At 44.6% G+C, this 288,358-nt stretch overlaps 7 protein-coding genes and 2 non-coding genes across 11 annotated transcripts in view; 3 read left to right on the top strand and 6 right to left on the bottom strand.

Moving 5' to 3' along the window:
- The window catches only part of tmem131 (transmembrane protein 131), a 128,944-nt gene extending 43,115 nt beyond the window's left edge, over positions 1 to 85,829 (top strand). The window contains 38 exon segments of the mRNA XM_007891120.2: positions 21,741 to 21,864; positions 26,812 to 26,928; positions 28,557 to 28,679; positions 29,980 to 30,060; positions 31,344 to 31,494; positions 31,738 to 31,794; positions 33,262 to 33,323; positions 33,831 to 33,939; positions 34,365 to 34,473; positions 37,236 to 37,389; positions 37,544 to 37,714; positions 38,744 to 38,854; positions 38,943 to 39,077; positions 49,970 to 50,074; positions 51,897 to 51,983; positions 52,441 to 52,593; positions 52,844 to 52,919; positions 53,043 to 53,160; positions 53,908 to 54,046; positions 54,450 to 54,559; positions 55,691 to 55,757; positions 56,510 to 56,661; positions 57,093 to 57,235; positions 60,776 to 60,962; positions 61,965 to 62,150; positions 63,201 to 63,359; positions 64,618 to 64,904; positions 64,907 to 65,206; positions 70,623 to 70,792; positions 72,185 to 72,330; positions 72,618 to 72,736; positions 74,002 to 74,157; positions 74,845 to 75,001; positions 75,773 to 75,894; positions 76,094 to 76,202; positions 76,807 to 76,916; positions 80,070 to 80,239; positions 84,852 to 85,829. Of these exon segments, the coding sequence (XP_007889311.2) occupies positions 21,741 to 21,864; positions 26,812 to 26,928; positions 28,557 to 28,679; positions 29,980 to 30,060; positions 31,344 to 31,494; positions 31,738 to 31,794; positions 33,262 to 33,323; positions 33,831 to 33,939; positions 34,365 to 34,473; positions 37,236 to 37,389; positions 37,544 to 37,714; positions 38,744 to 38,854; positions 38,943 to 39,077; positions 49,970 to 50,074; positions 51,897 to 51,983; positions 52,441 to 52,593; positions 52,844 to 52,919; positions 53,043 to 53,160; positions 53,908 to 54,046; positions 54,450 to 54,559; positions 55,691 to 55,757; positions 56,510 to 56,661; positions 57,093 to 57,235; positions 60,776 to 60,962; positions 61,965 to 62,150; positions 63,201 to 63,359; positions 64,618 to 64,904; positions 64,907 to 65,206; positions 70,623 to 70,792; positions 72,185 to 72,330; positions 72,618 to 72,736; positions 74,002 to 74,157; positions 74,845 to 75,001; positions 75,773 to 75,894; positions 76,094 to 76,202; positions 76,807 to 76,916; positions 80,070 to 80,239; positions 84,852 to 85,139 (5,320 nt within the window). The 3' untranslated portion in view covers positions 85,140 to 85,829.
- Positions 85,830 to 90,383: 4,554 nt separating this feature from the next.
- On the bottom strand, positions 90,384 to 98,869 carry LOC103177227 (inosine-uridine preferring nucleoside hydrolase-like). 2 transcript variants are annotated; one of them, XM_042334345.1, is made up of 6 exons: positions 98,762 to 98,869; positions 95,895 to 96,087; positions 94,600 to 94,779; positions 93,105 to 93,216; positions 91,824 to 91,960; positions 90,384 to 90,779 (listed from the first exon to the last, which is right to left on the bottom strand). In XM_042334345.1, the coding sequence occupies exons 2-6, from the start codon at positions 96,075 to 96,077 to the stop codon at positions 90,432 to 90,434; spliced, it is 960 nt and encodes a 319-aa protein (XP_042190279.1). In that variant the 5' UTR covers positions 96,078 to 96,087; positions 98,762 to 98,869; the 3' UTR covers positions 90,384 to 90,431. The 2 variants fall into 2 exon arrangements, with proteins under 2 accessions (XP_042190279.1, XP_042190280.1); XM_042334346.1 differs by lacking the exon at positions 98,762 to 98,869 and adding an exon at positions 98,352 to 98,372.
- Positions 98,870 to 101,818: 2,949 nt separating this feature from the next.
- LOC103177131 (inosine-uridine preferring nucleoside hydrolase) lies at positions 101,819 to 113,033 on the bottom strand. The gene is made up of 6 exons (XM_007891123.2): positions 112,659 to 113,033; positions 109,290 to 109,474; positions 108,322 to 108,501; positions 105,987 to 106,098; positions 103,742 to 103,878; positions 101,819 to 102,790 (listed from the first exon to the last, which is right to left on the bottom strand). Exons 2-6 carry the CDS (start codon positions 109,470 to 109,472, stop codon positions 102,443 to 102,445), a joined length of 960 nt encoding a protein of 319 aa, XP_007889314.2. The 5' UTR covers positions 109,473 to 109,474; positions 112,659 to 113,033; the 3' UTR covers positions 101,819 to 102,442.
- A 2,747-nt stretch (positions 113,034 to 115,780) lies between these two features.
- On the bottom strand, positions 115,781 to 128,897 carry LOC103177130 (probable uridine nucleosidase 1). The gene is made up of 6 exons (XM_007891121.2): positions 128,648 to 128,897; positions 126,839 to 127,029; positions 125,490 to 125,669; positions 124,784 to 124,895; positions 120,795 to 120,931; positions 115,781 to 117,692 (listed from the first exon to the last, which is right to left on the bottom strand). Exons 1-6 carry the CDS (start codon positions 128,661 to 128,663, stop codon positions 117,345 to 117,347), a joined length of 984 nt encoding a protein of 327 aa, XP_007889312.1. The 5' UTR covers positions 128,664 to 128,897; the 3' UTR covers positions 115,781 to 117,344.
- Positions 128,898 to 137,815: 8,918 nt separating this feature from the next.
- Positions 137,816 to 258,498, bottom strand: LOC103177132 (inositol polyphosphate-4-phosphatase type I A). The gene is given in 26 exon segments (XM_042333890.1): positions 137,816 to 139,287; positions 148,406 to 148,560; positions 149,249 to 149,361; positions 151,278 to 151,375; positions 153,175 to 153,315; positions 153,889 to 154,015; positions 154,946 to 155,069; positions 159,981 to 160,153; positions 162,700 to 162,732; positions 167,235 to 167,463; positions 169,279 to 169,457; positions 169,460 to 169,496; positions 172,413 to 172,599; positions 178,441 to 178,564; positions 179,746 to 179,850; positions 180,470 to 180,600; positions 181,061 to 181,208; positions 181,587 to 181,677; positions 181,830 to 181,941; positions 182,339 to 182,418; positions 185,110 to 185,226; positions 189,040 to 189,158; positions 194,025 to 194,069; positions 195,234 to 195,453; positions 197,851 to 197,940; positions 258,088 to 258,498. Coding segments are annotated over 24 exon segments (2,907 nt in total). The 5' UTR covers positions 195,340 to 195,453; positions 197,851 to 197,940; positions 258,088 to 258,498; the 3' UTR covers positions 137,816 to 139,154.
- trnat-cgu lies at positions 155,429 to 155,500 on the bottom strand. The gene has a single exon. It is a non-coding gene; the product is annotated as a tRNA-Thr (tRNA).
- trnat-cgu lies at positions 224,346 to 224,417 on the top strand. The gene has a single exon. It is a non-coding gene; the product is annotated as a tRNA-Thr (tRNA).
- Positions 258,499 to 260,232: 1,734 nt separating the features above from the next.
- Positions 260,233 to 263,440, bottom strand: LOC103177133 (cytochrome c oxidase assembly factor 5). The gene is made up of 3 exons (XM_042334330.1): positions 263,130 to 263,440; positions 260,966 to 261,049; positions 260,233 to 260,484 (listed from the first exon to the last, which is right to left on the bottom strand). The coding sequence occupies exons 1-3, from the start codon at positions 263,229 to 263,231 to the stop codon at positions 260,443 to 260,445; spliced, it is 228 nt and encodes a 75-aa protein (XP_042190264.1). The 5' UTR covers positions 263,232 to 263,440; the 3' UTR covers positions 260,233 to 260,442.
- Positions 263,441 to 264,032: 592 nt separating this feature from the next.
- On the top strand, positions 264,033 to 283,510 carry unc50 (unc-50 homolog (C. elegans)). Of its 2 annotated transcripts, none has more exons than XM_007891144.2 (6): positions 264,033 to 264,131; positions 268,452 to 268,736; positions 274,497 to 274,617; positions 277,521 to 277,660; positions 279,460 to 279,561; positions 282,434 to 283,510. In XM_007891144.2, exons 2-6 carry the CDS (start codon positions 268,457 to 268,459, stop codon positions 282,568 to 282,570), a joined length of 780 nt encoding a protein of 259 aa, XP_007889335.1. In that variant the 5' UTR covers positions 264,033 to 264,131; positions 268,452 to 268,456; the 3' UTR covers positions 282,571 to 283,510. The 2 variants fall into 2 exon arrangements, with proteins under 2 accessions (XP_007889335.1, XP_007889336.1); XM_007891145.2 differs by lacking the exon at positions 264,033 to 264,131 and adding an exon at positions 264,900 to 264,968.
- The last annotated feature ends 4,848 nt before the right edge of the window (positions 283,511 to 288,358 follow it).

Raw genomic sequence — 288,358 nt, 5'->3', positions numbered from 1 at the left:
GATTTGATTGAGGTACAGGCATGTAAAATAAGGAATGGAATGGCAAGTTGTGGATGACTCTTTGGTAGAGGGATCTATTACAAGGGGCAGAGACTTAAACCAGAACCAAGATGGTCAGAACTGAGATGAGGAAGATTTCGTCACACAAGTTGGTTGTGAAGATGTGGAACACTCTGTCCCAGAAAGCTGTAGAGGGAAAATCAGTAGTGATCTTTAATCGAGCGATGGACAGATATTTTGGTAGTCCAGTAGTCCTTTGGGAGTCCTGCAGCTCAGTGGTTAGAGCACTCGTCTTCCAAACGAGATATCTGGGCTCAATTCCAGGCAGGGGGCGAAACCTTGGGCAAGTTTCCTCACTCCACACGCTTAATAATAATCCCTCCAAAAAACAATAATAAATTGGTCATTTTCAATCCACGACTGTTTGTGGGACACTGATGTGCGCAATTGGCTGCCGCGTTTCGCCCACAGATATACACTCAATTCACTTTACAGTCTATTCTGTGAAGCGCTTTGAGATGTCGAGAAGATGTGAAAAGCGCAATATCAAATTCAAGAATTATTATTGTTATAGTAGAGCTATTCAAGGAATGTGGCAAAAAGGGATGTAAATGATCTGCCAAGGTCTAAATAAGTGATGAAACACACTCAATGGGTTCCTTTTCTCTTACGTATTGTGACATTATTTTGACTTTCGAATTGAGTTAAAATTTATGAAAGTCCTTGATGAGCATTTCTTTCTTCCCCCACCCCATCCCAATCTGCCGATTCTGAACAGGGTATTGTAACTTAATCTTGTAGCTAGTTTTCTTGAAAATAGCCACTGAAAGGATTGAAGTTTTTGCAGTCGGTACATTGAATCATTAACAATTTTGGATCAATCATCAAACTTTCTTTTGCTCTTTTCGCTCTATCTACACCGTGTGCTTGGTGATGTTGGCAGACTGTGTTTCAGTGTCGGTAATGAAACCTCCTTTCAGTCCTCGTGTGTAATTGAAACACAGTTTTCCTAATTGTCAGGCTGTTCTTTTGCGAGCAGATGTGCATCAATGTATAACGCACATCTGCAGATATTGAAGTTATTTTGAAAGTGTCTTAAGATGGTTGTTGTCATTGAAGCATGATTGTAAGAAGAAATGTCTGCGTTCTATCCTTTCCACAGAGCTTGTAAACATTTCAATTCAAAGCACGTAGGAAAGCTTTGGCAGTAAGTTTGATTCCTGAGGCAGGGAATGTTTTGAATGTTTAAGTCCAATACCCCAAGGAATAGCACAGTACTGCCATGGTACTGTGTTTTTCCAGATTTGGGCACCTTCTAAGGTGGTGCAGTGCTTAAGTCGCTGCTTATCTTAATGGCACTGATCTCTAGTTATGGTCTGGTTACAGGAGCCCCAGATAATGTAGAAAAGCCTAGGATCATTTCTACAATTGAACTCTTATTTCTATTTCAATCGCATTGCTCAATACAGGAACGGACCGATGCTTGTGGTGACCTTAAAACCCGGAAGGTGGACATTTTCATTTTAGGGGGAGTCAGCGCTGTGAGCACAGTGTAGACATGGTGTATTAAATTCAATAGTAGATCCATGTTATAAGCAAACCCCCTCTCAACTAGGTCCCTTTTAAGGGGGGCTTCCTGTAGTTGATCACAGATTTGGACGTATCATTGTACAGGGGACCAAAAAGTCATGATAACTACCCTATTATCTAAAAAAAATCATAATTTCTTAAAGACGTATTAGACATTGTAATTATCACAAATTTTTGGTCACTCTGTAAAAAAAACTGTATAACAGCAATAGAAAAAGTACCTCATAGATTCACCAGGATGTTGCTAAGAATGAGGAGTTTCTGGTATGGAGAGTGACTTGAAAATTTGGGTTTTTTTTTACATTACATCTGAGAAGGTGTTCCAAGACCGTGAAATGTTATGGTAGGATAAATAGTAAGTTTATATCCACTGCCTTAATGAGTCATTAACGGGACGCTGCAACCTTTTAAGATGATCACAAAAGGAATTAAAGGGGAGGTTAGAAAAATAATTCATGCACACAAGGTGACTGGAATGTAGAATTCTCAGTCCAAACCATAACACAACAGCAAAATTACATTTATATAGCGCCTTTCACAACGGAAGGATGACGGTTTGCTCCCAACCTGAGGGTTGGAATCAAGAGGGGCGGAGGGATGCCCGAAAACATGATCAAAGAGTGAATCAGTTGTTTTTAAGAGGGAATTAGATAGATACTTAAAGGACTAAGTGAGAATGGAATTGGATTAGGTAAGGGGGGGGTCCAACCTTTTGGCTGCTAATTGCCGTATTTGAGAAACATCCGAGGGCCGCATAAGCAATATATTTGCGTATCCCTTTCCGGAAACAAAAGCCGTAAGAATCCAATAGAAATCCTATGTTTTAAATTGTGTAACTATTACTTGATTTCACTATGTTTCAGTGACAGTGCAAACTTTAAACGGGCAATGTAAAAATTCATCCAAATCTTAAAACAATAATACACTTTTATCAATAAAGCACATATATATATATCCAAGACGGTGTTCTGTGGTCGGGGGGAGGGGGAGGGAACGTTTGGAAGAGAATTTCCTCTTTCCGGAGTTTTCATCTCCTTTAAGATTAAAAGTTCTAACGTGCAAGCAAATCGGAAAAATTCAGATAAATGTCTGAAATAGAAGTTAAACTGGATTGCAATGCTCAGCCAAAAGAATCCAACCAGACTAACATCGGAATATAAAGTGGTGGCGGTCTGCCCGGTCGGTGTGCATTCCAGGAAAGGGAATCTGTACCACATTTACTAGGCTGAATCTCCTCTGGATTCTTGTTGAAGATTAAACTGCCTTCTCCCCACACTCCCCATCACACGTGGTTTGCCGTTTATTTTACTTCAGCTGTTGGTGACTTCATTACCATGGTACCTTTAACCTTGATAGACGATTAAACGGCATCAGATGAAGGCACCATTGTTTAATCAGAACGCGCCCTATATTCTGAAATATTCAAACTATACATTCAGTTGAGGTGTAAGATACCGTTTAATATTAGGCTTTGCATATAATAGCAAATACTGATGACTTGTTCACAAAGTGCATTGTGATTTGCTTTATTGGAATATCGTTGCATAATCTGTACTTTAGGGCAAAGGGCATATCCACAGCCCTGCCTTCTTTGCTCTGTATCTAGTTTGGTTGTGGGTGAGGAATTACAGTCCGTTAAGGAATCTCTGCATTTTTCACTCTCCTTTTCATTGTTTACGTAAGCGCTTTGCATTTCTCGGTATGTTTGTTCGATAGCTAATCTCAGCAGTTTACCTTCGCGGGAGTTGCCAAGTGTCAATGAGGCCATTTCCATTGTGTTCTGCCTCTGATTGACGGCCTGCAACCCAGTTACAGTTTTGTGTTGTGTCTATTCAAAAATATGTGATCCCTAAACTGCTGCGAAAAACATTTGAGTACTTTCACATTCTCTCAACTCTTTTGAGTTCTTCTTCATGGAGTCCTGTAGCTTTAGTGGTTAGAGAACTTGCCTCGCAAGCGAGAGGACCTGGGTTTGATTCCTGGATGAGGTGAAACCTCAGGCAAGTTTCCTTTCTCCACCCGCCACTGTTTACCAAGCAGTAAGTAGGGACCCAGTTATTAGTCGATTGGCAGATAGCTATTTATCTATTCAAATAAATAATAATAATATGGTCACTCAATCCATGACTGTTTGTGGACACAGCTGTGCGCAATTGGCTGCTGCATTTCGCCCACAAATAATAATAATAATAATTCTTGCATTTGATATAGCGCTTTTCACGTCTTCTCGACGTCTCAAAGCGCTTCACAGAATAGACTGTAAAGTGAATTGACTGTATATTTGTGTGCGAACACGGCAGCCAATTGCGCACAGCAATGTCCCACAAACAGTCATGGATTGAAAATGACCAATTTATTATTGTTTTTGGTTTTGGAGGGATTATTATTAGGCTCTGTGTGGAGTAAGGAAACTTGCCCAAGGTTTCGCCCTCTGCCTGGAATTGAACCCAGGTCTCTCACTTGCAAAGCGAGTGCTCTAACCACTGAGCTACAGGACTCCAAATATACAGTCAATTCACTTTACAGTTTATTCTGTGAAGCGCTTTGAGACGTCTGGAAGACGTGAAAAGCGCTATATCAAATGGAAAGATTATTATTATTAAAGGCTTCTTCTTTCTGCTGATTCTGGCCATATCTGACATGAGTTGGAGTAGAATCACGAAATACAAATATAAGGTCATTTGGCTCAACATGTTTGAGCATGTACTGCTCACTGAAAATCATCTGCCTAATCCCGATCCCTGTCCTTCCTCCATATCCTGTTTATTGAGACCTTGTTCTGATGTGGAAGGTACTACATACATATAAATTGTAATGCATTGTTTTCATGTATATTTAAATACTTGTCTAATTCCCTTACAATAGGCATTCCTACCTCTGAGATCCAAATCCACCGAATAAAACTGCTCATAAATTGGACCATAATCTTGCTCAAGGTATAAATGTCAAGCGATCGATCATTTGAAATATGGAAAATTTAAACAACAAAATTATATTTATATTTCGCCTTTCACTTCAGAAGGACTTGCAGAGGCACTAAACTGTTGCAACAATACGGAGTATTCTGCAGAGGTCGAGTTAAGGAACATTGGTGGGGTCAGAGTAGAGGGAGTTTTAATCTTTAATCCCCAACAATACTTAGCCTAGTGTTTACAGTACTTTGTTTTTGTCGATACTAGGTGTGAATATGGGTCGGTTATACTGGGTTTTGTTCATCATTGCAGGCAGTCACACCCTCACTTTCAGGGCAGAATTTTAAAGAGAAAAAATGCTCATGCTGTGATTGGAGATATATAGCATCTTTAGCCCGGGGATGGGGGGAGGTGGAGTTGGGAGGGTGCGAAGGTGAATATCTGTTTTGTAAGAAAGTGAGAAACAGCAGAAGGTGGGATAAACGGTTGTGCATTATAAATATAACTGAATGAGTTGGAGCTTATATAACGTGGGCAGATCAAGTTGATGAACAAAATTAGCATCAGGATTTGGATTCACATTGATGGGCAAGTTTGTGTTAGGGTCACCAATATCCAGTCTAAGTTGGCGTGAAATACAATGTTAACCTGCCTGTATGAAAATGTCTCGCCAGTTATTCATGCTGATGTTTTAGAATTTTGTAATGTTCCTACACTCCACCGCTTTGTGCCAATGTCGAGAATCATACAATGAAACTTACGGACTTCCTAGCAAGTTCAAACCTATTCCCTGATTTACAATCCAATCGACAAATACAGGAACTTCAGAGATACTGCAGTGAATATTACTGCCGTGAACATACTCCAGAGAGCTGCAGGAAGGTGATCTCAAGTTTCAGTGCAGCAAAATCATAAAGGTTTGCCAAGAATTGATGAAAATCTGACACCATCATAGACGGCTGTCTTTGAAATCTCATGTTGCACATTCGACAAATTTCTCTGAAATGGTCGGACAATTTTATTACTGTAACTCGATACCTGATTCACGTGGATGAAAACAGTTTAAAAAAAAACTTGTGTTTGTGATGTAGCCTTCTTCCCTCTTTACATTGATGCCCAAATCCTTTACCAAGGTGACTTAAGTAAATGCTTTTTTATATTGGATATCCAGTCGAGTGTTAACATTAACCCATCTCCATACTTAAAAGAGCTGAGATTGTGTTTGTCTGATGTTGAGTGCACCCTGTTTACTTTATCCCAGAGAGGTTAGGCACAGGTTGGCAAAAGCCAAGGCTTAGGAACCCTACAATTGCTAAGATTCCCAGTCCCCAATGACAGGTCCGCTCCTGCTGTTGAGACAGACGGACTGGTTGGTCGTGAACAATGTTTTGGAGTACAGTATTGCAGACCTGGCTGGCTGAGGAACCAGACCATAAGACGTAGGAGCAGGAGTAGGCCATTCGGCCCCTCGAGCCTGCCCTGCCATTTAATAATTGGCTGATCTTGCAAAATTCTGAAAGTTGCACTGTTCAAAGCTGTATTTTTTCACGTTGCACCAACAGGATTCAACTTGTTAGCCAGTGTATTTTGTTTCAGCAAATAGTTGAGTTCCTCCTTGGAAATATTGTGCAACACTGTTAGGACAGTTAATTAGAGTACGATTCTACAGTCGTGTTTTGCGAAGATCTTAGATTATGTTGCCTACAAATACCACAGTCACTGCCCTTTACAATCCTTGATGTCCCCCCCTGACTTGAACGATGTTATATCAAGTGCAAGGATAGTTATTTTCCTGTTACTTTTACAGTACATCCTGTGAAGGGTTTTGAGACATTTTGACAATACAATGAAGCTCTCTCTCAATGCAATGATGAGTATTATTGAAATTATTACTGAAGTAGCAGTGCATTGGCACGTTCTCTCAATGTGAAATACACTATATAAATATAAATTTATTATTATTATTTCAGAAGCAACCAGAGCGCTATTCCTTTAGAGTCTACACCGCTATATTGTACATTGTCCCGGGCATGAGAATTCTTATCAATTCCAGGCAGAGGGCGAAACCTTGGGCAAGTTTCTTTACTCCATACGCCTAATAACAATCCCTCCAAAACAAAACAATAATAACTTGGTCATTTTCAATCCACGACTGTTTGTGCGACACTGCTGTGCGCAATTGGCTGCTGCTTTTCGCCCACAAATATACAGTCAGTTCACTTTACAGTCTATTCTGTGAAGCCCTTTGAGACGTCGAGAAGACATGAAAAGCGCTATATCAAATGCAAGGATTATTATTATCTTCTAACCTAATTCTATTTACCCGCCCTATCTCCATATCCCTTAATCCCTCGATCCTTTAGAAATCTATCAACCTTAGTCTTGAATGTGTTCAAGGACTGAGCATCCACAGCCTCTGGGATAGAGAATTCCACAAATTCACTACCCTCTGAGTGAAGAAATGTTTCCTCAACTCAGTTCGAAAAGGCTGACCCTTAATCTTGAGATTTAGATTCTCCAGTTTTAGATTTTAGATTCCCCAACCAGGGGAAACAGTCTCATGGCATCTACCCTGTCAAGACCCTTAAGAATCTTATAGGTTTCTGTAAGATCACCTCTAATTCTTCTAAATTCTAGAGAATATAGGCCTAGTTTACTCAACCTATCCTCATAGGTCAACCCCCTCATTCCAGGAACCAACCTAGTGTATCTACGCTGCACCCCCTTTAAGGCGAGTATGTCCTTTCTTAAATAAGGAGACCAAAACTCACACAATATTCTAGGTGCGGTCTCACCCAAGGCCTTATACAATTGCAGCAAGACTTCCCTACTCTTGTACTCTAAGCCTTTTGCAACGAGCGCCAACATGGCATCAGCCTACCTAGTTGCTTGCTGTACCTGCATACTAACTTTGTGACTGGTGTATAAGGACACCCAAATCCCTCTGAACACTAGCACTACCTAGTCTCTCCCCCTCTAGAAAATAATCCGCTTTTCTATTTCTACTACCTACAACAACAACAAAATGACATTTATAGACTGCCTTTCACGTCGGGACATCCCAAAGCACTGAACAGTCAGCTGTTGGGGCCTGAGCATGGGGGAGGGGTGGTGTAGGGGTGAGGGAAGGTAGAGAGGTGGGAGGGAGACCAAAGGCACAGTCAAAGAAAAGAGTCTTGAGACTGGCCTTGAAGGATGCGAGGGAGGAAGCGAGGCGAAGGGACCGTGGGATGGAGTTCCAGAGTGTGGGGGCAGAGAGGCTGAAAACCCGGCCACCGATGTTCGGGCAGGAGACATGGAGTAGGCCAGAGCCTGATGAATGGAGGGAGCGGGCAGGTTTGTAGGGAGTCAGCAGGTCAGAGGGCAAGGCCATGGATGGCCTTAAAGGTGAGGACAAGGATCTTGAACTCGATCCTCTGGGGGATGGGGAGCCAGTGGAGTCGTGAGAGGGTGGGAGTGATGGAGTCGCGGAGCTTGGTGCGTACCTAGGTGAATAACTTCACACTTCCCCATGTTATACTCCAAATGCCACCTTCTTGCCCACTCACCTAGCCTGTTTATTTCCCTTTTCATTTTTTGTGTGTCATCCTCACAGCTTACTCTCCCACCTATCTTCGTATCATCTGCAAATTTAAATATGTTAAGTTTTATGTCCTCGTCTAGATCATTGACCTAGATTGTAAATAGTTGAGGCCCAAGCACTGATCCTTGTGGCACTCCACTAGTCACATCCTTCCAATCTAAGAAGGACCAGTTTATCCCTACTCTGTTTTCGTTCTGTTAGCCACTCTTCGATCCATGCTAATATATTACCCTTAATTCCATGGCGCCCTATCTTATGTGGCATCTTGTCGAATGCCTTCTGGAAATCCAAATACACCACATCTACTGGTTCCCCCCTATCTAACCTGCTAGTTACATCCTGAAAAAACTCTATAATATTTGTTAAACATGATTTCTCTTTCATAAAGCCATATTGGCTCTGCCTAACCCGGTTATGATTTTCTAAGTACCCTACAATGACGTCCCTAATTAAGGACTCTAGAATTTTCCCTACTACCGAGTCAGACTGACTGGTATATAGTTCCCCATTTTTTGTCTCCCACCCTTCTTAAGTATTGACGTTACATTTGTGACCTTCCAGACTACTGGGACGGTCCCAAACGATGGACTCGATTCCGACTTTCTATTGCCAGGCATGTCATGTTGGAAACCACTCAGCATTGAAGAGATTCCACTTACTTCCCTGCTTTGCTTTGGTCACTCAATCCACGACCTCACAGAAGAGCTTCGCAGAATATACTTTAAAGTGGATTAGCTATGTATTTTGTGGGCAAAACGCGGCAGGAAGATCCCTCTTGAATAAAATAAAGAGGGGATTACATCGGGATTTGTTTGACACTGTTGACCATTCTATTCTTATCCATCACCTCTCTCTCAGCTCTACCTACATGATTCTGTCCATCTCCATTTCGTACCTTCTAACGGCTTCTCCTCCAGCCGTCGTTCCACAGGGCTCTGCCTTGGTCCTCTTTGACATTTACATGTTCTCAATCAGTAGTTGTATTCGCAAGCATGGGGTTAACTTCTACATGTATGCAGATGATACCCAACTCTATCTCTCTCCCTTCACCCTCGACTCCAAGACCACTGCTGTCTTGATGGATTGTCGTCAGAGTTCTGGATGAGAGCCAAGTTTCTCCAATTGAACGTCAACAAGACGAAGGCCCTCCTGCTTGGCTCCCGTCAGCACCTCTTCACCTCGGGCGCTGACAGCACCACTATTCATGGACGCACTCTATACCTCACCAACATCGGTGTCTTGATCGACCTTCAACTGTCTTTTAAACCCCACATCCATGCCATGGCCCATTCTGCCTTCCACCACCTCCGCCACTACCTCTCCCCTCAAACCGCTGAGCCCCTCATCCATGCTTTCATTATGTCCAGGCATAATTATATGGGACGTACCAACTCTTCCCTCCACAAACTGCAGATTATTCTGAACTCTGCAGCTTGTGTACTCTCCCACACCAGGCTCCATGACCCTATCACCCCCATCCTCGCCTGGCCCCATCTCCCAGAGGATCAAATTTAGAATCCTCATCCTCACTTTTAAAGTCCTCTGGTCTTTCCCCTCCCTAGGTCTCTGATCTACTAACACCTTAAAAACCCTTGCGCTCCCTCTGCTCCATGTCCCCCAATGCTGCATGCTCCACCATCGATGGTCAGGCTTTCAGCCTTTCTACCCCCACCCTCTGGAACTCCATCCCTCAATCCCTTTGTCATGCCCCCTTCTTTTCTTCCTTCTACTCCATCTCCAGACCTTCCTCTGATCATTCTCCCACCTCCACCCTTTGCCTCCAGCCCTCTCGATTCAAGCCCAAGCCCAGGTGTTGCGTCACTGTCCAGCGTCTTGGGTCATCCTCCTGACGGGAAGGGCACTATATAAATGCAAGTAGTTGTTATTCCCCCTTCCAGTGGCACTTGCTGTTCATTGTTTACCAGTGCACTAAGGGGTGAAGACAAAGCAGAGGAAACATGGTCCAGAACAGTCTCATTTAAGCAGCAACATTTTAACCAAGGTCTCAGCCTGTTAGTTCTGTTGAGAACGAGGGAAGCTGAAAAAGGTGAAAAGAAATGTCTTTCATTTGAGGAATGGGGTGATTAATATAGCACTTTGTGTCTATCCAACTGATGGAAAGATATAATAATAATCCTTGCATTTGATATAACGCCTTATATCTTCGAGATGTCTCAGAGCGCCTCACTGAATATACTGTAAAGTGAATTGACAGTATATTTTGTGGGCGACACGCAGCAGCCAATTGCGCACAGCAGTGAGTGTGAAATTAATAATAATAATCCTTGCATTTGATATAGCGCTTTTCACGTCGGGAGGACGTCCCAAAGCGCTTCACAGAACACACTGTAAAGTGAATTGACTGTATATTTGTGGGCGAACGCGGCAGCCAATTGCGCACAGCAATGTCCCACAAACAGTCGTGGATTGAAAATGACCAATTTATTATTGTTTTTGGTTGTGGAGGGATTATTATTAGGCTCTGTGTGGAGTAAGGAAACTTGCCCAAGGTTTCGCCCTCTGCCTGGAATTGAACTCAGGTCTCTCACTTGCAAAGCGAGTGCTCTAACCACTGAGCTACAGGACTCCAAATTGTACTCTTTCCTCATTGTTGTTAAGGCTGCGGATGAATGAGCTCTTTCATTGTCAACTACACCCGCAAGATCTGTCTGCAGATCAGTCGTGCTCAGTCAAAAAAACATTATTGATTCTGAGAATCAGGTGAATATTACACATTGGTGTGAAACTTCACACATTAAGCGACGAGTTTCCTTGTATAATCACCCATTTTTACATTCCATTTCCGGCCTCCTTCCTCAATGGTCATTTTTTTCAGCAGTTAAGTTTCCCTTTCCTGTCACGGTTATTTTCGCATATGCATTCCAGGCCGGGACGCTACCCAGCGTGAAGGGCACTATATAAATGCATGTTGTTGTTGCATTGTAAGCATGTTCCTTTGCAATCTTTTCTGGATCCCAAGCCTGTACAAAGTCATACGTAATTGAACACACAAATTTAATAGAAGCGGTGACTTTTTGGGAGTTGCGATTTATTCATTTATATTTAGGGATCAGTCTGGCTCAGTTGGTAGTTCTCTCGCTTCTCAGTCAGAAGATTGTGGGTTCAATGTATGAATTAATAGCTGGTTGTTACCTTCTTAAATAATATTCATCCCATTGATTGATTTATTGATTTTGTGACACCTTCTCTCTCTGCCTTGCTCTCTCTCTCTCTCTCTCTCTGCAACCATGGGACAAGCTTAGCTGAATTTTATGAAGCCTGTATAGGCAGGAGTATCGATCCTATTATCTCCACTAAATGGGATCAGCCAGTCCCTCTTGGGGAATAAGCAAACAGTGCAGATAATTGGGCCACAAAAAATGCAAATTGGCTAGTTTACCGAATAGGATTCAACTTCTAAAGTTACTTGTTTTAAGAGCATTGGATTCAAGACCCTTAACATAATTTCCATATTCAGCACCTACATGTTTTGACAGACAGGCCTGAAATACAGTATTTAAATATGGCTTCGTATTGTTTGTTTTGTATTGGATTTGTTTCTGAGCTACATTTGCTTTACAATAATACAGTTCTGTTGGAAAAGGGACTTTTATAGTTTTGGGAACACACGTCTACAAAAATCAGTTAATACACTGTGTCACTGAATCCTGTGAAGCACTTTGAGACATCCTCCTAATGTGAAAGGCACTATATCAAATGCAAGGATTATTTTATTTGGAGTCCTGTAGCTCAGTGGTTAGAGCACTCGCTTTGCAAGTGAGACACCTGAGTTCAATTCCAGGCAGAGGGCGAAACCTTGGGCAAGTTTCCTTACTCCACACACCTAATAATAATCCGTCCAAAACCAAAAACAATAATAAATTGGTCATTTTCAATCCACGACTGTTTGTGGGACATTGCTGTGCGCAATTGGCTGCTGCGTTCGCCCACAGATATACAGTCAATTCACTTTACAGTGTGTTCTGTGAAGCGCTTTGAGACATCTAGAAGACGTGAAAAGCGCTATATCAAATGCAAGGATTATTATTATTACTTTACAGCCATTGTGCCATTAATACGTTTTGTGTGTGTGTGTTTGCATATATCTCTCTCTTTCCCTTCCTCCCTCTCTCTCTCTCTCTCTCTTTCTCTCTCTCATTGTCCTTGTCCCTGTCTCTCGGTCTCCCTTTTCTTTGGCAATGGTTTATCTTTAAGCATGTGTTCACCCTTATCTGTGTTTCTCTTGCGATCTCCTCTCTATCTTGTCTCAGCCACTATCCTCCTTTCTCTACCTATCTCGTTTATCTCTCTGTCTCCTAGTGCGCACACATTACTGTATTTCTTGCGCTCCCTCTCCCTCTGTATGGCCTCGCTCTGTCCTCTATCTTCGCTACCGCACCTCTCGCTTACCCAGGTATTTTTCTATCCTGTCCCCAACTCCATACCACTGCTGTGGCCTTGACTAAGGGAATGATATTTAATTGTCCTAAGTTGAAGTTCAACTCTTATTTTTCCATATGATACAGCAACCTGGTAGGAATGTGTGTGGGGGGCTGGAAGAACACCAGTGTGAAGAGCAATACACTTTTATCTTATCAATGCATACAAAAAAAAGTGTTCTTGGATTGTACAACGCCAGTCAATGGTGTAGGGAGATAGGGTGCTACTGTATTCTAGGTGTGTGTGTGGCTGCAGTTTTCCACAATGGCCATGAACTGAAGGGAAATGTGACTGAAACTGCTGGTAAAATAAACATTGTGGAAGGAGGCCGGAAATGGAATGCATTACAATTCCTCAATAATTATCAAGTCTTTACGGTAAGTTTATAAAAAATAAAGCAAGGATTATTATTATTAAAGCAGCTGGATTAAATTTGCTGGGAGCAGGTGGAGAGATATTAAAACGTTTCATAAAATCCAGGTCAATTTACTTAATCATTAAAGATTTACATTGATTAGAGTCAAATTAATCATTGAGTACCGTAAATGTCTTTCCTCCCCCCCCCCCCCCCGCCCATTTGATTCCTTATGTTGTGAGGGAAAGTATAGATAACCTCCAGGCCATGGGTTTGCATCTTCTGTCCATTGTTTTGTGTTTTGACCTTACTAATCCCCAGAATACAGCCTGTTTAATTTAATCACATTAGTTTGTATGTTACTGAACCCTGCAGCCATCAAGATGCTTTCAAATGGACCTTAGCGAAATACAACTCCTAGACTGCAGAGCACTAAAGCGTCAATCCTTAACAAGTACTTCTAGATACAGTCTCCAATTATAAAACCACTTATTTTGACATGTTATTGTAATTCTTACATTTGGTGTAACACCTTCCATGTCAGAGGACATCTCAAAGTGTTTCACAGGGTTTTGCAGTGAAGTGGAGTGAGTGGCTCTGTATTTGTAAGCAAGCTCAGCAGCCCATTTGCACATAGCAATGTCCCATATATGGCATATATGAACTGAATGACCACTTTTATTTAGCACAATATTGGCCAGGACACTGAGAGAAACTGCGCTCTCTTTTTGAGTAGCCCATGGGATTTTTATTGTCTACCTGGACAGGCGGAAGGACCTCGGATTAATTTCTCGTCTGAAGGACGCCATCTCTAACAATGCAACACACTCCTAGAATTGCTTTGGAGTGTCAGCTTAATCTATTGAGTTCCAAGTCCCGATGTGCAGCTTGAACTCGTATCCTGTGACCACGAGGTGAGAAGTGACACATATTATTAATAGCAATATGGTGTTATTTTAATAACACTTCCACACTGGAACAAGACAGACCACAGTGGTGCTTTGCGGACACGCATTGCTGTATTCATTTGTTCTGGGGCTTTGTTCACTAATGGCCTTTTTTTAAAAAAAAGTCATTAAAAGCTTATTCCTCATATTCACCACACACAGGCTGCGTAAAGTAATCAAAGCGGTCTGTTTACCTTACCTCATCTTAAGCTTGAGCTAATAGTTTGGAACATGACACGTGTATGTGACTGCCAGGATGGTGGAAGATAAACTGGATGGACTTTGGTCTTCTTTTGTCCAGCAAGTCTTATATTGATATGTTCTTATGTTCTTAATATCCCTCTGTAGTCGATTTTTTTTAAGAATCCTAAACTTATCGGGCACCAATACTCTAGGATTTTGAATACTTCAGTAAGGCTTTTTGTGAATGTGAACATTTGCAGCTTCCATAGTCTCTCTTCGTTCCTCAAGTGTCCAGTTGCAGCTATCAATCTAGTTGGCCTTCTCTGTACCCTGACCATTGCCAAGATGTCCTTACTGTAACAAGAGGACTAGAGTTGTACACAGTACGCCAGGTGGAGTTGGATAAGTGCCTGGACAAGTTTAGTATCTACAAGAACATATCACAGAAATGGGGAGGGGGGACGGGAGTGAAAACGCCTTATCATGTCGTTGAAGCGACACAAAGTGCTTCACAGAATATATTGTAAAGTGAAACACAAAATACTGCAGATGGTGGAAATCTGAAACAAGAGCAGAAGTCGCTGGGAACACTCAGCAGATCAGGCAGCATCTATGGAGAAAGGAAAATGAGACAACGTTTCGGGTCCACGACCTTTCGTCACAACTCAATTCTGACGAAGGGTTATGGACCCGAAACGTTGACTCACTTTTCTTTCTCCATAGATGCTGCCTAACCTGCTGAGTGTTCCCAGCGACTTCTGCTTTTGTTTGATATTGTAAAGTGTATTTTGTGGCTGAAATGTGGTAGATAATTGCTCACAGCAAAGTCCCACAAACAGTCGTGGGATTATTACCTCTGGAAAGCGATCCACCAATCATCAACAACAACAGGATTACATTTGTATAGCGCCTTTCACGTCAGGAGGATGTCCTAAGGCGCTGGACAATGTACGGCATTTCACACCCGAGCTGAGGTCAGGGGTGTGAGGGGAGGGGAAGGAAGGTGGCCGATGGCATGGTCGAAGAGGAAGGTCTTGAGGCTGGACTTGAAGGAGGCTAAGGAGGGGGTGAGGCGGAGTGACTGGGGGATGGAATTCCAGAGGTTGGGGGCAGAGTGGCTGAAGGCTCTCCGACCAATGGTGGGGCGGGTGGGTTGGGGACATGGAGCAGGTCAGAGCCGGCTGAGCAGAGGGAGCGGGCGGGTTGGTAGGGGGTTAGGAGCTTGCAGAGGTAGGGTGGGGCGAGGCCATGGAGGGGTTTGTATGTGAAGACCAGGATCTTGAACTGGATCCTCTGAAGGATAGGGAGCCAATGGAGTCGGGCGAGAGTGGGAGAGATGGGGCACAGAGTTTAGTGCGGGAGAGGACACGGGCTGCAGAGTTCTGGATTATCTGCAGTCTGTGGAGGGAGGAGTTGGGAAGGACCACAAGCAGGACGTTTGCATAGTCGAGCCTGGAGGTGATGAAGGCATGAACGAGAGTTTCAGTGGCCTGAGGGGTTAGGTAGTGGCAGAGTCGGGCGATGTTATAGAGGTGATGGGAGGCAGAGCGGGTCATGGCTTGAATGTGGGGGAGAAAAGACAGTTAAGGGTCGAACAAGACCCCCAGGTTCCTGACTGACTTGGTGAGTTCAAGTGTGCAACCATGGAGGTTGATGGTGCCAGAGCCTGAGGCGCTGGTGTGAGCCAATCAGGAGGGCCTCAGTCTTGTTCACATTCAACTGTAGGAAATTTGCCCTCATCCAGGACTTGATGTCCGACAGACAGTCTGTAGATATTAAAGAGGAGAGGGCCAAGGACAGAGCCCTGAGGGACACCAGACGTGACAGTGCGGGGGCTGGAGGAGAAACCTTTAGCGGCAACAAAGTGGAGACGGTGAGAGAGATAGGAATCGAACCAGGCAAGGGCGGGTCCATGAAGATTGAGTAAAGCGGCGAGGCGGTGTTTGAGGATGGAGTGGTCGATAGTGTCGAAAGCGGCAGAGAGGTTGAGGAGGAGTCAGAGGGAACCCTGATGACAGATGTTCAGAACGTCATTAGTGACTTTCACCAGAGCTGTTTTCATGCTGTGGGCAGCACGGAAGCTGGGTTGGAAGAGTTCAAAGAGGGAATGGCAAGAGAGAAAGGAGCGGAACTGGGACGTGACGTCTCGGTCCAGGACCTTGGAGAGGAATGGGAGGTTAGAGATGGGGAGGTAGCTGGAGAGGAGGGATGGATCCAGGGAAGGTTTTTTCAAGATGGGGGTGATGACGGCTGTTTTTAGGTGGTGAGAACTGAACTGGTGGACAAGGAGAGGTTGATGACGTCGGACAGGAGAGGGTCCAGAAAGTGGAGCTGGGAGATGAGAGATGTGGGGATGGGATTGAGGGAGCAGGTGGGGGGTTTGAGTTTGCGGACAGTCGTGGTGAGGGAGGAGGGAGAGACAAGGTCAAAGGAGTATAGGGGTGGGATGGGTGGGGGGTGGCTGTGGATGGGACTGAGGTGGCTGAATGTATCCCCTCGATTTTGGATTCAAGGAAGTCCAGCATCTCCTCACAGTCGGAGTTTGAGGAGAGGATGAGTGAGGTATGGGAAGGTGGACGGAGGAGACAGTTTGTGGTGGAAAAGAGAAGCCTGGAGTTGTCCTTTTCCTCCAAGATAACCTTGGAGTAGAAGGAGGATTTGGCAGAGACAAGACCGCAGTGGTAGGTCTTGGTGTGGTGAAGCCACATTTGCCATCGGACCGTTAGGTTTAGATTTGGTCCAGGCGCGTTCGGCAGCTCGCACTTATGCCTTGAGGGAACGGAGATGGCTGGTGTACCAGGGGGATTTACGGGAGTATTTACGGGTCTGGCCTTCTCCTCATCCCCCGAGTCCTCCGCTCCACCCTCGGCGGCTGTGCCTTTTAGCCACTATGCCCCGAGGCTCTGGAATTCCCTTCCTCACTCCCTTCGCCTCGCTCCCTCTCTTTCTATTTTCAGGTCTCTGCTGAAGACCTTTCTCTTCGACTGCGCCTTTGGTCACCTTCCCCCCACCTCACCCTGGCTCGGCCCCGGGATCCGTTACTGTAAAGCGGGCTGGGATGCCGTCCGGCGTGGAGGGCGCTATACAAATCCGAGTTATTGTTGTTGTTGAGTATGAGGCAATCGACTAATAATGGGTTCATTCGGGTGGACTAAGGAAACCTGCCTAAGGTTTCGCCCTGCCGGGAATTAAACCCGGGTGCTCTCGCTTGAGAGGTGAGTGCTCTAACTAACCACTATTCTACGGGACAGTAGAACGAGCATCATTTCAAATCGTTGTGCAACTTTTTCTTAGAAGTGTTTCCATTGATTCCCTTTTCTGTGGATATTGAACCCTGATTCACCGTCGCATTGTTGAGATTAAGAAAATTCAGCAAAGGAAAGAAGGTGAGAGCTTCAGAATGTGAGAGCCATTATTTCCCATTCTCTGTAAGATTCCTGACCATACTCTTTTCACCAACATTGTTGAAGTTGATCTACCTGTGTGTCAGCCTGGCTCACTTGCTAGCATTCTCGTCTCTGAGCTGGTAGATTGTAGGTTACATTGGTGAAGGTGCTGTCAGTTAGATGAGACAATAAACCCAGGCCCCATCTGCCTGTTCAGGTGGACGTTAAAGATCCCATAGCACTTTCAGAAACAGAAGGAAGTTTTCTCTCAGTGGCCAGGAGGCCAACAATCCCATAAATAAATATTGTTCATTCACAACATGGCTTTGTGCAAATTGGCTGCTTCATTTGCCTGCAAAATACAGTCACCACTGTAAAGTATATTCTGTGAAGTGTTTTGAGATGTCAAAGGTGCTATATCATATGTAAGTACAGTAATATTGTGTATCTTTTACCCTCTTTCCTAATGCAACCAAATCTCCCCCAAGTCCATAGGGCAACTTGCTCTCACTGCACATCTCAGGATTGGTCAGTAAAGCTGTGAGAGAGTGTGAGAACCAAACCCAGGTCCTCTCGCTTGCGAGGCGAGCGCTGTAACCACTGAGCTGCAAGACTCCTTCTGTACTGTGTTCGAAACCTGTTTTGGTCATCTTAAACTTTCTTGGAAGTACAACCACCTGCTGCAAAGGTCTCTCTCTCTCTCTGCAATCTGATACTCGCAGCTTAGATCCAAGCAAACCGATTTCAGCACCTGTTCCTTGTACAGCCACCGAAACATTTTGAATTGTGTCGCATGCTAAATTATCAAACTGATTTAAGCGTAGGATTTTTCATTAATGAACACTTGCACTTGCTAACGATGAGGTTAAAGCGTGGAATGTGACCATGCATTGTTGTCATGCCAAGTGTGTCAGGAAAGTTGTGTTCATTTCCAGTACTTGTGCAGCTGTTCAAGTAGCTGTAAGCATTAGGAACTGTACTTATGCCGCCATTAACAGAGCTGCAAACATTACGAGCTCACTTGTGAAGCAGTTAAAGTATCTGAGGACAATCACCGAAACACCCAGCTTAATCTTATTTGCGATATACCTTTTTTTTGGAATTTGTTAATTATAAGGTACCCCCTTAAGATGTTGGTTTGCTTATAATAATAATCATTGCATTTGATATTGTGCCTTATTGCACTGCTGAGACGTCACAAAGTGATTCACAGAACGTACTGTAAAGTGAATTAAATACAGCGAATGCCCTGTTGACTTCAGACCAGCAGATTCCCATACTACAAAAAATGGCCAACTTCCACTTCGCAGAGCACACAAAATGATGTGAGTAGCAAGCTGTGAGCTCTGTCTAGACTGACACTAAAGGAGTACTGAGACATACGCTGCATTAACAGAAGTTAAACCAAGGACCCTGTCTACCTGTTCAGGTGATGTTAGAGATCCCATGGGACTATTGTAAAATTGAGGGGGAGTTTCTCCTGGTGTTCTGTCCAGCAATCCCCCCAAAGCTAATAATAATCCTTGCATTTGATATAGCGCCTCATTACGTCTTCGAGACGTCTCAAAGCGCTTCACAGAACAGACTGTAAAATTGTGTCGTTCACTTCGTGGCAGTTTGTTTGACTGCACAAATTGTCTAACAGTTGATGCACTTTACAGTAAATCCTGTGCTCCTGATGTGAGAGGCGCTGAATCAAATGTAAGAATTGTAGTATTATGTGCAGATTTAGTAAGGTTACATGAATGCATTTTTTTTGTGTGAGCTTATTTATGATCACTTGGAACTCACCAACAAATGTTCCAGTATTGGCGGGCGGGTTTCCCCTTGAATGTTTAGAGATATTTATGAGCAGATAGCAGGTGAATTGTATTTTGTCCTGGGACCATGTTCTTCCAGATGCTGCTGGATGGCAATAATGGAGAAAAATGCAAATGTCTCACTACATATTACGGTGTGGGCAAAATGGTGATACTGATCTAGCATCTTAAAAAGAGAGCGAATAATTTTTTGATTGCAGTTATGATATTGATTCATACATGGTTACATTCCTCTTCTTGTTGAGAGGTATTCTGGAAGCCTGTAACAAAATCGTCAATTAAAAGGATTTTGTCTTTGCCCTAATAAGTTTACTGAAGTAGCTGGGATAGCCCAGGTAAAGGGGTCTTATTTCTTCCTGCATATTGTGCACTTGAACACAGTTATCATTCATTTTACAATTGAGTGGGGTGCCTTGCACATTTCAGCCTTGGAGTTTACTTGTCATGTGGCCAATAGCATGGTTATTGTGTGTTTTGCTAAGAATATTTTTAGGTCGGCATTGATGAGCACTTATCTTCAAGAGCTATCTCCACAATGCCTTGATCTGTCTCCATTCGTTCACATTCTGCTCTCGGAGCCTGAGTACTTGCATTCCGATTTAGCAAATGGGGAGTTTTAAGGACTGAAATTCACGACAATGACTTTTCAAGGATCAAAGATCCTTTTTCTTCCTAATTTTGTTTAAGATGTTGAATACTGCAAAATGCAATGCAGTCAAAGTTCTGTCCTTTTGAAACAAAAGTCCACTTTGCTGGTATTTGCGGGCACGGTGTAATATTTACTGTATTACTCAAAACCTTAGAAATTAATCTGAGTTAAAACGTTTATATTGCCAGTGTGCTTAAGGTCTACCTCCTGTATTGCTGCTACAGTCCTAAATATTGCATAGGAAGCAATAGGTAGAAAATCTCTAGCCTCCGTCTCTCGCTCTCTTGCTCTCTTTTTTCCTCTCTGTTTCTCTCTCTCTCTTATGAACATAAGAATTGCTAGACGAAAGAATCCCAAGGTCCATCCAGTTCGCCTTCCACTATCCTGGCAGTCACATGCACATGTCATGTCCTAAACTATATACTGTACCCCACAATATTATTTCCTAAAATAAATCTCTCTCTCTCTACCAGTGTTTCTTGGTTTCCACGGTTGTATTGCTATTTACGTTGCTCGTTTGAACTTTTCTCTTTTGTTCCTCCCAAGCTCCAAAATATGCTGTGTTACGTCTGCCTCGTCCTCCCTGCAATAAGCTGGTAAAGTTAAACTCAACCTGCCCTGGCATCAGTCAAAATAACATTTACCCCACGTTTGTTAGAGTAGATAGATCGAGTTGTGCATAACCATCTCATTTGTGCTCAAGATGGGAGCTACGGCTTTTAAAGGATATAGCAGAAGATGAAATGTTACTATTAAAGATTTAAATAACAATTAATTCATCAACATATTTTCAAAGTGGTGTTGATTTTTGAAACGGAGATATTTAAAGTTACGCTTGGAAAAGCAAACGTACACACATAACTTTTTAAGCAGGGCAGGTGATTGTTATTCCCCTCTCTTTTTGATTCATGTCCTGTATTGGCTGCCTGATTTGGATGGTGAGAAACATCTTTTGTTGTTGGTGCAAAAGGCGTGTTGTGTTTCTACGTTTTACCGCTTGGATTGAAAAGTGTGTGGTTTCAAAATGTGACTCATTTACCATTGTTCAGGATTGCCTTCCGAGTCTGAATAGGAATGATTGCTGTTGTAAATCAGATTACGTCCTGTAACAGCACTAAGATGCTAAAAGAGTTGCACACATGTTTGTTCAAAGTTCATTTTGAAAACTAATGTGGAAGAATTCTTCGCGAAAGAATTCTGTTTTCTACTTACTAATACCTTCAGCGCTAAATATCCGTGGCTACATTGCAGGTGTATTGCTTGTGCATTATTTAGGAGCTCCGAGACGCTGCCAGCGAGAAGCCAATAAGAAATTATCTGCAGTATAGCAGAAGCAAATACGTTTTTTTTATATTTTAAAAAAAAATCTTGATCGTATTAACTGGGAGTAACTGCACACTTTATCACCCTGTTACACCCGATGGTTATAAAATGGGGCCAAAAAGAACCATGGCTATGTAATTACAAATAATGAATGGAGTCCTGTAGTTTAGTGGTTAGAGCACTCACCTTGCAAGCGAGAAGACCTGGGTTTGATTCCCGGCTAGGATGAAATGTTAGGCAAGTTTCCTTACTCTGCATGCCTCTGTTTACCCAGCAGTAAGTAGGCATCCATTTGTTAGTCGATTGGCGGATCGCTTTTCCGGTGTTAATAATTCCTTAAAACAATAATAATAAATTGGTGACTTCCATCCACGGCTGTTTGTGGGACACTGCTGTACGCAATTGGCTGCCGCGTTTCGCCCACAAAATATACAGTCAATTCACTTTACAGTATATTCTGTGAAGTGCTTTGAGACGTCTCAAAGATGTGATAAGGTGCAGTATCAAATGCAAGGATTATTATTAATTACAAATAATGTTATCTTTCCGCAGGCCAGTGGGGATGCCAAAAATGGAAAAAGTATACTTGCACAACCCCAGCACAGAAGAAACAATAATTTTAGTATCAATATCAGCAACAACATCACATTTTCACGCATCATTTTTTCAAAATAGGGTAAGTGTCTTTTTTATTTTTGCATTCTTTGTTGAAATGATTGCTGGTAGCTTGCTCACTCATCCTTGCCACTAGATGGAAGATGGCTTGAACTCCTTACCGTATTAAAACAGGTTCCGTGTCTGGAATGTATAATAAGAGCAAAGGGTCATGTATGTTCCTGTGATAAAGGCATTTAATAATAATAATCCTTGCATTTGATGTAGCGCACTTCTATTACCATTTATTTGGCGTTGATTATTTTGCTCCTAAATCTGACTGTTTAATTTGGATCAGTCGAGGAGTCTTTGAAGGATACCTTAAAAAGACGTTTTCTTACTCCACACGTCTCTGTTTGCCTAACAGTAAGTAGGAACCCGGTTGTTAGTCAACTGGCAGATTGCTTTCCAGAGGTAATGATCCTGTCAAAATAATAATAATAATTTGGTCACTCAATCCATGACTGTTTGTGGACACTGCTGTATGCAATTGGCTGTCGCGTTTCGGCCACAAATTACACAATCACTCCAATTTACAGTATATTCTGTGAAGTGTTTTGAGATGTCTCAAAGACTCAATAGGGCGTTATATCAGATGCAAGGATTATTTGTGATTATTATTTGCTTTGCTGCCTCGAGAGAAAAAGGATCTTCCAGTTCAACCTATCTATTGAAGTGAAAAGCAGTCGGGTGGATTGAAGAAGTTGCTTATACCAGTAACAAATAATTGTACCACAACTTGTTGTGTTCAGCACAGATCCCTTACAGTTACTTGGAATGTGGCTAGAATAGGATGTTATCGTATCCAGGCACACCATGGTACAATATTTAACTGTGAGCAGTCTGGTTTTATTTAACCCTAACTATACAATGGAAATCCAGGATTTACCTGCCAACATCGTGCTCATTAATTATAGCCTTTGTTGTTCCTTCACTCCAAGTGGTTAGTATAGTAGTTGCTTTGAGACTGCCTTACTCTTTAGACTTGTAACTGAGGTAACTCTTTTGTACTTCTGAGTGATCTTAGGAAACATGTTGGGCGGTAAAATATTAAAAGGAGTGGAAGAGCAAAGGGACTTGGGGGTTAAAGTATATAAATCCTTAAAGGTGGGAGGGACAAAGCTGCTAAAAAGCTAATGGAATCTTAAGTTTTATAAATAGGGATGTAGAATATGAAAGCAAAGAAGTCATGCTAGATTTATATAAATCGTTAGTGAGACCACAGTAAGAATATTGTGTCCAGTTTTGGTCACTCCCACTTTAGGAAAGACGTCAAGGCGATAGAGAGGAAGCAGAGGAGATTACTGGGATGATACCGGGGATAAGTGATTTGACCTCTGAGCAGAGACTGGAGAAACTTGAAACTTTTTTATCCATTGGAACAAAGAAGGTTAAGGTGACCTGATTGAGGTCTTAAAATTGTGAAAGGTTTTGATAGATTCAGCAGGGAGAAATTATTTCCACTAGTCAGTGAGTCAGTATCCAGAGGACATCAATTTAAGATAATTAGTGAGCGCGGGTACGAGAATATTTTTCATGTAGAGAGTAATTAGGATATGAATTGCTCTGCTGGGTGCAGTAGCTAAGGCAAAGTCCACATTGGTCTTCAAGAGTGAACTAGACAAACACCTTAAAAAGAGTCAGCTGTGTGGAAAGGGCAGAGAAGTGGGACTGAAAGGACTCCTCTTGAGGGAGCCAGCACAGGCACAATAGGCCGATTAGCCTTTTTCTGTGCTGTAAATTTGTATGGCTCTGCGGTTCTAAATGGGAGAAGATTGGAACCCTACCAGTTAAGACATGAGCTGTATGTGGTGTGTGAGCAGAGTACATTTGATAAATACCTACCTGTAATACTTGATGGTGAAACTGCTGTTGGGACCATAAGGAAAGCTGAGGGGAGTGGGGGGGGTGGGGGAGGAAAGTTGAATGTGAGGGGTATATTGTATGATTCTCCAAAAGAAATTCAATATTTGCGTACATAAGTTATGTAAATGAATGGGTGAACCCTCTAGGGGTATTGTTGATTGGAAAATTGTGAGTTTTACATGAACAATTCGTTGTTTATAATAATCGTTGCATTCAATAATTAGCTGTTGCAATGAACTTGCACTGAAATTGTTTTGAAAAATAGCCCTCAGTTGGTTTGAGTGTTTTGGAGGCTTTGGATGCCCCTCGAGGCAGTAAATGTTTATTACTTCAATTTGTTGATTGCCCATTAAAGCAGATTACATATCAGCCTGGCTCACTTGGTAGCACTCTTGCCTCTGAGACAGAAAGTTGTGCGTTCGAGCTCCATATCGTGACTCGGAACTCATAATCTAAGATGACACCCAAATGCAGTGATGGAGGTGACGTCCTTCAGATGAGACATTAAAACTAACTCAGATGAACATTATGATCCCCTCAAAAAGAGAAAGGAGGTTTTCCCGGTGTCCTGGCGAATAATCCTCAGATAAAATTGGTTCCTCACATCATAATAATAATAAAATAATAAATAATTATGGCTGTTTGTGTGACATTACTCTGTGCAAATGTCTGCTGGGTTCATCTACAAGGTACACAGTCAATCTACTTCGCAGTATATCCTGTGTAGTGCTTTGAGACATCTTGACGATGTGATAAGGCTTATCGAATGCAAGGATTATTATTATCATTATTATCATATCCAATGAAGCGCTTTGAGATATCCTCCCGATGTGAAATAACATAGGGACTATTATAGATTGAGATTTCGAAAACTAGTGCATCACAACAAGCAGTACAAAGACATTGCTGAAATATCATTTCAACACAGTACTTCAGCACTTTAATTTAGTTGCTGCCACCAAGGCAGTTGATTGACCTGTTCCCAAACCCAAACTCTTGAGTGAAAAAAACCTGCATTTGCATAGCTCCACAATAATAATAATAATAATAATAATAATCCTTGCATTTGATATAACGCTTTTCACGTCTTCTCGACGTCTCAAAGCGCTTCATAGAATATGCTGTAAAGTGAATTGACCGTATATTTGTGGGCAAACGCGGCAGCCAATTGCGCACAGCAATGTCCCACAAACAGTCGTGGATTGAAAATGACCAATTTATTATTGGTTTTGGTTTTGGAGGGATTATTATTAGGCTCTATCTGGAGTAAGGAAACTTGCCCAAGGTTTCGCCCTCTGCCTGGAATTGAACTCAGGTCTCTCACTTACAAAGCGAGTGCTCTAACCACTGAGCTACAGGACTCCACTCCATTTCACATTGAAACATCTCAAACCACTGCACAAGTAAATACTGTCGCATACAGTGATGTTATGTAAAGAAACACGAGGATTGTTGCCTAGGAGCATCCCACAGCAAGCAGTCTGCTGGAGTAGCCTGAGGCATACTAACCCAGTTTTTCCCTGCTCAGCTATGATATGACCAGGTTTAGTAAGAATCGCATAGAAAAAACCCTGCTCCAAAACCCGCACCAATGATTTACCATTAGCCTACAAGTGCCTGCCATTTATGCAATGAGTAGGATGTGTTTAAGTTAAAAAAATATCTACCAGATCCACCGCCCATTCCCAGCTCGTTTCTGTGTGAAACTCAACACTCTTCGATCTCAGACCAGGTAACAGATGTTGGATTAATGCTTATGTTAACAACAACAACTTGCATTTATATAGCGCCCTTCACGCCAGACGGCGTCTCAAAGCGCTTGACCTGGGTTAAGCGAGAGGATCTGGGTTCGATTCCCGGCAGGGTGAAATCTTAGGCAAGTTTTCTTACTCCACTCACCTCTGTTTACCTAGCAGTAAGTGATTGGCAGATTGTTTTCTGGGGGTAATAATCCCTGAAATGATTTTTTTTATTTGGTCACTCAATACCACGACTGTTTGTGGGACACTGCTGTGTGCAATTAGCTGCCACATTTCGCCGACAAAATACAGAGTCAATTCACTGTACAATATATCCTGCCATGAACTTTGAGAAGTCTCAACGATGTGATAAGGCCCAATATGAAATGCAAGGATTATTATTACGTTACATTGATATTTCCATGCTACATTTTGACGAATTCGATTCAAGCAAAGAACCATTACATCGCAAATGACCGCCAAAGGTGTTTTCTTTTTCTGGTCAGACGGGTGTCTGACACGTGTAGAACCATTGCCGTGCTTAAGAGCGTCCGAACCAGACTACTGACTGTTACTGTTGGAGCTGCAAAAATGCCCTAAAAACCATTCATTTTTATTGAAGTCACGATATGCCAATAGTTCATATCTGTTGTCCAGCCTGGTTTGCCTCAGAGTAACAGAGCGAGCACTCCTGCAGGTGGGAGAGAGTAGCTACTTACCCCCGCCGCAACCCACAACCCGCTTCCTCTGCTCGACCTGGCTTCGGCCTTCTGCATGTCCCTCATGCCCTCCACTCCACCATCGGTGGCCGCGCTTTCAGCCACTACGCCCCGAAATTCTGCCACACTCTTACTCTACCCCTCCGTCTTGCCCCTTCCTTCCCAATGTTCAGGTCACACCTGAAGACCTTCCTCGTTGACCGTGCTTAGAGTCACCTCCCCCTCCCCATGGCTCGGTGTCGTGCTCCACCACTGCCAAGCTCTCTGGGACGCTGCCCTGTGTGAGGGGCGCTGTATAAATGCAAGTTGTTGTTGTTGCACCGTATGTTGTACGGGTGCTTGCGTGTGTGCAGTAGTGCCTTGGCTGTGCGGTCAGTATAACCTGACTGACAATCCTGAGGCAGCTTTATTCAATCTGCCTGCTTCCCATTGACAGGTTTTGGTTTCCTAACCCAACTCCTATTTCATGTTAATTGTTCGAGTGAAGTGACAGATTATTAAAACCATTGCTATGTTTAGGCTACCAGAATAATAGTTATCTGATTTGTAGTACATCTTTTTATAGACATATGTATCAAAAATAAACCATTGGTGTATTACGTTTCTGTAAAATAATCAGTGTTTTTTTTTCCTTTTGTTGTCCAGATAATTCCACCTGGAGGAAACACGTCTTTTGATGTAGTTTTTCTCGCAAGGGTAGTGGGAAATGTAGAAAATACTTTATTTATTAATACATCACTTCATGGGGTATTTACTTACCAGGTAAGGAGCCTCGGTCAAATTTTTATACGTTAAAACCGCAAATATTGTCACACCTCTGTGTGCTACGCTGTGCTGGACAATTCAAATGGCTGTTTATTTGTGGTTTGCTTCAATATAGAACTGCTATCAGCCAAGTGGTGCTTCTTCTTGTTTGGGGCGTGGCGAGCTAAACAGGGGCCCTATGAGACTATGTTGGCTTCAAGGTGATGTGTCTGGCAATATGGAATATTGGAATCGAGTCTCTCCTCTGTGTCATTCTCAGTAGTCTGCTTCCTGAGGGTTAAATTCGTATCTCTGCATCATGAAGACGACCATAGTTAATTGAGGGGCCAATGGATTTTTTTTTTAAGAAGCTCTACAGATGATTGGAATCCAATTATTAGTGATGAAATAAGCTTTCCAGCCTGCTTACACCCACTCTCTGAAATGACAGACACTGCATCCATTTATTAAAGCAAAATAATCCATCCTATAGTTATCTCAGTGCTACTCATTGATGTATGAAACTTTCTCAGTCCCGTGGGAGGAGACCAGGTAGACATTTCACATGTGCTCCTTGCATTTTGCCCTCGCCTTTTATTCCTCCTTCCTCCTCCAAATCGTTCCCTGTACAGATTTGCTTCCAAAATGAAATGTATTTGAGCTACACAAGCAGCAGCAGCAGTGATCACTTCCTGATCCAGCTAATGGGTAGCATGTGCTAACCGCCTCGCTTTCTAATTCCCCAGTGCCTCAGCCAAGAAAATTCCTTCAAATTGTAGCCGATAACTCACTTGAACTGAATAGTAATTTGGGCAGCAATGCCAGCGAAAGGCGAGATTTTGATCTGTAATGTTACTACACAGTGTTCTGAAGTGTTTATCTTCCTTCCTACCCAATCTGTGTAATCTTCTCCAGCTGTACATGTCAGTCCGCACTCTCTGACTTTCTGACTGGCTTGCTGTTAACATGGCACCCACTCACTCCCTTTATTCTACTTGCATAGATAGACCCAAGGTTTCAGTCTCCACGCCCCACCCCCTGTAATTCCCCTCATAAATCTCTTCACCTTGCTATGTATTAGCTCTTAAAAGAACTTACAGAAAAAATAGCTTCAAGATTAATTAAAAATGATGGTTAGGAATTTGTTAATTTTGGACGCTCTGAAATGCTACATAAAGTAAATTTCGCCCACAAAATATACAGTCAATCCACTTTATAGTATATTTTGTGAAGCGCTTTGAGACGTCTCAAAGACGTGATAAGGCACTATATAATGCAAGGATTATTATTATTCTTCTTCTATAAACATAGATCCAGGTGAAGTTACTCCCCTCACATTTCTTGTTCAGTGAACACCACTCTGTCTCTTAAGATCTCGAATTCCTCAGGTTGTATTGTTGCATTGTGGCGTAACAATTCAGTTGTCATCAACACAAATAACGAGTCCGGCATATCCCTTGAGATTCGTTTACTGTGAACGGCACATAAATCTCTTATTATAAATGCAGGTTATTCATCTTTTGGCAAAATAATATGTGACTACAGGAGGCAAACTTGTTTGTTTCCACTCTTGTTTGATGTTTGTTGCTTGATCTTTACATAAGATTAAAACAGAATTTAATTTTCCCTCCTTTTGTTTTTTATAGGTGTTTGGTGTTGGTATACCCAACCCTTATCGCTTGCGCCCATTTATAGGGGCAAGGGTTCCTGTAAATAGCAGTTTTTCACCTTTAATAAATATACATAATCCTCACAGTGAACCATTACAAGTAAGTTGTTTTTTTTCTTTTATCCCATCACTGAAGTTTTGTTAAAGCAGATGATTGCGTGTTTATGTTGAGGAAAGGGGAAAGGTGACAGAAATCCCAGTCAAAAAGGTACGTTTCAAAGACTGGTCTAAGTAGATGCGGTGTGACATTAAATGTATTTATTGAGTTGCAAACTTTATTAACCTGTTAGTGAAGTTTCCAAATGTTCCCTCCTTTTGTTTTTGCTTCCAAACCATGTATCTACAAAGAGAATTTTTAATGGCAAATATTGAAAACTAGGATTAAAGAAAGATGACCATAAAACATTTCTGCTTTTATGGTTTCTCTTGAGGTGAAAACTGTGCCTGAAATGTTGGAAGAGTTAATTTGCTGCAATGGTATTGATTTAATCTTTGTAAAGGCTTTATTCATTGAAGAGCTGGTGAGAAGGAGAGGCGGGATGTCAGAGTACACAGGCAATGTTTCTTGTGGCTTCCCACATGGAATTGAAGAGGTTACAATTCAACCTGACCTCTCACTCAAAATGCTATCACAAACTTCCCCAAAGCAACCGCAGATGGCTTCCAGCAGTAAATTTTCATTATTACTTGCGTGATTGCAAAGTGCGCTGGCTAAACAAATTAGTCATTTTGAGAGCAAATTTTCCCAAAGCAAGTGATTTGCATGGCGTTTGCTGAATGCTGTGTAATTTACTGGCAGTCATAGCAGAATTGTGGAGTCATGTAGCTTAGTGGTAAGAGCACTCCTCTTGCAAGTGAGAGGCCCTTGGTTCAATTCCTTGGCAGGGCAATACTTTAGGCAAATTACCTAACTCCACACACTTCTGTTCACCTAGCATTAATAGGAACCCGGATCGCTTTTCCTGGAATAATAATCCCTTCAAAAAACATTTTTTTAAAAATAATAATTTGGTCACTCAATCTGCCGTGTTTCGCCCACAAAATATACATTCAATTCAGTTCACAATATATTCTGCGAATCGCTTTGAGACGTCTCGAAGACGTGATAAGGTGCTATATGAATGCAAGGATAATTATTATTGTTATTAATATTGACGATTGAAATTTAAGTGTATGTTTGTTTCCAAAATGTAAATCCAATAATTGAAGCTCCCGGGAAAGATGCATAGCATAGTTTATGTGGCGTACTTGGCATCAATCAGGGAGATTCCTGGTTTGACTGATCTGAACCCTCCAGAAAGCGAGCAGTCTCCTTGTGCAAGAAATCTCACATTGTTATACCTTTAATCACTTTGGAAATATCTTTTTTCATTGACGACGTTCATCGTTTATGTTAACAGGTGGTAGAAATGTATTCCAGTGGTGGAGACTTGCACTTAGAACTTCCAACAGGTCAACCAGAGGGCCCGAGAAAATTATGGGTGAGTATCACAGCTGTGAGTATCACAGGCAAACCGAAAGTATCGATCCACTGACCTAAGGGAGGGGATAGAAGAGCATGAAATATATTGTGTCCTGTTACATTTAGAGAAACCAGTTTTCTGTCATTGCTATGTGTAGGAGTTTTGCTCGCGGTCAGACTCCGCCACTGTCAAGCACTCCGGGATGCTACCCCGTGTGAAGGACGCTTTATAAATGCAAGTTGTGGTTGTGTACAAAGTAATTTTCTTTGTCGTGTTCTTTGTCCCCCAAAAATGCCTATGTGGGGTGGGTCAATGTGTGGGTGTGGTGGGGTGTGACTGGGTGAAGAAATGCACTTTCAATAGAGTCAGAGTGAGCTCTGTAACTCAGAGCGTCTCCATCCAGCTCAACTGTTGGTTTAATTAATTGTATAATTGACGTAATCACCTTATTGTTTGAGGGGACATTGTTGTGCGCCAGTTGGCTGCTGTGTTCACCTGCAAAATATACAGTCACTACACTTACAGTGAATACTGTGAAGCTCTGCGAGTCGTCCTCCCAATGTGAAAGGCGCTATTTTAAATGTAAGGATGATTATTATTTATTATTATTATTAATAGTAAAGTATATTAGAGTGGAGTCATACGAACAGGAGTAAGCCATTCAGCCCCTCGAGCCTGTTCCACCATTCTATTAGATCATGGCTGATCTGTACCTCAACTCCAGTTACCTGCCTTTTCCCCCATATCCCTTGATATCCTGACCTAGCAAAAACGATCCACTGCAGTCTTAAAGATGTGAAGGGATCCAGCATCCACAGCGTTTTGGGAGAGAAAGTTCCAGATTTCCCTTTGCGTGATAACATGCTTCCTGATTTCACTCCTAAATGCCCCAGCTCTTAATTTTAAGGTTATGCCCCCTTGTTTTGGATTCCCCACCAGAGGAAATAGTTTCTCAAAAGCTACCCTATCGAATCCCCTTATTATTTTTGAAACCTCAATCAAATCGCCCCTTGACCTTCTAAACTCTTTGTGCATCTCTGGGTGACATTACATTGCTAAAAATAATCTTTCACGTCAGGAGAATATCTCAAAGCGTTTAAAGTGTAGTGACTGTTTTCTAGGCAAAAGGCCTCATCAAAGGGGTGGCACTGTATTGGAGCTGAGATGGAGTTCAAAGTCCCGATAAGTGGCTTTTGAACCCACAACCTTCTGACTCAGAGGCGAGAGTGCTACCAACTGAGCCAGGCTGACACCTAAGAACATTTGAGGTGAAAAGATGTATTTTTTTTATTGTTAAACAGGAGATCCCACCCTATGAAACAAAAGCAGTGATGCGAGCCAGTTTTTCCTCGAGAGAAGCAGATAATCATACAGCCTTCATTAGGATAAAAACAAACTCATCGGATAGCAAAGGCTTCCTTATTTTGCCTGTTGAAGTGGAGGTTACCACAGGTGAGTTGGAATGAAACGCTTCCTTGTACTTCATTGCAGAATTCAATGAATTTTAATTTTAATTGCTGTCGCAGTTGGCTGCCGCATTTCGCCTGAAAGAAAAATACAACGTCAATCCACTTGACAATAAATTCTGTGAAGCGTTTTGAGACGTCTCGACGACGTGATAAGGCGCTACATCAAGTTTTATTAATTCGATTATATGATTTTTTTGGATTAAAAATGTTCTCACTTCTCTTCCAGCTCCCGGAATTTACTCCTCAATAGAAATGCTAGATTTTGGTACATTACGAACACAAGGTGAGACGCTTGATTTCTCAGTTTTATTTTTAAAAAGTACATTTGTTTTATTCAAAGTTGAGAACACTATGCACTCTTCATATGTCAAGTACTTCTCTTCCCTACCATTGCCTGGTTGAGGGATCGGATGTGGAGAAAGGGAAGAGAGAGATGGGTTTTCCTGCTGATGGTGCCAGTATGTGTGACTCGGGTGTTTTTTTTCTGTTCAGTCAGAGGGTAATTAACAACTGGAACAGGTCGCCAGAAGAAGTCAGGGCACTGGACTCATTTAAAGAGCAGTTTTATTCTGTAATGGGAGGAGAGGAATGGCAAAGGCAGGTATTCTGGAAGGATGAGATTGAATGAGCTGAAGCCTCTCTTCATCCAAATCAATCTTGTGATCAAGAGCCTCCTAAACCTCCTCCCATCGATGACGCAGGACGTCTTGTTCTTTTAGTCATTTGTTCCTCGTGCTTATTTACCATTCTATGGAAGGATGGTCCGAATCTGCTTCAACACTCACAAGATCACGAGAGGTTTGGATGAAGAAGGCCCTTCAGCCCATTTGATCTCATTGTTCCATAATACCCACCCTATCATTGCAGCAACAAACTATTTTGTTAAATAGGTCCAGTTCCTGGCCTCAACCACCCTTATTTGGTAACCTGTTCCATCGTTAATTACCCTCTGGGTAAAGAAATACTTCCTAGTGTCTGCCCTGAAATTGTCCTTCCTAAACTGGAGTCGTTCATTTCTTCTACAAGCAATAAATACAAATTTCTAGTGGGTTTGGCACTCAATCACCTAGTAGTTGTGGTTGTGTCTAAATTGATGGGCTTTATCTTCCTTGCTGCAAGGTAGTTCAGTTTAATTGTGCTGGAAGGTGCCATGTTAATCCTAACTAGAGATGCATGGTTCCTGATTCAGCATAAAGTGGCCATTGTAAACCAATCTTGTTGTGCTTGGATCTACATGTGCCGTGAGCAGGTGTGGGCTTCACTTTGTGGCTGCAAAGACCTAACAGAACTGAAAGAGGACCAAGTAGCCACTGAACCACCTAAAGCAAATGGTAACATTTACACAGAAGTTAACAATTCAGTCTTCTTTGCCTTCTGTGTATGAGGAAAATAGTGCTGAACGGTCAATGATGGGTGACAATGAAACATCTTTAAAAGAGGAAGTTTAACTGTGGATTAAACATGTTTGCTTCACATTGGGGCAGACAGACTGAGATGTTTCTTTGCAAGATGGTAGTGGACAGTTTGAATGGGTTATCAGAAAGGGTGGTTGAGGTCTGAAGCTGTTGCTGCTCAATTAAATAAGCAGCTTGAACCAATAATGGGAATATTGTGAGACTGGTAATCAGAGACTGAGATCAAATGGACCAAAGGATTCTCGTCATCTAAACCACCTTTGTGATCTAGTGATGTGTTAACTGTACCTATGCATAAGAAGAAGCAAACACTTAATCGTGTCATTTTTCTGCAGATCTTCCAAAAGTCTTAAACCTTCATTTATTAAATTCAGGAGCAAAAGATGTACCGATAACAGTAAGATCTTTCTTTCCATCACTATAATGGATATTTGTCATAAAATTATGCATGATTTTGGGTGATGTCAGTTATTTGGAGAGACTAGAGAAGCTGGGATTGTTCTCCTAAGAGCAAAGAAGGTTAAGGGAAGATGTAATAAAATTCAAAATTATGAAGGCTTTTGATAGAGTAAATAAAGAGAAACTATTTTCACTAGCTGGTGTGTCGGTAACCAGAGGACACAGATTTAAAATAATTGGCAAAAGAACCAGAGAAGAGACCAGGATAAATTTGTTTACACAGAGAGTTGCTATGATCTGGAAGGCACTGCTTGAAAGAGTGGTGGAAGCAGATTCAATAATAATTTTCCAGAGGGAATTGGATATATGCTTAAAAAGAAAAAAATTGCAGGGCTATGGGGAAAATGCGGGGGAGTGGGGCTAATGGGATAGTTATTTCAAAGAACCGGCATTCTATGAGTGTTTTCTTGCTTTGTAACTAATGTCTCGGTTTCGTTTTCTCCAGAGTATTAAACCTGCTCCACCAAATGAAGCTGTTACAGTAGACTTTAAGCCAATTACGTTGAAAGCATCAGAAACGAAATATACCAAAGTAGCAAGTATTATATTTGATGGTACGTAAACTTAAAAAAAATCGTTGCATTTGATACCTTTCATATCAGGCAGATGTCTCAAACTTCTCATAGGATTTACTGCAAAGTGTAGTGACGTGTATTTTGTAGGAAAATGTATGTGTTAGCCGATCGTGCACACAGTAATATCCCACCAACAGCCGTGAAGTGAATGACAGATATCAACCTAAAATAAATCAAAGTCTTAACTTTTGCTTAATGGTAATTTAATCAGAGCTGCGTGAAAGCTACGCAGAATATTTTGCTTGTCATTTCTTTCCTAAAAACTTGAAGTCTGCACTAGTTTTATAACCGTGTTTATGAATCGCTTCTTTGGGTCATTCAAGGCTTGTGTTTTGGGGGAGAAAACATATTTGTTGGAATATCATTTGTTTGAATTACTCTGACACATTGATATTTTATTCCAGCTTCAAAAGCAAAAAGAGCATTGCAGTTTTCCGGGAAAATAACTGTGAAAGCAAAAGAGAAAAGCTACTCAAAACTTGAAATCCCATACCAGGCAGAAGTGTTAGAAGGGTGAGTTGTTCATCCCACTGCAATGAATATTAATAGTAATAATAATCCTTGCATTTTGGGATGTATTCCCAATGGGAAAGGCGCTATATAATGCAGTTTGTTGCATTTAATATACTGTCTTATCATGTCGTCATGATGTCTCAAATCGCTTCACGGAATATACTGAATATACTGTAAAGTGGATTGACTGTTTATTTTGTGGGCGAATGTCCCACAAACCGTCGTGATGTAAATGACCAATTTTTTTCTAGGATGTCTGTTGACCAAGAAACCGTGAGAAACTCCCTTCGAACATGGGCTCTTTAACATCCACCTAAACAGACAGATTAAATGTTTTATTCAAAGGACGGAGGGAGGGAGTTCCGGAGGTTATAGGCGATGGTGGAGCGGGGGGCTCGAGTTTGTTGAATGGAGGAAGCAAGCAGAGTGGGATTGGAGAATAAACTTGAGGACTGATTACACCAAATGTCAGAATCAGTTGTTTCTGCATTACAGCAACAATTTGCATTTATATAGCATAACGCCCTTCATTTATATATCAGCTCGAAGAGCTTACAGGGACAATGTCAGACCCTGAGCAAGGGACGTAGCATGCAAGCATAGCTGAACAGGAAGGCTTTTAGGAAGGGTTTAAAGACTGATGGAGAGGGATGAGATGGCGGTTTAGAGAGAGGGAGTTCCAGAGGTTACAGTGGTTGCTGAAGGCAAAGCAGGAGCACATTATCAGGTCTGAGTTTGCTGAGCGCAGATAAAGAGTTGGGTGACAGAGATGGAGAAATCTGGTAGATCCAGAAGAATTGAAATATCTTACAGCTGACCTAAAAACGCTTTGCAAATAGATCCTAGTGTCAGCATCCCCCCCCCCCCCCCCCGCTACCTTTGGGCAAACTCCAAGGCTGAGAGTGTAATTTGAACATTTTGGAAGTTGCAAGTTGTAACATTGGCAGCCGACCTACATTCTACTCAGTCCTGTTTGTGAAGCCTTTTTATATAACCGTTATAGGAGCATTTGTTTCTTTGGAGAGCTTTCTGAGAAAAAATAGATTATTTTGAGAGGATTTTATGTAAGTCTCTCTGCACTCATCCATCCAGACTAGGGTTTTATAAATTCCCAATCCTATTCTGTGTTTATAATGCTTATCTAATAAATCCGTATGTTTGATACAGTGCTTTTCGTGTCTGGAGGGCTTCTCAAAGTGCTTCACAGATATACTGCATATTTAAGAAAAGGTAGTGACTGTATTTTGTAGGTGAATGCGGCAGTGAATGTGTGGACAGCAATGACCCACAAATAGCCATGAAGCGATTGACCAGTTTTATTTGGGGGATTGTTGGGCAAGACACTGGAAAAAAACTCTTGTTTGAATAGTGCCACTGAAACAGGCTGACAGAATGGTAACTTCAGCAGTGCAACACACCCCAAACAATGCACTGGAGTGTCAGCCTAACCCGTTTGATTTCCAACTTCCAACATTGTGCTTCAAGCCACAGCCTTCTGACTCAGAGAGTGCTGACGCACAATTCTGATATACTCAGTATGAGAATGGCTTGCATTGACTCGTCTACCCGAATCAACCTTCTGACTCCCACCTCCCAAAGGAGATAATTTCTGTGCTTGAGACCCCCATAAAACAAAGTGTGTACACAATTTTCAGCAACGGTGGATAGCAATTGGGAGCCATTATACATTTCCTTACCCCTCCTTTCTGTGCTGTAGGTTTCTATGATTCTAAACGATGAAGACTTAACAACCAGCGCTGGGGTAGTGCAGTGGTGGTGGCACATCAATACCAGACTACTTATGTAATGTCTTTATCCTGTTACTCCCCCAAGTAGGTCATGTGGAACTAAAGCCACGCAGTGTAAAACAGCGTGTTTTCAGTTTAATGCCCATGGCTTATCACAAGGACTACATTAGAACTTCAGCTGCTGTAAAGGGATATAAAGTTTTCTTTGTAAATAAAATCTGAAAGATTCTGTTTTCAATTTAGTTTTTTTTTAAAAAAAAAAGCGTGACTAGCTAGCAGCATTGCGTTACTGTGAACCTTCTGGTTCGGAAGCTCGTGGAAGAAAGTGGCTGCAAGGTCGACAACCGAGAGATTTTCTCTGCACAAATTTCTGCACTTAGCCCTAGCGATGAAAGAAACGTGCCGCTGAAGTCTTATTTGTCAGGCCGGCCTGCCTGCAAACGTCAAACGCAGCACAAAATTCTAACTTGCAGTAAAAATAACATTCTTTAGACTTCTGCTGGTAAGAAGCCACTGATTGCTTAAAAGAAAATTGATTGCCCTTGCGTCTTTTACCCACTCTTAAATTAAAGTTTCCTTTTTAAAGCAGAACGTCTGTAAGTTCAGGGAAACCTCATTACAGCCCAACTGACTGGGTCGATTGTCTCAACGACTGTGTTATAAACAAGGCAGATTAAAAAAGGAGTCCAACTTCTGGGTTATCAGGTCGATGCTGATGTCGCTTCCTATCCCCAGGGAAGAAACATTGACATCACTTGCTGTGTGCTGAACACGAGTGCAGCACTTACAGGGCTGGTATCCTGCACACTCTGCTGACAAGCCAACAGCCCACGTAAAAGAATGGTGTACACGAGTGCTGACGATCACAGCAATGACCCGGAAGCTGTCCATTTTTTTTTAACAGCGGGAAGTTGACCCGTCAGTACCCCTCACACGCAGTGCATTCATTCGGATTATGAGGTAGAAACTGAGCAGTTGTACAAATTCTTTAAAGCCTTTTTATATGATTTGCAGGTACCTGGGATACGATCATACAGCAACACTGTTTCACATCCGGGATAGTCCTGCAGATTCAGTGGAAAGACCGATCTATCTTACAAACACATTCAAGTTTCCGATCATCATTCACAATGTATCTTTACCACAAGATGCAGAAATGATGTTCAAGGTGAGCGAGAATCACGGTCTCGGCTATTTGTTTGCATTTGTTACATTGTTCATCCAGTTAACCTCGATGCTGAGCAATCGCTTGATTTAATTGATCTAACCTTTTTTGGGGGTGGGACTGTTCAGTAATCTGTGACTCTCTTTCTCTTCCACAGATCAAAAACTTCAGCGAACCTGTTTCTGTTCCTCCCCACAAAGCACTCTACATATTCTCTCTCCTCTTCACGCCTACCACTTCTTCTATACATATAGACAGCAATATTCTACTCATCACCAATGCATCCAAATTCCATCTGCCTGTCCGAGCCTACACAGGGTTTTTAGATGTAAGTGCAGGACTCCATAAACGTGCGGGAACTTTCAATGCCTAGTTCTTTACTTTCCAATGAGCTCTACACAGTTCTAATGGGAAGCAATGTGCTTTGTAAACAATACACAATGATAATGCATTGGTAATAAGACAAATTATTAGAATGATAATAATTAGAATGATTAGAATTAGAACCTACAAGTTAATTTTATTTCAAAGCGAAGGAGATCAAACCTTGAGCAAAACTGGAGTCTATTTGATATGCTATAATGTAGTAAATATATTTTGGTCACTGACTTTTGACTGGGCAGTTATCTGGGATTGGTGCAGATAAATAACTCCAGCGAAGCACTTAACACGCACGGCACAAAGGCTGACTGGTTGCCTCCAGCGTTGGAGTTTCTAGGATTTAAATTTAAAACCTGATGTAATTTTGTCCGCTGATCCCCAGCGAATAGAACTATTTTACTTTTGCTTCAAAGAACTCCACTGGGGAGAGGATAGACTGAAATTAATATATACAGCTTCTTTTCTAAGCTATATAATCTTGCATCTGACTCGTGCATTCAGCAATTTACAGCACCCGTGTCCAAAGCATCGTGTTGCTTTTATTTTGATATTACCTAAGCCTAATACTTTCCAGAATTAAGTAAGCAGGTTGCGTCCCTCCAGGGAGAGAGTGTGCGTTCTGTTCCAAAAATCTATCTCTGGAATTTCCATGTGTAGGTGAGATGCATGGGATTCTCAGCTTGAGTTGGATGCTCTTAAGCACGGTGATGGGTTTCCGCATGCGTCAGACACACGGCTGACCCAAAAAAAAAAAAAATTCCTGATCCTGCCAGCAATGTAAGGGATAAAGAAAGATCTCTTGTTAGATTGTCAAAGTCGGTAGAGTAGGTTTTATAAATACTTTTGTCTTGAGTTTGTTTTTCCGTGACTAACCTTGTGATAATGGAATAAATGGAAACCCACGGAAACCTCATATTTTGCTGCATTCATTGTATTGCACAACTAACAGAATCCATGTGTTGTGTTACTTTTGCAGTACTTTGTACTTCCCCCAAGTTTAGACGAACGGCTTCTAGACTTTGGCATTTTGAGTGCCACGGAAGATGGCAGTATCCTCTTTGTTGTCTTGAACAGCAACCCAATTGAGGTAGGTGGTGTCCACTTTGCAAAGTAAATTCATTGTTTGAGTCCTCTTCTATTTGTCGACCTGACTTTTCATCTTTTTCTCCCATCAGCTTGCAGTGAAAGCCTGGTATATAGTGGGAGATGGCCTCAGTATTGAGCTACTGAAGGTAGACAAAGGCAACAGGAGTACAATCGTTTCAATCCTTCCCAACTTAGAAAACTCATCTTCAACAGAACAGTCTTCTGTAAGTCTCTGTTCTGGTTCTTTCTTCTGATTTGTCTTGTTGATTTTCGTTCCAAAAAAAATTGATATTGTTTCTGAAAACCATACACTTTCTTCCTTGTGGATGGCAAGCTTCCATCAATTAACAATTCAATAACAGTGACATTTGTTCAAGCTATTATCTCAAGTCCACGATAACATTCAGTTAATCTTGTATCTTACTGTTAAGATCGTACTGAAGCATTTTCCAGCTTTCATAGACAAAAATGGCTTTTGATCCAAGAGTTGTTTACCTGTTGCTATACTGAAGTAATGCATGGGGATAAATTCCCCCTTGTTCTATATTTACTCTATTCTTGTAGCATTTTGAAGCATCCAGAATTTGGCAAATTCTTAAATATCGCGGTATTTAAGAATTTGCCAAATTCTGGATGCTCAAAAATGCATGACTTCAGTATAGCAACAGGTAAACAACTCTTGGATCAAAAGCCTCCAGAGTGAGAACATATGGATTGGATTATCCAAACAAGGGTGTTTTCAGATAAATGGTTTCTCACTGTGTTAATTTTGACCACCAAACCGAAGAGTTGCCAGTTATAGAGAATGAAACAGATTTTGACTTTTGGCAGTAACAAGCAACCTTAGTTTAGATGTGTGATCGGATACAGAAACAAGCTCTTTTTATTTTGCCTCAGCAAATATGCTTTCATAAAATCATAGAATCGTACAGCACAAAAAGAGGCCATTCGGCCCATCGAGTTTGTGCCGGCTGTTTGAATAGAGCAATTAATGTCAATCCCACTCCCCAGCCCTTTTCCCATAACCCTGCGAACCCGTCCTCCTCAAATACCCGTCCACTGCGTTTTTAAAAGTAGTTATCGAATCGGCCTCGACCGCCCTTTCAGGCATCATAGAATCCTACATTACAGAAGGAGGCCATTCGGCCCATCGAGACTGTGTCGGCTCTTTGAAAGAACAATTCAGTTAGTCCTACTCCCCCATAGCCTTTCAATTTTTTTGAAGTATATATCCAATTCCCTTTCGAAAGTTATTGCTGAATCTGCTTCCACCATCCTTTCAGGCAGTACATTCCAGACCGTAACAACTTGCTGCAGAAAAACATTTCTTCTCATCTCCCCCTCGGTTCTTTTGCCAATTCTCTTAAATAAATCTTAATTTTCAGTACACCAACATACACTCTGGGGTCCCAAGTCTTGGCTATTGCAAGCCTGTGCCTAATGTTCTCCAGTATTAGGTAAGCAGGATGTGTCCATCCAGAGAGAGAGTGCGCATTCCATTCCAATACACAGGAATTTCCATGTGTGGGATGCATGGAACTCTGTCTGGTTTCAATGCTCTTAAGCATCGTGATGGGTTTCCACATGTATCAGACCCCCGACCCACTAAAAAAAACTGAAGACTGTTTTCTGTAAGTTACTTTTACGGAAACTTTGTATTCTTGAAGGTATCCTGTTTGAAGGGCGCTATATTAATGCAAGCTGTTCTTTTAAGAACTACAGAAAAAGGCTTCAGAGTTGGGACTGAATTCAACAAGTTGGCAAGTTCTGTGCACTCTAAAATGCTGCATAAATACAGTTAATCTAGACCAAGGTGGAAAATCCCCCCAGCAGTGAGAACATATGGATTGGATTATTCCAAAAAAGGGTGTTTTCAGACACAAAAACAGACGTCGCTGCGAACACTCAGCTCGTCAGGCAGCATCTATGTAGAAAGGAAAGTGAGTCTACGTTTCGGGTCCATGACCCTTCGTCTGATGAAAGGTTGTGGACCCGAAACGTTGATTCACTTTCTCCAAAGATGCTGCTGAGTGTTCCCAGCAACTTCTATTTTTGTTGCAGATTTCCAGCATCTTCATATTTTGTGTTTTGTTTTCAGTTAAATGGTTTCTGCTGTGTTAATTTTGTCCACCAAAGCGAAGAGTTCTAGAGAATGAAACAGAGTTTGATTTTTGGCAGTAACAAGCAACCCTAGTTTAGATGTGTGATCGGATGCAGAGACGAGCTCTTTTCGTTTTGCCACAGAAAATATGCTTTCACCCCGAACTCTGAAAGATAGAAACAGGAGTAGGCTATTCAGCTCATCGAGCCTGATCCACCATTCTATAAGATCAGGGCTGATCTGTACCTCAAGTCCAGTTATCCGCCCTCAAATCCCTTAATATCCTGACCTAACAAATATCTATCTGCCTCAAGTCTTGAAAATGTGAATGGATCCATTATCCACAGCCTTTTGGGGGGAGAGAGTTCCAGATTTCCACTAATCATTGGGTGAAAAACTGCCTCATAATTTCACTCCTAAATGGCCTAGCTCTAATTTTAAGACTATTCCTCCTTGTTCTGGATTCCCCCACCAGAGGAAATAGTTTATCTGCATCTACCCTATCGAATCCCTTTATTATTTCAAAAACCTCAATCAGAACATCAATGTGATTCTCCCCCCCACCTCCCCCCCCATTTCTCACACCAGGTAACTATAGCCCACCTAAGTGGAGTTTAGTGCAGGTTTGTGGACGGGGTTTGCAATGTAGGTTCCTACCCAACTGGGAATTAATTCAGAATTTCAGTCTCAAGAGTTACTAGGTATAGTAGTTGAAGCAGAACTCAGAATAATTTTTTAACTTTTATTTTACTTTAGCGCTTATTTTAGCATAAGCACTTTGAGACATCTCAAAGACGTTTATCACTATATATATCAAATATATATATCAAATATAATAATAATCCTTGCATTTGATATAGTGCTTTTCACGTCGGGAGGACGTCCCAAAGCGCTTCACAGAACACACTGTAAAGTGAATTGACTATTTGTGGGCGAACGCGGCAGCCAATTGCGCACAGCAATGTCCCACAAACAGTCGTGGATTGAAAATGACCAATTTATTATTGTTTTTGGTTTTGGAGGGATTATTATTAGGCTCTGTGTGGAGTAAGGAAACTTGCCCAAGGTTTCGCCCTCTGCCTGGAATTGAACTCATGTCTCTCACTTGCAAAGCGAGTGCTCTAACCACTGAGCTACAGGACTCCACGATGTAAGGATTATTATTAAATGAGAATTGAACCTTTTAAAACTGAAAGCAACTTAAATGGGCAGGGGAGTGGGAATCACTGGGCAGGTCTTTCATAACACCTCTATGGGCATCATCAATGGCTGAATGATCTTCTGTGCTGTAAAATCCTATAATTTTGTGCAGAATCCTCGCAATTCTCTCTCCCAGTGTCCTGGCCGACAATCCCCCAAATAAAATTGGTCACTCACTCCATGGCTGTTTGTGGAACATTGCTGTGCGCAACTGGCTGTCATGTTTCTCCCACAAAATACACAGTTAATCCACATTATTGTATATCCTTTGAAGCGCCCAATGACATGATAAGGCGCTAGATCAAATGCAAGGATTATTATTATTCGCCCACAAATATACGGTCAATTTACTTTCCAGCATATTCTGTGAAGCACTTTGAGAAGACATGAAAAGCGCTATATCAAAATGCAAGGATTATTATATATTATATCCTTCTCAACGTACTATAACAGAGCATTCAATACTGGTTGCAGAACAAATCTTGTCAAAAAACCTTGACCTTATGTATGCTGCTCATGTAATTATTGCAAATGTGGTCTCACAATAGTTCGCACAATGTCAAAAGAAACTCATTTTGACCAAATCATAAGTCCATGGGATGCATCTTTGAGATGTGTTTATCGTTGCATGGATACGTTCAGTGAATGAAAATTATACTGTGGCCCAAATCCATGTTGTGATCCATTGTTGGTCTATAAAGTGGCCTATAAAGTGAAACCCCTGCGGAGGGCAGGGGTTTCACTTTATAGGCCACTGGCACCAGTATTGGGGGAGACTGGAGCTATTCCAAAGGAATGGACTCCACCTAAACAGGGCTGGGACAAATGTCCTGGCAACACAAATAAATAGGGAGGTAAACGGAGCTTTAAACTACTTGGGGGGTGGGGTAAATCCAATCACATGTAATCCGTCACAATTAAAATTAGGACCAATGAAAGTGGGAGAGCAGATAAACCAGGGAGATGAGCAAAGTGTGTCAAGTGGGGAAAGGAAGCCCAGGGATAGGGTACTGGTGAATAGGACTAATAGCCCAAAGTCAGAATTAAAGGTGCTGTATCTGAATGTGCGAAGCATTCGAAACAAGATTGATGAGTTAAATGCACAAATAGAAACAAACAAGTATGATCTGGTAGCCATCACTGAGACATGGTTACAGGGAGACCAAGGGTGGGAGCTAAATATTCCATGGTACGTGATGTATCGGAAAGATAGGCGATGTGGTAAACGAGGAGGTGGGGTGGCCCTGCTAATAAAGGATGGATAAAAACAGTAGAGAGGAAGATTTTAAATCAGAAAAGCAGGAAGTAGAGTCAGTATGGGTAGAGGTACGTAACAACAAGGGGCAGAAAGCTCTAGTGGGAGTAGTTTATAAACCCCCGAACAGCAGTCACAGTATCTCTCAAGGTATAAATCAGGAAATTAGCAGAGCATATAGTAAAGGAAAAACATTAATTGTGGGTGATTTTAATCTGCACATAGATTGGGACAACCAAATTAGGAAAAATCTAACAGAGGAAGAGATTATCGAATGTATTAGGGATAATTATCTAGATCAGTATGCTGAGGAGCCAACCAGGGAACAGGCCATATTAGACCTTGTTTTGTGCAATGAAGCAGGGCTGATCAGCAAACTGGAAATGAAGGCTCCTCTAGGGCAAAGTGATCATAATATGATGGAATTTAGCATTAAGTTAGAGGGAGAAGTAGTTAAGTCTGAAGCACAGGTTTTAAATTTAAGTAGAGCCAATTTTGCTGGTATGAGAGAGGATTTAGCCAAAATAAACTGGGAAATTAGACTGAAGGATTTGACAGTAGACCAGCAATGGCAGACGTTTAAGGAGATAGTGCAAAATTCCCAGCGACCACGTATTTCTTTGAGGAATAAGAATGCCACTGGAAAGGTGACCCAACTGCGGCTAACTGGAGCAGTTAGGGAAAGTATAAAGTTAAAGGAAGAAGCCTATAAAATAGCTAAGATGAGTAGTAAACCCGAGGATTAGGAGAACTTTAGGGATCAACAAAGGAGAACCAAAAAAGTGATTAAGAGGGAGAAAATGGAATATCACGGCAAACTAGCGAAGAACATAAAGACAGACTGCAAGAGTTTTTATAAATACGTAAAGAGGAAGAGGCTGTCAAAGGTAAATGTGGGTCCGCTACAGGCAGAGACAGGGGGAATTATAGTAGGGGACAAAGACATGGCAGAGTCATTAAACAAGTACCTTGCTACTGTCTTCACCTTAGAAGACACTGAAAACTTACCAAAAATAGAGGGAGGGGATCCAAGAAGAAAATGTTAGCGAGTAACTTGGGAGAATTAATATTAGTACAGAAATAGTTTTAAGTAAATTGTCAGGTCTTAAAACTGATAAATCTCCTGGACCTTATGGCCTACATCCTTGGGTTTTAAAAGAGGTGGCTACTGAGAGTAGTGGATGACTTGTCTTTGATCTTCCAAAATTCTCTGGATTCTGGAACGGTTCCCATTGATTGCAAGATTGCAAACGTAACACCACTATTTAAGAAGGGTGGGAGGGAAAAGATGGGGAACTATAGACCAGTTAGTGTGGCATCAGTGGCAGGGAAAATTCTTGAGTCCTCAATTAAAGATGTCATTATGGGATTCCTGGAGGACCATAACAAGATTAGACAGAGTCAACATGGCTTTACAAAGGGAAGTCATGCTTAACTAATCTTTTAGAGTTTTTTGAAGATGTATCCAGCAGGTTAGGTAGGGGGGAACCGGTAGATGTAGTATATTTAGATTTTAAAAAGGCATTTGACAAAGTGCCACACAAAAGGCTATTGCACAGGGTTAAGGCCCACGGGATTAATGGGAACATATTAGCATGGATTGAAGAGTGGCTAATGGGTAGAAAACAGAGAGTAGGGATAAACGGGTCATTCTCGAATTGGCAGGAGGTGACTAGTGGAGTGCCACAAGGATCAGTGCTGGGCCTCAGCCATTTACCATTTACATCAATGATCTACAACAACAACAAGATTCCATTTATAGAGCGCCTTTCACATCAGGAGGACGTCCCAAGGCACTGTACAGTTGGGTCAGGACCCGAGCATTGGGGGGGAAATGGTCAGGGTGAGGGGAGGGAAGGAAGGGAGCGAGGAGGGGATAGAGAGTCGAGAGTGGAGCTGAAGGCACGGTCAAAGAGAAGGGTCTTGAGACCGGCCTTGAAGGAGGAAAGGTAGGAAGCGGCGAAGGCACTGGGGGATAGAGTTCCAGAGCCTTGGGGATGAGAGCCTGAAGGCCCGGCCACCGATGGTAGGGCAGTTGGGGCGGGGGATGTGGAGCAGACCGGAGCCAGAGGAACGGAGGGTACGGGCAGGTAAGTAGGGGGATAGTAGGTCAGAGAGGTAGGAGGAAACAAGGCCGTGAATGGCCTTGTAGGTGAGGATGAGGATCTTGAATTGATCTGGACGAGAACATTGAATGTAACGTATCTAAATTCGTGGACGACACTGAACTCGGTGGGAGAGTAAGCTCTGAGGATGATGCAAAAAGATTGCAACGGGATATAGATAGGGAAGTGGGCGAGTAGGTGGCAGATGGAATTTAATGTGGGTAAGTGTGAAGTTATTCACCTCGGTAGAAAAAATAGAAAAACAGATTATTTTCTAGAGGGGGAGAGATTAGATAGTGTTAGTGTTCAAAGGAATTTGGGTGTCTTTGTACACCAGTCTCAAAAAGTTAGTTTGCAGGTGCAGCAGCAACTAAGAAGGCGAACGGTATGTTAGCGTTCATTGCAAAAGGTTTAGAGTACAAGAGTAGGGAAGTCTTGCTGCAACTGTATAGGGCTTTGGTGAGACCGCACCGAGAGTATTGTGTGCAGTTTTGGTTTCCTTATTTAAAAAAGGACATACTTGCCCTGGAGGGGGTGCAGCGTAGATTCACTCGGTTAGTTCCTGGGATAAGGGGACTGACCTATGAGGATAGGCTGAATAAACTGGGGCTGTATTCTCTGGAGTACAGAAGAATTGGGGGAGATTTTATTGAAACATATAAGATTCTTAAAGGGCTGATAAAGTAGACACTGAGGGTCTGTTTCCCCGGTAGGAGAATCTATAACCAGGGGTCACAGTCTTAAAATTAAGGGTCAGCCTTTTAGAACAGAGTTGAGGAAACATTTCTTCACTCAGAGGGCAGTGAATTTATGGAATTCAATATCCCAGAAGGCTGTAGCTGCTCAGTCCTTGAACATCTTCAAGGCTGAGACTGATAGATTTTTAAAAAATAGAGGGATTAGGGGATATGGCGATAGAGCAGGTAATCAGAGTTAGGTCAGAAGATCAGCCATGATCTTATCGAATGGCGGGGCAGGGCTCGAGGGGCCGAATGGCCTACTCCTGCTCCTAATTCTTATGTTCTTATGTTCATGCGCTCCCACTCCATCTCACACTCGCAGTAAAACGTCTAAAGCATTTGAATTGTCCTCCCAACTTTATCGAATGTAAGGATTATCATTATGTGAAAGTCGCTGTATAAGTGCAACTTGTTTATCCACCACGTGACATATTCACCATTCTGTACCATATATTGACCTATTCACCATTCCTTCCTGGTCAGTATATGGTAAGGAATGGGGAATAGGTGATGTGGTGGATAAAAAAGTTGCATTGTGTTTTGGGGGTCCATTGTAACCCTGATGCCTGCACTGTGTTGTCCACATTTTGCTGTGAATGTCTGTGCTCGTCAGACTACATTCTAGAAGTTGTGATTTCATTTTAAAAAAAGGCGAGAATTCAAGTATTCGCAAGACAACAGCAACAACGTGCATGTACACAGCGCTCTTCAGGCAGGGTAGTGTCTGGGAACGCTTGAAGTGCTTTGCGCTCTGCTGTTTGTTAACTTGTGGTGTGCAGTGTGGTCGGTTTCAGCCGGTAGCGAGAGCAAGCACGTTATTTTCAAGAAGGCTGGTTGCCCCCGTGGTTCAGTTAGTGAGGTGTTCTTATTCTGTAAGCATGTGATGTGATTTGTGTTGAACAGTGTCAAGTTACTGACAGGCACTATTTTTGTCGCAGTCGGGGTTGATTTGCCCTGGGCAAAGCGTGGTGATAACCCACTTCAGTTTAACTTGAATCGCTGCCAGGAGGTGTCGCAATTGGTCTCTGCGCCCTGCAGTAAGCGCTCTGGGGCGCTACCCTGCCCGAGGGATGCTATATAAATGCAAGTTGCTGTTGTTGGGGGTGGGGGGGGTGGAGGAATTCGGTCATAGTTCTGCTCCTGATGGAAAGTGTTCTGTATGTGTAGGGATGAGCATAGGACTAGATCCGATCTCAGATGTCAAACTTCACATTCTTAGAATTTACATACATTGCAAAAAATGTGACGGCCTTAAGAACAGACACTGCTCTACTGAAAACATGTCCTGTTGTAAGAATCGGATACTGTCCCTTCGGGTGAACTGTTTTTCAACACATCTGTTCCTGTGGGTGGGGGGTTCCGAATAAACTCCTAATAACTTCCAACTCGCATTTTTTTATGTTTAATATCCCGTAAATCGTCTGTTGACTCTCTTCCCCCCCCCCACCCTCATCCAATAAAATATTTAGTAATTAAGTCATGAACTTTCCAGTCTGGTGTCACTATATCAATAAGGTTGCTGATGTCCATTAACAGCAACAGCATAATTATAAGGTGCCCAGATCTAAATAAGAGCCCACAAAATATACAGTCAATTTGCTTTACAGTTCATCCTATGAAGCACTTCGAGACATCTTGAAGACGTGATAAGGCGCTATATCAAATGCACGGATTATTATTATTATAGTACCAGGGGAACATAGAGGACCATGAAAGGGCGACTGACTGGGACCTGGAGCTCCACATCTAGGGGATCATCCACACCGCCTTTGTAAATGTGATCAAAGCTGTTCTCTCTTCACTGGAGGGTAGAGAGCAGTTGACCCACTCTACCTGTTCAGCAGTCACCACTAATATTTTCCCACCCTTTAGGGAAGGACACCAGGTTTGAACAGATACTCTCTGGCGTGAAGGGCGTTATATAAACGCAAGTTTTTGTTGTTGGAGTTGAGGGAAGGATGAGTAATGTGGGAGTCTTTTCTTCATCTTTGGGCATCAGGGAGTATGTATGCTGAGGTGAAGTAGGTGGGGTGAAATCCAAAATGCAGGGTTAGGTTTTGGGTGCTCTGCTGTATGAGAGAGCTTGATGAACCAAATGACCTTTTCTCAATCTTCTTCCCTCTGGTCCGCTAATGGCCTTTGGGCATGTTTCGACCTGTGTCCTTTTGTAAATACTCTACTCTGAAGAACTGCAGGCTTGTAACAACATTTATTTTGTGAGTCCATTACAGCGAGATAATAGTTTTACTGCTGAACGTTGCTCCATACCTGCTTGTATTTCAGATCTGAGGATTAAGGGTTTGAGTTGAATAGGCACAGTTGATTTAACACTAAATGACCGATTTGGGCATTGCCAATACGATTTGATGTACGTCTAGCATCTCTTTGTGTGACCTACAGGCCTGTATACACGGTCATGTTCCCACTCCCATCCGTCTTGACCTTCCACTAAACAATTAGGTTGGAGAATAATTGCCTAGTTATTAAGTGAGCTGCAGACATAGAGAACCCATTAATACTTAGAGGTGGGAGGGAAGTCTCTGTGGAACTGCTGGCACTTTAAGGATTAAAACGATTGAAATTTGCACCACAAACTGAAGGTGGCTCATCAATGTTCGAGTCTGCATCTGCCTATTAGGCTGTTTCCACTGTTATCTGCCAAAAATACCATATGTTCAATCTTTTATAAAATCTGTATAATCTAGCTGTAAAAGGCACAGATGTTACAGACAGGATGGGGCCTTTCTAAAATGCAAACCTTTGCAGTTTTTTTTTGTATTAAACAATTGATCACAATCTCTCCTTGGCAAGGGGGCTTCGTGTAGAGATTAACATCTATGTTGCCTTGGGAACAGTCAAATACTAGTGGTACCGCAAACACCTTTACACTGCACATCACTGGCAGGTGCTACAAGAGTGTGCTGATGCAGAAATAGACAACGTGATGGCATTTCCATTTGACGTGTTGGAACTATTTGCTGCTGTTGTTCTCTCCTTCCCCAATAACCATTGTGGGTTGCACTGTAATCAGTGAAGCGCTTTGAGACATCTTAACAATGTGATAAGGATCTATATCAAATGCCAGCATTATTATTATAACATTCAGATTGCAAGGCGATAGAAATAAAATCAGCTAAAAGTGAAATGAAGAAAACACCGATCGTGGAAAAAAACAAGTCAGTGGAAATTTAAGTGTTCGTCTCCTCAAATTTAGCATTTTTTTTGTCTGGAATCGGATTATAATGATTATTGCAGTTTACTGTGGCAATTCTGTGTGATTCTAAGTTTTGCTATAATTGTTATATTGAACCTTTTAAAAAGAGAAACGATTTTAACTTTAGCTTCAGTGCTAACCTAAAACCAGCACCTTGGGACATCCTACCAACGTGAAAGGCGCTATACAAATGTCATTTTGTATTGTATTGATAGGTACTTCATGCTTTAATGTACCTTTGCTTCACTATTGTACATGTGAGCAATGTCTGTTTTACATGTGATACAATACATGGCAATTATCAGATATTTGAAAGGTTTATATTGCACACACGTTAAGTCTATCCAGATGTGCTAAATGTACAGAGCACCTGCCTGGATGATATTAACTTTTGATTTGTGGTTTGAGAAGTTATTATCTCGATGGACTAATTAATGTGTGGAACTTTTTAGACCAAGCTTTAGTCTGGCACAAACTAAACCCGTATGTTCTCTCTCACAGGTGATACTAGCGTCCGGTTACTATGCAGTGTTTAGAGTGAAACTGACTGCAAACGAACTTGAAGGATCGTACGACGGAGCGATTCAGATCACAACAGATTATGAGGTAGTGTTACCGTGGCTTAGACAAATGGATCTTGTGTTCTGGAAGTTTGTAATGGATTGTCCTATCGGTTTAGTGTTCAGTAATTAAAATCCCAGTGTCTGCCATCGTGGGCTAAAGGTTATCAGCAAAGTTTAATCAAGCCAGGGCTCTTAAGAGAAGATGTCTCAGAGGGGACCTTATTGAGATGTACAACTTTTTAAATGGGATAAAAAAACTGGGACAGGTTGAGGCCATGATACTGGACTCGTTTTTATTAACAAAAAGTATGCTCGCTGCTCTGATGGAGGGGTGCTCAAGGATGGGTATTCTGGGGAGATGAGATTAGATAGACTGAAGAGCCTTCTTCATCCAAGTAAATCTTGTGATCCTAGTTAGCTGCTGAACCTCAATACACGTTGGGTGATTTTGAATACAGTTAATAAATTATGTAATCCAGGTGGTTCAATAATAATAATAATCCTTGCATTTGATATAGCACTTCTCGTGTCTTCTAGACGTCTAGAAGACATGAGAAGTGCTATATCAAATGCAAGGATTATACTGTGAAGTGAATTGACTGTATATTTGTGGTTCAAATAGAAGGCAGCTTCTTCCTAAAGATCCCAGTGAACACCATTTTGAGAGTAACAGGGCGGAAATGAGTTCCCAGTAACGTGGCTGAAATGGCCCAGACCTGCTTCTGTTGTGAAACCTGCTTAGAGGTCACACAAATAAATCCATTACAAAAGTAACATTTCACAGTGAACAAGTTGACATTTTGGCCTGCTCGGTGTTGGGAATTGTGTGTACGCAGTACCAGAGCAATGTGCAAGATTGCAGCAGGACTACAGCACGCTTAACCTGGGAGTGCTAATATTTTTTTTTGTCGACTTTAAAGATAAAGTTGTTTAATGTTAACTTGCCATGCTGCAAAGCCCTGCTTGTTGAATTATGCTGGGTTCATGAAAGTGCATGCATTTAATAAACAGCGTGCAGGCTTCCTTTACCCTGCAAATATTTTAGAGTTTGCATAGAATGGCACTTAGTGAGAAATTTTAATGATTTGCTGGTCATTTTCTATAATTTGAACAGCAAATTATAGAAAATTTGCACCGCATAGCTTGCCATTAATATCGCTGTCCGACAAACTTTCCCGCTGCTTGTCCAGCTGGGACCACCCTACCCATTACGGCTTTGGCTTGCAGGGTTAACGGGTACCTAAATGGGATGATTGCCTGCATCAGTGAGTGGTCTGCTCTTCCAGGTCCTGACAACGAGCCAGGCTGCCTGTGCTGTCAACAGCAGTGTCCTGGAGCAACTCACCTGGCTCAGGAACTGGACTGCCCGGATTGCCACAGTGGGCTGGCTCGATTCCAACATTTCATTGCTACGTATGTCACCTTGGAGCCAGTTCACCTCCAAGGAGATCCCTCTTACCTTCCCCCTGGTGTTCTGGCCAGCAATTCCCTGAATAAAATTGGTCATTCACTTCATGGCTGTTTGTGGGACATTGCCGTATGCAATTTGACTTACACATTTGTCCACAAAACTCAGTCACTCCACTTTACAATATATCCTATGAAGCCCTTTCGTCCATCCTCCTGACATTTAACATGTCCTTTGAGCTATTGGACACACAGCATTATATTTTAGTGAGGTTGCTGTTTGTTAATGAATTTAAATAAAACCTGTAGAAGTGTAAAGTAATGCATTCATCCTTAAAAGTGTTTTAGGATCAAATGGACTGAGGAATATTTTTGCTCAGGTAAAGCTTAATTCCAGCAAAATGTAATACAACTATGTTTGTCATGAGTTAAACTCCTCTTTGTTTTTCTTTCTACAGATTTTAACCATCCCAGTAAGGGCACTTATTGCTGTGGGCTCATTAGCTTGCTCGCCAAAGCACATTATGCTTCCACGCTCATTTCCAGTAAGAGTATTCTCATTTCTACCATTCGGTTAATACTGTATCCAAGTATTCTTGTTGCTAGTTATCTCTAGTGAATGTTTCGCTGTTGGCCAATGAAAACTGGGGGCAGTTACTAAATACAGTAAACAAGAATGCATGGCTCTGAAGCAAATGAAGCAATCTGGGGGTTTTGGGGGGAACGATCTGGGTCAAAGGCAGGTATAGCTCAGCCATGATCTAATAGAATGGCAGAACAGGCTTGAGGGGCTCAATGTCTTACTCCTGTTCCTAGGTAAATTAGTGCTGTAGGTAAGTCATTGCAACGGGGCTATACTAACAATCCAACTAGTCTTTAACTCGTCTATCCACATTTTAATATACAGTACAAGTTCTACCGGTTGTACACTAACTCTCTCTCAGTCCCTGTCTCTCTCTGCTTATAAACTGAACTCTCAACTTGTTTTTATTTATCTTACAGGGGAAAATAGTTCATCATAGTTTAAATATAATGAGTTCCTTCTCACAGAAGGTGAAATTACAGAACGTGCGTTCTCTGACAGAGGACGTGCGATTCTATTACAAGCGAATCAAAAGTAATAAGGACGATTTAGAGCCGAGAAAGAAATCCAAGGTTTGCATTTCAATTATCCTCCCTGATCGGCGCAGTTTGGGTGTGCATTTTCAAATCAGCACATCCGCTTGTACAGAGACTGAATGGGTGTATGTGGGTGTGTGTGTGACTGACTTAACCGTATACAGTGTAATTTTTTTTACTTTTGTTGCAGCGCTGATTTTAAAATGTGTGTTTTAGCTTTAGTGTAACTTCCAATTGTGTTCATGGCCTGCTTTCTTAATTATATTTTTACCTTTTTATTTTGCAGATAGCAAATATTTATTTTGATGCTGGTTTACAATGTGGGGATTATTGTTATGTGGGATTGCCTTTTTTATCTAAGTGTAAGTAATAATTATGATTCCTCTTTGCATTTGTCACATCAATATGCCCGAATGTTCCTGACTTCAGAGCATAATCGTCTCTCTTCACCTCTTTCCCTCTCCTCCCAACCTTCCCTACCTTAGTGGAGTTGAGGTTGCAGCATAGTCTCACAATGCAAGATGATGTGTGGGGTTCAGATTTGGATCTGTATAAAAATTTGTACGAAAAGTGGACGAAACTTAAAGAAAACTCAGGGCACAAGTGAGTTTCACATTTCAGTCTTGAATAAATGTAATTGTCTCACGTGTATTTTTGTTCCCCTCTTCTCTCCTAGAAGCGTTTTTTACTTTCTTTTTCAATGGAGTGTTATCAGAAGAATCCTGGGATAGGTTAGACGGAATTTCTGTACGGGGTGGGGGGGGGGCTTTGTTAGGATGTGTAGAGAAGATCAAATAGAGAATTGGATAAGCACCCAAGTCGTGAAAACATCAAGGGTCATGGGAAAAGAGCTGGAAAGTGAAATTAATTTAAAACTGTGCAATTTAGAAAACCAATAGCAATGGTACTGATACGTTTCTCTAGTTCTCTCTTCTTATTGAGAAGCAAAGATAGCGAGCGAACTTCAACTCTTATGTTAAGATGCACGCAGCCAACGGTGTTAAAAAAAGCAGTGACTATTTGCAGCTTGGAGGAGGTGGCTTAATGTTGGACACACAACCAAATTGTAATTCCAGTACTTACTGTAGAACAATATATTAATCTATTAACAATGCATTTTGTAATCTATTAAGCACTGAGAGAAGATTCGCTTCACAATTGTCTCTTGCACAGAAAATGGTACAAAGTTAAAGTTCCTCACCACGTCACATAGCTTAAACGTTATCCTGAGAGAAGGACCATTTGTTCCCATATTTTTCTTTAAGTGTGTTTGGAAATTATAAGTGTGCAATATGCATAGAGTTGCCTGTAGCGTAGTATCTGAAAATTCTGTGCCTGTTTTCTTCTTAGGATGGATGTTGTGTTTGAAGTTGACACAGATCTACAGAAAAACGTGCAAGCAGTGGCCACAGCAGAGCTGGTGTGGCCGACATTGGTCAGCGCGGCACGGCATTTAATCTTCCCTCTGACAAACACAAATAGCACTTCAGTGAGTATCTGCGATTAGCAACACGTGAGAAAAATAACGTTTTGTTTGGCGTAGACTTCTGGCGTAGGTTGCATGCATTTTACCGCAAGTTTGTCAGCTTTATATTGTCCTGCTTGTCCCTCGTCCCCTCCGCTCCACCATCGACGGTCTCGCTTTTAGCCACTACGCCCTGGAACTCTCTCCCCCAGTCCCTCTGTCCTGCCCCCTCCTTCCCCCCCTTTTAGATTACAACCGAAGACCTACCTCTTCGACCGTGCTTACAGTCACCTCCTTCCCCCCAACTCGGTGTCAGGCTCCACCACTGTTAAGTGCTCTGGGACACCACCCTACGTGAAGGGCGGTATATAAATTCAAGTTGTTGTTGTCTTGCTGTTTCATTTGTGATGACTTTACTGTCTTTCAGGAACAAGAGCTTATTTTAGAAAATCCAGCAGAAGCCCCTGTGTTTGCTCAACTTCTTCCTTTAGCATTGTATCCCAATGCTTCGCTCGTCGCAGATGTGTTAATAGAAAGGTATGCATTTACCATCCTCCAATAATTTCCCCTGCTCTCCTGAAAACTCCATATCTAGCACTCTTTTTGCCCCCCCGCTATTAACAGGCGAGCTTTCAGTCATTCTACCCCTGCTCTCTGGAACTCCATCCCTGAGTCCTTCAACTGGCACCCTCCCTCCTTCCCTCCCCATTTTCAAAGCCGACTTGGACAAGCATGCAAATATGGATACAAAGACATTTGAATTTAAGGTCTTCAGTAGTCACGTAGGTATAGAAAGTGTTTTCGTCAGTCTACACACCCTCAAGACTTGCCTTTTTGACCAGTTTTCCCTCCACACCGTCTTCAACTGGAACAATTGCTTGCAATAGAATAACTTGTGCATATAATTGCACAAGAAGCTTTGGTTTCTGATGTCATATCAGTACCAAAGCCTCGCAAGAACAGGACTGGGTTAATTTGAAAGGCACTCTCACATTTAATGCCTCTGTAAATACAAAGCTCATTAACCGCCTTTGACATTCATTAGCACTGGTAAATTCCAATCAAGACCTACTTTTAATACACAGAGGGTCATCAGTGTTAATGAGTTTGAAAATGCTTTCAATTTTGATTAATGATACTTGATTTTTGTCAAGTATTACTGTATTGCCATTAAATTTATAATCTTGGTTGTGGGGTTTAATTGGTGCTTTGCTGAAGAGTCCTACTTTAACGACAATATTCCTGACACAACCAGTGTACATAGGTAGGACAAAACCAATGTATGGACAGGGTGAAACCTAAGGCAAGTTTCCTTACTCCACACACCTTTTTACCTAGCAGTACGTAGGAACCCGGTTGTTACTTGATCGCTTTCAGGGGGCAATAATCCCTTCAAAAAAAAAAAGAAAAATGTGGTCACTCAATCCACGACTGCTTATGGGACACTGCTGTGCGCAATTGGCTGCCGTGTTTCGCCCACAAAATACACAGTCAGTTCACTTTACAATATATTCTGTGAGATACTTCAACGACATGATAAGGCGCTATATCAAATACAAGATTATACATACACGCTAAGGTGAAATCTGCAACAAGGGTTCTGCTTAATGTGCTAAGTTTGCTGCACACGTCTTATGCATGTGTTACAGTATTTGTTTTTAATTTCAGGCTCCACTTGGACAAGCATGCAAATATGGATACAAAGACATTTGAATTTAAACTGTTCAGTAATCACGTATGTATGGAAAGTGCTTTCGTCGTCTACACATTTCCTATTCATCTAGGTTTACAGATAAATATAAAGTTCTGCATATTCAAATCAATTTTTATAGCATCTCACAACATTCACCCTAGTTTTAAAAAACAAATTGCTGTCCCAGTTATATGCTGCTTTGTCTTCATTCCTCGTAGCATCCTTTTGTACAGTTCTTTGTTGCAGGAGTGACAAATTAGGAAATCTTAAAAGGAATTTATAGTCCAGTGCAGTGAATAAGAAAATTGCCCTTAAGGAACATCTCAGGTGTTGCTTGAGAAGTGAGGAAGGAGCAGATTTCTACTATCTGTAGAAAATACACTTTAGATAAAATGTCCTTTTCAGTCAAAATATTGTAAGATTGTAATTAGCTCCTGATGCAGTAGGAGTAAGCTAGTGCTGAAGTTATACTGGTTATCAACATAGTGAGAAACAGCTGATGTAGGCCATTTTGTAATAATTTAGCAAGAGTAAAGTCTTGCAGTTAAGTGCTTTTTTTGGTTTAAGTCTCTGCTATGAACTTCAGAGCTCTCATAAGACAGTCTGGGAGCAACGATTTGTAAATGCTTTACGCAGGCATATAGTTCGAAACTACAAAACACCTAAAGATGGTACGTAAGAAGACTAGCGTCTTGCACCAAATCAGGAGGGAGTGGGGGATATCAAATATTCATTTTTCGTGTACCTTTGTGCATATGAAATCCAATTCAAAACCAAACTTGTTTTGCTTCCAGACATCATCTGTTAAAACGTTTTCAGGATTTATAGAAGGTCCTACTCGGCAACCTGTTCTGAATATAATTCTGAAGCCCGGTGAAAAAAGAACTGTAACTGTGAAGTTTACACCAGTTCACAACAAAACTGTGATGTCCTTAATTATTATAAGGTGCGTGTCTCTCACTGAAAGACTTTGCTTTGTGTTATTTTCTGATGCTGCTTTTCCAAGTCTTCAAATGACATACAGCTGCATAGAAATTTACATCATGGAAACAGGCCATTCGACCCAACTAGTCTGTGCTGGTGCTTTTATGAGACTCCACCCTTACATATTTCCCTCTCCCTTAACCCCTTCCCCTCGAACACATTTAAAACTGGCATAACTTGACCTCTCGAAAAACAAATCTAGCTAAAATCTGTGATTATATGATCAGAACAAACGTATTATGTCCAGTGTTTCATTGCCATATACGTTTCAGGGCAGTTGAACATTGGAATAGAAAAGGTAATCTAACGTGTCTATTTGCTAATTGATGGAGTTGAGTCCAGGGGATTTAATCTGTGTGGTTCAGCGACTGACAAGTACTTTGTTGCCTGTAGAAATAATCTGACGGTAGTGGATGCGGCGATGGTACAAGGGCAAGGAACCACGGAGAGCTTGAAGCTTGCAGGGAAACAGCCAGGTCCAGGAAGTTCTTTGCGTTTCAAAATTACCGAAGCTTCGCTTAAAGATTGTTCAGATAGTAAGTATTTGGTGCTAATGGTCAAACATGTCTCGCGCGGGGAAAGAGTAAAGAAATCTGAACTAGAACACCGAGGTACAGTTACCATGGTTCTGTTACAGATGTCGCTAAGGCAGTGATTGATTGAATGTGTTGCATCTTACGCGGTTTCTCATGTGATGGTTTGACCACATTGCAGTCGATCTTCAAAGCGGCCAATTCCCAAGCCTGAGGTATTTTGAGAGCTTGCTTTTTCACGCTCTGTCACCTCTCCGTTCCTGAAGCTGCCATTGGAATTTAGATTCCCACAGACATTGCCTGCATATACCCGTCTTTGACCTTATGTTGTCAAGATATCAGCCACTGTAGCGCTCCATCGATGGCTCAGCAGATTTGTTCAGTGAGTAGCTGAGCCACATGGATTGGGAAGGCCCCAAGTTCAATTCCCACTCCCTGTTGGCCTGGTTGTTCTTGGCCATGGCAACTGTGGGAGCCACTGCAGTTGACCCCGACATTCTCACATCAGGAAACGTTCCCTGCTCTCGATCGCTGTCGATTAACCCACTGACACATACCCTGCTTCCCACTTCTTCACCAATGCTTGTGAATGAATAATGGCCACTTGAGCAATGTTGTGGAATAACCATGGAATCATATCCCAGTAGGAAGGAAAAGAAAGTCAAAATGTCTTCTGTAAAAGGGGGCGAACAGGCATTGGTGAGGAATAAAATGTTCCATTCAGACATTCATCTCATGGCTGTTTGTGAGACATTGCTCTGCACAATTGTGCTCCTGCATTTGCCTATAAAAAATACTCAGTCACTCTTATTTCACAGTATATCCAGTGAAGCGCTTTGAGATGTCCAGCCGACCTAATAAAGGGCTATACCAATTGCAAGGATTATATTATTATTTTAGAAACTGGTTAATTTGAGTTAAAAATGGTAAAATTGTTGGAATGGATTTACAGAATGAAACTGAGGAAAAATTGTGTTGAATTAACAGCTGTTCCTTTTCAAAAAAAAGTTATGAATGAAAGTGAACAGCTGTAACCATGCGAGAGGCAATTTGTCACGTACATTACAAACGTCTGAAGGTACAAGTACTTGGTGCAGATGAAGCATGAAAAAGAAGCATGAAACCGAAAAGACCATTTGGTCCATCAATCTTGCATTGATATAGCGCTTGTCACATGAAATAAACGTGTCAGCCTGGCTCAGTTGGAGCTCTCTCACCTCTGAGTCAGACGGTTGTGGGCACGAGCCCCACATTCAGACTCATATGATGCTCTGCATTGTCAGTGGTGCTGAACTTTGGATGCGATGTTAAACTTACTCAGATGGATATTAAAGATCCAAAAGCATTATTGGAAAAGAAAAGGGAGCTTCTCCCAGTGTTTTGGCCAACAGTTCCCCCGAGCAAAATTGGTCACTCACTCCACGGCTGTTTGTAGGACATTGCCGTGTGCAAATTCGCTGGAGCATTCGCCCACAAAATACACACATTTACAGGATACAAAAAACATCTCAACAATGTGATAAGGCGCTATATCAAATGCAAAGATTATTATTATAAACATCTCGTAGTGCTTTACATAATATAGGAGGTAACGAATGAAGTGAATGTCATGTAGGCAATTGCAGCTAATATAGCCCAGAATATCTCATAAACAGCAGTGAAATGAGTAGCCACCCAATTTGAATGGGGAGTCTATTTGGAATATAAGAAAGGTGAATCAGGAGAAAAACTGCACTTTTCTTTGAAATAGTGATGGTTGGACGGTCCCTTTACATCCATCTGAGACTCCTGAGTTACTTTAAAGTGTAGTGACTGTTTATTGTTCAACAGCAACTGATCTGACATCCACTAAGCTCAATGGAATGAAAGGCCAGCTAATCTAAGAGGTTGGGAGCGTTGGGTATGAAAGAGAGGACTATTGGCAAGGACAACATAGCAAATTACATTTGTATTAAACCTTTCACGTCAGGAGGACGTCACAAAGCGCTGAACACCAGGAGAACTCCCCACACGGCTTCATAGTATTACTGCTCATTGCCGTTGAAACATCAGCTCTGAAATAATGGGCAGGAGTCTGCGTGAGAGCAAGTAGATGAATATGTGGGGAGATGAGGCATGTTAGAAAATAAGGCCTAGCGAAGACCCAGGGTTTAAATACACAGGGAATAATTATTTGGCGTGTAATGATATACTAATCGAGTAAATCTAGACCTGGGTGGAATGTCTCACCCTGGAATTTCTCGCCGCCCCCACCACTCCATGTTGCTATCGTCAACTCATATTACTTATGATCCCAAATGGATCACCAGCATTTCAATCCATCTCAAGTCAGCTGACAATATGTTTCAATAAGGATTATAGGAAACTCAATTTGTAATCTCAAGGTTTAAAAATAAGGTGCAGATTGTTTTCCCACGATGATGAAATATCAGGAGGTACAGTCTGGCCACTTCAAGCAAGTAGTCCCATAACTTAGTGGTTAGCTCACTCACCTCGCAAGCGAGAGGACCTGGGTTTGATTCCCGGGCAGGGCAAAACTGTAGGCAAGTTTCCTTCGAACAGTGCTGTAGGAACTTTAATATCCGTCTGAGCAGGCAGCCAGGTCTTCCGTTTAACATCTCGTCTGAAAGACTACACTTGTTGCACCTCCAATAATGCATCGCACCCCAGGACTGGTTGTTGTTGCAGACTAGACTGTAATGAGTTCAGACTCCCAACTTGGGGCTTGAACCCACAGAGGCCACTGACTCAGATGTGGGAATGCTACTGACTGAGCCAGGGTGACGCATGCTGTCATCAATGACGCTGGGATCCAGCTTAGCTAAGGTGACTGAGGTCAACTAACCTACACAAGGCTCGCGGTCAAGGCTCTCAAATAAGGAATAACCATTAGGATGAGATTAACAGCAGGCTGCTCCACTGCATGTTCTACCCCACATGAGAACATTTTCAGCAAAAAGAGGGAAGAAATTTATTACTAGTACTACTACTAATAATAATCATTGCATTTGATACAGCGCCTCATCACACTATTGAGACGTTTCAAAGCCCTTCACAAAATATAATGTAAAGTGAATTGGTTGTATTTTGTTAGCGAAACGAGGCAGCCATTTGCCCACAGCAGTGTTACACAAACAGTCAGGGATTGAGTGACCAAATTGTTATTTATTTTGAAGGGATTTTTTTCTCCCAGAAAAGCGATTTGCCTAATGACTGGGTTCCTACTTATTGCTCGGTAAACAGAGGTGTGTAGTGTGGAGTAAGGAAACTTGTCTAAGATGTCGGGTAAATTTGGGTAGAAGAGAAAATATTTTCTAAGTCATCTTGTTAGTAACGCTGAAACCTCCGTTTTGTCACAAAATGCAACACACTAATTGGCATCTTAAATATAATAATCCTTGCATTTGATACAGCCCCTTATCACATCATTGAGATGTCTCAAAGCGCTTCACAGAATATATTGTAAAGTGGATTGACTATATATTTTGTGGGCAAAATATTTACACAATGTATTGAAAACTAATAAACATTTATTAATTTCAGAAATGAAAATGAAGGAGCCAAACTTCACATTGAAGAGAATTTTTAAAGTAGAAAACACAGGGCAACTCCCAGTTTTTGTCAAGTCTATGGAAATCAGTGGATATATCTGTGAAGGATATGGCTTCAAAGTTGTAAACTGTCAGGAGTTTGCACTAAAACCAAATGCCTCTAAAGACATTATTGTATTGTGAGTCTTGCATTCTTTTTATTTCAATTTTGTGTTGGAAACTTTCGTAACTTTTGTCGGAAAGTAAATACAGGTGTGGAAAAGTTCACTGGGGTCCATCGGAGTAATTCCAAAGGGCAAACATACCAAACTATATTCTGTTTCTTGCATTCCGTCAACAATTACTGTCAGCAAATTTGTCCCCAGCTCCCCTCTTGTACTTGGCGCATAGTTTCTCAAAGAAATGCGTCCCATTTATTCATCCTCTAGGTAGAAAGTGTTTGAATCAAAACAACAACAAATTACAATCGTATATAGCGTCTTTCACATCGGGAGGACGTCCCAAGGTGCTGGAAGCAAAGAAAGGCTGTAGGATGATTGAGTCAGGATAGGAGGACAGTGGGAGAGTGGACCGAGCGGGAGAGACAGGGATGGGGGCATTTGTGGCGAAATCAGGCATGGGTTGGGGGCGGCAGCCAGAATGCGCACATCAAGACTAAGGAACATTGTGTTCACCTCTGCTCTGCTGGCTTTTCTCGGGTAGCTTTGCTCTGTGCACTGGGCTTTGGCTGTGAGTTCAGATCCAGTGGGTCCATTCAACCACTCAACCCTTGACTAATTTGATGGTGGGGGTAGCATGCAAATAGAAGTGTCAGTCCTATGAGACAACACAATGCCCTGTTTAAGTAGGTACAGCAGCAGAAGCTTGCATTTAACTTAACATCCCTCGTATTAAAGATGGTTTCACAAAGCTTGACCACAAGCAGTGATGGACACCCAGCCATCTAAAGCTGAACAACGACACACTGAATAGGTTTTTGTTCAAGCAATCTTGTATGAGGGAGAACGAAGGCCACAGAGTTCTAGATTAGTTGAGCTATGGAAGCCGGTTAAAAGAACAGTGGAAAAATGCATGAGCCCCAGCAGTGATGTACATTGCGATCCTACCTTTTACCAAGATTGTTTTTAACCTGTTGCTGGTTTTATTCTGATATTTATTTGGACGTGTATTTTTATTTTCAGGTTTACACCAGATTTTACTGCCTCCAGAGTTATCCGTGAACTAAAACTTATCACCGCAGGAGGCTCTGAGTTTGTGTTTGTGTTAAATGCATCACTTCCTTATCATATGTTGGCAACGTGTGCAGAAGCCCTGCCTAGACCCAACTGGGAGCTGGGACTGTACATGATCATCTCAGGAATAATGAGGTACCTATCATCTGCTACATTATAAAACTATAGTATGTACCGTAAAACTTGAGTACAGAGGGTATTGGTAGCTTTGTGGTTATATTACTGGATTAGAATCCCAAAGGTCATGGTTTCGAATCCTGCTGTGTCAATTACTATGGAATTCCACAGTCAAATGTGGTGATTAGAGTCAGTGCCAGAAAAATAGCCGCAAAGCTTTGTTACAATCGAATTGGTTTTACTCACGCCCTCTTCAGGGAAGGAAATCTGCCATCCTTTACCCCACTCTGGCCTATATGTGACTCCAGTCCCACAACACGTGGTTGAGAAATGGCCCAGTAGGCCCCCTGGTCAGGGTAACCAGGGGTGGGTAATAAATACAGGACAAATTTACATTTATACACCCTTTCGCGTCGGGAGGATGTCCCAAGGCGCTCGACAGTCCCGGCTTGGCACCCGAGCTAGGGGTGGGAGCCAAAGGGGGCAAGGAGGGGATTGGTGACCGAAGGCACAGTCAAAGAGGTAATGGAGGGAGACGAGTCGATGGCACCAAGATGGAGTTCCAAAGAGTAGAGTCAAATGGGCTCAACCAGGCCTTTCTCGTTGAGAGAAATTCTCAAAGCGCTTCACAGGATTTACTGTGAAGTGACTGTACTTTTGGGCGAAAGCAGTAGCCCATTCACGCAAAGCAATGTCCCACAAACAGCCGTAAAAAGAATGACCAATTTAATTTGGGGGATTGTTGGTTGAGAAGCAAAGCCCCCTAACTCACTAACCTTTTCTTCTTTGACTTATATGCAAGTTGCTTTTTTCCTTCTCATAATGATCTCCCTCTTTGGGCCTCCAGTTGTACACTATACCCTGTAATGTGTGTAATTTGAATAGTGTCGTGCGCAGAAGTTCTTTGCCAGGTATAAGACACCCTAATATGTTTACAGTTGAGGCTAGATTTTATACTGAAATTACTCCCCTCTTGGATTTCTTTATCCTCTAAGGGTAAAGATTTATACAAATAACGATGTGCGACAGTAACAGCGATTGACTTCAAATTTTTGTTTTCTTTCCCAGTGTTTTGTTCCTTTTGGTGATTGGAACAGCTTATTTAGAAGCTCAAGGAATTTGGGAGCCCTTCAAAAGGCGTCTGTCTTTAGAGGGGTCCAACCCTCCCTTTGATATGGGAAGGACTTTTGATCTCAGGAGAATAGTTGGTATTTCATCAGATGGAAAGTGAGTAGAATGTTTTGGATCTAAAATGTTTGGTTTTGCACCTTTTACAAGCTGTCGGCTCTCCTAAAGCTGTGCTTATGAAACTTGATGTTTTCTGGAGTATTATTGGGGCTTTCGTAGAATTTTACACTGGGAAGCGATGTATAATAATTAAATTGGCCCAAGTTTTTTGAACTTTCAACTCTCTTCTGCATCCCTTAAAAGACCAAGTCCACTACAATGCAGATAATTTGAACAGATCCCAAGAACAAATGTTTTGCATTTTGGCTCATTGTACCTCCGCCACCAGATCAGAATTATGTAGTTGTGTTTGATGTAGCAATGAAACAACCTGCATTGGGTACTTAGAAATAGATTTATAACGCATTGGCTCGCTGAGTAGGACTCGCGATAAATATCATATTGGATACAATTCAAACAAGCCACTGTATTTCCTTCCATCACTCAAATCAGGGACTTTTTGATTACATCATTGCTTCCTGATATAAAATTGTAAATTACAACCAAATGGAAGCTTGCCAGATGTGCTCTCGATGGCATGCTATGTGGGTTTGGTTTGGCTGGCTAAATTCCAGCAGTACCCAACGCACACTGTGGGGTCCACAAGCTTAGGCACTTGCCAACCTGCACCTAATACTCTTCCTATTCTCCAGTATTAGGTAAGTAGGGTGCATCGCTCCATTCCAGACACAGAGAAATTTCCACGCATAGGTGACATACACATGTGAATTTCCCGGTAGATTTGGACGCTCCCTGAGATTGGTGACGCGATTCCACACGTATCAGACCCCTGGTGACCCCCAAAAAATAAAATTTGGTTTGCTTTTTTAAGTTACCCATTGAGACGGTCCAAAATTATGGTAATCAGTTCCCATTGGAACAATGAAGAGTTTGAATAGTTTTTTTTTTTGGTTGTCGTCATTTGATTCAGACTTTTTTAAAGAGGAAAATGTTATTGGGGGGATCTTTGATCTTTAAGTGATTTCTTAATAATAATAATCATAATCCTTGCATTTATACGCTGTGTTTCGCCCACAAAATTTACGGTCAATTCACTTCACTGCATATTCTATGAAGCGTTTTGAGATGTCTCGAAGACGTAGTAAGGCGCTATATCGAATGCAAGGATTATTATTATTATATAGCGCCGTATCACCTCGTTGAGAGGTGCTTCACGGAATATACTTTAAAGTGGATTGACTGTACATTGATGGGTGATTTCTGAATGCATGGTAAACCCCCGTTTGTTGTATTTCAGTTTAAATGCACTTGGATCGGATTCAAATCACAATTCTTCAAGAGGAGTATTTGGAGGAGGTGGTTCTTCGAGACCCAGTGTGGCCAATCACAAGCTGTTCACTGCATCACAGTTGCATAGCAACAGAAGCCCTTTTGACTTTGAAAGTCCAAAACTAAAAAACAATTTTGCAAACGTTAGCACTGGTAGAACGTCTACCCCGGCAGCGTCCGCCACCTCCGCTGCCAAAACCAGCCCCATCGGCCTCGAGCCAGGAGCCCCCAGAGCCAGACGAACAGGCGGTCGAAGACACAGAGACAGCCCCAGCAAACACACCAGCAACAGACGCAAGTCCAGCCGGATCCACAGTCATCATTACCACAATTGCCAGCAGTGCCTCAGCAACAGGAGCAGCAACATGACAACACTGTGTCCCACTTGTCAGCTCCCGCTGCGTCATGTACAGACAGTGTAAATACAAGGCACAGCTCTGAGGACTCTGATATCACCAGCCTTGGAGATACAGTGGACAAAGAATGTGAACTTCCTGAATCCCCATCCCCAGATGTTTTTACAGAACAGCCCCCATCTCCAGCCTCAAAAAATAAAGGTATGTCGATTTAACCTTTCTGCAGACATGTCTGTGGACTTAAAGAATGTACATTAAAGAGTACTTCAATTGAAAATTTGCAGGGCTATGGGGTAAGAGTGGGGGGAGTGGGTGTAGTCAGATAGCTCTTTCAAAGAGCTGGCACAGGCACGATGGGCCGAATGGCCTCCTTCTGAGCTGTAGGATTCTATGATTCTTTAATTGTTGTCCACATTTTACATAACCTGGCGGTGAGGTGGCAGAGGACATTGTATGAGAAACTTGACTTTTTCCAATTACATGAGTCAATTGTTATCTCAAAAATACAAAGAAATGCAACAGAAGGACAAATTTAATACATGGAGGGTGAGTATACCTACAATTATGTAGATTTCTTTTGTTCACGATTTGTGCTGAAAGGTGCATTGGTTCTAACTAAGACCACCGTCCCTTCCCGCCCTCACACTTCTCTATCTCTTCAGTTTCCTTCTCCTATTCCAGACCCCTCCCTGCTCGCCCCTCCGCTCAGCTAGCTCTTGCTTGCTGCGGGTTTAAGAAGCACAAAAGGAGCTGTTACTCTGCTAGGTGTAAACTACAGACCACCAAATAGTGGGAAGGAGATAGATGAGCAAACCTGCAAGCAGATTTCAGAAAAATGCAAAACCAATAGAATCATAGAACTATACTGCACAGAAGGAGGCCATTCGGCCCATTGTGTCTGTGCCGGATCGAGTAGTCATGGTAAGGGACTTCAATTATCCTAACATAGACTGGCAAAATAACAGGGAAATGATTCCTGAAATGTGTACGGGATAACTTTCTGGATCAGTATGATTCCAGCCCAACGAGGAAGGAAGCAGTGCTGGATCTAGTTCTGGGGAGTGAAGTGGGGCAAGTAGAGCAGATTTCAGTAGGAGAGCATCTGGACAACAGTGATCACAACATCATTAGGTTTAGAGCACTTATGGAAAGGGACAAAGAACAATCAAAGGTGAAGATACTCAACTGGAAGAGGGATAATTTCAGTCAGTTGAAAAGGGACTTAGCCAAGGTGGACTGGAAAGAAAGATTGACAGCTAACAAGCAATAGGAAGCCTTCAAGGAGGAGATATTTCGGGGCAGAATAAATACATTCCCACAAAGGGGAAAGGTAGGGCATCCAAACCTCGCTGGATAAATAAGGAAATTGGGATTAAAATAAAACAGAAAAAAGAGGACTATGATAAATGTAAGGTCCAAAATACAGAAGATAATCAAATAGAATATAGAAAGTACAGAGGAGAACTGAAAAGGGAAATAAGAGAGGGAAAGAGATTGTATGAGAAAAGATTAGCGGGTAACATAAAAGGGAACCCTAAGGTATTTTATAAGCATATAAAGAATAAAAGGGTAGTCAAAGGTAGGATGGGTCCAATTAAGAACCAAAGAGGAAATCTTGTTGAGGCAGAGGGCATGGCTGACGTACTGAATGAGGACTTTGCATCTGTTTTCGCCTTGCTTCCTCCCTTTCCTCCTTCAAGGCCGGTCTCAAAACCTTTCTCTTTGACCGTGCCTTCAGCTCCCCTCTCGACTCTCTTCCCCTCCTCGCTCCCTCCCTTCCCTCCCTCACCCTGACCATTTCCCCCTCCTCGCTCCCTCCCTCCCTTCCCACCCCTCACCCTGACCATTTCCCCCCTCCTCGCTCCCTCCCTCCCTTCCCACCCCTCACCCTGACCATTTCCCCCCTCCTCGCTCCCTCCCTCCCTTCCCACCCCTCACCCTGACCATTTCCCCCCTGCTCTATATATGGAATCTTGTTGTTGTTGTTGTTTTCACAAAAGAAGAGGATGCAGCCAATACCAGAATATCGGAGGAGACGGTAGAGAAATTGGATACAATAAAAATAAACCGAGAGGGGGTACTAAAAAGATTGTCGGTGTTCAAGGTAGATAAGTCACCTGGTCTAGACGGGATGCATCCAAGGTTACTGAGGGAAGTGAGGGTGGAAATAACAGAGGCTCTGGCCACAATCTCTCAATCCTCCTTGGACACCGGGATATTACCAGAGGACTGGAGGGTTGCAAATGTTACTCCCCAGTACAGAAAGGGACAGAAGAATAAACCCAAGAACTACAGGCCAGTTGGCCTAATGTTTGCAGGGCTATGGAGAGAGAGTGGGGGAGTGGGATTGATTTGGATAGCTGCTTTCAAAGAGCCTGCACAAACACGATGGGCCAAATGGCCTCCTTCTGTGTTGTATGATTCTACGATATACTTTTTCCCCTTTCATCGACCTAGCTTGTAATCTTAAAGTTTAATGCCCTGTTGTCCACACTGAAAGTGCGTGTAGAATAAGTACTCCAGCACCCTACCCCGCTTGAAGAGTGCAGTATAAATACAAGCTGTTGGTGTCCTGGATTTTCCTAACTGGGGTGAGGGATCATTCCATCACTGATATCCTTCATCATTTCATCAATGCCCTTCATCTCTTTGAACACCTCAACCAAATTGCTCCTCAAACAACAACAACTTGCATTTATAGAGCCCCCTCGTGCAGGGTAGGGCCCCGGAGCGCTTGCTCACCTCATTTGAGCGCGGATTCTCTTTTACCGCAACACGTCCTTTCGACCCATGGTTGCTGGACGGTCCCTACACTTGCAGCGTAGACCGGCCCACTGCCCATGGCTGACGTTCCGGCAATAAAGTCGCCATCAATGTTACCTCCTGCTCACGGCTGATGCGCACGTCACAGCCTCTATAGTAATAATAAATAATAATCCTCGCGTTTGATATAGCGCCTTACCACGTCATTGAGACGTCTCAAAGCGCTTTGTAAAGTGAATTGACTATATTTTGCGCGCGATATGTGGCAGCCAATTGTGCACAGCGGCGTCTCACAGACAGTCGTGGATTGAGTGACCAAATCTCTTTCTCCCCCCCCCCTTCCCATGGTAGTTAGGACTAACCCAGTTCTAATGGGGCTGAATGGCTTTGTACTGTACTCTTCCTGTGATTCTAAGACCCATTACCAGTTCAAGTGAAATCTGATGCTCCCAGTATTTAAGTTGTTAATCATGAGCTGTGAGGTTGGTTATATATTACAGGAGGAAGAACTGGCAGTCACCCACTTACTTAAGTTTCTTAATCCTCTCCTTACTGCGATACTGCAATATGATTTGTGCGAGTATCAATTTTGTTTTGATACTGACACAAATCACACTTGGGCATCAGAGCAAGGAGAGGATTAGGAACGATGCTGACCAGGCCACATCAGGCTCCAGCAATCAATACAAGTTATTCACCCACAACAAATAATTCACTGCCCTTTACAGTGTGACCGGTACAGGACAATGAGAGTTTGATGTGAGAAGCCAATTTGAGATGATTGGAATAGAAGCCTGTGTATTGTAGTGCAAAGGGACTGAGGATTCACATTTAGTTCCTCTCCTGCTGGCTAACAGAAACCTTTACACTTTCTCATTAAGTTATGTTGAGGAAGGTTTTTTTTGTTGGTGTCCTGGATTTTCCTAACTGGGATGAGGGGTGGGGGTGAGATGAGTAAGAGCCAGTCCTCAGTAGTGTTACAAATGACCAACAGCAAATGCTTATTGCACCCATTAATTGCTGCCAACTTTATTATTATTATTGTTACGCAATTGCAGTTTAGATCATTCCGTAGAGATAGTTTCTATGTGGTTTTCAGTGATGGGTCAGTCAGACCAATAACACTGCCACGTTACACTTGAATGGATGTTACTTTTCTTAGGACATTTGAACTTCCCAAAATAAATATTTCGAAGTACGCACTTAACCGTATTTATCCACACCTCCCCCACCAGCTCAGATGCCAATCCAGTACAGTTAAGTGCCTTAGGAACAGAGGTCCTCCTGATGTGAAAGTCGCTATATAAATGTAAATTTGTATTGTATTAAAAAAAACGATGTCCAGTGCAAATGTTGGAAAGCAGAAATAAAAATTGGAAACGTGTAGTGACTCAGTCAGGATCTAAAGGAGGATAGATTAAAGCTTCAGATGCAGCTTGGAAACTTCATATACGGGCAGTGTATCCTCGGCTTGTGAGTGTTCCATTCCCCTCCCCATCTTCTGTCTCCTGGAAAATAGCTCTGATTTCTTCACTGACTCCGCAATAGTTAGCAAAGGTCGTAAGCTTGTGTGGGAGAGGAATTGTAGGAGTGAGCCTGCATCCTACTATCAAAGCATTATTGTCCATCAACTGGTTTTCACTGACCCATCCACCGATTGGATACATCAATTGGAATTTGAACCAAGTTTAATGCACCTCACCTACTATGTGATTAATGTCCAGTGTACAATGTTTATTCACTTTTTAAGCAAGTATTTGTTATCTATCCGAAAGCTGCTTAATGTGAACTGTGGTTCTTAGAAACTTTCCAATAAGTTACTTAAAAACACAAAGAGAAATCGTGGCGGACGTGAGTATTCGTGCTTCACATAATAGTATGATTTAGAATTGGATACAAAGTTCAGCTGTTTTCTTTTAGATACAAACCACGCTTTGGTTTATATTCATGTTCCAGCTTAAATATAAAATAGCCACCAGCAGACCTAATAGGGAGTTTAGGAGAAACTTCTTCAAGCAGATGGTGATGAGAATGTGGAACTCGCTGATTGAAGCTGCAGAAAACATCAGGGTATTTAAGAAGAGGCTTGATACATCATAAGGAATAGAAGGCAATTGGGAGAGATGGAGGCTCATGTGGAGTATAAACACTGGCACAAACTAGTTGGACCAAATGACCTGTTTCAGTGCTATAACTTTCTATGTAATGGAATTTTTTATTCTTTCTCCCCTTTCCCATTCCCCCACCACCACCCAATACTAGACTATGCTAATGTCTTTCTCCAACTGTGAGACATAGAAACATAAACACTTACTGAACATCCCATTGAGTCCACATTGGCTCATAGATCAGCCGCTACACCATCTTATAGACTGTCATGGTTTAGACTAGAGATGGCCAACTTGTGGATCACATTATGCATGCGCAGAATAGACACGTGTGCCACAAGTTGGCCATCCCTGGTTTACACCATAGGCTGGACAAGCCACTGCGAAGTGTCTTTCCAGTTTGTGATGTTCTCAGGCAAGATTATTATAGGGCAAGATAACAAAATTGTTCTGTCCTCCTTTCCTACCTCCCAGGTAGAACAGACTAACAGGAGATGTTCTGTGTAGTCATCTTGCTGAGGGCTATCGAAGCTCCTCGGCTGATTCAAACATCAAGTTGTTCCCCCGACACAAACGCATATGTATTCCCATCTCCCAGGCTCATCCAGTCTCTTAATGATCCTTTTGGTCCATACGTGCTGCAGTTAGCTGCTAACTGGTCAGTGGGTCCCAACATTCAACACAATGAGCCTTGTTTGGCTTCTCTTCTTCACATTCTGAGCAGAGTTGCTGATTTTGTGTCGCAGGGAGAATAAAAACACAGCGCAAAACTAAAGCACAGAAAAAACGTGAGGAAAAAGATAAACGGACGAAAGGAAAGCCGCAAGAGGACGAATTGAAGGACGCAGATAACGATGACAGCTCATCAACTACCACGGAAACATCCAATCCAGATGTGGAATCATCCCTAAAGGAGGTAAGATTTTATGCACCTGGTTTATAAAATGTGGAAGTACATTTCTGGACCTAATTTTTCTACCACCTTTCGACCGGAATATAATTTGTTTGGATTTTTTTTTAAAGAAAGGTTAGAACTTTCTATTGTCGAGCTGGCAATAGAGATGCAACAAATGGCCCCAATGCCCTTGGAAAAAGAGGGAAAAATAAGTAATAAAGGGTGTTTATTCCCAGTTGCTATCCAGAGACCATCAGCCCCCCCATAGCAAAATTATTATTACTACGGTTAAGTCCAACTCACCCTCACCCATACTACTACTAATAATCCTTCTTTCACCCACAAATACATAGTCATTCCACTTCACAGTAATTCCTGTGGAGCACTTGGGGACATCCTCCCCTCATGAAAGACACTAGCAAAATGTAAGGATTATTATTATTATTTGATATGTCGCTTTTCATATTGGGAGGCTTGTTAATAACAAGACGTTTGTAATTTAGTCTTGTTGCTGGTGACACAATCTACATTGCCAAATTGTGATCTGCACAAGTGGCACCCTCCCTCTCAGCACCTTGCCTACGTTTACATTTCTACAGTTATTTCACGTCAGAAGGACATCTCAGAGTGCTTGACCATGTTGTCTGGGCACCCGAGCTGGGGGTGGGAGCTGAGGTTGTGTGGGAGGGGAAAGATGACTGAAAGCGGGGTCAAAAAGAGGTACTTTTGAGATGCATCTTGAATGAGGGGAGGGACCGAGTGAGTTAGAGGGATCCTGGGGTGAAGTTCCAGAGGGGGGGGGGGGAAGAATGGCTGAAACCCTGCCGACTGATCATGAGGCAGAAGGGAGACGTGAATGTTCTTCACCTCTGGGCCTGGGCAATGCAGTGAGTATCAGTAGGCTATTTGACGTGGCTGTCTATTGCAGTCTGCTCTGAATTCCTAACCACACAATTGTACTTCCAACAAAAGAAATCAGGTGCAGGAGCCTCGGTCAGTTTTCCCCTCAGCAGCCGTGGGATCCTGAAAGGATTTTGTAGTTTGTCAAACTCAGCATTGACCACAGGCTTGTGGTCCACACCACATGAATTAACGATATGGTTTGCCATTTTGTGTGGTCTGTGTCCTGTGTAAGTTGTTTTTGCCTTATGTCGTTTGTTACTGAGCGATTTCATTTTGGATATATATTGCAGTACGTTTGCAAAATTTCTCTTCTCAAGCGTTTACTTTCTTCCCTTTTTTTTCCTTTGCCATTTCGCAATCATAAAATTGTGAACAGTCAACAACTGCACAATAACATCTCTCAAAGACTTTTACAATATGTGGGTTAATAACACATGGAGCTAAACCCCTGAATGTGAAGGCGTTAAGTTATTGTGTGTTAATGTGGCACTTTTCTCTCTCTCTCTCTAGTCTCCAGATTCAGAGAAGAAAAAAGGGAAACCAGTTTTACCTATCAAAGAGAAGGACGACACAGATATATTTCTCACATTAAAATCTAAAGGAAAGAAACCCCAGGGAAATATCAAAAAGGAAAGTCAGAATGACATTAAGTCAAGGTAAAGCATAGTGGGCAGTAGTGGTGCCTCACACCACATCACCTGTGTCACACAAGCCATCAAAGGCTTTCTATTGATGCCACACAGCCCTGCTTCATGTTACTGTGTCAGCACACATAGACGCAAACATACATACACACATACTACGTATACACACACAAAGTATATACATACATGCACGCAGACAGTATATATAGTCACCATTTGATTTCTAATGGATGCAAACATTAGCTGACTGCTTTTTTTGAACTAAGAGTTGAGGGTTTTGCTTCTGTTTGTTTTTAAAGTTCGTTGGAGCTGCCGTACACTACTCCCCTGGAGAACAAACAGCGCAAAAACTTTCCAGCCAAAATAGTACCACAGCCCTTGACAACTGTTCCCAAACTGAGGAACATCCCCAAAAGAGGTAGGTTGTTGCATAGAGTTGCATAAACTGGAAAGCTCACGGGATGTTCCTGGTACCTACCGTCCACCTATTGACGGCTCAAATTAGTGCTTGTCGGATGTCGATCGACCATCTATCCTCCTTGGGCGGAGGTAAGCAGGGTTTCCTTGAAGTTGAACTGGCTCCAAGGTGACATGTTTAGCAACAGAATGTCGGAATTGAGCTAGCCCACTGTGGCAGTCTCGGTAGTCCGGTTCCTGAGGCAGTCGGGTCTGAAATACTCCAGGCCGCTATTAAGTTCTGGAAGCATGGAATTCTCGGTTTGGTTTGGGTGCTCTTAAGCATGGTGATGGGTTTCCACGTGTGACAGACACCCGACTGACAAAAAAAATAGAGTGGCAGGACACAGAAACTGTGCCAGTGTTTGAACTAGCTGTGCGCAGGATAAAATTAAGGAGCAAGAAAAGGAACCTGCGATCTTATAGCAACTTTCTTTGTCAAAAAGTCTCAAAATACTTTATGGTAGTTACTATCGAGTGTAGTGGCTATGTTTTTGTAGGCAGACACAGCAGTGATTTTATGCAGAGCATTGGTCCACAGATTTCTGTCAGGTGTACAATCTACTTTTTCTGGAGGTTATTTTGGCCAAGGCACCGGGAGAAATTTCCTGCCCTCAATGAATGGCGTCACAGGATTTTTTAATATGCCTATGAAGCACAGGCAAACGTGGTGTCTGTTTAACATCTAACTCAGATGATGTTAAAGATGATACTCTGCCTCCCCCAGTACTGCACTGGAGTTGTCATCTTAGACTGAGTGCAAATCCCAATGTGGGGCTTGAACCCTCACTGCTACTCAGTTAAAGGCCTTTCTTTTCGATTGTGCCTTTGGTCATCTTCCCATCTCTTTCCCCCCCCCCCCCTTTCCCCTTGGCCTCCACCCTTCTTTACGCCAGCTCCCAACTAAGATACAAACCCTCCACTATTCAGCCCCTTGGGATTTCCTCCCAACACGATGGATGCTATGTAAATGGAAGTTGTTGTTGTGCTATCTGAGCCAAGCTGACATGTAAATTATGCATGCATATGTATTACAATTAAACCCAATTTCCTTTACTTGTAGAATTTAGTTCACTTTACAGTATAATCCGTGAAGCGCTTTGAGTCGTGTCGAAGACATGATAAGGCGCTATATCAAAGGCAAGGATTATTATAGAATACTGCTAAGAGTTCTTGCTTTGTTACACATGAACAGAATAACAATGAATGTATTTATTTTGTCCTCAGTGCCTGGTAAATTAGTAGATGGGAGGCCATCTCCATTGGTAAAGTTCCTTTCAAGCAGTTCCGGCCAGGAAATGGGCAACAGTAGCAGTTCAGAGGGTGAGAAAGACTCTCCGCCACCTGAATGGGACATTGTACCCCTTTCCAAGTCCAGTAGTTGTAAGTAATTTGTATTGTTTTTCCAAAAAAAATCATTGGGTAGATTTGCTGCATTCGTCTAGTTGCTTTGTTTCCATTGAACATAATATAAAGGCCAACTTCCGGGTGATCAGGTCACTGTGATGTCCCTTCCGGTGTGCCAACCTAACGATGTGGACGTCAGCTATTTTTAACAACGGTTGGGTGGTCCTAGCTATCAATGGACAGCGCTTTCAATGGCGGGTTTTAGCTGGTTAGACTTGAGCAGTTACCCCAAAGCACACTCTGGAGTCCCCAAGCCTCGGCTCTTGGCATCTGCGCCTAATACTTTCCAGAATTAGGTAAGCATGATGTGTCCCTCCAGGGAGCGATTGTGATTCCTTTCCAACAATCTATCCCTGGGATTCCCATGTGCAGGTGGGATGCACGGAATTCTCAGTTTGCTTTGCTGCAGTTCGATGCTCTTAAGCACGGTGATGGGTTTCCACACGTGTCAGACATCCGGCTGACCCAAAAAATAGAATTAATACAGGAATCAGCTGGTGGGCAGGAGCCAAGCCAGCTGGCTGCAGCCGGTCAAAGTGAATATGGTCTGCGTGCCATCCACATCATAGGCAAATCAGCACTCTAGCAAAGTGGCGTTGTAATGGGATTGCACTGTATTTCAATAACAATTCAACTCGTCTACTCCTGTCTCACATTTTGCAGCTACAGATAGCCTTCACCAACTCTCGATGCAGACCCTCAATGCCGATGTCTTCCTGAAGAGACAGAGCTCTCCTATGCCGGGACCTCCATCTCCACCACCTGCCATGTACAACTTTAGTCCACGAGCCATCAGTTACAGCAGCATTGTCAACAATAGGTACAGCCCCTCACTCGCTGATTCAGCTGTTCAACTTTTAACTATTTGTGTTTTAATGGTCTGTACATCTGGAAACAAGTTTTTTTCCAAAGATATATAATACACACAGTATATAATAATATATAATATGCACATACAGTGTGTGTGTATATTAGCGCAATTGGCTGCTGCATTTTGCCCACAAAATATACAGTCAGTTCACTTCACAGTATATCCTGTGAAGCGCTTTGAGACATCTCAAAGATATGAAAAAGCGCTGTATCAAATGCAATTATTATTATTATATGTACACAGTGGAATCTGCTTTTGCCCGATGCAGGTTAACCCCAGACGTCATGATTCATTTTTATTCTTACCTGTTTTAAATATGCAGTGGATTGTTAAGGGGTCTTAAGGGGTTAATAGTAATTCTGTATAGGTTCCGTAACGTAGTGGTTAAGCACTCGCCTCGCAAGCAAGAGGACCCGGGTGTGATTCCCAGGCAAGGCAAAACCTTAGGCACGTTTGCTTATTTGGTTGGTCACTCACTCTATAGCTGTTTGTAGAACTATTGTGTGCACTTGGCTGACACGTTTCGCCCACAGGATGCAAAGCCAATTCACTTTACAATCTATTCCGTGAAGCGCATTGAGATGTCTCAACGACGTGATAAGGCGCTATATCAAATGCAGGGATTATTATTACGTGGGTGTGCTTTATTTGGTCAGTTGACCCATGTAGTTGATTTACACAGCCCTGACTGTTCTCTCTCTCTCTCTCTCCCCCTCCTAGTGACGTTGGCTTCAAACCAGTGAACAGCAATAAATCCAAATTTACAAAAGCACCATCTCTCCCTGGGAAAAACGGCAATCCCACCTTTGCAGCTGTCGCCGCAGGCTATGACAAGAGCCCAGGTACTCACCATCAAGCTAAACCTACAGTACTTGTGTAACTGCATATATGTGATGTGCTTGTGACGTTTCTACTGTTAAAACCTTTCAGAGCTTCCAAGAATTTTAAAAAATTAATTTGTCAGAAAAAAAAGGCTTTTTTTTAAATTAATTTGTCGAACAATTCATTTGTTCTCAAAACTGTTTTATAATGTGTTTACAGGAAGCAGCGGGCCAACAAAAGTACCTCTGAACAATGCAGAAGCTTGTGGCAACATTCCTAACTCGCTATGTAACGTGGCTTCTTTTGAGAGCGATGAGTCAGATAGCAGGTGAGGAGGGGTTGGACTCAAACAATTGTTGGCAGGGTTTTGTTTTTTCACTTTCCCCTTGCAGTTCGGCTATTTATTTTTTTCAAAGACATGACTACTTAAAGATACCCTGTTTGGCCACAAGCTTTCTCCCCCGCCCCCCCGCCTCCTCCTCCAAAAGTATGGTTTTGGTTGGATAATCTGCCATTATATATAACATCAGTAAGAATAATAACCAGCGTAAGTGGTTAGAGCGCTCACCTCATAAGCGAGAAGATCTGGGCTTGATCCCCAGCAGGGCAAAACCTGAGGCAACTTTCCTTATTCCCCACTCCTTTGTTTACCTAGCAGAAGGTAGGAACCCAGTTGTTAGTCGATTGGCAGATCACTTTTCTGGGGGTAATAATCCCTTTTTTTAAAAAAGAAAGTCACTCAATCCACAAAATATACAGTCAATTCACTTTATAGTATATTCTTATTATTATGACATATTATAATAATTATTATTATAATTATTCTGTGACGCTCTTCAATATGTCTCTACCACATGATAAGTGCTATATCAAATGCAAGCATTATTTTTATTATTATATGTTATGAACCAGTTTATCCGTTTCACTTTCAGCTCCAATTTGTTGAGCCCTTGCAGCGTCAGTGCCACCAGCAACGCTGAGTTCGTTCCTCCCAACTCGTTTTCAGCATTTGGACCCAGCAACTCCTTCAACCTGACTGGCGGTAAGTCATTGGTTTTGCTGAGTGATCAACAAATTTCGCTGCTCATGACCTGTGAGGGCCTTTGCCACAATAGGTGTCAGCTTGACTCAGTTACAGACTCAAAACATTTAATTTAAAAAAAATAATAATTTGTTCACTCACTCTACGACTGTTTGTGGGACGCTGCTGTGTGCAATTGGCTGCCGCGTTTCGCTCACAAAATACAGTCAATTAACTTCTTACAGTATATTCTGTGAAGTGCTTTGAGATGTCTTGACGAGCTGATAGGGCGCTATATCAAATGCAAGGTTTATTATTATTATTAGGGCACGAGAGAGCATTCTGGTGGCGACATCACACCTGGTGTTAAAGCTCTGATCCTTCTGCGAGGCATCTGAAGTGGGAGAGATTTTATACTCTCCTCATTTGTCCTACTAGAAGCAAAGCTATATCGCTCTCAGTAACAACAATCATTGCATTTGAAACGGTTCCTTTCATGTCGGGAGGACGTCTCAGGTGCTTTGCAGTATCTACGATCAAGTGTAGTGACTGTATTTTTATAAGGCAAACTGGGCAGCCAACTTTCCGGATAACTTTCCGGATAAAGGGTCACGTAAAGAGTAACGTGGATCAGGAAGCCTGATTCGTGCTTTCTACTGCTCATGACGTTGGTTGGTTTTTAATCTCTTTCTCGATAACATTAAAAAGAAGCAATGCCTTGAAGTCTTTTACTGCTGTCCAGCCAATAGCTAACATTTGGGGAGCACAGCTGGCCACAGTGTTTACTGTGCATCGCTGCCAATTAAAATGCTACTGAAACCACCTCGTCCAGACACTTAGGAATCAGCTGCTCAACCCCAGTTTATGTGGCACTTCCACTGTCAACTGGAATGACTGACCACAACTGGTGCCGTGTAAATAAACAGCGCTGTATTTGTGAAAATATTTGCTTCTTACACACGTGCTCAGTCGGTAAATGTATGGACCATGTGTGAACAGATTGAAAAGGGCATTTTTGGCTCATTTTAGATTCCCTGATTCAAATCTCTGGGCTGGTAGCCTAGTATTTGTTAGATATCTGACCTAATTCTCCTTCCCCCATACGTACACACACACATACTCTCCAGTTCTGACTCAGTCGGTAACACTCTCGGTCTGGAGTCGGAAGGTTGTGGGTTCAAGCCCCAATTCAGGACTTTTATTGCACAGTCTAAGCTGACACTCCAATAGAGTGCTAGGGGGAGCTCTGCATTGGGGAAGGTGCTGTCCTTCAGGTGAGATGCTAAACCAAGGTCCTGTCTGCCTGTTCAGGTAAACTGATCCAACTGACCCAATCCCCCAGATAAGCTTGATCAATCACTCATGGTTGTTTGTGGAACATTACTGTGTGCAAATTGGCTGCTGTGCTCAACTCCGAACTACTACACTTTAACATTAAATCCTGTGAAAGGATAAAAACATAAGAATTAGGAGCAGTAGTAGGCCATTCGGCCCCTCGAGCCTTCCCCGCCATTCGATAAGACCTAACTCCGATTACCTGCCCTATTCCCATATCCCCTAATCCCTCTATTTTTTTTAAAATCTATCAGTCTCAGCCTTGAAGATGTTCAAGGACTGAGCATCTACAGCCTTCTGGGGTAGTGAATTCCATAAATTCCATAAATTCACTGCCCTCTGAGTGAAGAAATGTTTCCTCAACTCTGTTCTAAAAGGCTGACCCTTAATTTTAAGACTGTGACCCCTGGTTATAGATTCTCCTACCGGGGAAACAGACTCTCAGTGTCTACTTTATCAGCCCTTTAAGAATCTTATATGTTTCAATGATGATTCAGGATTCCACAACCTGTTTTTTAAAACATATATGTTCACATATTACACGAGGAGTTGGAGTTAGTAATATTATTATTACATAGAATTCTCCTCTTCCCAGTGCCCTACCTCCATTCATAACAATTAACAGTTGCCTACATAAGAACATAAGAATTTGCAAGACAAAAGAAGACCAAGGTCATCCAGTTTGCCTTCCATTATCCTGGCAGTCGCTTAACATGTCATGTCCCAAACTATATACTGTGTCCTGCGATATTATTTTCTAGCAGAAACAAATGACAAATGACTGCCAACAAGAACAACAAATTTCATTTAAAATAATAATAATAATCCTTGCATTTGATATCTTATCATGTCATTTTGACATCTCTGAGACACTACCCTGGATGGAGGGGGCTATATAAGTGCAAGTTGTTGTTGTATGTAAATGCCTCCATAATCAAAACAAAGTCTTGTTAAAAAAAGAATTTACAGACTTCAGTCCAACTATCGTAACACATGCCTCTGGCACTGTGCCTTCATCCATCCAAAGAACACAAATCCTCAGCCCCCGCTGGAAGGAGACGTTTACTGTTCTGGAGAAATGATTGGTGTGTTAGCTCCCACCGCCAACAGATAGTTGGGCTTTATTTGAAATATATCTGATTTCTTTTTCCTGAAAGATTTTGTTTTTGTCAATTAATTAAGCAAAGCTAGTGTTTCTGTCCGGAAGGCAGCACGGCAGCCAGCTTGCACACAATTTCATCTGGGGTATTGTGTGTCAGCCTGGCTCAACCAGCAACACTCTCGCCTCCGAGCCAGAAAGTTGTGGGTTCAAGCCGCACGTCAGGATTTGAAACTCGTATAGTCTGTGCTGACATTCCCAGTCCAGTCATGGGGGGTGCTGTATTGTCGGAGGTGCCGTCCTTTGGATGAGACAATAAACCGAGGCGCCATCTGTCTGTTCAGGTGGACGTTAAAGATCCTGTGGCGCTGTTTAAAAAGAGAAGAGAGTTTTCAAATAGTGTCACGGGATCTTTAAAGGCATCCTGAAGTGGGTCAGTCAGTTTAATGCTTCATACAAAGAATGGTACCTCCAATAATACAGTGCTGCATTGAAGCACCAGACAAGACTTTGAGACCAAAGTGATTTGAATCCGCTTTCTCTGACTTTGAGCCAAGTGCTACCAAGTGAGCCAGTCTGACACCCCTCCCTGCTAGATGTTTAGTGAAGTCGAGGGTTTGAGAGAGAGAGAGAGAGAAGGGTAGGATTTCTATTCTATTTTTGGATAGCATCGGTCTTACTCCAGGCCTCTCTGTTAACTGATTATTATAACCCATTGCTGTATTCGCTTTGTATTGCAGAGGTCTTCAGCCCTCATGTGCTCTCAAGAACAACCTTTAACAATCGGGAAGTTCCACAAAATTGGACGGATTATAGTTCTGCCCCATCCACATCCATCTGGGACCCCACTTCTGCTGACACTCGCACTACCTGGCCATCGAGCACTGGCTCTCCAACTCATTCAACTTCAGTAAGTGAACAACAATATCCATGGTGAACACGCTGGCACTCAATACTGTGCAAGACATCAGGTCATTGGTACCCCCGGCAGTGGAGGGTGTGTTATGGGTGCAAAGGGGCATTCATACAAGTAATAATTCAGGGTTGATACTTGGATAGTTCCAGCAGTTACCCCAACACACACTCTGAGGTCCCCAAACCTTGCTCTCGCCAACCTGTATCGAATACTCTCCAGACTTGGGTAAGCAGAGTATGTCTCCTGGAAGAGAGTGTACATTCGATTCCATGTGAAGGGAGATATCCGTGTGGAGGTAGCAAACACACTTTAAACTGATTTGGGTTCTAACCTGTTGCTTATACTCCCATCCTCACCCCCATCCTTGCCCAGCTCCTCTGGCTCCCCATCCCGTAGAGGATAGAGTTCCAAATCCTCATCCTTGCCTTCAAACCACGCCACAGCCTTGCTCTTCCCTACCTCTGTGAAACCTGCTATTCTTGTTGTTGCTTGAGATCAGTGAACTGGGAATGAAACCTGGGATCTATCAGTCAGTATGGCTCATATGTAATCTGAGCCTTTGCTTACAAACTGTTTAATGTACCTCTGCAGTTAGATAAAAGGTGCATAGTGTATGTGGTCACGGGATGCTTCCTCCCTTAATAGGGAATTGCATCACTCAACTCAAAATGGAATTGCAGTGAAGTGGGAGCACTTAATATGGTCAAGAACAACTTGCATTTATATAGCGGCCTTCACACAGGTTAGCGTCCCAGAGTGCTTGATCAGTGCTTTACCCAGTTATCTGCCTCCTGGCTAAACCTTGCAAAACTAGACCTGCTGCTGGTTGCTGTTATGGTACCGTATTTGCATTTTTGCATTTGCTTAAAAATAATTATTCCCTTGAGTTGTACATGTGAACCAGACGCACAACAGCAGCAGAAATGGGCTGGCTTCTCCTCCCACCCTACTCTGGAAAATTAGGCATTGGTGAAACTCTGCATCTCAGAGAGCTGTAGAGGCAAAATCAAAGAGATCAACAGATACTTGGGTCGTTAGAGATATTAAAGGTTGTGGCGAAATGGCAGGGCACCAGGATTAAAAGATCTGCCAAAAACTAATAAACTGGTGGAATAGGCTGAGTGGATTTCCCCCGCCTTTGGATCCTGATTCCCCCTTTAATGGGGATATTCCATCACTCGACTCAAGTGGAGGATGAGTGATCCGAGAGAACGGACAGAAATGCTCACATGGTGACAAGGCAAACAAAGCGTTCAATTTAAACCGCAACAGTTTGGTTTACGGGAAATATAACTTGTTGTTGATCGTATTTCACGCAGCACAAGAAAAAGTGCTGTTTGTTATTCAGCATTGATCAGTGGGAGGTTTAGTTCACAACTTTTATCTATAATCGCTGGCTCAGTAACCAAAGATACTGGTCAAGTAGCAACTCATCCTGGCTCAGATGGTGGGTCTCTTGGCTCCGTATCAGAAGGCTATGGGTTCTACACCTCCATCCATACCTCACAACCAAAGCAGCCAAGACCTTCGTCCATGCCTTTGCCACTTTCCCGGCTGGACTATTCCAATGTCCTCCTCGCTGGTCTCCCCAACTCCACCATACACAAAATTCAATTAATTCAAAACTCCGCCACCTGAACACTCATGTGCACAAAACTCTGTATCCCCATCACACCAGTCCTCGCCAGACTCCAGTGGCTCCCAATTACCGAATGGATCGATTTCAATATCCTGTAACTTGTTTTCAAATTCCTTCAGGTCCTCGCATCTCCCTGTCCTATCTGATTTGCTTTCCCTACCCCACCCGCTGGCTCCGGCCTCCTGTTGGTTTCCTCACCACCTCCGCTCCACCATCGGTGGCCAAGCTTTCAGTCACTACGCCCTGAAACTCTGGAACTCTCCTTCAATCCCTCCGCTTTGCCCACTCCCTCCCCACTTTCAAGTCCCACCTAGACCTTTTTGATTGTGCTAATGATCACCTCCCCACTCCCTCTCCCCCTGGCTCAGGGTCAGACTCCACCATTGTTAAGCGCTCTGGGATCCTACCCCGTGCGAAGGGTGCAATATAAATGTAAGTTGTTGCTTATTTTCCCAAATTTTATAACTTCAGTGTTAGAGTGCAGTCATCTGGCACAAGTGCATATAGAAACATAGGAAAATAGGAACAGCAGGAGGCCATTCAGCCCATAGAGTCTGTTCCACCAATTTATTAGATGTCATCAGATCTTTTAATCCCAAGCCTCGCCCTTGCAATATACCGATTAATCCCCTTTAACAACTATCTATGGGGCGGTTTACTGTAGAGCATTGCACAATTACATCATTTGTTGATAAGCGAGGGATGACAGGAAGGAGGTCATAAAGATTATGAAGGGTAAAAAGCCAAATCAATTTCCACCCGTTAGTGAATGAGAGGTATTTAGGCCGACAGGATCTCAGTTGAACATCTCATCCAAAAGACAGAACCTTGGACAATGCACTACCCCCCAGCACTGCATTAGAGTGTCCATCTAGACTGTGTGAGTTCAAAATCCCCTTCCTGAAATAAGGAACAAAGGACCAGGGTTTAGCGAATGCCACAGATTGTACTGACGTACTTTCTGTTGTATGAAACCTTCGGGTGAGATGTCTTCCTGATGTGAAAAGCCCCCAAAAATGTTAAGTTATTGTTTTCTTTACTGATCAGGTAAAGAGTGTTAGTTCTCTGTGACATTTATATCCACTTAAAGTGTTCAACAGTCCTATAGTCCTGAATTCTTTTTGCGCTGTGCTTGTTCAGTTAGTTGGTCTAATAATTTTTTCAGTGAGTTCTCGAATGCCTATCAATGCTAAATCGATTAGTTGAACAAACAAATAGTAAATGAGTCATATCTTCACTGCAATGTCAGTGCATTTTGTTTTGATTTTAAAAAAATAGCTGTTGATGAACAGGACTGGAGTATTAAGGACATTATGTGCCTCTGATAACCATGTATTTACTGTGTAACTGATGACTTGGGTTCACAGATGGGGGTGGTGTAGGGGGGGGAACTCAGTCATCATTGACATTCACTGGACACCAGGTTAGAACAAACAGGTTCAACAACAACTTGAACTTATATAGTGCCCTCCACACAGGGCGGCGTCTCAGAGCACTTAACAGTGCTTAACCGGACACCTGACTCCGAGCTGGGCAAGCGGGATGGGGGGGGGCACGGAGATGATCGTAAGCATGGTCAAAAAGGAAGGTTTTCAAGTGGAACTTGAGGTAGGGGAGAAAGGGGACGAGGCGGAGGGATTGAGAGAGGGTTCCAGAGTTTCGGGCCATAGGTAGGGAGGTGCCAGGGAGTGAAGGGATTTGAACACGAGTGTGAGGATCTTGAAGTCGATCAGTTCGGTGATGAGGAGCCAGTGGAGCCTGGACCAGAACTGGGGAGATGTGGGGATGGAGTTTGGTCCGGGTCAGTATGTGGGCGGCAGAGTTCTGAATGAGCTGATCTTTTGAATAGTGGAGACAGTCGAGGAGTGCGTTTGAGTAATCCGGGCGAGAGATGACAAACGCACGCACGAGGGTTTCGGCTGCATTTGCGGTAAGGTACAGTCAGAGGGGGGCAATGTGGCGGAGGTGAAAGAAGGCAGTCCTGGTCAGGGACTGCATGTGGGGGCGGAAGGGCAGCTGGGGGTCAAACCGGATGCCTAGATTGTGCACTAGTTTGGTGAGTCTGAGGAAGAGCCCAGGGAGGTTGAGGAGTTCAGATTTGCAGGAATAAAGACGTTGACGGGAGCCAAGGAGTATGGCTTCCTCCTTGTCCACATTCGGAGGGTGGCGTAGGGGAGGCTAACTCGGTCGACATTTAATGGTTTAGACCAGTTACTGAGCCAAACGGGTTCACAGTCCTCCAGGCACTGTTGATGTGATGGTGAATCAGCCAATAATAATAATAGTAATTCTTGCATTAAAGATCCCATGGCACCGTTCAGAAAGAGAACTGAGTATCTCCCATTGTCCTGACCCAACAATTGCTCAAATATATTTACAACAAGGTTCTGTGTGGGACGTTGCTTTATGCGAATTGGATGCCGTGTTCGCTTACAAACAGTCACTACGCTTTTTAGTAAAATCCTGCAAAGAGCTTTGCAGAGGTCCCGATGACATGATGAGACCGTCATTAAATAATAATCCTTGCAATTGACACAGCACCTTATCACATCTTCGAGACGTCTCAAAGCGCTTCACACAATATACTGTTAAGTGAATTGACTATATTTTGTGGGCGAAACCCGGCAGCCAATTGCGCACAGCGGTGTCCCACAAACAGCCCTGGATTGCGTGATCAAGGATCACTTCCACATGGAAGTTCCCGAGTTCCATTCCAATTTCCATGTGTAGGTGGGTGGCGCGGAGCCTTGTTTGATTCGGATTCTCTTTAGGCACGGCGATGGGCTTCTACATGTCAGACACCCAGCTGACAAAATGTTTTTATTATTATTGTTGTTGTCATCTTTAATGTTAGGTCTGATTGTGCTCCATTCACATCACATGTCAGGTTTATTTAGTAGCTGTGGACAAATAGCAGTCTTTTCTTATTGTCCTTATTCCTTATTATCTTTTTATTTTTCCTTCCAGTCGATCCTTTTGGGCAACTCCACCAGCAGCTTGTGGTCGACCACTCCTTTCAGTAACCCCATCTGGTCAGCCAGCGGAGACAACAGCCTGCCCTTCACCACACCCACCAGCAACAACCCTCTGTCCACCGATCTGATGGGCGGGGAGAACCAAGCTCCCGGCCTGATCGAAGACCTGTGCAGAATATTTGACCCCTGGAAGAACCTGGACAATATCTGGCGTCCCACTCCTGGAAGGCGAAGTTCCGATCCCTGGTCGAACAACTCTAACTTTCAGCACGAGAACTGATGTGAGCTGCGCCCAGGACTCGGATCAGAAGCACAGTATGACTTAGCTTAAAGCGTGAAATATTGACGAGGATGAGCCTTTAGTCCAGAAACTCTTACTCAGGTTCCTTTGCGCAACAGAGGACCAATCTGTTCTGAGTTGCACGGAGAAACGTGTGTCCGGGTTCCTGGAACAGGCTCCAGTTCTCAGCCATAACTAATCATTATTTTCGCTTCCTGCCACACGATTATGATTCGCATCTGCTATAACACAGTTCCTCGATCCTGACTGTAATTAAGATTGTATCAGATTGCTGTTACCCAGTGTTAACAGAAAGGCTTTGTTTCGTTACGATGTACTCGAGCTTTTAAAAGAAAACACACAAAAAAAAATCACTGATTTTTTTTTATTTGGTCATCTCGTCGGTCATCTCGTCTTCAGTGAAATACATCTTTTAAAAACAAAAACTTTCAGTTGGGGAGGGGGAAAAAACAAAAGCAAACATACAAGGGAGTGAAGGCGCGAGTATTTTAAATGCATCCTTTTAATGCCACGTCCACAGGAAAGTATCATGGTATGTTTTTAAGGTAATGGAGAATAAGGTTTATATCTCTCCCTCCCCCTCCAGTATTAAGTTCAAGTTCCTCTGGGTTTTTTTGTGAGAAAATTACTGACACCCTCTTCCTCCCCCCCTCCCTGCCTCTCCGCCCCCCCCCCCCCCCTCTCTCCTTCCCTCTCTCTCTGCGTTTAAGAATTTAAAAAAAAGCGCCAAAGTGCTTGTTTTAGAAATGGGAATGTGTTGGTAAAACGCTAGGTTATAATTATGTATCCGGCATTTTTTGGCTTTCATTGTATTTTAAAAGGGCGACGAAAAACAAAAACAAAACAAGAACTCGGCACGATTGTCGGCAGTGCGGGTCGGTCGGTGAGCATCGCAGTTTCCTTTGGTTTTTCTTTTCTGTCATCGACGTGCTTCACACGGCCTTCGCTGATCTCCGTTTACTCTGCTGGAGCAGAAAACACACACACACCCACACCCACACACTGGCACATACACACACTCACATACATCCAAGGTTTATGGCGGCAACAAGGACCTACCCCTCACCACCACCTCCTCCAATTCCCCCCCTCCCCCACCCCACACATTTCCCTCCCCTCCTTGTGTTCTTTGATTTAAAACACAATTCTCTGGGTTGTACTTTTGAGATAAATAAAAGTTTTTTTCAGAAACTGAGTTTGGTTATTGATCAATCTGAGTTATTTTTCACCTCTTTTTATTTTCTTCCTCCCCTTTTCCCCACCCTCTCTGTCGCTCTCTGTCTCTCTCTCTGTCCTCCCAGACCCCCCCCACCACGTGTTGGTGCAGAAAACCGTGTGTTGTGGGTGCTGCCTGACCCGCTGTGTGTTCCTAGCGACCTCTGTGTTTATACCAGATCTCCAGCGTCTGCAGTACTTTGTCTTGTGTTACACGTTACAGGGTCACTGTTAGTCGCCCACAAATTGCTAATATCCAGCGCCATCCTGTGGTGAAATGACAGTTGTAGTCTTCCACACCACGTCACCTACATACAAATCAACCTAAATAGGCGGAAATTGCAGGGTGGTGTCGTGTGGAGGCTTACAGCAGTGCCAAGCGCCAAATCATCCACTCACATTTTCCTCCCATCGCCAACGATATATTACTGGTGTGCTCTGTTACAAAGGCTTCTCCAGACAGTGCTATCAATGGCACGCTATGCGGTTTTCGCTGGTTAAACTCCAGCAGTTACCCCAATGCACACTCTGGGGTCCCCAAGCCTTGGCTCTTGCCAACCTGCGCCTGATAATTTCTGGAGTTAGGTACGCAGGATGTGTCTCTCCAGGCAGAGAGCGCATTCCATTCCAACAATCTCTTGAGATTCCCGTGTGTAAGGGGGATGCATGGAATTCTCAGCTTGGTTTGTTCATCAAGCACGGTGATGGGTTTCCATATGTGTCAGACTAAAGAAAGGGTTTGCCAACTTCCTGTACGTTCATCCACAAATACACAGTCACTACGGTTCACAGTAAAATCTGGAGAGCACTTTGAGATGTCTTGATGATATGATAAGATGCTATATCAAATGCAAGGATTATTTCTCACACACACGCACCCCTTAATGGACACGGGCATCTTTGGGATGCATAAAACAGGAGGCTATAGATTTAAGGGTTATAAATTCAGGACAGATAGCAGGATAGCGTTTCTTTACTCTGAGGTTAATTAATGACTGGAACGGGTTCCCAGGAAGGGTGGTTGAAACCAGGACACTGGGACTCATTTTTTAAAAAAAAGCTTGATTTCTGTGATAGAGTGATGGTTGGGTGGGTGATCTGGAGAGATAGGATCAGATGGGCCAAAGGGTCTTCATCCAGACCAATCTTGTGACAGTCATGGAATGAGTGACCCAATTTATTATTTTTTGAAGGAATTATTACCCCCAGAAAAGAGACCCGCCAATCGACTAACAACTGAGTTTTTCCTTACTGCTAGGTAAACGGGGGGGTGTGGAGTGATCTGGAGAGATAGGATCAGATGGGCCAAAGGGTCTTCATCCAGACCAATCTTGTGACAGTCATGGAAATATCATGGAATATGGGGAAAAATGACAAAGGATTGAAGCTAATTGACTAGCCTGATAGACCTAATGGGCTCCTGTTTCACAACATTGTCATTTTAATAAGGTGCACGAGGACTTCCTTTCGTTCAAAGATAATATGATGTCAATATCTCGTCATATCCTCCTGAGGAGAGGCAAAGCAGGATCTCCTTGGAGGCAAACTGGCTTTAAAGTGACATGCTTGGCAATGGAATATCAGTATTCATCTCTGTGGTGGTTTCAGCAGTTCAGTTTCTGAATCAGGTGATGTGCAGTACTGAAGGGCACTGCTGACGACAGCACAGCCTGGTTCGCAGGCAGGACCTGGAAGAGCAGTCCAATCACTGGTGGCAGGGAGTCATCCCACTCAGCTCCTGTTAGCTCTCCAAGCCAAAGCCCGCAACAGTTTGGGCGGTTCTAGCTGGACAAGCAGCAGGAGGCTCGTCAGAAGTTTTTCTTCTTTGCACAGGAAGCTGAGAGTTGGGGCAAATCCCAAATTCAATTTACTATTTAAATCCAGTAAAGCAATCACCAATGAGACCAGGCCATCTCTCTGTGCCTTGTTTCTGTGGTCATTTTCAGTGGCGTCTCCAAATTACATGAATGGGAGTTCCATATGCAGTATATGGTTTATAAATATAATGAATAATAATCATTGCATTTGATATAGCTGCTGATCACGTCTTTGAGACGTCTCAATGCGCTTCACAGAATATAATGTAAAGTGAATTAACTATATTTTGTGGGTTTCCATTTGTCTGCTTGGAGTGAGTACTCTCTTCACAGAAGGATATAATACAGTACAAAATGATATTTGTATACCGCCTTTCATGTCGGGAGGATGTCCCAAAGGCCCTGGACAGTCAGGGATTTTGACCCGAGGCGGGGGTCTGAATCGGGGAGGGTGAGGGTAGGGAGGGCCTTGGAGGCTGTGCGAGGGCGGGGATTTTGAACTCTCACCTCTGCGGATGGGCAGCCAGTGGAGTTGGGCGCCGGTGGGGGTGATGGGGTCACTGAGCATGGCACGGGAGAGGACATGATGCACTCAGCTTGCCCAAAGGAGAATTTAGCTGCGAGAGGCAATGCGTGGGGAACTTAGAGTGTCCATTGGGTGGGTCCTCCTTAACCAGCGAAAACCACAGAGCAAAGCAATGGCAAACCTCCCGCTCGCGGCTTGTTCAGCGAAGACCCAATGGAGCTATAATCCCTCCAAAAGTCTAGGCAATCTGGTTTGAACAGTGCTCTGAGACGCCGCCCTGTGTGGAGGGCACTATATAAGTTCAAGTTGTTGTTGAACCTGTTTGTTCTAACCTGGTGTCCAGTGAATGTCAATGATGACTGAGTTCCCCCCCCTACACCACCCCCATCTGTGAACCCAAGTCATCAGTTACACAGTAAATACATGGTTATCAGAGGCACATAATGTCCTTAATACTCCAGTCCTGTTCATCAACAGCTATTTTTTTTAAAATCAAAACAAAATGCACTGACATTGCAGTGAAGACATGACTCATTTACTGTTTGTTTATTCAACTGATCGATTTAGCATTGACAAAGAATGCACTGAAAAAATTATTAGACCAACTAACTAAACAAGCACAGTGCAAAAAGAGGTCGGGCTTTTAGGACTGTTGAACATTTTAAATGGATATAAACAACAACAACAAAATGACATTTGTACAGCGCTTTTCTTGTGGGGAGGATATCCCAAAGCGCTGGACAATGTTTCGGACCCGAACGGGTCACAGCCTCAAAGGACAGGAAAGTTTCTACCCGGTGTCCTGGCCAACGGTAAGTCACTTTACAGCTGTGTGGGACATTGCTGTGTGCAAAATTGTCACTACACCTCACAGTATATTCTGCGAAGTGCTTTCAGATATTCTTGCAATGTGAAAGAAACTGTATCAAATGGAAGCATTGATATTAATATAGATTCCTCTTGCACGTCTACTCAATGTAGGTCTCCACAATTTATGTCCTGGCCGACAATTCCACAGTTAAACGTTTTCACGTATTTGAGATTAGCTGCGTGTTTGCTTACAAAATACAGTATTACATTTTACAGTATATCATATGAACCGCTTTGAATGTCTTCCTGAGATGGTGATGATTATTATTATGTTATGACAGTTTAAATCAGTGACGAGTCAGCAAGACCAATAACACTGCCACGTTACATATGAATGGATTGTGCTCGGGATGGACATGATAATAATAGTGGGACACTGCTGTGTGCAATTGGTCGCCAGGTTTTGCCCACAAAATATACAGTCAATTCACTTTAATAATAATAAGACTCCCTCCATTTGATATAGTGCTTTATCACGTCATCGAGACGTCTCAAAGTGATTCACAGAATACACAGTGAAGAGAGACCCGAGTTCAATTCCAGGTAGGGCGAAACCTTGGGCAAGTTTCCTTACTCCACACAGAGCCTAATAATAATCCCTCCAAAAACCAAAAACAATAATAAATTGGTCATTTTCAATCTACGACTGTTTGTGGGACATTGCTGTGCGCAATTGGCTGCCGCGTTCGCCCACAAATATACAGTCAATTCACTTTACAGTGTGTTCTGCGAAGCGCTTTGGGACGTCCTCCTGACGTGAAAAGCGCTATATCAAATGCAAGGATTATTATTATTATTATTATTATTATTATCATTAATATTATTATTATTACCGGCACCAATCTATTTCAGAATAGACACCATGAGCTGTTGAAACTTTTCTATGTTGCATTTCTTCATCAGAAAAGCTCGAGATTCTTTCTTCAGCAGGTCGAGGGTGTCCAGGACCATCATACCTCTGGTCAGCGAGCCCCGTAACTCCACACTTACTCCACACTCTTCCCACTCCGTCACCACGCTCTCGTCAATCATGGCAGCCACGGCGTAGGAGTCACAGGGCACGAAGCCGGGTGTCTGATACTGCTCTCTGAGGCCTCGCTCGCTTTTAGCAAAGGTCTCGCTGTGTGCAGTTATCCGTTTCATGAACTGAGCCTTCGCAGAGTCCTGGTTCACCCAGTCTTTAAAAAACTCCTGCAATTTTTTTAAAAAGCCCAATAAATAAACCGGTCACTGGAGGCAGAGAATCATCCCATTCAGCACAGAAAGTGACCATTTGACCCATCGAATCGGCACCAGCTTTCAGAGTAAATTCACTCAATCCCACTGCCACAGAGCCCATACCCCTTCAAGCCTCTGCCTTTCAAATACCTGACTATTTCCTTCTTGAAAGCCCAAAGCAATGCTTGAGGAACATTGACATTATTTCGCCTACAACATACACAGTCACTCCACTTTACAATATAATGCTGGGAAGCCCTTTGAGACCCTCTCAACTATTTGATAAGGCACTATATCAAATGCAACGATTATTACTATAACCGCTGTGTGCAAATTGGCTGCTGCATTCCTAGAAAACACAGACAGTACAATGTTGGAGGCACCGTCCTTTGGATGAGATGTTAAACCAAGGTCCCATCTGCCTGTTCAAGTGGACATTAAAGATCCCATGGTATTAATCAATAAGGGAAGGGAGTTTTTCCCGGTGTCCTTACCAAGAATCCCCCAGATTAAATTGGTTGATTCAATTCATGACTGTTTGTGAAATGTTGCTGTGTGCAAAACTGACTGCAATCACTACATTTCACAGTAAAATCCCTTGAAGTGTTTGAATCATTCTCCTGCCGTGAAAAGCCAGGGCGAAACCTTCGGCAGGTTTCCATACTCCACACGCCTCTGTTTACCTAGCAGTAGGTAGGAACCCGGTTGTTAGTTGGTTGGCAGATCACTTTCCGGGGGTAATAATCCCTTCAAAAATCAATAAATTAATAAATAATACTAATTTGGTCACTCAATCCACGACTGTTTGTGGGACGCTGCTGCGCGCAATTGGCTGCCGCATTTTGCCCACAAAATACACAGTCAATCCACTTTACAGGATATTCTGTGAAGCGCTTTGAGACGTGTTGAAGACGTGATTAGGCGCTATATCAAATGCAAGGATTATTATTATAATTATAATTTTAAAGGGGCTGTAAATTGCAAGGATTATTACTATTATTATTGTGAGCAGTTTACCCAGGACAGTGGATGACGGATACAGTATTCCCAGGTGGAGATGTAGGTGGGACACGTGAATTGATTCAGAACGATGTAAGCTGCTTCAGGGTCTGTTCTGAAGTTAAACTCTCCGCACACGCTCACGTTCCCTCTCCCTTGGAAGGACAAAAAAAATGCTTTGAATGAAACGCCTTCTGACAGAACTGGAAGAAAATGTAATGTTATCGATTTCTATCCAACACAGGCTCATATTTCAGGGTTCTGAGACGCTACTCCGTATGAAGGACGCAGTTGCAAATGCAAGTTGTTGATGTTGTTGAGCTACCCGCGGAGTCTGGAGACCCATTCGCGAGTCGTGCCCCGCTCCGCCCTCCCTGGCTTTTCCGCTAAAATAACATGGTTCATTAACTCATCGCTCATGTCATTTCCTCCTTGGTGCGCGAGTAGCGAACAGTGAAGCGACCCGATGACCTGGACGTCGATCATTTTTCTAGCAGGTCGACCGAGCGTGAGGGTCTGCACCGCAAGACCAGCAATCACGCCTCACGATTGGAATTTATGGACCCCCCCCCCACCCACCCACCCCAGGCGACCACATTATAACAAGGCTCTGCTGTGGTACAATTGGTCCTTTCACTCATATCAGGCAACACAAAATGATAAGCACTTCACAAGATTTTACTGGGAAGTGTAGTGACTGATTTTAACTGGAGGACTTTTGGCCCCAGCCACGGCACTACTTGGAAAGAGAAGATTCTACCGGTGCCAGTGCTCCACATAAAGCTTTTCATTCACTTCATGGACTGTTTTTTGTGGGACGCTGCAGTGCGCAAACTGATTGGTGCTTTTGTGTACAAAATACGCAGTCACTACACGCTGCAATTAAAATCAATCCTGTGAAGCTCTTTGAGATTCTTGACGATGTGGTAAAGTGCTATATCAAATACGAGAACTAGTTTATTGCTATTAACATCAAGCCCGTGTACCAGATATGAGAGCTGTGTTTGATGAGCTAAATGTGAAATAACCATTTCAAACAGAGCTGTGAGCCTCTCTCTCTCTCGCTCACTTGCTCTCTCACTCACTCGCTTTATCTCTCGCTCTTTCTCATTCACTCGCTTTCTCACTCATAAGCTCTGTCTGTCGTTCTCCCTCTCACTCTCTCTCTCTCTCTCTCTCTCTCGCGTTCTCTCTCACTCGCTCTTTCTTTCTCACTCGCTTGACCTCTCCCTCATTCACTCTGGCTCTCTCTCTCCCTCCGTCTCCCTCTCTCCTGCTGTCTGTCTCTCTCTCACTCACCTTCCATGTTTCCTCCCATGATGTACAAGTGTTTCAGTTTGGAAGGGAAGGTGGGGTCCATCTTAACAGCCAGGGCCACATTGGTCAGGGGGCCAATAGCTACAAGAGAGACCTACAAGAGGGTCAAACAACAACAATAACAACAAAATTACATGTGCAAAGCACCTTTCACGTCGAGAGGATGTTCCAAGGCGCTGGACAGTCAGTGTTTCTGATCCAAGCTGGGATTCGGGGTCGGGGAGGGTGGAGAGCGGGGGAGAAGCAGGGAGATCGAAAGCACGGTCGAAGAGGAGGGTCTTGAGGTGGGTCTTGAAGGTGGCGAGGGAGGGGGCGAGGCGGAGGGACTGCAGGATGGAGTTCTAAAGGATGGGGCAGAGTGGCAGAAGGCCTGCCTGCCAATGGTAGGGCGGGCGAGGCGGGGGACATGAAGCAGGTTGGAGCCTGCTGAGCAGAGGGACTGGGCAGGATGGTAGGGGGTTAGGAGATTGCAGAGGTAGGGGGGAGCGAGGCCATGGAGGACTTTGAAGGTGAAAACCAGTTTCTTGAACTATATCCTCTGTGTGATGGGAAGCCAATGGAGTTGAGCGAGGATGGGAGTGATAGCGTCGCGGAGCCTGGTGTGAGAGAGGATATGGGCTGCAGAGTTCTGGATGATCTGCAGCCTGTGGAGGGAGGTGTTGGGGAGGCCGACAAGCAATATTAATCCTTGCTTTTAATAATGCGCATGATTGTATTGTCAAAACATCTCAAAGCGCCCAACAACATTTTAAAGATTTTAAAGTTACACAGCGCACAGTGTGAAATGTAATCTTTGTCTCCAGGTCACAGATGGGGTTCGAGTGCTGCATTGCCAGAGGTGCCATCTGGTGGATGAGACTGTAAACCGAGGTCCTGCTGCCTGGAAATGGAGTGTGCCTCTCCCTGGAGTGACATTCCCAGCTTACCTGATCCCAGGGCACCTAACGTTTCGGCACAGAGAGCCGATGGAGCCTAGAGCGTGTGTTCGAGTCTATTCTGCTAAAAATTACTTTACTTTTCATCGCATGGTAACCTTCCCGCTAAGACCACCTTACTTGTTAGGGCTCTGGCTTGAGGGAATAGCAGGAATCCAGTGGGAAAAAAATCCAACTCACCCACATCCCAGACAACTAACAACACAACAACTTGGGTTTACAATAGTGGCCGTCACACAGGATAGCATCTCGGAGCCCATGGTGACCTGTCTGCTCTTCAACACCTTGCTGACGATGCCAGGCTGTTAAATAGACTATTTTCTGTAAATCCTGAGCAGGCTCCGGACTCCTGAGACAGCTATAAGGAATCGACTTGATCCTGAGGTTCTGTCGCCAGGTATATCGCTGTGGAGCCAACTGAGGCCCAGTGACACTCTGTTTATGGCTGTCTAGTCTAGGAGTTGTGTGGTGTCTCAGAATTGTGACGTCCCCACTGAGTGCTGCCTGTTATAATTGTCTTCCCTACACTGAGTACGTCTCACCTGCCCGGGATGCTCAGCGATGATCCTGATCATGGCATTCACAGCGTGCTCAGTCTGTACCTGCTCCAGACCCGGAGCGCTGGGATCTGGAGCATCACCCAGTCCATCCGTCCCGTGGTAAACAGCACCGGACATCTCGTCTTCGAGGAGAGGGAGACATGCACCACGGAACACAGGGATCTACATGGCAACAAACGAGGAGAGAAAGAGAAACCCACTGATACGACCGAAGAGAAACACTTTACCAATTCTACAAATGAACAATAATAATAATAATATTTATAATAATCTTTGCATTTGACACAGCACCTCGTCATGTCTTCGAGACGACTCAAAGCGCTTCACAGAATGTCCTGTAAAGTGGAGTGACTGTGTATTTTGTGGGCGAAACACGGTAGCCAATTGCCCACAGCAGCGTCCCACAAACAGTCGTGGAATAAGTGACCAATTTATTTTTTTTAAGGGTTTATTACCTCCGGAAAAGCAATCCGCCAATCAACTAACAACCGGGTTCCGACTTACTGCTGGGTAAACAGAGGTGTGTGGAGTAAGGAAACTTACATTTTGCATAGTGTCTGATCACTTCGATTGGAGGATCGCTTTTCCAGGGTAATAATCCCTTCCAAAAATAATAATAATAAGGTCACTTAATCCACGACATGTTTGTGTGATGTGCGCCATCGGTTGTCGCGTTTCATCCACAAAATATAAAACCAATTCACTTTACAGTATATTCTGTGAAATGTATTGAGACGTCTCGAAGACATGATAAGACCCTATATCAAATGAAATTACTAATTATTATTAAAATTATGAGAGTTCGATAAGATTAGCATAAATACGTTGTTACTATTGCTTAGGGAGTCCATAACCAGGGAACATAAATATGAGATAGCGACTGGAGGATAGTTAGACTGTGGACCTCACTGGCTGAGGTGGAGTTTGAATCAGATAGTGTAAACTATTTTGCAGTGTGTAAAATAATGTCAAGTGCGATATTCTATGGTAACATATTTATTGATAAGGAATTATTTCCCCTGGAAAGCGATCCGCCAATCGACTAACAACCAGGTTCCTCTTTATTGCTGTTGTCAGACTCCGCCAATGTAAAGCGCTCCGAGACGCTATCCCTCGTGAAGGGCGCTATATAAGTGCAAGTTGTTGTGGCGCTAGGTAAACCCATTTACATACCGCCCTTCTCACTGGTCAGCATCGCTGATAACAGTGCAGTAATTCCTCACCATTTCTCCTCTCCAACCCTTTTGTTGTCTTAAAAGCAGCAGCTAATCACCCACCTCCATCCTGTGACAGACTTTCAAGACCCGAAGCACGTTTTTGCACACGTTGTCAATCGGGGTATTTCCGTGGCAACAGGTAATCCCCAGGAGCTGGACGTTGGGAGCCGCCAGAGCCATCATTATAGCCTGGGCATCGTCCACCCCACAGTCAACATCCATCAGCAGCAGCTTCTTCCCCATCTCTGAGGGTCTAATATGTGGGAATAGAATATAACAACAATAATAAGTGGATTGCCTGTGTATTTTGTGGGCAAATCGCGGCAGCCAGTTGCTCATAGTTGTGTCCAACAAACAGTCGTAGCCCAATTTTCTTTTTGGAGGGAGTATTACCCCCCGGAAAGCGATCCACCAATCGACTAACAACAAGGTTCCTCCTCACTGCTGGGTAAACTGCTCGTGGAGTGAGGAAATTTGCCTACAGTTTCGCAATGCCCGGGAATCGAACCAGGTCCTCTCGCTTGTGAGGCGAGTTTCTAACCACTCAGCTTCAGGACTCCACGCTATAGAGGCATGATATCAAAGAATTACAAAGAATTCACAACACGGGTACAGGCCACTCGGTCCAACCAGTCTATGCCGGTGTTTATACTCTTCACACATTCCTCATTCCCTCCCATACTCTTCATGTGAAGGTCTAGTGTGTGCGTGTGGAGTGAGGAAACTTGCCTAAGGTTTCGCCCTGCCCGGAAGTCAAGCCCGGGTCCTCTCGCTTGCAAGGCAAGTGCTCTAACCACTACCCGACAGAACTCCGTAAGTGTCAGCCTGGCTCGGCTGGTAGCACTCTCGTCTCTGAATCAGAAGGTTGCAAGTTCAAACCTCCCCCCCAAGTTGGGACGTGGAACTCAACTAGTCAAGGTCGCCACAATTGAGGTCCCTCGGCAGAGACGATAAACCCAGGTGTTAAAGATCCCTTGACACGATAAAGAGAAAAATGGAAGTTTCTCCCGAGGTTCTGGCCAACAATCTTGTCGTTCATCTCATGACTAAATTGTGGTTCAATGGAATGAAGAAGTAAACCCAGAATAGTCATTTCTAATACAGACAGGAGAACAAGAGGACACAGCTTTAGAATTACTGTGAAGCGTTTTGAAACATTCGAACACAGCTATAATGTAAAAAGTGTAAGTATATTTTAATAATAATAATCCTTGCATTTGATATAGCGCTTTTCACGTCGGGAGGACGTCCCAAAGCGCTTCACAGAACACACTGTAAAGTGAATTGACTGTATATTTGTGGGCGAATGCGGCAGCCAATTGCGCACAGCAATGTCCCACAAACAGTCGTGGATTGAAAATGACCAATTTATTATTGTTTTTGTTTTTTTGGAGGGATTATTATTTTAGTTACTTTATTACATTTATTAGGTTATTTGTTTTAGCCACTTCTGTGTTACATTAGAGTCCCGTAGCTCAGTGGTTAGATTACTCACCTCGCAAGCAAGAGGAGCCGGCTTTGATTCCCAGGCAGGGCAAAACCTCAGACAAGTTTCCGTCATAGAATCCTAGAATTATACAGCACAGAAAGAGGCCATTCGGCCCATCGTGTCTGTGCCAGCTCTTTGAAAAGAGCTATCCAAATCAATCCCACTCTCTCGCGCTCTCCCTATAGCCCTGCTCAGCAGAGTTTCTTTACTCCACACACTCCTATTGACCTAACAGTAAGTAGGAACCTGGTGGTTAAGTCAATTGGCAGATCGCTTTCCGGGTGTAATAATCCCTTTTTAAAAAAAATTGGGTTACTCAATTCACAATTGTTTATGGGACACTGCTGTGTCCAATTGACTACCTCATTTTGCCCACAAACTAGTCAATTCTATTTACGATATAGTCTGTGAAACGCTTTGAGACATCTCAATGACATGCTAAGGTGCTGTCTGAAATGCAAGGATTATTATTATTATTGACCTGTACTTATTTTTCACATTTTGTAACACCTTCCTCAATGGCATCAAGCCCACTCACCCTCAAAGATTGAACACAGTCAAGAACCTTTGTTCCTGTTCTGTACCGAGTTATTTATGAACAGCAGAAACTGCTCAACAAAGATCAATCTCAGTTCCACCGTCGGTTCCTCAAAACTATTTTGCAGAGTGAAAAGAGAGTGTCTGATCGCTTGCTGACTGACCCTTTGAAGCCACAGTGAATAAATATCTTAGGAGCAGGCAGACATCAGCCTGGCTCAGTTGCCAGCACTCTCACTTCGAATCAGGAAACCCTTCATTCAATTTAATAATAATAATAATCCTTACATTTGATGCGGCGCCTTATCATGTCTTTGACACGTCTCAAAGCGCTTCGCAGGATATGCTGCAAAGTGAATTGACTGCATATTTTGTGGCGAAATAAAAGCCCCACATTCGGGCTTTGAACCAACATAGTCGAGGCTGACAGTCCAGTACAGTCCAGTACAGGACAGTTGTGGAGCCTGTAACGGAGTGGTTAGAGCACTCACCCTCGCGTGTGAGAGAGCCTGGGTTTGATTTCTGGACCTGGCGAAACCTTAGGCAAGTTTCCTAACTCCACGCGCCTCTGTTTCCCGAGCAGTAAGCAGGAACCTGGTTGATAGTCGATGAGCAGATCGCTTTCTGGGGCTTGAACCCACGACCGAATGACCAGATCACAGGCGAAAATGCTATCAACAGAGCCAGGCTGCGACATGAAATGGTGAACTGTCACCCTGAACCATCAGCTCAAGCTCAAGGGAGAGGTGAACCCACAACTCCAGGGGACAGAGTATCATAAACAACTGAGTCTGTGTGGAGACAGAATCAACCTCTCTCTCGCTCTCTCTCTCTCTCTGCTTTGAAAAGACGTGACATAGTCTTATGCAGATTACTCTTCCATATTTTTCTGAAAACTCACAAAAGATGACTCAAAGAGATTCCCCCTTTCCTTCAGCCCCATTCAGGAGCTCAGCAACTTCGCTCGTGATAACCTTTTAGATGCATTTAGGAAACCCTTCCCTCCCTGTCCCACAGTGGTTTATCCCAACTCCTCGGGTTACTGACCTGCAGTGCTTATATAAGATGCAGTGGCTGTGGCTGGGGTCTGTCTCTGTCTCTCGAGCCCGGGAGTAGCACACACAGAGGCAGCTGAGGGTTACTGCATCAGCACCACTTGGACTTGCACCTTCTCGGCCCTCGTCAACCTAAGCGTCAGGTTCGACCCCCAATCATCCTTCCTCCCCCACATCCGGACCCTCACCAGCACCGCCTTCTACCACCTCCGACGCATCGCCCGTCTCCACCAATACCTCTCTCCGAACGCCACTGAAACCCTGGTCCATGCCTTTGTCACCTCTCGGCTGGACTACTCTAACGCCCTCCTCGCCGGTCTCCCATCCACTACCGTCCATAAAATCCAACTCATTCAGAACTCTGCCGCCCGCATTCTCACCGCACCAAACTCCGCTCCCCGATCCCCCCAGTCCTGGCCAGACTGCACTCGCTGCCTATCCCAGAGAGGATCGACTTTAAGATCCTCACCCTCGTATTCAAATCCCTGCGCTCCTCTGCACCCCCCGACCTCTCTGACCTCCTCTCTCCTCAAAACAGTGCCCTTTGCCTTCGTTCCTCCGGGTCTGACCTCCTCCTCGTCGCCTGATCATAATCCCTCAAGAAAATAAAACAATAAAAGATCGGTCACATCAACCACGACTGTTTGTGGGACATTGCTGTGCGCAATTGGCTGCCGCGTTTCGCCCACAAATATGCAGTCAATTCACTTTACAGTATATTCTGTGAAGCGCTTTGAGACGTCTGGAAGACGTGATGAGGCGCTATATCATTTGCAAGGATTATTAATATTATTTTACGTTGTGGATCCATTTAGCATGTGGACGCGGGTGGGGGTGGGGGGGGAACCTTTTTTTTGAAAATATATATTTATTCACAAATATAACGTTTAGTACAAAAACAGGAATCCAAAAGAAACGCAACATCTTCTGTTACAATTTCTCCCTTTTCTCCCGATACAAAAAAACATTCCGTTGTTTACGGGACATTTCTTCACCGCGAATAAGTTGTGCACACGGTTTTTGTGACCCTCCCTTTAACGCAGTCGGGAGCTGCCCTGTGGACACCGTATCCATGTGCGCACCCGCACACGCCTTGATAAGGCTCACATGCCGTTTTCGGAAGGTGCCCCCATGTGTTTACCGTACATACGTTTTCGCGACGCTCTTTGGTTACATCTCGAGTGTCCTCCTGTACCCTTACTTCAGTCAGTTTTGTGTGCGCTCGTGGGCTACCCGGTGAGTGAGCCCTCAGCGGGTTGTGCCGGAGCAGCTCCTTCCGGGGTCAGACCCCATCTGGCCTTCGCCACTGTTCAGCCGAACGTCAGCCTGTCCCGGGTACATGCACGACGTGTTCCATGTGGGAACTGCAGGAGGCTTCGTGTGCCCTGGACAAACACGTGTGTAGGAAGTGCCTCCGGCTGTTCGAGGTGGAGCTCAGGGTTTCTGAGCTCGAGGAGAGGTCGGTGTCACTACATGGCATACGGGAGGCTGGAGAGTTCATAGATCGAACGTCTCAGGAGGTGGTGACCCCACAGCCAAAGAGGGTTCAGGAGGAGAGTGAGTGGGTGACCACCCGGCATTGTAGGAAGAGGACAGAGTGGTGGTGAACGGTTGTTTTTCTGACTGGAGGGAAGTGTGCAGTGGTGTCTCCCAGGGGTCAGTATTGGGACCACAGCCATTATTGATCTATATAAATGACCTGGACTTGGGTATAGGGAGTACAATTTCCAAGTTTGCAGATGATACTAAGCGAGGAAAAGCAGTAAACAGTGAGGAGGATAGCAGCAGACTGCAAATGGACATAGTATTTACTGGTAAATGGGCCGACACGTGGCAGATGAAGTTTAATGTGGATAAATGCAAAGTGATGCATTTTGGAAGGAAGTATGAGGAGAGGCCATATTAGCTGATGATACAATCTTAAAGGGAGTGAAGGAACAGAGAGACCTGGGGGTCATATAAGTACATCTTTGAAGGTGGCAGAACAGGTAGATAGAGTTGTTAAAAAAGTATACAGGATACTCGGCTTTATAAATAGGAACGTAGAGTACAAAAGAAGGACGTTATGACGAACCTTTATAAAACACTGGTTAGACCTCAGCTGGAGACTGTGTTTAGTTCTGGGTCCCACACTTTGGGAAGGATGTCAAGGCTTTGGAGAGGGTGTAAAGGAGATTTACCAGGATGGTACCAGGAATGAGGGGCTTCAGTTATGGAGCAGAGAAGGTGAAGAGGAGACTTAATAGAAGTTTTCAAGGTCTTGAGGGGATTCGATAGGGTGAACAAGGAGAAACTATTTCCACTGGCGGGTGGGTCAGTAAACCGAGGACACCGAGTTAAAATAGTTGTTAAAAGAAACAGAGGGGAGGTGAGGAGAAATGTTTTCACACAGCGAGTTGTTGGGATCTGGAATACATTGCCTGAAAGGCCGGTGGAAGCCGAATCCATAACAACTTTTAAGAGAGAAGTAGATCATTATTTGGAGAGGACAAGTTTGCAGGGCTATGGGGAGAGAGCGGGGGAGTGGGATTGATTTGGATAGCTCTTTTCAAAGTGCCAGCACAGACACGATGGGCCGAATGGCCTCCTTCTATGCTGTATAATTCTATGGTTCTATGATTGTTGGCCAGGACACCAGGAGAAACTCCTTTATCTGTTCGAATAGTGCCAAAGGATGTTTCACATCCACCTGAATAGGAACCTTGGTTTAACGCCTCATCCAAAGGATGTCACCTCCGAAAATGCAGCACACCCCCAGCACTGCATTGTCGTGTTGGCCTGGACTGTGAGCTCAAAGTCCCGACTAGTTGGGCCGAATGTCCTGTAGTCGTGCCATTCTATGTAACGTTACGGGGGGGCCTGAACCCCTAGTTATGATGAGAAAGAACATTCACAATAAGAGATTCATAAAAAGAACCTTTTAATGAGGATAAGAAACATATCAAATTACATTTTTCTAACATGTTCGAACAGATCAAAGAGATTACTAGCAATTGGGGGATTAGCGAAGTGAGCTCCAGTGGAGAAGTGACTTATAGCAGGAGGCTGGGATTTTGCACACAGCAATGACCCACAAACAGACCTGAGGTGAATGACCAATTAATCAGGAGGGTATTGTTTTGGCCAGGAGAAATGTCTCGAGAGATCTTGTCAACATAGATATTCACAGCACAGAAGGCCATTTAGCCCATCGTGTCTGTCCTGGGTCTTCTAACAATCCTTTCAATCCCATTTACCTGCTCTTTCCGCCCACACCCCTATTGTTTACTCCCTTTTAGGTGTTTATCTACAACAATCACAATAACTTGAAGTTGTTCAAGTTACCTTTTGAAAGTTCATATGGATTTAGCCTCAACTACCGTATTCCATGTCTGAACTACTGTGTGTGTGAAAAAAAATCCTCTTAACCTCCCCATTTACTAACTGTCTTAAATCAATGCCCTTTAGTCACTAACTCATTTACCGATGGAAATAATTTCTCCCCTATTGACTCCAGCAAAACCCCAACAGAGAGACAGATATGTGATCTATTTCAGAATAGACATCATGAGCTGTTGAAACTTTTCTACGTCACATTTCTTCATCAGAAAAGCTCGAGATTCTTTCTTCAGCAGGTCGAGGGTGTCCAGGACCATCATACCTCTGGTCAGCGAGCCCTGTAACTCCACACTTACTCCACACTCTTCCCACTCCGTTACTACGCTCTCGTCAATTATGGCAGCCACGGCGTAGGAGTCACAGGACACAAAGCCAGGCTTGAAATACATCTTCTTCATGCTTTGCTTGTTTTTAGCAAACGCTGTGCTCTGTGCGGTTATTTGCTTCATGAAACGAGCCTTCTGAGTGTCTTGGTTCACCAAATCTTCAAAAAACTCCTGCAAAGGGCACACACACATTCACACACATGTAAAAACTGCGGCTCGCATTTGCCTGTCGTGTTTCGCCCACAAAATATACAGTCAGTTCACTTTACAGTACATTCCGTGAAGCGCTTTGAGACGTCTCAACGAAGGGATAAGGCGCTATATCAAATGTAAGGATTATTATTATTAAAACGTTACCTACATTACTCCACATGCCTAATAATAATCCCTCCAAAAAACAAAAACAATAATAAATTGGTCATTTTCAATCCACGACTGTTTGTGGGACATTGCTGTGCGCAATTGGCTGCCGCGTTCGCCCACAAATATACAGTCAATTCACTTTACAGTATATTCTGTGAAGCGCTTTGGGACGTCCTCCCGACGTGAAAAGCGCTATATCAAATGCAAGGATTATTATTATTATTGAGTTGGGAGTCTGAGCACATGTAGTCTCGACTGGTACAATGCAGCCCTGGGGGTAGTTCTGCTTTGTCAGAGGTGCCATCCTTGGAATGAGCCATTAAACTGAGTCCTGTCTACATGTGCAAGTGGACGTTAAAGATGCTATTGCACTATTCAACACAGCTTCCTTCCGCACACGTATGTCACACACAATATGTGACTCTGGATCAGCAGGAACTCAACTGTGTCACGATCCACATCCATACCAGAGTTCCTCATTAAGAAACCTCATCAATTAATAGACCTCCAAATAGAGCTTTATGATAAGTAACTAAAATACACTGTATAAAATTCTATATTTTTCAGTAAATGGAAGAGAGAAAAAAATGTAATGTATTGTTTAAAATATTGTGTGCGCGTGTGTGGGCGGGTGGTTACACACCGAGGTGGGTTTGTTTTCTAACTAACGCACGTGAAATAATTCCAATTAGGGTTAATTGGTACAATGTGCCACGTTCTCACTCTCTGCATCACTATAGTTCACTGTGAGTCACTTACCCAAGGAAGGGAATGCTGGAGGCAGAATTCCCAGGTGGCGATGTAGGTGGGACATTTGAACTGTTTCAGGACCACATAAGCAGCTTCGGGGTCTGTGACGAAGTTAAACTCCCCGCACACGCTCACGTTCCCTCTGGCTGGAAAGAGAAATAAAAACAAAAGGCTGGAAGAGTCGACAGGCTTCCTGCAAACACAGAAGCATTCAGAATACAGTCAAACCCCCCTTAACAATAATAATAATCCTTGCATTTGATATAGCACCTTATCACGTCTTCGAGACGTCTCAAAGCGCTTCACAGGATGCTCTGTAAAGTGGAGTGACTGTGTATTTTGTGGGTGAAACACCTTAGGACGACGTGAAAGGCACTATGCAAATGTAATTTTGCATTGTGTTGGTATTGAAACGTAACAGCCAATGGTGCACAGCAGTGTCTCCAAACAGTCATGGGCTGAAGTGAGCAATTTTTTCGACGGGATTATTTCCCCCAGAAAGTGATCCACCAAGAAACTAACACCCGGGTTCCTACTTATTGCTAAGCTTCGGTCTTCATAAATCGTAAAATCTCCTAAGTCGTACACTTACCCGAACTCATTCAGTTTCCTATCAAAACCATTTAGATATCTTTGCACTACTCGTATTCATAACCTCCTAACTCGTAATGCCGTTACCTTACCCTCCATTACTCCCGCACGTACCGGCTGCATCGAAGTGAGCAAGGTCCAGCAAGGGAGCAGGAGAGGGTGGGGGTGGGACGGGGGATGTGACCATAGGCGCAGTCGAAGTATTTTTCAAATCTCTTCACGCACCTCCCTTCCTTTCCGCCTTGCTCCACCCACCCACCCCCCCACTCCACCACCCGCTGCCTCCGCTCGGCTAGCTCCGGCCTCCTGTTTGTCCCTCATCCCCTCCACCATCGGTGGCCGTGCTTTCAGCCACTACGCCCTGAAACACTTGAACTCCATCCCTCAATCCCCCCCACTTTCCCTTCCCACCTAAAGAGCTTTTTTTGATCGTGTTTACGGTCACCTCTTCCCTCGCCATCCCCCTGGCTCGGGGTCATACTCCACCACTGTCAAACACTCCAGGACGCTACCCTCGTGAAGGGCGCTACATGAATGCAAGTTGTTGTAGGTTTTAAAAGTAGATTTGAAGACAGGTAGAGAAGGTGCGAGACAGAACGGTGGAGGCAGTGAGTTCCATAGGTTAGGAGCAATAATGACTGAAATCTCGGCCACCGATAGGAACAGGCCTGTGGTAGCTGAACGGAGTGGGTGAGCAGAGGAGAGAGTCCAAGAAGAAGTAAAGTGTTGAGAATGATACCAATAACAATAATCCTTGCAATTGATACTACGCCTAATCAGGTCTTCAAGACGTCTCAAAATGCTTCACAGAATACACTGTAAAGTGACTTGACTGAAGATTTTGTGACAGCCAATTGCGCACAGCAGTGCCCCACAAACAGTCGTGGATTGAAGTGTCCAATTTATTATTATTATTATTATTTTTGAAGGAATTATTACCCCCGGAAAAGCGATCCGCCAATCAACTAGTAACTGAGTTCTTACTTATCGCTCGGTAAACAGAGGCGTGTGGAATAAGAAAACTATTGCAGCTCAAATGATAGTAATATGTGCATTTCATACAGAGGCTTTGGCATCAGGAGGAAGTCTTCAACGGTTAGTGACTGTATTTTGGCAGCCAATTTTGCACACAGCAGTCTTCCACAAACAGCAATGAAGTTAATGACCAATTTTATTTGGGAGATTGTTGGCCAGGACAGAAAGAGAAACTCCCTTTCTCTTTTTCAATCGTGCTCTGGGATCTATAACATCCACCTGAACAGGTATACAGGACCTCGACTTAATGTCTCATCTGAAGGACACAATACAATTCACATTTATATAGCACCTTTCACATTAGCGGGGCATCTCAAAGCATTTAATGGAAAGAGGAAGTACGTTCTTGTAGAATTTCAGACAGAATACAGGACACCTTCGATACTTATTCACGTTCCGAGCTATGTTTGATGAGCTAAACCCGAAATAACCGGCTCAAATAGTGCTGTAAGTTCTCAGTCTCTCTCTTTCATAAACTTCCTTCCATGTTTCTCCCTTCTTGCCCTTTCTCTCACCTGTGCTCTCTCTCTCTCTCTCTTTCCCACTCTTTCACTCTCTCTCATTCTCTCTCACTTTCCATGTTTGCTCCCTCTTGCTATCTCTCTCTCTCTCTCTCTCTCTCACTCACCTTGCATGTTTCCTCCCATGATGTACAAGTGTTTCAGTTTGGAAGGGAAGGTGGGGTCCATCTCAACAGCCAGAGCCACATTGGTCAGGGGGCCAATAGCTACAAGAGAGACCTACAAGAGGGTCAAAATATGTCATTAGTAGAGTGTCAGGGAGATGATAATAATTGATAATAATAATTATTAACATTAATCCTTGTATTTACTATTGCACCTTATCAAAGCGTTTCGCAGGATTTTAAAGATGTTAAAGTTGCAGAGAGAAAAGCTGAAATGTTATGTTTGTTTACATTCTCTATGTTACGGGGTGGGGGTGAGGGTGGGGGAGTGGGTGGGGGGGAGCGCTGCCTTCTCAAAGGTTCCATCCTGCGGTCACTGCACTTTACAGTAAAGCGCTTTCACAAGATCAGTTCAGATGAAGAAGGCCTTTTAGCCCATCTGATCTCGTCCTTCCAGAATATTTGGTCGTTAATTACCCTCTGTGTTAAGAAATAATTCCTGGGGTCTGCCCTGAAATTGTTCTTTGTAACTTGAAACAACGTCCTCTTGTTCAACTGTCTTGTGGGGGAACTGTTGTGTGCAAATTGGCTGTTGCGTTCTCTTACAAATCATACAGTCACGACACTTCACAGTAAATGCTGTGAAGCACCTTGAGACTTCCCCCTGATGCCATATCAACAACAACAGCAATGTGCCCTTTGGTAGCACCCTTCACGTATGGTAGTGTCTCGGAACGCTTCCAAATACAAGATCTATTGCATGTCAAATGCTCGGTTATTTTTCCTAAACATTATCGGCTGACATGAGACCTGGATTCTGATGTGCCTTTGAGCAACCTTCTGCTGGACACATTTGGATATTTGTTTGGGACAAGGTTTCCGCTGAGCACTGCCTGTTTTCATTGTCTTAGAATAATAATTATAATGGAGTCCTGTAGCTCAGTGGTTAGAGCACTCGCTTTGCAAGTGAGAGACCTGAGTTCAATTCCAGGCAGAGGGCGAAACCTTGGGCAAGTTTCCTTACTCCACACAGAGCCTAATAATAATCCCTCCAAAACCAAAGACAATAATAAATTGGTCATTTTCAATCCACGACTGTTTGTGGGACATTGCTTATTATAAAAGGAACAAAAGGCAAACCCTAATCCTGGAAATTAGAAGGTTTATTAGATAGAAGCACTGAAGGAATGTTTTTGGATGTTGTTTGCGGCTATCTGATACATGCAAAAACCCATCACCGTGGTTAAGAGTCTCCAAACCTGAGAGTTTTCCATATGTATGGTTTCTGTTTTGTGGGATGTAGTGCATGTGCTTGCTCTCCCAGAAAGGTACACTGTATTTATCTTATTGATGTGATCTTAAATTAGAATTAAAATAGTTAGAAGTGAGACTAGCAGACATTTCTTCACACAGAGTTATGAAGCGTAGTATGCACTTCCTCAGATGCAGAATCATTGCTTTGGTTAACCTGTGAACATAACATGAGTAGCAATGTTTAAACCAATTTAGGAGAAAAAAACTCACCTTATATTCTGAAGAAATACAATATTTCTGGAATCCTGTAGCTCAGTGGTTAGAGCACTCTCTTTGCAAGCGAGAGACCTGAGTTCAATTCCCGGCGAAACCTTGGGCAAGTTTCCTTACTCCACACAGAGCCTAATAATATTCCCTCCAAAACAAAAAACAATAATAAATTGGTCATTTTCAATCTACGACTGTTTGTGGGACATTGCTGTGCGCAATTGGCTGCCGCGTTCGCCCACAAATATACAGTCAATTCACTTTACAGTGTGTTCTGTGAAGCTCTTTGGGACGTCCTCCCGACGTGAAAAGCGCTATCTCAAATGCAAGATATTATATATAATAATAAAAATATAATATACTTGCATTTGATATAGCGCTTTTCACGTCAGGAGGACGTCCCAAAGCGCTTCACAGAATATACTGTAAAGTGAATTGATAATAAGCCTTGCATTTGATATGGCGCCTCATCACATCTTTCAGACGTCTCAAAGGGCTTCACAGAATATATTGTAAAGTGGAGTGACTGTGTATTTTGTGGACGGAAATTGGCAGCCAATTGCATGCAACTGTGTCCCACAAACAGTCCCATGAACAGTCATGGATTGAGTGACCAAATTATTATTTTATGGCGGTATTATTACCTGTGGAAAGGGATCTGCCAATCGACTAACAACTGGGTTCCCATTTACTGCTCGACGTGTAGAATAAGGAAACTTTCCTAAGAATTTGTCCGCAGGGAATCAAACCCGGGACCACTCGCTTGCGAGGCGAGCGTGCTAACCACTGTGATCTTCCCAACAGCTGAGGTTCTCACCTGCCCGGGATGCTCAGCGACGATCCTGATCATGGCATTCACAGCGTGCTCAGTCTGTACCTGCTCCAGACCCGGAGCGCTGGGATCCGGAACATCACCCAACCCATCCTTCCCGTGGTAAACACTGGCGTGAAGATTGTCACCCAGGAGAGAGAGACACGCACCTCGGAACACGGGGATCTGCAGAGCAGTGGAGCAGGGGGAGAAGAGAGAAAATAAGCTTGAATAACACAACATGCCAATCAGATTGCGTTAAACTATAATAAAAAGTAATCATTGATACTTAACCAGAGGCGGCTTGGCTGTACGCGAAATTGGGAAATTTCCCCAAGTATTTCCGCGATTGGCTCCTGGTTTACCGTAGAGATAAATATTACCATATGATTTCCTCCCCCGGGCTCGGGCTCAGGCTCCGGCATTGTTAAGCGCTCCGAGGTGCTGCCCCCCCCCCCCCCCCACAGTGTGAAGGAGATATATAAGTGCAAGTTGTCGTTGTTGTTGTTGTGGAGCCTGGACCAGCCAATCATCGCCTAGGGCCCGCCCTCCCTGAGGAGTGGCAGGTACAATAGCCAATCGCTGCCTGGAATGCATTGCCTGAAAGGATGGTGGAAGCCGACTCGATACCAACTTTTAAGAGCGAAGTAGATAATTATTCGGGGAGGACATGTTTGCAGGGCTACGGGGAGAGAGCGGGGGAGCGGGATTGAATTGGTTAGCTCTTTTCAAAGCATTGGCACAGACACGATGGCACAGACACGATGGGCCGAATGGCCTCCTTCGGTGCTGTATGATTCTATGATTCTAATCCGCCCTCCTGTTTAATGACGGAGTTTTTAAATACGCTGAGAAGTTTTATGCTGAATCCACGCTCCTCGTGAATTATTCCCCCTAATTTCCCCGCCCAAAGTCCTGAGCTGTTTCGGGGAGCCAGACCGTCACTGCACTTAACTACATTTTGCATCACCCACCTCCATCCTGTGACAGACTTTCAAGACCCGAAGCACATTTTTGCACACGTTGTCAATTGAGGTATTTCCGTGGCAACAGGTAATCCCCAGGAGCTGGACGTTGGGAGCCGCCAGAGCCATCATTATAGCCTGGGCATCGTCCACCCCACAGTCAACATCCATCAGCAGCAGCTTCTTTCCCATCTCTGAGGGTCAAAACAATAAGAAATCAGAACCAATATAGTCTGGGCTGACACTCCAATGCAGTGCTGGGGGCTCGCTCTGTTGTCGGAGGTGCCGTCCTTCGAGTGAGACGTTAAATCAAGTTTGCCTGTTCACGTGGACGTTAAAGATGCAATGCCGCTATTCGAAAAGAGAAGGGAGTTTCTCCCGATGTCCGGCATCAACAATCCCACTGATAAAATTGGTCACTCACGTCACGGCCGTTCGTGAAACTCTCTGCTCTGCGAATGGTGATTTGAATGGGATCTTCACAGGACACTTTATTCTCCCAAGATAACACATGTACAGGAATGTGCTGTACATTTACATCACCTTTGATGTTAAGTAATAGTGGAACTACAGTAGGTGGAGGAATGTCAATATGATCATTGCCTAGGAGGAGGAACAATCTGCTATAGTTTTTAATCCGCATTGTTCTAACAGTGAAGCTAATCATTCAAGACCCCTTGAATATGCAACTTTGTATAATATTATGATCATTCCAGTGGACTTCCAGTATGAAAGAGTATTGCTTCCTATCCGTGTGGAAATACCTTGAACAAAATCTATGGTGATAGATTTCTCCAAATGACACAACATTATGGAAAGGTTCTTAACAGAGGTTCTTAAAACTAACTTAATTTCCACTTTTTCTACAGCTTTTAACGTATTCTAATATTTTCCCTGTCAATTTCAGATTCAAACCTGGTTGCCTTAAGAACGTAAATGTTAATATGCAACACTAAATAGTTAGTACTCTGGAATAATGGGTATAAAATACTTAAAGAAATTCACATGGGAGGGAGCAGATTCTAAAATAGGAAAACCTATTGAAACCCTAGCTCAGGGAATGTTGTAGCTCCACACACCTGTGTGATCATTCCAACTCGCTAGACCTGCTCATAAATGAGCTGTTTGAGATTTTAAGCTAAGAGTTAGTCATAGTTATCAACAGCATTATAAACCCTGTGAATCAACTGAATGACAGATAAGAGCCGAGGCAAAATAATTCTTTCCGCTAAACATTGAATCAGATTATCTCGTTTTCATTCTTTCCATTATTAGTAAATGCACAAGCATCCAGGTACTGTTTCTTCAATAGGAATGAAAGAAATGGACTGCGTTTTGTAAAAGCAGTTTACATGAGTGAGCTAGTTTTGTACATTTTAAATTACCATAGTCTTGATTGTTTTCTTGCCTGTTTTGTTATGCAATTCAGGTCCCAGTATTTGCTGAAGATTAAGAATTGCGATTTGCTTTTATTTCTCTAAATCAGGCAGCTTCTTCAAACCCGGAGTTGTATTGTGGATATTTATTGATGGCATTAAGTGGTCTCTAAAGTTATAAGCCAGTATATCCTGTATGTTTTCCAATTTGGAAACATTGTGTGTATCCAAATTTCTCATGTAAATAATTTCTCATGTAAATAATAAATAATAGGTCAGGGCGAAACCTTGGGCAAGTTTCCTTACTCCACACAGAGCCTAATAATAATCCCTCCAAAACCAAAAACAATAATAAATTGGTCATTTTCAATCTACGACTGTTTGTGGGACATTGCTGTGCGCAATTGGCTGCCGCGTTCGCCCACAAATATACAGTCAATTCACTTTACAGTGTGTTCTGTGAAGCGCTTTGGGACGTCCTCCCGACGTGAAAAGCGCTATATCAAATGCAAGGATTATTATTATTATTATTACATGAGGTTTGGAGAACGAAAGGCCAAGGCGGAGGGATAGAGGAAGGGTGTTCCAGAGTTTCGGGGCGTAGTGGCTGAAAGCACGGCCACCAGTTGTGGAACGAGGAGCACAAGCAACATGCAGGAAGCCGGAGCCAGGCGAGCGGAGGCAGTGGGGTATGGGTTGGGGGGTAAGCAGGTTGGAGAGGTAGGGAGGTGCCAGGGCTGACGAGTGACAGGTTGATGGAAGCTGGAGCCCTTCTCTTAAGCATGTATGAGCAAATGTATATATATGTCTGTAAGTGTATCATTGTTTATGTACATGTGTAAAATGTCTGGGTGTGCAAGTAAGTGTGTCTGTGTGTGGGTGCAACTGTTTGCCTACAAAAATACACAGTCACTACCAGTGGCAGCTCAGGTGAGGCAAGTGAGTCCTAGAATTTCCACGTTTCGCAGCGAGGATTGTGAGAGGAGCAAGCAGGAACTGAGCACGTTAGATGAAACATGAGTAAAGGGTCCGTTATCATGGTAACAAGATAACTTAAGAGCTCTGAGTGGCTACCCCACGTAAAGGATGCTATAGAAATGCAAGTTGTTATTGTTGATTAGGCAAACTCATAGACTCCCTGAGGCAACATGCCATCACTAGCCATTACACTTTACTCTGAGACATCTTCCTGACAGGAAAGGTGCCACGTGGACTGCAAGGATTATTATTACTATGCGAGTGGTGGTGTTTTTGCGCGAGTCGATGTGGTTGGTTGTGATTGAGTTTATTGTGGATAAGTGTATGGGTGAGAGTGTGTTTGCGTGTGCATGAGTGTGCGCTTGTGTATGCATGCGTGAGTGAGTGAGTGAGTGGGTCAGTGAGTGAGTGAGTGAGTGAGTGAGTGGGTCAGTCAGTGAGCGAGCGTGATTGCCTACTGTCCACGCTCAGTTAGCATTCTACCTGCGAATGGCTGGTTAATGAGTAACAGTGGTTCTGTAGTCGATCACAACAGGACCTGCGAGAACGAGGAGTGCAACTGGTGAATTGGAAGGAACAGTGAGAGACGCCGCTTTTATAAGAACTATAACCGAACTCCCTTCTCCTCCCACTGCCTGACTTCCTTTCTCCATTCATTCATTTCATTCTCCCTCTCCTCCCCTCAATGTCCCCCGTGATCTCTAGACCAGAGATTGTTTCGGTCAATTTGGTAAACAACGTTGCCTTCATATGGAAGCAGTTTCTTCTCGAAAAGAGACCAGGGAAATGTGAAGTTGACAGACATTAAAGGCTTTAAACACACACACACACACACCACACACAATTAAGGTGTCCTGGTTTCATTACTGCATTAAGAGGCAAGCGTGGCAACACATCTTCAAAGGTCTCTTACTTGAAAGTCTCTTACTTAAAAGTCTGAAATGCTGTACACTGTCCAGTGCCTTGGGACGTTCTCCCGACGTGAAAGGCGCTATACAAATGTAATCTTGTTGTTGTTACTTGCCTGTCAGCCTGGCTGTATTGCTCGCACTCGCTCTCCTCTTGAGCCACGTGAATGTGCGTTCAAGTCCAACGTCGGAACTTTCAACTCACTCAGATTTAGGCTGAACTCTAATAGCAGCACTAATTAGAAAGAGACGGGAGTGATTTGGCCAAAAATCCCCCAAATAAAATAAATCATTCACTTCATGCTGCTCTCTGCAAATTGGCTGCCGCGTTTGCCTACAAAATGCAGAGTCACTGCACTAACTTACTGCTGACTTTTCCTTCCAGTAATATGCTGTTGTGGTCTGGTTTGTACTGCCTGAATTTAAGAGTTCAGCTTCAATTTTGAGCTGCTTGCATTCCTCGGTGCATGCGGTGCATGCGGTGCAGGGTTAGGGCTTGATGGAGCGATAAGGCAGATTGATCGATCCTTGGGGGGAAAAGGGGAGGAAGTTTCTCCTGGTGCCCTGGTCAACAATCCCCCAGATAAAATAGGTCATTCACTTCACGGTTGTTTGTGGGTCACTGCTGTGCGCAAATTGGCTGCCGCGTTTGCCTACAAATATACAGCTACTTTACAGTGTATAATAATCCTTCCTTTTGACATAGCGCCTCATCACGTTGTTGAGACGTCTCAAAGCTCTTCACACAATATATTGTAAAGTGAATTGACTGTATTTTGTGGGCAAAACACAGCAGCGAATTGCACACAGCAGTGTCTCACAAACAGTCGTGGATTGAGAGGCCAACTTATTATTATTACTATTTACTTTTTAAGCACGGTGATGGATTCTCATATGTGTCACGCACCCTGCGCGACCATGATAAATTGCAGGGATATTTAACCATTTGTGGCATCCACTCCTTAACAGCTCTCGGTGGGTGTAAAAAAAAATCCAGCTCTCTGCTGAGCCAGCATTGCGAGGCTGTGGAAATCTGCTGTGCCCAAGTCCAAGTTGTGCCAAGTCTTCCTGCACTGCAGCGAGCTTGCAGAAAATAAAGGAAGGTAAAGTGCTCTGTGTGAAAAACAGTACTATGAACAACCTGACCAAATGGCGATCAATAATAAGACCTGGCTGGCTGGGACAGGGGGTACGCACATCAAAGCACTAGCCCTATTAATCCATCATTGACTGCAATAACTTATGTTCGCATCCCAAACAAATGTTCCAGACTGTCATTAATGGTATAAGTGTCCCAGGGTTGGGTGTTCCAGCTGTGCAGTGTGTTGATCTGTTGGCGAGCTGCATATAGATTGTGTTAAGCTTCGTGTTCAGTCTTGCCATTCATCACATCTGGCTGACTCTTCAGAGTGGGTGAAGCAATAGTAGTAATAATAATCCTTGCATTTGATACAACACCTTCTCACGTCATTGAGATGTCTCAAAGCGTTTCACAGAATATGCTGTAAAGTGGATTGACTGTATATGTTTGTGGGCAAAACACAGCAGCCAATTGCGCACAGCAGCGTCCCACAAACAGTCGTGGATTGAGTGACCAAATTATTATTTGGTTTCAGCCCTCGCTCATTCCCAGGTACAAGCAGGTTCCAGGAACTCCTTTCAGGCCACTTGATGAGCAACACAAATTGCATGAGAGTACTGCCACCATTCTTTAGCCCTCTCGACGAATGGCTTCTCCTCCACCCCCCGTACTGTCTCATGTGGAGTCCCTCAGGGCTCTGTCCTCGGTCCCCTCCTCTTCACCCTCTATATGCTCCCCTTTGGTGACATCATCCGCAGACATGGAGTTAACTTCCACATGTATGCGGATGACACCCAACTCTACCTTTCCTCCTCTACCCTCAACTCTACGACCACCGATGTCCTGACAGCTGCCTGTCCGACATCGAGTCCTGGACGAGAGACAACTTTCTTCAGCTCAACGTGCGAAAAACCGAGGCCCTCCTGATTGGCTCACGTCAGCGCCTCCGCACCTCAGGCGCCGACACCATCAGCATCCAAGGCTGCACTCTCCACCTCTCAAAGCCAGTCAGGAACCTCGGCGTTTTGTTCGACCCTGAGCTGTCCTTTCTCCCTCACATCCGCACCACAACTGGCACCGCCTTCCATCACCTCCGGAACATCGCCAAACTACGGCACTACCTCACCCCTCACGCTGCTGAAACCCTGGTTCACGCCTTATCACCTCAAGGCTGGACTATGGGAACTCTCTCCTCTCTGGCCTTCCCGCCACCTCCCTCCACAAGCTGCAGGTCATTCAGAACTCTGCAGCTCGTGTACTGTCCCGCACCAGGCTTCGGGACCACATCACTCCCACCCTCGCTCGCCTCCACTGGCTCCCCATCCCCCAGAGGATTGATTTCAAGATCCTCATCCTCACCTACAAGGCCATTCACGGCCTTGCTCCCTCCTACCTCTCCGACCTACTATCCCCCTACCTACCTGCCCGTACCCTCCGTTCCTCTGGCTCCGGTCTGCTCCACGTCCCCCGCCCCAACCGCCCTACCATTGGTGGTCGGGCCTTCAGCCTCTCAGCCCCGAGGCTCTGGAACTCTATCCCCCAGTGCCTTCGCCGCTTCCTCCCTCTCCTCCTTCAAGGCCGGTCTCAAAACCTTTCTCTTTGACCGTGCCTTCAGCTCCCCTCTCGACTCTCTTCCCCCTCCTCGCTCCCTCCCATCCCTCCCCTCACCCTGACCATTTCCCCCCTCCTCACTCCCTCCCCTCCCCTCACCCTGACCATTTCCCCCCTCCTCGCTCCCTCCCCTCCCCTCACCCTGACCATTTCCCCCTCCTCGCTCCCTCCCCTCCCCTCCCCTCACCCTGACCATTTCCCCCCTCCTCGCTCCCTCCCCTCCCCTCCCCTCACCCTGACCATTTCCCCCCTCCTCGCTCCCTCCCTTCCCTCCCCTCACCCTGACCATTTCCCCCCTGCTCGGGTCATGACCCAACTGTGCAGCACCTTGGGACGTCCTCCTGACGTGAAAGGCGCTTTATAAATGGAATCTTGTTGTTGTTGAGCCCAGACACACACCGCTACCCATTGACTCCAACCAGTTGGAAGTGCGGAGTGTTCAGTAGCAGTTACCTCTCGGCACTTCGATGATTTAAAAAGGAAATGGACCCAAAAATGCTGACACCTTTTTTCGGTATGGAAATCAAGACAATTCATCGATTGTGGTCGGTTGCTTGCAATTTCTATTCTCTTTCGTCATTTATTTTAGCATTGGCAATGGATACATTTTTGTATGTACTTTTGAAATCAGAGTTAATACGCTGAGTTTCTGTACAACGTCAATCCTGTTTTGCAAAGGAGTTAATCCTATATATTGGATTAAAACACGCGCACACCCGCACAGTTGCTTCTCCTTTACCCGAAGCTTACATTAAAGCTGATACTTTAGAAGAAAGAAGGACTAAACTGTAGGTTACAAAGGTGTAACAAGTCTTGAGCCTTCAAAATGCCTATTTATGTTGAAAAAAGGACACAAATGACAGTATTTAAGTTTGGGAAGAAATAGGCTAAGTCTTGAGGGTTAATAGGATAGAATGCAGAGTTTGACAGATAGCTGAGATTACCTCTCTCTCTCTTTTTAAACCCAAAGCTACCACCACCTAAAGCAGAGTTTGCATTCCACCATTGGTAACACTGCTTAAGACAACTCACCCTCACTTGTCAACATTGCTCACCCTCATGCGTCAATAGCACTCACCTCTACTCTCACGACTGTTCACTCCCACTGTCCATATCTCTCACCCCCATTACCAATATCAATATCAGTCACCGCCCCCCCCCCGCCCATCCCAATGTCCATATCACTCACCTGGTAAAAAATCCTAACCATCTACTGGAATCTGTGCCAATTGGTATTCATTTCATTCTTGCTTACTTTCTCCCTGCCAGTAACATCTGTCCTGAAGGAGACTTTGGATGATTTTGTTGTTCCTTTTTTTGAACCATAGAAATTTACAGCACAGAAGAAAGCCATTTGGCCCTTCATGTCAAACAGTCTATGTTTCCAGAGGCTCCCACCCCACCTCCAGTGCCTCACCCAAATGGCCCTTATTCACATGAGTGACAGCAGAATGTCTGACCTGATGGCCTGTGCTGTTCTTATCCCAAGTCCACCCATGCGTCCCAGTAACAGGGGCATAAGGGAATGATCAGGAACTGTGCCTAACGGAGACTGAAGACAACTGTAAGCTCCTGCCCCAGTTGAGATCAGGAAATTCAGCACAGATCAGGGATCAAACCTCCAACCATCACAGTCTGAATGGCTCGGCTACCCACTGCGTAAACCCATTTGATTCTGCCTACCTGCGACTGAGGAGAGTTGTGACCTGGTGGTCAATTAGGTAAGGTCAGAGACCTCAGTGCAGACCAAGCTACTCACTGTAAACACAAGCTATTACAGTCAGGGTTTGGAGGGTAGAGTGGGGGGAGGGAGGAAAAGGAAGACAAAGCTACCTCCATCTTTATTTCAACAGATGTATGTTACACGTCGGGAGGACGTCCCGAGGCGCTGAAAGTAGCCTCGATAAACATGTTAGTATTTCATATGATTTCTCGGTGCTTGTAAAGTGATTTGTTTATTTAGTGAGGAGTGCAACCCAGCCAGCCAGCCATAGTGAAATAGCAATAGTGCATGGGAAAGTGAGCAAACAATGTTTAGCTTAAAGCCGCACTAAAACTACGCCATTCGTGACAACCTCTGCCCCCGAGATGGAGAAACCCCTGCCCTGCCCTACTTCAGAGACGCGATCAGCAGCTGCTTATATTTCTCCATGTCGCATTTCATCATGACAAAGGCCCGGTTCTTTATCTTCAGCAAGTCGAGGGTATCGAGGATCATCATCCCCCTGGTCAGAGAGCCGTGCAGCTCCACGGTGACCCCGAGCTGGGAGTATTCGGTCACCACGCTCTCATCGATGGCTGCAGCCATGGCGAAGGAATCGCAGGACACAAAACCCGGGCCGAAGAACAGCTCTTTGCTTCCAGCCTCGCTCTTGGCGCGCTCAGCAGTGTGAGCGCTTATCCGTTTCATGAAGCGGGCTTTCTCGGTGTCTTGGTTCACCCATTCCTTGTAAAACTCCTGTAAATAACATCAAGGAACAGGTCAGAGCTGAACATGGTTAAGTGCTCCGAGACGCTGCCCTGCAGGAAGGGCGTAATATATAAATGCAAGCTATAATTGTTGTTTTTTGATAATAATCCCTCAAGAAAAAAAAGAATAAATTGGTCACTTCAACCCACGACTCTTTGTGGGACACTGCTGTGCGCAATTGGCTGCCGCGTTTCGCCCACAAAATATACAATCAATTGACTTTGCAGTATATTCTGTGAAGCGCTTTGAGACGTCTAGAAGATATGATAAGGCGCTATATCAAATGCAAGGATTATTATTATTATTGTTTTCCATTGGAAAAAGAATATTGGGTCTCAGCCTGACTCAGTCTAGCACTCTGGACCTCCAAGACAGAAGGTGCTGGGTTCAAGCCCTCAAGTCAGGACTTTGAACTCATATAGTCTGTGCTGCCTCTCCAGTACAATGCTGGGTGAGGTGCTGCAGTGTAGGAGGTGCCGTTCTTCGAATGAGATATTCAGCCGAGGTTCCGGCCACATGTTCAACCTTCAGGTTGGAAGGACGTCTCAAAACACTTCACGGGATTTACCATAAAGAGTAGTGACGGCAGCCAATTTGCTCACGGCAATGAAGAGCATTGGGGCTGGAGAGATGATCGATAGCACAGTCACTACAGGTAAGTCTTAATGCTTTGAAAGTGGGGAGGGAGGGGGCGAGTCAGAGGGACTCAGAGATGGAGTGTCAGCAACGGGGGCAGAATGCTGAAAGCCCAGACGCCAATAGTGGGGAAAGTAGGGTGGGGGACGTGTAGCAAAACCAATCCAATTATTGCTCACAGGCTCGCTCATTCCACTAATAATGGATATCATCCTCGTTCCTATGCTCGCTGAGCAGAGTCAGCTGGGTCAGTAGGGACACAGGAGATCACAGAGGGAGAGTGGGGTGAGGCCACAGACGGACCTGGCTGTGAATATTACTTGTTATTTATATTCAAGTGTCTATAAAAAGGGGAGTGGGCGAGTAGGTGGCAGATGGAATTTAATGTGGGGAAGCGTGAAGTTTTTCATCTCGGTAGAAAAAATAGAAAAACAGATTATTTTCTAGAGGGGGAGAGATAATAATAATAACAATAATAATAATAATAATCCTTGCATTTGATATAGCGCTTTTCACATCGGGAGGACGTCCCAAAGCGCTTCACAGAATACACTGTAAAGTGAATTGACTGTATATGTGTGGGCGAACGCGGCAGCCAATTCCACACAGCAATGTCCCACAAACAGTCGTAGATTGAAAATGACCAATTTATTAGTGTTTTTGGTTTTGGAGGGATTATTATTAGGTGTGTGGAGTAAGGAAACTTGCCCAAGGTTTCGCCCTCTGCCTGGAATTGAACTTAGGTCTCTCACTTGCAATGCGAGTGCTCTAACCACTGAGCTACAGGACTCCACAATAGTGGAGAAAGTAGATAGTGTTAGTGTTCAGAGGGATTTGGGTGTCCTTGTAAACCAGTCTCAAAAAGTTAGTTTGCAGGTGCAGCAGCAACTAAGAAGGCGAACAGTATGTTAGCATTCATTGCAAAAGGTTTAGAGTACAAGAGTAGGGAAGTCTTGCTGCAACTGTATAGGGCTTTAGTGAGACCGCACCGAGAGTATTGTGTACAGTTTTGGTCTCCTTATTTAAAAAGGACATACTTGTCCTGGAGGGGGTGCAGCGTAGATTCACTCGGTTAGTTCGTGAAATGAGGGGACTGACCTATGAGGATAGACTGAATAAACTGGGGCTGTATTCTCTGGAGTACAGAAGAATTAGGGGGGATCTTATTGAAACATATAAGATTCTTAAAGGGCTGATAAAGTAGACACTGAGGGTCTGTTTCCCCGGTAGGAGAATCTATAACCAGGGGTCACAGTCTTAAAATTAAGGGTCAGCCTTTTAGAACAGAGTTGAGGAAACATTTCTTCACTCAGAGGGTAGTGAATTTATGGAATTTATGGAATTCACTACCCCAGAAGGCTGTATATGTCAGTCCTTGAACATCTTCAAGGCTGAGATTGATAGATTTTTTAAAAAATAGAGGGATTAGGGGATATGGCGATAGAGCAGGTAATTAGAGTTAGGTCAGAAGATCAGCCATGATCTTATCGAATGGCGGGGCAGGGCTCGAGGGGCCGAATGGCCTACTCCTGCTCCTAATTCTTATGTTCTTCTGTTCTTATGTTCATAAGGAATTACAGTAACCTCCCCCGATTATTGTAGCATCATATTTCACACAAACAAGCTCAGGGAGTGGAACACACTTTTTTGCTAACAGATTTGAAGTGATAATAATAATATTAATCCCTGCATTTCATATAGAGCCTTATCACATTGTTGAGACGTCTCAAAGCGCTTCATAGAACATATTGTAGAGTGGATTGACTGTGTATTTTGTGGGTGAAATGCAGCAGCTAATTGCGTACAGCAGTGCCCCACAGACAGTTATAGACTGAGTGACAAATGCTTTTTTGGGAGGGATTCCTGTAGCTCAGTGGTTAGAGCACTCGCTTTGCAAGTGAGAGACCTGAGTTCAATTCCAGGCAGAGGGCGAAACCTTGGGCAAGTTTCCTTACTCCACACAGAGCCTAATAATAATCCCTCCAAAAAAAAAACAATAATTAAATTGGTCATTTTCAATCTACGACTGTTTGTGGGACATTGCTGTGCGCAATTGGCTGCCGCGTTCGCCCACAAATATACAGTCAATTCACTTTACAATGTGCTCTGTGAAGCGCTTTGGGACGTCCTCCTGACGTGAAAAGCGCTATATCAAATGCAAGGATTATTATTATTATTACCCCCGAAAACGGATCTGCAAAATGACTAACAACCAGGTCCCTACTTACTCCTCGGTAAACAATGCCGTGTGGAGTAAGGAAACTTGCCTAGGTTTTCGCCCTGTCTGGAAATCGAACTCAGGTCCTCTCGCTTGCGAGGAGAGTTCTCTAACCAATATGCTACAGGACTCCACAAGTGTTAATCATCACATCGAACGGGGGTATCACAGACTGCATGAATCTGCCTCTCGTGGTCTCTGAGTGCGATGTTCTCTGTACCCTGTGAGCAGCTTACCCAAGGCAGGCGATGGCGGAGGCAGTATTCCCAGGTGGCGATGTAGGTGGGACATGTGAACTGGCTCAGGACCACATAAGCAGCTTCTGCGTCTGTAACAAAGTTAAACTCGCTGGCCACCTTCACGTTCCCTCTGCCTGGAAAGATAAAAAATGCATAGGTATAATTATAGTGCTATCAATGGCAAGCCATGAGGTTTTAGCTGGTCAGACTCCAGCAGTACCCAACACACACTGTCCCCAAGCCTTGGCTATTACTAACCTGCGCCTAATACTTTCTGGAATTAAGTAAACAGATTGTGTCCCTCCAGGGACAGACTGCGGTTTCCATTCCAACAATCTCTCTCTGGGATTTCCATGGGTAGGTGGGATGCATGGAATTCTCAACTTGGCTTGGATGCTCTTCAGCATTAAAGAAACTCATCTCGGCGCAGATATAAAATAATAATCCTTTCATTTAATGAGCACCTTTTAATGTCCCGCAGTGTCTCGAAATGCTTCACAGTAGTTAAAAATAATAACGGTAATCCTTTAATTTGATATAGTGTCTCACATATCAGTGAAATGTCTTAAAACTCTTCCCAGGATGTACTGCAATCCCATCCTGGACATTGTTATGCACATTTGGCTGCCGTATTTTGCCCACAAATTACACATTCAATTCACCTTCGATATATCCTGTGAAATTCTTTGAGATGTCTCAACGAAGTGATAAAGTGCTATATCAAATGCAAGGATTATTATTATTATTATTATTATAATCCTTTCAGGGCACACAGCCTATCTTTCCCATCAGTACATTAAGCTACTTTTTAAATGAGTCGAGTGTCCTGGCCTCTACCACCAGTTAACCCACCTCTACCTGGCCTCTGGCAACCTGTTGCAGTAGTTGATTAACCTCTTCCTGGTGTCTGTCCTGAAACGGCCTTTTACAACACTAAACCAATGTCCTCTTGTTCTACTATCTCGAAGCATCCTAAACTATTGATCTGCGTTGAGTTTTTCAGTCCCATTTAAAGTTTTATACACCTCTATAAGGTCCTGTCTGAGTCACCTTCTCTCAAGATTGAAGAGCCCAATCTTGTCTTATTACGACAACAACTTGCATTTATACAGCACCCCTCACACAGGATAGCGTCCCAGAGAGCTTAAATTAATGCTCGTACCTGGTTGCTAACGGTTTTTTCCGACAGCTCTTGAAAGAACGTACAGAAAAGTAAAACTGAACTGAAGAAGCTGTCAAATTCTGGATCATGCAAAATGCTAAGAAAATAGAATAAATCTTAGACTCGGATGAAATGTAAAAGCCGAAGGTAAAAATTGTGGCATTTCAAAAGGATTTCTACTGTTACCATTGCCCACTAGGTGGAGGCGTACCACTCTATATATAATGTGGTAGGCATTTTCTCTTTAGATCCAATAGTTATTTTTTTATTTATAGTAATCCTTGCATTTGATACAGCGTCTTATCATGTTGTTGAGACTCTTAGAACTCTTCACAGGATATACTGTAAAATGCAATGTGTTTGGAGGCCATTGCAGCAGTCAATTTGCACACAGCAATGTCCGAAGCTCAGTTTAATGTCTTATATAATAATAACATAATAATCATCGCATTTGATATAGCCCCTTGTCATGTCTTCAATACGTCTCAAAGCGCTTCACAGAATAGACTGTAAAGTGAATTGACTGTAGATTTGTGGGCGAAACGCGGCAGCCAATTGCGCACAGCAGTGCCCCACAGAAAGTTGTGGACTGAGTGACCGAATTATTACTTTTATTTATTTTGAAGGGGTTATTACTCCTGAAAAAGCCATCCGACAAACGGCTAACGAGCAGGTTCCTACGCACTGCTGGGTAAACAGAGGCGTGTGGAGTAAGGAAACTTGGCCAACGTTTCCCCCTGCCGGGAGTGGAACCCAACCCAGCTCTCTCACTTGCGAGGCGAGCGCTCTAACCTCTGAGCTACAGGATTCCATTGGCCACACATTTTACAGCGATTCACTTTGATTCATTTCAGCGGGGAGGGTGGTTGGGGGGGGGGGGTGGATGCTAGAATTCCTCTTCCCATCAGTTCAGAGTTTTACCATCAAAAAAGAAAGCTAAAAGCTGCAGTCACAGTGGATGAGGAACACGTGGACTTTCCAACCGGTTCGGAAATATTAAGAAAGAAACTGTTAACTCGAAAGGATGATTTGGTCCTTGTGAACAATAGTTAACACACTGCAATAGTTTTGAAGCATCATAAGCTTTATCCTATATGATTGTGTATACCGGGGACGGACACTTTGACAGGGAGAGGGGAGAATATAGAATTGAATATAGAATTTGGGGTCAGTTCACCAGATACAGTGTCCCATCTGCCTGTTCGGATGGATGTTAAAGATTCTATGGCGCTATTCGATTAAGAGAAAGGAGTTTCTCCCGGTGTCCTGGCCAATAATTCCCCAGATTAAATTGGTCATTCACTCCATGGCAACTTGTGGGGTTGCAAATTGGCTGCTACATTCACCCATGAAAATACATCGTCGCTACATTACACAGTAAATCCTGCGAAGCTATCTCAGGGACGTGATAAGGGGCTGTATCAAATGCAAGCATTATGATATTATTACGGCATTGTGTTAATCTTGGAGAATGGGTTATAGGATATAATAATAATAATAATATGTGGGAGTTGAGGTAAGGAAAAGAGCAAAATGAACATTAGAAAAATAAAAAGCAGGAACCCCAACTGAGCAGAATTGGACCAATTTAAAATGTATTTTAAGTGAAAGGTTTAATATTGCAGAGATAAAATCATTCCTGAAATTACAGAAACATTAAATTAAAGCAGTAATAATAAGTGGACAGGAAAGATCATGTGGCACTATTAGAAAAGAGAAGGGATGTTCTCCCCCAGTTTCCTGGTCAACAATCATCCAGAGATAAAAACTAATTTCCTGAGGTTTGTGGGCCAAATTCGCTGTCGTGTTTGCCAATACACAGCCAATAATAGTCCTTTCATTTGATATAGCGCTTTATTACTTCGTCTCAAAACTCTTCACAGAATATATTGTAAAGTGGATTGACTGTATATTTGTGGATGAAATGCAATATAATAATAAGCATTATATTTATTATATTAATATAATAAAATTATTATATTAGTATTATAAATATAATATAAATTATTGTATTAATATTATAAGTACAATGTTTAATACATTTATTATATTAATTAATATTTAATATAATTTATCATCATTATATATTGTATTAAATATATTACCCACAATAATAAAATTCCTACTAATACACTCCACCAATATTCCACTTGGCACCTAGTAGACATTATATCGAATGCAAAGATGATTATCATTATTATTGTTTGCTTTAGCATTACAGAGTGTGAACACTTGCCAAACTTTCAGAACTGCCCAGTCCAGGACGACAGATGATTCCGTGGGTTTGTGTGACGTCGATGCGTCAATAAGCGAAATGCGAAATGGCATCTCAATCGATGATCTCATCTCGGATTGACATCAAGGTCCTCACCCTCACACATAAACCCCTTCACACCCGAGGATCTCCCTGTCTCTCCGAGCTGTTCGTACCCTACGTTTAGCTAACAAAGCCCTGCAGCGTATCTCCTGTGACCATTGATGACCACCCTCTGGGACACCCTGTCTGGCCTCAATCCCTCTGTCTTGCCCCACTTTATCTATTGCCTGCAAAATACACTTTACAGTATATCCTGTGATGCTCTTTGAGACGTCTCAATGATGTGATAAGGCACTATATCAAATGCAAAGATCATTATTATTATTATTTCACCTTAAATCCTACATCTTTTATTGCGGCTTGATCACCTCCCCCTCCCCCTCTTCTCCCTTGCTCTGCGTCCGATCCTGCCACCCTGCAGCTCTCCGAGGTGCTATCCCGCGTGAAGCTCTCTGTATAAATGTTCACGACATGAGCCATCTCTCTCTCGCTCTCTCTGTCACTTACCTTCCATGTTTCCTCCCATGATGTACAAGCGTTTGAGCTTGGAAGGGAAGGTGGCGTCCATTTTCACAGCCAGAGCCACGTTGGTTAAGGGACCAACAGCAACAAGACTGATCTAGGGGATGATAAGAGAGAAAAAGGAAAATCTTACGTTTAAAACACGAATTATCCAAACTTGCTGTTAACTATCATCGTGTTTGGGAGTGTATACCCATCCACCCATTCAAATTTAGGACATAGATAGTCCAGACAAACCACTAAAGTGCTCACTCCACTTTACAGTGTATCCCGTGAAGCGATTCGAGAAGACTTACTTCCTGACAAGAAAGCTGCTGTACTAAATGCAAGGAATATTGTTGTTATTACATTCCACGGAAGTAGGTAAAGCAGAGTGCTTTCCAGGGAGAGAGAATGTGCATTCCATTCTGCACGTGGGGAAGTTTCCACCTCTAAGTGGATCTCCTCGTCTGGTTTGGATACTCTTAAGTACGGTGATGGTTCTCTGCGTGTGTCAGACACCCAGCTGGTCAAAAAATAAACACATGAGGCTTTATTTACAGATAGTTGCAATTTATTCGGGCTCCTGAAATGGATCTGAAAGCTGAGCTATTGTTAGGCACAAGAGCGATCTGGGACGCTGGCCTGAGTGAGGGGCGCTATATGAATGCAAGTTGCTGCTGTTATTGTTGTTGTTGTTGTTGTATCTCACCTGCCCGGGATGTTCAGAGACGATCCTTATCATGGCGTTCACGGCGTGCTCCATTTGCAAGTGTTCCAGTCCTGGAGCGTTGGGGTCGGGGACATCTCCCAGTCCGTCCTTCCCATGATAGACAGGGTCATGCAAACGCTCCCCAAGGATAGACGCTGCAGAGCCTCGATACACAGGGATCTTCACAAACAAGGGTGGGGGAGAGGGGGAAATATAAGAGTGTTCAATTGGGCTACATTTCCCGAATAATCACAAGATCGGTCTCGATGAAGAAGGCCCTCAGGTTCATTCAGTCTCATCTCTACAGAACACCCACCCTACCTACCATTCACTCAGAGCTCTGCATGAAGCTGCTTTTTAAATGAATTCCAGTGTCCTGGCCTCAACCCCCCACCCTTCCTTTCCTGACAACCTGTTCCAGTCATTGATTACCCTCTGGTAAAGAAAAACCTCCTGGTGTCGGTCTGGATTCTGCCTCAACCATATTCTATATTCCATATTCTAACAACTTGGTGTGTGCAAAAAAAAAACTCCTAATTTCCCCATTTGCTAACTGTCTCAAACTAATGCCCTCAAGTCGCTGACTTACAGAGCGAGTCACTGTTACACCGATCAATTTTAGACACTGAAAAGTGTACACAGGAATTGTATGCTCTGATTCTGTGTGTCGGCCTGGCTCAGTTGACAGCACTCTGGCCTCTGAGTCAGAAGGTTGTGAGTTCAAGCCCCACGTCAGGACTTGAAATTCATAAAGTCTAGACTGACACTCCAATGCAGTTCTGAATGTGCGCTGCATTGTCGGAGGTTCCATCCTTCAGAAGAGACGTTAAACTGAGGCTCCATCTGCCTTTCAGACAGACGGTAAAGATCCCACAGCACTATTTGAAAAGAGAAGGGAGTTTCTCCCGGTATCCTGGCCAACAATCTGCCCAAATAAAAGTGGACATTCACTTCATGGCTGTTTGCGAATTGGCTGCTGTGTTCGCCCAGAAATACAGTTACTCTACTTTACAGTTCTTCCCCTTCCTTTCCTCCTTATTCTTCCTCTATCCCTCCACGTTGGCTTTTCCTTACCCATTTTCAGGTCATGCATGAAGCCCTTCCAATTCGACCGTGCTTAGGGTCACCATCCCCTCCTCCTCCCCCTGGCTCGGAGTCATGCTCTGCCAGTGTCAAGCGCTCTAGGACGCTACATAAATACAAGTTGTTGTTGGGATGTCGTCCTGACCTGAAAGGTGCCATACCAAACCCGAGGAATATTATTATTCTCGGCTGGACTCAATGAAGTGCCATTTGGAAGGAAGGGTTATTAAGTGGGGACTCAGTGTAGGGATGTGAGCCACACTCACCTCCATCCTCCCGCACAGCTTCAGGACCCGGAGCACATTTCGGCAAACGTTTTCGATCCCGGTGTTTCCGTGGCAACAGGTAATCCCCATGATCTGGATATTGGGAACCGCCAAGACCATCAGTAATGCCTGGGCATCATCAACCCCAGGGTCAACGTCCAGCAGCAGCATATTCTTCCCCATCTTGGAAGCTAAAGGACAGAAAGTTATCTCTTTATTTGTTTATTTGCCTCGCACGCAAGAGACCTTGGGCACGTTTCCTTACACCACTCGCCTCTGTTTAGTCGATTGTTAGTCGATTGATGGATCGCTTTTCCGGGGTAACAATTCCTTCAAAAAGAAAAATAATAATTGGTCACTCAATCCACGACTGTTTGTGGGCCACTGCTGCGCGCAATTGGCTTCTGATTTTCGCTCACAAAGTATACAGTCAATTCACTTTACAGTATATTCTGTGAAGCGATTTGAGACGTCTCGAAGATGTGATAAGGCGCTATATCAAATGGAAGGTTTATTATTGTTATAACATTCAGGAAAGGAAAGTTCCCAACAATTTTCATCCAGACACTTTATTTTCGTAAACTTATGGCAAGGACTTGATAATTACTGAGGGTTTGTAATAGTTTACCAAGAAAAACTAAAGCCACATACACGCGCCATAATACATTAGCACCCTTTCTCCCTATACCATTGACTGGCGCTGTACAATCCAAGGACACATCATTTTTTGTAATAAGTTGTCCTAACTTTAATTTAGGACAACTAAATCTCCTTCCCTTAGCCTAGACCTTGGACAGCAATCACAGCACGGGTGTGGAGTTAGGGACAGGATAGAAAGATACACTTAGACCTGAAAAAGGGAGCGCAAGAAAGAGAAACTAATGTGTGCGCACTCGGAGACAGAGGGATAAAAGAGATAGGCAGAGAAAGGAGGACAATGGCTGAGACAGATACGGAGAGGAGATTGCAAGAGAAACACAGAGCAGGGAGAACACATGCCTAAAGAAGAGAGAAACATTTCCAAAGAGAAGAAGGGAGACTGAGAGACAGGGACAAGGACAGAGAGGGAGGGAGGGAGGGAGGGAGGGAGAGTGAGATACGCAAACACAGACAAATAAAACTTATTAATGGCACAATGGCTGTAAAATTAAAAATAAAATCATCCTTGCTTTTGATATAGTGTCTTTCACGTTGGAAGGATGTCTCAAAAGCGCTTCAGGATTCAGCGACAAAGTGTAGTGACCATTTTTTGTAGGTTTATGTTCTCAAGACGATACAAGTTCCTTTTCTAACAGAACCGTACTATTGTAAAGCAAATGTGGCTCAGAAACAAACCCGATTCACAACAAACAATATCAAAATCATATTTAAACAATACTGTACTTAATAATAATCCTTACAATAATATTTTCATTTCATATAGGACTTCATCACGTCGTTGAGACGTCTCAAAGCGCTTCACAGAATATACTGTAAAGTAAATTGACCGTATATTTTGTGGGCAAAATGCGGCAGCCAATTGCGCACAGCACTGTCCCACAAACAGTTGTGGATTGAGTGACCAAATTATTATTCTTTTTTTTTCTTGAGGGATTATTATCAGGCGTGTGGAGTAAGGAAACTTGCCCAACATTTCAAGCTGCTGGGCATCAAGCCCAGGTCGCTCGCTTGCCAGGCGAGTGCTCTAACCACTGAGCTACAGGATTCCATAGGTTGCGATCATTCCACATCTACAAGAAAACCGCTTCTAAAATAAAGCAACCGAAACTGGAGGATTCGCACTGAGATATCAGTATCAATTCCACTCACCAGATTTCTTGTACATCCACCTGTTTGTTTGAGGGATTCGAAGAGATTTATCAGCCTCGCTTCAGGGTTCAATGATTCACTCTGCTCGCTGTGCTGCAATAACCTGCACAGGATAGAAACAGCTCTGAACCGTCCTACTTTATATGCTGCTGGGACTTTGAAGGGTTTAATTGCCTGCTTGAGAAAGCCACTCCCACAACAGATAGGTCCAGACAAACATCCCTTTTTGTTTCGCTCAAATCTGATATTTAAAGATCCCGTGGCAACTATTAGAGGAAAATAAGGGAATTTTTTCTCTCATCAGATGAAGCGGTAATTTACTCCTCCATGATTATTTGAGGGACTTTGCTGGGGCCATACGACTGACACGTTATATGATTTTTTTGGGGTCAGCCGGGTGTCTGACACATGCGGAAACCCATCCCCGTGTTTAAGAGTCTCCAAACCAAGCTGAGAATTCCATGCATCCCACCTACACATGGAAATCCCAGAGATAGATTGTTGGAATGGAGTGCACATTCTGTTGGATACCCTTTAAGAAAATAAGGACCAATTAACTGGGATCTTTTCGGAAGACCCTCCTCTTCGACCGTGCCTTTGGTCACCCTCCTTCTCCCCCTGCCCTCCACCCTCCACAATCCCGACCCCCAGCTCAGGTCCGAAGCACTGATTGTACATACATCTTCCCGACATGAAAAGGACTATAATTTTGCTGTTGTTGTTGTTGAAAGGGCATCAGAAAGTAGAAAGCAGGACGCAGGTAGACTGAAGGGTTTTTGGTTGAATTGTATGATTTTTAATGTGTGAGCTGAGAATAAAAGTTTTCTGCACCGAGAGTTTTGAGAACATAACATGGTGTCAGAAGTAAAACTGAACTGAATTGGAAAAGACTACGAGACTGAACAGGAAAATTAAGAGACAAAATGAGTGTTGGAGAAGCAAAAACGGATGATATGGCAAAATATGTACAAATACCTCAAATGTTGATGCTAAAAGGTTAAAAGACATAACTCTCAAAGATTTGAGCGGGATTTTGAAATATTTGCGCTAGCTTCAAACGTAAAGAAATTGCCACAAATACAGCAGTCGGCTATTTTCCTAAATGTGGCAGGAGAAGAAGCAAGGGATTACTTTGCCACTACGGAGAAAAATGTGGAATTATCATGCCATTAGATGCGATGATAGAGGTCATGCAGGAAAGATGTTATGGACACAGAAATGTCACAGTAGATAGATACAAATTTGAAATAAGGGAACAAGGGCCGACAGAGTCATTTCATCAATACTGTGCGGTGTTACGATCCCTAAGTAATTATGGAACTTTAAGAGAAGAGATGATCAATTGTAATAGGATTGAACGATAATAAAATACGCAGCAAGCTCTTGAAAGAGGGGACTTTAATGCTCAAAAAAACTCTGCAAACAGAAGAAATGACCGAAGCACATATAAGGGATATTGATAGAAATGCAGGAGAAGATGTCAATTGATAAATTAGCTCAAAGAAGAAACTGGATTAATTCAGATGAGGAATATGGAGGATACCCAGGCCTAAAGGCAAACAATATAGGGGAAACACGAGAGAAGTGTGGATTAGTGCATCCTTTTCGGAGATGTTCAACAGAAGGAAAACAGTGTTATGTTTGTCATCGGTCTGGGCATTGCAATGTAAACTTGTGAGCTGAGACTGAAATTGTTTTCTATTTGAGAACAGAACACATCGTCTCCCTGCTTACATAATTACCTAATTCCGCAAAGTACACAGACAATACTCACTCCACTTCACAGCAAAACTTTAAGATGTCCTCCCGACATGGAAGGTGTTACACCCAATGGAAGAATAACAATTATAATTACATGTCAAAATAAGTGATTTTTATAAGTGGAGACTGTATTTTCCTAAGAGCCATTTGACAACATCGTAACTGCTGCAGGATTGACTAACACACACACTGATGCGTTTAAACATGTTTCATTCTGGGAATTAGTAAGGTCAAAACACAAAACAATGGACAGAGGATGCAAACCCGTGGATTGGAGGTTATCTATGATAATAATAACACTTGCATTTGTTTTAGTGCCTTACCACGTTTGGTGAGATGTCTCAAAGCGCTTCACGGAATACACTGTAAAGCTAATTGACTGGAAACTTTGTGGGAGAAACTCTGCAGTGACCCACAAACAGTCACGAATTGAGTGACCAAATTATTATTATTAATTTATCTATACTTTCCCCTCACGACATAAGGAATCAAATGGAGGGGTGCGGAGAAAGAAATTTGCGGTACTCCTAAATTCAATGATTAATTCTATCCTAGTCAATGTGAACCTTTAATAATTAAGTAAATTGACCCAGATTTTATCAAACATTTTAATATCTCTCCACCTGCTCCTGACAAATTTCATCCAGCCGCTTTATTTTCGTAAACTTATACCAAGGACTTGACAATTACTGAGAGATTGTAATATAACCAAGAAAAACTAAAGCAACACACACAGCCAGACACACCATAATGCAATAGCACCCTATCTCCCTACATCATTGACTGGCGCTGTACAATCCAAGAACACATAATTTTTTGTATGCATCAATAAGTGGAGTCCTGTAGTTCAGTGGTTAAGAGCACTCGCTTTGCAAGTGAGAGACCTGAGTTCAATTCCAGGCAGAGGGCGAAACCTTGGACAAGTTTCCTTACTCCACACAGAGCCTAATAATAATCCCTCCAAAAAAACAAAAACAATAATAAATTGGTCATTTTCAATCCACGACTATTTGTGGGACATTGCTGTGTGCAATTGGCTGCCACGTTCTCCCACAAATACACAGTCAATTCACTTTACAGCATATTCTGTGAAGCGCTTCGAGACACCGAGAAGACATGAAAAGCGCTATATCAAATGCAAGGATTATTATTATTATTATAAGATAAAAGCGTGCTGCACTTCACACTGGTGTTCTTCCAGCCCCCCCACACCCATTCCTACCAGGTCGCTGTATCACATGTAAAAATAAGAGTTGGACTTCAACTTAGGACAATTAAATCTCATTCCGTTAGTCTTGCCCTTGGACAGCAATCACAGCAGTAGTATGGAGTTAGAGACAGGATAGAAAGATACTCTTAGACCTGAGAAAGGGAAAGGCGTGGTAGCTAAGATAGAGGACAGAGCGAGGCCATGCAGAGGGAGAGGAAGGGAGCGCAAGAAAGAGAAACAAATGTTGTGCACCAGGAAATAGAGAGATAAACGAGATGGGCAGAGAAAGGAGAACAGTGGCTGAAGCGGATGCGGGAGATTGCAAAGAAACACAGATAACGGTGAACACATTTTTAAAGAGGAAACAAACATTTTGAAAAAGAAGGGAGACCGAGGCCAGGGTCAAGGACAGAGGGAGCGACATAAAGAGAGAGTGGGAGAGACAGAGAGAGAGAGAGAGAGAGAGAGGGGATGGGAGAGACAGAGAGAGAGAGAGATCAGCGAATACGCACAAACAAAACTTATTAATTGCACAGTGGCTGTAAGATTAAAAATTAAATAATCCTTGGATTTGATATAGCGTCTTTCACATTGGGAGGATGTCTCAAAGAGCTTCAGGATTCAGCGACAAAGTGCAGTGACCCTTTTTTGTAGGTTTATGTTCTCGAAACGATACTAGTTCCTTTTCTAACAGAACCGTACTAGTTGTAAAGCAAATTTGCTTCAGAAACAAACCCGATTCACCTCAAACAAAAAATATATATTTAAATACTGTACTTAATACTCCTTAATAATAATACTTTCAATTGATATAGGGCCTTATCATGTCGTTGAGACATCTCAAGGCTCTTCACAGAATATACAGTAAAGTGAATTGACTGCGAAACACAGAAGCCAATTGCGCAATCCATATTTGTCATATCCTCACCTGATCCCACAAACAGTTTGGATTGCGTATGGAAAGATCCCCTAGGGTAGACGGTGGAATCAGATAGTGTTGATTCTTTCAAGAACAAATTAGATAATTACAGATGGAAAATAATATTGTGGGATTCAGTGTATAGTTTGGAACATGACATGTGCATTCAACTACCAGGATGGTGGAAGGCAAACTGGATAGACCTTGGTCTTATTTCGTCTAGAAATTCTTAAGAGTCCATGGCTTTAGGGGTCCCGGTTTAAAAATAACCGCAATATGTGAAGTGACAGAGCTGTAAATTCAGTTCCCTCATCATCGGTTTAGATCAGCAAATATCCTCATCTAAACCAGAGTCAGCAACAAATCAGATGACAATATTTCTACGAAGCAATGAAGGAGCAAATGCTAAATTCAGGTTACAAAACTATGTAAAAAAAAAGACTTGTGTCCACAATTAGGCACACCAAATCCACATTCCACTTCCACAGTCTAATTTCTGTTTAAATCTATTTTTAGTGTTTGGTTGTGTAACAGGAGGGAGATGGCTTCCTTTTATGAGTACTTTAGTGCCAAGAATTAATCTTTTCCTTATTGGTATGGCCATTCCCCAAATTCTCTCCAAATCAAGAAAATCTGGATTGATAGCCAAGCAGTGTGAATTTTGTTAATCCTACATAAGAATTTTCCAGGCCAAATAAGACCAAGGTCCATCTTCTTCACCTTCCACCATCCTGAGTCACTTGACATGTCATGTCCCAAACTATATACTGTTTCCTGACATATTATTTTCTAGCAGAAATCTAATTTGTTCTTGAAACAAATGACATTTTCTCCTTCAATCATCTCCCTCGGGTGACAGTTCCGTAAGTTTACTACTCGCTCACCGAAGTAGTAATTTTGCAATTTGTTCTGAATTTCCCCCCCTCCACCCCAGCCCCCCCCTCCACCCCCGCCCCCCCACACCCTCAATCGCAGGCCATGTCCTTTGGTTCTACTGTTCAGTACAAGATAAAACAGCTTATCATGGTCTACATTATTTAGTCCCTTCAGAATCTTAAAGACCGAAATCATATCGCCCTTCAAAATCCTCTTCTCCAGCCTGAACATGCCCAGTTAATCTAATTGCTCCTTGTAGTCCAGTTCCTCCATCCCTTCAAACATTTTAGTTGCCCTTCTCTGTATTCTCTCAATCGTTTTATATTGCGGTGACCAGAACTCCACACAGTCCTCCCAAGTGCGGTTGCACCAGTGATTTATAAAGTGACAGGATTACCCCTCTATTTCGGTTCAATATTGCCCTTTTAATACAGCCTAGGATCTTGTTTGCCTTACTCACTGCTACCGAGCACTGTTGGGATACAACCAATTCATTATTAATCAGGATCCCCAAGCCCTTTTCATTTTCCGTACAGATTACTTTCTTACCATTTAAATTATAGTCCCTTCCTGGATTTTTTTTTGGTCCCCATGTGAAGCACTTCGCATTTCCCTGCATTAAATTTCATCTGCCATCGATCTGCCCAATTCCCATAGAAGGTTCGATTCCTCCTGTAACCTATCCTCTTCATCTTTACACTATACTACCTTCAGTAGCTTTGTGTCATCTGCAAATTTAGCCACTGTGTTTGCGACTCCTCGCTCCAGGTCATTTATAAAGATGTTAAATAAAAGAGGTCCCAAAACAGACCCCTGGAGAATTCCACTGGTAACATCATTTGTCATATCCTCACTTGATCCCACCTTCAATGGCCCTATTCCATCGTTTTGTTTTCTCTCTTCCTCTGCTGTCTCCCAATGGATCGCCTTCAAGGTTCTGTTGCCTGACCTACAAATCCCTTAAAAACTTAGCACTTCCCCATCTCTCTGACCTTCTTGTACCCAACTCTTTGGATTGCTCACTCACCCAACTCAGACTTGGTGCCTGTCCCCTGGACTCTCTGTGTCACCCTCTGTAGCCAAACTTTAACCTCTAGAACTCCTTACCTCTCCCCCTCCCACCCAGCCCCGCAATGTCTCATCTCCCTATAATTGTCAATATATATAATCCTTGCATTTCATATAGCACCTCATCATGTTGTTAAGACATCTCAAAGCGCTTCACACAATATACTGTTAATTGACTGCATATTATGTGGGCGAAACCCGGCAGCCAATTGCGCACAGCAGTGTCCCACAAACAGTGGATTGAGTGACCAAATTTTTTTTTTTTTAAGGGATTATTACCCCGGGAAAGCAATCCGACAATCGCCTAACCACCGGATTCCTACTTACTGCTGGGTAAACAGAGGTGTGTAGAGTAAGGAAACTTGCCTAAGGTTTCACCCTGTCCGGGAATCGAACCCGGGTCCTCTTGCTTGCGAGGCGGTTGCTCTAACCAACACGCTACTGGACTCCACAAATCCCGCATAAAACCTACCTCTTTGTCCGTGCTTATGGTCACCTCCCCCCCACTTTCTGCTTACCCTCTATTAAAGGAGGTGCTGTGTAAGTGTCAGATTTTCTCCATCCCATAGTATTGTGAGTGATGAATGATGATGAGAGTATGGAACTCACTCACTCACGCAGTGATTGAAGCAAAACACCATAAATGTGTTTAAATAGTATCTTTAAGTGAGAGAGATAGCCAATTTGCACGGAGCACTGTTCCACAGGTAACCAGGAGGTGAAGAACAAAACCACCAAACAACTTCTTGTCAGTTTCCTTTTTAATATTTCATACCATAGATGAGCGCTAGGAAAGCACATTGTACAAGCGTACGTGAACCTAATGTGATTAATTGGTGTGGGGGTGGGGTGGGGGGCGGGTTGGGGGGTTGGAGGGAAGGAAAGGGAGAGGAAGAGCGGGTGAAGGGAAAAGGGAGTATGATGATGAAGAAAAGAAAAATGATTAAAAAAAATGAAAACAGTTCAAATGCTGCCAAAACCATCAATAAATAAAGTTCGTGAAAAGGTTACATTAAAATATGAACTGTTCTGGATCAAATGGCGTTTTCATATACATTATATACATTTAAAAAAAACCTCTAGCTTGCACCTCAAGTCCACATGGTTAATATAAGTGTCACACTACCTTTTAAATTTACAGCCTTTGGCAGTATAATACAACATAAATGTGTGTGCGTGAACAATACAAGAACAAAGACAAATAGTTTTTTTCTAAGTTAATATTCTCTCACACAAAGGGCACCTTTTCTTCTCCATGTGCATTTGTTTTCTTTGCAAGCAGGTCGTGTCCCATTCATTGCATAACATTGCCTTTATGGTTGAGAAATGAGACTGGGAACCAGATAGGTCAATCTTACACATGTCGCTGGTAAATAGATCAACCACCAGGCTATTGTGAATTGGGGTGGGTGGGGGAGAGGGGGGGGGAATATGTATGTATGTGTGTGAGTGTGTGGGGGGGGGGGGGGTGGGGGGGTGGGAAGGGGGGGAAACGGGAGCGGAAAAGTCCTTGGATCAGTCACTTTGTGTTACACATTTGACCTTGACGAAACAGTGATGCAAAATCATGAACGATTTGAAAGCCAAGAGGTCTCTCTGGCTATCTACAGCTTCGCTGAGTGATTGCATGTTCCTTCTGGTTACGTTTGCAGCTCGGTGCCTCTGCTCACTGTCTTCCCGTGTCCTTGGCGGAGCAGGGCATAAGTAACCGTCGCCCATGCTGGGGGGGGGGGGGGGGGGCAACGGCGATGTCCTTCAGCTGCGACTCCCACCTGCCGAATGTCACCAGGGTTTTCCCACGGAAACACCCGACGCACGTTCCACGTGAATAACAAGATATTAGACTGCGTAATCATTACAAGGAAAACTCGTGTGACAGAACTTGAAACATTCACTCAACTGAACAGTGCAATAATAAAATGCAGTTTTTGTTCAGGAGGGCGGGTGGGGGGGGGGGGGGAGGGCGAGGGGCACGGGAAAGGGGGAAACGGACTTGCATACGGGATCAGGAAAACCGTGCGTCTCGCTGCCTAAAAGCCAAATTGGCACGTTAGTCTTACTCACTGGGATGACAAAGTTGCTAGGTCAATGTGGTGCTAGTGGGAACAATTCATCCCGTGCGTACGGGAGCCCTGGTTAAGGGACCGTCTTAAAGAAAACACAATTTAGAACACCCCCTCTCCCCCCCCACACCTGTCGTCTAACTGCATCCGATACACAGACATGTGCACAGCACACGAATCACCACGTGGCAGATAAGTACTCTATCCTTGGCTGCCAACCACTGAGCTCTACTGCAACAGTTCTGTTGACCGATCTCTCCTTCAACCCCCACGCCCCGCGCCTCCCTCCCCGCCCCCACTTTCTCCCCCTTCCAAAATCCGCAACCGCTGCAATGCTGGTCCGACCAATCCCGCTTTCTAAATAAATAGTTCAGCGCAGTCGGCCCGTTGATTCGTGCAGGGAGGTGAAGGTCACGTGCAGAGGGACACTGGTTCATGCAGGGTTGAGAGAGGGACCAAGACTGCACCGGAGAGTAAAGAGTCTGACCGCATGGATGTAACTCAGCGGGCGCAAACCCAAACCTACGAGCTGCAATTTTGTTGTTGTTGTTGTTGTCCTCGTGAGTCACGAGTCGATGGGTTAAGGCAGGGTGGCCCAACCTTTTGGCTGCTGAGGGCCGGATGCCCTATTTGAGAAACGGGGGGGCCGCATGAGCAACATTTTTGTGTTTCCCTTCCAGAAACATGACAACATTTACGGGTTACGGAGGGAGAGGGTGGACAAAATCGTCACGCGGGCCGGGTGCGGCCCGTGGGCCGGCAGTTGGACCAGCCTGGGTTAAGGTTAAAGTTCACAGCAACAAGAATAGGACGAGAATATTGCAAAAGCAATAAGCCGTGGGTGGGTGGCGGGGGGGGGGGCGGAGGGTGGTATCTTTTAATACAAGTGCATACGTAAGAGGACCAGGACAACTGGTAGACATTATACTACTGCAATGTTGTGCAATGCAGATTGAAATATGATTATGGGCAAGAGTTATTGAGCAGCGAGGATCCATGGAGCTGGTTGCAGTAACAGATGATGGCAGGAAATTCAAAGCAAAATTATATTTGCCGAATGTTGGGGTGGGGGAGAGGAGGGGGAAATGGAGGATAGAGGGGATAGGAAGGAGCAGGTCATCTGTGATAACAGGATGGAATCTTTTCAGCTTTCTTCTCTCTCCGTCTCTCTCTCTCTCTCTCTCTCTCTCTCTGTCTCTTGCTCTGGAGACCCAATTGGCCTTGAAATTCCACCTGGTCTTAGACTGTGACTCTCTATTTGATCTTTAAAAGTCAAGGCTGTGTTGAATTGTTTACATTTTTTTAAAAAATCTTATAATTTAGAATTTCAATTTGGGATTTAAGATTTGCTTGAAGAACCGCAACACCTCCCTACCCCACCACCCCAACCCACCCCACCCACAAATCTCCAAGTAGAGATTAAAGTTTAAGGACTTTTCACAATTCTGCACCGACTTAAAATTTTAAATACAACATTTTGCTGCGGGTAGAATATCAGGGCTTGTCTTGCTCTTGTAAACTCCCCCTCGGAGGTGTGACACTAACACGTTTACTAGAAAATGTGTCTAAAGCCTGCCTGTACTTTGCACTGACGGGTAAAGAAGCCTAATATTGACTATAACCAGAGCCTTAATATCAACGTCATAAAGGTTTAAGATTTGGTAATGTGATGATTTGGAAAGGCTGCATTATAAGAGGAGCTGGCTAACCACATTTTTCCTCTAAGAATTTCTGCAAATGTTAAGGCAACAAAGCCTTAAACGGCTGTGGCAATGTGAACCCACACCTCTGTGTGGCTTGGAGTGTGGGCTGGAGAGGGGAATCTTCACTGCCAAACCCTCACCTTGGCTTGGATAAAGTAGAAAAAGGTCAATTGAGGGAAACACTCAATCAATTGGGGGAATTTGCTCCTTCCCAATGATGAAATGGCCAGCGGTTGGGGGGAGGGAGGATTTAAGGAAAGACTTCCACTCAACAACCCCTCTCAGGTTATTCTCCATCCCATCCTCAACAATGGGGGGAAATAAAATCTCGAAAACCAGGTCCGCTAACTCTTAGTCCAAGAACTTCTGACAGAACGTGAAATGGAATTTACACAGCTAGAGAAGGGATTCAAATGAGACACTTCTACCTAGACTGACACTACACATCATACCAAAACCCAATTCTCCAGGCTGAACTCTCTATTGTCTTTAACCAAGCATTGGGCAGTGTGCTAAAGAGGCCATCCCTTCACTCAGGTCTTGATTGTTAAACCTCACGGTCTACTCTACACCGTATTACATAGTGACCCAAACTAGTTAAACAATGCATGCTCTAAATATACAGAGATGGAGTGGATGGGCATGGGGAGAGGAGATGGGGAGGGGACGGTTAATTCAGATGATTTAGTGAGACATTTACACCTCCGCAAAACATTTAGCATTGTTGAATTGAACGAGCTACGTGTGTTTTAGTTTAGTTTTGTGTTTTGGTTGAAAGCTACTGTATTTTCAACTATATACGTTTCACTGGAGGAGGGAGGGTGAGGCAGGGAGAAAATGCCCACGTCTAAATCACTAGAGCAAGCAGTCATCGACATGGCAAGACGCATTTGGTTAAGTTTTCCTATCAGGTCTCAACTTTTCCAAACGTCCCCTCCGGGGGCCTGTAATGTTTGGGGAAGGCCTTCAACTGGAGAGTGTTAAATGCGTACTTGCGACAGCCAACGTTCTTCATGGTGTTTTCACGCCGGCATCCCTCGCTGGGGGAAGAAACAAGCACAGATAATGATAGCAGTGAAGAAGGGAAACCCAAAATAGAAATAAAAAGAAAAATAAATATATATATATATATAAATTAAACAAACAAAATAAAGGTAATAGACTCGGAAGGACAACAGTGAGATGAGAGTTTGGTTCATCGTACAAAGAGACAATTGAATGGCAAGCAGTGATTATGTGCTACTTAAGTAACATGTGCTTTGCAGCCTGTGATTTGGATGTTGACTGTTTTATGCAACTTTTGTAAACATTTCCATTCCATCTAAAAAAAAGTTAGTTTTTTTTGAATAAATTCTTGTTAACGACACATCCCAAATACTGTTCCCAATCTTTTTGGGGTGGGGGCTAAGGTGGAGGGTTGGAGGGAGGATGGGGCAGTGTCCAATGCATGTGGAAACACAACAATCGTCATGCTTAAGAGTATCCACCTTCTAGGCAAGGAAATTTCCCTGTGTATGGAATGGAACCCACCCTCTCTCTCTCTCTCTCCTTGGAGGGATCATAATAATAATAATAAGAGTTGTTGTGTACAGGAAAAACACTTCATCATGTTCCTATTCCACTTTAATAATAATAATCCTCGCATTTGATATAGCGCTTTTCACGTCTTCTCGACGTCTTAAAGCGCTTCACAGAATATACTGTAAAGTGAATCGCCTGTATATTCGTGGGCGAAACTCAGCAGCCAATTGCGCACAGCGGCGTCCCACAAACAGTCGTGGATTGAAAAAAACTTTATTTATTATTTTTTGTTTTGGAGAGATTATGATGAGGCGTGTGGAGTAAGGAAACTTGCCTGAGGTTTCGCCCCCCCGCCTGGAATTGAACCCAGCGGTCTCGCTTGCAAGACGAGTGCTCTAACCCCTGAGCTACGGGACTCCACCCTCCACGATGCACCCTGCTTACCTAACTCCAGAGAGCAGTGGGTGCAGGGTTTGAGAGCCAAAGCTTGGGGACCCAGAGTGTGTGCTGGGGAAACTGCTGGAGTCTAACCAGCTAAAACCATCCACTACACACGGAAATTTCCTGTGTTTGGAAAGGAAATTTCCCCTGTGTTTGAAATTCACACTCTCTCCCCCGCTTTATCACACCCCAATTTTATCGATTGGATCTCAACATTCAGTTTATACATAAAAACCCACACACGTACGTACACACACACACACACGTACACACACACACAGAGTTCGCCAAATCAGCATCAGAAATTGCGCAAGAGGGCTGGAGAGGGAACAGAAACCAAATTGCCAGCTCATAAATAACAGTTATTAAAACACCGGCAGCTCACTTATTTACTTTCTTACTGACTGTCGCAGATATGATGAGAGACAGAAGTTCTGGCAGGAAACAGAAGAACAACAGACAAGCAGTACTCGCACACACACACAAAACCTGCATTCGTATCGCGCCCCTGATGCAGGGTAGCACACCGAGCACTTAAACACACACCCACGCACGCACGCACGCACATGCACACCACAGACAGTCCCGTACCTCGGAGAATAATTGCATTTTAAAAAAATATAGAACACACTAGAAAGTGGCAGTAAGTTACGACACTGGAGCAAATTCGGTAGCTGCGTAAACGGAACCAGTGCAGGATTTAATGATTGCTACAAACCAGAGGCGTCTGTGCTGCTACAACAATGGAGCAAAATGCAGTACAGCAAATGCTATTCCATTTACACGGTCAAATCAGTCGCCTTTAAAGTGCCACCCACCCAGACGTGAGAACAGGTCCAGCGTTGTTTTTTTTTAAAAAAAAAGTGCAGGAAGCAAGTTAATTCGAGAAAGCTATAATGTTCTACTTCAACGCGCTTTCGGGGTTATAGAAATTCTCCCTGGGTCTGGAAGTTTACGATTTATTTTTCCTGTAAATTTCTTTTCTAAGAACTCACAGAAAACCAGCTTTAAGTTGAGACTCGATTCAAATCATTTGTCAAAAATTCTAGCAAATCCTCAATCGCGAGTCTTAATATTTTGATGCCGTTTTCCCTGTCAGTGTAAGTCACCTTTAAGAAACTTACAGAAAACCCACTTAGAAGTTAAGACAACTTGCCAACATTCTGGTATAACAAAATGTTCCATCAGAATAATAATCTTTGCAGTTGACATAGCGTAGCGCCTCATCACGTGTTTGAGATGTCTCAAAGTGTGAGAATATACTGAATGTACTGTGAAATTAATTGATATTTTATGGGCGAAACATGGCAGCCGATTGCGCACAGCAGTGTCCCGCAAACAGTCGTGGATGTTTTTGACCAAATTATTATTATTATTATCTTATTTTTTTTGCAGGGATCCACCAATCAACTAACAACTGGATACCTGCTTACTGCTTGTTGAACAGATTCGTGTGGAGTAGGGAAACTTGCTGAAGGTTTCGCCCTGCCCGGGAATCGAACCTGGGACATCTCGCTTGCGAGGCGAGTGCTCTAACCAATACACTGCAGGACTCCACATAAATAAGAAGGATAAATCCAGACTCAGAGGAAATTTCTCCCCCATTTCAAAAGAATTTTAAGTGCAAAGCTTTTTTTTTTGTCTTCGGTTAAATGCAGAGAGAAGCGTATTTTGGAGTAGGTTTTACCACTTATTATTATTGTTTTTTTTTTTCCTTTCTCCCTTTCCTGAAAAAAGTGCTGCAGTTTCAGAGCTCGGAACAGAAAAGAACATTACAATAGAACAGTCACACACAACAGCTAACAGAAAGGTAGAGACTCCACTCCAAAGGCATAGAAAGAAAGGGTTTTGAAATAAAATTCGTGAAAATAAATACATTTTCTTTTCCAAAAGGAAAGAGAGAGAAAAAACACTCTGGGAGGTAATGGCAATACTTTGCGGTCATATTATATTACAAGTGTTTAAATGTATACAGTAGATAAGCTCTCTTTCATACACCCCTTTATATTAAGCTTTGATAAAATGATATATACATAAAGTACAGTATAAAGTTCGGACATTTGTAAGGCATATTTTATGGCTGACAATTGTATTGCACAATCTTCTGTTCAGTGGTTGTTGAGCATTAAGTATTTGAGCTCGAGTTATTTTTAATAACTTGGCATTTATTTTTAATAACTTGGCTTGGCATTTTTAAATTTGCGTCTTCATTGGCATCGAAATCTGGCCAGCAGATAGGCTAGGCTAAGAAAGACCCAGACGACCATTAAATTGGGACTAAGAGCGAGCAGAGGGATGGAATAGAGAAGGCTGGGGTCAAGCCTGTAATCGCGGATAGGCGCCAGGCCACTCAAATTCTTCTGCGTCACTATCTCGCGGGTTCCAATGCTGTGAAAAGGAGAATGGAGAAGATGGCGGGGAGGGGAGAGGGAGAACGGGGACATGCAGCAAATATAGCATAAAAAATAGCCAAGAATAGTCCAAAGGGAAACAAAGGGGGAGATAGAGGAAGGAGGTAAGAGGAATTTTGTGGGGAGGGAAGGAAAAGGGGAAAAAAAATCAAGAGATTCCACACAAAGATTTACAAAGAAAACAAACACAACATTATATTTATCCCCCCCCACACCCACCGCCCGACCCCCAAAAAAAAACCCCAACAACGCACAACACAGCAAATCGAGAAAGAAAAGTGGCCCAAAACAAAAAACGACGACGACGACACATTAGAAAGAGAAAGAGTGAAAAAAGAGAAAAAAAGAGAAAAGTTGAAACTTTCGAAAGAATGGCAAAAAAATGGTTTTTCGTGTTCAGTCTGCGTGCGCCGGTACTGCGCGACATGCTGTAAAATACCCTCCACCGCCACACCCCCCCCCGCCGCCCCTCCGCCCGCCCACCCCCCCAGAGTGACATGTTCCCGACTCCGCAAGCAAACTGAACGTGAACAACCATCCTCGTAGTTAACCCTTGCTCACCCTCCTCAAAGAAAAGAGTGGGACTAACACCACCCGTCCCCCCCTCCGCATAACCCCATGATCCATGTAATGTTCCCGCAAAGATTGAGCCGGTGTTTTCAACGGATTGACCGCAAAAATAGAGGAGGCCAAAAATAATTGCATCTGCCTCCGGCTGTGCGAGTGTAGGAATGACAAAGGCAATATATGTGAGACTACTTTAAACTGATCCCTGCAGGTGTTTGAATGATTTGTAGCACAATGTCATTTTTAAAATATCTGGGATCAGATAAAATGCTCAAATGTGCTGCGTACAATGTATTTGAGTAAATGGTGTGGTGCATTTCATCTGGTGGTCATTGAACGCAAAATTATGTTTTTTTTTAATTGAAATGATTCCAAACTAAGCCTCTGCCCTTTTTTTCATTGCAAACGAGCAGTATTGTGAAACGCTAACGTTGACCATCATTGTATAGTGTACACACTTCAAGATTCCACCCCTGCCAAAAATTGGCCTTATACTTGATGCAGCTCCTTTCATGTCGGGAGGATGTCTCAGAGACCTTCACAGGATACATTGTAAAGTACAGTCACTGTTGGGTTTTGTGGATGAAAGCGACAGCCAATTTGCACATGGGAATGTCTCATGGACAAGAGGGGATCAATTTGAGGTAACTAACAAACACACAAATGGGAAGGTTAGGAGAATGTTTTGTGATGGATGGAGCAGTTGGTTGAGGCAACTTTCAATAGGCAACTAGATAAATATCTAACAAGAAGTATCTACAGGGGTATGGGGAAAAGGACAGGTAAATGAGACTGAAATGATTGCTCTTTAAAGAGCTGGCACAGACAGGATGGACTGAGTGGCCTTCTTCTGCGCTGTAAATGTTCTTTGTGGCATGTTTTTGGAGGACACCTTTCACCCCATTTTCCTGCCAGTTCCTGGGAACTATTCCTTGGAACTATCCTAGGAATAATCCTTGCATTTGATATAGCGCTTTTCACGTCTTCTAAACGTCTCAAAGCGCTTCACAGAATAGACTGTAAAGTAAATTGACTGTGTATTTGTGGGCGAAACGCGGCAGCCAATTGCGCACAACAGTGACCCACAAACAGTCGTGGATTGAAGTGACCAATTTATTATTGTTTTTTTTTCTCTTGGGGGGTTATTATTATGCGTGTGGCGTAAGGAAACTTGCCTAAGGTTTTGCCCTGCCGGGAATTGAACCCAGCTCTCTTGCTTGCGAGGTGAGTGCTCTAACCACTGAGCTACAATACCGTGATGATATACTGCCTCATCACATCATTGAGGTGTCTCAAAGCGTCTCCACTTGGGAAGTGCGTACAATACAATGACTTTATCGCTTTAAAATATTGTCCGTTCGTAATAAAAAGTTGTTTGTTGAAATAATTGTAATGACCGGCATATGTATTTGTTTAGAAAAAGAAACCCACTCCTTTGAAATATTTGGGAGAGACAGGGTTAAGTAACGGGTAAACACAGAAATAAAGGATAAGAGAGTTGAAAACTACAAAGAACTTTGAGACAAGGTACACAACAAACTATTTCAACCTCAGCGAGTCTAACACAGGGTTTACATCTCCCCTTTTTCAGTGGTGTACAAATTCGTATCCTTTCTTCTGAATCTTGTCAGTTCAGAACAAGCTCGAAAAATCAGCGATGAAATTTCTTTGTGCTATTTCCTCTCCCAACCCCCCCCCCACCCCACAGGAAAGCGATTTAATAAAGGATTTATTTTCTCGTGTTCGTGACACTTAATCGAACAGGCAAAGCAAAAGACGACGGGATGAACAAACAATGAAGACCATTGAAGAAGAAAAGAAAGCTTACGGCTGTTCATAAATGGAGTTTAATAAGAAAAACAACATTTAAAGCTCTGCTCTGGGTGGTGGTGGGTTTAGTGCAGCTTGGCAACAAGGCTTTATTGTGGCATTTCCTTGTTATTTGGTCCGGCTGTTTGACACATGCGGAAACCCACCACTATGCTTAAAAGTATCCAAACCAAACTGAAATTTCCATGCATCCCATTTACGCATGGAAATCCCAGAGATAGATTGTTGGAGTGGAATGTGCACTCTCTCCCTGGAGGGATGCATCCTACTTGCCTAATTCCGGAAAGTATTAGGCGAAGGTTGGCGAGAGCCAAGGCTTGGTGACCCCAGAGTGTGCATGCATTGGGGTAACTCCTGGAGTCTAACCATTTCCCATTATACCCACCCATCACGATCGACGGGCTTTCACATAGACTCAGTGGCATAACAAGGCTCTAGGGCGGCCTGGTGGTGCAAGGCTCTAAACTTTCACTTACCTTTACCATCTCAGTCTCCTCGTGTTCTCTCTCTCCTCCCCTGGTGAAGCGCAGGTGTGATGCGGAAACGGGGAGTGAGAGAACACGAGTGGTTCTGCTGCACAACTTAATACCGCTCAAGCTATTGCCCCCACCCCCCCACCACCGCCTCTCTCTTGTCCACACAGGAGCATTTTTGCAGAAAGCATGGTTGCGGGCTGAGCGATGGGAACGGATGCAAACTGCAGAGTGTCATTTGTTCAGTGGCTCTGGGCAAGTATAGAATCATAGGATCTTACGTCACAGAAGGAGGCCCATCACGGCTGTGCTGACTTTTTGAAAGACCTATTCAACTAGTCCTACCCACTCTCATGCTCTTACCACAAAGCCCTACAAGTTGTTTCCTTTTCAAGTACATATCCAATTCCCCTTGGGAAGATAATATCGAATGGGTTTTTTTTGGGTCAGAGGGGAAGAGAGGTCTTTCGACCCGTTATATTGAGATCGGTCTTTGCCACCTCCAATGAAGGATAATGTCCCGATTCCCTGCTCTTTTCCCGGCGTTACTGCACTTGCTCAACGACCGCAGGCCTGCTTCACGTCGTCAGGGTGGGCCATTCCATCCCCATCTCTGGAATCTCATTGCGGGTCCCTCCACCCCACCCTCTCCCTTCCCACTTGAAAAGCCCTCTTTGAGACTTAACGCTTTCACAGTGCTATCAGTCATCTCTCCCGCCCTCGCACTCCCCAACGTCCTTCATCTCCCCTCCAGGGCTCGAGTGCTCACCCAACTGCGTAAGGCACTTTGGGACGTTCTCCCAATGTGAAAGGTGATAAAAATGTAAATTGTACTGTATGAATCCCGATCCAAAATTAACATTCAGACCCCAAAATGCAAACACAACTTGCATTTGCTGGTCTAAGTGTTCATCTCGACTTGGCAACCAGGTCTGGTCTGAGCTACGCCATGTAATTCCTGCCAACTGAGTCAGTCATTTGGTTAATAAATAATATCCCAAAGAAACTGCAAAAATCATCAGTTTGCCACAATCTCACGCTTAAGAATTCTGTGTACAAATTTTTCGCTCACAAAATACACAGAGCCACAAATTTAAAAAATTATCCTTACATTTGGTATTCACGTCAGGAGTATATCCAAAGTGCCTTACAGAATAAACTGTAAAGTGACTGGATGTTTTGTAGGAAAACACGGGAGCAAATTTGCACACTGATTGTCCCACAAATAGTGAAGTGAACGACCATTTTTATTTTGGGGGATTGATGACTAGGGCATCAGGAGGAATTCCCTTTTCTTTTCTTTCAAATGGTTGCTAACTCTTTCTCGATGCACCAATACAGTCTGATCTTATGATGCAAATTAACACACGCACTTCAGTTGTATTGATCTGGGTGTACGAAAAGTGCCATTTTTGCTGGCAGGATGTCTCAAAGTGCTTCATAGAACTTTCAATCTAAAGTGTAGCGGCTGTGTATTTTGTAGTAGGCGAACACGACTTTAATGATGATATCAGCTTCTTGGGATGTCCTCCCAATGTGAAAGTCAATATATTGACACAATTGTTGTCTGCTGTTGTTGTTGATATCTGTCCAATTCCCTTTGAAACAATATTATATACTTTGCTTCAACTGCTGTTGTTGGTCTAGTGTTACCATGTCCCAATACCCCTGTGTAAAAGAACTCTATCCTCACCTTTATATATTTTTGTTTAGTAACTCATGCCCTCTAGTCACTGACTCAACGATTAGTGGAAACAGCTTCCTGCCTATATTTACTCGATCGTAACTTATGAAAAACCTCCAGCATGACCTCTCTAAATGTGAGACAGGGTTATGGTTCCAGAGTTACATTGGTAAGACTGTACTGAGGAATAATTGCAATAAGTCAGGACCCCTCACTCCGCCTCACCAAAACTGGCTTAAGAAACAAATGGGAATAACTCAGTGGCAAGAGATGGGAGTGTTGGCTTTTCTCACTCTGGCTGCTGTGTAGACTTTGATGGTGTTGAAAATGAGACAGTCAGTACTTTAATCAACTGCACGTAAAGCTATTAAAGAATAGCCACAAGTTTAAATGTGGCTGTAAAAGTCATGCTAGGCTGTCACTGAGATAGTCATTTTGTTATTAGATCAGCCAGGTGTCTAAAACACATAGAAACCATCACCGTGCTTAAGAGAGTCCAAGACTGAGTTCAGCATCTACACATGAGAAAGTCCCTGTGTCTGGAGTGGAATGCACGCTCTCTCCCCAGAGAGATGCACTCTGCTTACCTAATTCCAGACAGTTTGAGGGGTAATTTGGCGAGAGCTAAGGAGTAGTGACTAGTAGATTAGCAGGATACATGCCTCCAGAGAGAGAGTGCGAAATCTATTCGAATAAATAGCTCATGAATGTGTAGGTGGGACGTATGGAATTCTCAGTTTGATTTGGATACCCTTAAGCATCGTGATGGGTTTGTGCAGGTGTCAGACACTCGACTGACCCAAAAAAATATTGTCCTGCTAGGACCACCCAATCCATTGGGGCTTTGGCTTGCAGGGCTAACAGTAAGTGGGAAGAGTCCCTGACCTTGGTCTGCCCAACAGCTGCTGCCGACTAGTAAGACTTATCTTACTTTGGTAAGAGCAGTTACCATTATTACTGATTGCTGCCACATTTACAGTCATGCTTCTGAATACAACACCTCTCACTGAAGCAGAATTGAGTCACATTTTGCCTGCCTGATGGAGCTCCATCACGGGGGGGAGGGGGAGAAGAAGTGGAGGAGTGGGCGTGGGGGGGGGGGGTCAATAGACTGGTCACTGAAGTACTACTCCGTCTGCAGTTTGCAACACCCCAAAGTCAAAGCGCTGGGTTTCAGGTCAAGCAGCTCGCGGGCAGGCCAGCCATTCAAGCCGGTGGGGGTGAAGCTTACCTCCTCATGCAGTCCAAGGCCTGTGTGAAGACCTGTGGGGCCATCCCATGCTCATGTTGGAGAATCAGGCACTGCTCCAAGGTGATGGACATCGCTGTCCTGTCCTTGGCACTTTTACAGCTCGTGAATCGAACACCATTCAATCGACGGCAAATCTGAGAAAACGTAAATAATAAGAATAATCCTCGCATTTGATATAGCGCTTTGTCAGGTCATTGAACCGTCTCAAAGCGATTCACAGAGTATAGTGTAAAGTGAATTGACTGTGTATTTTGTGGTCAAAACGGAGCAGCCAATTGCTCACAGCAGCGTCCAACAAAGTCGTGGATTGAGCAGCCTAATTTTTTCAATAATGTCACATTGGAAAGATTTGTAGATAAACACAGGAATTTGTACACAGCAAAGCCTGACAAACAGCCTCGGAGCCAGCCACCAACTCCATCTTGTGCGACTGTTGGCCAAAACACTGGGAAGGAACTCCCTTTACTTTCCAAATAGTGAGGGGAGCTGAGGAAGATGGTTGAGGAGGAAGGTGTTTGATCTTAAGGTCTTAAGGTGGATGTTAAATATGTGGTGGGAGCTGGTCAGGATGGAATTCCAGAGAGTGGGGCAGAATGTCTGAGAGCTCGTGGGGCTGGTCAGGCGAGGGACGTGATGATGGGTGAGCGGAGGGAACAGTTGGGGAGGTAGAAGTCAGGTGGGGATGAGGTCGTGGAGGGATGTGCACCACAAGTGATCGACAAGATGTTGAATAGGCCATTCACAATGGGACGGAGTTAGAAGGTGGTTAAGTGGCTGCGAGAGGTAAAACAGCCGCCTCCACTGCAAACAGAGGGGGTTTACCTCAGCAGCTTGCCAAAGGATATCAACATTCTTGTTTTTTCGTGCGTGGACGTTTTGCCCGAGAAATCTCAGCAGCTCCGGCAGACACGTCTGACTGCGGGATCGAGGCAGACCTGAAGAAAATCAGCGAACGACTTGCATTTACATATAATAATTCTTGCATTTGATATAGTGCCTTAACACATCGTCTATTGAGACATCTCAAAGCGCTTCACAGATTATACTGTAAAGTAAATTGACTGTATATTTTGTGGGTGAAACCCGGCTGCCAATTGCGCACAGCAGTGGCCCACAAACAGTAGTGGATCGATCGACCAAATTATTATTATTTGTTCATTTATTTATTTTTGAAGGCATTATTACCCCCAGAAAGTGATCCGCCAATCGACTAACACCCGGATTCCTACTCACTGCCAGGTAAACAGAGGCACATGGAGCAAGGAAACTTGCCTAAAGGTTTGCCTGACCGGGAATCGAACCTGAGTCCTCTCGTCTGCGAGGCGAGTGCTCTAACCAATATGCTGTGGGATATAGTGTCCTTCACGCGGGGTAGTGCTTAACAATGGTGTAGTTTGACTCCGAGCCCAGGAGAAAGGCGAGGTGACCGTAGGCACAGTGAAAGAGGAAGAAGAGAGACCCTAACCGAAAGGGCTTTAGCACACCAGCCGTGGTAACCTGTTCATGGATGTGGTCGAGTGTGAGTTTCTACTGAAGGCTCATTCATGTTCACGGAGATTAGTGTGAACAAAGTAACCAAACAAAGGGGACTTTTGAGCTGTAATTGATACCCACATTAAATCTAACAATTTTATGGCACTTAACACACCGATTATAATAATCCTTCATTTGGACATCTAGAAGCGCATCACAGAATTTACTGCAAAGTGAAGTAACTGTGTAGTTTGCAGGCAAACACGGCGGCCAATCTGCACACTGCAATTTCCTACCAATAGCCATGACACTGGGAAAAACTCCCTTCTTTTTCTGAATAACCTCAAGGGGATCTTTAATGTCCACCTGAATAGGCAGATGGGACCTCAGTTTTAACATCTCATCTGGAGGGTGGCACCTCCGACAATACAGCACACCCCCAGCACTGCACTAGAATGTCAGCCTAGACTACAAGCTCAAAGTCCGACGTGGGGCTTGAACCACTCAGAGCCGAGAGTGCTACCAACCGAGACAGGCTGACACATGATTAAGTCCCCTGGTGTGGTGGAGATTGATGTGCATTGCAACCCACTTTCTTAATGTCCCTACCAAAGAGCTGGCTGCATTGGACTTCCAGCTCACTGACCAAGACCTGGGTTCAGCTTCTGAACTGAAGGACGGCAGCTCTGTCAATGAAGAGCTCTCCCAGCACTGCGCTAATAACATTCTCAACCAAGCCCCGAATTCTGCAGGAGAAACCCATTGGTAATGATCAAAACGTGGCTTTCTGTGCAGCTGCTCTGGCTTACGAGTCAAAGGAAAGCCTGGCAGCTATGATTTCTGAGGAAGTATCTCGTGGATATTGAACCACAAACAGTGCAGTTATTTTCCTCAGGAACTCAAGACGTTTAGCAATTAAGTCCATACGCACGCACAGATTGAATTAGGCTGCTCTCAGTTCACGTAACAGTGATCTTTATGTCTCAAATCTCAAACCAATCCATGAACAGGCTCTGTATCGTTACAAAGATTCAAATAATAATAATAATCCTTGCATTTGATATAGCGCCTTATCGCGTCTTCTAGATGTCTCAAAGCACTTCACAGGATATACTGTAAAATGAATTGACTGTATGTTTTGTGGGTGAAGCACAGCAACCAATTTGCCCAACATTTAGCTTATAGCGTTCTATCCCGGCTTCGAGACATTTAAAAACGCTGCACGGAATATACTGTAAATTGTAGAGACTGTGTATTTTGTGGTGAAACGCGGCAGCCAATTGCGCACAGCAGTGTCCCACACGTTTGCTGACGCAGCTGGGTGTTCGTTGGTGGCGACAAGGTGTCAATATTGCAAACCATATTTTCGTGTACTTACAGTCATCCGGCAAAACCTCCTTGAACTGTTCGTAGTAGGAGTTGAGGCGACCCAGACTCTCTGTGTTAATGATCTCTTGTAAGGACGTGTCTCCAAACCTGGTCCGTACAGAGCACAAAGAACCTCACAGTTACTTGCATGATATTAAACGATCAAAACTTAGCCACTGGGGGAGTGGGACAGGAATTCTTCCCACTCGACTTTTGTTAATTCTGCAAGTGAAAGCCTTAATGATTGCCTAAAGTGTTGTCAGACAAGCAGTGGGACACTTTATAAAGCAATATTTATTTGACTGAATTCCAGAAGTACTTCAAAAAACTCTTTGCTGTCCCCAAGTCTTGACAACTACCAATTAATACCCAATATTTATGCAGGATGTGTCCTTCTATATATATGTATATATTTAGAGAGAGAGAGTGAGCTCTCAGTTCCAGAGGTAATTTTATCTCTGAAAAAATGGCTTACTGGAGATCATGATCAAAACTCAGAACTTTTTCAGAGAGGTAAATGTTCTTTCTCTCATGTTTCCTTACAGTTGGGGCCAGATGGTTTGGGATAAAACCAACAAATACAAAACAAGTTTACGTTTACAAAGCGCCTTTCATGTCAGAAGGACATCCTAAGGTGCTTAACGGTCTGCGGGGGGAAGGGAAGGGGAACGATCACCAAAAGCGCAGTCAAAGATCTTGGTCTTAAGACGGACCTTGAACAAGGTGGGGGAGGGAGCGAGTCGGAGGGACTCTGGGGTGGTGTTCCAGAAAGTGAGGGCAGGAAGCCTGACTGTTGGTGGTGGGACAAGTAGGGTAGGTGGACATGTAGCAGGCCGGTGCCCTCTGAGTACTAGGAACTTCAGGAACGGTAATAATAATCCTTGTATTTGATATAACACCTTACCACGTCTTCGAGATGTCTCAAAATAACTGTATATTTTGTGGGCAAAATGCCACAGCCAATTGTGCACAGCAGTGTCCCACAAACAGTCATGGATTCAGTGACCAAATTATTATTTCGTTTCATTTATCTATCTTTTTTTGAAGGGATTATTAACTTCAGAAAAGCGATCCCCCAACTGACCAAAAATGGGTTCCTACTTACTGCTAGGTTAGCAAAGACAGGCATGTGCAGTAAGGAAACTTCTAACCCAGGCAAGTGTTGTAATCAACATGCTACAGGACTCAACAGGCAGTGTTTGAGAAGGTCACAGAGGTAGGTTGAGTCAAGGCAAAGCCTTGAGCTGCAAGAACTGGTTTAAGGAAAAAAAGAAAAAGCTCAGTGGCAGGAGATATGGGTGTGGTGTTTTCTCAGCCTGGTTGCTGTACAGACTTTGAAGGAGGGTGTTGGTTTTGAGACAATTAGTATGTTAATGTTACTGCTGTTCAAAGCATGCTTTAACTGTGGCTGTAAAAGTTATTTTTCTGGCATATGCAGAAACCTATCGCCATGCTCAAGAGTATCCAAATCAGACAGAATGCCGAGGATGTATGATACCTTCTAGTAGACTTTCCCTGTATTTGGAATGGAATGCAAACTCTCTCTTCCTGGACTGACACAGCTTGCTTACCCAATTCTGCATAGTATTGGGTTCAAGTTGGTGAGAGTCAAGGCTTGGAGACCCCAGAGTAAACGTTCCACTGGAGTTTAACCACTAAAACCGCATAGTTTGCCATTGTCTGATAAGATTTCCGCTGTTTATCCACATGGGACCACCCTGTCCGTTAAGGTTTTGGCTTGCGGGGATAACAGGAGCTGAGTGGGAAGAATCTTTGCCTCCAGTAAATTGGGATACAAAGGGCATTGAAAAAAAACTAAAGAGTAATTGAAGCATTGCAGCGATAGCATTACAATTATTCCTCCCCTCCCCCACAACCCCACCCCAGCGTCTGCAAGTAGTACATACTTCTCAGCGAGGGTCTGCTGTTCATTGATGCCCACATTGAACAGCACAGGCTGCACTCGCAGTAACATGCCGCTCTGGATCTCCCTGGGTAAGGCCTCAAACATGGCACTTGGCAGTGGGATTCGTACATTAAACCCATCTCTGTGAAAACCAGACATTACGTGAGAATCTAGTGCCTCTTCGGCGGTGCCTAATGCCACCTCCCCCTCCACTCAGCAACGGCTCGCTCGGCATCCAACCCTACCACTGTGAAGAGCTCCAAGATGTTGTAACACAAAGTTACAGGCTCTGTCCAAATACATGTTGTTGTGGCCAGTCAGTATTAACATTTGATTCCAATTGAGAAGCCAATATTCGCATGCAAAATCATAAGGGTGAGGGGAGGGGCAGGGGAGCGCTGTAGGGGAGATGTCATGGCGGAGGTGAGGATGGCTGAATGGGTCAAGGGACGGATGTGGGATTTAAAGGACAGTTGTGGGTCAAACAGGACATTGAGGTTCCAAACTGGCTCAGTGAGGTGAAGAGTGCATCTGTGAATAGAGATGCTGTCAGCGCCTGAGGTTAGGAGGTGCTGACGGGAGCCAAGCAGGAGGGCCTTGGCCTTCCACGTTTGCGATCCAACCCCAACTAGGTCAGTGGCCTTTACTCTTCACCACATGTACCTAAAAACAATAACAAATTTTGCCAGAGAGGCAATAATCAAAGAGCACTTACCGGTTCCCGGTGATAACGGGCAGCATGTCAACGGATGACGTAGACATAGCCTGGATCACCTTGAAAGTTACGTTCCGTAAATCCGTAATTCCCGTGTTCATATCTTCAAGCATCGCAAGTTCTTCTCCTGCACAAAACACACATTCATTTTCATTATTATTATTTACAATATTATTTATAATAATCCTTGAATTTGACATAGCGCCTTATCACGTTGTTAAGATGTCTCAAAGCGCTTCACAGAATAAATTGTAAAGTGAATTGACTGTATTTGTGAATTGTGGGCAGAACGCGGCAGCCAATTGCGCACAGCAGTGTCCCACGAACAGTCCTGGATTGAATGACCAAATTATTATTATATATAATATTTTTTTAGAAGGGTTTATTACCCCCGGAAAGCGATCTGCCAATTGACTAACAACCAGGTTCATACTTACTACTAAGTAAACAGAGGCGTGTGGATAAGAAAACTTACCTAAGGTTTCACCCTGCCTGGAATCGAACCCGGACCCTCTCGCTTGTGAGGCGCAAGCTCTAACCAATACGCTATAGGACTCCACAGAATCCACATATTGATAATAATGTCACTGTTCTTTACACTAACTGGAATATCAGCCCATAGTGGAGCAGTATCTCACCACTACTCCCCCAACAACAACAACTTGTGCCCTCCACGCAGGGCAGTGTCTCAGAACGCTTAACAAGTGGCGGAGCCTGACTCCAAGCCGGGGGGGAAGGGGGAGGTGGCCGTAAGCACGGTCGAAAAGGAAATTTTTCAGGCCGGATTTGAAAGAGGGGAGAGAGGGGGCAAGGTGGAGAGATTGAGGGAGAGAGTTCCAGAGTTTTGGGGCTTAGTGGCTGAAAGCACGACCTCCGATGGTGGGGCGGAGGGTGTGAGGGATGAGCAGGAAGCGCCGGCTGGTGGATTGGGGAGTGAGGAGATCGGAGAGAGAGGGAGGTGCCAGGGAGTGAATGGATTTGAACACGCTCGTGGAGCCAGTGTAACAAACAGATGCAGTGTTACAACCAAAGCAAAGATGTTCATCAAACGCCTTACCATATGTGCTTAAAAGGCCTTCAAACTGTGCCAGCAAACCAATGGTGTAAAGCTGCCTCAGAAATCCGTCATCACGAAGGCAGTTCCTCAGCTTGATGATGAAGCCACAGATCAGTGCGGTGAGCTGCGGCGAAGTCAAAGAAAAACATAACGTTGAATCCCACCAATAAAATCACACGTCACCAGCATATGTCATCACTCGGCAATAATAATACTAGTAATCCTTGCATATGATATAGCGCCTGATCACGTCTTCAAGACGTCTCAAAGCGTTTTACAGAATATATTAAAGCAAATTTACTGTGTATTGTGTGGATGAAATGTGGCAGCCATTTACACGCAGCAGTGGATTGAATGACCAAATTTGTTTTTGAGGAATTTTTAACCCCCGGTAAGCAATTCACCAATTGACTATCAACCGGCTTCCGACTTACCCACTAGGTAAACAGAGGTGTGTGGAGTAAGGAAACTTGTCTAAGGTTTTGCCCTGTCCGGGAATCGAACCCAGGTCCTCTCGCTTACGAGGCGAGTGATCTAACCACTAAGCTACAGGACTTCACTCCAGGCAACAAAGAGCATTTTATTCAAAATGTGTTATAACAAGGCTCTACCTTAGCCAAACAACCCCCGAAGAGAAAGAACACGAAAGGGCCCATGGAGAAAGTCCAAGCCTCCCTCAGAAATAAAGGCACAAAGAACACATGTCTGTGCCCCTGTCTGCCATCAATGACTGTTTACATCATTCATCCTGCCTGCCAGGCATGTGACAAAACCAACTGACCGGCACAGTGGAAACGTATCATGTGCTCTGGGCTTGTCTGGTCTGTTACCTCAGATATTTATAGTCGTTGATGGCAAGGACATATGCGAGAAGCATTCAAAGCAAAATTATTAGAAACATCTTGGGAAAGAAAGTTTTGGCAATAATGTTCTTTGACACAAGACTTGATTTCAATGTTTGTCTGAAGTTCTGCCAAACTAGAAACTAGAGCTGTGGTTCCCATGGCTTCTTCGGATATTCTTCCCACTCGGGTCCTCTTAACCCTGCGAGCTAAAGCCCCAACAGGTAGAGTCGGGTGGCTTTAGCCAACCAAGCAGCAGGAACCCTATCAGACAGTTATCTGAATGGCAAGCAATGCACACCCAACAGTACCTCAATGCACACTCTGGGGTCATTAAGCCTTAGCTCTCGCCAATCTGCATCTAATACTCTGCTAAATAAGGCAGGGGGTGTCCCTCCAGGGAGAGTGCGCAGATTCCATTCCAGACACATGGAAATGTGAAGGTGGCAAACATATGTGGGAACTCAGTTTGCTTTGGACGTTCTGAAATGTGGCATTGGATTTCTGCATCTGTCAGACACCTGGTTGACCAAAAACAATCTGGAGTTTCAGCCAGGAACTCAAATGAACGTACATACAGGCTGATCCTGTTATAAATCAGTGGTTTAGATATGTATACAAATAAATATATATATATAAAAATATATATACTGTGCGTCACAACAGAGCAAGCTATCAAAATGGCCATTGGTTGTTGGACGCTTGCAGGTCTATGTTCAATGTTGAGGAAGCTGGACAGTCTACAGTAAAAGCTGTAGGTATTCCACATTTTCCGTATACTATGGGTCCGATACCACAATGCTGGGAGCACACCCGTTCCATGGTGGATCCACTGTAATGGTAGGCTGAAAGCCCGCCTATCTGCCCCCACTCTCTGGAACGCCATCCCAGAGTCCCTCTGACTTGTTCCCTCCCTCACATCATTCAAAGGTTCATCTCAAACCCCACCTCTTTACAATGCTTTCGGTCATCTTTCCCCTCCCCATCCTCTTCGGCTCCCACCCCCAGTTCTGGTGCCCAGCCAGTTCTGTGAAGCACTTTAGAACATCCTCCTGATATGAAAAGCACTGTATAAATGTAAAATTGTATTGTAACAATAGGCTGAATTGCATTATAATGGGGTCAGCCTATACTCTCGACTATCACCACACAAATTTCCCCATAAATTCTGCACAGTATTAAACTTTAGAGGCAGAAGCCTTAAGACCAAGTCTATGAGAAGTGTTGGACTTCAGATGTTCCACTTTTAGTGAAAGAGGGAAGATCTGGCCAAGCCAGGACATTCTCTGTATGGCTTAAAACCTGGGGACCATTGCAATTTACAGCACAGAAGTCCATCATGTCTGTACTGGTTCTTTGAAAGAGCAATCTATTCATCCCTGCCTTGTCCTCCACACCTCTGCAGGTTATTCATCTAGTTCCCACTTTAAAGCCAATATGTGGAGTCCTGTAGCTCAGTGGTTAGAGCACTCACTTCCCAAGCGAGAGCCCTGGGTTTGATTCCCCAGCTGGGCAAAACATTGGCAAATTTCCTTACTCCACATGTCCTTACTCCACACGCCTCTGTTTACCTTGCAGTAAGTACGAACCCAGTTGTTAGTCAATTGGCGGATCACTTTTCCCGGGGTAATAATCCTTCCAAAAAAAAAAAAAATTGGTCACCCAATCCACGACTATTTGTGGGACACTGCTGTGCGCAATTGGCAGCTGCGTTTCAACAACAACAACAACAACAATTTGGATTTATACAGCGCCCTCCACGCTGGATGGCGTCTCAGAGCAAATCACAGTAACGGATCCCAGGGCCGAGCCGGGAGGACGGGGAGGAAGGTGACCAAAGGCGCGGTCGAAAAGAAAGGTCTTCAGCAGAGACCTAAAAATAGGAAGGGAGAGAGCGAGGTGAAGGGAGTGAGGAAGGGAGTTCCAGAGCCTCGGGGCATAGTGGCTGAAGGCACGGCCACCAAGGGTGGAGCAGAGCACTCAGGGGACGAGGAGGAGGCCAGACCCGGACGAACGAAGGCAACGGGCACTGTTTTGAGGAGAGAGGAGGTCAAAGAGGTCGGTGAGTGCTGAGGAGTGCAGAGATTTGAATACAAGGGTGAGGATCTTGAAATCGATCCTCTCTGGGATAGGCAGCGAGTGCAGTCTGGCCAGGACTGGGGTGATCAGGGAGCGGAGTTTCGTGCGGGTGAGAATGCGGATGGTAGAGTTCTGAATGATTTGGATTTTATGGATGGTAGTGGATGGGAGACCGGCGAGGAGGGCGTTGGCGTAGTCCAGCCGAGAGGTGACAAAGGCATGGACCAGGGTTTCAGCGGCTTTTGGGGAGAAGTATTCGCGGAGACGGACGATGTGTCGGAGGTGGTAGAAGGCGGTGCTGGTGAGGGACCGTATGTGGGGGAGGAAGGATAATTGGGGGTCAAACCTGATGCCTAGATTGTGTGTGGGTTCGGAGAGTTTTAGGGGGAGGTCGGGTAGGTGGAGAAGGTGAGAGCCGTGAGATTTTAGACGTTGACGAGAGCCAAAGAGTATGGCTTCCGTCTTGTCAACGTTCAGCTGAAGGAAGTTTGTGTTCATCCAGCCCCTGAGATCTGACAGGCAGCTGACAGAACATCAGGGGACTGTGGGTCGCAAAGAGAGGAGGAAAAATAGAGTTGGGTGTCGTCTGCATACATGTGGAAGTTTACCCCATGTCTGCGGATGACATCCCTAAGAGGGAGCATATAGATCAGAAAGAGGAGGGGGCCAAGGATGGATCCTTGGGGTACCCCACAGGTGACCGGGTGAGAGCGGGAGGAGAAGCCGTTTGTGCAGATGTACTGCTGGCGGTTTGTGAGGTAGGACTCGAACCGGGCGAGTGCGGTCCCACTGAGGTGGATGATGGAGGAAAGGCGGTGGAGGAGGATGGCGTGATCGACTGTGTCGAATGCGGCGGAGAGGTCCAGGAGGACAAGGAGGCAGAGGGAGCCCTGGTCACAGATAGAGAGGATGTCATTTGTGACTTTCACAAGCCCACAAAATATAGTCAAATTCACTTTACAGTATATTCTGTGAAGCTCTTTAAGACATCTTGAAGACGTGATAAGGCGCTATATCAAATGCAAGGACTATTATTATATTATTATATGGATTCAGCCTCGACCACAGCACCAGGCAGGGCATTCCACATCCTAAGAAATCTCTGTGTAAAAAAATTCTCTCCATCTCTCCCTTTGCAAGTTTCCTTACTCCACACAGAGCCTAATAATAATCCCTCCAAAACCAAAAACAATAATAAATTGGTCATTTTCAATCCACAACTGTTTGTGGGACATTGCTGTGCGCAATTGGCTGCCGCGTTCGCCCACAAATATACAGTCAATTCACTTTACAGTGTGTTCTGTGAAGCGCTTTGGGACGTCCTCCCGACGTGAAAAGCGCTATATCAAATGCAAGGATTATTATTATTATTTGCTCTCTTTAAAGTCCTCACAAGCTCAATTTGGATGAAGCAGATCCTTTGGTCCATCGAGTCTTATCTTTCCAGAACACCCACCCTATTATTTTGCCATCACAACATTGACCTGTTTTTAAAATGAGTCCGGTGTCCTGACTTCAACCACCCTTCCTGGTAACCTGTTTGTCATTAATTATTTTTTGAATAAAGACAAACTTCCTGGTGCCTGTTGCCCTTTTCAACCCTAAACCTGTATCCTTTTGTTCTGCTGCCTTGGTGTGTCCTAAGATATTGTTCTGGGTTTACTTTTTCAATCCCATTTAAAATCTTATACATCTCTATAGGCCCCATGTGAGACATCTTCTGCTAAACCTGAAGAGCCCTGGTTTGTCTATCGCTGCTTGTTCCCAGTTAACCTTTTGTATTCCAATGATAAGTGCTCTGAGACGCTGTCCGGGGTGGAGGGCGCTATATAAATCCAAGTTGTTGTTGTTGATAATATGCTCAGTTCCTCTAGTCTCTACTCGTAGGCTTGTATATTCAGAAAGGTGGTCCATCCTGTTGGCTTGCAAAGTGAGCACCAAACTGGGAGACTTCAACAACAACAACAACAAGCATATATATAATAGCTCCTTTCATGTTGGGAGGACTTCCCAAGGAGCTGAAGGAAACGCTTGAGAAATAAGAGAAACAGTTCATTAGTGGGTTTCTGAAACAGCAGCAATGATAATTAATCACATTGGAATTTTGTACTTACAGTCTGGCAAAACACCACATCTCTGCGATACTGGATAGTCAGGTCCATGGTTATTGTAGGTGCACTGTCTTGCATTAGCAGAAAGACCATGGCTTTCCTTGATTTGTCACTCATCATGGCAACGCAGTCAGTGAGTGTGGTCAGCAGGGGATATAGTGCTTCGCTCCACTCGCCTGCCAAACAGCAAGGGAAGAATTACTTTCCACGTCGGGAGCTTTACACGCAAACAACAGGGATACGCAATCACGTGGCTGGAAACAGCAGGATCCGGCCACTGACACTTTTCCTTCCATCTAAATGTGAGACTGTCGGAATCCAAAGCCTAACAAATTAAGAATCGATGATCCACACACACACACCCTTCCCCCCCCCCCCCCACACACACACACACACTTGCATTAAATCGATGGGGGGAAAAAAACAGCTTCACCATTTCACAGGTCGGTCGGTTACAATCCGGACAAAACGTCTCTTATTTTGTGGGGGAGAAAATCCCTCCTCAAATCCATTTTGTGGAGAAGTGCCAAGAGGTGCGAGATCCTGCATTTCCCCCACTAACCCCATACCCGCAAACTGCTCTTAGATATCAGTGTAGTCAACATGAATATAAATTAAGACTTAGCATTTAAGAGCGCAAATATACACACACACACACACCACAGACACATCAAGGCTAATTGAAAACAATGCAATATTTGGGGAGGGCGGTTTCAGGCGTTGAACCCAGCATTCCGCCAGTGCTTCGGCTGCAGGACAATTGTGAGTTGCTATACGCTGGGTCAGATAATTAGCCCTAATTACTGTACTAATCTTCCTCTCAACCCGGCTCCTCAAACCTTCACACCGAGTAAACGCGCCCCCACTCGAGATGTTCAAGAAACTCAAAGGCAATTTGCGGTGCTGAGCGAGAACGAAAATCTTAAAATGAAAAGGGAGACGTTTTATCACACTGCAACTCCATAAGCAAAATAGCGGGGTACAGGTGAGGGAAAGAGGGGTGTGGGGGCTTGTTTGGAGTATAAACACCGACCCGGACTAGTTGAGTCAAATGTCTGTGCTGTATCTCTACTACACTACGCTATGCAAGACTTAGATAATTGTTCGGCAAAGGAATCAATAGGGAAGTGGGCAAGAAGACAGAGGAAGATTATTTAGTTGGCATTGTCAGACATTACATTATGTATATTTATTATAATAATAATCCTTGTATTTGATATAGCGCCTCACCACGTCGTTGAGACGTCTCAAAGCGGTTCATGGAATACATTCTGAAGTATATATTGACTGTGCATTTTGTGGGCGAAACTTGGCAGCCAATCGGTAGAATATTGACGAGAATAAAATGTCATCACAATTTTGGATTGAGCAACTAGGTTATGTTGAAACCTATGCTCAAGGTAACCTTTTGGGCTTGGGTGGGGCAATAAGTTAAACACAGGGCCTTTCGCCTCAAGCACCTGAACTCTAACCCTATCATCCTCTCAGGGGCAGCAAAGTGACACAACTCTCCCATCTGCTATCTGCAAGGTCATCGTGCTGGAGGGACCAGGTACCTCAGTTCCCAGTGGGTGTCGACACGCAGCACAGAGACTGACCCAGAGGATGACTCCTGGTTTGGGACGTTATGAGTGCCTCCAACCACTTTAATCCCAATTTTTTGGGGCAGATGGGTGGGTGTCAGTTTACTGGTCTGCCCCTCCAAGTCCACCATTGACCCAGGCTGGCTTGTCTGTCATCAGCAGTGCCCGCCTGGTTCAGGAACCGGACAATCGAGAGAGACTACCATAGGGGATTGACTCTGTTCCGGCATTCCCTTGCTGGCTCAGCTCCAACGAGATCCCGCTTATAAATATTCTGCACGATTGGTTCAAATGGTCCCTCCAGAAAGGCCTATTTGACTGCCCTCGTCCTTCCAGAATATCCACCCCATTGGTTTCCCGTCACAGCACCAAAGCAGTTTATTAAATGACACTGGAATATTGCCAGTCTCCTGGTCCTCACCCTTCCTGGTACACACATTACAGCTGTTACCTTCGCTGTAAATTTTCAAGGAACTGCTCTTTCATAACCCCTACATCCTCCCCTCTTCCCCCCATTTCCAAATACAATGTTGGATCAAGATAATAATAATCCTTGCATTTGATATAACGCCTTAACACGTCATTGAGACGTCTCGAAGCGCTTCGCAGGATATACTGTGAAATGGATTGACTGCCATTTTCTGGGCAAAACGCAGCAGCCAATCGCGCACAGCAGTGTCCCACAAACAGTTGTGGATTGAGTAACCAAATTTAGTTATTTAATTTTTTGAAGGAATTATTATCCCTTGGAAAGCGATCCGACAATCGACTAACAAGCAGGTTCCTACTTAATGCAATGTAAACAGAGACCTTTGGAAACTTGCATAAGGTTTCTCAACATCTGGGAATCAAACCCAGGTCCTTTTCTTGCGAGGTGAGTGCGCTGACCACTACGCTACGGAACTCCACATCTTCCTTCCTCGGAAGATATTCCTTCCTCTCCTGTTCTCTCTACCCACCATCCTGACCTCCCCCCCCCCCCCCCCCCAACACCCACGGCATTGTAAGCATTGTCCCAGCCGAAGCACATTGACAGAAGAGGGTGGCGCCATTCAATGCAGATTTGGGTCGGGCTATGGAATGCAGTAAACATGCCAGTGAAAGGGAGGGGTGGGTGGGGGGCTGGAAAAGGCACATACCTTCAGCAGGCTCCTCTGTGGTGGAGTGGCAATCTGCACAGAAATGGAGGTGCACATGCATGATTAAGGAAGCAGCACTCATTTTTGACTCTACTGACAAGCAGATCTAACTTGGCTGTGTTTTTTTTTGCTTGGCTTCTCTCGGCTGACTGACTCACACAAGGACTCGCCTCTGCTCCCTTGCCACATACGCTGAGCTCCGCCAAAGCAAGCAAGCAGACACACTGGATCGAGGAGCAAGGGCTATTCATTCCGTTGCAGGTGTGGCTACTACAACTGGGCATTTTTCCCCGAAGGGAAGCACTTTGGGCGATGTCTTGCAAAGTTAATGACCGCTGAGAAAACCAGAGCCCCTCAGAACTCGGTAACATTGAAAATTCTGACCCATGTACTGTATTATTCATCAGTACTCGCAATCCATTGGTCCAGACGGCTGGAAAACAGGGGTTTTGCTCTCAAAAGAGGAACTGACTCAAAAATTGGACCCCTAACATAGGAAAACAGAGGAAGCCATTCAAACCATTGAGCCTCTTCCATAGTTTAAGACTTGCAATGCTTTTAAACCTGGGGATTTGATGCGAGTTCTTAGTTGTAGCCCCAAATTCCACCTCGCCCCCGCCTGCAAGACTGTTTTGTCATGAAATTTCCAAACAAGCAGAATTGTGGAAAATATTTAATGAATGGGGGTTCTTCCTGGTGTCTGGCCAACAATCGGATTAAATCAGTCGCTCCCCAGGCTTCTCCCCACTCCAGAGACCAGGCTCCTCCTCCCTCCAGAGGGCAGGCCCCGCCAGACTCCTCCCTCCAGAGGCCAGGCTCCTCCTCCTTTGAGGGACAAGGCTCCTCCTCCCTCCAGAGGCCAGACACCTCCCCCTCCAGAGACCAGACACCTCCCCCTCCAGGGACCAAATCCCTCCGCCTCCATACAGGCTCCCTCCCCAGTGACCAGACATCGCCCCCTCAGACAGGCTCCTCCCTCCAGTGGCCAGGCTCCTCCCTCCAGAGGCCAGGCTCCTCCTCCTTCAAGGGACAAGGCTCCTCCTCCCTCCAGAGGACAGGCTCCTCCTCCCTCCAGAGGACAGGCTCCTCCTCCCTCCAGGGACCAGGCTCTTCCTCCCTCCAGAAGCCAGTCACCTCCCACTCCAGAGGCCAGACACCTCCCCCTCCAGGGACCAGCCCCTCCCCCAGTGACCAGGCACCTCCCCCCAGACAGGCTCCTCCCTCTCCAGAGGCCAGGCTCCTCCTCCACTACAGGGGTGGGGGGGGCAGCAAGACCGAGCACATCAAACAAATTAAAAAAATACACACATTAATATTCCGGCATTTGAGGTTTGAAGAGACAGAGGCTGGGGGTGGAGGGGGGAGAAAAAAAATCCTAGCATACTTTTCACCAAGAGTTTCAAAATGCCCAGATGTGGGAGGAAAGGCACCCAAGGGATCCTGTACGGCAGCAAGCAGCGTTGGAAGGAGCGGGACATGGGTCAGACCTCAAAGCTGTGTTTGCGTTTAGCAAAGGAAGCCCACTTTGCAACCGGCGCTTGCTTTTTCTCTTGACTTTTTTTTTTTTTTTTTGGACGGCCACTCTTGCTCGGCGGACGACAGCATCGCAGAGCGGCAACACACAATAAGGGATTCACACAAAACACACGTCTTGCTCTCTCTTTTAAAAACGTCATGGTTAAAAGACAAAGAATAGTTAACAAAGCAGGTCCCACACGTCAGAGAACTTTCCTTCCCTTATTTTTTTTTCTCTCTGTTGGGAAGCTACGCCATTAAAATAATAAACCTGGTAAAATACACAAAGAATATCCGGGGTGGACCGATTTGTACTGCTGGCGCCTGCAAAATGACAGAACTGTGTTTCTATTTTATTTGGGATTTGAAGGGAAAGGAAATGAATTAGCCTCCAAAAACAGGGACGTTGCCAACACCAATACGTAGCAACCGCATTCGTGGGGCAACCGTCGACCTGTGCTGCTGGGGTGGATTTCTCTGGGACGTTAATTCAACACCGGAGCCAAAAGCTTCACACGGCGAGGGTTTGGTCACTGTCTTGTGTTAGAGAGACCCGCGGCAGATACCATATCGTGGTGAGATGCTTGGGAACGGAGTTCTGTCCGGCTAATGCCTGGACCCCCGAAGGGTTCCCCGTTTGTGACTCGAGAGTCCTCACTCGGAATTCCCGTTGGAAACGGCTCCCCTTTTATTTCCCACTCTCGGTGTATTCCTGACGCACCAGGTAGCAATGTGTGTATCGGTCGACCCCGTTGCACAAGCTATTATAGCAGACGGAAGTAGCGAGCGCACGCCCAGAGACACACACATACGCGCACACACACATACAGTCATGGACATGAAACAGTTAAGAAAGCAAGGGTGGGGAGGGGGTGAAAGTTTTTGGACAGCATTATATAAGAATGGAAAAAAATTCCTGAAGAGGGCATGTCATTGTAAGCAGGTTGCGTCCCCCAGGGAGAGAGCACCCACTCCATTCCAACAAGCTATCTCTGGGATTCCCATGTGTAGGTGGGATGCATGGAATTCTCGGCTTGGTTTGGATGCTCTTAAGAACGGTGATGGGTTTCCGCACGTATCAGACACCCGGCTGATCCCCAATAAACGAGGTTAAACTCGGTGCGTTTTTAAGTTGTCTTTGGTCAAGGAGGGAGAAAGAATTTTTTTAAGTCACACGATTTGTTTGGACGTGAATTGGTCATCTATTTGCCAACAAAGCATATGGTCCTCCTGACTAAAGGCCCTTAAACAAGGCAACGCCAAATACTCACTGTGTCAACCGAGGACTCAGTGGGGGAGGTTTACAGGGTGACCAAAAAGTTTTGATACCATTACAATGTCTAATAAGTCTTAAAGAAATAATGATATATATATTTTTTAGATAATAGGGTAGTTACCACAACTTTTTGGTCACTCTGTATATACACAAAACAATGGGGACAATTTTGTTTGGTCAGCCATGTGGCTGACACATGCAGTAACTCATGTCTAAGAGTATCCAAACCAGACTACTTGAGAGTGCCACCTACACAATGTGTGCAGGAACTTGTGTTGGTCTGGAACGCAGTGGTGTGTGTGGAGGAATGAGGGTCGCAGTCTGCTCGCCTAATCCCGGAAAGCATAGGAAGAGCTGTAGGTTGGCTTGAGGTTTGCATCCAGATGTGAAATCCAGATGTGAAGTCATAATAAAATAGCGCTTGCATTTGATTCCGCCCGAAACGTCTCAAAGCGCTTCCCAAGGAACAAGGGACAAGTGTGGTGACTGCGTATTTGTGGAGAAAATTTGTTCTGGTTTGAGCACAGCATCTGGGGTGGGGGAGTGGGGTTGGGGGGGGGAAGAAAGAGAGAGGAAAGAGGGGGAAATCTGGAACTTTGTGACTGACGCCAACAAATATGTTTGAATTTTTTTTAAAAAGAAACGTTTTGGCTGAACATTAAAGCACGAGGAAAGCAAAGAGGAACAGCAAGCGGAGCAGGAGAGATTGAGCACAGAAGCTGCTGACAGTGTGATGGAACGATACTAAACTGTAAACTCGGAGGGGAAAATGAATGGGAATAAAATGAAAATAAACCCTTGGTAAATTGACCAGAACAGGCCAGATGATGGTGAAACAATTTATAGACCGGGAACACTAAGTCCTACACCTTCGTTATTATACATTATTCAATTGGCATCTGAGTTGTTTCTTCAATAACCCTGCAAGCTAAAACCCTAATGAGGAGGGTGGTCCTAGCTGGAAAGTTTGATTTCTTAAATTGCCATGATTGCTATTAGCTACTGTTCTAGAGACTTTGGGCAGAGCGAGGCCATTCGGTGACACTGTTATTAGTTTTGCTTTTTTTTGGCCGGGCTTTCAGCCTCTCTGCCCCCATACTCTGGAACTCCATTCCACGGTCCCTTCACCTCGCTTCCTCCCTCGCCTCTTTCAAGGCCGGTCTCAAGACCCTTCTCTTCAATCGTGCCTTTGGTCGCCCTCCCACCTCTCTGCCTTCCCTCACCCCTACCCCACCCCTCCCCTATGCTCGGACCCCGACAACTGACTGTTCAGCACTTTGGGACGTTCTCCCGACGTGAAATTATAAATGTCATTTTGTTTTTTTAATGTGAAGAAAAAACGTACCCTGTTTCCCAGCTCTCTTCCAAAGTAATTACTCTTCAGGTGCTAATCCAGTTGTCCTTTTAGACCATTTGTGGCTCATGCCATGCTCTATCCATTATGTATCTTCTGCTGAAAGCAATCGCTTCTTTCTGGGAGTACGGTTCTATATGCACTGGTCAACCCTACCACCACCCTCTCCCCAGTACCAAATAGTCTGTATGTTATAATCATGACTGTGGTCAAGCCTTGAAGCTAAGAAGCCATAGAAATTTACAGCACAGAAGAAAGCCATTCAAGGAATCAAGGCTTCCGGTGTAGCTGTCTGTACTCCTGGCTAAGTCACTTTAGACGAGGGCCCAATTATTCAATGTACCAAGGGTTAGAAAGAAGAGAGGAAAGGAAATGATAATGGTCACTCACACGCAGCTCTGGATTTAGAAGTACGGCGCGATGAAGATGAAGAACAATTCTCATTTGGATTTATCCAGTATGCTCTGTGATCTTGGTTACCTTTCTTGCTGGAAGAGGTAGAGTCACATTGAAAAACGTCCTCACAGCTGTCACTATGCAACCGTTCCTTCTGGAGGAGTTTGTCTACTCTCTGAATAATACAGTCTAAGCTTTTATCAACGTTAAGCCATACTTTCTCCTAAAGGAGGAAAAACATTGAACCAGTTATACAAAGTACTAACACATCAACAACAACAAATTGGCAGTTATGTGGTCACGCAGCCTCATGCAGGGTAGCGTCCCAGAGCGCTTGACAGTGGCGGAACACGACTCCGAACCGGGGGAAGGGGAGAGGTGACCGTAGGCACGGTCGAAGAGAAAGGTCTTCAGGCGCGAACTGAAGATGGGGAGGGAGAGAGCAATGCAGAGTTAATCAAATATCTATGGAAGAAATAGGTCGACTACTGTTTGAGGCTCAATGTTCCTTTTTTGCCCCATTCTCCTCGGCTCAAGAAGCAACTGACCTGCCTCCCAGGCCACTCGCTGTACATATCTGACAACAACCACTCAAGACCCAGCTATCAGCATAGGACAAAAGCAGATCGATCAACACTTTAGCCATCCACTGCATAGTTACTGGTTACCCACCCCATCAGCATTGGCCACTGCACTGGAAGTATTAGCAGGTTGGCAAGAACCAAGGCTTGGGGACCCCAGAGTATTCGTTGGGCTAACTGCTAAGAGTCTAACCAGCTAATGCCACATAGCTTGCCATTGATAGCCCTGTCTGGCAAGCTTTCCCGCTGCTTGTCCAGCTAGGACCACCCTGCCTGTTAGGGCTTTGGCTTGCAGGGTTAACAGGAGCTGAGTGGGATGACTTGCTGCCCCCAGTGACTGGTCTGGCCTTCCGGGTCCTGCCGATGAGCCAGGCTGGTTGAGCTGTCATCATTTGAGCTGAGCCAGTTCAGCTCGAAGGTGACTCCACTTTCCTCCCCACCACTGCACCAGCATCAGCCATCCACTGCTGCTTTCAGCCTTTCTGCTTCCCCACTCTGGAGTCGCTCTGCCTTGCCCCCTACAACCCCACCTTAAAAACCCGCCTTAAACCCTATCTTTTTGACAGTGCCTCTCAGGATCCAGGTCAGCTGTGTGAAGACGTTTCTCTCCCATCCCACCCCTACCCCCCCACCCAGCATGAAAGGCCGCTATATAAATGGCAATTGTTATTTCTTCAGCTGGACCGCGCCTCTCTCTTTCTCTCTCTCTCTCGACGAGAGTCATTTTTTGTTCACTTTCAGCCTAAATCTCAATGCCATCACTCTTCTGTGAAAGGCATTTTATTGCACTGCTACCAGCGTGACAATTGCCATTACCCTCAAATAAAATCCTAAGGAGGGAGGAACAGCAGGCCATTGAGCCTATCTAATCTTCTCCAGCATTTTATCAGATTACATCTGATCAGCAACTTAATCCCATTTCCCTGTCCTTTCAGCATCTCCTTAGATATCCCGGCCAAACAAGTATTCAGCTGTAGAACCATAGAAATGTACAGCACAGAATAGAATAGTCCAATAGAATAACCTTCGCTTCCAAAAAAGAACCACAGCGAGAACCAGCGTCAGGCGCACTGTTGAGCTGCTTCCCATGTGCTGTGTTGACTCTTTTAAAGAGCAATCCTTCCAGTCCCATTTACCTGCCCTTTCCCGCTCTACCCGGGAATCAAACCCAGGTCTCTTGCTTGTGAGGCGAGTGCTCTAACCACTGAGCTACAGGACTCCACGATGGCCTCATTCTGCGCTGTAAGTTCCTATGATTTTAGTTGGGAGCGAAAGAATGGCCCGTTTCCGTACCACCATGTAGGACTTCAATCAGGAAGGAACATATCCAATATAATAACCTTCACTTCCAAAAAAAAAACCACAGTGAGAACCAGCGTCAGGCGCACTGACCAAAACAGTTGAGCTGCTTCCAAAGTGTTCGTCACGCCTGTAACGACCTTTCACTGCGGACTCACCCATTCCTCCTCGTGCCAGGTGATGTGCAGGGAAGAGCGGCTGTTCTTGCCTGTCCACTTGGCCACCAGCGTGTCCTGGTCATTCCGCAGCATCACCTGATCAGCTTCCCCCAACGTTGGCGAGGACCTGGAAGCGATGTAATTGGGCCGGGCAGCGTTCAGGGCTTCTACTGCGTTGCCAGAAGCTTACAATCACACACCGTGACCAGCTGCCTGGTCTGTAAACCACAGACAGGAGAACACAAAAGTCAAATCATTATAGTAATAACAACGATAATCCTTTCATTTGATACATATTTTATCACGTCGTTCAGACGTCTCAAAGCGCTTCACAGAATATACTGCAAAGTGGATTTACTGTGTATTTATTTGAGCGAAACACAGCAGACGATTGCGCACACTAGTGTCCCCACTGTAAGATTATATTTGTGATGCTTAATGTTTTCTTAAGGCTTTTAATTAATCTTTATATACTTTTAGAATGTAACCCACCCATAATATTTTAATAAGGTGGGTTTGATTTTATGACTGGCTTAGCAGGGGTTAAAAGTAGCTTTGCTGGATGGGCTGAGGTTAGCTTCTGATTACATTTCATATTTTTCTGGGAAGATGTTCGTTCCTCTGAGATAATGAGCAATCGGGACCTTGAGCATAGATGAAGGAACAATGGACCACAACAAGAAAAGGCTACAGCCTCAGATACCTGCCTATCTCAAAGCTGGAAACAAGCAGACTGTGGAAGGCCACCCAAAACTTGTCCCTATATCTCTCTTTCTCTCTGCAAAGAGCCTGCTCAAGGTCACTAGCAGCTTGAGAAGGATGGAGGCTTCATTCTCTATGACAAGCGGAGGCGGAGATAGAAACACATAAAATAGAGATGTAACTTTGGAGTAGTTGGGAGTCAATGTAGAGGGTCAATGCATCTTCCCAGAGGAATCGGTTAATATCGATTTTACTGCATCTATGGTCTCAGTTAGAGCTTGTGTGACTTACTTAATAAACTTTAGATTATTACACAACCATATCGGTCATCTCCATCCGAATCTCTTACACCACAAACAGTCGTGGATTGAGTGAACAATATATTTTTTCTTGAATGGATTCTTACCCCGGTAAGCGATCCGCCAATCGACTAACGACCAGGATCCTACTTACTGCGAGGTGTGTGAGTAAGAAAACTTGACTAAGGTTTTGCCCTGCAGGGAATTGAACCAGGGTCCTCTCACTTGCGTGGCAAGTGTTCTAACCACTATGCTACTGGATGCTGGATGTGTCACTCACAAAACATACCATCAATCCGCTTTACAGTACGTAAATCTTGTGAAGAGCTTTGGGACATCCTCCCAACATGAAAGGCGCTATATCAAATGGAAGGATTATTATTATTATGATACACCGTGGAGTGGATAGGTTAGATGATTGCTATATAGGTTAGGTGATTGGGAAGGTAGGTGGCAGATGAAGTATAACGTAGGGAAGTGCGAAGTCATCCACTTAGGTAGCAAAAACAGTAGAGCAGGTTATTTTTTAGGAGAGAGATTGGAATGTGTTAGCGTCCAGAGGGACTTGGGTGTCCTTGTACACCAATCACAGAAAGTTAGTCTGCAGGTGCAGCAGTAATTAGGAAGGCAAACGGTATGTTAGCATTCATTATGAAAGGGTTAGAGTATAAGAGTAGGGAAGTCTTGCTGCAACTGTATAGGGCCCTGGTGAGACCACACCTGGAATACTGTGTGCAGTTTTGGTCTCCTTATTTAAGGAAGGATGTACTTGCCTTGGAGGGGATGCAGCGTAGATTTACTCGGTTAGTACCAGGGATGAAGGGGGTAAGTTATGAGGAGACGTTGACCAATTTGGGCCTAAATTCTCTAGAATATAGAAGAATTAGAGGGGATCTTATAGAAACCTAAGATCATCAAAGGGCATAGAGTAGATAGTGGAAGATTGTTTCCCCGGTTGGAGAAACTAAAACCAGGGGTCACAACCTTAAAATCAGAGGCAGCCCTTTGCACTGAGTTGAGGAAGAACTTCTTCACTCAAAGGGCAGTGAATATATGGCACTCACTACCCCAAAGGGCTGTTGACGCTCAGTCCTTGAACATATTCAAGACTGAGATAGATGTATTTCGTATTGCAAAAGGGATTAAGGGATATGGGGATAAGGCAGGGTCAGGTTATGAGCTGGAGTTAGATTAGAAAATTAGCCATGATTGAATGGCGGGGCAGGCTCGAAGGGCCGAATAGCCTACTCCTGCTCCTACATGTTATGTTATGTATTTTGTAGGTGTACACGACAGCCAGTTACAGCAACGTACCCCACAAACAGCCTTCTGGCAATAAATATGTGGAATTTCATTCTGGTTTGACCACAGTTACAGTAATGGATTACTGTATGGTATATGTCAGACCAAAAATAGAATCACAACATTTTCAGCAATAAAAGTGCCATAGTGTAATGATTAGCTTGTTCGCCTCGCTCAGGTTTGATTCCTAGATGTTCTTAGGCAAGTTTCCTTAATCCACACGCCAATGTTTACCAAGCAGAGAGTAGGAACCTGGTTGTGAGTCGATTGGCGGGTCACTTTCCAGGGATAATAATCCCTCCAAAAAATAAATAAGTGGGGTCCTGTAGCTCAGTGGTTAGAGCACTCGCCTTGCAAGTGAGAGACCTGGGTTCAATTCCCGGCAGGGTGAAACTTTGGGCAAGTTTCCTTACTCCACACGCCAAATAATAATCCCTCAAGAAAATAAAACAATAAGAAATTGGTCACTTCAAACCATGACTGTTTGCTGTGTGCAATTGGCTGCCGCATTTCGCCCTCAAATATACAGTCAATTCACTTTACAGTCTATTCTGTGAAGAGCTTTGAAGACGTGAAAAGCGCCATATCAAATGCAAGAATTATTATTATTATTACAAATAAATATTTGGTCACTCGACCTCGACTGTTGGTGGGACACTGCTGTGTCACCTCCAAAATATACGGTCAATCCATTTTACAATATATTCTGTAAAGCGCTTTTGAGATATCTCAATAATATGATAAGGCACTATATCAAATGCAAGGATTATTTTTATTAATTTTATTATTCTTATTGTAATAATAAAAGTCTGACTGGTTAATAGCAGGTACCTTGTCTGCCAGGATTGCCAGGGTTCTTTCCAACCCGTTGGCTGACCGCTCCTTCGCCGATCTGGACAGTCGCTCTGCGTAGTAACTGACTTGCGTTTTAAGGGTGTTAATGCTGGCTATGATCTCTTTTGCCCTGACTATGTCTTGCGGTATGTACACTATGGACTGGGAGCTGGACGATGAACTGCTGGAAAGAAGAGAACATGAATTAGCCAAGCTCGGAGCGTCCCCATCTCTCGCGCGTCCGAAACAAAACGGGGATTGGAACAGAAAAGGAAATTCCTCCCCACAAGGACTGGAACAACAAGAGGATGAAAATTGCATCGCTGGGATGGGTGAATTGGCCTCTTTGGTGTTAATTTACACATGTATCGAATTTAGCCATCTTCTGTAAATTTAACGCATCAACTGGTCTCCAGGATTGTAGTGAACAACTGCCCCCACATTTCCCTTCGCCCCAACACCTTTCTCAAACTTTGGGCTGTTAAACCCGCCACACTGTATGTTGGATGTCCATATTATGAATTCCTGGTTAATGAGTTTGGGTAAATCTGGCGCTAAATTCAATACACGTGTTAATTAACGCATCACAATTTCCATCCCAAAATGTCCTGCACTCTTCTGCCTTGAGTGAGTCTCACGAAGTTCCTAAGTAGGTGTCTGACAGCCTGGCTCAGTTGGTAGCTATTTAACCTCCAAATGAGAAAGTTGTGGGTTCAAAATCTCGCTCCACATCGAGACTTTGAGTGCACAGTCTAGGCTGACACTCCAGCACAACATTGGAGGAGCAATGCCTTGTTGGAGACGCCATCCTTCGGACGAGTTGTTAAAACATTAAACCGAGGTCCCATCTACCTGTTCAAGTGGATATTAAAGATCCTTTGGCACTATTTGAAAAAGGAGTGAGTTTCTCCTTGTCTCCTGGTCAACAATCCCTCAGGTAAAATTGGTCATTCACTTCACGGCTGTTTGTGAGACACTGCTGTGTGCAAATTGGTTGCCTCATTCACCTACAAAATACTGTCCACTCTATAGTCAACCCTGTGAGCCACTTGGGCTAACCAACAGCTACCAAAGTGTACAATGCTGCTATTCTTTGCTGGATCGAGCTGTGAGATTTTTAATATCCACTGGATACCGCACAAAAAAATCCTTGCTTTTGATATCGTGTTTTATCACATCATTGTGTCATCTCAAAGCGCATCACAGAACGTACTGCAAAGTGGATTCACTGTGTATTTTTTGGGCGAAACGCTGCAGCCAATTGCGCACAGCAGTGTCCCACAAACAGTTGTGGATTTAGCGTCCATTTTTTTTCTTTTGGAGGGTTTATTGCCCCCGGAAAGAGATCCGCCAATCGACTGACAACCGGGTTCCTACTTACTGCTAGTTAACAAGGGTGTGTTGAGCAAGGAAACTTGCCTCAGGTTTCGTCCTGACCAGACGGCGAGTCGAGCGAGATAAACACTATGACTCCACAATAATCTGTATTTATATAATGCCTTTCACAGGGGTGGACCAGAATTCACCTGATACAGAAGGCAGCTGCAACGAATTTAGTCTGTCAGACTAAATTATGATCTCAAGTGATGGTTTGGGGCTAAAAAAAACTTAACACATGTTTGGGCAAAAAAACAAAAACTACCATTTAATATCAATTCCTGAGGAAAGAGGACACATTTGTTTGAAGGGTTCAAACGGGGATAAAAAACCCCAGAAGTTTGAGTAAAACTTCCAAAGAATCTTTCTTAAATTTACTTCTGGAATTCATACTTTCATAAAATGAATGGAAGTGCAATTCGGCTAATGGGAGGTTTATAAAAAAAGATTTGCCAATATGGTAAATTTAATTTACTTTAGTGTTTTTCCTTCGATCTCTCTCTCTTTCTCTCCGAAAACAGATGGGAAAAACTCTAATGGACACACAGCTAACATACACGTAGACTGTAAGAGCACTTTGTCTGCACGCAGCTGATTTTCATTTACTTGTTGATGTGCACATCTGCTGTTTTCGTCCATCAATGGCATACAGAGGCAGCTCACTCCAAATTTGGCCACTTTGTGGAGAACCAGCCCAGAGGAACCCACATACCACTCTGCGCGCAAATCTGGCACAGAGTTTGGAAGTCAACTGGAGTGGATTGGGCAGCCGAGTGCTTAGCAGGAGATAAAAGCCATCACATTTGCGGGCGCAGCACATCATTGAGATGTCGCAAAAGCGCTTCACGGGAATCACTGTAAAGTGCATTTCGCCCGCAAAATACGCAGCCAATTCATTTCATAACATATTCTGTGAAGCGCTTTGTAACTCTCAATGACGTGAGAAGGCGCTATTATCAAACGCAAGGATTATATTATTATATTTTGTAGGTGAACTCCGCAGCCCAACTTGAACATGGTATAGTCCCGCAAATGGCCACGTTGTGAACGACTAATTTTGTCTGAGGGATCGTCAGCCAGGACACCGGGAGAAACTCCCCCGTCTCTTTTCAAGTAGTCGCACAGGATTGCTAACGTGACCTTAAACAGGCAGATGGGACCTTGGTTTAATGTCTCACCTGAAGGACGCTACCTCTGATAATGCAGTTCTTCCTCAGCGCTTCATTGGAGTGTCAGCCTAGACTGTGATCTCAAAGTCTCAACGTGGGGCTTGAACCCACAACCTTCCGACTCGGAGGCCAAAGCGCTACCAACTGATATATGGACTGGCCTCAGCCCTGGTTAGTGCATTAAACAATCTGCTGCGTGGTAGAGGAAGCCATCACAGAGTTACCAGTGTGGGTGGGTGAGTGGAGGGTGCACATCTATATACAATGGACAATACACAAAGCCCGATAGCAAGAAGCCACTCTGTGGGAATCAAGCGTGAGATGAGAGGGTGTCAATCCATCCTTAGGAACCTTACCATTTCCTCAATGTTCGACCAGCATTCGACAAACTTTGATTAAGTTCAGGCTGAAAAAATCAGGGTCCACAAAACGCTGTGTTTTAACAGACACATGAGCGGGCATGCCAGAGATTGCCATCACACGCCTTCTAGGATGAACTGAAGGGGTGATGAGGCAAAGTCACTTATCAAGTTCAGCGAGAACTGAATAAGATGCTTTGGGTTTACTGAGGTGATTCAGTAGTGCTTCACAAGGAGAGAATGAAAGTGACAGATACCGTAAGAGCTCTCTGCATCCCGATTTCATAGGGAGCCCATGCACTAGGCGTTAAGAGGATGGTGTTTTATGTTAGGGCAAAGCCTCTCTTTTCTAATGCAGTTGGGATGACGAAGAGCTTGAAGGAAAACCAGACCTAACAGGCAGACACACACACACACAGACAAGACAGAGACGGGGAGATACACACACACACACACACATACACACAGGCCACAGGAGAAATCTCTCCAACATCCAACAAGTGGGAGGGCGACGGGTCTTAAAGAGGATTCTTGTGCCGTGTGGATCTTGCGTGGAATCATGGCTATTGAGTGTGTCGGTTGCTGACTCACATATAAGAAACAAAATGCCATTCCCACAAATCCCAACCACCCCATTAATGAGCCAAACAGGAATGTCAAATTTCAGGTTTGCCTCAGATTTCTGTGAACGTTTTACCACGAACAGCTCCTTTGAGTCAATTCAATCTCAGGGAGACACCACCCCTCCACCTCCCTCCCTGAGGATTTTATGAAATTAGATACTGAACAAAGACTATGTGTGATTTGATAATTATCACGTTATTAATAAGAATATTCCTTGCAGATGATACAGCACCTTATCACAAGAGGACGTCTTAAAGTGCTTCACAGGATTTTACTGTAAAATGACTATTTTAATAATAAAATCACTGCATGGCTGTTTGCAATGTCCCACAAACAGCCATGAAATGAATGACCAATGTTATCTAAGGGATTGTGGGTCAGGACACCGAGAGAAACTCTGGTTCAGTGCAAGAAGATTGCAGGGACAGAATCAATTGGATGTTTAAAAGGGAGACTGACCTATATGTGGGAAATAAGGGCAGAAAAAAGGTGAAGGGAAAAAGTGAGGGAGTGCGATGAAAAGATGATCCAATAAACTAGCGGAATAGGCTTGATGGAGTGAATGCCTCTTGTTCTTAGGAACCTGTTCCTATAGATATGTAGGTGTTTGTTTTTAAATGCTTAGCAAACAATCCCATTTGACGTTAAACACACGGACACACAATTCAGTGAACAAATGCAGAGCTGCTTAAATGCACAAGAACGTTTTACGACATCAACTGACGGGATAAAGTAACGCAGACTCTGAGTTGGAAAGAAAATGAAACAGGAGATAAAATGAACATGAAACACACACACACACACGTTCTTAGTAAGTGTGTCAACAGCCGGGAACTCACCAGCTCTCCTCATAAATGCTACGGGAAGAGAAACGAAAAAAAGCAACACAAACAAACAAGAGCAAAAGGGGGAGAAAAAAAACAAGTGCAAAAAAGAGCGTATTACAAAGCGAGGCATTGTTCTCCCGATATCAACAAATACTTTAGCAAAGAGGTCAAACCCCAGAACTGTAACACAGTCAAGTCGACAAACGGTTTAAGCCCTTAAAGAGTTAAAAAAAACACTTAGACGTGTAACCCACTTTAGTATGCAGGTTATGCTGCACACTGAGTGAGTCAGCGGTGTTTGAGAGTGTGGAAGTGCAGTGAGGAACACTGCGGAGCAGTAAGTCTCATTTCTCCCTCCTGCTCAGAGATATTGTTAACGCAAATGCCTAACAGCCAGCGTCCCCCAGTGGCCCTATTGGGTAAAAGACACACAGGAAGTCGGAGAGTATCAGGTCAAGAGAGCAAGAGCCAAGTCTTGGGGACCCCAGAGTGTGAGTTGGGGTAACTACTGTAATTGGAGTCTAACTAGCCGAAAACAATCAGCTTGCCATTGAGGGCACTGTCCGGCAAGCAGCGTAGTTTTAAGGGTATATTACACAGCAATAACCATTCCCTTGACATCAGCCAACACTCAGCATGGAGATCAACTGAACTCCGGAACTGTATTTATAACAGTCAAGATCAACACTTGTTTTAAGCACTTCCCCAAAAAAGCTTTGTTCCTTTTTAACAGTGTGCTCATTTAGACTGGTAACCCATTTTAGCATGTAGTTTGTGCCCGCTGTGTGCGAGTCAGCTACACGGTGAAAAGAATTGCGAAAGTTGACTGGAGTGGAACCGCAGTGCAGACACTGAAAGGATTGTTCTTAAAGGAGCCGAGACTGACGCGATGGGCCCAATGGCCTTTTCCCGTGCCGTAAATGTCTACGGTTCCACGTGTGGCAACCGTGTCCCGTCTAGGAGATGGTATTCAACTTGCACTCCCGCGTTCAACACGGAATCCATCCTGGTGCCAGGCAACACGGTGCCAGGCGTGACCTGCCAACACACACTGGCGAGGCTGATACATCCAAATGGTTACTCGGGCACCATCCAGCATCATCCCAGTGAGAGGAGCATAGACCGGGAGCAGAGAGGTGGACGTCAATGAGGAGAAAGTTGGGAAAACATTTAAATTGAAAAAAAATTGCCTAGGAGAGCGAGGAAGAAATCATTCTGACAAGGTCAGTGGGATGTCCGGTCCCAACGATACCAAGTACACTTTTTTGGCACAAGCAGCAATTTCTGTGCCATTCCTTAATGGACGAGATTGAGGTTAGGAATATCCTAGCTTTCATGGAAAAAGATAAAAACATAAGGATTCCTAGACGAAAGAAGACCCGAGTTCCATCCAGTTCGCCTTCCACCATCCTGACAGTCGCATGACATGTGTGATGTCCCAAACTACATACTGTATCCCACAATATTATTTCCTAAAATAAATCTTTACGACATGCGAAGGATAAAAGCACTGACATTTCCCCCTCTCTGACTTTAAACCACACACGCACGCAAAAAAATAAAGCGGGTACGAGAGAAAGGGAAAGTCACTGAATCACGTGTTGTTTTGCAGCGTTCTTTAGTAACTAATGAAGTAATTGAGAGGAAGCTGTTAATTTAAACAGGTCACCTTGCTAACACTTGCCTTTTCTTGGCTTCCTGAAACTTCAGCAGCAGTTTCCTTAAGCCACCACTCTTGAACGCTTGGCAGTGAGCTGCTGGGGCTCCGATGGTGACTATATCATAGGTCTGATCTGTGGGGCAGACAACACAGTAATAATAAATAATAATCCTTCCATTTGATATAGCACTTTATCACATCTTCCAGACATCCCAAAGCGCTTCACAGAATATACTGTAAAGTGAATTGACTGTATATTTGTGGGCGAAACGCAGCAGCCAATTGCGCACAGCAGTGACCCACAAACAGTCGTGGATTGAAGTGACCAATTCATTATTGTGTTTTTTTTTTCTTTGAGCTATTATTATCAGGCGTGTGGAATAAGGAAACTTGCCCAAGGTTTCGCCCGGCTGGGAATCGAACCCGAATGGCTCGTTTGTGAGGCGACTGCTCTAACCACTGAGTTACAGATCTTCGTTATCTTCAGGGCTTAAAGTGTTATCTTCAGGGTTAAAAACCATCAGATTTAGACTGTTTCAGCTGTTTAATCAACTTTTGCTGATTCCAGCAATTTCAGGAAGCAGGAAAGCTACCATATCTAACAGGACGGCTGAACAGTTGAGCCGAATGGCCTGTTCTGTGTTGTATATTCTAATGTGTAACAACTGCAAAGAAAAGTACACAGCACAGCTGTCCATCATTGAAGTTTCAACTTGGATTTCGCAGTCAAAGAACCCAAGCAAGAAATTTCTGGTCTGAAGCAAGAGACTTTTCGTCTGATTCACGACTATGCTATTGACCTGTCTGTTGTATTTGTGTTAATTGAACTAGCAAACTTTACATTTCTTATTAAGTAAAGAATTTTCAAAGCAGGAGTTGCTGAGTGTCTTTGGTTCCTCTGTTCTCGGATCCTTAATTAAAGGAGGGTTATAAAGAATAAGACGGTCTTATTCTGCTCACTGCCCAGAATCCAACGCGATATTTGCAGCAACTTCAGAACCTGTTATTTTTTTTGAACGGGTTGTAACGCACAAACCCCCCAAATAACTTTTGAGAACATTTTGCCTCTCACGAAAAACAACTCAAAGGTTTCGGGGGTCACCAGAACGATCAATGCCAAATTACATTTGTACCACGCCTTTCACGTCGGGAGGACGTCCCAAAGCACTGGACGCTCAAGGATGTGCGCCCGAGCTGGGGGTTGGGATCAGGAGGGTTGGAGGGCAGGGAGGGTGAAGGTAGGAGGGTGACAGTCGAAGAGGAGGGTCTTGAGTCCCCAAACCCCACCACCCACAACCCACTCACGGCTATTACCTGACCCGGCATCATCCTGGACCCTCATCCGTTGTATATGCAAATTTGTGGGTACAAATTCTAACTTCCTGTCAGCTTTTAAACTGCTCGCTTTGAACGACGGGCCTGTGGGGCACAAGTTTAAACCAGTTACGCATAAAATTATTTTGTGACGACAACGGTTTGCACTTATGTCGCGCCCTGCGTGTTGCTAGCTAAACACACGCAATCTTTTTGATTAAGGGCTTTGCAATGGGACTGTGTGCATTTTCTGGGCCAGTAACGAAATAATAACAATATTTTCATTTGATATAGCGCCTATATGCGGCAGCTAATTGCTCACAGTAGTGTACCACAAATAGTCGTGGACTGAAGTGACCAATTTTTTTTTCTTTAAAGGCATTATTACCCCTAGAAAAGCGATCCACCAATCAACTAACAACCTGTTTTCTACATAATGCTCGGTAAACCGGAGCGTGTGGAGTAAGGAAACTTGCCCAAGGTTTCGTCCTACCTGGGAATCAAACCCAAGTCTCTCGCTTGCGGGCGAGTGCTCTAACCACTGAGCTACAGGACTAGTTATCTTCAGGGGTTAAAGTTAAAGTGTTATCTTCGGGGTTCATGTACATTGGTGCCAGTCAAAGAGGCGGGGGGTGGGGGTGTGGGATGGTTGTCACACAGTAGAACTTGCTGCTTTCATCTGCTCAGCAAACGACCCAAAAAAATTGTCAAACTTCTGCCTGACCTTTGTACTGATGCAGTTCTGTTAGGTTCTCCTGGTAGGTTATGATGAGCGTTTGGTACTGAGTAACAATCTGTCGTCGTAGGTTCTCCCAGCAGGGTGATAATTCTCCAAGGTCGTCCAGCTGACATATCCTGCAAGAAAGAAGGCAGCCGTGAAAAGAGACATCTCGGCGGAGGCTCATAACATGGGCTCCAAGTGGGTCGTACTCTCGCCTCAGATTGTGATTGCATTGGGGTTTGAGCTCACGGGGACACTGCAGTGGTGTAACTGGGAGAAAGCTTATTAAACACCAGCCCGGACCAGTGAGGGGTGGGGGAGGGGGCGCGGAATGGGCTGTTTCCATGCTCTACAGTGTATACCAATCTATGGGTGTAAACAAGAACAAAATAACATTTGTATAGAGCATTTCATGTCGGTAGAACGTCACAAGATGCTGTAAACCACAGTATGTCACAGCCACCACTGGAAGCTCTGGGATCCTAAGATTTGGTGCTCTGGATTTTTTGTTTGGAAGCTCGGTGTCTCGGCCACTGAATTCCCGTTGCCTCGCACCCGCTCGTTCCGACCCTCACGGTCCGCGACAACTCTGACCTCTCTGCGTCCTCCTCGATGACCAGTTTGACGAACTGCCGGGGGATGTGAAGAGACAGCGCGCTCTCTGCCATCTGCTCCAGGATCCGGAGATGGTTCCCGTCCGTCGTGGGGAAGCGATACATCCGGCAGATGACTCCACCGAACACTGCAAAGAACAATAATAAAAAAAGTTACCCTTGCATTTGATATCGCGACCAGACAACTGCAATCGCATCCACCTGCAGTCAAGGGTAAAAGCCCATCAACGACAACAACAAAATTACATGTGTAAACCGCTTTTCACATCACGAGGATGTCCCAAGGCGCTGAAACCCGGAAAGCCATTTAACCCACTAAGCACTCCGCCTTGTTGCGGGAAGAGAGATGAGCAGTGCTCAAACAGAAAGCTTTGCCCCTCTCTCTCGGCTGTGACCTCACTCTTGGTTTGAGGAGACAGGAAAGGCAGCAGAAGCAGGTGGGGGAGAGACACGGAATTCACAAACACCTTTCGGTCTCAGACACAAGAACGTTCAGCTTGACGTACCTGATTTTAACAATGCGTCCTTCTTCAGCGAGGAGTGTTTTGAGCGAACAGCCAGAGATTCGGTTAGACTTTCGTCGACCGGCAGAACAGTCTGGAACATCACAGAAGAAACACGGCAGTTTTAATGTTGTTTTCTCCATTTTCGCGTGACATTTTTTCTGCATCGGCGCAGACTAGTTGTACGTTCTGTTCCCCAACTGTATCGCTCTGCGTAACAACTCTGTTTAACTCAATGTAATTTACCCGTCCGTTTATGGTGTCAGGTGATCTGCTCGCAGAAAGCCTGTCGTCAACCTTGTCTTCCATCTGCCAAGCTATTACCGTGATATTACCCACACGCTCGTGTTCAGCAGACCTGTGGTTGAGACACAGTAAACATTAAATCACATTAAATCAATCATGAGCTGGCCTGTTTTATTCAAATTTGCCCTGTTTATCCTTCGACTCTTGAATTGTCAAACCACAACTTAACTCGGCTGCACAGCACTGATCTGGTCCAGTTAGGATCCCCCCCCCCCACTCAATTTAGGTATAACAACTTGCTATAGCGCCCTTCATTCAGGGCAACGTCTTGGAGCGCTTAAAAGGTTTTAGACTCCAGAGCTGTTCCCAGCCCCCTCCTCCATCCTCGTTATATAAATGCAAGTTGTTGTCACAGAGCCAGTGGGAGGTCTCTCTTCCCAAGGCCAGGGCTCAGTCAACTGAACAGCAGAGAAAGTCATCACAACCCAGATGGAAGAAAAATGACTGACCGCAAGGTGAGGTGTAATCGATGATACTTTTCTTTCAGCAAATCCTTCACAATGTACGTTGCAGAACCCAACAAGTACATCTGAAAGGGCAAGAACGCAAGGATTCATTAGGCAACTCTACATGTGCTCGTGGCCTCTTAGTTCATCGACTCTCATATTAAAACTAGAAAAAATAATAATCTTTCCGTTCTGTGCGTGACGCCTTTCACATCAGGAGTCGTCTCAAAGTGCGTCACAGGATTTTACTCTGAAGTAAAATCAAATGTAGTGCCAGTGTATTTTGTAGGCAAATGGGGCAGCTAATTTGTGTGTACAGCAATGTCCCGCAAACAGCAATGAAGAGAGTGATCAATTGGATCTGTTGGTCAGGACACTGGGAGAAACTCCCTTCTCTGTTTTGAATAGTCAGATGGTTGTGGGTTCAAGCACTAAATTAGGCCTTTGAAATCACAGCCTTGGCTGATACTCAAATGCAGTAGCAAGGATTGCTGCATTATCAAAAGTGTTGCCCGTCGAATGAACCGTTAAACCAAGGTCCTGTCTGCTTGTTCAGGTGGGCGTCAAAGATCCCATGGCGCTACTTGAAAAAACAAAGGGTTTTTCTCCTGGTATCCTGGCCAACAATCCCCCAGATGAAATTGATCATTTATGAAATTGGTAATGATTTTCTATTTTATTACTGAAAGAAGTAATAGAAAAACATCTAGAACCTGAAAATATAATAAAGAATAGTCAGCACAGATTTCAAAAGGAAGTTCATGTTTGACCAACCTCATTGAATTCTTTGAAGGGGTAACAGAAAGAGCGGACAAGAGTAATGCGGTCGATCAACAACAACAACAAAATTTCATTTATAGAGCGCCTTTCACGTCGGGAGGACGTCCCAAGGTGCTGGACAGTTGGGTCGGGATCCGAGCAGCGGGGAAATGGTCGGGGTGAGGGGAGGGAAGGGAGGGAGCGAGGAAGGGATAGAGAGTCCAGAGTGGAGCTGAAGGCACGGTCAAAGAGAAAGGTCTTGAGACCGGCCTTGAAGGAGGAAAGGGAGGAAGCAGCGAAGGCACTGGGGGATAAAGTTCCAGAGCCTCGGGGCTGAGAGGCTGAAGGCCCGGCCACCGATGGTAGGGCGGTTGGGGCGGGGGATGTGGATCAGACCGGAGCCAGAGGAACGGAGGGTACGGGCGGGTAAGTAGGGGGTTAGTAGGTCGGAGAGGTAGGAGGAAGCAAGGCTGTGAATGACCTTGTAGGCGAGGATGAGGATCTTGAATTAGATGTAATATATTTGGATTTCCAAAAGTCATTCGATAAGGTACCACATACTAGACTAATGAATAAGGTCAGAGCATGTGGAGTCAGGGGAAAAATAGCAGAATGGATAGCAAGCTGGCAACAAGACAGAAAACAGAGGGTAGGGGCAAAGGGTAGCAACTCAGACTGGCAGAGGGTGGGAAGTGATGTTCCACAAGGATCGGTATTGGGACTCACCGTTGCTCACAATTTACATTAACGATTTGGACTCGAAGATCAAAAGTACAATTTCAAAATTTGCGGACCACACCAAATTGGGCAGAGTAGTTAATACAGAGAAGGACTGCAACAAATTACAGCAAGACATTAATAAACTTGCTGAATGGGCATTTAATTGGCAAATGCATTTCAATATAGATAAGTGTGAGGTGGTACATTTTGGTAGGAGGATTAAGGAGGTCACATACGCCTGGAAAATAAAAATCCAAATAGGGCAGAGGACCAAACAACAACAACAACAAGATCCCATTTATTGAGCGCCAAAGGGAACTAGGGGTACACATACACAGATCGCTAAAAGTAGCGACGCAGGTTAATAAGGCCATAAAAAAAGCAAACCAGGTTTTGGGGTTTTGGGTTTCTAGAGGGATAGAAATGAAAAGCAGGGAAGTTATGGCAAACTTATACCGAATCTTGGTTAGATCGCACTTGGAATACTGTGTCCAGTTCTGATCCCCACATTATAGAAGGGATATAAAGGCACTGCAGAAGGTGCAAAGAAGATTCACAAGGATGATACCGGAACTGAGAGATTATACCTATCAGGAAAGGCTGAACAAGCTTGGACTGTTTACTCTTGAAAAGGGAAGGGTGAGAGGTGACCTGATAGGGGTCTTTAAAATTATGAAAGGTTGTGATAGGATAGACATAGGGAAGATGTTTCCACTTGTGGGGGAGACCAAAATCAGGGGCCATCAATATAAAATAGTCACAAATAGATTAATAAATAGGGAAGTCAGAAGAAGTCAGAAGAAATTTCTTTACCTAGAAAGTGGTGAGAATGCGGAACTTGTTACCACAAAGAGTATTTGAGACGAATAGCATAGATGTATTTAAGGGGAAGCTCGATAGGTACATGAGGGAGAAAGGAATAGAAGGTTATGCTGATAGGCTTAGTTGAGGAAGGGCAGGAGGAGGCTCATGTGGAGCATAAACACCGGCATAGTCCAGTTGGGCCAAGTGGCCTGTTTCTGTGCTGTATATTCTAACGTATTTCACTTCACGGCTGTTCGTGGGATTTTGCTGTGCGTAAATTGGCTGCTGTGTTTCAACTACAAAATACACAGACATTTTACAGTACAATTCTCAGACGTGCTTGAAGAAGTCCTTCCATTGTGAAAGACACTGTATCAAATGATAACTCAATGAGACTGATCAGTGGGATTCAAACCAGTCTTTTGTCTTCTCTGGTATCAATAAACAGCAGGTCTGCACATGAGATTGACAGCAAACAGACTGACACTTACGGTTCCCTGAGACCGGTCCTTGACGTCATACACTGAAAGTTTGATTTGTGTCATTTGATTAATGAGAGAGTCCTGGAAAAATGCAATGCTGCTTAGAAATATGGGGTTACTGGTACCCTGCAAGAGAAGGAGAAAAAAAATAGATCAGTACATTGCTCCATCCATGGATGTTATAAGTCTTGATGGGCTATTTGGTCAGCCAGGTATGTGACTCACGCGGAAACCCATCACCGTGCTTAGGAGTATCCAAACCAATCTGAGAATTCCATGCATCCCACCTACACATGGAAATCCCAGAGATAAACTGTTGGATAGAATGCGCTCTCTCTCCCTGGAGGGATGCATCCTGCTCACCTAATTCTGGAAAGTATTAGGCACAGGTAAGCAAGAGCCAAGGCTTGGGGACCCGAGAGTCTGACCAGCAAAAACCACATAGTTTGCCATTGAGAGCTCTGTCTGGGAGGCTCGGACCACCCTACACGTTAGGGCTTTGGCTTGCAAGGTTACCAGAAACTGAGTGGGAAGAGTCTCTGACCCTAGTTTAATGATAGTGGCATTATATAGCACAATCCTTCACATAAGATGACTTTTCGGAACACTTCACAAAGACAGGGTTGGACGCCAAGCAGGGCGGAGAGTCTTTTGCCGTGCGAGTGCCTTTATGTGACAGAGCGCAAACACTATAAGTCAGTCTGTAATAATTATGCCAGTTACAAATGCAGTTTACATAGATAGACTGTACAGCATGGAAACGGGCCAATGGGCTATGTTTATGCCTATGTTTACGTTCCGTGAGTTTTCTCCCTCTGAACTAGGAATCAAGCTTATAAGAGAAAATTTGTACATCAAACCCTAAGGCGTCTGACACCCTTGCGATTGGCGTCAAGAAACCAACAGGATTCACTAAAAGTCAATCATTAACAGAAACCCCACAGGGTCTGCACTGTAGGAAGTGCTAACCTGTGGATGGATGTTAACCCATTAAACCTTCATCCTCATATGCCTATCACCCCAACTTTCCCAGGTTCCACTGGCTCCCTATCCCCCAGCACATTGATTTCTAGGCCCTCAGCCTCATCAACAAATCCCTTCCGACCCTAGAATAGTGGTGGCCAACCTTTATGGTCGGGCCAACAAAATATATTTTCTTGATTGAATATTTCTAGATTTATGGCATAGATCAATAATGATAATAATCCTTGCATTTGACATAGCACCTTATCACGGCGGTAAGATGTCTCAAAGCGCTTCACGGAATATGCTGTCAAGTGAATTCACTGTGGATTTTGTGACGTGTTTTGGGACGTCCTCCTGAAGTAAAAGACGCTACACCAAATGCAAGGATTTTTGAGATTATTACGCTAATGCAAGTTTTTGCCCAATAAAATCCTGTGAATTGCTTCGAGGCGTTTCGATAATCATAGAATCATAGAATCGTACAGCACAGAAAGAGGCCATTCGGCCCATCGAGTCTGTGCGGCTCTTTGAAAAGAGCAATTAATGTCAATCCCACTCCCCAGCCCTTTCCCCATAACCCGCAAACCCGTCCTCTTCAAATACCCGTCCACCACGTTTTTAAAAGTAGTTATCGAATCGGCCTCGACCGCCCTTTCAGGCAATGTTCCAGATTCGAACAACTCGCTGCGTGAAAAAATTTCTTCTCACCTCCCCTCGGCTTCTTTTAGATATTATTTTGAATCCATGACCTCGAGTCACCGACACACCCACCAGTGGAAACAGTTTTTCCGTTTCTAACCTATCAAATCCCCTCATGATTTTGAAGACCTCTATTAGGTCTCCTCGTAACCTCCTCTGCTCCAATGAGAATAATCCTAACCTCTCCAGCCTTTCCTCATCATCACGGTCCCTCATTCCTGGTACCATCCTCGTAAATCTCCTCTGTACCCTTTCCAATGCCTTAATATCCTTCCTATAGTGTGAGGCCCAGAACTGGGGCAGTGTTCTAACTGAGGCCTAACCAGTGTTTTATATGGGTTAATCATAACCTCCTGACTCTTGTATTCTATGCCCCTATTTATAAAGCCTAGTATTTCATATGCCCTTTTTACAGCTGTATCTACCTGTCCTGCCACCTTCAAGGATTCATTTACCTGCACCCCCAGGTCTCTCTGTTCTTTTACCCCCCTTAAGATTGTATTACCAGCCTATATTGCCTCCCCTCATTCTTTCTACCAAAATACATTACCTCTCATTTCTCTACATTGAAATTCATCTGCCATGTGTCGCCCATTGTACCATTCTGTCTATGTTTTCCTACAGTTGGCTCCTATCCTTCTCACTGTTTACCCCCTACCCAACTTTGTGTCGTCCGCAAACTTGGAAATGGTATTTGCTATACCCAAGTCCAGATAATTTTTGTATAGTAAGAAGAGCAGTGGTCCTAATTCCGATCCCTGGGGAACACCACTGTACACTTCCCTCCAGTCAGAAAAGCAGCCGTTCACCACAACTCTCTGCTCTCTGTTTCCCAGCCAGTTCTGGATCCGCTGCCACTATCCCTTTTATTCCATGGGCTTCTATCTTTCTTACAAGTCTTTCATGTGGCACTTTGTCAAATGCCTTTTGAAAGTCCACATAAACTACATCAACTGCACTACCTTTATCCACGCTCTCCGTTACCTCATCGAAAAATTCTATTAGATTTGTTAGACAAGATCTACCTTTTCGAATCCATGTTGGCTGTCCCTAACTAACCCATATTCTTCTAAGTGAAGACTTATTCTGTCCCGGATTATAGTCTCCAGGAGTTTCCCCACTACTGATGTTAGGCTGACTGGCCTGTAGTTCCCAGGTTTGTCCTTCAGTCCCTTTTTGTACAGGGTCACATTGGCCACTCTCCAGTCCTCTGGCGCCACTCCTGTGTCCAACGAAGATTGAAAAATTGTAGCCAAAGCCTCCGCCATTTGTACCCGTGCCTCCCATAGTAATCTTGGTTGCATCCCGTCCGGACCGGGCGACTTATCTACCTTCAGCCCAGTCAACCATTTCAGTACTTCCTCTCTTTTTATACTTATCCTATACATTTCCTCTATCCTCTCCTCCGATACTGCAGCATTTGGTGCATCCACTTCTTCAGTACATCAGCCATGCCTTCTGCCTCCACAATAAGATTTCCGCCTTGGTCCTTAATTGGCCCCACCCTACCTTTGACTAACCTTTTTTTCTTGATATGTTTGTAAAATATTTTAGAATTCCCTTTAATGTTACCCACTAGCCTTTATCGTATAATCTTTTTGCCCCTCTTATTTCCTTTTTCAAACCTCTTCTGCACTTCCTATATTCTATTTAGTTGTCTTCTGCATCTTGGGGTTGACATTTGTCATACGCCTCCTCTTTCTGCTTCATTCTAGATACAACTACCTTCGTCATCCAGGGAGGTTTGGATGCCCTACTTTTCCCTTTTGTGGGAATGTATTTATTCTGTCCCCGAGCTATCTCATCCTTGAAGACTTCCCACTGCTCTTTAGTTGTTTTACCTGCCAATCTTTCTTTCCAGTCCACCTTGGCCCAGTCCCTTTTTAACTCACTGAAATTTGCCCTCGTTCAGTTCAGTATCTTCACCTTAGATGGTTCCTTGTCTCTTTCCATATGCACTCTGAATCTAATGATGTTATGATCACTATTGCCCAGATGCTCTCCCACTGAAACCTGCTCCACTTTCCCTACTTCATTCCCCAGAACTAGATCCAGCACTGCTTCCTTCCTCGTTGGGCTGGAAACGTACTAATCAAGAAAGTTGTCCTGTATGCATTTTAGGAATCTTTCCCCCTCCTTCCCCTTTGCGCTGTTGTTTTGCCAGTCTATGTTGGGATAATTAAAGTCCCCCATTATCACGACTCTGTGACTCTATGATGTGCCAAGGCCCTATATCAAATGCAAGTAAAATTACCTATGTCATTGGTAACTGACCTCTATAATCTCGGTCTGCACGTGTTTCGTCCAGAAGGCCTGTGGAGGTGTGGTCACACTTACTGCTACAAAACTATTGGGTTTTCTGTCCAACGATGGAGTGCTCAGTTCACTGCAAGCTGGCAAGATAAACACAAAGACTGCATGGTTATTGATAAATCAGAAGTCCAGCACCTGATATCTTACTTATAAATGCAACAGGGGTATCAGCCTGGCTCACTTGGTAGCACTCGTCCCCTCCGAGACAGAGGATTGTGATTTCAAGCCCCAAGTTGGGACTTGGAATTCATATTCGTGGAATCCTGTAGCTCAGTGGTTAGAGCTCTCGCCTCGCAAGTAAGAGACCTGGGTTCGATTCCCGGCAGGGCAAAACCTTGGGCATGTTTCCTTACTCCACACGCCTCTATTTCACCAGCAGCAGTTAAGAACCCAGTTGATAGTTGATTGGAGGATCGCTATTCCGGGGGTAATAATTCTTTATATCAATAATAAATCGGTCACTTCAATCCACGACTGTTTGTGGGACACTGCTGTGCGCAATTGGCTGCCACATTTCGCCCACAAAATATATAGTCAATTCACTTTACAGTATATTCTGTGAAGTGCTCTGAGGCATCTCGAAGACGCGATAAGGCGCTATATCAACAGCCTTGGCGATGCAAGACATCATCTTGAAGGATGTGTTAGCCAACTAATTTTACATCGTTACGGGAAACAGTGGAAGCAGAAAGTGTCGATTCATTCAAGAACAAAATAGTTAGGTTTCTGTGAGGAAATAATATCTCGGAAACAATATATAGTCTGGGACACGACATGTCATACGACTGCCAGGAGAGTGGAAGGTGAACTGGATGAACTTTGGTCTTCTTTCGCCTAGCAAATTAATAATAATAATAATCCTTGCATTTGATATAGGGCTTTTCATGTCAGGAGGACGTCCCAAAGCGCTTCACAGAACACACTGTAAAGTGAATTGACTGTATATTTGTGGGCGAACGCGGCAGCCAATTGCGCACAGCAATGTCCCACAAAGAGCCATAGATTGAAAGTGACCAATTTATTATTGTTTTTGGTTTTGGAGGGATTATTATTAGGCTCTGTGTGGAGTAAGGAAACTTGCCCAAGGTTTCGCCCTCTGCCTGGAATTGAACTCAGGTCTCTCACTTGCAAAGCGAGTGCTCTAACCACTGAGCTATAGGACTCCATAAATTCTTAGGCTCTTATGACAAGTAAAGCAGAATCTCTTATTAACATCTTGGATGGATAGCAGCTGGGATATTGACAGTGTGTCGACTTAAGTGGTAGTGACTAGTTAAGCCAAGGTTGAGTTATCAGCAGTTTACTGTGTGTCATCGTTCAGAGAGACAACCCCACGTGAAGCAAGTTGTTATATTAAAAGATTCAAAGAAGAATACACTTCACACAATTCATTTTGAGCTGAAAATACATGCAGGTTCCAGACAATGGAAATACTGGCTGACAGGTAACAATTATATCCTAAGGATGAGAAACAGATTTTTTTCCATTGGCAACTCACCCTTCAATGTCAGTCTACAAACACATACACACACACACGCTGCTCTAATCCAAACATTCCTCCAATTCCACAGTGTCCTACATTAACACTTCTCCCTCTACAATTCAGGCGGTTGTGTTGCCATTACTTTAACCAGGCCCTCAATAGGCCGAATGGCCTCCTTCTACGATGGCAGGGCAGGTGGGGATTTGCTGATGGCAATTGAGGAATTGAGGAAGCACAAGGGGGCGAGAAGCGGTGAAGTTATTTAGTGCAAATCTTTGATAAAGAATTTTAACTGTGATTTTGTTTGTTGTTGTTGTTATTAACAGGGGAGGAAATGATCCAAAACATGCCGCTGTGATCTCAGGCTGACAATGTGTTCTGGCAGAGTGGTCCGAGGTTGGGGAGGGGAGGAGGGGGAAGGATCAGTTTCACACCTGAGGCTTTCCCACTCGTGCTTCCTACAAGCTCTCCTGGGAGGGACGGTGAGCAGGTGATACAGAGACAGTGAGCGGGTCACATACGAACATCAGAAGGGAAAGGCAGGCCATGTTTCCGAGGCTCTCATACCCACCTCCCAGCTGTGTCACGGAAAGCACCTGGCAAGCTGTCCGCTCTCCAAATAATAATCCTTGCATTTGATATAGCGCCCTATCACGTCTTCAAGACGTCTCAAAGCGCTTCACAGAATAGACGGTGACGTGGTTTGACTGTGTATTGTGTGGGCGAAACGTGGCAGCCAATTGCCCACAAACCAATAGTGCTCACACTTTGTAGGCATAGGTCAACATGAAGAACAAGGCGAAAGGAAATGCACTACGGAATGGCTGCACCCTCCAAGATGTTACTCTATGTCAGAGTGGTCCAACTGGCAGCCCGCGGGCCACATTCAGCCCCATCCCTATCCAACCCCCTCACATTTCATCTGGCCCACCCACTCCCTCCATAACCCGTAAATGTTCTTTTGTTTCTGTAAGGGAAACACAAAAATATTGCTAATGTGGCCGGCGGACGTCTTTCTAATAGGGCATCCAGCCCTCAGCAGCCAAAAGGTTGGACCCCCCCCCCCTCACCCTGCTTTACGTGAAGAGAGTCCCCTAAGCCTTGGCTCTCGCCAACCTGTGCCAAATTCTTTCCAGAATTTGGGAAGCAGGAGGCGTCCCTCCAGGGAGATAGAGCGCATTCCAATCCAACAATCTACCTCTGGGATTTCCAGGTGTAGGTGGGATGCACGGACTCCTCAGTTTGGTTTGGAGACTCTTAAACACGGTGATGGGTTTCCGCGTGTGTCAGACACCCGACCGACCAAAACAAGTCCTATAAGAGATGCAAGTTATTGTTGACGATTTCCAGCTTCAGGTTCAGTGCCGAGAATGGCAGCCTTAGATGAACTGCGGTGGGTGAGTGAGACTAATTGGATGGCTCTTTCAAAGAGTCAGCACGGGCACGATGGGCCAAATGGCCTCCTTCCGTGCTGCAGGAGTGTCACGATTCACTCCATGGTTGTTTGTGGGACATTGCTGTGGGCTGCCATGTTCACCTACAAAATGCAATCACTACATTTTCCAGTAAATCCTGTGAAGCATTTTGCTAAGTCCTCCCAACGTGATCAAAAGCAAGGATTATTATGTATTGTTACGGTATTAAATCTGGCAGTGTGTCCACGCACAACTCCACCAGGGGGAGCAATAACAGGCGTAACCGCTGACATTCTCGCAACTTGTTGTTTCAGAACTAATTGGACCTTATATTCTATCATCTGTTAGCAACGGGAAATCACTTTAAAACGACCCATTTAAAGCATTACAGTTTCGTGGCAAAATATCTGGTCAGTTTAAAGCATTTCCTCCGGAAATGACAAGCCTCCAACTGCAGTAACTGTCCAAAAAAGCATCTTACTCCATCCTTATTCGCTTACTCTGCTCCCGACTCCCCCACCAACCCCCCCACACTCCCCACTCCATCAACTCCAGCCTGCACTGGTGGCAGCACTATGCCCCAAAACTCTGGAGCACCCTTCCTCTATCCTTCCGCCTTGCCCCTTCCTTCCCCATCTTCAGGTCAGGCCTGAAGACCTTGCTTTTTGTCTGTTCCTACGGTCACCTCCCCCTCCGCCCGGCTCGGTGTAGTGCTCCGCCACTGTCAAGACCTCTTGGACGCTACCCTGTGTAAGTGAGGTGTGCTATATAAATGCACGTTGTTGTTGCTTCTTGCCCACCGCCCTGCTCCGCTCCACCATAGGTCACTTAATCCACGACTATTTGTGGGACACTGCTGTGCAATTGGCTGCCACGTTTCTCCCACAAACACACAGTATATCCTGTGAAGCGCTTTGAGACGTCTCAACGACGAGATAAGGCACTTTATCAAAATGCAAGGATTATTATATCAAATACAAGGATTATGGGGGACGAGCTTTCAGCCTCTGTGCCACCCGCTCTCTGGAACTCTTTTCCAAAAGCCTCAGTCCTCTCCACTTGCTCTGCTTCCAAAATCTCTCTCAAAAACCTCTCTCTTTGCCCACGCCTTTGCCCAGCTCCCCTCTGTCTCTTCACATCTCCCTCCCAACTTGGGCTCCTACTCTATCTTTATAAAGACTATAAAGTACAAATTGTTGTCGTTGGTGGTGGTGGTGACTGTGTCCTCCATTATTCAACACGATTTAGATTTTGCTGTTCTGTTCTCACGTTTACATTTATTGTCGGTGAACCTCAAGTCGGCCATTTTATTTTACTGAGCCCAAAATAGCTGACCTTTGGATCATTCGGTCTCTTCCGCTTGCGCAGGTGATGTCAGACGCGACCGACTGAACCAGGAGGTGGCCATTTTGGGGTGAGAAGGCGGGCAGCGTGCGGGAAGCAAGTCGGTCGCCTGCGCGCATGTACAGCGAATGAGATCCACAGCGCAAACTGTTACAAGGCATTATAAAGGGGCTGAGCTGCAATGGAGACCCCACTATCTCCCTCTCCCAATTCCTCTGCAAGGATGAGATGACTGGTGCAAAATGATTTGACATAATTTATGACAAATGACTATCCTATGAAAATGCCCACCATTTCAAACGATTGTAATCCCCCATTGAGGTCTGCCCAGTCTGCTAAGCGTAGAATTGTAATACAATAATAATAATAATTATCCTTGCATTTGATAAAGCGCCTTATCACGTCATCGAGACGTCTAAAAGAGCCTCGCAGGATATACTGTGAAGTGAATTGACTGTATATTTTGTGAGCAAACCTGGGCAGCCAATTAAGGGTACCTACTTTATGCTAGGTAAACAGAGGCATGTGGAGTAAGGCAATTATAAAGCCTGGAAGGCGTACACAAGGAGGGCAGAGGAGGAGCAAGGAGAGGGGAAGTGGGGAAGGGAGAGGGGAGAAGGGAAGGGGGTGGTGGGGGGAAGGTTAAAACAAAGGTTAGGAAGGATAGAAAGAGACAACATTTACCATACACCAAAACTACTCACCTAAACTAAATTCCAAAATGGGTTCATCTGGGTCTTGGGCGTTGGCTGAAAATCAAAGAGTAGAGGATTGTTAGTAAGACCAGGCATTTTGCAGTTTGACTCAGGGTTAAGACATACGATCCACCCAAGTCCAGGACTGTGGTGACCTCCAGTCTCACATGTCCTTGACTCCCAGCAGTTTCCTTCAGCTGTGTTTTGTTTTAATTTGGTCAGACAGGTGTCCTGCACAAATCCATCACCATGCTTAAGAGTTTCCAACTTAAACAAAGTTCCATATACACATGCCACCCACACATAAACATTGTCCTGGGTCTGAAATGCAGTTTACATAGATTTTAAACACCGTGCTTAGGGGTATCCAAACCAAACTGAGAATTCAATGCATCCCACCTACACATGGAAATTCCAGAGATAGACTGTTGGAATGGAATACACTCTCTCCCCAGAAAGACACATCCTGCTTACCTAATTCCGAGGGTATTAGGAACAGGTTGGCAAGACCACGGTGTGCATTGGGGTACTGCTGGAGTCCAACCAACCAAAACTGCATAGCTTGCCATTAAGAGCACTGACAAGCTTCCTGCTACTCGTCGAGCTAATGCTTTGGCTTGCAGCGTTAATAGGAGCTGAGTGGGACAAATCCTTGCCCCTAGTGACCGGTCTACCCCTCCAAGTCCTGCCAATGAGCCAGGCTCAGGAACGACCAAATCCGCCACAGGGATTCCAACACTCCATTGACAATCAAATTACTTTGGAACCAGCTCAGCTCCAAAGAGACGACGCTTACCTCTCCCCTCTCCTTGCCCCACTCCCCCACCCCAAACAGGCGGAAGCCACAACAATGAACCACACAAAAAAAAAGACATCACCATATAAAAAGACTGACAACTTGGACACGATGTGCCAGGTGGGTGTTAAAGACTCCACGGCACTATTCAAAAATGGTCTCCTGGCCAACCATCCCCCAAATAAAATTGGTTATTCACCTCAACATCAACTTGCTTTTATATGACACACTTCACGCAGGATAGTGTCTCGGAGCGCTGTACAGTGATGGGGTTGGACAACGAGCAAGGGCAGGTGACAATATGCATGAGCCCAAATCTGTCGCTTTACAAGTGTTATTTGTTGTTGTGGTTAAAAGGGAAAGGGCAACATGTTTGATGGCAATGGGACTCAGTTACACAAGCACAATAGAAAGCTTCTCACCAGCCAGGGTTAAAACTGACATATCAGTGGGCAGGTCAGCGGCGGAAGCTCGCTGCATGCCTCTGGTATTGCCGCCTCGCAGAGGACTGTGCTCCCTCGCTGACATCTTGTCATGAGTAACTCCCTTCGACCTTCCCCCAGCCTGTTAATCTCTCGGAGAGGTTGAGCCGCAGTTTCCCCTCTTTATGTCGACAGAAGCCGTAGCTGTAGGGCTGGATTCCTGAAACAACAAGCCCAACGGGTGTTACTTTTAAAAGGGTTAAATCTCTCCCCCTTTCCTTCCCCACCACCCACTCACCACACCCTCCCCACCACCCCACCGAGTGCAAAATCATCATTCATTAACAAGAAAAGCCATAGTTTTGTGCAAGTTGAGCTCACCTGATACTGGCACCAATCTTGAGCTCGAAGTACAATCTACTTATACAATACAATACAAAATATACGATATAAAACCCGAGTGTCAACATTGAAATTGATTCATTTCAAATGTCAACACACACACTATCATTAAGCAACTGCACTATGTGTAGATTTTTGTAACGCCTTTCACGTTGGGAGCACAGCTGAAGGAGCTTGGCTGTCCTGGCTGGGCACCTTATCTGGGGGTGGGAGGGGAAGGTGACCAAAGGAGAGGTCAAAGAGGAAGATCTTAGAGATGGACCTTGAAAGAGACGAGACATGGGGGCAATTTGGAAGGACTCTGGGATGGAGTTCCGGGGGAGGGGAGGATAGAATGAAAGCTCTTCCGCTTATGATGAGGCACGTAGGGCGGGACACATAGCAGATAACGCACTACTTATCAATAGAATGACTTGAAAGCTGGCTAGCTGGTCCCACAGAAACACAAAGTTAGAAACATAGATGAGCTGCAGTGACTTCACCAGAAAAGATTGATATAGGAGCTGAGGTCAGCTGCAAGCAGGCCACAGGAAATAATGATTTACATGCATTTGGGTAACACAGGTTGCAGTTTCGCATAATAATAATAATCTACATTTGATATAGTGCCTTTCACGCAAGGAGCATATCTCAAATTGTCATGAGATTTACTGCAAAGTTTTATTGACTGTGTATTTCCTAGGCAAACACCAATTTGCGCAGAGCAATGTCCCACCAATTTCACCAGGGGGATTGATGGCCAGGATACCAGCCAGCCAGAATTGTCGAGCGCAATGGGATGTCTTCCCAGTGTGAAAGGCACTGTATAAGCGCAGATTCTATTGTACTGTATTGTCACGGCGCACTCTCCATTCACCACAGGCATCACCGTGGAGTCAGATTGACCACAGACAGACACTACTTATCTTTCTCTTATAATCACAGAACATACCCAATAGTACAGCAATGCTTCTTGCTTGTTACATGTTCTCTCACTGTAATAGTAATAATCCTTGCATTTGAATGTGGCGCCTTATCACACTGTTGAGACGTCTCAAAGCGCTTCGCAGAATAAATTCTACAGTGAATTGACTACACTTTGTGGGCGAAAGCCGTCAGCTAATTGCACACAGCAGTGACGCACAAACAGTCGTGGATTTAAGTGACCAAATTATTATTATTATTTATTATTTTTTGGAAGACATGTTGCCCCCAGGAAAAGCATTCTGCCAATCAATTCACTTTACAGTGTGTTCTGTGAAGCGCTTTGGGACGTCCTCCCGACGTGAAAAGCGCTATATCAAATGCAAGGATTATTATTATTATAATAATCGATTAACAACCAGGTTCGTAGTTACTGCTAGGCAAACAGAGGCGTGTGGAGTAAGGAAACTTGCCTAAGCTTTCACCCTGCCGGGAATTGAACCCCGGTCCTCTAGCTTGCGAGGCGAGTGCTCTAACTGCTGAGCTGCAGGACTCCGCATGAAACATCTCTAGATGGTCAATACACTATACAATGCTCGGTGACAATTGCTGGAGCTTCTCTGAACCTTCCAAATGAGTCAGGATGGAGTTAAATAGAAATGATCAGAATTAGGGGAATGGTGTGAGAAAGGGGAAGCATCTCCAGTTGATTCATTTTGATAGAGAAACTGAACTGAACTCGCTGGCTCCCTCTCTTCCTCCCCTCGTTCAAGGTCTGTCTCAAGATCTTCCTCTTCGACTGCTCTTTCAGGTAGATCACCTCTGAGACAGATGGTTGTGGATTCAAGCCCCACGTCGGACTTGTCTAAGGTGACACTCCAGTGCAGTGCTGGGGGTGTGCGCATGGTTAGAGATGCCGTCCTTTGGGTGAGATGTTAAATTAATGTCACGTCCCATCTGTCTGTTCAGGTGATGTTAAAGATCCCATGGCGCTACTGGAAAAGAGAAAGGTTTCTCCCGGTGTCCTGGCCAAGAATCCCCTAAATAAAATTGGTCACTCGTTCCATGGTTGTTTTTTGGGCCATTGCTGTGTGCAAACTGCTTGAGGTGTTTTGCCCAGAAAATACACAGTCACTGCACTTTACAGTATATCCTGTGAAGCACTTTGAGACATCCCAACAAGACGACAAGGTGCTACATCAAATGCAAAGATTATATTATTGTCATTATTCTCCCGAAGGTGAAAGGTGCTGTATAAGCATATATTATGATTAATATTATTTTTATTATTATATTGTATTGCGTTACTTACATAGAGTGGAGAGGGTTTTGCTCGTGTTCTCAGCAAGCGAAGATGCTGCATCTCTTCAACTTAAACAACCCGCTGCTTTCCATTCTTCAACTGAGGAGACAGAGAGAGACAGAGAGAGAGAGAGAGAGAGAGAGAAAACAGTTAAACACTGGAGGTTTATTTGCTTTCCCTGCTGCCGGTTGGGGGCTGCAATTATCGGGTTCGTTGCACCCGGGTAGTCTTTTTATTTGTTTGGTTTACGATCACTCACTCGCTCGCTCGCTCACCCGCCCCTGCCTTGGGACTTGCTGTTTCAGAAGCTCGCTGGTACTGCTCAGAATTTTGAACCGCCTCGCTAACACAGGCAGCAGTGCTGCTCCTGCTAACTGCATTAATCACCGAGGGAATGCAGGCAAGGAGATGCAGTGCAGTGTTGCTTGCTCCGGACCCACCGGGGTGGGGGTGGGGGGAGGAGGGGGTCGTCTATTACCTCCCTCCGTTGTAGCTGCGAGCGGGCTGCAGGGAATCAAAGCCACCAAGACCAGCTCCGAGCTGCTGTACGGATTTCACCGCAAACTGCGTTTGGTTCGCAAAGCCTGTGCGTTCCTCTCTCTCTCTCTCTCTTTCTCTCTCTCTCTAAGTACCATCCATCATTCGGCTGATTGTCTGCGTCAGAGAGTGCTCTGAAACAGTCTTTGGCTTCTGAAAGATTCATCTTTCGAGTGTGGCTGACAACGATAGCATGATTAACGCAGGGACCAGAGTGAATAACGAGAAGCCTCAGTGTTCAGCACAGCCACAGGAAGCCCCCAACCCCCACCCCTTAAAATAAACATTCACATTGACCAGGTCTCCTCGGTCTATTTTGAACGTTAAAGCTCTCATGTAGTCATTACAACAACAACAAATCAACAACAACAAATTAACAACAACAACAAATTACAATGGCAATGTGCCCACGTAGCTGATCTTCGTCATCCAAATTCACCCACACAACAAAACATATTCATAATTCATCCCATTGCTGTGTGTGGGACGTTGTTGATGCTGCCACCTTTGCTTACATAATAATAACAAGCATTTATATAACACCCCTCACATAGAGTAGCGTCCCAGAGTCCTTGAAATAATACTAATAATAATACTATGCGCACTTGATATAAAACTTTACCTGGGGCAATCCATTTCGCCCACAAAATATACAATCAATTCACTTCACGGTATATTCTGTGAAGCGCTTTGAGACGTCTCAAAGAAATAATAAGACGCTATATTAAATGCGAGGATTGTTATTATTATTACTATTATTATCATCAAATGATCAATTCGTGGAGTCCTGTAGCTCAGTGGTTAGAGCACTCGCTTTGCAAGTGAGAGACCTGAGTTCAATTCCAGGCAGAGGGCGAAACCTTGGGCAAGTTTCCTTACTCCACACAGAGCCTAATAATAATCCCTCCAAAACCAAAAACAATAATAAATTGTTCATTTTCAATCTACGACTGTTTGTGGGACATTGCTGTGCGCAATTGGCTGCCGCGTTCGCCCACAAATATACAGTCACTTCACTTTACAGTGTGTTCTGTGAAGCGCTTTGGGACGTCCTCCCGACGTGAAAAGCGCTATATCAAATGCAAGGATTATTAATTGTTGGCCAGGGGAAACTTGCTTCTCTTTTCCTATAGCACAACAACGGAACCTAGTCTAGACTGTGAGCTCAAAGGCCGGACATGGAGCTTAAACTCACAACCTTCTAAATCAGCGGTGAGGGTGCTATCATTTGCATCGTACTGTGTGAAAGGCTTGAATCCAGACTGATATACGATAGTGTTAAATGATAGCAGCACTTAATGTAACCGTTTCCACTAAATGAAGTGTTGCTACCATTTAACACTCTTATGTGTCTGTCTGGATTCAAGCCCCACGTTGTGAATTGAGCTCGCAGACCGGGCTAACCTTCCAGTACAGTAATGGGGGAGTGTTGGATTGTTGGGAGCGCTGTATTGTTGGGTTTCATTCTATGGATGAGACATTAAATCGAGGCTCTGTCTGCCTGCTCAGGTGTATCCCACGGCACTATCGTAAAAGAGAAAGGAGTTTTTCCCAGTGTCTAGCCCAACAATCCAACAGATTAAATTGGTCATTCACTTCATGGCTGCTTGGGGCATATTGCTGTGTGCAAATTAGCTGCCAAATTTGTCTACAAATTACACAGCCACTTTACTATACAGTAAATTCCAAGAACCGCTTTGAGACGTCAAGACGACATGATAAAGCACTGCACTAAATCATTATAATACAGTGACTGTGAGGTCCTGTAGCTTAATGGTTAGAACACTCGATTCGCAAGCGAGAGGACCTGGGGTTGATTCCCGGGCCGGGCGAAACGCTAGGCAAGTTTCCTTACTCCACGCGCCTCTGTTTACCTTGCAGTAAGTAGGAACCCGGTTGTTAGTCGATTGGCGTAAAGCTTTTCCGTCAATAATAATCCCTTCAAAATTAAATGAATAAAAATTTGGTCACTTGATCCACGACTGCTGTGTGCAAATCGCTACCGCGTTTCGCCCACAAAATACAGTCAATTCACTTTATAGTACATTCTGTGATAAGGCACTATATCAAATACAAGGATTATTATTATTATTATTATTATTACGAACTCTAAACCAGCTCTTCATTTTGAATTGACACCATGTGCCCTTGCTGATCACCTCTTGACCATGCTGAATAAAGTATTGGAGTTCAGCTTGTCCGTACACCTTACGATCTGGATTACTTCAATAACATCAGCCAACACTCTCTTACGATGTCTGGGATTTCTCCTCACTCTGCCCTGCTGGAGTTCCAGTCTTAACAAATGAAGCTTCAAGTTAGACTGTTCAATACTATTTACATTTATACAGCGTCTTTCACATCAAGAGGACGTCCCAAATCATATAAACCTAGGCTCCTTTCTCATTTAATTTCCTCACTGTTCGTATCCTCATCCTCATGGGGGGTGGTGGGGTGTGGGGAGAGATGGGCTATTTTGCTCTTGATGAAGCTAATGTGTACTTAGCATGTAATTTGTTGTTGTTGTTGAACATAGCCGTCAACAAGTGCGGTAAGCGACTTTGCTCAAAACTCCTGAAAATAAGAGTAGAAAACGAATCATAACATCTGACATGATTACAGCATAGAGTTACAAGGAATGAGTGAATACAGCTATCAAGACAGAATGGACAGGTTGCAGGATTTCTTTCTAGACTTCAGACAATTCTGAGAGGTTTAACATACAATTGTCTTTGACCAAAAACCTGTGAAACCTGTCTATTCAGGTGGGAGTTAAACATCCTACCTCGGAAAAACAAAGGAAATTCCTCCCTGTGTCCTGACCAACATAAAATTGGTCTATCACTTCCTGGCTGTGGGACGTTGTGATGTGCAAATGTTCTGCCACTTTTGCTTTCAAATACACAATTACCAAACTTTACAGTAAAATTACTGCAAAGCACTTTCACAACATCAGTTCGGAAGAAGAAGGCCATTTGACCCATTTGATCTCATTCTTCCAGAATACCCCACTGTCCTCCCAACACAGCAACAAGTTGCTTTTTAACAACAACAAATTGTGTTTCTATAGCGCCTTTCATGTCGGGAGGACATCCCAAGGTACTGGACAATAAGAGGTTTGTACTCGAGCTTAAATAAATATAATAAGTCCCAGTGTCCTGGCCTCAGCCGCCCTTCCTTGGCAACCTGTTCCAGCTGTTCATCATCCGCTAAGTAAATAAAAATGGTATCTTCCTAAAACAGCATTTTGCAGCTCTAAACCTGTATCCTCTTGTTCTACTGTCTAGGTGCGTCTTGAAGTATTATTCTGGGTTTGAGACTTTGACTACATGGATCAATTACAATGATTACTATTAGTAAAGGGCATGGACAACAAACAGGGACAGAATTTCTGCTGGTTGGTTAACACCAACTGGAGGGATGTGTGTAGTGGTATCGCTCAGGGGTCGGTATTGGGACCATTGCTCTTTCTGATCTATATTAATGATCAGGACCTGGATATAGGGAGAACAATTTCCAAACTTGCAGATGATACTAAGCTAGGAAAAGCAGTTAATGGTGAGGAGGATAGCACCAGACTCCAAGAGGGCTTAGACAGATTGGTAAAATGGGCAGAAACGTGGCAGATGAGATTTAATGTGGAGAAATGCGAAATGTTGCATTTTGGTAGGAAGAATGAGGAGAGGCCATATAAGCTGATGGTACAATCTTAAAGGGGGCAAATGAACAGAGAGACCTGGGGGTTCACATGAGCAAATCTCTGAAGGTGGCAGGACAGGTAGATAAAGCTGTTAAAAAAGCATACAGGATACTGGGCTTTATAAATAGGGGCATAGAATTCAAAAGTCAGGAGGTTATGTTGAATATTTCTAAAACGCTGGTTAGGCCTCAGTTGGAGACTGCGTTCAGTTCTGAGCACCACACTTTAGGAAAGATGTTAGGGCATCGGAGAGGGTGCAAAGGAGGTTTACCAGGATGGTACCAGGAATAAAGGATCTTAGTTATGAGGAGAGGTTAGCGAAACTAGGATTATTCCCCCTAGAGCAGAGAAGATTAAGAGGGGATTTAATAGAGGTTTTCAAGATCATGAGAGGATTTGATAAGTTGAACTGGGAAAAACTGTTTCCACTGGCATGTGGGTCAGTAAACCGAGGACACCGATTTAAGATAGTTGTTAAAAGAAAGAGGGGAGGTTAGGAATTTTTTTTCACCCAGAGAGATGTTCGGACCTGGAGTGCATTACCTGAAAGGGTGGTGGAAGCCGATTCAATAACAACTTTTAAGAGAGAAGTAGATGGGTATTTGGGGAGGACAGGATTGCAGGGCTATGGAGAGAAAATGGGTCAGTGGGATTGAGTTGGAAGCTCTTTTAGGAGCCGGTGCAGACACAATGGGCCGAATGGCCTCTTTCTGTGCTCTATGATTCTACGGAAACAGAATGATTTAGAAATGACAATCCAATGTGCTTGTGGGAGCCAAGTCCTTCACCGCAGCTAACCTTTCTTATCCCAATACTCCGCTGCCTCTGTGTACCCTTCACATATAGTAGGCTCCTCATGCAAAGTTTATCCTAATAGTTATAGTTATAGTATTACTTCAAAGCTACTTGTGGTCAAACTTGATAAACAATTCCAAATACATTCATAAATAATCAACTTCCAATAAAAAATAATCTTGCCCATTAGGGAAATGATTGTTTCTAATTAACCTAGATTTGGAATGAAAATTAGGTCTCATTAAGATACCTTGATAACATATTTCCCCCAATACTATAAAAGTGGGACAGGTCAGTTGCAGCGGTGGGAACTTTATTTTCTAATTAACCTAATTATATGTTCAGATTGGGGTCAGGTTACCGTAATCCACAAGTAGATTAAATATGGTATGATCAAGTTCAAGATCCTTGTTCTCACCAACTCAGTCGCTCCCTTCGCTCAGCCTGCTTCATGACCCCCGCCCTACCTGCCCCACCATTAGTGGTCAGGCTTTCAATCTTTCTACCCCCACTTCCTTGAACTCTGTCCCTCTGACTCGCCTCCTCCTTCACCTTGTTCAAGTTCCTCCCTCTTCGACCATGCCTTCAATCATCTATCTCCTCCCCACCCTCTCGGTTCCCATCCTCAGTTCAAGTACTCTGGGACACTAGCCCACGTGATTCAAATTGTTGTTGATATTGGGTCCCATGCCAGGACTGTCGAGTGCTTTGGGACAACTTCCCAGCATGAATCTACACTATAAATTTGTATCTTAATAATCTTTACATTCGATATAGTCACGTCTCAAAAGTGGATCATGGGATTTTTTGCAATTATTATTAATTGCAGAACATGAGCTTAATCTACTGCACATTGAAAAAGAAATAGCCATAAATCCTCTTGTGTTCGGTGAAGCTGAACATGGTCTCTAATCACTTGATGAGGGCAACTTCCATCCAGCCGACAAAACCCAAAATACTGCAGTTGCTGAGTGTTCCCAGCGACTTCAGATTTTCTTCCATTACAGCAGATTTCAGGGCTGACCAAGCCTGACCAGGCTCAATAAAAAGAATTTACAGTAAACGTTTAATAAAGACACGTTTGTCCCAAGCTTACCCTGCCCAAATTACATGGAATTTTTACAGATCGGAAACAAGCCATTCGGCCTAACTCGTCCTTTCCGCTACACTGCACAGCAAATCGCTTACAAAATACACACACACCACTTTACACTGTGTCGTGTTGAAGCGCTTTAAGACATCCCAACGACGTGATAAGGCGCTGTATCAAATGGAATAATTATTATTATAATAAATCTGTGGTAACACTACTTCAGTGAGCGAGTAATGAACGTATGGAACAGGCTCCCAAGGGAAACTTTGTTTTTGGAAGAACACACAAGTATGCACATGCGCAGATATACACACACAGACACACACACACAGACACACACACAGACAGACACACACATTACAGATCCACGATGTAAGGTAACCTGTATCACCTGGTGTATAACACACAGAGAGGAAAAGGTGGGGTTTCCGCTGATGTCCTGAGAGTGATGTTGGGCAGCAAGACCCTCCGACAGTTTAAGGCTTCATCTGTTCCACCTATACGGTGTGCGGTATCCAGATCAAACAACAAGCGTCTCTACCTCCTCACCTTTATTTCCTCCCACACCCCCACGCCACCCGGCCCTTCCCAGGGGCAATGGAGCGGATCCAGAGGAGGCAGAAACAAAACAGCTTTTTCCAGTGAGGGCAGGGAACGGCTCAGGCTCATGTGATCCGTGGTCCTCACAGCTCTCAGACAGGGAGGGGGAAGGGGGTGGAATGCCAGTCTTAGCTTAATTAATTAACAGAAACCGACAACTGGAAGCGAGACCGATTGTCTATTACAGATCACTGCTGCTGGATGCGCAGTTACTAACCACGCCTTTCCCAGCCTCTGAGCTCCTAATGTACCGGTACCATCCTGCAGCAGATGCTACAGCACAGGCTTGACGTTCTCTGGCAGCGACAACCCTCAGGAGACCATTGGCCTCAAACGGGCTATATTTAGCTGCAAGTTGCCAGCCACAGCACAAGGCAACGGCATAAAACACAACCAGCCCTGTCGTGATCCAGCCTGCGATGGCTGACTGATCACTACACCTCCCTGAAACAATCCCAAATCTGATCTTGGTGGTGGTAGTGGTAATAACAACAACAAGAATAATAATAATAATAATCCTTACATTTAGTATAGCGCCATATCACGTCGGAAGGAGGTCTCAAAAGCGCTTCACAGGATTTACAGTGAAATGAAGTGGCTGTGTGTATTTGTAGGCAAACACCGCAGCACAATTGCGCACAGCAGTGTCCCACAAACAGCCGTGAATAATTTTGTTTGGGGGATTGTTGGCCAGGACACCGGGAGAGAGAAACTTCCTTCTCCTTTCGAATAGCGCAGGGGAATGGGATTATTGTAGGAGAGCGGGTTTAGAGTAGATAGCTTCACCGGGGGAGTTAGTACCAGCACACACGATGGGACGAATAGCTTCTGTCTATACTGTAAACGTTCTACCATTCTATAGGAACACTGTAAATGCTTTGTTCCCGACTCGATCACTTGACTTAGCAGCACACACAATGCCACAAGATGCATTGGCGTCCTTTTTAAAACAAGCTATTCACAACAACCACAAAAAAAGGCTAAACTTGTTTCCAAGTGCACACTAAGTGCATTCAGACACATGTGACATACGCTGCCTGCGGACACACAACCGATTCAGCGCTGACTCCAATCCAGGCTTCAAACACCGCACAGCTGTGCTGTGTCAGGGCCTAAACGATTTTGAGATATGACAGAAGCCCTCAGCCACACACCCACTCTCCTCCCAGCCACCGCCAGATGTTAATAAATCAGATCGAACAAGCTTAATCATATGAGGACAAGCTAACCATCGTCAGTGCCACGTGGAGCCTTTCCGTAAATGCCAGCTCACCAGTGTGGGTGGACTTTATAATAATCTTTGCATTTGATACAGCGCCTTGTCACATCGAGACATCTCAAAGCGCTTTACAGAATATACTGTAAAGTGAATTTACTGCATACTTTGTGGGAGAAACGCTGCAGTCAATTGTGCACATCAGTGTCCCACAAACAGTCGTGGATTTAGTGACTAAATTATTATTTTTTAAATATTTTTTAACGGATCATTACCCCCGAAAAGTGATCCGCCAATCGACTAACAACTGGATTTCTACTTACTGCTGGATAAACAGATGCGTATGGAGTAAGGAAACTTGCCTCAGGTTTCGCTCCACCTGGGAATCGAACCTAGGTCCTCTTGCTTGCGAGGCGAGTGCTCTCACCACTACGCTATAGTACTCCACAAGTTTCAAGTCCTGTGCATCTCCGAGCTCCATATACATCTCCTTACACCATATACTTGCCTCGCAAGCAAGTATATGGTGTAAGCTTGGCTCAGTTAGTAGCACTCTCGCCTCTGAGTCACAAGTTTGTGGGTTGAAGCCCTATTTCTGGACTTTGAGGTTACATAATCGAGACTGACTCCAATACAGTGCTTAGGGAGACCTGTATTGTCAGAGGTGCTGTCCTTTGGATGAGACGTTAAACCAAGGTCTTGTCTGCCGGTTAAGGTGGGCATTAAAGATCCCAAGGCACCACTCAATAAAAGATAAGGAGAGTTTTTCCAGATGTCTTGGCTAACAATCCTCCAGATACAAATTGATCGTTCACATCATGGCTGTTTGTGAATGTTGCTGTGCACAAATTGGCTCCTGTGTTTGCTTACAAATACACACACTCAACACTTTACAGTAAAATCGAGTGAGATGTTTTTGACAGTTTAAGTGCTGTATCATATGTGAGCTGCGATATTATTAAATATTATATGTGTATGATATTGTTATTTAATCTGAAAGACTGGTGATTATACAGCGGCAGAAACCTCTTTCTCTTTTTGAATATGGAATCATTAATGTCCGCTTGAACATGCATTTGATAGCTCGGGTTTAAGACCTCACCCGAAAGACAGCACCTCTGGCAATGCAGCACTCAACGATCCCTGCCCTGATGTGGTGGCCAGATTGAGGAGCTCAAATTACAATTTAGGACCTGACCTCGTGGGGCTCGATCCCAAGGCAAGAGTGCTACACACCGAGACAAGCTGCCCGTAGGTAGTGGGTGGCTCTCTACAAATCTGTCTGCAGCTCATCACTTTAAAGGGGAGCTGGGAGAGGAAATAATAATAATAATATTAATCCTTACATATGATATAGTGCCTTATCACGTTTTCTAGACGTCTCAAAATGCTTCACAGAATATACTGTAAATTGTAATGACTGTATGTTTTCTGGGCGAAACATTCACCTGATGTGGATAGGCGACCACATTTTTTGGGAAGGATTTATTACCCCCGGAAAGCGATTCACCAATCGTCTAACAACCGGGTTCCTACTGACTGCTGGGTAAATAGAGGGATGTGGATTAAGGAAACTTACCCAACATTTCTCCTGCCCGGGAATCAAACCCAGGTCCTCTCGCTTGCGAGGCGAGTGCTCTAACCATTGAGTTACAGGAAAGTTCTGAGGAGGACTTCTGAGCAACCCACAGCACCCACGAACACCCATTTACCCCTCTCACAACTTGTCGGAGGCACCCGCCCACTTCCAGTCTGGTGCGCTGCTTGTTGGCAGTCCTCCCATCTGATTGTCCAATGGACCTGTCAGTCAAGTTTGGGGACTGACCACTTAACTGAGTTTCACTCAGGCCAACCCCCCCCACCCCCACACTCCCAACCCCCAAGACTATCTTCACCCACCGGCTATGAACCTGACAGTAAGTTATACTTATAATGCTCACATCTGAGATGTCCTCCCGTCATGAATGTAAATGGCATTATATTGTGTATAGCGCCTTATCACGTCGTCACCAGTCTCCAAGCGCTTCACAGCATTTCAATGTGAAGTGTAGTGACTGTGCATTTGTAGGCGAAATTCCCACAAACTATCACACCCAAAATGTATCTTAGAATTTACGACACAAAAGGAGGCTGTAAGGCCTATTAAACCTGACTGACTTGCTGTGCTTTTCCAGTTTGCATTTACAGCAAAACACGTTTTTTTTTGGACAGGTTTTCCCCAGTGGCCAATTTTCATCCCATCTCGAAGACGTTCCCCTGCTTTTTCCTTCACACAACAACAAATCACATTCACACAGTGCCTTTAACATCAGGAGGACATCCCAAAGCGATAGACAGTCAAGAATTTGCACCCGAACCGGATTAGGAGGGGTGGAAGGCAGGGTGCAGTCGAAGAGGAAGTTCTTGAGATGGGCCTTGAAGGAGGCAAGGGAGGGTATCGAGGCGAATGGACTGTGGGATGGAGTTCCAGAGGTTGGGGGCAGAAAGTTTAAAAGCCTGACTGCTGATGGTGGAGCAGGAGGGGGACATGGAGCAGGCCAGAATCTGACGAGTGGAGGGAACAGATAGGCTGGTATGGGGTTAGCAGGTCAGAGCGGTAGGGAGAAACAAGGATATGTAGGGGATCACACAAGCATCTCGTACCTCATCCAAATGCCTATCGTTCGTGGACAAGCTACACAAATGAACTTCAAACTGGGTTTTTGGTCACGGCTGAAGAGGAGGGCCTGAGAGGTCATTGTAAAGCAATCAAGAGCTGGAACGCTGACAGATTTCCTCTCTGCCACCCCCCCCCCCCCACACACACACACACATTGTTCGCTCCTCGAGGAGAGATCAGTTTAGAGATCAGGAGCTGGAACCCTGACAGAGAATTATAATAATAATGCTTGCATTTGATATAGCGCCTTAATCACGTCACCCAGACGTCTCAAATCGCTTTGCTGTAAAGATTTACTGTATGTGTGGTGCCAATTTGTTTTATTTTGAAGGTGAACACAGTGGCCAAGAACACCCACAAAGCGAATGACAAGATTTTATCTGGAGGCTTGTTGGCCAGGACACCGGGAGAAACACCCTTCTCTTTTCTAATTGTGCCCTGTGATTTTTAACACCCACCCGTGTTTTACTTTTAAGAAAATTCTTATCAGCTGAGGACGGCACCTTTGACAACACAGCACTTCTCTCGGATTGAGTTCAAAGTCCCGACGTGCGGCTTGAACCCACAACAATAATAATAATAATCCTTGCATTTGATATGGCGCCTTATCACGTCTTCAAGACGTCTCAAAGCGCTTCACAGGATAATAATAATAATAATCCTTGCATTTGATATAGCGCTTTTCACGTCAGGAGGACGTCCCAAAGCGCTTCACAGAACACACTGTAAAGTGAATTGACTGCAGATTTTGTGGGCGAAACGTGGCAGCCAATTGCTCATAGCAGCGTCTCACAAACAGTTGTGGATTGAGTGAACAAATTATTAGTATTATTTTTGGACCGGATTACTAGCTCTGGAAAGCAATCCACCAATTGACTAATGACCTGGTTCCTATTTACCGCTAGGTAAACAGAGGCGTGTGGAGAAAGGAAACTTGCCTAAGGTTTCATCATGCCCAGGAATCCAACCTGAATCCTCTCGCTTGCGAGGCAAGCGCTCTAACCAATATGCTACAGGACTCCACAATCTTCTGATCCAGAGGTAAGAGTGCTATCAACTAACAACAACAACAACAAGATTCCATTTATTGAGCGCCTTTCACGTCAGGAGGACGTCCTGACAGTTGGGTCAGGACCCGAGCATTGGGGGGGAAATGGTCAGGGTGAGGGGAGGGAAGGGAGGGAGCGAGGAAGGGGTAGAGAGTCGAGAGGGGAGCTGAAGGCACGGTCAAAGAGAAAGGTCTTGAGACCGGCCTTGAAGGAGGAAAGGGAGGAAGCGGCGAAGGCACTGGGGGATGGAGTTCCAGAGCCTCGGGGCTGAGAGGCTGAAGGCCCGGCCACAGATGGTAGGGCGGTTGGGGCGGGGGACGTGGAACGGAGGGTACGGGCAGGTAGGTAGGGGGACAGTAGGTCGGAGAGGTAGGAGGGAGCCATCTCCTCTGACGCTTACCCACTACACAAACACACACAACAGGAAGTAGCTTAATGTTTTTTAAAAAAAGTAGGTTCCACCAAAACCACACAGACATCCTATTAGTTAGCAACAAAAGTCTTGCAATGGTTTTATGCGAGGCCAAGTTATAGAGACAATTATGCCTTGCAGACATCTGAGGCATTATATGTAATAAACATTCTGATCCATTTATTACAGGCCTTCTCTTCCTGCCTCGTCCATATCTAATATTTTCTAATTTCTGTTAAAATTATGCAGGCCGGAAACTCTACTCGCTCACTGGGCAGGCAACGCGACTCAGAACGGGAAAGTTCTGGCAAAATCAGGCTTGGTGGATTCAACCATTTCTCTAAATATTCCTCCCATTGATAACCGCCTGGTCTAGCAAATTACGTAGTCAATTCACTTTACAGTATATTCTGTGAAGTGCTTGGAGACATTTCAAAGATGCGATAAGGCACTACATGAAATGCAAAGATTATTGTATAAATAATCTTGCATTTGATATAGCGCTTTTCAAGTCTTTGTGATTTCTCAAAGCGCTTCACAGAATATACTGTAAAGTGAATTGACTGTATATTTTGTGGGCGAAACGCGGCAGCCAATTGCACACAGCAGCGTCCCACAAACAGTGACCAAATTATTATAGTTTTGTTTCTTGAGGGATTATTATCAGGTGTGTGGAGTGAACTTGCCCAAGGTTTCGCCCTGCCGGGAATTGAACCCAAGCCTCTCGCTTGCTAGGCGAGTGCTCTAACCACTGAGGTCCAGGACTCCTGGGCCTAATTATTACTACTGGTTGTCCTCCAGTTCCCCCATCCAAACAGACCACAGTTCACATCTTGCCTGCCTCGACTGTAGAGGGAGGGTTCATAGCTGAGCCTGACCTCTCCCCATCTGGCTGCCACACATGCACTCATACACAACCAGTAGAGGGTGGTGCCAGGAGTGATAAACCCAACTGATTTCATCCTCCCAAGCCCTGGGAAAGCTGGAATCAATTTAGCCTCGCTGTGCAGACCAGCAAGCTCAGCACAGCCTGGGATTTCTCTCTCAGTATGTGAGCTGCAGCTCTATCCACTACACCAGCGGTTTGCAAACTTTGTCCCCCCCGCCTTCAGTGTTTAATATCCCACGTGCACCACGGCCTTTCTAGAATAAACCACAATCTCCGCTGCTTGGGAGGTAAGAGCTTATCGTTCCCTTGGCCTCTTGTGTCCAGGCTTCGGATTCTCTTCTCCACCCCCCCCCCCCCCCCTCCCGCACCGCCAACTCGGGCAAAATGCCAGCCTGCAAAATGCTGATAACGCAGAAAAAAAAACATTTACCCAGTAACCTGCCCCAGTGTGAAAACCTCAGCCCTGCACCGTCACGGCTGTTTGCATTCAATTTCCAAGCGTTTTTTTAAAAAAGAGTGGTGGGGCTGGATTCCCATAATGGAATCACTGCCGGAATTGAATGGTTATGAAAATTTGGGGGCAGGTGGGAATCGAACGACATTTATACTGCTGGAAGCAATCGGAGTCCTTAGCCTGCCCTGCCCAATGCCAGCCCAGAACTCTGATAGCAATGCTGGGGGGGGTGTGGGGGAGTGTCGGAGGTGCTGACCTTCAGATGAGACATTAACCCGAGGTCTCGTCTGGCTGTTCTGGTGGATGTTAAAGATCCCATGGCAACTATTCGAAAAGAGAAGCGAGTTTCTTTCTCTCGGTGTCCTGGCCAACCATTTCCACCCCCCCCCCCAAATAAAATTGGTCACTCACCCCACCGCCGCTTGTGGGACACTGCTGTGTGCAATCGGCTGCTGCATTTCACCCACAAAACACACAGTCAATCCACTTTACACTATATCTTGTGAAGCGCTTTGAGACGTCTCAATGACGTGATAAGGCTCTATATCAAACGCAAGGATTATTATAGCGGGCACCATGTCCGGGTTTTTGTCGTGTTGCTTTGTGAAGGGAAGTGACCGGCCCCAAAGTTTAAAACTTAAACCTTTAAAGTCCTCCCGAAAGCGAGGTTTAGTCTGGGGGCCGAGACGGGGGTTAAACCCCACTTGTTGATTTAAACCACAGCGGTGCTGGTCCGAGACTATCCTCCTCAAGGTGGTCTCGGTGGGTGGGATCCAATGTGATTCATTCCCACAAAGATTATGAACAGAACTGAAGGGGAGGTTAGTAAAACAGCTCTTTAATCATAATAATCTTTATATTTGATGTAGCGCTTTTCATGTTGGGCGGACGTTTCAAACTCTTCACAGAATTTGACTCTAAAGTGTATTCAGAGTAAAAATAATAATAAACTGATCACTCAATCCACGACTGTTTGTGGGATGCTGTTGTGTGCAATTGGCTGCTGCCTTTTAATAATAATAATAATCCTTGCATTTGATATAGCGCTTTTCACGTCGGGAGGACGTCCCAAAGCGCTTCACAGAACACACTGTAAAGTGAATTGACTGTATATTTGTGGGCGAACGCGGCAGCCAATTGCGCACAGCAATGTCCCACAAACAGTCGTAGATTGAAAATGACCAATTTATTATTGTTTTTTTTTGGAGGGATTATTATTAGGCTCTGTGTGGAGTAAGGAAACTTGCCCAAGGTTTCAACCTCTGCCTGGAATTGAACTCAGGTCTCTCACTTGCAAAGCGAGTGCTCTAACCACTGAGCTACAGGACTCCACACAATGTCCCACAAACAGTCGTAGATTGAAAATGACCAATTTATTATTGTTTTGGGTTTAGGAGGGATTATTATTAGGCGTATTAGGCGTATTTTGCCCACAAAATACACAGTAATTCACTTTACAGTGTATTCTGTGAAGCGCTTTGAGACGTCTCAAAGAGGTGAAAAGGCACTGTATCAAATGCAAGGATTATTATTATTATTTGTAAGCTGCCAATTTACTCACAGCAATGTCCCACGCATGTCTGTAAATTGAGTGACCAATTTTATTTGGGGGACTGTTGGCCAGGACACCGGTAGAAACTCCTTTCTCTTTTGGAATAGCACTGAAAGACCTTTAATGTCCACCTGAACAGCGAATAGGGCCTCGGTTTAACGTCTCATCTGAAGGACGGCACCTTTGATATTGCAGCACACCCCCAGCACTGCACTACAGCGTCAGCCTGGACTATATAAACTCAAAGTCCGGACGGATGTGGTCGACATTAGAGGTCGTCACAGCTGAGTTTCACGGGATATACTATAAAGTGTAATGACTGTGTTTTGTGGGTGAACGAGACAGTAAAACCTCCACTGGATAAACACAGCACCAGTAGTCTCCTAAAAGGATCATCTGAAACATTATTTCTCAAAGAAAATTACGAATCAAAGGGCAAAGTCAGACCGTGACACTGAAGTTCAATCAGACGCCAGCATTCTGGCCACTGTCTTCAGTTACATTCGCGAGGATTAAGTAAAGTGGGTTTCATTTGATCCTATCTTCAATCAGAGCTTTTCTACTGGAAATTTACAGGTTATTTCAGTTAAAAAGCGAGTGGGAGGAAACCAGGTTATATTTATTGCACTACCTTAAAGAATTAACAATTCTAAGCAATTCAGTCAGGGAATAGGCTGGATAAAAGAGAGAGAGAGAGAGAGAACAACAACAGTGAGGAATCAGCACAGTTTGATCATTAAAAAAGTGATAGTTTGAATCTGCTAATAAATACTCCAGATATCGGGGGAAGGTGAGAGTCTGGAGATGGGATGAGCCAGGCTGGGCCTGAGGCCAAGGGGTAGGGAGTAGGTGGATCAGGGAATGGGAGGCATGGGAGGTGGGGGAATGGAGTGTGTTAGGTGAGATCCGGAAGATGGGGTAGATCGGGACTGGGAGGTGGAGTGTACACAGGATGTAATGTAAAGTGTGGTGACTGTGCATTTTGTGGGCAAACCATAGGAAGTAACAGCTCTCGTCTGTTAAATGGATCAAGGGCATAGAACAGACAGACAGACAGATAAAAAGATAGACAGGTAAATGAGACAAATGATTCTTGCATTTGATATAGCTGGAAAGGGAGGGGTGTTTATGGCCCTCTGTCTATCAGACACAGTCGAAGAGGAAAGTTTTCCGGTGTGATTTGAAGATGGGAAAAGAAGGGGTGAGGCAGATGGATTGCGGCAGGGAGTTCCAGAGATTCGGGGTGTAGTGGCTGAAAACATAATAATAATAATAATCCTTGCATTTGATATAGCGCTTTTCACGTCAGGAGGACGTCCCAAAGCGCTTGGCCGCAAATGGTGGAGTGCAGGGGATGAGGGACGTGCAGCAGACCTGTACCAGCTGAGGGAAGGCCACGGGTAGAGTAGTGGGTGGGGGAGGGGGGGTGTTTAGCAGATTGGAGTTGTGGGCAGGTGCCAGGATATGGTGAAGAGATTTGAAAGTGAGAGTGAGAATCTTGCAATCGATCTGTTCTGCAGCAGGGAACCGGTGGAGCCTGACAAGGACTGGGGTGCTGGGGCTGCGGAGCCTGGGGAGGACATGGGCTGCTCCTCAGCCGAGAGCAATTAACTCAGCGTGGATGTCAAACCTTTTAATGGGCCCAAAGGTTACAATGCACACGTTCAGCCAATTCACTAAGAATAACTTTCCATAAATAGAAAGCGTTACAAATAACACCAGAGAGACGCGCAGTTCCCCATTTCAAACGGTTGACAATTCCTTGTGAGTTGAGAGAATTAAGAATTTGAAAGCAACGTACAGTAATGATAATAATCCTTCCATTTGACATAGCGCTTTACCGCATTGTCTCAAAGGGCTTCGCATCATTAACTGTAAAGTGCAGTCACTGTGTGTTTTGGATGTGGACACGGCAGCCAAATTGCACGCAGCAATGTTCCGCAAACAGGCAGGAAGTCCCTACCTCTTGGACCTGCTCAAACCCCACTCCTCTTCCCGTCCCCTTCACTCAGCTAACACAGGCCTGCTGTACGTCCCTCAACCCCTTCTCGCTACCACCAGTGAGCCGGGACGAGGCTTTACTCCCCCTTCCTCTCCCCACAGTCTTCAGTTCCCTCCGGCCACGCCCACTCGGGTCCCTGCTCAACTCTGGTGTGAAGTCCTACGAGACGTCCTCCTGACGTGAGAGGCGCTGCATGAATGTAACTTGCATTGCTACGCGTTCCCCCAGGACATTCCACAAGGGATCAGGAGCAGCACTCGACAGCTGGCGATTGGCCCGATCTGCAACATGTCCCATCAACATTCTTTCTGAGGTTGCATCACCACTGCTGACCGTCCACCAAATTACCAAAAGGCAAAGAAAAATAAAATAAATCGTTCTTACATTTGTTACAGCGCCTTTCACGTCGGGAGGACGTGTCCAAGTGCTTCGCTGTGTAATGTGTTCACTGTATATTTTGTAGGCGAATGCCAATAATAATACTTGCATTTGATACAGGGCCTCCCACGTTAGGAGGACGTCTCAAAGCGCTTCACATGACTGACATTTTGTAGGTGAGCAGGGCAACCAATTTACACACAGCAAAACCCCATAAACAGCCATGAAGTGAGTGACCAAGTTTATTTGAGGGATCGTTGGCCAGGACATCGGGAGAAACTCCTTTCTCCGTTTCATGGGATCTTTAACGTCCACCTGAACAGGCAGACTGGATCTCGGTTTAACGACTCATCCAAAGGACTACACCACTGACAATGTAACACCCCCGGCACTGTATTAGTGTCATTCAACATCCTGGCATGGGGCTTGAAACCCCAACTTTCTGATTCAGAGGCAAGAATGCTACCAACTACGGCAGATTGACACACAAATATAACCACAGTTTATTCAGCCAAGCATCAAAGTTAAGCCCTTTCATCGAGCGGAGGCGCCGGGTGGTGGCGTGTGTGCATCTTATCGCTACAGCAAAGCATCGCAAAACACTTCACAGTAAAATGTTGTGAAGTATAGTAACTATGTACTGTCCCAGCAATGTCCCACAAACAGCCCTACAGTGAGTGACTGATTGTATTTGAGGGATTTATGGCCAGGAGACTGAGAGAGAGAAACTCCCTTCTCTTTTCAAATAGGGCCGTGAGATTTTAATGTCCACTTCAATCGACAGATGGGACTTTGATTTAATGTGTCACCCGAAGGACGTCAGGTCTAACAATTCAGCATTTCTCACGCTCTGTACTGCAGTGTCAGCCTAGACTGTGAGCTCAAAGTGTTGCCATGCACCCACAACCTTCTGCCTCAGAGGCGAGAGCGCTACCAACTGAGCCAAGCCGACTCCATCTCTCACTGACACAATATCTCTGTGGAGATCACAAATACAACTTTCTTCAGCTCAATGTGCGTAAAACTGAGGCCCTCCTGATTGGTTCGCGTCAGCGCCTCCGCACCTCAGACGCTGACAGCATCAGCATCCAAGGCTGCACTCTCCACCTCTCAAAGCCATCAGGAACCTCGGCGTTCTGTTCGACCCTGAGCTGTCCTTTCTCCCTCATATCCGCACCACAACTGGCACCACCTTCCATCACCCCCGGAATATCGCCAGACTACGGCACTACCTCACCCCTCACGCTGCTGAAACCCTGGTCCACGCCTTTATCACCTCAAGGCTGGACTATGGGAACTCTCTCCTCGTCGGCCTTCCCGGCCCTCCCTCCACACTGCAGGTCATTCAAAACTCTGCAGCTCGTGTACTGTCCCGCACCAGACACCGCGCCACATCACTCCCACCCTCGCTCGCCTCCACTGGCTCCCATCCCCCAGAGGATCGAATTCAAGATCCTCATCCTCACCTACAAGCCATTCACGGCCTTGCTCCCTCCTACCTCTCCGACCTACTATCCCCCTACCTACCTGCCCGTACCCTCCGTTCCTCCGGCTCCGGTCTGCTCCACATCCCCCGCCCCAACCGCCCTACCATTGGTGGACGGGCCTTCAGTCTCTCAGCCCCAAGGCTCTGGAACTCTATCCCCCAGTGTCTTCGTCGCTTCCTCCCTTTCCTCCTTCAAGGCCGGTCTCAAGACCTTTCTCTTTGACTGTGCCTTCAGCTCCCCTCTCGACTCTCTACCCCCTCCTCGCTCCCTCCCTTCCCTCCCCTCACCCTGACCATTTCCCCCCCAATGCTCGGGTCCTGACCCAACTGTCCAGCGCCTTGGGACGTCCTCCCGACGTGAAAGGCGCTCTATAAATGGAATCTTGTTGTTGTTGTTGTTGTTGTTGCAGGAGGGGCGTTTCCTGGGATTTTCACTTACGTGGATTTGGACTGAATGACGTGTCGTATGGGAGGGCGTTCCCTGAGCCAGCGCCAGGTCAGGACAATTTCCGGGGCTGTTTTCCTGGGAGTCTCCTCACACTCACATCCAGGTCAACATCAAGGCCTGGAGATTGAAACATTTCAGTCTGATACACTATCCCCTGCTCTCACTCGTAATCAGTGTTGGGAGCGAGCTGGCTGTGCATTAGTTAGTGACTGCCTTACAGACCCAGTTACAAGCAATAAACAAGGGGGACGATCGCAGAGGAAGGGAGTGGGGTGGGGGAATCACTGTTCTTTATAATCTGATCACAATGAGCTCTGTTTCCTCTGAGCTTGTATTGTTTCCTCTACAATAACCATTAAATCACTATTACCAATTGCATAAGGGGACCTGCTGAAGGAATCCAATTTCTTTACACATATGTGTGTGGTGGTGGTGGCGGTGGGGAGTAAGGGGCAAGAGCAATATCCCTAACACAGGTAAAGTGCAAGAGGGTAGGGTCTGCAGGAAACACTTGCAGAGTTTGCAAGTAATAAAAAACCCTGTGTTTGCAAATGCGTATATGTTTGTGTGGCATTGCTTTGTGTGTGTGTGTGTATATCTTTATACAGAAAATAGAGATGCATGCGCACATATGTATGTGTGAAGGTTGTTGCGTGTCTGGATATTATGTATAGATGTGTGTGTGAGTGTGAACGTGAGTAATTGTGTATGTGTGAGTGAGTGCGAGTGTGAATATGAGAGCAACGTCAAAGCCAGAGTGTGACAATGTATTGTAAGCAGTAGCTCCTTCTGCACGTTGCAGTTTGCAACCCGCCATCCTTCTCAGGGTTGACTACGGTTGATTAATCCTTCTCTCCTCCTCCTCCTCCTGACTAATGGGTCATCTTCTCATTATCACATTTCATTCCATGTCATGGATCCCGGGTCCTGCTGCCTCTGGGAGGTCGCAGAGAGGGAGGAGGCAACACTTTACGGCACAGAATGTGGTCATTCAGGGAAACAGCTTGATGCGTGGGAACCGCATGCACCAGGCTCCATAAAAGGCAATGTGAATCCAGCAATACAGGCCTTACAGTCACATTACACTCAAATCAAAGGAGCCCTTGCTCACAAAACTGGACATTTGTCCTCCCGTATGTCAGCCTGGCTCAGTTGGTATCACTCTCGCTGCCAAGTTAGAAGCTTATGTGGGGTCTTAAGTCGAGACTTTGAACTCGCGTAGCTGACACTCCAGTACAGAGTTGGGGGTGTGCTGCGCTGTTGGAGGTGCCATCTTTCTAATGATATCTTAAACCGAGGTCCAGTCATCTCAACAACAACAACAGCGACTTGGATTTATATAGCACCCTCCACACCGGACGGCGTCTCAGAGCACTTTACAGTAACGGATCCTGGGACCGAGCCAGGAGGAGGGGGAGGCGGTGGTAGGGAGGGAAGGTGACCAAAGGCGCGGTCGAAAAGACAGGTCTTCAGCAGAGACCTGAAAATGGGAAGGGAGTTCCAGAGCCTCGGGGCATAGTGGCTGAAGGCACAGCCGCCAAGGGTGGAACAGAGGACTCGGGGGACAATTAAAAGATCTTTAAAAGATTAAAAGACGTTAAAGATCCCATGGCACTACTTGAGAAGAGAAGGGAGTTTCTCCCTCCCGGTGTCCTGGCCAACAATCTCCCAAGATAAAATTGATCACTCAATCCATGGCTGTTCGTGGGACACTGCTCTGCGCAAATTGGCTGCTGTGTTTACTTACAAAACACAGTTGCTGCACTTTACAGTAAATCCTTTGAAGACATCCTCCTGATGTGAAAGGCGCTATAGCAGAAAGGCGCTACACCAAGGCAACATTTACAAGTATGTGAAGTGCAAAAAGCCTGGTAGTTCGGAAAATATATGCATGCGACTGTCAGGAAGGTGGAAGGCGAACTAGATGGACCTTGGTCTTTTTTTCATCCAGCATTTCTTATGTTCTTATGTTATATATTAAACCTGGCTCAGTTACTAGCACTTTCGCTTCTAAGTCAGAAGGTTGTGGGTTCAAGGCCCACAGTCTAGATTGACCCTCCAATGTACTGGGAGTGGGGGTGGTGGAGAAAGTTCTGCATTATCAGATGTGTCGTTCCTTCAGTTGAGATGTTAAACCTCTTCTGCTCTCCTCCTGGTGGCACGACTCAGGCGTGTGCCCAGGAGCCAAGTGACAAATTGTCTAGCCACCTGCTCAGCCTCAGTGGGTGTGTGGCCTGATGGAGGGGAAGAGGGAGAAAGGCTTCGGGGAAGATAGAAGTACATAAATGATTCAACTTAAATTGGTGTGTGGTGGTGGGAGGGGGAAGCCCCCCTTTGAAGCCATTGCCCAAAGGGAAACCAAGCCATGCAGATGGGAAAGTCCCAGGTTTGATCACCATTTGTGCCAAATTAGCAGATCTCAGCTCGGGAAGAAATACAATTGACCACAATATCCCTGGGTTAGTTGGCGGGGGAGACGGAGGCTGAGGAGGGGGCGAGTGGGGGGGAAACGAAAACAATCAGAAGGGTTCCACACCTGAACGTTGGTCAATGGAAACTAAAAGAAGATTGTGACTAATCTGCAACTCATTTCCACATCTCCGCCCTCTCTCCATATCTCCCGACACCTGTGTCTTATCTGTTTGCATTTTATATTTGTCAATGGATTCTCCCTCCCCTGCTTTCTGGGGGAGTAAATTCCACTCTTACCACCCGCTATGTGAAAAAATACTCCCCTGTTTCACTTCTGAACGGTTTAGCCTAAAGTTTAAGACAACGGCCTGCATTCCTCAATTCTCTCACCAGAGGAAACAGTTACTCACTATTCTTCACCCTGTCAAATGTCTTCGTAGTTTTATACATCTCAATCAGATCAACCCTCAACCTCCTGAACTCGAGTCAATACAATCAAGTTTTTCCACTCTTTCATCCTAATTCAGGCCCTTGACACCAAGAATCATATTAGTAAATCAACACCACACACTGAGGCCAATATATCCTGCCTAAGGTTTAGGGTGATAGACCATAACAGGCCTGGGGATACATACATTGCAAGATCTTTTGGATTAGATGACCTTTGGACAAGATGTTAAGATGAGGTCCCTTCTGCCTAATCAGGTGGATGTTAAGGATCCCAATGGCACTACTCAAAAAAGAAAGTTCCTCCCAGTGTCCTGATGGAGAATCCCCCATGTAAAAGTGGTCATTCACTTTCTGGCTGTTTTTTGTGGGTCGTTGCTGAGTGCAAATTGCCTACTGTGTTCTCCTACAAAATATACAGTCACTACACTTCACAGTAAATCCTGCGGAGCGCTTCCAGGTATCCTCGCTATGTGAAAGATCAGGGTATCAAGGGATATGGGGAAAAAGCAGGAAATTGGCAGAATTAGTTAGGTACAGATCAGCCATGAACTAACTGAATGGCAGAACAGGCTCGAAGGGCTGAATGGCCTACTCCTGTTCCTGTGTTCCTATATTCCTATGAAAGGCGCTGCATCAAATGCAAGGATTATTATTGATGATTAATAGTAATAATTATTAATCATAATTAATAATACCCATTATTATAGTAATGCCTGCGGTCACCTCCCCTCGACCCCCCTTCCCCCTTGCTCGGTGTCGTACTTCGCCACTGTCAGGTGCTCTGGGACGCTACCCTGTGTGAGGGAGGTTGGTGTGTTATATTAATATTAATTATTAATATTAGGGCAGGACACTGGATTTATGCGAAACAGCATGATGCCGCAAAGGGAAGATGAGAGGGTCGGTACCTGCCAGGCAGAGATCAAAAGGCTTTTTCTACACTCTTGCGATCTCGTAACATGTGCCAACATCCAACACTCGGAAGGATTACAAACCTACCGTGATCCTTTCATCCTATTTTTGAAGTGTTTAAGCCATAACTTTCGCAAAGAGTTTAAAAATTCCTCCCCGACATGTTGTGGAAAAGGCTGCGTACTTGTGATGTGCTGACAGGCTGACTGTTACTGAGCAGGCAGACTGAGGGAATGCCATAACTCCCAAATGACAAAGATCACTGCACTGCAACAGAGCTGGGAACTAAAAACCCTGGATGCATTGGAGAGGGTGCGAAGGAGATTGACCAGGATGGTACCAGGAATGAGGGGCTTCAGTTATCAGGAGAGGCGAGAGAGGCGAGGATTATTCTCCTTGGAGCGGAGAAGGTTAAGAGGAGACTTAATAGAAGTTTTCAAAATTATGAGGGGATTCGATAGGGTGAACAAGGGGAAACTATTTCCACTGGCGGGTGGGTCGGTAACCCGAGGACACCGATTTAAAATAGTTTTAAAAAGAAAAGGAGGGGAGGTGAGGAGAAATGTTTTCACACAGCGAGTTGTTGGGATGGAATGCATTGCCTGAAAAGGTGGTGGAAACCGATTCGATAACAACTTTTAAGAGAGCAGTAGATAATTATTTGGGGAGGACAAGTTTGCAGGGCTATGGGGAGAGAGCGGTGGAGTAGCATTGATTTGGATAGCTTTTTGGATAGAGCCGACACAGACACGATGGGCCGAATGGCCTCCTTCTGTGCTGTATAATTCTATGATTCTATGCTTAGAAAAGTGCTGCCATTTATAACCAGCTCTCAAATGGGGAAGGGGGAGGGTAAAAGANTTTTTTTGAAGGGATTATTATTATTATTTCACCCACAAAATATACAGCCAATTCACATTACAGTGTATTCTTTGAAGCTCTTTAAGACTTCTCGAAGGCAAGAATTATTATTATTATTATTAAGAGATGGTAAAACACACTTTTCTGTGTAAGCTGGCCAACAAGGTTAATTGGTCAGTCACGGCTCATAGGTGCGTTTGAAGCCCATTGTACAGAAACCCGCAGCTGTGGTTGCCTCTGAAACCAGTCACTACACTTGACGGTAATTACTCATAAAGCACATCGAGACACTTTTGTGTTATCAGAGTACATGAATGCTTTAGCGCTGAGTAAAACCGGGCATGGAAGTGAATCAACAACAACAACAACCTGCATTTTCCCCCCATGACTGTTTGTGGGACACTGCTGTCCGTAAATGGCTGCCGTGATTCACTCACAAAATACACAGTCGATTCTGTTTACAATGTATTCTGCGAAGCGCTGAAGATGCATCAAATTCAAGGAGTATGGAATCATTAAACACCCAGTATAAACGTAGCACACATCTTATTTGACAGATCTGGGTTAGTATTTTCAATAAGTGCCAAGAGATGCCAATTCGAATAGCTTCAGAGCACAAGCTGTCTTATAACAATAGTACAGTACTAACCATAACGCATGAACAGCATCTCAAGAGCATGTCAAGCACAGGATTAGGTGAAGACTTCAGCTAAATCCTTTCTCTTATAAATTGCAGTGTGTACTCACATTGAGAAAGGCAGTGTCACAGAGCTGGAATGTGCATGTCGGGTAGAGTCACTCTACGCTCTCAGTAACAGCAATTCAATTCGGAGAGGAAAGGACCATTGCAGTCTCCCTCTGCTCACCCTGAGATATCACACTTTAGGAAGCACTCCTCCCATCTGAGTCAGATGGTTGTGAGCTCAAGCCCCACGTCCCTGGACTTTAGGCACATAGGAACAGGAATGGGCCATTCAGCCCCTCGAGCCTGTTCTGCCATTTGATAAGATCATGGCTGATCTGTACCTCCACTCCAATTACCCGCCCTTGCCCCATATCCCTTGATACCCTGACCTAACATATCTATCCACCTCAGTCTTGAAAATGGATCCAACATCCCCAGCCTTTTGGGGAGTGAGTTCCAGATCTCGCCCACAAAATATACAGTCAATTCACTTTACACTATATTCTGTGAAGCACTTTGGGACGTCTCGAAGACATGATAAGGCGCAAAATCAAATGCAAGGATTAAATTAAATTAAACTTTCCACTACGGTTTGTGTGAAAAACTGCTTCCTGATTTCACTCCTAAATGGCCTAGCTCTAATTTTAAGATGATGCCCCCTTGTTCTGGATTCTCCTGCCAGAGGAAATACTTGATCTGTATCTATATCGAATCCCTTTATTATTTTAAACATCTTAATCAGATCTTTGGGTCCATAGTCTAGGCTGACACTCCAATACTGTGCTGGGGGAGTACTGTATTGTCGGGCGATGCTGTTAGATGGAATGTTAAACCAAGGTCTGGCTGCCTGTTCAGGTGCATTTTGAAGATAAAGATCCTGTGCCACTATTCAAAAAGTGAAGGCAATTTTTCCTGGTATCCTAGCCTACAAGCCGACAGGTACGAGCGATCAATCACAGCTGTGTGTAGGACATTACCGTGGGCAAATTGGCTGCCATGTTTGCCTACAAATGCAGTCGCTACATTGTCCATTAAGACCTGTGAAGTGCTTTGAGGCACATATAAAAACTAACCCTTGCGTTTCATATAACAAAAATGTAAACTTTTTTTTAAAAGAACTGTCAATTAGTAGGAATCTGCAGCTCAGACAATATTCCGATGAATCTTCCCACCCACAGGCAGAATCCTACGGGTTCTTAACACATCTGTATTAATAGACAGACAGACAAACAGACAGACCATCATGGAAAAAAAGGAGACACATTTATCAACTTCTCATAACACAGTTAAAAAAGGTGAAATATTTAGGGCTCTGTGCGTGGCCAGATTTCCCATTTTCAGTGATCTGAGATTCAAAAACATGCTATAAATCAGACAAGAAACATTCCTTACAAGAACAGATTTTGTGTCTTCACTCACCAAAGCCTCAGAACATACAAATACTTTAACATTGAGTAAAACCAGGCGTTAAAATCAACCAACAACAACAACTTACATTTAGAGCATCCTTCAAGCAGGATCATGTCTCAGAGCGGTGGGATCAGACTCTGGGAAAGGGAGAAGCAAGAGGAAACTGAAGAGTGATAGCGCTACCAACTGAGCCTACTGACTCACACTGTTGAAATGATCTGGTCAGGATTTTATATATTAAGTTTAATGGCATGTCTCTATTGTGTGGTCAATGACACTGCACAAACTATTTGTCAGCTTACATGTTAATGGCCCGAATAGGGAACACACTGTACTTCTGTCTGCAGAAAGAATGAAAAATGAATAGCATCAGATTTCCAAAGTATGAAAGGCCAAGCACTAAATACAGTGAGATAATGTCATGCTGACGTTGACGTATCAATTTTTCATAAAATATAATTACAATTCACTGCATCTGAGTTTCTAAGCTTATCAGCTTTTACAAGTCCTGTAGCTCAGTGGTTAGAGCACTCGCTTCGTAAGTGAGAGACCTGGGTTTGATTCCCGGCAGAGCGAAATCGTGGGCAAGTTTCCTTACTCCACACGCCTCTGTATACACCTAGCAGTAAGTAGGAACCCAGCTGTTAGTTGATTGGCAAATTGCTTTTCTGGGGTAATAATTCCCTAAAAAAATTATTTGGTTACTCAATCCACGACTGTTTGTGGGACACTGCTGTGCCCAATTGGCTGCTGCATTTTGCCCACAAAAAATATACAGTCAATTCATTTTATAGTATATTCTGTGAGGCGCTTTGAGATGTTTCGAAGATGTGATAAGGCGTTTATCAAATGCAAGGATTATTATTATCATTATAACATTCGAATTAATTCCTCCATTTCGCATTCAACTGCAAAATAATAGTGACTATGCTTCAGTGTATATCCTGCAAAGCGCTGTGAGACGTCGTGAGGTGAAATACAACACAAATATTACATATATTTATAAAGTGCTTTTCATTCAGGACAATGTGCCAAAGCAAACTCGTCTCACCCAAAAGGCTGCGGGTGCTGGATCAATTGAAATTTTCAAGACTGAGGCTGTTTTATTGTTAGGTTAGGGTATCAAGGGATTTGGAGTAAAGGTGAGTAAATGGAGTTGAGGTACAGATCAGCCATGATCTAATAGGGGATGGTCTATTCCTGTTCCTAAAGCACTCAACATTGCTCGTCAGGCACCCAAGCTGGGGTTGGGAGCCGAAGAGGGTGGGGAGAGGAAAGATGATCGAGAACGTGGTTGACGAGATACATCTTGAAAGGCATTAGATCAAATGTCAGAATTGTTATAATTCCTCTTTCCAATTGTGGGTCAGCCTGGCTCAGTTGGTAGCACTCTCACCACAGAGTCAGAAGATTATGGGTTCAAACCCCATAGCGGGTCTTTGAATTTATATTTGAATTTATGCTGGGGGGTGAGGGTGGCTTTATTGGAGGTGGCGTGCTTGGGATGAGACGTTAAACTGAGGTTCCTTTTGCCTGTTCAGGTTGACGTTAAAGATCCCAGGGTACTAAAACACCCCAGTTGATCTAGCTAAAGTTAGTCTTCCGTCACACTCCATCAGCTCATTGCATGACGCTGACTTAGAATTGGTGCAGCAAACACACCCGATCTGGTAGGAAAGTGTGAGCTGGACAGTTACCAATAAATACAACGATGGAAAGTGCATGCACACCATTAATCCCCTCTCAAATGGGAGGATTTCTAAACATGAATGGAATATATATGTATATATATATATATAATATATCTCCCTGACTTCTCAAACCAGGGATTAGCCTACAATATACAAACATTCATTCCAAGCATTTAGCAAGATTAATTTATTGCCCAATCCGAAAGGTTGCCGAGGGTGAGAGTCAGCCAGGCTGATACCATCATTGCTCTATACAGAAGTTGGACTCTAATGTATTTACACAGCACAATACCAAATTATATAGTGCCTTTCACTTTAGTAGGTCATCTCAAAGTACTTGCCACAATATAATAACAATATAACAACAACATTATATTTGTACAGCGCCTTTCACGTATGGCATGGTTGAAGAGGAGGTTCTTGAGACGGGTCTTGAAGGAGGCAAGGGAGGGGGCGAGACGAAGGAACTGCGCGATGGAGTTCCAGAGGGTGGGAGCAGAGTGGCAGAAGGCCTGCCCGCCAATGGTGGGGAGAGCGAGACGGGAGACGTGAAGCAGGCCGGAGCCCACTGAGCGGAGGGAGCGGGCAGTTTGGTAAGGTACTAGAAGGTTAATAATCCTTGCATTTCATATAGCGCCTTATCGGATATTCGAGACGTCTCAGAGCGCTTCACAGAATATACAGTAAAGTTAATTAACTCTATAGTTTGTAGGAGAAACGCAGTGGGCAATTGCGCAAAGCACAACTACAACAAAGGCTGGAGGCCCAACCTGCCAAAACTAAGAGGGCATCCAAACCGGTGATGGCCAAGAACAAGGACAAAGAGGGATGTTTTGAGATGTGCCTTGAAGACAGCGATGGAGGCTGGGAACAAATGGAGGGATAGAGTTCCAGAGAGCAGGGACAGAACGTCTGAAATTGGGGACATGAAGCAGTTCGCTGAGTGAGGGGAACGGCCGGGCTGGTGTGGTTTGAAGGAAGTCGCAGAGGTTAAGTGCGGTGAGACTGTGGAGGGATTTCAATGATAATCTTTGCATTTGACATAGCGCCTTAACATGTCTTCGAGACGTCTCAAAGCACTTCACAGAATTTACCGTTAAATGATTGAATTGATGAATTTGTGGGCGAAATGCGAAAATGGGGGCAGAATGTCTGAAAGATGGTGGGCGGGGGATCTGAAGCAGGCAGCTAATGAAATGCAAACCCCAACCCCCCCCCACCCCCTCACCACCCCTACCCCCACCACACCCTCACAGATTCCTCCCTTGGGATGTTTCAAAATAAAATTCTAAGCAGCAACATTTGCATCTTAAGTTTGAAATTGGTTTCCTGGAGTCAAAGTTTGCTGAGAAAGCTGATGTCCATCCTGCAATCCCTCCGCCTCGCCCCCCCCTCCCTCGCCACCTTCAAGCCCATCTCAAGACCCTCATTTTCGACCGTGCTTTTAATCTCCCTTCTTCCCCCCCCACTGCCCTCCACCCTCCCCGACTTTCAGGTCGGGTCTGTAACTCTGTCTGTCCAGCGCCTTGGGACGTCCTCCCTTCTGGCCAGAGCAGAAGGACCTCTCAAAGCTCTTCACATGATCTACTCTAAAGTGTAGTAACTGTGTGCGTTGTGGGCGAGTGCAACAGGCAATTTGCGCAAAGCAACGTGCCACAGATTGTTGTCCAGGACACAGGAGAGATTCCCTTCTTTTGTCGAATTGTGCCATGGGATCTTTGGCATCCACCTAAACAGGCAGAAGGGGCCTTGATTTAACATCTCATCCGAAGAATTGCACCTCTAACAATGGAGCACTGCATTGGAGTGTGAGCTTAGACAATACGAGCCCACAACAACAATTTGCATTTATATAGCACCCTTCACACGGGGCAGTGCTTAACAGTGACGCAGCCTGACGCCGCGCCAAGGGAGGGAAGAGGTTGCCATAAACTACGTCGAAGAGGAAGGTCTTCACTTATGAACTAAAAGAGGGGAAGGAGGGAAGGAAGGAGTCAACATTGGATTCCCAGCTGGAGCCTCGGAGGCCAATTAGGGAGTTCTGAGTGAACCAAAAGGAAGACATAAATTACACTTTCCATGAGTTGCCAGATTGTGACAGGGAATAATGCCTGATCGTCATTAAAGCACCACATTGCCCTCTAGTTAAGAGGAAATTAAAGTTGATCTGAAACAGGCCTATTGTATTACACATCAGATATTGATCAGAACCTCAGTCTGAACAGAAGTCAGAGCTCCCCAAGGGCACAGAGGTCGATCTACACACACCTACACCAGGAATGTCCCAGGGCTGACTTGCTCTTTGTTAGAGACCTGGAGGTATCTGAGCTGAGGTTGCATTGCAGGATCTTCAATGGTCTGAGCGAGGGGCACGATGAGGTCTCAGATACCTTCACTGTTAATCTGCACCAGTAATGTTCCATAAAGCATGGGACGAATGACCGCATTTTCCTTGTGAATGTGAAAGAGTGAAGACAACTGGGCAGCTTCTTGCTCCTCTTCTAAATAATAATAATAATAATCTTTGCATTTGGTATTGCATCTTATCACATCTTTGAAACTTTTCAAAGCACTGCACAGCTTTTACTGTGTAGATTTTTAGGCAAACGCGGTGGCCAATTTGTGCACAGCAACGTCCCACACACAACCGTGAAACGAATGACCAATTTTATGTGACACCAAGAGACACTTCCTTCTCTTTGAGTGGTACCATGGTATCTTTAACCTCCACCTGAACAGAAGACAGGTCCTTCCCCTCTTTTAGTTCATAACGTCTCATCCAAAGGATGAAATCTCCAACAATGTAGTGCATTCCCAGCAGCTGAGATAATTGAAAAGTCCCTGACATTCCCTGTCCATGTATTCAAAAAACTCTCTCAATGCTGGTGTCAGGAACTGCTGAAATTCCTTAAATGCCTCAGTCATCAGGCTGACACGCATAGCAGTTAGACAGACAGGAAAAAAAAGTGCAGAAGAATATTGTGCTGTACTGAACATGGTTAAAAGCAACCTCCGTTCCTCACCACAACATCCACATTAAATACCAATGTTGTAATTACATGGAACGTTTCAGCACAGAAACAAGCCATTCAGCCCAGCTCGTCCATGCCGGTGTTTATATTCCACACAAGTCCCAATCCCTGTTAATTTCCTTTGACACACACCCCTATTCCCTTCTCCCTCATGAATAAATAATAATCTTGCATTTGATATAGTTCCTTTCGTGTCCCAAAGGAGGACTTCCAAAGCGCTTTACAGGATATACTGTAAAGAGGAGTGACTGTGTTTTTTGTGGCAGCTGATTTGCGCACAGTAACATCCCACAAACAATTTTATTTGGGGGATTGTTGGCCAGGACACCGGGTGAAACTCCCTTCTCTTTTTGAATAGTGCCATGGGATCTTTAACATCCATCTGAACACACAGACTGTTTAACATCTCATCTGAAGGACGGCACCTCCAGCAATGAAATGGAGCGTCAACCTAGATTATACGAGTTCCAAATCCTGATATGGGGCTTGAACCCACAACATTCTGACGCAGAGGCAAGAGTACTACCAACAAGGCAGACACCCAAGTATACATGAAGTTTCCTCTTGCTTGATCTCTAAAGATAACATGAGATATTTGCAGCAAAAAAATACACTGTGCAACAAAAACAATCCGTTAACTCACAAGTGGGAGCAGAATTTGGTCTGGTTTCACTGATCCATTTGTAGCGTCAGACACTAGTCCTTCTCCAAAGCCTTTAGAGCTTGATCTGTCCTGCTTCAGACTCGGTACAGGAGCCTCTCTAACCTGCACACTTCTATTCACCAGACACCTGGCCTTACTGTTTATTCACACCCTTTGGCTCATTTTACATTCAAACGTCAGAGCTTTGCAGGCGAGACGATTGCATTTGCTCAAATCTATTTGCAAAACCAACGTCGCGCAACGTACTGCAAGGTTCTGATACTGCGAGTGCAGAAGAGAATATAACGGAATTACCCACCATTAAACCCTGGCTGCTGGGAGCCCAAGGGAAACAGTCAAAACAAATTGAGGAACTGCAGAATTTCAGAAATGAATTTCACACTGATCATTGGGTGAAGCTGTTAAAAACAACCTTGTATTAAAAAAAGATCATACCTTGCTAAGCCATGCTGTAAAAATTCTATTTTCAAATACGCCGTAGTTGATAATAATAATCTGTCCGTTTAGTACAGGGTCTTTTCACATTAGGTAGACATCCCAAAGCAGGACATACTGTCAAGTCAAGTCAATGTTTGTGTTGCTTTTTTGTGCGGGCAATTTGTGCACAACAGCGTCCCACAAACAGCCATGAAGTGAAAGATCAATGCTCAACGTATTCAATTAACACTTTTTCCAGTGTGGCAAAGTGTTGAGTTCAGTTCAACTTTGAACTAGTTTTCGGTAGGTTTTTTTTATTTTCATTTTGCCCCCAAAATACACAGTCACTCCACTTTACAGTAGATCCTGTGAAGCGCTTTGAAGCATCATAACGACATGATAAGGATTATTGGATTATTATTAGTAGTAGTACTTAAAAGAAATGTGGTATCAAAGCTGAAGGCTGCAAGGTTACATTAAGAGAATAAATCATGTGGAATTTCTACACAGTAATTAATTGATTTATTTTTAACACTGTTGTTCAATTCCATCATATTTTATAATAATAATAATCCTTGCATTTGATATAGCGCCTAATCACGTCTTTGAGACATCTCAAAGCGCTTCACAGAATATACTGTAAAAATAATTGATTGTATATTTTGTGGGCGAAACGCAGCAGCCAATTGTATACAGCAATGTCCCACAAACCGTCAAGATTTGAGTGACCAAATTATTTTTTTTGAAGGGATAGAAGGTCTTACAATAACAATCCTCCGTTTGATAATATTGAAACATCTCGAAGCGCTTCACAGCTAAAATGATATTGAAGGAAGTGACTGTGAACGTTTGGTATTGTATTGATTGCTCTGCCACATTGTAGAAGGAAAAGAGTTATAGTTTCATTGTTGCTTCCCTAAAAGACCAAAGCTTTTGCTGTGTCAGCCTGGTTCAGTTGGTAGCACTCTCGCCTCTGAGTCAGAAGGTCTTGGGTTCAAGCCTAATGTCCAGTCTCACTCTCTGGACTGACACTCCAATGCAATGCAATGAAACATTAAGCCATGGCCCAATCTGTGGTTGTATTCAAAAAGAAAAGGGAGTTTCTCCCGGTGTCCTGGGCAACAACCCCGCAGGTAAAGTTCATTAGTCACTTACATAGCTGTTTGCGAGACATTGCTGAGTGCAAATTGGCAGTTAATTTGCCTGCAAATAATAATAACCCTTACACATTTGATATAGCATCTTTATAGCAAGTAGACCACTGCACTGTAACAGGAGCTTTCTGCACTTGGACAGGTCGGGAAATGAAGGGGCTGAGAGAAATAAGATTAAAAAGTCTTGGCAAATTAATAAATAATTAATTTATGATAAATAAATGAATAAAATTAATAATAAATTAATAACATTAATACGATAAAAGAGTATAGACTGGCTGAATGGTTTACTCCTGTTCCTAGGGCTGGCGAAACCAACTAGCCTCCCAGTCTCCCTAAACCTTCCTGTATTGATTGACGGCGTCTTAATGGGAAAGGCAGTGGGTTTATTCAAGGTTCACAGAGTTTACACTGTTGCTCAGACAACACAGATCGCAAGTAAGCTCTCACAATTGTCAAGCTCGCTGAGAGATCGTTCCACAAGCCAAGCAAATTAGCAAGGTGGCGTTACAGTAAATGTTTACGCACCTCATTCTTTGGCTGTTGCTGGGAGCTCCTACATTGGGTTGATGGGAGGACTGTACTATTTTACACTGTCCCTGGTTAACTGTTCCCATAACGACAGCGGGATCAACCCACCAGGTGGGATTTCACATCTCAAAACATTTTTACTTTCTGTTCTGTAAAACGAACGCGTGACCCACAAAAAAAATTGTATTCACGCTTAAAACAACCCGGTTAATAATGATAGTAATCCTTGCATTTGATATTGTGCCTTTGACAGCAGGAGGACATCTCAAACTGCTCAAACATGATACACGGTAAACTCCGGAAAACTCGTGCTAAAGGAAAAGAAAGGGCTCAGAGACAAATTATCAGGAGTGGTGAATTAGGCATATGTACAAATACATAAATAAATGCGGCTGAGATATTGACAACATGATGATTTAAGTAACAATGGCAAGTTATGGCCGTGTTCAAGTTTTCGGGTGTTTACCTTACTGTAACATGTAATGATTGTGTATTTGTAGACAAACGCAGCAGCCAATTTGCACATATCAGTGTACCACAAACAGCCATGAAATAAATCAGCTATGATCTAATAATGGTGGATCAGGCTCGAGGGGCTGAATGGCCTCCTCCTGTTCCTATGTTCCTACAAAGCGAGTGATTAATTTTATTTGCGGGATTGTTGGGACCTCGGTTTAACGTCTTAATGGTACCAACAGCCAACTGAGCCAATTATCTTTTACTTGTTCACTGTGGCAGTCGTTCCAGTCTTGTTTCTAGTTTGTTTGGCTGAGGGTGTGCTGCACTGTCGAAGGTACCGTCCTTCAGCTGAGACATCAAGCCAAGTTCAGGTGGACATTAAAGATCCCATCGCACTATTCAAAAAGCAAAGGCAGTTTCTCTTGGTTTCCTGGCCAACCATCCCCCAGATAAAATTGATCATTGACAGAATGGCTATTTGTAATAATAATAATCATTAATCCTTGCATTTGATTTGGTTCCTTATCATGTCTTCGAGACGCCTCAAAGCGCTTCACAGAATATACTTTAAAGTGAATTAACTGCATATTTTGCGGGCGAAAAGCAGCAGCCAATTGCGCACAGCAGTGTTCCACAACCAGTCGTGGATTGAGTGACCAATGTGTTATTATCATTTTTTTTAAAGAAATTATTTATTACCCCTGGAAAAGCCAATTGACTAACAACCGGGTTCCTACTTACTGCTCGGTAAACAGAGGCGTGTGGAGGAAGGAAACTTGCTCAAAGTTTCGTCCTGCTGGGAATCGAACCCAGGTCTCTCGCTCGAGAGGCGTGTGCTGTAACCACTGAGCTACAGGACTGCCTACAAAAGCACCCAGTCACTGCACTTCACAGTGAATCCTGTGAAGAATTTTGAGGTGTCCTCTAGGGTGTGAAAGGCAGTGTATCAAATGCAAGAATTATTATTAAGAGCTAATATCCCCAGCCAGGCCTTTACTGAAAATCGCACCCGTTACATCAGAGTAATGCACCATAGGCACCTCGTACTTAGCAAGAAAATCACAATTTCATTTAACACTTGTCATTGATTCACACTGTGCGAAAGGTTGACCTGATATGCCTCACGCTGTCCTGCACGCAAGAAACTCCAGCAAAGCAAACTTTTGTTTCTTTCGTCTGCCGAGTCTGCATCGCAGTGAGGCATCAAACCTCTGAACCGTATTTTAACTGTCACACTTCAAACAGTGTGTCCGCCTGGCTCAGCGGTAGCACTGTCACCTCTGAGTTAGAAGCTTGTGGGTTCAACACCCACATCGAGTCTTCAACTCATTGCCTAAGCTGACACCGGCCGAGGTGCTGATCTTCGGATGAGACATGAAACCGAGATCCAGTCCGCCTGTTCAGGTGGATGTTAAAGATCCCGTGGCACTATTCGAGCAGCGAAGGGAGTTTTTCTCTCCCGGTGTCCTGGCCAACAATCCCCCAAATAAAATTGGTCACTCGTTTCATGGCTGTTTGTGGAACATCGCTGTGTGCAAACTGGGGTTCTGTCATTGCCAAAAAATACACAGTCACTGCACTTTACAGTATGTTCCGTGAAGCACTTTGGGACATCCTCACTTTAGAATCACTTCATAGCTATTCGTGAGGCTTTACAGTTTTCAATGGCTCCCTGCAGATCGACCTCAAGATCCTTATCATCACCTGTAAATCTGCTCCTGGGATCTCCTCAGGTCTCCATCTTTTTCAACTCTAATCCTCCCCTCGGCTATCTCTTCACCACTTTCGGTGGCTGAGCTTTGAGTTTCTATGCTCCTAACCTTTGGAACTCCCTCTCTCTTTCTATCTTTAAATCCTGCTTCAAATCCTATCTCTTCAAATTGTCCCTGGACAACCTCCCCCTTCACCTACTCAACAACCGTGACCATAAAAGAGCCCCGAAATGTCAATCCCACGCCAAGGGCACTGTGTAAACACAAATTGTTATTGTTGGATTGATAAGAATCCTGTCATTACAGAAACAGCCACAATTGGCAGCGATTAACGCAATTTAAAAAAAAAATGAGTTTTGACAGAAGGCGCTGTAATAACGCAAGGGCTTTCTTTTGCACCATCAAAACCCTTAAGCCAGCAGATGGGTGTAGCAAAGACTACAACAACAACAACAAAATTACATGTGTATCGTGCCTTTCATGTCCGGAGGACATCCCAAGGTGCTGGACAGTCGGTGTTTCGGACCTGAGCTGGGGGTCGGGGAGGGTGGAGGGCAGCGTGATCAAAAGCACGGTCGAAGAAGAGGGTCTTGAGATGGGTTTTGAAGGAGGCAAGGGAGGGGGCGAGGCGGAGGGACTGCGGAATGGAGTTTCAGAGGGTGGGGACAGAGTGGCAGAAGGCCCACCTGCCAATTGTGGAGCGAGCGAGGCAGGGGACGTGAAGCAGGCTGGAGCCCGCTGAGCGGAGCGACTGAGCAGGGGGTTAGGAGGTCGCAGAGATAGGGCGGAGCAAGATCATGGAGAGCTTTGTGAGGACCAGGATCTTGACCTGTTTCCTGTGTGATGGGAAGCCAGTGGAGTCGAGCGAGGGTAGGGTGATAGGGTCACGGAGCCTGGAGTGGGAGAGGACATGGGCTGCAGAGATCTGGATGATCTGCAGCCGCTGGAGGGAGGAATTGGGGAGGCCGACAAGCAATGAGTTTGCATAGTCAAGCCTCGATGGAACGAAAGCGTGTATGAGGGTTTCGGCGGCCTGCGGTATGAGGCAATGGCGGAGCCGGGCTATGTTGCAGAGGTGGGGGAATGCAGAGCGGGTCATCGCACAGATGGGGGTAGAAAAGATATCCGAGGGTCATACAAGACCCAAGGTTCTGGACTGGCTTAGTAAGGTGGAGTGTGCAACCATGGATGGTGATGCTGTCAGCGCCTGAGGTATGAAGGTGCTGACGGGAGCCAATCAGGAGAGCCTCGGTCTTGTTGATGTTCAACTGAAAAAAATTACCTCTCATCCAGGACTTGATGTCTGACAAACATTCTGTCAGAGCAGCAGTGGGTCTCGGAGTCAAGGGTGGAGACAGAGAGACAGAGTTGGGTGTCATCCGCATACATGAGGCAGTTGACCCCATATCTGCGGATGATGTCACCAAGAGGGAGCATATAGATGTTGAAGAGGAGGGGACCAAGGACAGAGCCCTGAGGAACCCCACACGAGACAGTACGGGGGCTAGAGGAGAAACTGTTTGTGGAGAGGCGGCGTGAGAGGTACGACGTGAATCAGTCAAGGACAGAACCATGAAGGTTGAGGTGAGAGGAGAAGCAGTGGCTGAGGATAGAGTAGTCAATGGTGTCGAAGGCAGCAGAGAGGTCAAGGCGGACGAGGAGGTAGAGGGAGCCCTGGTCGCAGATGGACAGAATATCAAATGTCACTTTGACCAGGGCGGTCTCAGTGTCGTGGGCGGCAAGGAAACCCGATTGGAGAGGTTCATGAAGGACGCTGACACCATCAGCATCCAAGGCTGCACTCTCCACCTCTCAAAGCCAGTCAGGAACCTCGGCGTTTTGTTCGACCCTGAGCTGTCCTTTCTCCCCCACATCCGCACCACAACTGGCACCGCCTTTCATCACCTTCGGAACATCGCCAAACTACGGCACTACCTCACCCCTCACGCGGCTGAAACCCTGGTTCACGCCTTTGTCACCTCAAGGCTGGACTATGGGAACTCTCTCCTCGCCGGCCTTCCCGGCCCTCCCTCCACAAGCTGCAGGTCATTCAGAACTCTGCAGAGCGTGTACTGTCCCGCACCAGGCTTCGGGACCACATCACTCCCACCCTCGCTCGCCTCCACTGGCTCCCCATCCCCCAGAGGATTGATTTCAAGATCCTCATCCTCACCTACAAGGCCATTCACGGCCTTGCTCCCTCCTACCTCTCCGACCTACTATCCCCCTACTTACCCGCCCATACCCTCCGTTCCTCTGGCTCCGGTCTGCTCCACGTCCCCCGCCCCAACCGCCCTACCATCGGTGGTCGGGCCTTCAGCCTCTCAGCCCCGAGGCTCTGGAACTCCATCCCCCAGTGCCTTCACCGCTTCCTCCCTTTCCTCCTTCAAGGCCGGTCTCAAAACTTTTCTCTTTGACCGTGCCTTCAGCTCCCCTCTCGACTCTCTTGCCCCTCCTCGCTCCCTCCCTTCCCTCCCCTCACCCTGACCATTTCCCCCCTCCTCGCTCCCTCCCTTCCCTCCCCTCACCCTGACCATTTCCCCCCTGCTCGGGTCATGACCCAACTGTGCAGCGCCTTGGGACGTCCTCCTGACGTGAAAGGCGCTTTATAAATGGAATCTTGTTGTTGTTGTTGTTGTTGAGTGGCAGGAGAGGAAGAAGCAAAGCTTGGAAGCAACAACTCGTTCCAGGACCTCAGAGAGGAAAGGGAGGTAGGAGATGGGGCGGTAGTTTGAGATTATTGCAAAACAGGCGGGCAATTCAGCAAGAGATGACTTCCTGTCCTAGATAAGCATCCATTGCTTGTTTATATAGAATCATCACATGCTATTGGTGCACACACGGAACCCAAAATAGGTCAAATTTTCTCGCGCGGGTGATTAGGTAACCAGGGGCCACAAATGTAATATAATTGGCAAAAGAACCAGAGATTAGACAAAGAGACTTTTTTTTTAGTGGAGCAAGTTGTTACGATCTGGAATGCACTGCCTGGAAGAAGATTCGTTAGAAGCTTTCAAAAGAAATTGGATATGTATTTGAAAAGGAAAACGTTGCAGGGCTATGCAGGGGGAAGTGGAACTAGTTGGTGGCTCTTTCAAAGAGCCGATACAGGCACGATGGGCCAAATGGCCCCCTTCTGTGCTGTAGGATTCTATGAAGTTTCAATTCCATTTAAAAGCTTATAAATAACCACAGAACACTGCTCATGGTAATAGTACACTTTATCGGCACTACAGTGTTGCCTTACATGGTATGAATATCTTCCCTATTCAGTTGAGTCAAGATAAAGTTCCCTTTGATGGTTCAGTGAGTTGGTAGTGACCAGAAGGTTCCCAAGTTCAATTCCGGCAGCCTTCAATGTCGAGAGGACATCTCAAAGCATCTAACACAGCCATCTGAGTATCCAGATGTGAGGAGCTAGAGAGGGATTGTGTGTGGGGGCGAGGAAAAGATAAAGATGGCTGAAAATGCAGTCAAAGCGATGAGTCTTGAGGCAGGCTTTGGAAGTGGAGAGGGAGGGGGCGAATCGGAGGAAATTCCAGAGAGCAGGAGCACAATGGGGGATGGTGGGTTGGAAAGGGCAGGGGACGTGAAGCAGGCTGGTCCTCGCATAGGATTGCAGGAGGTCACAGAGGTAGGGTGGGGCGAAGATCTTTAATTCAATCCTTCCTCTACCAACACCCCTATGGTCAACTCCCTCCTCCCTGGCTCCACCACTGTACCGCTACTCTGTGTGAGGGGCACTCTACAAATGCAAGTTGTTGTTGTGAATCCATCTTGGGTGGGGTTGGGGAACCAGTGGAGCTGAGCACAAGGATGAGGGTGATGGACGTGTGGAGTCTGTTGTGGAAGAGGACACTTATAAATCGATTGGGATGCTTAAAATGGAGGCAGATACTTAGGAAGTAATGACATGGAAAAGAAATGTGGGAAAATATTAAGATAGCTATCATCATAGCTTAATTTTTTTTAATCTCTGTCCACATCTAACTTCTCTATCTGTCAGGTGTTCCTGCGTTTCACCCACAAAATATAGTCAATTCATTTTGCTATTCTGTGAAGTGCTTCGAGATGTCTCAATGTGATAAGGCGCTCTCTCAAATGCAATGATTATTATTACTATTATTATTTAAGACCCATTTTAGAACATCCCTTCGGTTGCGCCTATGGTCACTTCCTCCTTCCTCTCTCCTGCTCGGTGTCTGACACAGTCTCTGTACAACACACTGAGAATTATCCTACATGAAAGGCTGATATAAATGCAAATTGGTGTTGTTAATGTAATCTTTGCAACATTATGAGCGTACACCATCATATTTAAACGCTTTGCGTCTGCTGCGTTTCACCTTGGTTTAACATCTTGTCTGAAGGAATAACACCTCCGACAATGCGGCAGACCCTCCAACACTGCATCTGAGAGTCTGCAAAGATGATATGAGTTCCGGGTCTCGAGGTGGGGCTTGAACCCATAACCTTCTAAATCATAGGTGAGAATGCTACCAATTGTGCCAGATTGACATACAAATATTTAATATAGAACACTGCTTTTTGGAAAATGCGGCAGGAAATCTGTGTCAGTTTTGCCCCACAAACAATAATGAGATAGATGAGTAGCGAAGTTAGCCAAGATGTCAATCTGCTGACTCTCCTCACCACCGCTCAAACTGACAGCACAATGTGCAGTTTAGCAATATCCTGCCCGACTCTTCTTCATTAAATTTCTCACCCAACGCACTTGGAAAAGAGAAAGACCGGGAGCAAGGGGAAGAGAAGGAACAAGGAAGAACAATCAACGGGGAAGGGAGCACAACCATGGAATCGGGATGACCCTGGAATGAAAGGATACAGCTTTGAGGAGAGAGGTGAGAACCATTTCCATTGGAGTAGAGGTCAGGGGCGATCGAAGAGAAGAGTTTAAGAAAATGAAGGTGTTTGTGATAATGAAAGGGTTTCAACGAAGTAATGTATAGTGAATGGGGTCCACAGTACAACCTAATACCCCCAATTTTCACTGCAAAGAAGCACATCATATCGAGGTTACAATGTATTTGTCAAGTGCTTGATCCAGGTCCCTTTTGAATGATTCAATTGATCCAGTCTCAATAGCCACTTGTGAAGAGTTCCACTGTACTTGCGCTTGCACAGAAGTGCTTTTCAAGCGCTCTTTATTCAAGCAAAGCCGTCATCAGAAGACTTCAGCTCTAAGACGGCTAAAAATAACATGCATTTTCAACGCACAAATGTTAGATTGAATTACACAGTCTGAACATTCGGCCCAACAGGTACGTGCCGGTGTTTATACTCCACGTGAGCCTCCAACGTTACACATGGAATAATAAATAAATAAATAATAATCCTTGCATTTGATACAGTGCCTTATTGCGTATTGTGAAGTCTAAAAGTGCTTTAAAGTGAATTGACTAAGAGACTCGGGTTTGATTTCCTGCAGGGCAAATTTTCCTTACTCCACACACCTCTGTTTACCAGCAGTAAGTAACCCGGTTGTTAGTCGATATGGCAGATTGCTTTTTCAAAGTAATAATTCCATAAAAAAAGGGATTATTATCCCGATCTGCCAATCTACTTACTGCTAAGTAAACAGAAGTGTGTGGAGTATGGAAACTTGCCTAAGGTTTCGCCCTGCCTGGGAATCGAACCTGGTTCCTCTCCTTGCAAGGAGAGTGCTCTAACCAATACCCTACAGGACTCCATAACAGAGTACTCCCCCTATTCTGGACTATCCTCAAACAGTTTCACAAGGTGACCAAAACACCCAAGCACTCAAGTTTGTTTCTCAATGCTATTCAAACGCCCAAGGATTTACATGTCCGAAATTTTGACCATGTTTTCGGTCACCTTTTCCCTCCCTTCCCCCTTCCCATTTGACTCCCAGTTGGTATTGTGAAGCACTTTGAGATGTCCTCCACAACAGAAAGGTGCTGTATAATGGTAACTTGTACTGCATTAAACTTCGACTTCCTCTTAGCCAGCAAGACAATTTTATCTTGAAGTATAAGGTTGGGCAGAATTATGCAAAATTCTTAAAATTTAGGCTTGATTTAGTTGCCAATTTCTTTTTAAGAATTGTTAAAATAAACGGTTTACAAATTAAGACTGGATTTAGGAAATTTCTGCAATTTGCCTGAACCTTTAACACAAAATGGTCTTGTGTTTTAAGGCTAGGTAGAATTTCAGGCCTGCGGTTTGATCTGAAATTAAAAATAATCATGATTATCATCACCCTCACATGTGGTATACTGCCTTTCACCTTGGGAGGATGTCCCAAAGGGCTTCACAAGATATACTGTTTTGTGTTCGAAGGCAGCAGCGAATGTGCGCACAGCAATGTACCACAAACAGACATAAAGTGAATGAACAATTTATTTGGGGGATTGTTGGCCAGGACATTGGAAGAAACTCCCTCCTCTTTTTGAATAGTGCCATGGAATCTTTAACGTCCACCTGGACAGACAGACGGGACCTTGATTTGATGTCTCATCCGAAAACAGCACCTCTGACAATGCAGCATACCCCCAGTACTGCAGTGGAGTGTCATCTTAGACTACATGAGTTCCAGATCCTGACATAATCCTGTAGTGTATTGGTTAGAGCACTCGCCTCACAAGCAAGAGGAACTGGGTTCGATTCCCAGGCGGGGCAAAACCTTAGGCAAGTTTCCTTACTCCACACACCGCTGTTTACGTAGCAGTAAGTAGGAACCCGGTTGTTAGTCGATTGGCGGATCACTTTTCTGGGGGTAATAATCCCTTCAAATATTTTTTAAAGTATTAAAAATTGGGTCACTCAATCCACGACTGTTTGTGGGACACTGCTGTGTGGAATTCGCTGCTGCGTTTCACCCACACATACAGTCAATTTGCTTTACAGTATATTCGATGAAGCGCTTTGAGACATCTCGAAGACACAATAAGGCGCTATATCAAATGCAAGGATTATCATAGAGCTTGAACCCCCAATCAACTGACTGAGAGACGACAGTGCTACTAATAGAGCCAGTGCTGACATAACATGCAACATGGTGTGAGATGAGCAATGCTATGTTTTCCATACATATTAATCTTCCCACGGCTAGATTCTCAGGTTTATCTGTCATTTCTTTCTATAATATTAATCAAAAATGTTTCCTCCTCCCACTCCCACACACACCCATCAAAACATATGTTGATGACACGACTATCAAAGTGAGCAAAATTAGTAGGAAAAGGTGCAGTCTGGCTTCAAGCCCACAACCTTGATGTTGAGCTGCTGCTATTGTGTTCATGCAAAGAAAAGTATTTCAATTCTAAGCTGAGTGCGACCACAGAGCTGGGAAGATGAGATAATTGCATCCATCCACTTTAACCCTGACTCACAGTGTCTATTTCGGTGCAGTGTGTGGCTCAAACACAGGTCTGACAACCTCACTCCCGTATCTGTTAACTGCCTGATAGATAGCTTGGAACCACCATGTCAGCCTGGCTCAATGGGTGGCCCTCTTGCTTCAGAGTCCGAGAGTTGTGGCTTCAACCCTCCATGTCGGGACTTGGGAGAGCTGACATTAACTAAGCTGACACTCCAAGGGGGTGTTGCTGCATTGTCAGAGGTGCTTTCTCTTTGAATGAGGTGTTAAACCGAGATCCTGTCTGCTGTTCAGATGGACGTCAAAGATCCCATCGACCCATTCTCCCAATGTCCTGGCCATCAATCCCCCAAATAAAATTGGTCATTTACTTAATGGATGTTCAACGGACACTGTTGTGCACAAACTGGCTGCACGGTTCACCTACAAAATACACAGACACTACATTTCAAAGCGTTTTGAGACAGCTGGACAACATAATAAGGCTCTTTATCAAATGCAAAGATTATATATTACTGTATTATATAACTAGGACTGTGTGGAGGAGGGGGAAAGAAATATATCATCCAATGAGCGGTACAATCAGCAAACGGTTTATTTTGTGTTTTACATAAGGTAGCCAATTCAGCCATCAACAGGCGGAAAGAAAGTACACAAGATTGAATTTAGATTTTAACACAAACTCAGCTCCTTAGAAAGGTTAAACCACAAACAGAAGAGAGAAGCCAAGTGCTGCTTGCCAGCAATCGCTGGGGTTTTATCTGCATAGCCTCATTAGAAAGCAAACTTCAACATTTAGATTCGAGAGAGAGATAGAGACAGAGAGACTCATTCAGTGCAACACTGTAATGATCGACTAAACCATGTGAACATAGCTTTGCAGTCAAGCACGAATCAACAGCGTATCAGGATTTCAAAATAGTTGTGCAGTATTTCAGAATCACAGTGCAGCAACTCGACATTGCACCTTATGTTGAAATGCAATACAAATGCTTCAAGGAGGAAATTGCTGTCAAATGTAGTGACCGTTTCTCAGCCACGCCGGAAGAAACTCTCAAACAGTGTCATGGAATCTATAGAGGCTACCCACAAACTTTTGACCCAGAAGCAAGAGCCAAACTGTACCATTATTACCTAGAGTTACATAGACTCCACAGCACAGAAACCGGTCGATCAGCCCAACTAGTCCATTCATTGTTTATATAGGCCTCCATCTTCCTCCTAATCCCCTCTGTCATTCTCCTCTATTCTCTTCTTCCTCACATTGGGAATTATGATTGCAAAGTTGCTGGGGCCATTCTAAATGGGTGGTGCTGCTAACGGTTAAACTTGTATTTAACCTAATTTTTTGGGGGGGTCTTGCAGGTATCTGACACATGCAGAAACTCAACACTATCATGAAGAGTGTTGAAAACAAACACAGTTCCACGCATCCCATCTACACATGCAAATTCCCATGACAACAACAACAACAAGATTACATTTGTATAGCGCCTTTCACGTCAGGAGGACGTCCCAAGGCGCTGGACAGTATGCAGCATTTCAGACCCGAGCTGGGGTCAGGGAGGGAGAAAGGAGGGGGTGGGGGGGGAGGGGGAATGGCTGGAACAGAATGCTCAATCTGTCTCCCTGGGGGGACGCACCCTGCTTATCTAATCCTGAAGAGTATTGCATGATAAGAACCCAGGCTTGAGTACTCCCCAGTGTGTGTTGCGGTACATCTGGACATTAACCAACGAAAACCACGTAATGCGCTATTGAGAGGACTGACGTGGTTTGACCGGGCAGGACCCACAATATGTTGGGGCTTTGGCTTCCAGGGTTAACAGGAGCTGAGTGGGAAGAATCCCTGCTGGCTCTTCAAGTCCTGCCGACAAGCCATGTTATCTGGTCTGTCATCAGTACTGGAGTCCCGGCCTAGCTCAGGAACAGGGCTACCAAAACAACCACAGAGGACTGACTTGATTCTGACATTCCGTTGCCAAGCACGTCACCTTATTTGCGTACTCCAAGGAGATTCTGTTTACCTCCTCCCCAAGGAAGTAAATCAGACACTTGCATGATGAGCTATGTACTGAGTCAAATTTGGTCAGATGCCCTTGAGTGCTTTGGGATGTCCTTCCAACGTGAAAGTCACCAAATAAATGAAATGTTGTTGTTATTTTTTTGTATCAGGTGGATATTGGCCTACAAAACACACAGTGACTCCACTTTCCATTATATCCCGTGAAGCGCTTTGGGATGTCCTCCTAATGTGGAAGGCACTCTACCAAATGCAAGGATTATGATTATTATTAATTGTCCATTGAAATGTTATAAAAGTAATGAATGGTCCTCTTAACTCTAATAAAATAAATAAGATTCTGATCTTACGAAGTTAGCTTGAAACCCAGTGATGATGCCATCAATGAGATGGTAACCCCAAACACAGAGATTTCCATGTGTAGGTGGCACACATGGAACTCCAACCACAACAACTTTGTGTTTACATAGCACCTTTCACAAGGTGCAGTGTTTCAAAGCACTTAACCGTGTCAGAGCCTGACGCCGAGCCAGGGGTGGGAGGAGGTGACTGTAAGCACAACTGAAGAGGAAGGTCTTCAGTCCTGATCTAAAACAAGGGAAGGAGGGGGCAAATTGGAGGAATAGACTTCCAATGGTTCAGGCCGCAGTGGCTGAAAGGTTGGCCGCTATGCTCTCTCAGTTTGGTTTGGATGCTCTGAAGTACAGTGATGGGTTTCCGCATGTGTCAGACACTCAGCTGACCAAAAAAAAGCATCAAACTGGTGGCTGTTCTGATGAGAATGGAAGTGTCACGTTTATTCAATGAACCAACGAATGTGGTTGTCAGAAACTAGGGCAAATGACAATCGCCAAGGCAACAGCACGACAATCTTCCTTATGAGATCCCAGGTTATTGACCTGGCTACAAATGCATAGTCACTACACTTCACAGTATATCCCGTGAAGTACTATGAGATACTCCGAGGACACGATAAGGCTCCCTATCAAACGCAAGTATTATTTATTAATGATTATTAATGGCCCCATAAAAGTGCAAAATTGCTGTTTTATAATAATAGTCCTTGCATTTGATATACCAATTTATCACGTCTTTGAGACGTCTCAAAGCGCTTCACAGAATATTCTGTTAAGTGAATTGACTGTATATTTTGGGGGTGAAACGCGACAGCCTGTTGCGCACAGCAGTGTCCCACAAACAGTCGTGGATGGAGTGACCAAATTATTTTCATTTTATTTTTTATTTCGAAGGAATTATTACCTCTGGAAAAGCGATCCGCCAATCGACTAACAACTGGGTTCCTACTTACTGCTCGGTAAACAGAGGCGTGTGGAGTAAGGAAACTTGTCCAACTTCCCTGCCGGAAATCGAATCCATGTCCTCTTGCGAGGGAGGCGAGTGCTCTAACCACTGAGCTACAGGACTCCACTTGTTTTGATGTTTACACAAAAGCACTTTTAAAATAGAGGAATACATTGAAAGCTCTCCAACGCTTCAGCCAGTAGAGTGAAATTAATGCACGCAGATCTGGAAAGTTCAATTCCAGGTGCTGAGGTAATAAATCAGTCGGTGCCTACCATATGCTTAAGAGTATCCAAACCAGACTGAGGTTTCTACATGTGCACGCCGCCTACACATGGAAATTTCCCTACATCTGGAACGGAATGCGCCCTCACTCCCTGGAGCGACACAACCTACCTACCTACCTAATTCCAGAGAGGTTTGGGTGCAGAAATGGCAAACGCCAAGACTTGCAGACTCCTGAGTGTGCGTTGGGGTAACTCCTGGAGTTTATCCAGCTAAAGAACCTCTCAGCTTACCATCAAGATCACTGTCTGACAAGCTGATCCCACCTCTTATCCCACCTCTGTCCAGCTGTGACCATCCTGCCTATTGTGGCTTTGGGGGTCTTGCGGGGTTAAGAGGAGCTCACAGTGCAGGATTAGTCTTATCCCTCCTCTCAACAACAACTTGCATTTATATGTGCCCCTCACGCAGGGAAGCATGTCGGAGGGCTCTCAGTTTGCCCCTCCAAGTCCTGCTGATCAGCCAGGTTGGTCTGTTCGGTCATCAGTACTGCGGACACGCCTGGCTCAGCAACTTGACTACTGAGACCACCACAGAGGATTGACCCGATTCTGACACTCCATTGTCAACACCAGCTCAGCTCCCCTCAGGAGGAAAGTCACCGGATCAATATCTTTAAGGTTACAAAGGGGGTAGGACAGGGGCTTCTTGTTGCGACTATTGAGAAGACTATTTAGGTGAAGAAACAGGGAGGGGAGATATGGTGGGGTGGGGGGGAGGAAATGGAAGAAGTTCACCTTGAGCACGCCCAGGGACCGATCAATGCATGAACGATCATTAGGTTGCTAAATTCGAGACATGTTAATCAGCACTGTAGCTGTTGTGAGAGCATTACCATACACGATAAAGCTCCCTACCAGATACAAGGATTATTATTATTATTATTGTTATAATATTCTCGCCCCTCTTTCTCTGTGCACACATTATTTCACTCGAGAGCAAATCTGAAAGGCTTTCCTTGTGTTTTTAAAATGACTAGGTATCCGTTTGAACAGAAAATTTGGGAGCATTTTAGAATTTAATAACAGGAACGTGATTCGGCCGCTATAATTATCTATTACTGAGTCACATCACTGGAGAAATGACAGTGAAATGGTTAAATGTCTAGCAGATTGTGCTGTGTGTGTTGTGCACATATCTGCGTTTGCCTGTGCGTGAGTTTGTGTATGCGTCTCAACTCTCTCCTCTCTTCCACCTCTGTCTTACTTCAATATTACAACAGCACCCATCCAGATTGACACTCTTTACCACATGTCCAGCTATTCCACTGTTTATAATACAATATATAATAATCCTGGCATCGACATAACGCCTTATCACGTCCTTGAGACGTCTCAAAGCTCTTCACATAATGTGAAATACACACACTAATACAGTGTAAAGTGGATTTACTGGGTATTTTGTGGGTGAAACTCAGCAGCCCATTGTACACAGTCGTGGATTGAGTGAGCAAGTTATCATTTTTTTCGATTACCCCCCAGAAAGCGATCCACCAATCCACTAAAAACGGTCCTTGCTACTTAATCCTGCCTTCAAGAAATACTGAAATTAGCAGGCGCACGACAACATACAATCATACCACTGGTCTGCCATTCATTCCCCGTCTCATTAAAGTGATAAAGTATCCTCTGCCAAAGCCATGAACTACCGTCAACATATTCTATTCTGCAAGACTCTTTCTTCACTGTTAATGCTTGCCCATGCAATTCAAAGGGTCAGTGAGACACTGAATTGATTGTATAATGGCTTAAAGTCGCGCTAGCCTAATTATTGACCTGCTACTGTTCATCATTGACTCAAAAGGTAATGAAATTCTTACCTCACTCTTTACCATGGCAAGTTATATGTGCATTCAAAACATTGCACATCCAATGCCCAACACAGCCAGCAAATGGAAGTTCCTTTTGCTGCAGCGCTGACTGAGAAATCGATAGCTTCCTGCAGTCTCGTCAGCCAGTGCTGTTCAACTGATCTGGCTCCTGTAACATGCGTAGATTTGTGACTCAATACTGACGATTCATCTGCAGAACTAGGAGGAGGTGCTTGACAGCAATAGACAGAGCGAAGCTGCCTGGATTGTGTTGGAGATACAAGGCTACCCATCGGCCTTTTTAAGGATTGAAAATTAGTTCATTTCAAAGCAAATTCCCAGGCCTCTCATTCTCCCAGCGGATGAAGTGGTTTCAATGCTATTTTGAGTGATTAGGGTAATGGAAGTGATAGGAGGACAGGCAGATGCGTGACTGGGAAAAATGGAGATTGCTGGTGTGCGAGATACAGACTGAAATTAGGTTGAATTCACCTAGAATTTACAGCACAGAAGAAGGACCATTTGGCCCATTAAATCTTACAAAGGGCAATCCTTTCGGTCTCATTTTGCCATAACCCTGTAGTTTATTCCTTTTGAAGTATTTATATAGTTCTCTTCACAACAACATCAAATACCATGTGCACGTACACAGCACCTCACACGTAGGGTAACATCTTGAAGCTCTTTATGGAGTCAGACACTGAGGAGGGAGGTGACCATAGGATGGTCAGAGGTTGGTTTTCAGAGGCTTTAAAGCCAGATAGCGAGGGAGCTCCAGAAAGTAGGGGCATAGTGGCTCGGCTGCCATTGATTGGGTAGGGTGGGGGGTGGGGAGGAGCAGTGACGAGGGACACACATCAGGACCGAGTTAATAATAATAATAATAATCCTTGCATTTGATATAGCACCTTATCACGTCATTGAGACGTCAAAGCCCTTCACAGAATATACTGCCAAGTGAACTGATTATATATTTTGTGGCTGAAACATGGCAGCCAATTGCACACAGTAGTGTCCCACAAACAGCAGTGGATTGAGTGAGGATTAATAGACAATTGTCCAGATAAAACTACTTTGCACCAACAAAAGCCTTTCAAAACCGTCTCCAATTGGCTGCGCTTATGTTTAACACTCTCAAAATTCACCCTTTTCCTCCCTACTCGGTGATCCCTGCGATCTCTGTGAAGAGCTTTGACATGTTGTATCCTAGCGAAAGAAAGACATTATCTGAGAGCCATCTGCCATTGTGCCCATTATGGCTTTGGCCGGCAGGGTTGAGGAGACGTCTAGGTCTCACCCTTTACTGTGACTTACATTGAATTACTGTCTGGCTCTCCTCTGAGCATCAGACAACTTTACTCCCTCTCTGAGCTGCCCCACCCCCTCCCCCCCTTCCCTTACCCAATTTATTTTGTAATCAGGACACCAAGGTTTGAACCCAGAATCTTCCAGTCCCTAATGTGGTGCTGGAGTGCCTGAGCTATCCAGGGTATCAATAAGTAGGTTGAACAGAACTCGGAACCCACTGTTCAGCACTCATATCTATAATTTCAGCAATGAAATCCCTTGGACTTTACAAAGCATCCAGACTTCATTACCCTACATAACAGAACCATTCCAGGCAAGATCACCAGAGATTTTCTAGGTATCAAACCTCAACATGGTTAGATAACTATAGTCGCTGAAAAAAAGTGACCTCCAATATTACTTCAATACAGCTCAGATCAGTGAGTGGGGAGGCAAAGGAGGAATTTGAGAGTGTTGATCATAAACGAGTCAAAACATGTTGTTTCTTTTTCCTCCCCCTTTGCAAAAAGTTAATATTGTTAGATGTTGCTTGTTACAGTGTTAAGACCTAGAATTAACAGCAATTGGCAAGCTTCTGTTTTCAGAGCCTTTTCCTCTTGGCTTCCCTCAAACTCCTTTCTCAAGCTGTGCAGGAATACTTTGGTCTTCTGAAAAAGACAGGGAGCTCAGCTGAAAATTGAACTGATAATAATCCTTGCATCTGATATATTGCCAATTGTTGGCTCTAACCGGATTGCTCTATCCTGCCAATAAATTTGTTTTGTTCAATTGGAAAAAGCCTGAATCAGCTTGCAATAATAACTATATTTAAATATAATATATTATTTGTATACTTATCCTTTGTATTTATAAGAACATAAGAATTTGCCAGGCAAAAGAAGACCAAAGTCCATCTAGTTCGCCTTCCACCATCCTGGCAATCGCTTGACATGTCATGTCCCAAACTATACTGTATCGTATAATTCATTTGATATAAAGTCATTCATATCTGGAGGACGTCTCAGAGCGCTTCACTGGATTTACTATAAAGTGTAATGATGTGCATTTTGTAGTCGAATGCGGCAATCAATTCGCACCCAGCAATGTCCCACACACAGGCAGCCATGAGGGATTATTGGCAGGACATGGAGTGAGAGAAGGTACATTCTTTTTTTCGAGTGGTGGGATAATACTCTGGTCTTGTGAAAGAGAACAGGGACATGAAAGGCTACGCTTGCAACATATAACATCACAACATTGCAAGTTACTTCATAGTAATCAGTCAAGTGTAGTGACTGTGTACTTGTAGGTTAGCATGGTAAGCAACGTGTTGCACAGCAATGTCCCACAAGCCTGCCCGGAGGTGAATGACCAATATTTTCGAGCAGAAACTCTTTTTTTTCCTGAATAACATCCAAAGGATCTTTAACGTTCACCTGGGACGTTGGTTTCATGTCTTATTTGAAGGATGAGCACTTATAATAATAATAATAATCCTTGCATTTAATATTGCCCCTTATCATGTCGTTCAGATCCCGCATCACAGAATATAGTATACTGTGGATTGACTGCATATTTTGTGGGTGCCTGTTCAGATTAGAGTTAAGGATCCCATGGTACTACTCAAAAAGAGAAGGGAATTTCTCCCAGTGTCCTGGCCAGCAATACAATACAAAATACAAAACAATACACACTTACACAGCGCCTTTCACGTGGAGAGGACAATTCACAATGCTGACCGGGCACCTAAGCTGGGATTGGGAGTCAAAGGAGGAGGGGAGGGGAAAAATTACTTGGAATAGGTAAGTTTTGAGACAGGCTTTGAAAGAGGGAGGGAGGTAGCGAGTTGGAGGGACCGGGGGCAGAATGGCTGAAAGCCCGCTTGTCAAATGATGGCGAGGTGGATATAGCAGGGGACGTGAAGCAGGCCGGTGCTCACTGAAGTGAAGGGGATGCCGGGTTACTAAGGCTGAAGAAGATTATTCACTACATGACCATTTGTGGGATAATTTCAACTCATAAATTGGCTGCCGCCATCACCTGTAAAATACACAGTCACTACACTTTACAGTATATCCTGCGAAGCATTTCGAGACATCCTCCTAAAGAATGTAAGGAGTATTTTTTTCCCTTCTGCTCTAATAAAGGAAAAGGCAGAGCGAAACCCATGTTCCAGCTTTTTAAAATGCTGAGGTGTAGACGTGAGCAGATAATCATAACAATCCTTGCATTTGATATAGCGCCTTATCACGTCTTTGAGACGTCTCAAAGTGCTTCACAGGTTAACTGTAAAGTGAATTGACTGTATATTTTGTGGGCAAAACAAAGCAGCAAATTGTGTCCCACAAACAGTCGTGGATTAGATGACCAAATTATCATTATCAGATGATTTGAGTTGGAGTGGGAGAGCGCAGAGGTGGCAGGTTTTAAAATAAACACACCTCAGGCAAACTTGGAGATTAAAAGAAAGCACTTTCCCCAAAGAGCAGTGAATACGTAGAGCAGCTTCCCTGGAACTGCAGACGAGGCTGCATTCACTGACGCCTTCGTCAAGCAAAGGACAACTAAATTGATATCTGGAATAAGGCACTAGAGGTATGAGGAGGAGGGAAGAGGTGAGAGCAGAGGAGACTTTATTTGTTTAAATTATCAAGGTCTTAAAATAGTAATAATCCTTGCATTCAATATAGTGCCTAATCACTTAATTCAGACTATAAAGTGAATTAACTGTATCTTTTGTGGGTGAAACGCCGCAGCCAATTACACACAGCAGTGTCCCACAAACAGTCGTGGATTGAGTGACCAAATTATTTATTTTTTTGGAGGGATTATTATCCCTGGAAAAGCGATCTGCCAATCAACTAACAACCGGGTTCCTACTTACTGCTGGGTAAACAGAGGCGTGTGGAGTAAGGAAACTTGCCCAATGTTTCACCCTGCCAGGAACTTAACACAGGTCCTCTGGCTCGTGAGGGGAGTGCTCTAACAACAACAACAACCAACATTTGTATAGCGCCTTTCACGTCAGGTGGACGTCGGAAACCATATTTGGTTTTCACCTCGAAAGGATGTCCCAAACTGTAACTTAACTAACCACTAAACTACACGACTCCGTATAGTGAGAGCGAGAGAATGAGAGGCGGAGAGAGAGAGAACGAGAGCTGGAGAGAGAGAGAGAGAAAAAAAAAGACTTGAAATTCTGCAGGCCTGCACTGAATTGAGCTTGTGCAGAACCAAGTCACGTGCAGTTTTGTACATTTACTCCACTCAGAAATAATTTAGTGCATCATTAAAAAGTAAATATTTATGGATTAAAAGCTTCAGTGTGGTGCAAGCTTCATTATTCATTTAAAAAAAAACACTATTGCTTACGTAACCGCAATGGGATTGTTGAAACGTAATGTGTTGAGGGGCGGGGGAGAAGAGAGAGAGAGAGAGGCGGGGAGGAACAACTGCTGTGCGCAATTTTTCGCCCAAAAATATAAAATTAATTAACTTTACAGTATATTCGGTGAAGCGCTTTGAGACGTCTCCTTAAGGTGATAAGGCGCTATATCAAATGCAAGGATTACAATTATTACTTTCTTACACCATGTGCAAGAGTACGCAAACCAGTTTCGTATACGTGTGCCACAGACACCTGGACGTTTACCTGGATCTAGGGTGGAATGCGCACTCTCTCCTTGGAGCGACGCATTCTGCTTATCTAATTCTGGAGAGTATTAGGTGCAGGTTAACAAGAGCCAAGGCTTGGGGACCCCAGAGTGTGCGTTGGAGTAACTGCTGGAGTTTAATCAGCCAGAACCACAAAGCTTGCCATTGAAATCGCTGTCTGGCAAGCTTCCTGCTTGTCCAGCTAACATCGCCTTATTCCAGTCAGGGCTTTGACTTGTAGGGTTAACGGGAGTTTAATGGGAAGAATCTCCGCTCCCAACCTGCTCCTCAAAGGCCGGCTAATGAGCCAGGCTGGCCGTGCTGTCATCAGCAGTGACCTGGAGTATTGCGAAGTGACCTGGCTCAGGAACTGGACTACCCAGACCTCCGCAGGGGTTTGATTCCGTTCTGAAATTCTGTTGCCAGGTACGTCAACTTGAAGCCCACTCAGCTCCAAGTCGATCCCGTTTACCTTCCACACACCCCAAGAACGACAGTCATTAGTTGGTCTTTCTGTGTGCAAGGCGTATACCAATGGCGGCCAACTTTTGTGGTCAGCCGACAAAATAAATTTGCTTGTTCGAATGTTTCTTGTTTTATGCCATAAATCAATCAAAATAAACCTGACAACACACTACCGATCAAACACGGACTTAGCTAGACTCGTGCAAATGCTCTGTGCGTGTGACCACCACTGGTGTATACACACGTGGAACTCAGTCTGGTTTGGATTCTCTTAAGCAAAGTGATGGGTTTCTGCTTGTGTGAGAGCCGGCTGACCAAAAAAAAAAGACGTGAAGTCTTTTGAGACATTTCGATGCGATAAAATGCTAGATATGAGGATTGTTATTAAAAGGGACGCATGAAATATACAGATACAGGGAGGATGAAATGAAGACAAAAGGTATGACAAGACCGTGGAGGGCTTGAAAGATGAGGATCTTAATTTTAATCCTCTGGGGGATGGGGAGCCACTGAAGCTGGACGAGGATAGGGTCGGTCGGCACACGTACCTTGGCAATGGAGAGGACGTGAGGTACAGAGTCCTGAATAATCTGCAGCTTGTGGAGGGAAGAGTTGGGAAGTCTGGCATGCAACAACAACAACAACAACAACAACAACAAGATTCCATTTATAGAGCGCCCTTCACGTCGGGAGGACATCCCAAGGCGCATAATTCATAGTAAAACCTGTGAAGCGTTTTTCTGATGCGAAAGGCTCTATAGTATCAAATGCAAAGATGATGATAATCCTTGTATTTGATTCAGCGCATTATCATGTCATTGAGACTTCTCAAAGTGCTTCACAGAACATACTTTAACAGATGGCTTTCTTCACTGCGACGCTAAGTGCCAAGGCCGGTCTCAAGACTTTTCTCTTTGACTTCAGCTCCCCTCTCGACTCTCTACCCCCTCCTCGCTCCCTCCCTTCCCTCCCCTCACCCTGACCATTTCCCCCCAATGCTCGGGTCCTGACCCAACTGTCCAGCGCCTTGGGACGTCCTCCCGACGTGAAAGGAGCTCTATAAATGGAATCTTGTTGTTGCTGTTGTAATACCAAAGAAGCTAACAGATGAGACCTTCGCATCTCAAGCCTCACCCGAGAAAGTTCCAAACAAGAACCCTGGCTTAAAACCGGACAAAATCACACCTCTAAATAAACCACCCCACTAGCTTCGAGAACAGAACTGAAAAAACCAGGCAACCCAGTTTTCAGAGATGCGATTTACAGTTTTATTTCACAGCAATCCAAACGACAAGTGAGCTCAGCGAACACCAGCCTGCTTCATGTCCCCCACTGCCCGATCTGCCCCACCATCAGTGGGCGAGCTTTCAGCCATCTGCCCCGTCTCTTGGAAGTCCACCTGAATCCCTCAGCTTTGCCCCCTGCCTCCCTCCGTCTCTTAAACCCATTTTTTCCGAGCGCTCTTTCAGTCACCTCATCCCCGCTTATCACTACCTCAGACTCCCAACCCAGTCAGCTGTGGAAAGCGCATTGAGATGTCCTCCCACCATGAAAGGTGCTGTATAAATTCCCATTTTTGTTATCGTTGGTTATACCACAATACCTTCTCCTGTTAAGTGACAAAAAGCTACCTAAGATTTCCCTTGCAACCAGCCTGTTTTTCTGAAGGATCTTTACCATTAAGAAGAGTCACAGCTTCAGCAAATAAACAGCAACTTATAGCCTTCACATGGCAGAGCAGTAAACAAAAAAAAACCTGCATATCTTGTCTCTCTCCCTCCATCCCTCCACCCCACTCCCATTTTGATTGATTTAAAACTTTCGTTTCATAAATAAAATACAGTCAATTCACGTCTACAGTGTATTCTGTGAAGCGCTTTGAGTCGTCCCGAAAACCTGATAGGGCGCTATATCACACGCAAGGATTATTATTATTAAAATATGGTTCCGTTCTTTTCAATGCAGCAATCCTCACAGGCACGACCACAACACATGCAGTCTCACAGATATGTTGTGAAGTGTCCGTGCAGAGGAAGCAAAGCGCGCACGATAGAGAGAGAGAGAGAGTCTGTCTACCTCACTGCAGGCTCCTGGTGCTCAGTTTACTCCGATAAGCTCCTTCCCCGCTGCTGATGCGGGATAAGTCTGGATGGATGCAATCTCCTCAGAGACCAGCCTGGCAGTAGGTCGGTCGGTACCTGCTATTTGTTATTTGACAAACCTCCAACCTTCTCCCCTGTATTATTGCCATGCACCCGCCTCCTCTCTCATTTCTTCCATCCTGCGTCACATCGCCCACCCCCGATCTCTGCAGGAGAGGGAGGGGTTGGCCCAATTATTCTGAACAGAACCGATAGGACACACTTTCACAGGCTGGGCAAGACGCTTAATATCCTGAACAAGACTCACGTGTGTTACACACGGTTGCTGCCCTCTCCTGGCTATGGACATGGGCTGCCACTGGGTAAGACTATTCAGTTTAGCATTCAAAGACACGTCGGGTATTTGCATCCTTTAACAATAATAATAATCACCTTTGATACAATGCCTATACTGTCCGGCTGTCTGAAAGTATTCACCGGTAACTGCTATCAAATCTAGTGACTGTGTGCTTGTATTAATAATAATAATTCTTGCTTTTGGCACAGCTTTTGGCACAGAAAGAGGACTCAAAGTACTTCACATGAATTACTGTGAAATGGAGTGACTGTGTATTTTTGGTCAAAGGTGGCAGCACAAGTACACACAGCAGTGTCGCACGAACAGTCATGGAGCGTGTGACGAATTTTTATTCGGGGAGATTGTTGGCCAGGACACTGGGATAAACTCCCTTCTCGTCTCAAATAGCGCCATGAGATCTTTCACATCCACTGAACAGGCAGATGGGACTTTGGTTTAACGGCTCATCCGAAGGGTGGCACCTCTGACGCCCCCAGGACTACATTGGAGTGTCAGATTAGACTATGCAAACTCAAGTCCCGACATGGAACTTGAACCCACAACCCGATGCATACCCCCATATCAAATGTAAGGATTATTATTATTATTATGAAAACGTATCCGGATTCGGATGCAGGCTGGTGGTGTAACGTTCTGCGCAGCCCGTTCTTTCTTCGCTGCAGTAACTACGTTCACGCGGCATCCATCCGGCCTCGAATCATTGCCACGTCTCTGCTGTTTGCCTCTGTTTCCCATCAGTGGTCGGTGCGCCCATGTCCCTTTCATTGCTGTGGCTAAACTGCCTGCTTCTGAACTCCACCAGGAAGAACGATTCCGACTGGCAAAGCGTGATTGCTGCCACACGCAAGACAAGTAGCAAACTGCCATTCACAACCACTTCATTAAAGTGACATGGTATCCTCCGCAAAACCCGTCATTAGTTCATAATCTGTTCACTGTTAAAGTTTCTCCTGGTAATCTGGAGGGACATTAAATTGGCACTTAACAATTATTCTCCTTCAAGTTCTGCGAAGGGTAATAATGCGTATCCCCTCCATTTAGTAAATACTATGGATCACTGTTGGTAAAAGAAATCACTGAGTGTACCACCGCCTGGCCTTTACAAAGAGGATGTTTCACGATCATATAATTAAATAAAAACCCAGAGATTTAAAAAAAAAACAGCAAATGGAAGCTCCTTCTCCTGCAGGGCTGAGGAATCAATATTTCTCTGCTGCTTTTCCAGTCAGTCCACTCAACCCCTGCTTGTATCTATCTGTTTGACTGAAACAAATGATTCAAAGGCCCTCTCTCCCTCCCAAGAAATGGTATTATACTCCCACTCCTCCTTGCCCTACGCCCCTCCTGATCCCAACCCCCAGTTTGAGTCCAATTCCTTGACTGTCCAGCACCTTGGGCTGTCCGCCCAACGCGAAAGGTGCTGTACAAATGTCATTTGTTGTTGTTAGTGGTGGTGGTGGTGTTTTGGACAGCACAGAACCCTCTCTGCTAAAGGTGCAAAGAGCAGCAGGAGATTTGGGAATGGATCTATTTGAAAAATCTAGTTCCCTGACCCTTCACTTGTTCTTTAAGCTTCGAAAATCCAGGTTAAACTTCGCCTCAGCGCCCTCGTGGGTTCGGGAAGGGGAAAAAGAGCAAAACGAACCCTCGTTCCCATTCCTGATCTCTACGCAGAGAGACCACTACTAGAAAGTTCATGCACGTGGGCTGTATGTGAACACGCAAGTTCACGTGTGTGGATGCGCACTGGATAGCATGATCGCAAAGCTAGACAGCTTTCGTGATGGTCAATAGTTGTCTCTCGGAGAGTATCCGTGGAATGGTACCTCCAATTTTTTTGGGGGGCAGCCAGGTGTCTGGCACATCTGGAAATCCATCCCCATGCTTAAGAGTATCCAAACCGAGAGGTCCATCATTCCATTTACACGTGGAAATCCCAGTGATGGACTGTTATAATGAGAATGCACGGTCTTGGAGGAACGCATCCCGCTTATCTATTTCTGGAAAGTGTTAAGCATAGGTTGGCGAGAGTCAAGGCTCGGGGACCCCAGAGTGTGAGTTGGGGCACTGTTGGAGGATAAAACCGCTTATCAAAAAAAACACAAACCTGTGGTGGTGGGGGTTGGGGGGTTGGGGGGGAAAGAGGAGGGGAAAGAGGGGTGGGGGGGGAAGAGGGGGAAGAGGGGGGCAGCACTTTGTTTAAAAATAAAATAAAAATATAGTGTCTAGCGCTTGGGACATTCCTTGCATGAAGGACGCTACGTAATAATAATCCTTGAATTTGATATAGCCTCTTATCACGCCATTGAGATGCCTCAAAGCTCTTCGCAGAACGTACTGTAAAAGTGAAGAGACCGTATATTTGTGGGAGGAACATAACTATAAACGCAAGTTGAAATATAGATGTATTGAGAAATATATTTACATTTTGCAAGGGCAAAATATAAATGCAAGTTGTTGTTGTCACTAAGGGCAAATGCCGGTGTCATTTTAGCGACACTCGGAATAAATGTAAATGAATTAACCCTGCAGCTTCCCATTTAACGGACAACCATGTTCCTCTAAATTACTGTAAGCTTAGAATAATACCAACGAACCAACGCTCCACACTGAAACAGTGTTGGTGGCTAACACCAGGGCAGGTCAGGCTGTAAGAAACACAATACAGCCATTCCTATTCAAATGTATTGTGTGGTAGGAAACCATTAGCATTGAGATACATTAATTGACTTCCAAAAAAAAATACAACAGATTATAGTTCCAGCAGTGGGGGGGGGGGGGGGGGGAATGGATGAGGGGGGAGGGGATGGATGGGAGGAAGAGGATGGATGTGGATGAGGGGGCGGGGGGTGGGAGGATGGATGAGGGGGGGGAGGTGCGGGAAGAGATGCAAAATGCCTCATTCCAAACCCCATTCATTGCTCCTTTTGTAGGAGGAATTCTCTCCCTCACCACCAGCTCCACCGCCTCACTGCGGTTCAAGCCTAAACCATCCTATTATCTTGGAAAGGGGTGGCTCTATAAATGCAAATTGTTGTTGTTGTTGTTGACTTTCCAACCCTTAAGAGCCATGAGAAACGGGGAAACTTCGGAGCTATTTGTCCGAATATTTATCATCCCTTTTCTCTCCCTTCAGATACACACCCACACAGGAACACACACACACACACAACCCGTGCAACACAGAATGGAGACATTTCATTGTTGTGTCAATCGCTGTAACACTGTATCAATCGCTGTAACACTGTATCAATCGCTGTAACACTATCAATCGCTGTAACACTGTATCAATCGCTGTAACACTGTATCAATCGCTGTAACACTGTATCAATCGCTGTAACACTATCAAACGCTGTGACACTGTATCAATCGTTGTAACACTGTATCAATCGCTGTAACACTATCAGACGCTGTAACAATGTATCAATCGCTGTAACACTGTATCAATTGCTGTGACACTGTATCAATCGCTGTAACGTTGTATCAATCACTGTAACACTGTATCAATCGCTGTAACACTGTCTCAATCGCTGTAACACTGTATCAGTCGCTGTAACACTGTATCAATCGCTGTAACACTGTATCAATCACTGTAACACTGTATCAATCGCTGTAACACTGTATCAATCGCTGTAACACTGTATCAATCCCTGTAACACTGTATCAATCACTGTAACACTGTATCAATCGCTGTAACACTGTATCAATCGCTGTGACACTGTATCAATCACTGTAACACTGTATCAATCGCTGTAACACTGTATCAATCACTGTAACACTGTATCAATCGCTGTAACACTGTATCAATCGCTGTGGCACTGTATCAATCGCTGTAACACTGTATCAATCGCTGTAACACTGTATCAATCGCTGTAACACTGTATCAATCGCTGTGACACTGTATCCGCCGGAGCAGAATATCAGAGTGAAATTGACGTACCGTATCAATGGAGAATGCGAGGGCTCCTCTCACCCCCTGGTTTGCTCTGACAGACTGATATCCCCCCCCTCACGCCCTTCCTCCTCCGCCTCCTCCTCCCGCTTGATTTCTTGCTGATGTAGCTCAGGGCAAACCGCAATCAATTTGACTGACGTCCTTGGCCGAACAGGTGCAAGGCAGCAGGATGTTGCGAGAGGGTTTGGTGGCGGTGATGTGTATTTCTTCCCTCTTGCAATGTCTTCCGAACCTCCCTCCCTCCCCTTTTGCCCCCCAGTGTCATTGCATCGTGTGCGTCTGCCCTGCTCTCCGGCACTGTCTCTCCCTCACCCTCCCTCCCCTTTCTGGGCAGGAAGAGGATGGACCCTCCAGACTTGCTATTCAAAACACGGCCTCACTATTGTACAGGCGACATCCTCCGTCTCAGACACACTTCCTACTAACTGCCCCCCTTGTGGCTACACTGAATGTTTCAACTCTCGCTCTTCATTCGGGGCGGTAGAGAGCGAGAGAGAGAGAGAGAGAGCGAATCGTACAGTTTTATCATTCGTAATAATACGCTATAATAATAATCCTTGCGTTCGACGCGGCCCCTCATCGCATCTTCGAGACGTCTCGTCGTGCTTCGCAGAATATACTGTGAAGCGAATTGACTGTAAACGCAGCAGCCGGAGACGCTCCGAGGCGCTACCCTGCATTAATGGCGCTGTATTAATTGTTGCTCTTAATTAATTAATACTGTACTTCCACCTGATTTTCTCTACACATCTGGAACGGTATCTCAGGGTGGCAGCCGGCGATTCGCGATTGAACAAGGCCGTGCAAATCGAACGGCACTCATTGACCGGTTTAGTCCCAAGAGCTAACACTTGGGCTGTTGTGATACCGTACAGTTCCACGTTTTCGAGTGGAGTGACTGTGTATTTTGTAGGGAAACTTAGTGAGGTTCGTTTAGAATTCTTTGAAGTTATGAGTGATGCGGAATCAAGAAAACCCGGGGAGCCGTACAGAACCGCCGCACGAATAGGCCGTCAGCATTTCAAACAGCTTAAGCGTAGTCCAAAGGCAAACATTGAAGGCTATCGTACGTGAAAACGAAACCTTAAATAAGGTCCATGTTGAATTTCCAATGGTTAACCAAACCTCAAAGCTTCTAAGGGGAACTAAGACCAGTTCCTGTCAACTGAAAGGATTGACTGCCCTCATTTTTAGAACAGATACACGAAAGGGGTCGTGTAGGAACTTGGATGGGTGGGCAACGTGTAACAAACATCGACTCCCAAAACTATTGCCAAAGAGGCCGCGAGTGAGTGCGATTGTAAGCACAACAGACCGTCACCCCAGCAAGCGGGTAGAGCGACTCAAAAGAACTTCCTGTAGGATAGCAAGCGAGTGAGATGCTGCACAGCAATGAAGAAAGTGCAGGATTAGGGCCACAGCATCGCGCGTGTGTGTTGAGGCGATGGGGTAAATCAGTAGACTGTTTTACCTGTGGAGGAAGGGGGATACGGTGAACTCGCCGTTGTGTTCAGCTGACTTCAGCGGATTTCTACTGTCCAGCAGATATCACTGGCTGGTGTTGTCATCTTGAAACTATAGCTCGTACCACACACCTCCCTCCCCCACTCCTCGCAAAGCTCGTGGATGCTCTCACTGCTGCCTTGTCAGAACTATACCACTTTTTTTTTTAAAAAAAAGGAGAAGGCCATTCGACCCACTGTGTTAAAGACAGAGTTCAGCAGACTGGGTATTGAACCTGTCAGGCTCCAAACCCTATCGGGATGTGCACAAAACGATTATATTCGCCTAGCGTTATGATTATTCAATAAAATACTAATGGCGCCCTCCTCGCTGGTCTCCCCTGCTGCTCCATTCACAAAATTCAACTCGTTTAAAACTCCGCTCTCACCCGCACTAAACTCCGTGCCTCCGTTACCCCAGTCCTTGTCAAACTCCGCTGGCTCCCTGTCACAGAGCGGATCCAGATCCTCACTCGTGTATTTAAATCCCTTCATGCCCTGGAACCCCCCATTTTTAATACATCTTTTGGCGGGATTATTACCGCAAGAAAGCGATCCGCCAACCAACTAAAAAACTAATTCCTGTTTACTGCGAGGTAAACAGAGGTATGAGCCGTAAGAAAACTCATTTATTTAACATTTATTCTTTTCACCTTTATTTTACTACTTCTTGCTTGTGTTTTAAGAAAAACAGAACATATTTCCTAACCGAGGAAACTATACAGCCTTAACTTTGAATTTTCCACCCTTTATATAATGTAAATGCAATTTTATTCATACATAAAACAATTTTGTGTTCATTTGATGCCATGAGCTTTGCAGTGCTAATTCTTCACAGTCAGTATCCTTTTCTTCCTCTGAACCGAGTTCTGGTGTCCAGCTTTAAAACAAAATTCACAGGTTGTTAGAAAATGCACCATCTTTACAGTCTCATTACACTTTATATCAGCTTTGGTACTATAGTTCTCTTATCTACATTTGAAAGATCCACATAGGCAGCAGATGATTAATGCAATTACTTTTAATCATTGAAATGTCGTACATTATTCACTGCATTCACTTACATGATGGAGTCTAAAGCAATTGCGGCAATTTTCAGTGGTCAGACATGTTCACGTAATAAAAGCAAACTGGTTTTGAGTGGAAGCAAAGCAAAGCTATGTATCACTCCGCTGAAATAAGCTCTTCTGCCTTCAAAGACTTATACAGCAAAGTTGCACATTAAAGAAAACAGGCAATTGTTTAGTACTGTATAACTGTAAACACGACAATACCCAATTTATAATGTGTTTTGGAGTGAATAAACGCCCAAATTATGCCAAATTCATGCAAAAAGACGATCAGGGTAAATAGATACGTACCAAAGATCTTTTACACTCAAAGAAAGTAACCTGTAGCGCCCTGCAGTGGCCTTCCTTTAAACATTGTTTTGGTGATTTTCCTTCCTACTTGGGAGTACAGATTAAAAACATTTTAGGCAACTTTCAGTGCACAGAAGTTCAAACTGAATTATTTCAACAAGTGTATACAGGAAACCACAAATAAATCATATCATATGGGACGATGCATTTAATGTGACTTATACTAAGTAGGAGTTATGTGAAACTTGCATAAGTTATAAGAAATTCAACGGGACTTGGGCAGATGTATGATTTAGGCAATTATACGATTTATACAGGTCAGACTTACGCAAGTTTTAGTGTATTGTACGGTAGTTAAGCACATACCAGCACATACAGTTATGGCTTTAGACGCCTGTTAAGGCTGATTTTTTATTGTCCAAAACCCAGATTGAATTTTTTTTAGGTTTGTATAAATATTGTGGAGTCCTGTAGCTCAGTGGTTAGAGCCCTCGTCCCAGGGCCAAACCAGGACATGGGTTTGATTCCTGGGCAGAGTGAAACATTAGGTAAGTTTCCTTAATCCACACACCTGTTTACTTAGCGGTAAGTAGGAACCCGGTTGTTAAGTGATTGGTGGATCGCTTTTCCGGGGATAATAATTCCTAAAAAAAATTGGTTACTCATCCACGACCATTTATGGGACACAGCCTTACGTGAGGTTCAGTCTGATGGTTCGGGTGTTAAAATAATCCGTCCGTCATTTCATTGCTGCTCCTCGGGCACTGCTGGTATATATTAGCTGCCAAGTTTGCCGACATAATTCACGATGACTCATTGGGTGAAGTACCTTTTTGAAATGATTTGGCATTGTTTCAAATGGAAGAATTATTTGTATTTCAAATTGGACGCTAATGGACGGATGCAACCCGTATTGTGGATTTTACATCAACAAGATACACTGACAAATTACATTATAAAGATGATTAAAGCATATATTATGGTACTTAACAAATCAGATGACTGACAGTAAGTTAATTGGGGGATTGATTGTTGGCCCAGACAATGGGAGGAATCTCCTCTCTCTTCCTGTAGTGGTTAGAGCACTCGCTTTGCAAGTGAGAGACCTGAGTTCAATTCCAGGCAGAGGGCGAAACCTTGGGCAAGTTTCCTTACTCCACACAGAGCCTAATAATAATCCCTCCAAAACCAAAAACAATAATAAATTGGTCATTTTCAATCTACGACTGTTTGTGGGACATTGCTGTGCGCAATTGGCTGCCGCGTTTATTTAAAACAATAAGTTACGGCAAACTCCTGATAATTCGTGTCCGGTCTAACTTGTAACTAACGCTCAAGTCGTGAGGCCGTGAATATAATTCTCCTTGCACTTGCCGTGAGTGATAGGATATGAGACTCACCTCGTCTTCTCGACGCCTCACAGCGCTTCGCAGAATAGGCTGCAGCGTGGACACACCGTGTATTTGTGGGCGAAACAATAATAACAACAACGACAAATTGCATTTACGCGGCACCTTCCGCGTTGGGAGGACACCCCCCCCCCCCCCGGGGGCTGGGCATGAGGGTTTGCCCCGAGCTGCGGGGAGGGGGGGGGCGGTCAGAGAGAGGGAGGGGGTCAGAGAGAGAGGGGGTGGGGGTCAGGGAGAGGGGGGGAGGGGGTCAGAGAGAGGGGGGGAGGGGGAGGGGGGGGGAGGGGGTCAGAGGAGGGGTCGGGGGGGGGGGGGGAGGGGGTCAGAGAGGGGGGGGGGGGGGAGGGGGTCAGAGAGGGGGGGGGGGGAGGGGTCAGAGGAGGGGGGGGGGGAGGGGGTTGGGGGAGGGGTCAGAGAGGGGGAGGGGGGGGGGGAGGGGGTCAGAGTGAGGGGTCGGGGGGGAGGGGGGTTGGGGGAGGGGTCAGAGAGGGGGTCGGGGGGGGGGGAGGGGGTCAGAGGAGGGGGAGGGGGGGTTGGGGGAGGGGGTCAGAGGGGGGGGGGAGGGGGACAGTAGTGATGCTGTGTATTTGACGGCGGCTTTATCACGTCGTCGAGACGTCTCGAAGCCCTTCCACGGGATACACCGCGAAGTGTAGTGACTGTGCGCTTTTCTGGTCACTCGGGATAGCCGGTGACTGAGAGCCGCGGTGTGGGAGTGGCGGCTCTCCCTCTCCCCCTCTCACACACACACACACCTTCAGCACACAGTGGTGCTCCAGCAGACAGCCCCTCAGGTCCTCCCTGATGCCGGAGCAGGGCCGCGGGTCCTCCTGCTTCTCCTCATAGTATTTGGGCATCGCCGGGCGGGCGGGAGGCCGAGGCCTGAGGCCTGGTCACTCACTGGGTCCCTCAGCCGCCGGAGCAACGTCACGGATCACTTTCACCTTCTCTCTCTCTCTCTCACTCTCTCACTCGTTTCCCCCCTCAGTCTCTCTCTCTCTCTCTCTCGGTTGTTATGGATCAGTGTCGGGTTTGGGCGGTTTTCACGCCCAATTGGGCGGGTTTTTTTGGGGGGGGGCTATAACCGCGTGAAAAAAACACAAGATTTTGGGCGGGAGCCTCATTTTTTTTTATTTTAAAAACCTGCAAAAGTTTTTGGTTTCTCTCCCCCACAAATGCGAAGGATTATTAATTATTTTTTTTTAAAAATTTAAAAAAAAACCGCCCCAATTGGGCGTGAAACCCGCCCCAACCCCGACCTGACAATCAGCCCGCGGTGTACTCTGGGAACCTGACTACATGTCCCAGGATGCCTTGGGAGGGAGGGGGCGGGTGTGATGACGCGATAACACGTGGTTTGGGGGCCGGGGCGGTTGGGTGGTGGGGGGAGGAGCAGAGAAACAGAAGGCGGTCTGACGCATGCGTAGTGGGTGGGGCATGGCGTCTCCCAACCACCAAACAACTACATTTCCCAGAGCGCTTCGAGGGTTGAGGGCGAGCCGCGCGCATGCGCGTCAAAAGGGACGGGCACCCAGTACTCGGTGAGCGTATGCGAGTTGGGGCTCGGAGGGGGGGGGGGAGAGCAGGTCGACGTGACGTAACGTGACGCACGCACGCACAGGTTGGGGGTCGGGTCGGGAGAAGGTCGACGTGACGTGACGCGACGCGACGTGACGCACTCACGCACGCACGGGTTGGGGAGGAGAGAGAGGAAGACGTCGAGTTGACGGAAGGCGCCGTCGGCCGCCACCTACGTGGTGAGTGTTCTGCCTTTCGCGGCCGAAGCTGAGGGGAGGCGAGTGGGGCGGGAGAGGGGGGGCGGGAGGGAGGGAGAGGAGGGGGCGATAGACAGCGGCAGGTCAGAGTGAGTGTGGGCCCGGGGGGGAGGGGAGGGGGGAGGAGAGGCCGCAGGAGTGAGGCCTGAGCTGTCCAGTCATCATCATCATCAACAACAACAACAGCCGCCGCCGCCCCCACCACCCGCATATGTTGTTATTATTATTATAATAATGACAATCTTTGCAGGTGGTACAGCGCCTCTTCGAGACGTCTCGAAGCGCTTCACAGGACGTACCGTGAAGTGTAGTGACTGTACGTTTATGCGGCGCCCCCCTCCCCCCACCACAAACAGCCGTGGGATCAGCGACGGCAATTTTTTTTTGTGGGGGGGAGTGAGGGAGGGAGTGAGAGAGGGAGGAGGGAGGGAGTGAGTGAGAGAGGGAGGGAGGTGAGAGAGGAGGAGGGAGGAGAGAAGGAGTGAGAGAGGAGGGAGTGAGAGAGGGAGGGAGGGAGAGAGGGAGGGAGAGAGAGGGAGGGAGAGTGAGGGAGGGAGGGATGAGAGAGTGAGAGGAGGGAGGAGAGAGAGGGAGGGGGTGAGAGAGGAAGGGAGTGAGAGAGGGAGTGAGAGAGAGAGGGAGTGAGAGAGAGAGGGAGAGAGTGAGAGAGGGAGGGGTGAGAGAGAGAGTGAGAGAGGGAGGGAGTGAGAGAGGGAGGGAGGGGGTGAGAGAGAGAGGGAGGGAGAGGGAGGAGGTGGAATATTCGCTGCAGAAAGTGATCGGCCGATCGGCTGACAGCCGGGGTCCCACTCTCCTCAGGTAAACCCAGAGGTGTGGAGGGAGGAACCTGGCCTCAGGTGTTGCCCGGCCCGGGACCCGTACCCGGGCCCTCCTGCTGGGACAGAGCTCTCACCACGACACTGCCGGACTATTTATATAGCGCCCGAGGGGCTGGACACCAAGTGGTGCGATGGCCAATAATAATGACGATATTCCTGGCATTTGATACAGCGCCTTAATCGTGTCTTTGAGACGTCTCAAAGCGCTCCACAGGATACACTGTAAAGTGTATTGACTGTGTATTTTGTGGGCAGACGCAGAAGTCAGTTTGCACACAGTAATGTCCCTCAGACAGCCAAGGCGTGAATCACCAATTTTATTTTGGGACACAGACAGACACTCCCCTTCTTTTTTCGAATAGTGACATGGGATCATTAGTCTCTTGGGTGACCCCCCTCTCTCGAAGGAACAGTGGTGACTTCATTGCAGTGTGAATGGGGACATATTTGCGTCTCTCACAGGGCAGGAACACTGTACATGGAGTCCTGTAGCTCAGTGGTCAGAGCACTCGCTTTGTAAGTGAGAGACCGGAGTTGAATTCCAGGCAGAGGGCGAAACCTTGGGCAAGTTTCCTTACTCCACACAGAGCCTAATAATAATCCCTCCAAAACCAAAAACAATAATAAATTGGTCATTTTCAATCTACGACTGTTTGTGGGACATTGCTGTGCGCAATTGGCTGCCGCGTTTGCCCACAAATATACAGTCAATTCACTTTACAGTGTGTTCTGTGAAGCGCTTTGGACGTCCTCCGACGTGAAAATCGCTATATCAAATGCAAGGATATTAATATTATTATTATTACATAAGGACAATCCTTGCATTTGACATCATGTCAGGAGAGCATCAGGAAAGCTTTGCAGGCTTCGATATTGTACCAACACCCAGTCACTAGTGCAGTCAGTGACCGTTGTGTTTTTTGTGAGCCAAATGCTAGCACCCTAGGTTTCTCAATTTGTGTTTCTGTGTGTGTTTTAAATCATTGCCACCAGACTGATGACAATTTTTATTTTTAAAGTTAAGTGTTTAAGCAGACACCCTCTGAAATGCCTGCATTCAGAAATCAATATTGCACAAGTTTATGCCCTAACAGGTCTATTGCCACAATGATTGTCGTGCAGATTGTTTGGGACGTCGCTGTTCCAGAAAGGGAACGTGCCTTTTAGCTCCACTGAGTAGTGGATAATAATAATAATCCCTCCAAAAAACAAAAACAATAATAAATTGGTCATTTTCAATCTACGACTGTTTGTGGGACATTGCTGTGCGCAATTGGCTGCCGCGTTCGCCCACAAATATACAGTCAATTCACTTTACAGTGTGTTCTGTGAAGCGCTTTGGGACGTCCTCCCGACGTGAAAAGCGCTATATCAAATGCAAGGATTATTATTATTATTATTATAGTCACAGGTTCCAATCCCGGTCTCTACTATATTAGCTGATCTCAGCCAAACCAGCCTCTGGGGTTATAGTTGGCCTCAGCATTACAGAAGGGGTAACATTTCAGCTATGATTCCAATTCTTGACGTGTGGTTGATAGCAGATTACCGGATTGAGCACGTTTGAATTGCCTGCCAGCGTTAGCCTTTTTCTATGCATTTGTTGGAATGTACTGGACCAAAAAAGAGAATTCTGCATTATATCTCTCACACCCCTAATGTTTCCTTGAAGTGGCTCTGCCTCCACGGTTGTTGTGTGATTCTCCCTTCACATATTCACCATCCTCTATCAAATAATTCAAATCTGAATGGTCTGTCACCTTTCCTCTTCTGAATTTGAGTCATTTTCCCTCGTTTATATTTTTTGGCACCTGAAACCTGCATTGTCAAAATAATGACAATCCTTTGGGGTCTCTTTGGAGCTGACATGGCAAGTGATGTGCCTAACGGGGGAATACCAAAATTGAGTCAATCTCTGTGATTGTCTCAGTAGTCAGTCACTGAGCCAGATAGGTCCACAGTACTCAAGGCACTGTTGCTGATGAACTAGACCGCCCGGTTCATTAGCGAGAGTTGGAGGAGTCACTGGGAGCTGGTATTCTTCCCACTCAGCAACTGATAACCATCCAAGTCAGATCCCTAAGGGTAAGGTGGCCCTAGCTGAACAAGCAGCATGAAGCTTCCCAAACAGTGTTTACAGTGGAAAGCTGCGCAATATGGAGTACTACTGGTTACACTTTATCAGTACCCCAAAACACGCTGGGATCCCCAAGCCTAAATTCTCCAGAATTACGTAAGAGAGCTGCAACCCTCCAGAGAGAAAGTGCATATTTTATACCAGACAAGTGGAAATGTTATGTAGAGTCTGACCCCATGATAACACAGCTTGATGTAGAGTGAGGCTCTTCAGCTTGAATAGGTCGTGGATCTGTACTCTGTGCAGAAACTGTGTGCAGTTTTGGTCTCCTTATTTAAGGAAGGATGTACTTGTCTTGGAGAGGTTGGGAATCCACTCGCTGGCTGATATATATTTAAAAAAAGTCCAACTTCTGGGTGATGAGATGTCTGCCAATACCACTGCCTGTTTCACACACATTTAGGAAGCAGGAAGTGACATCAGTGATGACTTAATGACCCAGAAGTTGGCCACTTTGTGCTAAAGCACACTAGACGTGAGCGAGCCCTCGTGTGCAGTGAATGGGGGCCACACTGCAACCACATTATAATAATAATAATCCATGCAATTGAGTATAAGAGTAGGGAAGTCTTGCTGCAACTGTATAGGGCCCTGGTGAGACCACACCTGGAATACTGTGCAGTTTTGGTCTCCTCATTTAAGGAAGGATGTACTTGCCTTGGAGGGGGTGCAGCGTAGATTTACTTGGTTAGTACCAGGGATGAAGGGGGTGAGTTATGAGGAGAAGTTGACCAATTTGGACCTATGTTCTCTAGAATATAGAAGAATTCGAGAGGATCTTATAGAAACCTATAAGATCATCAAAGGGCAATGATAGAGTAGATAGTGGGAGATTGTTTCCCCAGTTGGAGAAACTAAAACCAGGGGTCACAACCTTAAAATCAGAGGCAGCCCTTTGCACTGAGTTGAGGAAGAACTTCTTCACTTAAAGGGTGGTGAATGTATGGAACTCACTACCCCAAAGGCTTGTTGACGCTCAGTCCTTGAACATATTTAAGACTGAGATAGATAGATTTCTTATTGCAAAAGGGATTAAGGGATATGGGGATAAGGCAGGGTCAGGTTATTAGCTGGAGTTAGATTAAAAGATCAGCCATGATTGAATGGCGGGGCAGGCTCGAAGGGCCGAATAGCCTACTCCTGCTCCTACATGTTATGTTAACTGAAGTAAAACCAGCTAAACAGACCAAATACTCACAAGAACCCAAGCGCTAAAGTGTCGAGAGGGGAGCAGGATTTGTGACTCACTTTACAGTATGGGAGTTGTGGTGGGAAATGTTCTTGTTTTTAAAGAAAAGATTAAATACGGTTTTCTTTGCCTTTCAGCAAAAATGCTACCAACAACAGCGTTCAGTGCCACGAATCATGGGAATGGTGCGTTAAACTCCCGCGATGCTGCCCGCCATACAGCTGGAGCCAAGCGGTACAAGTACCTCCGACGACTTTTCCGCGTGAAGCAGATGGATTTTGAGTTTGCCATGTGGCAGATGTTTTATCTGTTTACGTCGCCACAGATGGTGTACAGAAACTTTCACTACAGGAAACAGACGAAGGATCAGTGGGCCAGAGATGACCCGGCCTTCCTGGTTTTGCTCAGTATCTGGTTGTGTGGTGAGTGGCTTCTGAGGGAATCGCCAATTATGGGCATTCCTATCATTTGATACAATAATCCTTTGATATAGTGCCTTATCATGTCTTTGAGGTGTCTCAAAGCGTTTCACAGAATATACTGTAAAGTGAATTGACTGTGGGGGAAACACGGCAGCCAATGGCGCACAGCAGTGCCCACAAGCAGTTGTGGATTGAGTGACCAAATTTTTTTTTGAGGAATTATTACCTCAGGAAAGCAATGCGCCAGTCGACTAACCACTGGGTTCCCACATATTGCTAAATAAACAGAGGCACGTGGAGTAAGGAAACTTGCCTAATGTTTTGCTCTGCCCAGGAATTGATCCCAGGTCCTCTCGTTTGCGAGGCGAGTGCTCTAACCAACACCCTATAGGACTCCACAACATAAAAAGGGTAATAGGATCAACCTGGGCTATCTGATCATCAAGGGTTGCAGTAATTCTAAATCAAGGTAGTCCAGGAGTACTACAACAACAACAAAATTACATTTGTTAAGCACCTTTCACAACGTGGGACGTTCCAAAGCGCTGAACAGGATTTTTGCACTAATTTACACGGAGTCCTGTAGCTCAGTGGTTAGAGCACTCGCTTTGCAAGCGAGAGACCTGAGTTCAATTCCAGGCAGGGCGAAACCTTGGGCAAGTTTCCTTACTCCTCACGCCTAATAATAATCCCTCCAAAACAAAAAACAATAATAAATTGGTCATTTTCAATCTACTACTGTTTGTGGGACATTGCTGTGCGCAATTGGCTGCCGCTTTCGCCCACAAATATACAGTCAATTCACTTTACAGTGTGTTCTGTGAAGCGCTTTGGGACGTCCTCCCGACGTGAAAAGCGCTATATCAAATGCAAGGATTATTATTATTATTATTATTATTATTATAATATCGTAAGATCGAGCCCCTTCAGCCCATTTGATCTCGCCCTTCCAGAATATACAAGCTCCCACTTCAGAATCAAGCTGTTTCTTGAACAGGTCCAGTGCCCTGGCCTCAACCTCCCTTCCTGATATACAGTGCCTTTTTTGTGAAAAAAATTGTGAAAGGAAAGTCTCAAAACGTTACATAAAATTATTGCAATCATAATACTTGCGTTTGATATTGGTATAATTGCTCACAGCAAAGTCCCACAAACAGCCATGAGTGAACAGTTTTATTTGGGGGTTTGTTAGCCAGGACCGTGAGAGAAACCCACTTTTCTTTTCGAATAGCATCATGGGATCTTTAATGTCCACCTGAACAGGCAGACGGGACCTCGGTTTAACGTCTCATCCAAAATTAAATTAGAATTGAACGTAATGTTATGTATGGAGACGTGGTTGCTAATTATCCCCAACAGCCAGTGACAAATTATGGGCAATATTGTTCTTCAACATACAACAACAACCACAACCTGTACTTATGCAGCACCCACCACGCAAGATAGTGTGTCTCAGTGCGCTTTAGAGCGGACGAGCCTGACTCCGAGCCGGGGGTGTCCATAAGAACGGTTGAAGAGGAAGGTTTTCAGGCGGGACTTGTAAAAGGGGAAAGAGGGGCTAAGGCTGAGGGATTGAGGGAGAAGTGTTCCAGAGTTTCGGGGCGCAGTGGCTGAAAGCCCGACCTCCGATGGTGGGGTGGAGGGTGGGAGGGAACAGGCTCCCTAGGGAGACGATTGAAGCAGGAAATGTTGATTCTTTCAATCACAGATTAGGTCATTTTTTTTTAGGGAATAACATTATGGGATTTAGTTACATAGATAGTTTGGCAGTTATGTGCATGAGGCACCTGGAAGGTGGAAGGCAAACTAGCTGTACCTTGGTCTTTTTTCGTCCAGCAGTTCTTATGTTCTTACGATTTTAAAAATGACATCAAGGTCTTCTGAGGTTAGTTTAGAGAACACTATAATTTAAGATCTGTTGTTACACATTTCAACTCTGTTCTAATCATATAATAATTCTGGGACCTGTTATATAATGGACCTGAATAAATTAGGAGGAAGTTATTTTATATGAGGAGCTGATAGGATGTGAGATGCCCTGCCTGGTGCGATGGGCGAGGCAAAATCCATATGAGCTTTCAAGAGGGAACTAGTTAGATGTCTAAATATAGAGATGGAAAACAAGTTACTGTCATTTGCAAGGATATGAGGGATGAGGAAGCAGGTTAGTGCAACTGAATGGATTCCTCTTTCAAAAAGCCAGAGCAGACATGATGGGCTAAATGGCATTTGTTTGGGCTGTAAGTTTCTATGCTGACCAGCAGTCACACAGAGTTGAATGGTGCTGTGTAGTAATTATCTGACCTGAAGCCTGCCATCTGGTGAAGCTGGGTGTTGCTGTACCTCTGAAGAAAGTTTCCCTTTGCAAAAAAAAGTTTAAACGCTTGAAAAGTGCCACTACTCTCCATCACAGAATATGGGTCTGGTTGAATACCATAAAAACTCATCTGCTTACTTTCTACTCGTGAATTATGTAAGTCACTTGGTGAATGGTTATGCTTGACATAAGGCACTTGATAATCTCCTCAGAACATTCAGCAGTAGGTGCCTAAGTTCACATCACATGTTTTTCCTACATAAAATCTGTATTGTTTGAAAGCTACCAGCTTAGTCCTCAATCTGCTACCGTTCCACACCAGTCAGCTCGAAGCAGGTCACTGGGGAATCCTGTAGCATAGTGGTTAGAGCACTCGCCTTGCAAGTGAGAGGCCATGGATTCAATTAACAGGCGGAACGAAACGATAGGCAAGTTTCCTTACTCCACACTGTTTACCCAGCAGTAAGTAGGAACCCGGTTGTTAGTCGATTGGCGGATTGCTTTTCCAGGGGTAAATAATCCCTTAAAAAAAATTGGTCACTCCACGATTGTTTGTGGGACACTGCTGTGTGCAATAGCTGCTGAGTTTCGCGCACAAAATATACAACACACCAAAATTACATTTGTATAGCGCCTTTCATGTTGGGAGGACGTCCCAAGGTGCTGGACAGTCAGTGTTTTGGACCCAAGCTGGGGGTCGGGATTGGGGAGGGTGGAGGGCGGGGGGGAAGCAGGGTGATCGAAAGCATGGTCAAAGAGGAGCGTCTTGATATTGGTCTTGAAGGAGGCGAGGGAGGTGGCGAGACGGAGGGAGTGGGATGGAGTTGCAGAGGGTGGGGGCAGAGTGGCAGAAGGCCCGCCCGCCAATAGTAGGGTGAGTGAGGCAGGGGACATCATGCAGGTCGGAGCCTGCTGAGCGGAGGGACCAAGGAGGATGGCAGGGGGTTAGGAGGTCGCAGAGGTAGGGGGGAGCAAGACCATGGAGGGCTTTGAAGGTGAGGACCAGGATCTTGAACTGTATCCCCTGTGTGATGGGAAGCCAGTGGAGTCGGGTGAGGGTGGGAGTGACAAGGTCCCAGAGCCTGGTGTGAGAGAGGACTCGGGCTGCAGAGTTCTGGATGATCTGCAGCCTATGGAGGGAGGAGTTGGGGAACCCGACAAGCAGGGAGTTTGCATAGTCAAGCCTCGATGTAATGAAAGCGTGTATGAGGGTCTCGGTGGCGGCCTGTGGTGTGAGACAGTGGCGGAGCCGGGCGATGTTACGGAGGAGGGCAGAGCGGGTCATGGTGCAGATGTGGGGTAGAAAGGATAGTTGAGGGTCTCAAAATGTAAGGATTATGATTATTAATGCTGTCCATTCTCAGTGGGAGGTATGTGGGGATCCCATGTAGGAAGCAGCGTTTGTTTTTTAATTGATCTTCAAAGATGAGCAGTTTGAAAGTGTTTTTGTGCCGTCAGCCTCAGAGTTACAAATTACAAAATATTTTGGAGTCCATTGCTTAGTTCAGGTATTTTATCACTGCACATCGGACAGGAAATTCACTGCTTAATTCTCTCGAGTCACTACACTTGACATTAATTACCGTAAAGCTTTTGACATGTTTTGACGTGAGGCGCTGTAACAACGGCGGTTCTTTCTTGCTTGCTTTGTTGCAGTGTCACAGAAGGCGCTGTATTGCTGTATGTTGATACGTGGGAGATAGCTTTCAGCAGTGAACTCACATGTTGCTGAAGTCCACACCTCACCTGAGTGACAGTAACGTAATCTTTTAAAGTTTAGTTTGATTCCCTGATGACAGTGCGTTTTTTTTTTTCAGCGGGCAGAGCAGCTGTCAGCTCCAGCTCAACCGTCATCTCCCACTGATTAAATAATGATTAATAATATACTTCACATTTGATTTAGCAACTTCCACTTCGACCGTGCCTACGGTCACCCTCCCCCGAGCTCGGCATCGGGCTCCGCCATTGTTAAGCGCTCTGGGACGCCGCCTGCCGTGGGAGGCGCTATACGCATCCAAGTTGTTGTTGTAATGTCTTATCGTGTCACCAGACCGTCTGAAGGTCTTCACAGAGTTTTGCTGTGAAGCCTAGTGACTCTGTATGTGTAGATAAACATGGCAGCCAATTTAATAATAATAATAATAATATTAGGAAGAATCCTTGCATTAGATACAGCGCCTTATCACGTCATTGAAACATCTCAAAGAGCTTCACAGAATATACTGTAAAGTGGATTGACTGTATACTTTGTGGGCGAAACACGGCAGAGTCCCACGAACAGCCATGGATTGAGTGACCACATTTTTTTAGGGATTATTATCCCCAGAAAGCGACCCGCCAATTGACTAACGACTGGGTTCCAACTTACTGCTTCCTTACTGTGTGGAGTAAGGAAACTTGCTTAAGTTTTCGCCCCACCCGGGAATCGAATACGGTTGCTCCCTCTTCCGAGGCAAGCGTGCCAATCACTATGCAGAGCAACTCCAATTTGCGGACAGCAAAGTCTCCCAAGCAACCATGAAGTGAGTGACCAGTTTTATCTGGGTGATGGCCAGGGGCCGGAAGAAGCTCCCTGCGTTAGCTTGGTTACGATGAATGGGTCCTTGGGCATTGGGGTTGGAGAACAACCTTTCCCCTGAAATCATGGGGGGGGGGGGGGGAGAAATGTTTAAGAACAATGTAAAAGTAAATAACATCCTTGAAAGAGATGTAAAATATCAACATAGTAGCTGATGTCCTGAGAGTCGTGAATCGTAATAAACCGTAGCATCTAAATCAGCGTCAAATAGAGCTTTTCCACTTAATTACACTTTTTCCTTGTTTTCATTCATCATTGGCCATTCCTCTGGGACATCGGTAACTTAGTCGCAATGGTGCGCCTTCACTGCATCACGCAGTATAAGTTACTCAGACAGATAGAGAGCGGAATATAACTACTTCATTTCCCGCGATTCAATGCTATTCCAACGCTTGCTGGTGAGCGCACATGCAGCAGCGGGTCAAGATGCGTTGAATCGCATAAGGAAACGTAGTCTAGAGCCGTCATTACGCACACTTACCGGCTGCATTGAATTACACATGCATAGTGCAGATTATTAATCGGATTTTATACTCTCAAGACCCTCCTCTTTACCCTCCTTCCCCCCCACCGTCCCCGATCCCAACCCCCAGCTCAGGTCCAAAACGCTGGTTGTCCAGCGCCTTGGGACGTCCTCCCGACGTGAAAGGTGCTATACACATGTAATTTTGTTGATGTTATACGATGTACACAAGTTTACTGCAACTCAGACTTCGCTAAAGTCACGTTAAAAAGTTATGGTCTCAACTGATGTGACTTTTGTGAGTTTTACTTTGACGTAATTTTTAAATTACGGAACAATGTGGGTGGTGATTTTTTTCTTAACTCTGGAAGAATTCACTGTGAGAATTTTTGTCCTTCGCAGTGTCCACTGTAGGGTTCGGCTTCGTGTTGGGAATGGGGTTTTTTGAAACCATAAAACTCCTTCTGTGGGTCGTCTTCATCGACTGTGTAGGCGTTGGACTACTCATAGCCACGTTCATGTGGTAAGTGGAAAAAGAAGCTTAACATTGAACGCTCAACATTTTGTGCATTTTGTGTTATTTCTGTTAGGTCAGAGTACCAAGCGATATGGGGCAAAGGCGGGTAGTTGGAGTTGAGGTACAGATCAGTCATTATCTAATAGAATGATGGAACAGGCTTGAGAGGTTGAATGGCCTAATCGTGTTCCTATGTTCATATGTTTGCAGCTAGTTTGGGAAATGAAGGAATAGAAACGCATCAGACTATGGACTAGAATTTTCTTTGGAATGTGATTTGATGCTAAAACGAGGCACTGAAAGTCACTATTGTTTCCACCGGATGGTGCCAGATACTAGTGACGAAAAAAAGGAGAGCAAGGTGTCCACGACATAGCATTTAATTATATGAAAAGATGATGTATTTGGTAAAGTCAGGGTACAATAGGGCGTAGAGCACTCAAATACACTGTGCCGCTAGTTTATGGGTACGACAAATCACTTTTTAATAGCACCTTTCACTTCGGGAGGACGTCACAAGGTGCTGGACAGTCAAGGATTTGAGCCTGAGCCGGGGGGTGGAGGGCAGGGAGAGTAGGTGTAGGAGGGTGATCGAACGTGCGATCGAACAGGAAGGTCTTAAGTTAAAGTTTACATCTCTGCAGGTTTTGTGTCTCTACCACATCCTGACTCCTCCGTCCCCCGCGCCACCCCGCGCAGGTCATCTCCTCCAACCTTCACTGCGAGGAGATGCTGGATTTTCTTGAATCCAAAATCAAGGGAATCTGCTCCGCGGTCACTGCCCCTCCAACTTCCACCCACCCCTTCCCTCCCACACTCCGACTCCTACCCATCCTCCCCTACACACCTTAGAACCCGTTTCCCCACCCTCTGTCACCAACCTCATCCTGTCCTTGAAACCCACCACCTTCTCCCTGGACCGCATCCCCACTCCACTCCTTATCTCTCAGCTCCACCTCCTTGCCCCACTTCTCACAGACACCATTAACATGTCCCTCTCCTCTGGCTCTGTTCCCATTCCCCTCAAAACTGCCATCATCACTCCCACACTGAAAAAACCCTCCCTTGATGCGTCGCAGCTATCAAGCTACCGGCCCATCTCCAACCTCCCCTTCCTGTCCGAGGTTCTCGAAAGAGCCGTCACCTCCCAGCTGCGCTCTTTCCTCTCCACCCATTCTCTATTTGAACCCCTCCAGTCGGGTTTCCGTGCTGTCTGAAATCGAGACCTGGACAAGAGACAACTTTCTTCAGCTCTATGTGTGCAAAACTGAGACCCTCTCCGCACCTCTGGCAACATCAGCATCCAAGGCTGCACTCTCCACCTCTCAAAGCCAATCAGGAACCTCGGGGTTCTGTCCTTTCTTCCCCACATCCGCGTCACAACTGGCACCGCCTTCCACCACCTCCGGAACATCGGCATTACCTCACGCTGCTGAAACTCTTGTCCACGCTTTTATCACCTCAAGGCTGGACTACGGGAACTCTCTCCTCGTCGGCCTTCCCGGCCCTCCCTCCACACTGCAGGTCATTCAGAACTCTGCAGCTCGTGTACTGTCCCGCACCAGACACCGCGACCACATCACTCCCACCCTCGCTCGCCTCCACTGGCTCCCCATCCCCCAGAGGATCCAATTCAAGATCCTAATCCTCACCTACAAGGCCATTTACGGCCTCGCTCCCTCCTACCTCTCCCCCCTACATACCTGCCCGTACCCTCCGTTCCTCTGCCTCCGGTCTGCTCCACACCCCCCGCCCCAACCGCCCTACCATCGGTGGCCGGGCTTTCAGCCTCTCAGCCCCGAAGCTCTGGAACTCTATCCCCCAGTGCCTTCGCCGCTTCCTCCCTTTCCTCTTCAAGGCCGGTCTCAAGACCTTTCTCTTCAACCGTGCCTTCAGCTCCCCTCTCGACTCTCTACACCTTCCTCGTTCCCTCCCTTCCCTCCCCTCACCATTTCCCCGCTGCTCGGGTCCCGACCCAACTGTCCAGCGCCTTGGGACGTCCTCGCGATGTGAAAGGCGCTCTATAAATGCAATCTTGTTGTTGTTGTTGTGCTACACACGAGGTGTTTGATAGTTGTACTTAGTACTTGAGTTAAGAAGGGAGTGTGTGAACATTGTACATTGTGGTCAAAGTCTGGAGGAAACCTGGAACAACAATCATGTTTGACCTTTGAAAATTTTTATCACAGGTTCAGATTCATGTAAGGAATTTAAAAAAAAAGAAAGCTACAAGTGAAAAGTTTAGAGATGCCAGTAAGTTGTGTGCAGTTAGCCAGAGTGATGGGTGAGAGGGCAGAAATACTGGTGGCTGAAGACTTAACCGGTAAAACAAGCTTGGGGCGGTCTGAACACACACCTAAGGGAGTTGGTCCTTATAATTTGGCACAAACCAGCAAACTTAATGAAAGGAGCTTTATCGGGTTGGTGGTTTCAAGATCCTCACACTCCTCTTCAAATCTCTTCATGCCCTGGCACCTCCCTACCTCTCCGACCTGCTTACCCCCCAACCCACAACCTGCTGCCTCCGCTCAACTGGCTCCGGCCTCCTGCTTGTTCCTTGTGTCTTCCATTCAACCACTGGGGCCACGTATTAGCTGCTATGCTCTGAAACTCTCCTCAGTCCCCTCCACCTTGCCCCCTCCTTCCCCATCCTCAGGTCACACCTGAAGACCATCCTCGTTGACCGTAGGTTCACCTCCCCCGGCTCGGCGTCGTGTTCTGCCACTATCATGCACTCTGAGGCGCTGGGCTGTGTGAGGGGCACTATAAATACAAGTTATTGTTCCTGTTGCTGTGTTTAGTATTCTGGGGCCAGTCTATCTCATTCTTTTGCTTGTTGGAAATGCGTCTCAGATCCAGTCTAGCCTCTGTGGACTTATCCTGGACCATGCTTTTTATTGTATTTTCAGGTTTGTTACCAACAGATACCTGATGAAACCACAAAGCAAAGAGTACGATGTGGAGTGGGGCTATGCCTTTGACATCCATCTGAACGCTTTCTATCCACTTCTTGTCATCTTGCATTTTATCCAGCTCTTCTTTGTAAACCGTAAGTCCTCTATCTCCTTATATAATAACAATAATACTCCTTGCATTTGATATAGCGCCTTATCACGTCTTCGAGACAGCACAGAATCCTTTCTGTTTTGTTAAGGATTCACTTTCTGAATTGTATGAGAAAGCAATTGACTGAACATTCCCTGTGTGTGAGAGAGAAAGTCAAGGTACTTGAAATTAACACTTGTCTGATTTGCTTCTGCAATTTCATTGTCAAATTATTGTAAAATTACAATGTTCAAATAGTGGATCAACACGGTAATGTCAGACAGTCACATTTGAATGCAGTGCATGTCCCGTAGGTCACTCATTTAAATGAGCGTAGGAACAAGTGCGCCCAAAATATATACTGAGCGCTCCGAGACTCTGCTCGTGTCAAGGGAGCTATATAAATGCAAGTTGTTGTTGTATATGGTGCGGGTTGGGTCAATAACATTGATTGTCTCCAAATTTGTAACTGAATGGCGTTTGGTGTCATTGTCTCTGAGATTAGCAGCAATGCTGCACTCTTGTCTTAAATCTTATTAATAAAGTATGGCGGAGTCTTGACAACGAGCCAGGGGGAGAGGGAGGTGACCATAAGCACGATCAAAAAGAAAGGTCTTTAGGCAGGATTTGAACATAGGGAGGGAGGGGCAAAGCGGGGGGATTGAAGGAGAGAGTTCCAGCGTTGCGGGGCGTAGAGGCTGATGATGGAAAATTAATAGCTAATTAATAAGTAAGAAGAAACGAAGCATGAAACGCATTGCCTAGAGGTGTCTGCAGTGAGAGAAAGTTCCAACGAGAGGAGCCACTCGAAAAGGCCGATTCTATTCAATAATAGACTCACTGAATGAGTCTCATGTTTAAATAGAAATCAGAAAGCAAAACCCTAGGCTTGATTTGGACACAATATGGGCATTGCCCTTGGATTACACTCTGGTTTTGTGATGCTCTGCTATTTTTATGGAGTAGTGTGTGTCCATTTTATGTATTACTTTACATAGAAAGTTAAAGCATGGAAAACACGCCATTCAGCGTGACCTGTCCGTGCCAGTATTTGCACTGCTAATTGAGTGTTCTTCCTGCATGCAATCACATTTGGATGTAATAAATAAAGGGCACATAGCTTGCAGCAAAGTAAATATTTTATACCATGTAGTTTTCAATTTGTGTGGTGCTCTGTAGTCGCAGAAACATTGCAGTGGTCCAGTATAATCATCGTGGAGTTTTCTCCAGTGCCTTAGAAACAACCGTGATAAGAGTGTACAAATTTTCCCTGAGTGCTTAAATCTTTGGATTCACGGAGAATGTGATGCCAGGCTTGCTGTTGGGGTCGGCAGTCTGTGGAGCAGGATGATCCCCAACCTGGAAAGCTCTTGTGTGCGCTGGAGTCTAACCAGCTAAGATCACATAACTTGCAATTAAAAACACTGTCTGGGAAGAACTCTGTCCTTAATGACTGGTCAGCTCCTCCAAGTCCTACCCATGAGCCAGGCTGGATGTGCTGTCATAAGCAGTGCTTTGTGGTTCAGTGGACCCGGACGGCTCAGGAACCGGACAACTGAGACTGCCCGAGAGGGTTGACTCGGTTCCAACATTCCATTTCCAAGCATGTCACCTGGAACCAGTTCAACTCCAAGAAGACCTTTATCTGCCCCTCTCTCCGCACCCCCTCCGCCTCCACCCCCACCTCCCCCAAGAGGGTTTTCTGTTCATGTTGAGTGAAAAGTGCACAGATTTTGTATTGTACAAGCCATGTTTTGTGGGGTTATCTGAAAGATTTACTGTACTATCCTATTTTCGTTTCAGATATTATAATCAAAGCCGGGTTCGTCGGTTACTTAGTTGGTAACTCATTCTGGCTCATTGGCATTGGCTATTACATCTATGTTACTTTTCTCGGATACAGCGGTAAGCATTAACTTTTAAGTGCACTTTGGTAAATAACGATTGATCCTGACTAATATAAGACTGCTTATGAAGAGAGATGATATTGCTGAGAGCTACATCCTTGTATTAATATTTGTCTGTAGCTATTTTGAGGTTGAGAACCTTTTTAAGATAGAGTTAGAGCCTCATATATAAAGCAGAGTTTGGGAATCCACAAATTCCACTTAGCCAGTTTCGCCAGCCGGCCGGCTCGCTGGTTAATGTATATTAAAACAAAGTCCAACTTCTGGGTCATGAGATGTCTGCTGACATCACTTCCTGTTTCACACACATTCAGGAAGCAGGAAGTGACATCAGTGATGACTTAATGACCCAGAAGTTGGCCATTTTGTGCTAAAGCACACTAGACGTGAGCGAGCCCTCGTGTGCAGTGAATGGGGGCCACACTGCAACCACATTATAATAATAATAATAATAATCTTTGCAATATAAGAGTAGGGAAGTCTTGCTGCAACTGTATAGGGCCCTGGTGAGACCACACCTGGAATACTGTGCAGTTTTGGTCTCCTTATTTAAGGAAGGATGTACTTGCCTTGGAGGGGGTGCAGCGTAGATTTACTCGGTTAGTACCAGGGATGAAGGGGGTGAGTTACGAGGAGAAGTTGACCAATTTGGGCCTATATTCTCTAGAATATAGAAGAATTCGAGGGGATCTTATAGAAACCTATAAGGTCATCAAAGGGCAATGATAGAGTAGATAGTGGGAGATTGTTTCCCCGGTTGGAGAAACTAAAACCAGGGGTCACAACCTTAAAATCAGAGGCAGCCCTTTGCACTGAGTTGAGGAAGAACTTCTTCACTCAAAGGGCGGTGAATGTATGGAACTCACTACCCCAAAGGGCTGTTGACGCTCAGTCTTTGAACATATTCAAGACTGAGATAGATAGATTTCTTATTGCGAAAGGCATTAAGGGATATGGGGATAAGGCAGGGTCAGGTTATTAGCTGGAGTTAGATTCGAAGATCAGCCATGATTGAATGGCGGGGCAGGCTCGAAGGGCCGAATGGCCTACTCCTGCTCCTACATGTTATGTTATGTTTGATATAGCGCCTTATCACGTCTTTGAGACGTCTCAAAGTGCTTCACAGGATATTTACTGTTATAACTATAACCAATAAAGAAGCTTGTTATAAGTAGGCTGTGCTACATTTCTCTAACTTGCCCACGTGCCTTCAATGCCAGGGTAGTGCCCTCTGTCAATGCTCCAGTTGGGTTGATCATTCCTTTGCCCGGGTCTTATGGACGTTTCAATAACCATGGATGAAAAGTGATGTAATACCAAAATATCCTTTTAAATGTGAGGCACAATTCCTGGAACGTGACTGCGACATATGGCAGCAGAACGTCAATCCCACACCAGCTTTTATTATTAGCCACATGCTTCATTTGGATACCTTTGCCTCTATTTGGCATCTGCTTGGAAAATCAGCCATCCGTTGGGTATACAAACATATGGCTGGATGTGACATGGCTGGGACAGTTCTCTTGTGTGCTCTGTTTCTACCAAGGCATTGAGTTTAAAAGCTCTGCGATGTATTTAGAGGTATTTGCTCTTGCATATTTATAAAGGTTTGAATTATGGAAACTAAAATCAGACTTAAACAACGAGCTGGATTAGTGTAAAATATACCTTCCAGGACAGTTAACAATAAATAATAATTCCTTGCATTTGATATAGCGCCTTATCACCTAGTCTCAAAGTGCTTGACAAGGTTTACTATACAGTGTCCTGTGCGCTTGTAGGTGAACGAGGCAGCCAATTTGCACACAGCTGCCCATAAACAGTTTGGTCGGATTTTGTGGCTTGTTATCTTTTTTGCAGATAAGTTCAGGTTGCTATAGGTTACGACTCGTGATCGAAGCTCCTATTTTCTCTATTGAGATGTACAAGTGTTCTGAGGTTGGCCCAGGTCATATCTGTGATCAATCTTTATCTGTTTAGGCTTCCATGAAAAAGAGTTCTGATAAAAGAGCTAACACTGCACAAACCTACCGGGTTTGATACCATCAAAATGATGCTCACATCCTCAGTATTCCCAGGCAGGGCGAAACCTTAGGCAAGTTTCCTTATTCCACACGGCTCTGTTTACCTAGCTGTAAGTAGGTACCCAGTTGTTAGTCAATGGGCGGTCGCTTTTCCAGAGGTAATCATCCCTTTTTTTAAAAAAAATTTGTTCACTCAATACACAACTGTTTGTGGGATGCTACTGTGTGCAATTGGTTGCCGCGTTTCGCCCACAAACTATAGTCAGTTCACTTTACATATATTCTGTGAAGCGCTTTGAGACATCTGATTATTTGATTATTTGATTGTAGTCTAGCTTGACGCCCCAGTACAGTGTCAGTAAGAACGCTGCATTATCAGGGACGCTGTTGTTCAGATTACACTTTCTAGTTGGTGGACTTTAAAGATCCCAGGACACTATTCGAGAAGAGAGTTTCTCCCAGTGTCCCGGTCAACAATCCTCTAGATAAGACTGGTCATTCACCTCATGGCTGTTTGTGGGTCGTTACTGTGCGCAATTGGCTGCCGTGTTGCCTTATATATTTCGTCACTAAACTTCAGTAAACTCCCTGTGAAGCACTTTGAGATGTTCTGATGTTATGGGCGCTATCAAATGCAGGAATTGTTATTAATAAAGCTACCTTGACGGTGGAGCAGTTATTAATATTATTGCTTTTATTAGCAACAAAGACAAGCTGAAAATGCACTCAAGCAGTCAGCCAGAGAGATGAGTGCTTCGGTAGAATTGCTAGCATTTTAAGGGTTAATGGAATTCTCACTCTCTGCTTTGGTTGGTATTTATTTTTCCATGTTCCTTCCTTTCACAGCACTGCCGTTTCTGAAGAACACGGTCGTCCTCCTGTATCCATTTGCACTCCTCGCTCTATTATACCTCTTGTCATTGGGACTGGGGTGGAACTTCACCAAAGGACTGTGCTGGTTCTACAAGTACAGAGTTCAGTAGAAGCAGCTGGAAACCGCGCAGTAAAACATTTCCTTAATATGTTTGCTTTGCTGGGCTTAGGATGTGACGTCTCGGTGTTTGTATAAGATGTAAATAGGTTCTGTATATACACATCAATTCTCCCACGGATCCAGAGATTTACGAGATAATTTCAGGCGTGGCAAGGAAAGCTTTGTTTTTAATGGGTTTGGTGAATTGTGGTGAAATTCCCTTTTCTACAGTACAACCAGTGGGACCCTGAACCAAACACCCAGATTGTATTTTTTTATATTGCTCTCGATCCTTTCAAATGAAATACATTCCTTTAACAGTAAGACCCTGAACAATTGGTCAAGAAAGAAAGCATACCTTTCAATAAAAAGCTTCCATAACTTCCCCCCCCACCACTTTGTGCGCACTAAAATTTTGAATTAACAGTTGCTTTTTGTTTGTGAAGAAAGACTGCTGTAACACAGAACTGCGGAGAGAGGAATTCTGCGCTATGTGTGAGGAGACGCAGTGAGAGACAGAGAGAGCTGTAAGAGTGAGACCAGCTTTCTAAGAATGAGAGGTACTGGGTTTCTGAGGGAATAACGATGTCTAATCTTATCAATGTTTGAAGTGACGCATTGCCTTAAGCTTGTTTGGTTTTTCTTCCCTTCACATCCTTTTCACAAACAGCAGCAATTCACGTCACTACACTTAAGACTCAACAAACGTAGGAATTACTGAATTCAACGATGGAACATGCCTCACTCTAATGCGCACTGTACAGCAGCCAGTCAGCATTTACAGCAGTGAATCAATCCTTTTTTTTTCCACCGTGGGTCTTGGATGGAAATAAATGGAAAAATGTTCTAGCCCATTGGTTATATTGTCTGGTCTGTTGAATCATTTCGTTGGCTAACAACAAAAAATTATGCATTTTTAAAGAAAATAAACTAAGTGCTGATGGAAGGACCAAGACTTGCTTCCAATTTCTCTCATCTTTGACTTGATGATTAATTCAGTTTCATTAACTTTTCTATTCTGGTGAAAAACTTGCTGCTTATGACAGCAACAATAAATTATGTTTGTATACCGCCTTTCACATCAGGAGGACGTCCCAAAGTGCTGCAGTCAGGGATCTGCATCTGAGCTGGAGGTTGAAATCAGGAGCAGTGGAGGGAGGATAGGGGTAGGAGAGTGACCGATGGCATGGTCGCGAAGAGGAGGATCTTGAGACGGGTCTTGAAGGAGGTCCTTGCTCCCTCCTACCTCTCCAACCTACTATCCCCCTACCTACCTGCCCGTACCCTCCGTTCCTCTGGCTCCGGTCTGCTCCACGTCCCCCGCCCCAACCGCCCTACTATCGGTGGTCGGGCCTTCAGCCTCTCAGCCCCGAGGCTCTGGAACTCCATCCCCCAGTGCCTTCGCCGCCTCCTCCCTTTCCTCCTTCAAGGCCGGTCTCAAAACCTTTCTCTTTGACCGTGCCTTCAGCTCCCCTCTCGACTCTCTTCCTCCTCCTCGCTCCCTCCCTTCCCTCCCCTCACCCTGACCATTTCCCCCCTCCTCTCTCCCTCCCCTCACCCTGACCATTTCCCCCCTGCTCGGGTCATGACCCAACTGTGCAGCGCCTTGGGACGTCCTCCTGACGTGAAAGGCGCTCTATAAATGGAATCTTGTTGTTGTTGTTGTTGTTGTAAGGGAGGGGGTGTCAGCCTGGCTTAGTTGGTTGTGTCAGAAGTTTGTGGGTTCACGTTCCATGTCGAGACATTGAATTCATAGTCTAGGCTGACACTGCAATACAATGCTGGCGGCGTGAAGCAGTGTTGGGTATGCTGTCCTTATCATTAAACTGAGGTCCCACCTGCCTGTTCAGGTGGACATTAAATATCCCAAGGCATTAAGGGAGAAGGGAATTTCTCCTAACCATCAATTCCCCCAAATAAAAATGGCTATTCACTTCATGGCTGTTTGTAGTACATTTCTGTGAACAAATTGGCTTCTGTGTTTGCCTACAAATACATACAGTAAATCCTGTGAAATGCTTTCAGATGTTTTCTTAACATGAAACATTTAAGATAATTGGCACGAGAACCAGAGGGGAGAAGAGAATTTTTTTAACGCAGTGAGATGCTACAATCTGGAATGGACTGCCTAAAAGTTGAAAAGAAAATATTTGCAGGGTTATGGGGAAAGAGCGGGGCAGTAGGACTAGTTGGATAGCTCAGGCACAATGGGCTGAATAGCCTCCTTCTGTGCTGTAGGATTCTCTTGATTGTTTGAAAGGTGTTTTGAAAATCCAAGGATTATTTTTACCGTTACAAGTCTGCTGATCTATATTTTCTTTTATAAATTGTAAGCGTTTCTGTTCAATGGTGCAAACTTTACTTTCTCTGTGAATTTTCTTCTCAAGGTTAGGTGTGCTGGTGTTTTATTCCTGACACCAGCAATGTAGCACTTGTACTTCAGGAACCAATCTGAGTAAAACTCTCTTGCCACTGCTTTGGCAGTGATTTCACAGTGTAGCTGTTGCCTGACCTATGAAAGGAACTCCCTACTGGCCCAGTAACACATTTTCCACTTCACAACTTGCCACTGTGTGTGAAAGCAAGATGGCGTATTCCCACAAGATAAATAAATGCTTACAAAAAACTAGTAGATCATGTGAAGTGTTTTGAGACATCCTCTTAATGTGAAAGATGCTACATCAAATGCAAGGATTATTGCTGTTATAAATCAGGAACTGCACTGTAGTACTTATCCAACTTGGGCTATGCTACCCTTTGGCACACAGCGTTGAGGGCACATTAGCGCGACCAAGACCTCATTGACGAAGCACTCAGTCTGCTCCCGGAAAAATGTAGTTGGGAAGATTTGCGACCGTGTTAGTATTTTTGTGGTCAGCCGGGTGTCTGACACATGCGGAAATTCATCACCAAGTTTAAGCGCATCCAAACCAAACGGAGAGTTCCAGTCATCCCACCTACACATGGAAATTCCTGCGTTTAGAATGGAATTCGCACTCTCACCCCACAAAGATGTACCCTGTTTATTTAATTCCTGAGAAGATTAGGCGCAGGTTACCAAGAGACGACCCAGAGTAGACTGCAATCAATTCATAGCTCTTCAGCAGATGATGAATAAAATTAAGCAATAAAAGGTTCAGAAACGCATTGATATGTATGCAAATGTAACTGTTCTTTCATCTTAATAACCTGTGAGAGATGTCTTTACACAGAGCTAGGAAGATCAAAACAGGATAATAATTCCAATTCCTTTCATTTCCCCTGCCTGTCCCAAGTAGGATGTCGAGCAGTTGGAGACACAGCTGTTTGTACTGAAAATTAGTGGCATTGTGCATGTTCTGGTGCCTTTGAATAACGTTGTCCAGAATCACGTAAGCAGGATATGTCCCTACGGAGAGAACATGCTCACTTTACTCCAGACATTTCCATGCGTAGCCGGCTTCGCCTTTGAATTTGTGGAATTTGGAATTTGAACTTGGATCCTTCTGACTCAAAGTTTAGGTTGACTTTCCAGTGCAGGTGTGATGGTGCCGGCCTTCAGATCAGCCAACCGCCCTCCCAGATTTTTACAAATATGGTCTTTCACTGCTTGACTTTTGCTTTAAACATATACATCAACTAGTTCTAATAATAAAGTTGTCAATGTTCTGAATGAAAGATCAGTTTAACATGCCTTTGGCTAAATTAAAGTGGGTTCTGTAAATGTGAAAGTCTGAGTTCAGGCTAACATTCCAGTGAAGCGCTGGGTGTACACTGACTGCATTGGATGAGACATTAACTGAGGTCCTGTCATGAACGTTAAAGATCCCATGGCCTATTTGAAAAGAAAAGGCAGTTTCTCCTGGTGTCCTGGCCTTCAATCCCCCAAATAAAATTGGTCACTCACTTCATGTTTGTGGGATGTTGTGTGCAAACTGACAACCGCATTCACCTACAAAAAAGTTTTACAGTGAAATCCTGTGAAGCGCTTTGAAATGCCTTCCTGATATAAGGTGCTGTAGCACAAACAAAGATTATGATTGTTACATAATATAATCTTGCATTTATTTGGAGAATTTAAGTAGGTTTAAAACTGAAACAGCTTCCAGCAGGACTAGATACCACCCAAAGCAATGGATTCCCATCTATCTGCTTAGGAACCTCAAGGATTATACCCTTGTGTGTGTGTGAGCATGTGAGTTTCTTACATGTCAGGAAGACGTCTCAAAGCGCTTCACCAGGATATACTGTGAAGTGCAGTGAGTGCTTTTTGTGATGTGCTTCTGCTGTGAAATATGTGAAAATATAAATACATATTTGTGAGGCAATAAATCTAATTACATACAAGTTTAATTGTTGAATCCTGGTCACTGTTACTTGTAGCGTTTTTGGCAATGTTTTGGCTGCTAATGGCATTTCTCCTGTCACAATCTCACATTGGCAAAGGTGATGGGCGTCAGTTAACTCCTACACAAATCTCAGCCCACAACCCTACAGCAGGAGGAAATTAACAGTCTATTTGTGTAGAAACAAATGAATTCACTGCAACCCGTTAAACACAAACTTACAATTCAAGTATAACAGGGTTCAACTTTACTCCAATAATTATATTCATCACAAAGTTATGGCACAGTATGAAAATGATACAGACTGATGATGGAAGGCACATCGACAATAATTAAAGCAAGTGCATTATTGCAGCACAGCTACAAACAGAACATTAAAGTAGACTCAAAAGGATTTCCATTGGTAAAAATAAGCAAAGCATTAAAATGTCAAAAAGGACCATGGTTTGTGTCACATTGTTGTTAAAGGGAACAATTTACATGGATTTGCAATAAACCTATGCTTTATATATATATTATATATAAAAAGATAGAGGAGCTATCTTTTATTTCAATTCATTCTTATATACCAAAGTACACTTTTGGAACCTCACTTGTCCCAATCGATGCTGTTCTGACATTTAAATTCAAATCATTTGTGCAAGTAAGATTCTGGCAGTGAGATAACCACATCCATTATGCTAGAAATTTGCAAACACCAGCTTTTTATTAAGAAAATTGCTCGTTTGACATACCTTATTAACTGAGCTGGAGCTCGACTTGTTAAAAACACCAAGTCCCCACAGATGCTGCATAGCTCGGGAATTATTTGATGCAACTTTAGTGCAAAGTGCAAGTGAATGTCACAAGTGCATGTCATTGAGACAAATTACCACCCAGTACCTGGGAGATGTTGACAAAACGTTTTGGGAGGATCAGCCGGGTGTCTGACACATGCAGAAACCCGTCACCAGGCTTCAGAGTATCCAAACCAAAGAGAATTCCATGCATCCCACCTACACATGGAAATTCCAGAGACAGATTGTTGGAATGGATTACGTACTCTCTCCCTGGAGGGACGCCTCCTGCTTACCTAACTCCAGAAAGTACTGCTGGCAAGAGCCAAGGCTTGGGGAACCCTAGAATGTGCGTTAGGGTAACTGCTGGAGCCTGACCAGGAGTGGGAGGATTCCCTACCCTCGGTGACAAAACGATAGGCAAAACTTACTTTTGAAAACATACTTGTAAAACATCAGCCTGGAGGTTTTACGGGGATAAATGCAAGAATTTCAAAACTCACAAGTTTCATCGAATTGGTCATCAAATTGTAGAGCCTACAATTTCTCTACCATGGCCTACTTTCTTCCTTCAAGACCCATCTCAGGACCTTTCTCTTTGACTGTAACTTTGGTCATTTTAACCCCCCCACCACCAGTGGCAAGCCGGGACTATCAAGGGCCTTGAGAGGTCCTTCTGACGTGAGAGACACTATAT

The sequence above is a fragment of the Callorhinchus milii genome, unplaced genomic scaffold (genome assembly GCF_018977255.1).
Source record: "Callorhinchus milii isolate IMCB2004 unplaced genomic scaffold, IMCB_Cmil_1.0 Scaffold4, whole genome shotgun sequence".
NCBI lineage: Eukaryota > Metazoa > Chordata > Chondrichthyes > Chimaeriformes > Callorhinchidae > Callorhinchus > Callorhinchus milii.
The sequence above is the reverse complement of the archived record's forward strand: the minus strand, read 5'-3'. Positions and strand labels throughout refer to the sequence as shown.

Bases quoted from the DNA above. Each gene is read 5' to 3' on its own strand.
- LOC103177131 (XM_007891123.2), bottom strand. From the start codon at position 109,472: ATGGGAAAGAAGCTGCTGCTGATGGATGTTGACTGTGGGGTGGACGAT. The intron at 108,502-109,289 runs GTGGGTGATGCA...ACTGCTCTGCAG, and splicing joins AAGTCTGTCACAGGATGGAG to ATCCCCGTGTTCCGAGGTGC. The intron at 103,879-105,986 runs GTGAGTGAGAGA...TTCTCTTTCCAG, and splicing joins CATGGGAGGAAACATGCAAG to CCAGAGGGAACGTGAGCGTG.
- LOC103177133 (XM_042334330.1), bottom strand. From the start codon at position 263,231: ATGCCCAAATACTATGAGGAGAAGCAGGAGGACCCGCGGCCCTGCTCC. The intron at 261,050-263,129 runs GTGTGTGTGTGT...ACTCCCAAGTAG, and splicing joins AGCACCACTGTGTGCTGAAG to GAAGGAAAATCACCAAAACA. The intron at 260,485-260,965 runs GTACGTATCTAT...TTTGTTTTAAAG, and splicing joins TTGAGTGTAAAAGATCTTTG to CTGGACACCAGAACTCGGTT.
- LOC103177227 (XM_042334345.1), bottom strand. From the start codon at position 96,077: ATGGGGAAGAAGCTGCTGCTGATGGATGTTGACTGTGGGGTGGACGAT. The intron at 91,961-93,104 runs GTGAGTGAGAGA...TGTCCTTCCAAG, and splicing joins CATGGGAGGAAACATGGAAG to GGAGAGGGAACGTGAGCGTG. The intron at 90,780-91,823 runs GTAAACTGCTCA...AAAAAATTGCAG, and splicing joins TCCGTCATCCACTGTCCTGG to GAGTTTTTTAAAGACTGGGT.
- unc50 (XM_007891144.2), top strand. From the start codon at position 268,457: ATGCTACCAACAACAGCGTTCAGTGCCACGAATCATGGGAATGGTGCG. The intron at 268,737-274,496 runs GTGAGTGGCTTC...TGTCCTTCGCAG, and splicing joins GCTCAGTATCTGGTTGTGTG to TGTCCACTGTAGGGTTCGGC. The intron at 279,562-282,433 runs GTAAGCATTAAC...TTCCTTTCACAG, and splicing joins TACTTTTCTCGGATACAGCG to CACTGCCGTTTCTGAAGAAC.
- LOC103177130 (XM_007891121.2), bottom strand. The intron at 120,932-124,783 runs GTAAGTGACAGA...TTATCTTTCCAG, and splicing joins CATGGGAGGAAACATGGAAG to GCAGAGGGAACGTGAAGGTG. The intron at 117,693-120,794 runs GTAAGCTGCTCA...TGTTATTTACAG, and splicing joins TCCGCCATCGCCTGCCTTGG to GAGTTTTACAAGGAATGGGT.